This window comes from Balaenoptera acutorostrata, chromosome 6 (genome assembly GCF_949987535.1).
Source record: "Balaenoptera acutorostrata chromosome 6, mBalAcu1.1, whole genome shotgun sequence".
Classification (NCBI taxonomy): domain Eukaryota; kingdom Metazoa; phylum Chordata; class Mammalia; order Artiodactyla; family Balaenopteridae; genus Balaenoptera; species Balaenoptera acutorostrata.
The window spans coordinates 89,335,781-89,571,792 of record NC_080069.1 but is presented as its reverse complement, the minus strand read 5'-3'; the positions used below and the strand labels follow the sequence as shown (position 1 = coordinate 89,571,792).

General features: G+C 49.3%; 1 protein-coding gene across 1 annotated transcript; it reads left to right on the top strand.

The window, feature by feature from the left end:
* The first annotated feature begins 30,708 nt into the window (after positions 1-30,708).
* PAX5 (paired box 5) lies at positions 30,709-208,442 on the top strand. The gene is made up of 10 exons (XM_007197009.1): positions 30,709-30,751; positions 36,537-36,702; positions 42,262-42,459; positions 49,680-49,744; positions 53,073-53,201; positions 87,880-88,055; positions 128,759-128,888; positions 165,745-165,846; positions 201,427-201,513; positions 208,366-208,442. Exons 1-10 carry the CDS (start codon positions 30,709-30,711, stop codon positions 208,440-208,442), a joined length of 1,173 nt encoding a protein of 390 aa, XP_007197071.1.
* The last annotated feature ends 27,570 nt before the right edge of the window (positions 208,443-236,012 follow it).

Genomic DNA, 236,012 nt, shown 5'->3' with positions numbered 1-236,012 from the left:
CAAGTGGTTCAGAAAAAAATTGTTTTGGGGGCAAGAGAAAGGGAGAGAGAAAGGAGAAGGATAACAAATGTAGTAAAAAGTTAACATTTTGGGAATCTGGGTAAAAGGTATTCAAGAGTTCTTGGTACTAATTTTGCAATTTATATCTAACTGTGAAATTATGCCAAAATGTAAAGTTAAAAGGAAAACTAAAAAGAATAAGAGTTTGCCAGGTAGAGAAGGCAGGGGGAATCTTCTGGCAAAGGAACAAGATAAGCAAAGGAGACTGACAAGCATGAGTCTTGCATTGAGAAACAATCAGTGGCTCTGAGTGTCCAGAACATGGCATGGTGTGGGAGAGCGGGAGGGGAGAGAGTAGGAATCATGAGCAACACGACCCACAAATGGGCCCAGTTCCCTGCTACCTAATATCGGAAATGAAGATTAAGCCTTCTTTATGCCCAGCCTCAAGCCCTGCAAAAAATAACTCAAGTTCTTATGGCTGCCCTGTCATTTCATTGACAATTTCTCTTCATCCAGTGACTATAGAATAAGAAACCCTAGGACAGTGGCTGAAAGGGACGTCTAGGACAACTCCATCATTTTGCAGAAGGGAAAACGAAGACCCACAATGAAGGCAGGATTTGCAAGTTCCCAGCAAGTGTTAACACTGGCTTCCAGTTCACAGTCCATTATTCTTTCTGTTGTGCAAAATTCTGAAAGGTTGAGGCAGAAATAGAGACTGGAAAGCGAAGTGACTGTTACCCTTTAAAGTTTGGATGTTTTTCATTTGCCGCAAATACAGACTTAATGTCAGTACAGTTTTAAAATGTAATTATAGAAACTTGTTAACTTAAAGCCCATATGTTGCAGCTGGTAAGCAATATTCAATTCAAGCTCCTAGTCTGAGGAAGCAATCAAGGTGATTCTCGGGAATTCTCAATGACATTGGTACCCATCTGGATTTGTTGAAAAGTTTAACATCCTTTTTTATTATTCATGATTTTGCAGTTCTTCAAATTGCAAGGTGATGGAGAGAGCACACAATTTTCATCCATGAAATCATTCTTGAAAATTTAGACATTCATATAGATGGCTTTTAATTTTTCTTAGAGACTGCTTTTCCTTATAAAATCATGAAATCTAAAAAATATACACCATAAATTAAACTATATAAATGATAATATTCTCATTCTAATAAAATCCTAGGGATAAGGAGCTAGTATTTCAAGGACTATATTCTCATTCGTTATTATTCCTAGTTGGAATTGTGTTCCTCAAGGCTTAGGTCTAAGTGACTATATAACAAACATTGAGTAGCAAGACTTTTGAGATTCTAGTTTATTTAAGAATCATTAGATTCCATACAAAAAATCTCAAAGTGTGTCATCAATAACGTGAGGTTACAGAGAAACACGTGACGAGTCTTTGGAGGGCCCTACCAGGAAGGGAGCAACATCATGGTTTGAGGGGTTTTAGTGTGTTTTTAAGAGAGACATGAGCATGTTTGTGGCTCTGGGAAAGTAGAGAAGAGGTTGAAAAGGCAGGAAAGACTTGGGAATGATCAATCAAGTGACCTACCAAGGTAGACAGGAGGGGATTGGGATTGGCAGTTTCTCAAACTCTAATGTGCCCATGAATCACCTGGGAATGTTATTAAAATTCAGATTCTGACTCAGTAGGTCTGGGGTGGGGCCTGAGATTTTCCATTTCTAACAAGCTCTCAGGTGAACCTGATGCTGCTGGTCAGTGAACTACACTTCGGGTAGCAGAGGGGTAGAGTTGTGAATTGTGTGTTCATTTGCCTGTTTCCCTCCAGACCCTGAAGCAGAATCCTTCCAGATAAACCCTATTGCCTAACACAGTACCTGTCATATAAAAGTTTGTTGAAAGCATTGAATATATGAAGATGTGCATTTGCCATTGTCTATAACTATGGAAAAATGAGGAGGAACCCTAAAAGTCCAATGACACAAGACTGGATAAGTAAATTTTAGCACAATTATACTTTGGAATATTCTTAAGTAATTTAATTGGTCTTTTGAAGTCCATATGATAATATGGGGAAATTCCTATGATAAAAACTTAGAAAGCATGTGAATTTTTACTTATATGATAGCCACTGTGTGAAATTATGCATTTGGGCAAGAACCAGAATGGAATAGAAAAAACAAGTTTGATATATTGGAGCAATAGTATCATAGATGAATTTTTACATTTAGATATCTGTCAATGTTATAAAAATTCAGGTAAAAAGTAACACTGTTACACATATGAAAGAAAAGAAATCAAACATGGATATTCTAACTGTAGCAAATCAAAACAGAGATGAGTAACTCCTACACATGGTAGCTTAGGTTGGGTTTGTATGTATGGTTTAAATATATATGTATATATTAATTTTTCTTGGTGCAGTCATTCTTTTATTCTAACTTGAAAGCTTCTTTCTTCTTTTGTCTCTTCTTTCCTTCCTTTCTTTCCTTTCCTTTCCTTTCCTTTCCTTATGCTTCCCCTCTCCCCTCCCTCTTTTTAAGACATCTCTCCCTTAAGGAATTCCCATTCCCAGTGATAGCTCATCAAAGGAGCACATGAATAGCTGACATTATGTAATGCTTTGACATTTGGCATTCCCAAGGCATTACCCCACCCCGATGCAGAATAAGTTGTCAGAGCATGAAATTGGTATTTTTACATATTCTTAATGTACAGATGTCAGTCTGAAAACCATTCACTAGTATTATGATTACATTCTTTGTCTCATTTTCTTTCTATGCCAAGATCTGTTCTTGTGATTTCTTTTCTTTTGGGAGTTTCAAAGAGGGAAGACAAAACTTTAATAATCCAGCTTATTGATTCTGCCAAAAGGTAAAAGTAAACGTTTAAGTCTCATTTTTGGCAATGATACTTCTGGCACAGGAGCAGAGATGTAACAAGAAGGACCAGATAGATGCAAAGGGGAAGTACAATCAGTGGCGCACTTGACGGTGCCAGATTCCTCAGTGTGTTGCAGTTTACAAGTTTGTTAGTCTGTGTTAATCACAGAAATGAATGGTCTAGGCTTGTGGAAGAAACAACATGTCTAAAAATAGGAAATACACAAAGTAAGAATGGAAGGTATTTAGAGACAGTCCTGACCATCTTCCCTTATATTCAGCAATGCCCCTATAGGATCCCTGACAATGGGCATCCAGTCTCTGTTAACACCTTCACTGATGGACATCTCACTACCTCACAAAGCAACCCACTTCATACTTGGACAGCTGGCAAATGCTGTCTAACATACTTTCCCCCTTCCGGTAACAGCACCAGCTTCCTTGGATGAACTGCTACTTCTTCATACTGTGTGGTTCTGACAGGACACAGGGGTGGTGTGCTGCTCCGTGACCTGTTTGCCCTCACATCCCACCTTGCCTTTCCCCTGCCCCTCTCTGTATTGCACAGGGGAGGGGGCTGACCCCATAGGCCCTCAGTCCCAGACTCCCATGTCAGCTGGGTTTTGGCGGGTCAAACCAATGGGAGGCATTGGCAGGAGATTGGAGGGGGAGAAGTCAAGGTATTTGTCCCCCTTTATAGAGAGGGAAATGGTGTCAGATTCCTATACTGCAGCTGCGTTTCCTCCATGTCTTAGAGTCAGCTCCCACTGCACAGATCCACCATGATTCCAGCTTCCACTGGGTGATCCCCGCAGCACCACCTCCCTTTATCCCTTCAATTTAGGATTAGCAGTGGCCTGGTAATATCTGAGAACAGTTGCTTCACTGTTCTCAGGAAGGCTCCTGAAGCCCTTCCTTGTGTATAACCAGTAAACTCCCTCTGTTCAGAGTGGTTTATATTTCCTTTTGGATCCCATCTGATATGATTCCACTTGTGACCAGGCCTGACAATCATAGTGCCTACTTCCAGCCAAGTGATTGGCTCTGTTCTGGGCATGTGATGCAAGCTGGACCTATCAAAGTCCTACTCTAAGGCTGTATATACACTTTTCAATGAGGGTCACTGAGCTTGGGTAGGGTAGGATTGGAGTCTGCAGCTATGTCTACAACACCCATCTGCAGAGTGAGAGAATGAAGCTAGCACAAAGAAAGAACCAGCAAGGAATGGGGAGACATCCAATGACATCCTTCAAGTTCCTAAAGTCCCTGAAGCTCTATCCTGAACTACCCATTTACATGAATCAAAATAGTCTCCTTTTCCCTTAAGTTTCCTTGATTTGGGCTTCCGTCCCTTGTTTTCCTTGATTTGGGGCTCATAGGCCCAAAATAAGCCTGACTAACAGAGACAGACTTAGTTGGTAGAAAAATATTCCCTTCAGGAAGCCCAACTCTGCTTCTCCATAACCTCTCCATCATTAGCCTGGTTCTCAGCTCTGGGGAGCACAACATTCTTGGCCTCTTCCCATCTATGCAGCTCTTCTGACCTCCAGCATGGATCCAGGCCACCCCATTCCCCGCCCTCCCCACCAAGGCCCTGCTACAACTCCTGCTCCCTTCTCAGTGTCTGATGTCTCTACTGGCTCCCACTGCTTCTCACAGGCAATCTTCAGACATGTTGCTGACTCATCCTTGCCTCTCCTCTCCAAGATGCGCTGTTGGCAACAGCCTCTGGCCCCAGGAACTGCTTAGAAGCTCTCTGACCCTCCCTGTCAAAGAGGGGCATTTGATGACTCTTTTAGTGGCCCTTCAGGTACTGAAGGCAGCCTTTGTGTTCCCCTCCCCTTCCTCCTCTCAGGACCTTAGACCCCTTTGTTATGATATGTCACAGAGAGGTCCATGGGGAGAGATGGAACTGACAGCTGAGCAGGGACCAGGCCACAAAGGGCCCTGAATGTCATGCTACGGAATTTGCACCTTACTCTGACAGACCAGAGAACCATAGAAAAGTTTTAAACAGCATCTTACTTTTCATCATTTTAAGCCCACATCCCTAGCTATGTCCTTTTTACAGCATCAGAGGAATAAATATTCTGAATTCTCTCTTCTCCTGTCCTCTCCTTTCTATCTGATGCCTCCCATTGGCTGAACCAAAAAGAAAGTAAAAAGGCAAGAAGTTCTGGTTGATGGAGTCTATAGAGGTCAGCCTGTGAGGGCACCAAACAGAGGGGAGAAGGATAGAGAGTGGGTCTGGAAGAGCATCTATTTCTCTTGAAAACATTCAGCACCCTTTGAAAAAGGTTAAGAATCACAAACATAGAAAAGAGAGATTCTAGATATGAAGTTCTATCTAGAGCATTTGAACTGGGCCTTGAAGATCCTTGACAGGTGCAGATAGGAAAAGGGCCTTCCAGAAAAAAGCAGGAACATGAGCAAAAGCTCAGGAACCATAATCTCTAAGTGCAGCGTGGCCAGAGCAGAGGACAATACACAAGAGAAGAGGAAGAGTATATGTGTACTGGAGGGTGGCATCCAGAAGATAGGTGGACTAGGAAGAAAGGTAGATGGGACTAGATTAGGAGAGCCCCAACTCTGGAGCCAGATTGCTTGCTTCAAATCCCAGCTCAGCAATTCACAATCCGTGACCCTGAGTGTGTTACTTAACCTCTGCTTCAGTTTCCTCCTCTGTAAAATGAGGATGATAATACTATGTACATAATATCTTGCAGGATTGTTGTAAAGATCGAATGAATGTAAATACAGGAGGTGCTTATATAGAATATAGAACAGAACCTGGCACGTGGTGAATGTTATATTAAGTGTTAGCTGCTGCTGGTGGCGTTATGAGGGCTATCTGCCTTCAGCCCCTAGAGTACAGTTCCTAGAAAGATCCAAGATCTCACAATGTTCCTAACGCAACCCGTGCAGCACGGATGCTTCCTCCCCAGCATCACCTGGCTTGTTCACACACCCGTGAAGGGGTGTGGAGCAAAGCCATCAAGAAAACTACGTTACCCACCCTTGTTACAAGACAACTGGGCAGTAATCCATTAGAAAATGTTAAGGACACAGGCCTGGGGATCAGGAGACCCAGGTTCCAACCTGAGCTCCACAGCTAATTCAATAGGTGACCTTGGGCACCCTTCTGCTCTCTGAGCTTCAGTTTGACCCTCTGTAAAATGACGGGGGAGGATTATGATGATGTCTTAGGGGCTCTCTTCCAGCTCTATCATTCTGTGATTCTAAATCCCTTTATAACAAACTCTAGGAGAGGAGCTTTGCTCTTGCAAATGGAGTGTAAAGTTAATCCTGCCTGTGCTGAAGCTAACTAATGTGCCTGTGTGGTTTATCCTACTTCATTAAACCCGGACTCCCCACAGAGCAATGCACGAGGCAGCCCAGGCAGGTAATACTGAAGTGTTGCTGAACTGGGTCTCCTAATGGAAAATGATTTTCCCCCACTCTTCCTCAGGTTTATCAACACAGAGCCTATAACCCCCATTTTCCACACTGTTACTTTGCCACACGTGTAGGTTCAGACCCAATCAGAAGTATGGCAAGTTGGGTCCTGAAACCTCATTCACATGCATACACGCCACCCACCGCCACCGCCACCAGCTGCAGGCAACACCATCATTTTACATGTGAAGAAACCAAGCTCAGACAGGCTAGGGGACTTGCTGGGGGAGGCACAGGGGCTGGTGTCTGATGTAGGAAGAGAAGGCAGTGCTGCTGCTGGTTGAGCGAATGCTCACTATGGGGTGGAGGAAAAGAGAAGGTAACTGGGAAGCTCTGAGGCAATGTCGCCAAGTGGAAAGATTTCCCCAAGCTCCCTTACATTTTGTAAAAATTCTTGCTGAGTCCCAGACGTAGAGAATGGACTTGAGGACATGGGGAGGGGGAAGGGGAAGCTGGGACGAAGTGAGAGAGTGGCATGGACATATATACACTACCAAATGTAAAATAGATAGCTAGGGGGAAGCAGCCGCATAGCACAGGGAGATCAGCTCGGTGCTTTATGACCACCTAGAGGGGTGGGATAGGGAGGGTGGGAGGGAGACGCAAGAGGGAGGAGATATGGGAACATATGTATATGTATAGCTGATTCACTTTGTTATAAAGCAGAAACTAACACACCATTGTAAAGCAATTATACTCCAATAAAGATGTTAAAAAAAAAAAAAAGAATCATCCCTCTGCCAAAGACCTGATCTCCTGGTAAAATCAAGACGCCACTGTCAGGGTAACACTCCAAAAAACAAACAAACAAACAAAAAATTCTTGCTGAGTCCCAAGTCACTTTTTCCTAAGACTAAAAGAGTCTTTTTCTAAGACATTCTAGATTCTCTCTTGAGGGCAAAATTGAACAGTAATTGTCTTAGGCTCCCTCAGTTTTCCTTCTTTTATTGTGAAATGTAGTACAGATGCTGAAAAATACATAAAGCACATGTGTATAGTTCAATGAATAATTAGAAGTGAATACTGGTAACCCCCACTCCAGTCAGGAAACAGAGTATAACGTTGGCATATAAGAGGCAGAACTCAGAGAATACATCCGGTATGATCCCATTCGTATAAAGTTAGAAAACTGACAAAGAGCTCTATGTTTGGATGAAGTGACCAAGCTCTTAGCTCACTCCTACGCAGTGTGTAGATCTGGCAAAACCTTCTCCCTCCACCTCACTGAGCACGGACCCCACTGAGGACCAAGGTGCCCTGAATGTTAGGGTTGGAGGCCACCTCAGGTGACTTTCATTCACTCATTTATTCCTTCATTCCTCAGATGCTTTGAGGCTCTTACTACATAGGGGCCTCTGAGCTAGGAATGGTGGGAGGTCTAGCATGGAGGTATAGATCCTGCCCCAGAGGAGTAAGAAAAGCTGGAATGAGTTGAGTCTGAAGTGAGGGGAAACAATGAGAGTTTTGGAAGTGCCAGGCTGTCAGCCAAGACACACCCTCGTGGCCCTTTTTCAGAAAAGTGCCAGATGGAGCAGGACCCACCTTGAGGGAGGGGCCAGAAGAGATTCCCTTGGCCTCAGAAAGAATGAGTAGATTACTGCAGATGACTGCAACCAGCCTTCATGCCAACCTCTGGTCTCAAAAGTCAACTAGACGGCAGTTTATGTGCAGATGGATGAATCCCAATGGGGTCAGAAATTGGGCTCCGGAATGTCAGAGAGAAAGGACCTTCCAACATCGCCTGGTCCGAAGCCCTTGTTTTCCGTAATCTTACAGAAAAACCCAAACAAACTTTTTGGCCAATCCAATAGAATCCAGGTTCCCACCACCCTAAACAGTTCTCATTCTTGGCCCAGATGAAAACAACAGTATTTTTCAAGGTGGGTTTTTAGAGTCATGGGGTTTTATGGTCATGAAATCAGGAAGAAAGAACATAAGAGTTGGAAAAGATCTTGGTCATCTGTCTAATCCAGCAGGGCCCAAACCAGCCTAGTCGTCAAATCACCTGAGGAACTTATTTTGAAAAATACAGATTCTGGGACAGTGACCCCCAGAAATTGGAGTTTACAAGGACTGGGATTTAGTAGGCCAGGTTGGCCATCTGTATTTTTTAAAGACCCCCCTGCCCAGTTGATTCTGATGGGACATTCACATGCCTAGAAAACTCCAGTTGACAGAGGGAGAAACTGAGGCTCATATTAGGGGAGGCAGAGTGACTGTACAAGGTCACATCCCATTCCACCACAGACTCTTCAGTTAGCCAGAGACAACTGGTCCAGACTGCATGTCTAAGAGTGTTGACACATTAATAGTGTTTTTCCCCACTATTGTTTTCATGGTTAACACCTTTTATTTTTTGCAGCAGCTTAAAAGATTCCTAGCCACACTGCAAGGCACTCAGATTTGTGCAATGTTTACAATGACTTTGTTGTTCATTAAACAAATTTACCCAGATTAACCCAACATGAAAGAAATCATCTTGTTTACAGTGAGATCCTGACACAAATACGTGTAGCAAAGACAGACAAACACACATAAACCTGGATTGCCAAGTGGGACATGATTTGCTGCCACATCCAATTTTTCTCATTAGAACTTGTTTTATTTGAACATGACTCAGTACCCCATGTAAACGTGAGGTTGTTAATCTTATTACTATATGGAAAACAAATTAATTAGTATGCATGCTATTGGAGATGAATTGTAAGGTCGGTGTTGGAAAGATTAGGAAAATACACTCATTACTCCAAATGATATCTGATATACATGTCTGATTCTACTTTAAGACTGGTTCCAATATGTGGGCAACAAATAGAGCTAATAAATGCCAAGCCTTTGTGCTTAGCATCTAAATGTTGGGATTGGCCAGATACAGATATTCAGGCCTTCTTTGTTTTAAAACAAAGGTCAGTGTGATGAATAATAGCTTCGGGCTATCCCTCAGCTGAGACTCATCTGCTGCAGAAACCTTTCCAGGTTCCATCTCCTGCCCAAAACCAAACCTACCTGAGAGTGGGATCTTTTCTTTCCTCCACATACCCACCACACTGTGTATGCTCCTCCCTGAGCAATTTCTACCTTTTTTAGTGGTCATAATGAAGACAACTCATTTTTCCAGGGATCTTTGTGCTCCTTGAGGGTGGAGACTATATTCCAATTGGAGATTCAAATATTGATCAGAACACCATGCTACAGAAAGAAACAAACAACGAGAAAGCTCTTTATGTACCAGCATGTGACACCAAGTTATATTGTTAAGTGTACACCTATGAACTACCTCTGGAAGTATTCTGGGAACACTGATTACCAGATTGGGAGGGGACCCGAGTGGTTGAGGGAGAGACGTAGGAAGAGGCTCTTCCTCAGATTGCTTTCGTGCCTTTTGAACTTGAGCCATACGTATGTACTACTGAGTCAAAAAATATATAACAAATATTAAATTTAAACATAAAATCTAGTAAAAAATATTTGCTCAAAAAAAAACCAACCCCCCAAAAAATCCCACAAAAAAATAAAAATAAAAACAAATGTCAGGGGCTTACCTGGTGGCACAGTGGTTAAGAGTCCGCCTGCCAATGCAGGGGACACGGGTTCGAGCCCTGGTCTGGGAAGATCCCACATGCCGCGGAGCAACTAAGCCAGTGCACCACAACTACTGAGCCTGAGCTCTGGAGCCCGCGAGCCACAACTACTGAAGTCCATGTGCCACAACTACTGAAGCCCGCGCGCCTAGAGCCTGTGCTCTGCAACAAGAGAAGCCACCACAATGAGAAGCCTGCGCCCCGCAACAAAGAGTAGCCCCCGCTCACTGCAACTAGAGAAAGCCCGCGTGCAGCAACAAAGACCCAGTGCAGCCAAAAATTAAATAAATGAATAAATAAATAAATTTTTTAAAACAATGTCATTTGGAGTACTAAAGACTTCGGAAGTCCTTTAATTAATAAACCTGTTTTATTTTAACTCAGTGTTACCAGACTTATTTCACCAGGGAGTTCCAAAAGAAACATAAGATATCCAGCGTTTCCCAAATGTTTTTTTTTTTAATTTATTTATTTGTTTTTGGCTGTGTCGGATCTTAGTTGCGGCACGCGGGATCTTTCGTTGTGGCATGCAGCTCCTTCGATGCTGCAAGGGCTTCTCTCTAGTTGAGGTGTGCAGGCTCCAGAGCGCCTGGGCTCTGTAGTTTGCGGCACGCGGGCTCTCTAGTTGAGGCGCGCGAGCTCAGTAGTTGTGGCACGTGGGCTTAGTTGCCCCATGGCATGTGGGATCTTAGTTCCAAGACCAGGGATCTGAACCCGCATCCCCTGCATTGGAAGGTGGATTCTTTACCACTGGACCACCAGGGAAGTCCCTCCCAAATGGTTTTGACCTTGAAATCCTTTCTAAAAATATTCACTTTATTACTATCTCATAAAACACAATGACCCACTAATGAGCTGAGGCAACATTTTAAACCAGAGGGTGCAAAAGGAGGTGGATACTGATTGGGCTGCCAACTCTGTGAATAAACCTGGGCAAGTCCTTTCTCTTCTCGGGGCCTCAGCTTTGTCATCTCTAAAATAAGCCAGCTGTTTGAGATTATCTCTGACGTTCCTTCCAGCTCTGAACTTCAGAGATTCTCTGGCAAGAATATATCAAAGATCTCCTCCGAAGTGAGCCCATGCTTTGAGTAGCAATTGGAGGCAAGGAGGTCTATGATGCTTGTTAAAAGAAGTTACAAATATGGGACTTCCCTGGCAGTCAAGTGATTAGGACTCAGTGCTTTCACTGCCATAGCCCTGGGTTCAATCCCTGGTCGGGGAGCTAAGATTCTTGCAGGCCACTCAGTGCAGCCAAATGAGAAAAAAAAAAAAAAAAGTTACAGATATACATGATGTGGATGTATTTTCCCAGCTTCTCCAGAAACTCAAGGGATTAACAAACAAACACCCCAGGATATGCCAGGAGGTTATAAGAGACCAATGCAATCGTTTTTGGTTCACTACAAATAATAGTATCACAAAAATCTCGGCACCTCCAATTATTCACTGGGCATCTGTGGGCAAAACCCTAAGTTGAGACTCAGTTTCCTCAGCTATAAAGTGGGTATAGCAATTGCTTTGCTGCTTTCCTCACATTCTTGGTAAAGGCATTTAATTTGTGACAGCAACACAGATAATAGAGAACTGATGACAGGTTTGTCAAACCATTTACTTAATGAGTAAAAAATGTTCCTTATCACATTATCTTTCATTCGTTAATAGATTGCCCTTGGTTAGGGCAAGCGGGTAGTATGAAATTATTATACTCATCCATTACAGGAGGCAAAATAAATTTGTAAAAGCCTTTTGCAAAGTGATTTTCCCATAGATATCAAGAACCATGCAAAGACCCTCTGACCCAGCAAATCTAGATCTGGGGATTTTAGGAGATTAAAAAAAAAGAGAGAGACAATGAGAGGTATGAAAACGTGCACTTTGGGGTTATCTGTGATAGTGGAAATTTGAGTTCTTCTAAATATACAATACTAGGGAATGACATATCCATTTAAAAGGGTATTAAGCAACCATTAAAGTAATAATTTTATTAAATATGATTAAAACACTTATTTTTAAATGATAATTATGAAGACAGTATGGAATTTTAATGATAAACTGTTACGTGAGAAATCTGAATACAAAGTTGTAACTACATTAATAAATTACCTATGTAAATTTAGCCAACATGTAAGTCAGGGCAGAAGAGGAACACTGAACAGTTCATTTGTTAGGATGGTAGGATTACAGATAATTTTCTTTCCTTTTAATTTTCTTTATTGTTGTAACATTGTGAACTAAATAAAAATCTGGAAAAAAAACACAATGAAAGCAACAGATAGGTACATTTTGTTGTATCCTTCATAAATCCTTTCACTGAAGAAAGGGATTAAATGTGGCTTACCATATCAAATCATAAAATAAGACCCACATATTGCATTTCCTCTAGACCCTCCTACCCTTCTAAGAATAAATTAAAATATAAACACCAGAGTTAATTTTTTTTAAATCCAAGATTATCTCATTATTCTATTTAAAACACATAAAGAAAGAAAGTGCACTCATTTTTTCTTTTGGATTAAAAGTTTCCCTAGCCAAGTTTCAGATGTCTGTTCTTCCTTGTCTTGTCAGTGGGGCCTGGGTCCCCATTCTTACCTTATGCATTTCTCAACCGACCGGAGACCCCAACTGGTCCTGCCTTGTGAAATGATCATGTTAATTTCTACCCAGGCTGCCCCCTAAGTCCATTGTCAGGATCCCCTGAGATAATGTGTAGGAAGACACCAAAGTGCTTTGCAAATGCTCCAGAACTGTGTCCAGTTGGATATTTTTTCTTTAGGAGTCAGTATGGCATAATGGAGGAAAACAGGGGTAGAATCTGGGTGAGGGTGAGGGTGAGGGAGGAAGGAGGACTGGGTTTTAGGGAAGCAGTATAGTGTTAGCTGTTAAGAAATTTGACTGTGAATTCAGAACTGGCTTTCAAATTCCAGCTCTGCCATCTCCTAACTGCATGATCCTGGGCAAGTCTCTGTGTCTCTGAGCCTCAGAGTTCAAACTAGACTCAACTCGTGGTGATATGTGAAACACAGTGCCCGGTAAATAGTGAACACTAAAGAAATGTCAGTTACACTTATTAGTCCTACCCCTCCCACTAACTCAGTGTGGAACCTTTGGCAATTCTGTTTCCTTCTCTGGGCCTTAGTGCCTCCACCTGTCAAATGGGGCAAGGTGCTGGATTCAATGGCCTTCCAGGGCTATCTCAGGGACAATGGTTTCACAGTGGTGGTTGTAACATTGTCCTTTTAAAGATAGATTTGTGTGGGAATCTGTAGCCCATGGGGACACAGCTATGGGAATGGGATTCCAGAAATGTTCTGCAGATTAGATTCTCAGGCTTATAATCCTGTTTCTGCTTTACTCTTGAATGTACTTCTCCTAGTTGACATTCCAAGACCACCCCTTCTAGCTGGGATTACTTGTCCAATCACATAGAAGAGATGTTGAAACCCTCTCCCCAACCCCCTGCACTGTCTAAGCAGATATTTTCACAGGAGACTTTACTATGTCACCTTGTTTGTTTCCTGAGGACAATGACTAGGACCAATGGATGAAAGGGCAGAACTAGGACCAGTGGACAGATGCTACATGGAGACCAGTGCATGTTCAATGAGGGAAAGGACTTCCTGGCAGCCATTCCATTAATACCAATTCCAAAAGGGGCTAGTGAGCTCACTGTCCCTGGAGGTATTCAAGCTCAGGCTAAATGATTATTTACTGGGGTGCTGTAGAGAGGCCAGCCTAGATACAACTCATACAATTTAATGACGCTCACTACCCCAATTCCCTGTGCTATTAATGAACTATTTACTGATTTATTACTTAATTAGCAATACATTAATTGATAAACTACTATATGTACCATCTTAGAGGCTCTGGCTTATTTTGGCTTCTCTCTGAAGAGAATGCCCACTGGAGGACTCCTGGGGTTAGGGGTTGGTGGAGAATCAGACAGAATGCATGACTTCTGACTCATCTTTCTGAGCCTTCTTTCCTACAGTATGAAATTCTTTCTACAAAGTATAGGGGGTCTGTGTGTGTGTGTGTGTACAGTAGATTTCACCTCGTTAATGTATTATTGACTGCAATTATGCCTTTTCATTTTCCCTCTAGGATCTGAGGTTTTCTTTCCCTTTCAGCTCTACCCAGCTGTGTTTTTTTCCCCCAGAAATTCTAGATCCAACCTTGTCTTTTCAGAAATTTAGCAACAGTATCATGACAGCTGTTAACCTATGGCTCTCAGATGTGCTTGAGTTGAATTTTTTGTTCATTGCTTTCTCTCTTGAAGTGCTGGTAAAGGATACTTCAAAAAGAACCACAAAATTTTTCGACACATGAGTACTGTCGGCCTCTTCCTATACAAACCTTCACTCATCGCTCCTGTCAAATGCTGGGCCATCTGCTCCTCTACCAAAGGAGGAATATATCTAGTCAACCAAAAAACATTTTCATTGAACAGCCTTGGGGAATCTAAACCCATTGTAACAATACTTCATGAAGCAAGTGCCCAGCTACTATATCATTTGGTCCTCATAACAGCCCTGAGAGGTAGGTTGAGTGAATGACAATCTCCCCATTATACAGGTTAGCAAACTGAGGGACAGGGAGGTGAAGTCATACTGTTAGGATGTGGTAAAGCGGAGCTAGACTCATGGACCGCAGAGGCCCAGTCCACAGAGGATTTCCCCTTCACCACATTTGTTCATTCGTCAGACCCACAAATGAGAATTTGACACTGTCCCTGTTCTCACGAGAGAAAGCAAGAAGACAAATTGCTACAACAGTGTGACAAAGGCATTAGCAGCAGTGTGGACCCATTGAGATTCAGACACAGAAGCCTATAGAAGGACTTCCCTGGCAGTCCAGTTGTTAAGACTTTGCCTTCCAGTGCAGGGGGTGCAGGTTTGATCCCTGGTTGGGGAGCTAAGATTCCACATGCCTTGCAGCCAAAAACCAAAACATAAAACAGAAGCAATAGTGTAACAAATTCAATAAAGGCTTTAAAAATGGTCCACATCAAAAAAAATCTTAAAAAAAAATAAAGCCCATAGAAGCAGGTGGCAGTGACCTCTGCTTAGTCAGAAGGGCTCATCAAGAAATAGGTTCTTGCAAAGATCAGAAGGAAGTTCAGCTGTTCCCATGGGTGCCACCTGCAAACCTTAAGATTGCTCTAATGCAATACTTACCATATCTCTTTGGGGACTCCGTTTCCTCAGCTTGTCCGAGGCTCTGTCCTATACCACTAAATCAAGCTCTCTGGAGTTGGGGCCCAAGGATCTGCATGTGACTTCTTTCACACTGAAGTTTAGAAGCTACTGTTATCAGGGAACTGAGTGACTTACTGCCCGAAGAGCTGGGGTCCCAGAGGTGGAGCCCTGACCATGAGGACTGGACACAATATTCCATCTCAGACACACAGGGACATAGACAAGGGAGAGCTCAGGGCTGTGCAGCCTGAGCAGTGAGCGGTGGCCACCACCTGTAGCTCCTGGAGGGTGTCCCACAGCTGGAGGATTTCCTAAGGTGCATGAGGAACATTCCAAAAAAAAAAAATGTTTTCTTTTTTTCCAGGCTATTTTTTTTTTTTTCATGAATGCTACAAACTTTCCCAGGGCAGAAAGTGGAAAACTGCTAGAAATTAGGCTTTCCTGTGTTTCTCTCCTTGGTCATAGGGCCTTTCCCCTATCTCTCCCTTTGACCCTTGGGGCCACTCCATCTGGGAACGGGAGAATCTGATAATCTCCAGGGAGGTGTGGCAGGGGCTTGCCCACCTTATTGAGCCTCCTTCTTTTGCCCCACTCCCCAAACCACTGTGAATTCCTCCCCTCAGAAACATTTGCCATTCTATCAACCCTGAGCCTTTAGTCAGCTCTTCTCATAGCATTTTACATTTACATTGATATCCAGCAGCCTTACGTGCAAAATGGGGACATTAATTGCGTTCCCTGTGTCATTATTTATCTAGCAAAGTCTTACTCACCCTTTAACACTCATATAGGTCACTCCCCCAGTGAGGTCTCCTCTGGCATCCCCCTTTCCAGAGTCTGGCTTGACCCCCCTTGCTTGGTTCTCCCTCAGCCCCCTTTGGTGACACCCATCCTCACACTCTTATGGTCTAAGTACTGGACAGGGCCTGGGGCTCAAGTGACATTACGCCAGGGGTCTTGACACATGGCTGGGCATCTCTTCCGGGGTCGCTGTGAGGATCAAATGACTGCTGCCTGGAGACTCCCTGAGGGCTCGGCTGCACACGTTCTTGCCCTCCTCTCTGGTATTCATGACAGTAGAGGGGACTGTGCTGATCTCTTAGGCTGAGGGGGCAGGGACCCCAGTACCTCAAGCATCAGATTCCCCCACCTGGGTCTGGAGAGAGTGGAGGGATATCCATTTGGAGTATGTGGCCCTTCTGGACCTGGAAGCATGCCGCTCCTCCTTCCCGGTGCTAGCTGGGAAACAGCTTCTGCCAGGGTGGCCAAAAGGGCTTGGAGACTCCTCTGGGTCTCCAAAGCTGTCCTGGTGGTTGGTGCAACCTGGGCACTGGGCCTGCACTGAGGGCCTCAGGGGAAATGGAAGAACCAAGCACTCACTAGCTTGGAGCCAGGACAAAACCCAGCTCTAAGCTTAATTAAAAAGAGCGCTTAATCCCTCCCCCAAGAAATGCAGATTGCCCACAAAAGAGAACAGGAACACCAGTGGCCAGGAAGACCCAAAGCCTTACAAACAAGCACTTGGGGCTGAGCAGGGCAGCTCCACTATGATCTGATACAATGACTATTGTCAAGGAGGGCTGTTTTTCCATGTTTTTGTATCTTTTTCTTCACATTTTCTTTTGCTACCTAATTTCATGCATCAGAGGTCAAAAGACAAAAGGTCAGGCCTGGTTTAAAGGCAGCAAACTCCCCACCACCAGGAACGTGTGTCCAAAGGAGTGCTTTGAGGCACCGCCTGCAGATACCGGCAGGTTTCCGTCCCTGCCTAATTCTCTTTTGTCACTTCATGGGGTACATGAGTCTACGTGCAAATTGCATGAGAAATGAGATACCAACTGCTATACCAAACTAGGAAAAAATTGCCCCCTTTCAGTTCACCAAACCGTTTCCATCTCATACCTTTTTTGTCAGAATTTGTACCTAACAAGAAGCCCATCTTCCAGCTCTCCGCCTGCCTATGCACAGAACTATATATTACATATATTATATATATAATTATAGTATATGTAAACATATGCTGTAAATACAAAATATGAATAGATATTCCTTAATTGTTTTTTTTTCTGGGAGAATTTATAAAGATGTCTCCAGAAAATTACCAACACTTGTCCTTAAAATTGCTTTCATTGAAATTTTAGCAGCATTTTAGTTGAATAATTTAGTATGATTCTTTTAGTATGAATATTTTGTCCTAGACCTCCAATCTTTTCAATGCTCCATTTTGGATTCTTAAGTAATAGTGGATTGTTAGTTTCCTTGTGTGATGAGTAGACACTTTTGTGAATACAGGAGAATACAGTGTCATGATTTCCCATTAGAAATATTTTTATGATTGGGGGAAAACAACTTTCTACTTCTATGTTCATAAGCTTCTCATACCAACTTGGTATACCAAATGGCTTTTATCTGACTGAAAATAAATTAGGGGACATCTTTAATTTTTCTTATTGTTGACAATTTTTTAGTTGACTGGCATTCAGCGTCTGAAGGTCTGGCCCCCACCTCAAATACAAAGTAAAGGAGAATATAAGCACTTTGAGAAGTGTCTCTGGTGATTGCTAGACACTGGGCTGGATATAGGGCTCACTTCAAAGGCCCTTTGGACCCAAGCCCAGCTCCTTTTCCCCATCTTATTCTGGGCTGAGTTCTGGAAGAAGCTACCAGCAAATAGCAGGTCGATTTGTTAAAAATATGTAATCAGCAGCAAATCTGAAAGAATTTTACAGCGTACAGTTTTATTTCAGGCATGCTCTCAAGTCCAGACTTTTTATCCTGCAGTCTGCTTTTCTTTCCATAAGACAGCCCCTCAAAAGAAGTAATAATAATCAGTCCAAAACCTGCCATAAGACTGAAGTACTCACTTGGCGATTTGCAAGGTCACACTACAGGCTCCAGGAAAAACACCCCAATCCTGCTGTGATCCTCTGCCACAGCTCTGAAGTTATTACAGAAAAATGGAGAATGAAGTAAGCGAGAACATTAAAGGGCCTACTTACAGGCGCTTCACTTCCATTTAACATTCTGATCTGCGTCCAAAAACTATAAGAATCATTTAACCTGTGCACGCAGTCAAAATCGCTGGTGAAGTGGGCTCCTTTATGTTCCAGTACTTCATGGCATCAAATTATATCACATTAAAATGTTATTAGTTTAAAACATATTAAATAAATGCAAGTCAGGGTTGGCACATGAATATTTAAAGCTCCCATTACATTACACGGAGAAATAGCAGAAGAAAAAGGGGGTGGGGAGAGCTAACAGTTCATCGTATAAATATTGGCAGAAATAAAACATCCTGCATGTAAGTCTTCTTTGGCAAAATATGATTTTATTACTTACAAATCATGGTATTGTTAAATTTAAAAGGAAATAGAAGAAGAAATAAACTGATTTACACTGTTTTCAATGTTAAATAATCAGAGTGCCAGTAAATCTTTTCAATGCCCCGTTTTGGATTCTTAGGTAATAGTGGATTGCTGGGATATGTTGGCCAATTTTAAATACAACTGACTCCCTGTTTTCCATATTCATATATTGCGAATGTAACTACAGGATAGTGAATTTTATCGCAAAATTCTCCACAAGTTGCCTTCAAATCGCGTCCCTGTATACGGCAGACACTTGACGTCTGCCGTGTGTACCTGTGCGCTGGAAACCAGTCGTGGAACTGAATCGAATTACTGGATTTGAGTTGAAATGAACCCATCCAAATGACCCGAGTCTCTGCGCTGTTTGAGGCTTCTCTCAATAATACTTTTAATTAAAGCAAGAAAGGCAGTAAACAACAGTAGCAATAACCCACCATGAGCATCAGATTCCCCGAACACAGCCCCATCGTGTTTTCTAGCACTACCCCTGTGTTGCTGGGTGGCGAGCCGCTAGCACATGGTGTCCCAGCAAGCCAGCAGCCAGAAGCTCGAAGCCCTTTATGTGCAGAGGACTCCAATGCCAGCAGAAATGGGTGCTTCTATCCAAACCATTCCTCAGCCCCTTTCCACCGCGGGCGCCGCTTGAAAACCTGCGGCGGCGGCGGCGGCTGGCCTGCGTTGCGCGCGTTTTGCGCTCTGCTCCCCGGGAGTTGCCAGTGGAGAGGTGCCCCCATCCACACGGGCGCCGCCCCCCGGCAAGCCCCAAGCTTAGGCCGTGAGGAACCTACTCGCCGGGACTCGGCGTCCACCCTCAATCCTGACACCATCCAGACCCAGCAAACGCAGCGGGGCGGGGCTGGGCTTTAGCGGCGCCTCCAGCGGAAGGTGCGGTGCCACGTGTGCGCTGCGCGGACCCCAAATCCTGCGAGTCCAGCTGCGGCCTCAGCCGCTCCCAGAACTGGGCCCCCAGCTTTAGGGCGGGGCCTCTTCCTAGCTACTTGCCTGGACGTCGGTTCCCACCCGCCCTCAGAGCAGGCTCCGTCCCAGAGCCACAGGGCCGGAGTCGTTCCCCGCCGCCTCTCCCAGGGCTCGCACAGAGGGAGGCCCAGCGGCGGACGGCAGTGGTCCAATCTTTGCTGGATTCCGGGCTGGGGGTCTCGGGGTGGCGCCGGGCCGAATTCGAGCCTCAGTCTCGGCTCCACAAACCCTGGAGTCTTCGGGTGTTTCCTGGCTGAGTAGCAGAGCCCGACCTAGGCTCCTCGCCTGCGGACGTCGGCCTCCCCAATCCTGGACTAAAGCGTCTTAGCTGGAGAGAAGCTCGCAGCGTGCCTAGGCCAACCCCTTCTGCGACTCTTTTCTTTTCCTGTCACTCTCTGTTCTCGGTTTCTGCTTTCTCCCTCTCACAGAAGGCCAGAGCGCGCGGGGGGCCTTGGAGGAGCCTCCTCACCAGCCCCTTTCCTGGGTCTCTAGTCTGCCTTTCCTCACAGTCTTTTCTCTCCCTCTCCATATTTCTTTCTCTAGAGATTCTCCCCGCACTTCCTCGCCTTTTTAGCCAGCATGTCTCTCTGCCTCTCTGAATTTGTCTCTCTTTTTCTCCCCGGTGTAGCATTAAACAAATCCACGTGTATCGAGGTTGGAGAAGTTCCGGCAACGTGGACAGGAAAAAAAAAAAAGCCTTATTCTGTCCTTGGGACATTTCCGGTCACTACACTTCGTCTTCCCCTTGAGGTGGTGCCAGCGCTGGTTCAGCCACGCAGGCCGCTGCTACCAAGGCGCCGGCTCGCTCGCTCTCGCTCTCTAGCTGTGTATGCGTATGTTCGAGTGTGGATTTGTATGTCGATGGTTGCAAACTAGGGCAAGTTCTCCGAACCGAAAGCTGAGCAGAGTTGGGTTTCTAGGATTCTGAGGCTGCGGCCAAGTGAGACGGGGGATTTTTCGGGGGTTCCAATGCCGATCTGCGCCTAGACTCTATGTGTCCAGAGCCCCTTGCCCAGTATCTCTAAGATCGCAGCATCAATTCCGGGTCCCCCGAAGAGGTTCGCCACCTTCTCCGCATCAGGGAGCAGCCCCTCGGTTCAACGCTGCGGGAGTCCGGGAGGTCCGAAGCACGCTGGCCAGGAGCAAGGGGAGGTCAACCCACAGCGGGCAGGGTGGGCAAGGGGATGACGGTTGGGCCTGGATACCCCGCGAGGGGGGGGCTCTGTGAATTCTGGGCACTGGCGCCACACGACCGGCGGGGTTATGAGTAAGGGCGGGCGCCCCCTCGGGAACACATGTTTGTTCGCGTTGGTCTGGAGCGCCCAGAGTACGACTCGGCCGCGCGGGGGTCAGGTATTTCCGAGCACCGCGAGTCCACGGGTCCTGGTGCTTGGCCTAATCCTCTGCCCTTCCTGGGTGCGGACAAGAATGAAGAAGTGGCCGGTGTCCCCTCCCTAATCCAAAAGCCCCACAAAGCCAACCACACACGCAAAACTCACCAAAGCATCCCACAAACACAAAAACTAAAGCCAACACACGAAAACATAAACCAAAGCTCCCATCAAACGCACTGCTCATAAAAACAAAATCAAAATCGAAGAAAACAAAATCCATACAGACACAAAATTCACCTAACTCAAAACACACAAACGACACCCACTAGTACAAAATCAAAACACATCAAAACACCGTGCAGAAAGAACAGCCTTCCAAACGACACACAAAAAGCCTACAAGGACAAAGTACAGCACGCACACAAAATCAAAACACAAGGCAAAAAAGACCAAGACTCACAGAGCAAAACCCGCTAAAATGAAATCCAAGAACAACCAACACGCAAAACACCCGAAACAAAACACTCACATGGATAATGAAAAGAAAACAAACAAAAACAAAACAAACCCTCTAAATAGAAAAAAACAAAACAAAAAAACCCCCAAACAACTCCCGTCCCCAGCCCGGGATGAAATGTCAATTCCGGGAGGGCTTTTTGATCTCTAGGCGCGGACAGGCCGCTCCTCCTCTGCGCAGCCTCCCGGCGCGGGCTAGGCGGGAGGGCGGGAAGCAAGGGCTGGGGCCCGGTTGCGGAGGGAGAGTCGAGCGCTTGGAGATGGCCAAAAATCAAGTCGCCGGGGCAGGGACCCGGACGCGTAGGCTGCAGGAAGAGGCGGCGCAGCGGGACTGCGCAGACTACTTGTGGGGGGCGGGGGGGAGGGAGCCGCCGGGGAATCCACAGCCAAGTTTCCGATTGTGGCGAAATCGGCTCAGTGGATAAGTGATGTCCGGTTCCCGAGCCCCCCGCCCCCTTTTCTCGAGCTCTGGGCTCTTCCCCCTAGGTTTCGGCCCATCCTCGTGACCACCCCCTCCAAAAAACAAACAACACTCTCGCTGAGGACGATTCACTTTTCGAAACTGCCATTGTCCGGCGGGCCAAGAGTCCTCCTGCGGATCTCTCCCCCGCCCTGGAGAACCTTGCCCCTGCGACCACCCCGCAGCGGGGCCCCACGGGCTTCCAGTGGCCAAGCCCAGCAGCTGGACTCGGGACTTGGGAGGAGAAAGGGGAGGGAAGTCTTGAGCCTGGGCCGAAGAGAACGGGCTGGACATGCCAAACTTCTGCGCGGTCTCTCTGATTTCCCCTCTGAAGTCAAGTCTTGGGGCTCGGGGACGCCTCAACGTCTCGGGGCTGGAGGGCAAGGGGATTCCACTTATGGGCCGGGGTAAGGTGTCCGGGACTCATGCCAACCTCCAGGACCTCCTGAGAAGGTTCTGCTCAGCCCGGGTGTTCCAAAGCGGAGGCCGGGATTTTATCTCCAGCATTTCACAGCTTAACCTCTGTGCTCGGGGCCAGGATGGGACATGGTGTGTGGAAAGGCTCTGGGGCCAGGAATGGTACCTGGGCGCTCTAGGGTTCTGGCACTGCCCTAGAGTCAGGGACACAGCAATAGTAATAATAGAGCTGCTAACTGCTGTGGGGTGGAGTGGCTGAGAGCTCTGGAGGGCGGACGCCGCCCTAGGGGTGAATCTGAGGAAACTGGAACGCCCCCCTCTATGCCTGGCAACACGGCTTGCCTCTACACCCCTTTCAACTGCACCTGCTTGGCCGAGTGGTTAATTTCTTAAAAAACAAAAACGCGGCCTGCACCCTCTTACGTGGCGGGGTTTGCATCTAAAGGGGTCACCGGCCTCGCGCACAGAGCAGAGGGCCGCGACACCCAGACTTAGGGATTTGTAAAAGGTGCGGTCGCGACGCCAGGGGTCCCGGCTCGCCTGCGGTCGGCTTCTTGCCGTTAGAACGCAGGCTAGCGCTCGGCTCCGTCTGAAGCCGTCCGTCCCTCCCCCGCAACCCCCTATAAAAGTCCAGGGCGGCGCGGCGGCAGCATTGCTGCTCTCCCGGCCTCCCGCACTGCTGCCGGCCCGGCCCGGCCCGCCCCGTCTGGCCAGCTGAGCAGGCCGGGCCGCAGAGCGCGGACACCCTTTCCCAGTTCGGGGCCTGCAGTGCGGGGAGGCACGCTGGGGGCGCGGCGCGTCTGGGGACATCTTGTGATGTTGGCGAGAACAGGACATGATCTCACATGGCGAGAAGCTCTTTAGTTCCTTAATCATTTCACGGTGCCTTCGGACGCTTTTTTTCCACCTAAAACGTTTAGTTTCAGCTCAGTGATCAGCTACCCCAGCTCGGCGGGGGAGCGGAAGGCTTGAATTATTCCGACCTGCGAGCGGTCCCTGAGACCCAAAAAAAAAAAAAAAAAAAAAAAAAAAAGCACCAAAAAGTGGAAACTTTTTTTCCCTGTCCATTACATCAAGTTCTGAAAAATCAAAATGGATTTAGAGAAAAATTACCCGACTCCTCGGACCGGCAGGACAGGTAGGACCGCGATACGGGCTCTAGGCGTGTTAACTCAGAGACCCAGCCGGGCGCTGGCCCTCAAACACTTCGGCCCTGGGGGAGGGGGCGCGTCTCATTTTCGCAGGGATTGACTGCGCGTTTGTCTGCGGCACGTTTCTTTTCTCCAATCTGTTCACACACTTCTGCATCAGTCCAAGTGTTTGCGAGTTTGCGTGTATTTTTCTCTATTTCTGAATGTTTATGTGGATGTTTATCTGGGTGTCTGAAAGTTTGTTTGGGTTTGTGTGTTTACATAGGGGCTCAGGGTGTGCATGAGTGACAATGAGTTTGTGTGTCCCTGTATATATATATATTATCAAAATTTTTGAGTGTGTGTTGAAGAATCTGTGTGCCTGTGTATGTGTAGCTTTATATTCGTGAGTCTGTTAGTATGTGTTTATGAGTTGCTGTTCCTGGGTACTGTTCTTTTGAGTATCTAAAATGTGTGTCTATGAGTGGTGTATACATAATTTGGATGAGTGTCTGAGTGTACATCTACTTCTTTAAGGGTCTGTGTTTCCCCGTCACATCCCAAGTGATTCTGGAAGTGAGAATAAGATGGTTACACCAACCCCTCCATTTTTGGATGTCAACAGCTGTTCACTGTGCACATGCCAATGTACACAAAAGTGCCTGCCTCTAGGCACAAAGATGGGTTTGGGACCTGTGGGGATCTGTTGTACTAAGTCTGCCATCAGTCAGGCTCAGGTTCCATTCTGTTGAGAGAACAGGAGTGGAGGTGTGCAGCCCTTCGTTGTGTGGTGTACACTGCTTCCCTCTGTGGGTACTGTTGAGCCGACCATTTGTACAAAAGGGTCTCACATTGCAGGCACAACCTTGGCAGGTGAGAGGAGGCAGCCTACCTATAGGCTAGTTGTGACATTTCTAGGGACCCCCAGCCTGCCTTAGCTCTTACCTAGACAAGCCTCTGTCCCTGGTGTGTGTGTGTGTGTGCACGCGTGTGTGCGCTCAGGTTTTATCTTCTGGGTGCCAGGAGGAGAGCACAAGTAGGTGGACATATGTGCCTAACTGGGGCATCCAGCTCTGAACGAATATGCACAGAAGCGTTCCTGGCACAGAGCCTGGTGTTCCTCCCACAGGCCCAGGCAGTGGGTGGCAGGGTGTGTTTCTGTCTGAGAGGAGGTGGAAGGCAGCAGGAAGCTTCTGTCTGCCCTGAGGTAAAAGCCAGGTATGGGCACTTCTTTTACTCATTAGGCCAAATGTGCTAAACCCCCATCCAAACACACTTCTGGCCCTGACAGAACTCCCCTTCCCCTATCCATATGGTTCTGTGAGCACCCACCTCCACCCCAGCCCTAAATACAGGTCAAAAAGCAGAGAGAGAGGTGGGGGGGTGAACTTGTATCTGAAACCCAGGACAACTCCCTAGGCATATATGTGTTTCCAAAATCATGACTGAAGAGAATTGAGGACAGAAATCTAAGAGGCAGGGAATTGAAGAGGATTCTCCAGCGTAAAGGCACAGGAAAGGGAACCTGGAATCCCCTTCTGCTCTATCCTTATTCTCCCCACTACTCCGCAGTGGGTCCCTTAGTAGGTGAAACTCCAGAAGTGTCTGCACTGGGGACTAGGGTGTGTGTGTGTGTGTTGGGAATGGGTCAGAGGCCTGTGAGGGTCCACTGGAGGGTCTGCATGGCTGGCCTGGCTGCCTCTCCAGACAAGCTGTCTACGAAGACTGTAATTCATGGCGGTCGATGGGCTCTTTGATTAGTTCAATCGTCTGAATAATCGTTTAATCAATAAAGCATTTCATTCCTCTGCGAGACAGGCCTGGGTGGGGCTGAGGACCCCTAGGCTGGCCAGAGTTTAAAAATCTGGAGAGCCATGCCCCCTCTTCACCGACGGGTTGGGTGAGGGCCCTGCCTGGGAAAGGGCGGTATCTCAGGTAACACTACACTTCCGCCTGTCTGCACCAGCCTGGGCCGGGGAAGAAAAGAGAGCTGAGAAACTGGCCAGTCTAGGGGCGTCCAGGTCTGGTTTTGGGGTTTTTGCTCGGGCCGTTCCCCTCTCCCAACTTCAGGGCCTTGTATGGGTCGCTCGATGGCCCTTTCCCTCCTTCAGAACTGTATTCCATTCCTTCTTTCGACCTCAGTTTCCCCATCTGTATAATGGGGAAGGCATATATGCCATTCTAGCTGTAAGCCCAAGGTCGGTGAGGTTCCACCTGAGCAAGGAGCCGCTTAAGGGTATTCTTGCCTAGCCTCTTCCTTGTGGTGCCAAAAAAGGAAAAACTGAGGTCCAGAGAGGAGCAGGGACTTATTTGAGATCATACAGAAGGAAGTATGGAGGGAGTAGGACTGAAAGGTAATTTTTCTGCCCTTAAACCTCTCATTCTTGCTGGAAAAGGCGATAGAGCCCCACGCACCCCCCTCCCCCCACGGCCTCCCTTGGAGGAAAATGACAATTAGGCAAATTAGCTGAGGTGAGGGTTAAGGAGTCCCAAGGCCAGGGAGAGCAGGATAGGCTGAACACTGCCTGCGTGTTGGCATCCATTCCCCTAGCTCTGGAATGAGCCTGGTGGAATAATACCCTCTACCCATGGATCTTCATCTTTCAGAACCTTGGGAGGTCTCATCTCAGGGATTCTTTTCAGACACATGGGGAAACTGAGCCCTAGGAGAAGCAGGACCCGCCTTTGGGAGAAATAAACGTAGTCCCAGAGTCCCTGGCCTTTGAGGTGCGCTGGTAATGATAACAAACCCTGACAAAGGCACTTTGCACAGTTCTTGAAAAATCTGGTTAAATTTTCCCCTTTTTTCTCCCACTTCGACCATTCCTACAAACAGACTTGGGCCAGGCAGAGCAGACCACTGATCCAGGCGCAGGAATCATGCAGGAATCAGCTCTGACCCGACTAGCTGTGTAACTTAGGGTCAGTTCATTTCTCTCTTTGATGCGTTTAAAATGAGGCTGAGAGAGGACCCACCAAGTTAGGACAGCACCGCTAGGGCCTCTCTGGCTTTCTCGAACTGAGCAACCAATCTGAGCCCTGTAGGCCTCGCTTTATCCAAAGCACCAGAAGGGAGATGAGCTGGACTTGGGCTGCGGGAGTCGATTTCAGGCCCAGGAGCACTGTAGCAGCCCCAACCCCCAGACGCCGCTGGGCGCAGGAGGGGCTGGCCCAGGGGGAGGGAGGGGGAGGCGGGGAGGGGGTGTGTTCCGAGTAAAGCCAGGTTTGTGTATGGAGACCGAGGTGGAGGTGGACATTCCTCTGAAAGTGGCTTCTCAAACATTATTCTCAATGGGCTTTCTTTCAATAACAAAACTTTCAAAGGCAATTCCATTTACACAAATTAAATTTCTTTCCGGGGGGTTTCCTTTCCCCGTCTGCTGCCTCCGCCGCTTAATACAAGGCCCGGCCCAAAGTCACGCAGCGGAGGAAAGAAACCACGCGACTGTTGCGCACAGCGACACCCTACCGCATTCAGCGCAGCGGCGTGGAGACCAACCCCCTGATAGCCTCTCTCTCCTGGACGCAGACTCGTGGGCTGGTGAGCTTTCGGAGGCTGGACTGAGGCGCGGTGCCCGGCTTGGTCAAGGAATCGCTGTGTTATCCCGAATAGTCAAGTAACTTCTCTGGGCCGCCATTTGCTGGCCTATAAGACTGGGTTAGGTGGCCAGGATATCTGATGGCGCCTCTTGGAGTTAGAAGTTCCGGGAGGCCGGCACGCTCAGGCGGCTGTGAATAATCCTATATCCAAAGGGAAATACCCTCTGCCCTGCACACCACAAGGTGAGAAAGGGGGCTGCTCTCGCCGCCCAGGTTAGGCTGCCCAACACCGTCCTGAAGGCGAAAGCCTTCTGTGTGAAATGGGAAGCCGACCTATTCCAGTTCAAGTAATATATGTGGTTCCATTCAACCCTGGCAGCGCTTTGGGGGGATTCGGTCCAAGCCGCACTGGTATCGGAAGGAAAATCGGTGTGTATGGACATACCCTGGCTGGGTTTCCCCTCCCCCCCCCCCCGCCAAAAAACCGCCCCGTCATCCCAAGAGTGGCTCTGGAGAAACCCTTCTGAGAAAGAGGTTTCCGGTTCACAGCCTTTCCTCTACCCCGGACTTGCTCTGTGACCTTGGACAGGTAGCCTCCTGTCTTGGCCTCAGGTTTCATATCTGTAAAATGGGGAAGGCCTAGCCTCAGGGCCCTTTTAGCTCTAAGACTTTAGAATCTGAGTTTCTAGGCCTGAACTAGAGCGGGGCTGGAGGTGGAGGTGTCACTGGCTGCGACCCTCTGAGCGTCCCCATACTCCCGCCTCTCCGGTGGGAACGCAGAGCCGCCACGTCGAATTCTTAGTCCACTTTTGATCCATCGAGCGCCACCGGCTGGAACGAACGCGGGAACCCCAACCATCCTGGTCCCTCTGCGACGTTGCGATCCTCCTGCTCCAGGGCGAGGGGAGTGTGGTCGAAGATTGGGACAGGTGGGGTTCCAGACAAAGGAGAGATAACACCCACTGCCACCCCACCCCAGTGCATATGCAGCCTCCTGGGCCCCCAGAGGACTTCCTGGGTCTGTTTTCAGCAGCTGTGCCCTGGAGGGGGTGGGGACGGTGTCACTGCCGGAAACTTATCTACCGTTCAGGGGCAGCTGGATCTGGGGCAGGAACAGAAGATGGGTCCGAGGGCTGATCCCATGTAGGAGTGTGAGAAATTGGACAGAGGTAGAGAGAAGGGAGACTGAAGTAGAGAATAACCTGGGAGTCCTCCCAGGGTCAACCCGTGCTCTGTCCTCCTTACAAGCCCAGGTCCAGAGCAGGCATCTCAGAGCCCTTGCTTTGGTGGATTTATGTTTAATATTAGAAGATCATCACTTATGAATTCGAAACGGTGGGTCTTGGACAACTCCCATGAGCTGCTGGGACAGGGGAGTCTTCAGTTACTATTCCAGGGCTGGGCTCGGGCGCACATAGGCGCTCACAGAACTATTGCCTCCTGGGTGTAGAATGGCTGTCGTACAGTTCCTTTGATTGTGGTCCCAGAGCCTGACACGCCTGAGAAACTGAGTCTCTTTGGCCAAAGACCCTGCCCTTCTGGACCAAAAGAGTCCTGCTAGAAATCCACTCATTTTATCGTAAAAGCGACGAGAACTTACCCAGGAGAGGAAAAGTCGGGTTTTCTCGACGACAGAGCTGCAGCACAGTAGCACCCTTAGCGCAGCTCTGCGTGGCCCTTGCAGATTGAATGCGCCCGCCCGCTTCAGGGACTATCATTAGCACTGGACGGGACTGGATTCATTCAGTTCCCAAGAGGCTTTGCTCCGGATGCAGAATTGCCCCTGCAGACAGAAGCCTTCAGCTGCGCATATCACTAGCCCCCAAAAGCGTCTGACAGCTCCTGGTCTGAGGCTGGAAAGAGGGGCTCACGGCTCAGTGCTTGGGCAACCTGGTCCAAAGCCTCAGATAGACCTCTCCCCCAGGAGCACCCTGGTTACTAACTTTAAAGGACTGTGAGATTTTCCCCTTCTATGTCTCTGCCTACGGTTAGCTTAGAATTGGGGGCCCTTGAATTAGAGCAGGGGAGGACGGTGGACAAGGAGGCGGCAGCGTCAGCTTAGTAGGCGCTTGATAAAACTATGAAATATTTCCGCTGGAAGGAGCCTTCATTAAAAACTAGGTAAGTCAACTCTGTCCATTTTACAGATGAGGAAACTGAGGTCAGAACGGAGCAGATGTGCACACACTACGTTTCCATCGCGAGTCTGATGGTGCTTAGATTGAAAGCCTGACCTCTATTGAGCTCCTTGTTTTCCTCCCAACATCCGTTGTGTGTGTGTGTGCGCGCGCGCGCGTTTTCTGGAGACTGTTTCCCCACCCTCACTCCCCACCCTCCATCCCCGCCTCGGCTGCCCTTAATCCCTCAGGGCATCCCTGGGTCCCAATGCCGCGGAGAGGAGGCCAGGCTCCTGCTGGACCTGCAGCTGGACTCTCCAGGCACTGTGTTGATCCCCTTCCCCCTCCCCCAGTCCGCGCTCCACTAGGCCTTCGCCCCGCGCGTTTGTCAATGAACGTGGCGCCGCCGCCTGGGCCCCGCCCCCCATTCTCTCCCATTGCCCAGGTATCGGCTAATCAGGCGGAGCCCGCCGGTTGCTCAGCCAATGGGGCGGTGTCTCGGGTCAGAGCCGGCTGCCACCGCTCTGACTGGCTTGATAAAGCGTGATTGGCAGGTTAGCCCCCGCCCCGCCCCCGCCCCCGCCCGGAGGGAGGCTGAGCCCCGGGCGGCGCTGTCCACACGCAGCGGGTCCTGAAAGCGGCTCCGGGGCGGCGCGGTGGCGCACTGTGCGCGCCGAACAGGCGGAGGGCTAGCGCCGGCGGCGGCGACTGCGGCTGCGGCGACAACGCTGGGAGTCAAAGCAGATAGAGGCTGCATCTCTGCACCGGCAGTCCCGGCGGCCTTGGTCTAGGGGACCTTTCGCTCTCTTCTCTGTCCCTCGCTCTACGCCTGGGGCAGGCGTGGCGGCCGTCCCGGAAGAGGCAACTGAAAGACAGTCGAACCAGACCCCCGAGAGAAGGCAGCGGAAGCTCGAAGAGTTGGTGGGTGCGAGGCAGATACTCAGGCGAGGAGGAGATCGTCGCTGTTGTCCCCATTCCTGGTCCCGGCGATGAGGGAGCAGCGGGGGCCGCGGGAACTTTGAAGGCAGTGGGTCCCAGGGTGTGAGGGCTGCAGGCTCCCGGGGACTCCAGAGTCTTGGCCCCAACCTCAGTGGCGTAAGCGTCTCAGAACCCGCCAGGACCCCAGCGCCGCCAGAGAGGAAGTTCTTTGCAACTTCGTCCGAGACGTCGGAGAGCCGGGTGGAGAAGAGCTGAAGCGGCAAGTCCGAGCCCCAGAGACTCAAAGAAGCAGAAAGGGAAAGGATCCGGTGGGGACCGAGGGATCGAGGAGAGACTCCAGAGGCAGCGAGGCCGCGGAACCAGCCTGGCAGCCCGCGGGCCTCGCTGCCGCCCGAGTGAAGCCAAGGGCTGTGTGTCCCACAGGCCTCCTTAGAGCCGCTCCTACAGGAGGCGGGGGGGCTCCAGGCCGTCCCGGAGGCGGGCCCCTAAACTATGCCCCCGAAGCTGCGGGCGCCTTGGCCGCAGCTACCCCGGGCCGGGTGCGGAGCCGACGCCTGAGCCAGCCCGGGAGGGAAGCCACCAGGAGTTGGGCGCACCGCTCCCAGCCGGACTGTACTAGCGCCGTTTCCCGCCTCTAGGCGCAGCTCTCGGCGATCTCCGGCAGAGCGGGTCTGAGAGAGGAACAGAAGCTCCAGCAGTGCTTTCTGAGCCCAGCTCGCACAGTTCCCGGCCTGGCGGCGCGGCTCCGTAGCCTCGCTGGGCAGCCCCTTGGCGCCGGGAGGCGGCAGCGTGGGCCGGCCTGCAGTCTGGAGCGCCCCGATGGAAATACACTGTAAGCACGACCCGTTTGCATCCATGCATAGTAAGTAGGCGGCGAGCTCGCTTCTCTCACTCTCCCGCCGGGACGGGGTTGGGGGTGCCGGACCGCGGGGCAGGTACTAAGGACGGGAGGACCCAGGACTTTTGTGGCCGCGCAGTCAAGTTTGCAAAGTGCAGGGCTTCCAGGCAGGGGATGTGGAGCAAAACTCCTGGTCGACCAGGCCGGAGCACCTGGCACCGGGAATCCCGCCTCCAGCAACCGGTAGTGTAGGCAGCGAGCTGCAGTCTTTCCGGGGCTCCGGCAGCAACATCTCAGCGTGCCGGGAGATTCCTGACTCGGACCCGGAGAGGGCTTTGGGCCGGGCCAGTTGGAGGGCACGAAGTTGTAGGGAGAGGTCATTCTGAGTCTCAGACAGCGCCCCACACCCGGATCCCGACGGCGCCTTTTTCAGCGGTGGGGCTGATTAAAACTGGGGCTTGGAGGGACAGTGGGGCCCCAAAAGTGCCTGTGTGCTTGTATGTGTGGAGGAAGAGGTTGAGAGCTAAGCGAGGACACCAGGTCCAGAGCTCCAAAGGCATCCTGGAGTTGAGGAGTGGGATTTGAAAAATCAACGAAGTAGCCGTCCCTGAGCTGAGCTTCTGCTTAGAAGCCTCCAGTTCATACAGAGACCCTTAAAGACACTATCAAGTCCTCTGCAGGACGCTTGCCTCATGATGGCTTCTCCCCTTTAAAAAAAAAAAAAAATCAAGAAGAAGAAGCCAATTAGTCACCATACAGGCACCCTCGCCTTCTGAAAGACACCGCGTGTGTAGGAGACGGGAAGGGTCATTTTGGGCGCAGGCGAGGCTGGCCGGCTGCCTGACCCGTCGGGATCCGCCAGTTCACCCGTTAGTACACCCTCCTGTGAGATGAGCGGTCCTCTCACGGTGAGTTAACGCCGGATTAGATTCGGAGATTTCGAGGAAATTCCAAGTGGAACGAATCGTATTTTCCTTCTGAGCGCTGCACAGCTGGGCTGGAGCAAGGCGCCAGGCTTCGGCCGCATCCAGCCGGGTGCCCAGCTCGGGCCCCCACGGACCTCCGGTCCGGGAATTGCTTCTGCGCTGGGAGCCCTCCCCAAAGCTTCAGACAGCCCAGGATCCTGCTTACTTAGCCTTGGATCCCCTATTTAACAAAGGCAGCAGAGACCCGGCTGGAGAGAAGGCGAGCTCCCCGGGCGAATATGTCCGTTTCTGCCCCGGAGGGCCGAACTGCCTGGTAGGCAGGGAAATGCTGATCTAAGCTGCTGGGCTGGCTGCGGGCAAGTCAGTTTCTCTTTGTGTCAGTTTCACGAGTCCGAGATCATCCACCAAAGCAGTGGAGAGATTTGTGGAGAGAAGCCGATTTCTCGGATTCCAGCCCAAACGATTCCTCACCGTTTGGGGCCTATGCCAAAACGGTTTCCAGTCCGTGGTGACCCCAGCGCCCCCAGCAGCCGTCTCCTGTGCAGACTTAGCCCGGCTCAGGGGAGGCTCTGATCTCGCACAGTGAGCCAGAAAGCAAAGGAGTTGGGGTCAGTACTCTGAGAGGTGACCAAGCCCTTAGCTTAGTCAAGGAGCGATTTGAGGACAAAATGAGGAGGGCTGCCCTTGCGCTTCTATCCTCGCCTGCAGGGATCCGCTCACTGCTTCCTTCTGCACAGAGCCTGGTGGCCCAGAGGTTGTGCCCCAGCCCTTGGGGAGGTCACATCAGAACTGGTGGTCCCATGACTGTGCATGAGGCTGAAGAAGGCAGCTCCTTCCAGGTGCGGGTTAGCCAACCGCTAATGCCTGTCTCTGTCCCTCCTTGTCCCAGCTCTCATCTGCCCCCTCCTTGAGAAGTACTCCCTCCTTCTGTTTTCAATTTCCCTTGCAGCATGGTGGGGGCTTGGCCCCGGCCTGCCTAGCTTCCAGAGCTGCCTTCTCTGGAAGTGCCCTTGGTTCTGACGCCCAAAGCTATTTGCTTGCACAATGTAGGCCCCAATTTGTTGGAGATTGAGTGGAGGGGTGCACAGTAGATCCTGAGAAGTTGCCTGGTTAGTAGGGACTCAGACCATGTCCCACCTTCTCATCTTCCTTCTTGGCCCTGGTCAGTTTCTTCCTCCAGCTCCTTTCCCCTCTCCCCCACTAGAGGGTGGCTTCTGTGGGGAGGTGGTGTAGGGGGAGGGGCAGGCATCGCCAGGATATGGGCTTCTGAGTTCTGTTGCCTCCACCCCCAGCTATAGTTACCAGTTATTAAGCACCTTTATACCCAGTCTCCTCCCTGAGTGTCTTCTAAACTTTCAGCTACACCTATTTTACAGAGTATGATCTCGAGGTCAGACAGACAAAAGGACTGACAGGAAGTTCACATGGACAAAGCTGGAGGCAGTCTTTTGAGGATTCACAGAAGGGGAGAGAGAGGGACTCAGATTCCAGAGAGTGGGCAGTGGACCTCTGGGTGGCTGCACACAAGTGCAAGGCACTATCTGTCTGGTTTAACTATGTCTGTATCCATGGCCCCACTGTCCATATGTGCCGGCACCTGTCTGTCAGAGTCCATTAAGGAGATTTCATCCCTGCCTTTCCTGTGTTCCTGTTTGCATGTTTGTGTGTCCCTTCAGTCATCCTCTCTGATGTCAATAGGGGGAACTTCAATGACCCTGTGGATCCTGGAGTTGAATCTACCACTGAGTCAGCACAGACCCTTTCCCCAAGACGCTATGCCCAGGTGTGGTCTTTGGGGCTGTGGACAGGGGGGGCCCTGGTGGGCAGCATGTCCTTATCAGGGCCTGAGGAGCATCTGTGGAGTCCAGCCCCTTCCAGACCAAAGCCACAAAGGCCCCAGGGGCATCTGCAATTCAACCCTTCTCCCCTGCCCTCCCCTCCTCCAAACCCTGCTCTGTTTGCCCTGTGGAGGCGGGGCTGTGTTTCTCTTGTATCTGCGTGTCTGTTTCCTGGTCTTTGCCTTGATTTGTTTGCATCTGTCTCTGTGTCAGTCTCTGTAAATTCTACTTGACCCTAAAAAGTGTAGCTGAGTCCATGTCTCCCCCCAACACCTCCCACGTAATGAACCCTCACTCAGCTGGAGTCCGTAGGAAGTAGAGGATGGGACTTGGCTTCTCTGAAGAAGTGCAGGGTTGGAGCTGGGGTCCCAGAAAACAAAGGTCCCCCTCCACAGATGTCCCCTGTCTTCCAAATGCCCCCATGCTGGGCTTCCTCCGTTTTTCTCTTCTCTCCTCTTGCCTCCCACTGTACACCACATTTACCTTTCTTTCCTTTCTCTTCTCCCCGTTCTGGCCAATCCATTCCTTTTTCTCCTCCTCTTCATTTCTAACCTGAGGCTTCCCTTCCAGGCTCTCTCTCCTTGCTGTGTGTCTCATTTCATTGAGTTCCCGCTCTTTGTACACTTGCCCTCACATCTCTTTTCCTGATTTCTTTCCCTGTCCTCTTGCCTCCCTTCTCTCGGGTTTCTGGTTTCACTTCTTTCCAGTCTTGGGGTAAGTGAGAGACATTGCCTTCTCAGACTTCAGTTTTAAATCACCAACCCACCACCCTTGACATGCTCTAATAGATAGGACTGGGAGAGAAGCAGAGGGCCAAGTGGGTTTGGGGGCCTTTCCAGGAAGTTGAGGGACATAGGGGGCCCCCAGGTCATCCTGGGTCTGGTGTCAGCTGTGGATATGTGGATCAGACTCTGCAAGAGCATTGGTAGCCTGGCCTTTGAGGTCAAGACTAGAGGGTATGGGGACCTGCTGTCACCTAGAGTGTCTGACCCTTAGGTTTTTTTCCATGACACAAACAGTCCCCAAAGCTCACAAATGTCCTGCAGGACTGCTTTTGGAATTTAAGGTCTCTGAAGTTTGCCACTGTGTTTTGGGCAGAAAATTTAAATTGCCAGTAGTATAGGGAACAGGCCATTACAGATGGCTCCAATGCCTGACTAATAGGTTATCTCAAAAGTGCGCTAGGTGCTTTTAGCTTCCTTTTTGTCCTCTCAGATAAGCTTGTACCAATTTTCAATTTACTTGCCTCTTAAATCCAGCTTATTATTGAAAGATCCATACAACTCTTTTTTATTAGGAGCCCCCAACCCCAGAACAAAGCTTTCTTAAGCCCCTTGACTAGGGGTGGCTGTAGTCTTTTTGTTTTAGATGAACTATGCAGTTGTGTTCTTAACTATAAAATTCTATTCGAGATGGTTTTCCTTTTTCTTATGTCTGGAGTGTTTTAGAACAATTAAAACTGTTTAAAGCTCATTTTGAAAATCAAAAAAGAAATTCAGCTTAGAACTAGAATTAAGTACTGTCGTCACCTATAAAATGTTTTTTTTTCCCCTTGAAATCAGCCTGAACTTGAAAATTTGGGGAAATATTCAATTTGGACTCTCATGGTAAACTTCAGTGAATAGCTTTGGCAGTTTTTAAGAAATAGGTTATGTTATGGGTAGTGTTTTCCCCTCTATTTCAGATACTGTGCATGAACCTGGATAGTAGTTGAGTGCTGGGGGGGAATAGCTGAGATGAGGTGGCTATTTTATGTTTTAGAGTTGGAGTGTGTGTGTGTGTGTGTGTGTGTGTGTGTGTGTGTGTGACCTCTGAGATGCCCTGGCTTCCCTGGTACAGTCAAGTCCCTGGCAAGTCCCAGTTTAGGAGAAGATTTCCCCCTCCTTGGCCTCTGAGCTGCCAGCAGCATTGGTGAATGCTTGGACTTGGCTTCTGGCTTTTGACAGTCCTCAGCGATGTCAGTTAGTGGCTGATTAACAGCTACAAGGTCAATGATGTTGCTACACTGGATCACTCTGTGTTTACTGGTTTGGCTCTTCATTTACTTAGATCCCTGTTTCCCTCCAGATGGACCTTGATGTAAGAGAAGGGAGCTTATTGGGTGCAGGCGATACTTTCCCGAGCTCTTTTTACTTAAAATCCATCCCAGAGCCCTTGTAAAACCTGGGACTCAGAAGCCTTCTCCGGCTTCTTTATTTCCCCTGAACCAACTTAAAGCTGCTTGTTGATTGCAAAACACTCCAAAAATTCCAGGGAAACTCCTTTATAACAAATCCTGATACACTAGAGTGAAATGTGATCCTTTGACCCATTTCTTTTGTGTGCTCTAAGAGGGTACAGTGGTCAAGTCTGCATGTCAGCCTCACCTTTTTTGTTTGTTTATTTTTTTCCCCATCTTTATTGAGGTATGAGTTGCACCTTCTTAAAGAAAGGGTTTTTATCATGGCAATGGTTGGGTTTTGTCTCAGTAATCTGCAGATACTACTAAAAAAATGTTTTTAAAGTCCTTAGCCCTTGAATCAGATTGCTGATTTAAAAAATATTCCCCCCCCACCCCCGAGATCTAGCTTTTTAGAGCAGTCCTTTTCACTTTTAAAGATATTTGTTAAAAGGAAAGAGTTGCATTTTTAAAAATCTCTTTAAATTTTATGCATTTTGAAATGTATTTTCTCCCTAGGATCTATCTTAGACCTCAGCATCATGTATATGATAAGTTCTGTCCCTGGTATAGCTTGAGGTCTTCATATATTCCACTGTTAAAAAAAATTATAAAGAAAATGCTAGTAACTAAAGGAAACATAGTATGGAGATGCTTGCTATCAATAGCCCAACTGACTGGCTGAAGATGGACAAAGGCTAAGGTTAATTTTAAAAAACAATCTGAGGTGTTCATGTAGCCTGCATGATCAGACCCCAGGCTCAAGATAGCCAGCCCGCAGCCATTTCTGATCAGAGGGACTCTGGGTGCTCAAAGCAGTGTTTCTACTCCTGTGTGACTGGTTCTAACCACCCTTTCCCTTGCCTTTTGTTTCTGATCTGTTTCAGGACATGGAGGAGTGAATCAGCTTGGGGGGGTTTTTGTGAATGGACGGCCACTCCCGGATGTAGTCCGCCAAAGGATAGTGGAACTTGCTCATCAAGGTGTCAGGCCCTGCGACATCTCCAGGCAGCTTCGAGTCAGCCATGGTTGTGTCAGCAAAATCCTCGGCAGGTAAAGGCAGGCGCTTCAGGCTTCCCTTGATTTTTCAAATAATGACCTAAAACATGACCCAGAAGCTGTCCAATGTGGCAGTGTCAGAGTGAGAATCATGGTGGCACTTCTCTCACATGCATAGCACTTTGGAGTTTGCAAAGCCCTTTTGAGGCCATTCAGTTCAAAGTAGCCCCAGGAAACCCCTGTTGTGGAATGGGGTGACTCAGATAAGAGGGTGACATGTTTTCTGAAAGCCTGGTGAATTATTCCAAAGAACCCACGAGTAAGAGGTTCTTAGGAATTTCCCCCACACATCTTTGGTGAGCTCAGGGCCTTAGCAGGGCTGAGTGGAAAATCTACAAGTTATAAAATCACATAACCAGACTTCAATGTTTCATTTTAATGTTTTCAAAAAGCACATTCCAGGGGCTTCCCTGGTGGCGCAGTGGTTGAGAATCTGCCTGCCAATGCAGGGGACGCAGGTTCGAGCCCTGGTCTGGGAGGATCCCACATGCCGCGGAGCGACTCGGCCCGTGAGCCACAATTGCTGAGCCTGCGTGTCTGGAGCCTGTGCTCGGCAACGAGAGGCCGCGATAGTGAGAGGCCCGCACACCGCGATGAAGAGTGGCCCCCGCTTGCCACAACTAGAGAAAGCCCTCGCACAGAAACGAAGACCCAACAAAGCCATACATACATACATACATACATACATAAAAAGAATGTAAGCAGACAAGAATAGCATTAAAAAAAAAAAAAAAAAAGCACATTCCATTTTTAAAAGTCAGCTGTCATTTTCAGTTTTGGGTTATCATCTACCTTATTATTTTGGGCTGTAGTGTTTTCCTTCTGTATGTTTTGTTTCCTTCATAGTGACAGGCATCCTAAATATATATGAAATTAGAGAAGGGAAAAAAAAAACCCCAAACAAACACTAACTCTCAAATCTGACATTTGAAAGGTGCCACTTGACCCGGTGATTTGCTGCAAGCAAAATACTAACAATGCCAATTCTCCCAGAGGGCTCTGCAGCCTCTTAATGCGCCTGTTTATTTTCTCGGGTGAGATGGTCCAGGGAAGCTTGTTTTGAGATGAGGAGACAAATCTAGAGGGCGAAGTGACTGACTCAGGTCCATCTAGCCAGTCAGCCAGCACTCAGGCTGGGAAGAGGCCTTAAGAACTCCGAGACCATCTGCATCTCACTGTACTCCCAAACCAAAGCCGCAAGTGTGTTTCCAGGCATGTGAAGTTGTTATAGGTCTGCCCTGGCAGCCAGGAACATTCTCGGGTTTAGCTGTCAATGCTCTCTCAGGATTTCTCTTGCCAGGTCAGAAAACAACCTTTGGCCTGTAGCTTGCGTTATGGTTTGAGAACAGGCGCCTGAATAGAAAATAAATATTTTGAAGTATGTCAGTGCCATCGTGATTTCCTGCTTACTCTTTCCCTTCCATCGGCTGGAATTTAAGACGTCCTCTCAGATGGAGGGAACAACAGTATTTAACCTTGAGGAGACTCGCTGGAGGCCGAGAGAAGAGGTTTCAGGGCCAGGGGTATGGCAACCCCTTTAGAGACCATATCCCCCTGTTTATTCCTTATGCCCCTGCCCACCCCAGGTCACCCTAGCCATGGAGGCTGTGCGCTCCACTCCTGTTTAGCACTCAGCAGCAAACGAGCCCCAGCCCGAGTTCAAGGAGAAGGTCAGGACATCAGCGTGGTGTTCTTGTTAGATGGTGATTTTAGGCAGGAGGATGAGAGTGTAAGTCGAAGGAAAAAGAAAAAAACTAGAGGAGAGGGAGATAAAGAGAAGAGAAAGAAAAAACAAAACAGAAAAGAAATGGACTGATTTAAAACGAGAGAGAAACAGAAAGAGAAATGAAGACAAGATAGAAAGACAGAGAAAAGAAAAATATTTCAGACCATCTCCGAGTGAATCTTAGATATCTTCTTGGGAAGCCTTCTCATTGTACGGAGGTAGAGAGAGAGAGAAAAAAGAGGCCCTTCCTTTGTTTTTGCTGAGATGTCTTTGCTGAGCCGACATTTTGCTTGCTATTTGAAATCTTCTCAGGGCAAGATGCTGAGCCCTTCTCAGAGGGGACATCCAGATGCCGGGTCCTCATGTTCTGGTGCCCGGGAGCCCTCCACGTCTTCCCTGGGGGACTGAAGGAGAGAGACAGTGACCCTCCCAAGCCCAGTCGGCAGCCTCCCGCGGCCCGGAATAGATTTGTCACTAGGTAGAGTGGCACTCGGAAGTTACGCGCCGCTCCGGTGCCTGGCCGTTTAAGTTGTCAACAATAAATTGGAATTTCATAGCTCATTATTTTCATAACTAAGAACCACAGTGGACAAAATGTCACTCTAATTAGAACTGCCTTTTAAGAAACAAGTTCAGCCCTAAAACAGTGTGACTGGGAATTTCTGAACTGGGGTTGTTCCATCCACTGATTTTTTTTTTTTTTTTTGGTCACCGAAGAATTTGATGGGCGCACACAGGGTGACAGATTGTCGAGAGCGTGTGGTGTGTGGTGGCTGTGGTTTTCAGAGGCTGCATGGCAAGGCAGGCAGAGTCCCTGGGGCAGGCAGAGTCATCTCGGGAAGGTGGCGGTCTGCCAGGAGTATGGGCCTTCAGTCCACAGAGCTCAAGGCTCTGGAGGGGCTCGAGGGGCACAGCCCGGTGGCATGTGAGACCCATTTAAATCCACCCAGAAAGCTGGGCTGTTGTCTTCTTTCACTGGAGCCTGGCTGGGAGGTTCAGGCCATTTGGAACTGGGTGGTATGTTACACAGTAGTAAACACTCAGAGGATTTTAATCCGCAACACGTGCTCTTTATGTTTTACAAAGCTTTTTCTTAACCATTCTGCATTTCTGTCTTCACAACAGCCCTGCAAGGTAGGCAGGGCGACCATCCTCCCCTTATTATACAAATGGGATAACTGAGGCCCAGAGAGGTTGAGTTGGTCAAGGTCACACAGCGAGTTAGTATCAGAGCCACTGACTGGCACCTATACCTCTTTACTCGCAAACTAATGTTCTTTGCGCCGAACTGCACTGTGTGTTAGTGGCTATTGTTTGTCTTGTTGTGTATAAGCCAAAGCGCTGCGTGGCTGTTTTGCTGAGATGAAAGGGTGGTTATTTAGTCTGACACAGTTGCCAGTTGGGGTTTTCTGGAGTGACAGGGCTACCTTCTAAGTGCCTGGCCCATGTGTCAGTCAAAAGGAAGACAGAGACCTCTTGTGTCAAGACCGTAGCTGCCTATGGTTGGCCGTGTTCAGGTGGGATGGATGGAGAGCCATGGGCACTGCCATCCACAGCCATACAAGCAAGACAAGTGCTGGGGGGTGAGGTTTCATCCTGCCACCCTCTCAGAGTTTCTGCGTGAATACTGCAGTCCCATTCAGCTAACATATATGAGCGCAGGGTTGTCTGTGTGTCTGAACCCCCGCCCCAAGATAGTGCCTGACCTAACAGACCCTCTGTGACTATTGATTAAGTGAGTGAATGAGTGACAAGATGCATATGGAAATGCCTAGTAAACAGTAAAGCTCTCTACAATTGCATGGGATCATTATTATTAGTATTAGTATTATTTTAATTTTTACAACTAAAGCAGCAGCTTGTTCTAGTGCAAAGAGCACTGAATTCAGAGTCAGGTTTGAAAGCCCAGGACTGCTTCTAAGTTCCAGAAGGGAGTTGGGCAAGATACTTAATCTTCTGATCATCGGTTTTCCCTTCTATAAAACCATACTGGCCTCTCAGGATTGGTGTGAGGATGAAGATAATTCAAGGAAGACTCTGTAAACTTTGAGGCACTGTGACTAAATAATGAGTTGTTGTGTTGATAGTAACAGATATTTTTCTATTGTAAAGTTGAAAGGATCTGCCGAATCTGCAGAGATTGCTGTGTGCTTTGATTTAGATACTTTTTTTAGACTTTTGGCAAAAAAGTATTTTCTTGGATATCTCTAAAAACCTATTTGTGACTAATAACAAATTTTTAGCAATTAGAGAATGAAAGAGCACAGATTGAGTTTTGCTTTATGGTCCAAATTTGTACATGACTCACTCTTCTTAGTGAAAAACAGAATTTGCGCATCCACGTCACTGGTCCCAAATTATTTCATCTGTTTCTAGAGTGTTCACTAACTTGGCCCTAATCAGACTTACCCAAGCTGAGAAGCATCTCTTTAAATGTAACCAGTCATTGTTCTGGGTTACCTTTCCCACCCATCACATAGGAGAATCACCGCTTTCCCTTAGCTATTATAAACTCTTGTTAGGTTTAAAATTTTCCAGCAATTTCTAAAATGTCTTTTTCATTGAAAACTTTTTTCAACTGCAAGATAATCTTTGCAAGAGGAAGTCAAGAATTCCTCTGTAAATGTTGAGAGAGACGTCCAGTGAAGGCTCAGATTCAGAAAAGGAATCAAGTAATTTTTTTCCCCTGAAATATTCTTTCATGGCACTCTTTTCCCTGGTCTCGGTTTTACTGTAAAACTCTGACATCCTATTTGCATTAACGAGGAAGAGCTGATAGCATGGAAATGTCCTTAGAAACAGTGATTTACCTCAGGGGAGGTCCCTGGAAGAGCTGCAGTGACTTGTGGTTGGGTGTTTTTGTTTGTTTGTTTGTTTGTTTTTCTGATTGCTTGGGTTTTGACTTATACGTAACTCATATTTCTAGTTAATTCTGGAATCCAACACTCTTTTTAATTTTACACCAGGGTTATTGTTTATCTCTTATGGAAAAAGAAGTTGCACTTTGAGGGACAGTTTCACAGAATGAGTCTGCTAGGGGATGGGAGAGCTGGCAAATTAAAGGCACAGGGCAATTTTCTTGGGAAATTGTAGCTCAGGAGGCTGGGCCACAGTCCTAGTTTGGCCACTGGATCTTGAGTGACCCTGGGCAAGCCATTTAATCTCTGTGGATCTCTGTTTATATCTGTAGATGGGGACCTATTTGTTTATTCGTTCACTCATTCAGTCATTCAAAACTGAATTTTGTGCTTTAGAAATTAGAAATTCAAAATTATGTGCTTTAGAAGTGTTGTGGGGATCAAAGGGGAAAACCAACTTGAAAGATTTCTGTAAACTGTCAATGGTAGATAAATGTGACAGAATTAATTAATTAATTAATTAACTAACTAATTAATGCAGAGCATTCCAACCAGCGCTGTCCAATAGAAATGTAATGTGAGCCATGAATGACATTTAAAATTTTCTAATAGTATAGTACATTAGAAAAGGAAAAAGAAACAGGTACAATTAATTTTAATTCTATATTTTATTTAACCCAATATATTAAAAGATGATCATTTCAATATGTAACCAATAGAAAAATCATTAATGAGATTTTTACTTTTTTTTGTACTAAGTTTTGAAAACCTGGTGTGTATTTGCCACTTATAGCACATCTCAATTCAAACAAGCCACGTTTCAAATGTTCAAAAGCCACATATGGCTAGTGGGTACGTACTGGACAGCACAGGTCTGGACGTTTCCTGGACAGAGTAGTCCATTATTTTGTTACCAACACCCATTTTCCAGGTCTCTCACGGCTAAGCTCCTCTCTCCTTGGGTCCTAGGTATTATGAGACGGGGAGCATCAAGCCTGGGGTAATTGGAGGATCCAAACCAAAGGTTGCCACACCCAAAGTGGTGGAAAAAATCGCTGAGTATAAACGCCAAAATCCCACCATGTTTGCCTGGGAGATCAGGGACCGGCTGCTGGCGGAACGGGTGTGTGACAATGACACGGTGCCCAGCGTCAGTTCCATCAACAGGTGAGGGGCTGGTGCCTGTGGGAGGCTAGGGGTCTGGGTGGGGTGGGGATACTGGGGGCTCTGCATGTGCCTTTCCTGGAGATCTGGTCTCTCCTTTCACCAAGTCCCCATAGGGGTGATCGGACAGGAGAGATGCTAACAGGGCTGAATGCATCGCTCTATCACCCTCTCTTCTCTCCAAATTGGGCAGGTGTCCTAAGCTCAGGGAGGGGAGGCTATGCCAACACTCTGGCTGCTGCAGATTCTTCTGAGCCCAGAGTCATTTCCATCACTCCCTTCACCACTTGCCTCTGCACGTGAAGCACCGCACAGTGAATTGTCCTGTTAGGCCTTCACAAATTTCACTTCCTTGCAAGCCCATCCTCAAGGCTGGCACTGGCCCACCTCAGGGCTTCCCAGGAGGAAAATTCCAGCCTCTAGTTTGCGCAGAGTTTGAGCTATTGAGTGTGGGGAACAGAGCCCGGACTTGCAGTTGGGAGATTTTAGCTCCTGTGCCAGCTCTGCCACAAACTCAGTGTGACCGTGACAAAGCTCTTCCTCTCTCTGAGAGCCCAGGATCTTGGTGGTGCTGATGTGGGTCTGTGATTTCCAAGAGTGACATCCAGGATGCTAAGATCCTGTGGAGTTAGGGGGTTGCCCTCTCCCCAGTTGCCCCGAATCTCACCCGTGGGGAGAAAGATCCAGAGAAATACCATGAATAACAGGCTGGGGATCTTCTTGGGAGCTCCTTCTTTTTTCCAGTCTGGTCCAGAATACATCCAACAGAGCTCTCAGAGCTTCAAAACTGAATTCCTGAAGGAAAGTTTTCTACCGTAGATGGTGCTGTCTCAACTCCATTGAAAGCCATAAAGTCAAGGATGACGTTGTGAGATTACAGAAATGATTGTTCTCTAAACCCCACAAAGAAAAAAGAAGCCAGCAGACTGAAAACCTGAACAGTTCCCATTTCTCCAAGGCCACGCCCTGCTCTTGTCAGTGCAGAGCCTGTCTGGGCATAGGGGATCCCTCACCCCCAGCAACTGAGGTGATCAGACCAGATCCCCTCTGGTCCTGACATTGTTCCTTCGGTGATGACTCAAATGCACAGAATCACTGTGTGATTTTCCGTGTTGGTGTTTTGAGTCCTGCTATTTCATAAACCATTAGCCTGTTTTTTGTTTCTTCTCTCAGCAAACCTTTACCTTGGCTCTGACATCCTTCAAGGTGCTACGAAGAGAGAGGGGAATCAGGCATATGGTCTCTTAGTCTCTGTTCTAGAGGGGCTCCTTATCCAGGGAGGGACTCTGGCTTTCACTGAGAAGTCTGGATAGCCTGCCATAGGTACAGAATTGCTGGAGAGGTAGCAATTATTGTGGTGGGTCTGAGGGGCATCACTCCGGTTCTCTTCTGGCTTATGAGTGGCTCCGTGTGCTTTCTGAGTCCCCTACTGCCAGCTCTTTGAAAGATTTCCATGACACAAAGCAACATGACTTTTCCGCCTACCTGTGTCTCCAAAATCCCTAACATGGAGTGAGGGCTGCTCTGCTGAGATCAGTGAAGGAGCAGTCAGCCTGCTCTGCAGAGGAGCCTCTAGCAAACTGGTGGTCAGGCTCTGGAGGCCCCGAGATTTTTCAATCTAGGTTATACATGTGGTTTGAAAGATACCTCAGGTTGCCCGTGGGGGTCACAAACCTTAATGCCAATATGGGGTCAGACAGATGATGTAACAAGGGAAGTGGCCCAGGCATAAGGCAACAGGGGAAGGTCGGTCTGTGGCAAACTAGGAACACAAGCTCTATTGAAGGGGCAGTTGCCTCTCGGCTCTAGCTGAAAGCTGCCAGGAATGTGGGCCCGGTGGTAGCCAGATTTTTTTTCCGTTCTTAAAGAGGAGCCAGAAACTAGGACTTGTGTGTGCATGTATTTGTACATTTGTGTATATGAAATCTCTATATCTTTAAACAGTGGCAACTAATGTCGATGAGAAAATGCCTTTGTGGGACAAGCATAAATCATTTTCAGGGCCCCAACTTCTATCTTCTGTCATACAAGGAGGAAAACTGTTTTGTGATGAAGTTATTTTAATGTACTTTAGAAAAATATAACTAGCACTTGAAACCAGTGAGTGTGAACTTTATGAACTATCCCCCCCATTTATGGTAAAGAACTAATATTGCTTTATAAAATAAGTCTAAGTCAAAAAGTAAGTGATTTGAAAGAAACATATGAAGCAAATAGAGCACAGTGATTACAGATGTGGTGAAGGCTATGAAGGGGTACTTGAATGAGTGTCCAGGGAAATCATGGCTCAACTGATGCTTTGTGCCCAGAGCCGTGCTGTGTGGAGGGTCAGACTGCTAGTTGCTGGGGCCATGACTAGCCTCAGGGGCCTCCTGGGTGTCCCAGTCCATAACGGTGGCCCGGTGGCTCCACCGGCTGTACCTCTAAGGTGCTGCCATATCTGGGGTCTCCTACGGCCCTCAAAGCTTAGCTCTCTCTTGTGACAGGTATAGAAACTAAGGCCCAGATGGGGAGTGCACAGGAACAATGATTTTGAGCTAGAGGTGGGAGTAGAGCCCAGGTTCCCCGATGGTAAGAGAAGGGATGTTTCTTTCTGCCACTCTCCAGTAGGACTCTGGCAGGACAGAACTGAGGATCTGTGAGGAGAGAGACAAGGAAGGGCAAACAGCCATCCCTACTGCATTCCCAATCCATTCCTGAGCCTCACAGCCTGTATGTTTTGCTGCCTGTCGGCAGGCTTCCTCTGTGATCTATAGCCCTTTCCTGTGCTCCTCTCTGGGGTTCCTCCCGGGAGCACTCTCTGGCTCCTCACCACATTCTTCTGTGAGAGCTCTTTGGTGTCTTTAGCAACAGACCGCGCAATGCAAATAAACTAAGTGCGGGACAGTCTTGTGTTGCTGCATCCACCCCCCAGCTCGGCACCCACAAAGCCTGAGGCATCCCAGCACACAGTTTTATTTTCCATATAAAGATCCCACTGCATTCAAACAGATTCAGCTTCTAAATAACTGTCTTGCAAATGTTGTGTAAGAGGGTCCATAGCTCCCTCTCCCAGCCCCTGCTTCCCCGGGAGGCAACGTCTCACTATTCCAATACTTCAGACATCTAGGGACGGAAAGGTGGCTGGATCTGTAGCTACCCTGGTGGCCACAGGGCCGTCTCCACCTTCCCCACCAGAAGTGTGTGCCTTCCTGCTGCCTTCTGGGGATCCTGCCTGGGAAACCATGACTGACATGGGGTGAAGCAACACTGAACCAGTTCTGCTAGGCTTGTGGGAGATTCCCTGGGACACAAAGCATCATGTTTATGTGGCTTCTTAAGGACAAATACATGCTGGGGTGTTGCACAACCTGCATGAAGGTTCTTGGAATCCAGCCTGAGACAGTTGGAGGTGACTGTCTTAAAGCTGACCCCAATGCCGGGTGGAACGGAGCCTTCCTTCTTCGTCCGTTCCAGTCCCGAGGCTCTAAACCAGGGGCCGAGTGACATTCCCAGCTTAGAGGGGCAGCTCTATTTAGTACCAACCAGTGGTTGTCCTGTGAGGATGCGGGGCCGGTATTCTGGGTGTTCAGATTTTTCAAGAGAAGCTAGAAATCCACGTATTTATGTAAACACTCCCAACTTACCAATACTGGCAACTAATTCAAATGAAAATAAATATACTGTGCAGGCCAAACAAACCTTGTCCAGGGATGGATGTGGCCTGGGGATGACCATCTGTAAACTCTGCTCTTCATCCTGACTTGGGCAACAAGCCTTCTGGTATCGTTCATCCCTTCCCTCTTTCTTCTCCACATCAGCCGCAGGTGTGAGTGTCACCTGTGGACTCTCTCGCAGCTTGGCCTAGTTGGACTCTTGGTTTCTGGATTCTTAACACAGCTGATGGCCCAGGATTCTTACTGCAAGATGGCAGTTTGATCAGTGAGGTAGACGTGGGTATTTCTCTCAGTCTTATAGCCCCATTTCGTTTTTTAAGGCACCACGATTTTCTCTTTCAGTGGAATTTTGTATGTGGTGTTGGGGAGGTGGTGGCTGGGGTGATGGTGAGAAGACCTAGCCTTTCAAAGCAGCGGAGGTGATGTTGAAAAGGGATCCTTACAAGTGCCTGTAATGTCTAAAGTTCCTCGGACTTTGAATCTTCGGACTCTAGATGGATTTTGAATCCAAATAGGCTTTATGCCTCATACAGGCAGTATTTAGCAGAGGGACTGCTTCCTTTGAATGTGGCTCAAAGAAAAGTGCTCGGGCATGGGAGCTGACTTGCTGTGGGACCTTGGGCAGGTCATTTGAGCACTCTGGGCTTTAGTTTCCTCATTTATAGGAATTCTTTGATTGCTGAGCTTCCTTCTCCATTGGACCATCTAGAATGATCATATGGCATCCAAGGTCATGCTCATGCTCAGCAAAGCAAAGGCTGCACCTCTTAGCATTGACTGTCAATTAGCTCTGAATGTCTCTGGTTTAGAACAGGTCCAGAGCATGGCTCTTATTGTGATGAGTCCTGATGTTAATTTTTTAATTTTTAATTTTTTTAGAATTGCTATGATTCAATTATAGTCTTGTTCTTCCCACTCCCATTTCTTCTCAATGGAAAATGATGCTCTTTGTTCTTTTCTTGGCAGCTGCTACAAGCAGATGGGCAGAATTTCTATCTCTGGGGATGGGTTTGGAGGGTTCCCTATGATTCAAGTCTTCCTTATAAAGGAAAGCCCCACTACAGCCTTAAAACAGGCTATGGGGATGGCTACCTTCCCCTCCCCAGCTCCCAGGGGGATCCCATGTGTTTTTAAGGCGTTTGTGGAAAATATGAACCTTTAAAGGTTGAAGCTGGTCATTAATCTTTATGAAGATACCAGTGAAAATAACAACAGCTAACATTTATCGAGAATTTACTATGCAGCAACCACTGTTCTACATACTTAATTAATTTAATACTTGTAATAACCCTATGAGGCGGGAATGATTCTTAGCTTCATTTTGCAGATGAAGAAATTGAGGCACAGAGGGGTAAGTAATTCACCCAACATTATACAGCTGGCAAATTGCAAAACTGGGATTCAAACTCTAGAAGTCCGGATCCGGAGCCTGTTCACACCGCTGCAGCTGCCTGTCAATGATTTATAAAAATTGATAATGTTTTACCAATGATTTATAAATATTTTTAAAGAAAAATAAGGAAAACATAATTTTCCTTGCTTATGTAGAAAGTTAATGGCAAGACAATGCTTTGAAAAGTTAGGACTTTATACAGGGCTTCAACAGGAAATAGTTACAATCTATTAATATTTTACCATATGTTTGTATAAACATAAACCATAATATAGATAAACTATATTTAAATCTGGCATATCCGTATATTCACACATCTAGCTATATCTCTGTAGACACACATACATGTATACAGAGAAGGTGACACACACAAAAATCCAAAATTAGGTCAGATGCTAGCTTAATTCCAGGTAGTCAAAAAGACTGCCTCAAACCCAGGTCTTTGTTAATACGCTCCATGTTTTCTTAGTCAAAATAAATTATTTGAATATTGGAGAAAACAAACAAAACGCTCAGTATATTTGAGGGAGCACATATGCTGACTCATCAGAAAATGGCAAAGGCCCTATGCTGAGCTCAAGTGGCCATGGCTCCAGAGGGCCTGTGGCTAGGCCGTGGTGTGAGCAGAAACATCCATTCCAGGCTACCAGCTGAGGATGCTGAGCACCCTCAGTGCCCAGCACTGAGCTGTGAGATCACAGAGGTCAGGGGCCATGGCCCAGTGAAGTTCAGGAGACACTTCTGTTCTCCCTTTCCCCGTGCACAAGCTGGAGACCAGTGCAGCTTGAAAAGAGCTTCCAGAAAGAATGGTCTGAAATGTGAAAAAGCTGAGTGAAAAGAGCAGGACATAAAACTGTATACATGGTTTAATCCTGATTTTGTTAAGAAGAAATGGATATTTCCAAATATGCACAGGAATGCTAGCGTAAAGGAAATATACCAAAATGTGGTTTTAGATGTCTTCTTTATACCTGTTGGCCAAATAGTCTACAATGAACACAAAGTACTTTTATAATTAGGAAAAACTCTAATAAATGTTATTTTAAAAGGTCATAGTTGGAGACTGGAATAGAACTTTACCAAAGAAGTTGCACATTTTATTACCACCTATCCTTCTCCCAAGTGCCAGGGAAGGAACTTTCTTGCAGACGCAAAAGGGACTTTTGGCCTGGCCCTGGTCAGCTGCTGTACGATGCATCGGGCTTGGGGTCTCATGGAGGCCTCACATGTTGTCCCAGCTGGAAAGTTACAAACTAAGCTTCTCAGAGCCCAAGTTTCTGCAGAAGGACATCAGAGCTGCCAGGTAGCAAAGGGAAGGCACTGCTGCTATTATCCTTTTTATACTCTGTACTTTTCCATAAGATTTTTTTTTTTTTTTTCCAAAAAGGATTTGATTACTTAAAGGAAGCAAAGATTGGTCTGTTCCAACTCCCTCATTGTATCAAGGCCCTCAATGGAATGGACTTGCCCAGGGTCACAATCCAGTTCATATTAGAACTGGAGCAAGGTCTCTGGAAAGACAGTCCAGTACAACCCTGGTTCCCAGCCCCTTAGAGCCTTCCACTGTTTTGCATAATTCAGGCTTCCTCTTAGCAAAGCCAAGCCAGGCCTCTCCTGGCAGCACTTTAACCCTTTCTAGTTTTGTAGCAACATTCACATCCCTCCCCCTACCCCCTTGATAATTTCTGATGGGCAGGGATGTTATTTTTCCTGTGGCTCTCTAAGGCAGAGAAACCAGAGTGTGAGAGCTGCCAGGGGACAGGGAGGTCACCTGGTTCAGTGCCTTCATTCCACAGATGGGAGGTTGAGGTCCAGGAAAGGGATGGAACTTTCTAACTCACTCAGTGAGTTCCTTATGGAGTTGAAGCTGCTCCAAGAATGGGATGCCTCTTTGTAATATTAACACATCAATCTCTTCCTACAGAAGAAGCACTTGAGGCCCCGAGAGGGGTGCAAGTTACCCAAAGACACCCAGGGAGGTAGGGGCTGAGTTGGAACTAATCTATATTTCTTCCACACCCCCAACTCGGGACCTGGGTTCATAATCCGCCCCCACTTCTGCCCCAACTTGACCCACGACCCAGCTGGATATGGGTTTCTGGCATCGCTAGTTGAGATCTCTTCTCCTCCATGATGGTAAATAGCCATTTATTTTTTTTCCCAACTGTTCACAGGATCATCCGGACAAAAGTACAGCAGCCACCCAACCAGCCGGTCCCAGCTTCCAGTCACAGCATAGGTAAGAAGAACTTTTAAAAAAAATTTAAAAATCTAATGGGCTCCAAATACTCTAAAGAACTTTTAATCATTCTTATGGACAGATAATTCTGCATAAAACACTTCGGCACACGTACTAATGCGCCTTCTTTGTCATTCTCCAAGGGCTGAACCTGGTAAATGAATTTTATAAATACTGCTAAAAGGTTTTGAATTTTACTGATTATTATGATAAATAGCTTTCACCATGAGACAGAAAATTGAAATCTAAGCCAAAAAAAAAAAAAATCCACTAATGGGGGTCTATAGAATGTCAGATAATTAAAGTAATAAATCAAGAAAGGGATACTTATTCATAACATTTTCTGCATCATTAGTCAGTAAGTAGTTTTGAATGTGTTTTTTTCTTCTATCAACCATCCCTTCTACAATTCTTTGTGCACTTGCAGTCTTGAGTGAAGATGTGGCAAAACTTCCCAAACTTTCTTTCTCTCTCTCTCTTGCTTCGATCTCATGTGCTCCGTGAACTGTCAAGGGCTGCCAGTGGGGTTTCTGACACTCATGGGTGAAGTCTGAGAGTGACCATGACTCGTAAGGAGAAGAGTCATATTTCCTACTACCCAGGAGTTCAGAAGTTTCCCTTGCCTTTCCTTCCCTGCAAAGATCGTGAGATGAAAGTGACGTGTGTCTACACAAGGTGTATGATTTCTCCACTTTGGATAAAGGAAACACCTCTGGTTAGTTGGGGGAAAGCTTATTCTACTATAAGAAAGAGGACCACCATTCAGCAAGCCTCTGACCGTTCTGGCTGCCACAGGCCCTGTCAATTCCACTTAATCACACCTTAATTACACAAAGATTGTGTACCCTTTGTTGCTCCTTCTTTGACTGAAAACTTGAACTCCCCATGGTGATGGGGGACAGGCAGAGGCCTGGCTTATAGTTCCAGCTTTGTCATTAAGTCAGTGAACTGTGTAAGCCTCTTCACCTCTGTGAGCCTCAGTTTCCCCATTTGTGGAGCAAGGGGCACAAACCCAGTGCTCTCTGAGGTCTCTGATTCTTCATGGTTGCTTCTTTGCATAAAGGTAAGAGAATTCTTCCCTTCCATAAAATAATTCTTCATTTAGTAATCCATCCAAAAAGCATTTGCTAAGCCCCTGCTATGCAGCCCGTGGTGGTGGAGACTAACGTTATAAGGAAGGCGGGACAAAATCCCCATTCTCAAGGGCTTCTCAGTCTAATGGGGGAAAATAACAAAGAGAAGTCTGCAAAACACTGAGATCAGGCTCAAGAAGAGAGTACAGGTTGCTGTGGGAGCAGAAGGGAGGGAAAGATCAGCTTTGTTGAGCTGGAGTGGAGAGGGTTAAGGAGAGCTTTCTGGGGAAGTGTTTGTGGCTGGGATTTCATCTGCAGCTTTAACAATTTCAGGTCACGTAGCAAGGTATATCAAACTTAGGGTAACTGATAATATTCTTTCAATTGGGTAAGAGGAATAATTACACTTGACAGTCAGCAGAATGCCTTATCTCAGAAATTTGTATAAAATTCATATCTTATTTGTGTACAGCCCCTTATAATTTACTAACTTACTGAGGAGTAAGGAAATGGAAGCTTTAGAGAGATGAAATAACTAGCCCAAGGTCACATGGCCAGTAAGTGGTGGAGTCAGAATTGGAACCTGAGTCTTTTGAGCCGAGTGTGATTACAAAATGTTGAAACACATGTCATCGGCTCTGTCAGCAACGTGGTTGAGCCTTGGTTATATGTGGTGGTTGTTTAAAGTACCGAATGACTGGTGAGCTTCTTTCTTCCTCTGTTCTTTGCACCTTAACACAGAAAAGGTTGTGAGATTTGCATAAATCTATTTTGAGGAGCTTCTTCTGGTGAAGGAAAAGAGAAGTTAACGATTTCTACTTCTGTGTCTCCTAAAGAAGATCTAAAATCAAACTCAAATATGAGAAGAAAGGCACTGCTCCCTTTAGGTCTGTAGGAGCAAGAGCTGAATGTGCTCCAAGGAAAGCAACAAACAGCTTCTCAACCAATCACCACCATTTCTAGTAATTTCCTACACTTTAGAGTCAAAAGCAGCTCCACCCGCCTCCAGCTAGTTATAGCCGAAGGAAATGTGTCTGAGATTGGTTTGTAGGTTTTAATGAACCAAGAAAGAATTCCCACAGCCCAGAAATGGAAATTCAGCTGTACGGCTTGAGAGGACCCTGATGACCGACAGGTCTCCCCCTTGGATTCTGGGGCCAGGAGTTAATGTGAAACTTGCACAAACCTCCCCTCCCCCATTCTTATTTTTAGGAACTTAGATACCTGGTCTCAGTCACAATAAGTCACCAACCCACATTTCTGGGCAGAAGAAGTCTAGACTTTAAGTGAGTAGAACCAAGGCTGAGCCCTGGTGCTACGGCTTGTTAGCTAGATGACTTTGAGCCAATCACTTTGCTGTGTGGAGGCTCAGTTGCCTCACCTGATGAATGCGGATGAATAATAGCACTCTTGGTTATTGCAAGCATCAAATGAAAAGCACTTTATGAACGTGAAGCATATTATTGTTTTTCATTATTCATTAGTGAGGAGCAGATTACTATAGGGGTTGACTTTAGTTCTTTGGTTCCAGTCACCACTCTGCCTCTTATTAGCTGTGTGACCTTGGACAAGTCACTTACCTTCTCTGAGCCTTGGTTCCCTTACCTTTCCAGTGACCTAGCTTATAAGTTTGTTCTCAGAATTAAATGAGATGATGCCTGAGTGCCTGGCACAGAGTAAGTTCTCAGAAAAAATTATCATTATTATAAATCAATATATGTATAACATATAGTATATTAATATTATATAATTAATATAAAATATTAAAATCCAGGTAAAGTGGAAGGAGAAAAGACAGCGAGGAACTATAAAAAGAAGAGATAGTCTGCATTTGGTGCTTTGCTGGCTCTGTGTATGAGTGTGCAGATATTTATGTCTGCGTGTATGGGTGGATTTGTAAGTAGGGAGTGAGGTCGTTTCTAGCACTGGCTGGTGGTGGGCCCCAGCTCCCCCGTTTCTCTGCTCCATCCCCCTGCTTCCTGCATCCTCGGACAGGCTGGGGTTTGAACTAGTGCCCGTGTTCCCTTCTGCAGTGTCAGTTCTCTTCTGGGCTACTCTCATCGCCCAGGTTTGGCCGCTGCCCTGTGGCGAGTGTCCTCAGCACACACCTGCCCTGCCCGGCTCTCTCCCAGTCGCACCAGCCCCCTGTAGGGGGAGTGCCTTTGAATTGGCCCGAAGGCGGGGCCGACCTCTCTCCTCCCCGGCACCGCCCCCCAGCCTCGTGCCGGCCCTGACCGTCTTCTCCCTCTGCGCAGTGTCCACCGGCTCCGTGACGCAGGTGTCCTCAGTGAGCACGGACTCAGCCGGCTCCTCCTACTCCATTAGCGGCATCCTGGGCATCACATCCCCCAGCGCCGACACCAACAAGCGCAAGAGAGATGAAGGTAAGAGACGCCGGCGCTGCCCGTCGGGGATGGGCCTGAGCGGATCTGTGGGATCCGTTTCCAGGCCCTCAGTCAGGGGTGGAAGCACAGACGCCCACTGAGCACCCCTTACCTGCAGAGCGCTGGAGGCGTCTGGCCCAGCCCAGTCCCGTCCTGACCACGGGGAAGGGGCTGAGCCCTCCGGAAGAGGAAGAGGGCCCCGGCTGGGACTGGACTTCTAGCTGGCCTCCTCCCATCTTCACCCCTTTGGTGGGAAAGGCGGGCCTGGCAGAGCCCTTGGGGCCTGTGCTTTGCGGCCTCTAAGAAGCCCTTGCATTTGCAGATGTGATGCCCAGAGGGCAGGGTGTGGAGGGTACGAGCACAGCAGCAGTGTCCCTTTTGGGGGGAGGCCTAGGGGAGAGGGAGGGGCTGGGCAAAGTGAGAGGGGCACACATGGGGTGGCAGGGTCAGCAGGTGGGCTCTCCGAGGGTCTGAGCACACCTCTTTCAGAAGGCCTTCAGTGCGGTGATGGGGGGCGTTGAGGAAGTGAATAATCTTCTCATCTCTGTCCTTGGGCCTGGAAGGAAGGAGTGCAGGGGGCCTCCCGGGGATTAAATAGATGACAATCTTCCCTGTTGGTTTTCTCAACCCTCGCTGTGCCACCCGGGCCTTGGGAGCTGGCCGCCGCCTCTGTCCCGGACATGGGCCCACCTTAACCTGGGTCTCCTTTCCCTGGATAGGCTGCCAGCAGGCTGACATTAATGGGTTTGAGAGGAGAAATGACCCCCCGGGAGTCTGTAAAACCTTTGTCAGGAAAGGAAAAAAAAAACAAAAACAAAAAACAGGCTGTAGTCTAGGGGCTGAGAGCAGGGTGACAGAAATCTTGATTCAATTACTCTGTTCCTCAGCACAATTCCCTTTCTCGGCTCCCTGTAAGGAATGTATGTTCTCGCGAGCACATGCCTAAGTACTTAAGATCTGTAACTAGAAAATTGAGTCGGCCCAGCGGTGGATTGGCCTGCAGTGTGTGGGCTCCAGGCCATGCAGGAGCTGGGCCTGTGGCCTCTGTTAGGAGCTGTGGAGTACATGGGGGATGAGTCACAGCTTCTGGAACCTGCCTCACCTCTCCGCCCCCTCACCCCCCAACACTCAGAGCAGATGTGGGAAGTCTTTAACTCAGGGTTGCTGTACTGGGTACTGCAGGAGGCAGTGGGCCTACCATCTCTGTCGGTTTATGGCGTTGATGGTGTCATCTTTTCTCCCCTTGTCACCTGGACTCACAGCAGATGTGCCCAAGCTGGGGCCCGCTGTGTTTGGTCATGTGGAGGGACGGGTATGTGAGGTTCCCTCAGAGGTTGAGGGATACAGGCAGAGAGTTTTGAAGAGAGAAAAACATTGACTTTGATGTTTACCATCAAACACACAGGTCCTGAACTGGGGGGACTGTGTCACTGTGTCTGTTGAGTGCTCTGTTGGCTTTCAGCCTCTGATCAGTGGTCACTGTTTAGCCTCTCAAGCTGCTTGAGAAGGTGTAAGAGTGGTCAGGATGTGAGTGTTGTTCATCTAGACTGCTCTGTGCTGGAAGATCCTTCCTGAAGGCTGTGACTCATTTGTGGTATTGACCTTTAAGAGGGACAGTGACAAATTGGGATGTGTCCAGATGGGTATAACCCGGATGGAGAGGTATTTGGAGAATACCTCAAGGCTCTAGGGATGTTTTGGTACCAAGAAGAGGAGAATGAGCAGGACTGGATTGTTGCCTTCAAATATTTGGAAGGCTGACATGGAAGGCAAGAGGAATGAGACTTTGCTGTGTGGCCTCAAAGGCCAGTGTGTGGCAGATGCAGAATAGATTTCAGCTCAGAGTAAAAAATAACTTTGTAAATATGCGAGTGGTCTACGGCCAAAGGGGGCTGCCTCAGGAGGTAGTGAGTGCCTTGTCACTAGAGGTATGTTAGTAGAGCCTAGGTAGCCATTTGCTGGGCTGCTGTATAAGACTATCAAGAATCAGATGCAGAATTGGATGATCTTTGAGATCCTTTCAGTTTTGGAATTTATGATTGAGCCCTGATCCCCAGAAAGACTTCGGAGGTGATCCAGTCTGTGGTCTGGATTTGATGGTCCTGAAAGCTTACAGGATTGGGAAGATTGAGAGACTCAAGCAACAAGCAGAGCCCCCGCCTGCCCCCTGCCCTGCATCACTGAGAGTGGATGTGGCTGGGCAGAGACGTGGGCAGAAAAGGAACGAAATTGAGTCATTTGTTGAGACGTGGATGGATCTAGAGACTGTCATACAGAGTGAAGTAAGTCAGAAAGAGAGAAACAAATATCGTATATTAACGGATGTATGTGGAACCTAGAAAAATGGTACAGATGAGCCCGTTTGCAGGGCAGAAGTTGAGACACAGATGTAGAGAACAGACATATGGACACCAAGGGAGGAAAACTGTGGTGGGGTGGGGATGGTGGTGTGCTGAATTGGGCGATTGGGATTGACATGTATACAATGATTTGTATAAAATTGATGACTAATAAGAACCTACAGTATAAACAAACAAACAAACAAAAAAACATAATGAAACTTGGAAATTCTAAGTTCTAGAACAAAAGATGAAATTAAAATCTCTATTATGAAAAGGAATCTGGCAAATTTCAGTCTGGCCCCTGGGGCCTTTATATGACGGGCAGAAGCGTAATATATAAAAGATAGTAAATCAAGTTGAACTTGGTGTTTCTCAGATTTTAGTTGTCTGTTTTTAACCCTTAAGACTAAACTCTCCAAGTGGTTGTTTAAATTACCATAGTAGGATTAATAGGCATAGTTGTACAGGAAAAGCAGAATTTTCTGCCTCTGAAATGTGCATATTTCACAGGTTATGTACTTTCATGTGCCAAGATACATTAAAATTTTACTTGTTTAGGAATAGCTCCATTTTAAAGCTTCCAAAATAGATCAGCTGAAATGATACACATGTTGCACATAAATATTGGAAGGGTTGAGAGAGTCAACATTATTCTTGCCTTGTGGAGACTAGACACAGTGGATTTCCATGTTGTACATAGTCCTGAGTCTTTGTGGTTCCAAAACACACCCACTTTATAGGATGTGTTATAAATACATTGCTCCTCAAAATAATCACTTAACATTTGATTGTTATTAAAATACTGAAAAAAAAAAAAAAAAAAAAGAAGTGCCCTTGCTCACATCAGCAAACTGCCTGGGAGCAGTACGGTGTGGTGCTCCCTACTGCCCTTTCCCATCCTCCCTCTGTAGCTCCCTGCATCCTTGCATTGGCTTCAGGAGGAGCTGAAGAGGCAGAGATTGCCACCCCCTTTTTATAGGGGAGGAAACCAAGGCCCCAGGGAGTTCCATGATGTTGGCAAAGCCACAGGGCTGGTATGGCCAGGCGGTGGGGTGGGGTGGGAAGGAGTGGAGAGAGCCCCCCGCTGAGGCCTCAGCTCCCTGGCATTGTCCAGCCACCTGCTGCTCCTCAGCCCCTCCAGAGTGATGCTTGGAGGTGGAGCAGCCTGGGGCTGGGCAGAGCCTGGAGGGTTTCAAGCAGAAGGGCATGGTCAGCAGGCTGGATGCTGCCAAGAGTGCGGTGAGAAAGTAAGAACCAGCCGCTGGGGAAACGCAGGGGAGATGCTGGTGCGCTGGATTCCGGCCCGTTGAGGCTGCAGACCGTGGCACCATTTTCCTCAGGAGCCGTCAGCAGCCTGAGGCAAGGGCCATGGGGCAAGAGAGGCAATAGAGGGCCAAGAGGAAGACAGCTGAGGGTCCCCATCCCCATTTTTCAGATGAGGTGACTGAGGTTCTGCAGGGTGGAGTTCCTTGCTCAGCTCTGGTTCACAGTCGTCTTCCACTTGGACTTGGGTTTTACCCTGTGGGCATGGGCTCAGGGCAGGGGTGGGTGGTGGGAGAGTTCCATCACAGAGGACCCGCCCTCTAGACCTTGCAGGCCGGTGGGGAAGATTGACAACCCAAAGTCCCCCTGATGGGCAGTGTGTGGGGTGATGCTGTGCTGGGAGGATGGCACCAGAGTGGGAGGGCAGGGCAGGGCAGGGAAGGGCCAACATTGACCAAAAGGATCTGGTAAGGGCTCTCATAGGAAGTGGCACTTTATAAAGGGAAAAATATTTTACACGGCTTGTTTTTAAACTTAAATGAATTAAAATCAGATAAAATTAAAATTTTAGTTCCTCATTTGCACTAGACACATTTCAAGGGCTCAGTAGCCACATGTGCCCAGTGGCTACTGTTGGATAACATGGCTTGAATACAAATGCTTGGCACATAGTGGGTGCTCAATAAATGCTTCTCCGTAGAATGGGTTGGTCACGTGCCTGTAGAGGGTTCACAATTAGTGAGGATAGTGGTGGTGGGGAGAATCTCTAGTCTCCTCAACTAGAAGTGTTTCTCTTGGTATTTTTGGCTTCCGTGGAAAGCTCTATTTGAGTAAAGAGTTCTGTAGCAAAAACAAACAAGTTAAAACACTGTTAGACCAGTGGATTGCCAAGGGCCCTTTTAGTCTAGAAATTCTAGGATTCTCCTTGGGACATGTGCCTCCAATACCAGCCTTGGGGATGTGGCCACTGTGTCCAAATCTCAGATGAACGGTTCTGCGGCTGAGGCAGCAGATAAGGTGTGTGGGGCCTCTGAGGGCAGAGCTGGGGCTGGTTAAAGGAAGCTACAGGGAGGAAGATCATGGCTCAGTGCAAGGAACAGCTTTCAGACAACACCCAGGCTGGGCCAAGGTTAGAAGCATTAGCTTAGAAAGGTAGTGAGCTCCCTGTCATTGGAGGTATGAGCAGGGGTGAGGGGCAGAAGAGTCAAAGAAGGCATTTTGGTTTAGACTCCACGACTTTTTTAAAAATTAAATTTATTTATTTATTTATTTATTTTTGGCTGTGTTGGGTCTTTGTTGCTGCGCGCAGGCTTTCTCTAGTTGCGGTGAGCAGGGGCTACTCTTCGTTGTGGTGCACTGGCTTCTCACTGCGGTGGCTTTTGTTGCGGAGCACGGGCTCTAGGCACGTGGGCTTCAGTAGTTGCAGCACGCGGGCTTCAGTAGTTGCAGCACGCGGGCTCAGTAGTTGTGGCTCGCGGGCTCTAGAGCGCAGGCTCAGTAGTTGTGGTGCACGGGCTTTGTTGCTCTGCAGCATGTGGGATCTTCCCAGACCAGGGCTCAAACCCGTGTGCCCTGCATTGGCAGACGGATTCTTAACCAGTGCACCACCAGGGAAGTCTCTGGACTCCATGACTTTTGAGGCCTGTTACAATCTGGGGGACAAGTGCTTTTGTGACTGCCTGGCATCTGGAAGTGGTTCTGCCTACTTGTTTTCCCTCCTGCTGCCTGACTCTGAGTCCGCCATCACGTGGGCTTGACTGGGCGGGGCCGCATCGCCTGTGTTTCTACCCCCAGCCTGGCCCCTTGGCACAGGGCCTGGTGCCCAGAGGGCTCAGGAGGCTTGTGGATGGTGAGAGTCAGGCTGGGGTGCTGCCCAGGCATGAGAGGCAGCTTCGTCTCTTGATTGGGCTGTCCTGAGAGCGTCCGTGGAGAAAGCTGTGGCATGGGCCTAAGGAATCCTGCGGGGCTAGGGGGACAGAGCCCGGGCAGTGCCTCCCTCCCCGGAAGGCCCAGAGGAGGTCGTGGCGGGGCTGGACTTGGCGGAGCAGGCAGAGCTGTGAATAGCGGCCATGGGTGAAAGGGCAGCCCCAGACCCTCTGTTCCTTTCTGGGCCTTTGATCTCTGGTGGGGCCTCCTTCCGCCGTCTCCAGGGCCCCCATTCAGGTCCCCTTGACCTCCCCCTCCCTTCATCCCGCCAGTTTGAAAGGCCCTCAACACACCGAGGTCAGCCGAGTGCGAATGCCTTTCACTAGCTCAGAAAGCTGGCCAATCCAGCACCAGTGTGGAAGCTTCTTTGGGGGCAGTGGAGGGTACATTGCAGGTGGAATTTCTGGGCACTGGACTGCCCTCTGCCTGCAGAGGGCACAGGAAGGGACCTGTCCTTTTCAAAAGATGCCAAGTCCAGTAAGACCCTCATGGGGAAGTTTGGGGGCATTTAGCGGGGGCTCCTGTCATGACTATGTCCATCCCTCTTTCTGGAGGTGCCTGTCTCCTCTCTGTCTTTGTGTCTCTCCCTGTGTCTTTTGTTTGGGGGTACATCTCATCCAGCGCCCTCTGCCTCTGTTTATGTCCTGTTTATCGAGACTTCCTCTGTGTCTGCTTCTGTCTGCTGTTCCAACTCTCACTCTCTTTCTTTTTCTCATATTCACTCTCTTCTCTTTCTCTCTCTCTCATGTGCACTCACCCACTCTCTCTCTTTTCTTGTATTGGCTCTTGCTCTCTCTTACCAGCTCCCCCCTCCCCTTCTCCCAGGCTGGGAGCCTCAGCTCAGCCCTGCCCTGCAGACCTCCATGGGAGTCATCTTGGGGAGGGAAGGGGTTTCAGAAGTTCACAAACCATGCGGGGCCCCAGGGACCCTCTGACCTTGGGCAGGCCCTGGCCTTCCTCTCCTAGGACCCTCTTCTTTTACTGACACTCAGACTCTGTTGCTCCCGGACTCAGGACCGAAGGCAGCCAGCTGGAGCAGGAGATGCAGAGACTGCTCTCAGATTTCCCAGCAGGGACTGGGGTTTGTGGAAAATCTCAGGATTCCTGAGTCAGGTGGGAGTTGTAGGCACCCTTGCGGCACCACCATTCCACAGATCAGTGATCTCTGGAGACCCCCAAATAACCTGAGGTGTTGAGGCAAGGACCCAGGCTCACAGGCCAGGGACCAACTGGTTCGAGGACTCTGTGTGGTGAAATCTTTGGCAAGTTACTTAGTCTCTCGGAGCCTGCATTTTGCCATCGGAAAGTAGAGGGGGCACAAGTTTTGGGCGTTATTGTGAGGATAAAATGAAGTCGTTCTGGCAAAGGGTTTAGCTCCAGGGCCTGGTGGTCCTAAGTATTTAATAAATGGCCCCTGAAGGAGACCGGGGCTTGAGCGTGTGAGGCCGGTCCAGGCTGAGGGCTAGCAGGTTCCCGCTGCAGCTCTGTTTGGCAGCTGAAACTGGCTGATCCCCCCCTGCCCCCCTCCCTGACTTCCTGTTTGTAACAGTCAGCCTCTCTGGGCGCCAAGACTGAACAACAGCGCCCCCAGGTGTCAGCTGCAAAGGGAAGGGCCCCCGGCTTTCCTTTGCTTCCTTTTCCTTCAGGACCTTCACTTCAACCCGTTGATGGAGGAATAAAAGGGTTAAGCCTCAGTTTTCCATGAAGTGAGGTCTTGGGTACACAAGGTGGTGGAGACCTCCAGGATGGAGGGCAGAAGGCAGAATACCTGGACCTGGGAGGGCTGGGCCTCTAGGGCTTTGGGGTCACCACCTTGGTTTTCACAAGCCCTTGTCGGAGCTGGAAGGGCCTTGGAGAGCATCTGGGACGTGTCACCTTGTCATTATTCAGATGGGAAAACAGGCTTGGAGAAAAGAAGGGGTCTGACCAGTAAAAATGGCATTTCACATGGTAAAAACCCAGAAAACCTAGAGGGACAGACGGACTCCTCAGAACATCCTTGATGTCCTACTGCCATTTGACAGGCCAAATCTTAGTTTCTTACCTCCCCTCCTTTCCTCCATTCTCCTAGGCCCATCTGCTGCCCCCACTGTTGAAAGCCATGAGCAACCCTGACCTGACCCCATCAGCCTATCACCCCTGGGCCTCAACTCTTGACAGTGAGCCCTGACCTTCCCTCCCTGGCCTCCCATTCCTCCTCCCCATCCCTTCTGTGCTTCCGGTCGCCGCACAGTCTCTGAGCTCTCCTGTCTCTGGGCCATTATCCAGGCAAAGCCCTCCACCTGGAATGCTGTCCTTGAGGCTGGTCTGTTGACCTGACCTGGTTTCCAGAGCCAGTCCACTCCCTGGGGGATTTTCAGTGTTGGGCCATTGGTCCCTCACAACTGGCTGAGGCCCTTGGATTCATCCCAGGCCAGCATGGAGCTTTGGAGACCAGACAGACTCTGCAGAGAGAGGAGGAAATGACCACCACTTTGTCTTGGTCTCTCCTGGGGCTTCAGCAGGGCAGGTTCCCTCCCTGCCCTCCACAGGGTGTCTCCTGAATGTACCCTCAGGCTGGACATGTAGGGGGCCCTTCCCTGAGGTCTTTTTTGGTCTGGGCAGGGGCCCGGACCAACATGCTTGCTCAGAGGGCATCACTTTGAATCTGATTGCCAGCCTTCTGGTCATGCTTTACTTGGCTTGTCCTGTATTTAAAACGATTTTGAGTTAGTTACCAACATTTAAAAATAAGGAGATTTCCCATCTGGATGTCTCGCCTTTCTTGGAAAAAAAAAAATCAGATCTTGTGACACTGGGCAGGCTTTCCTACCCCCAGTCTGGGGCTGCTGGGCCTGTGATTCTCAGACTGCTCTGTACTCACCTTGTTCACGGCGTTTGTGCTCTATTTCTCTCTACCTGAATGCCTTTGAGCTTCTGGAGTCCTAGTATGGACTCTGAAGAACAAGTCTGGTTGAGTCCAGCCTGTGGCAGCTAAAGCCTATGGGAGGCAGGGCCCTGATCGAGCTGGATGGGGCTGTGTGTGTGTGTGTGTGTGTGCGCGCGCGCGCGTGCATGCACACCCGCGGGTGCGTGCATGCGGTCAGGGAACTGGGCAGTCAGGCTCTCAGGCCGGAGGTAGGTGAGGGAGGGAAGGCAGTAGGGCAGGGCCAAGCAGCCCCACCCCTTAGTAGCCCAGAAGAACAGTGAGACGGGGGTCATTCAGTTCACACCTGCCAGATGGGTGGTCCAGGCACAGGAGCGCTTAGTGGCAGTGATGCTAAGGACCCATCTCCCAGCCTGGCTGGCCACTCTCCCGTCCTTCCGGCCTTGCAGTCATTGGCACCTCAGCCAGGCAGACAAGTGTCCGAGGCTTCCTTGGTAAAGCAGGGGACTTGAGGCCAGGTGGTCAATCAGAGGGGCTCCTTGGGCCTTTCCCTGGTGCCTAGGGTCTGTCCCTTGGGCGGGGGGTCAGGTTTCAGTTCCTCCTGGCCCCTAGGTCCCTGAGTTTCACTTTGATTCAGTGAGTAAGAGCCCTCGTGAGAGCCAACACCCTCCCCCTACCCCTGTTGTTTGCACACCTGCTTCACCCAGGCTTCCTCCACCCCTCCCCCACCAGCTTTTCCCACGGGACTGTGCACTGGTGTCCCAGAGAGCCCTGGGGGACGTAAAGAGCAGGGGCCACAGTGTGAGTCGGCTCTGGGGTCAACCAGGAGAGCTGTGCGGTCTCATCCATGGTGGGCAGGCCCCCTGCCAGGGCCGTCTGGAGCTCGAGGTGGAGTGGACTTGGCTTTCTTCCCCACTCCGCATGCCCTGGTGCCCTGTGGGGCAGAGAATCCCATGGTCCTTTCTCTGTCTTTGGAATATGGTTAATCCTTGGCTGCAGAATCTGCAGTTCAGGACTTTGCAACACTCCAAGTACTAGAGGCTCATGAGGCAGGGAGGGAACCCAGAGGAGGGAGCCTGGGGCTCTGGGTTCCAGTCCTCAGTCTGTGGCTGACTTGCTGGTGACCTTGGGGAAATCCCTTTCTCTCTCTGGGCCTCAGTTTCCTCATCTAAAACATGGGATCAAGGTTCTCTTTGGTACCAAGATTCTGAGCTTCTCCTGGTCCCATCTCAAGTCCTCTTGGCATTATTTTAAACAAGTGGTTCTCAGACTTTCAGTCTTGCAACCCTTTTAAACTCTTAAAAATGATCAAGGACCTCAAGGAGCTTTTGAATTTATGTGGGTTAATTAAAATGGACAAAATTTTAAAATATTTATTAATGTATTAAAAATAGCAGTAATAAATAACATAAATAATGTGTTGTTTGAAATAAGAAAGGACTGTATTTTCCAAGCCAAAACATTTAGAGTGACATTGCTTTATGATTTTGCAAATCTCTTTAGTGTCTGGCTTAATAGAAGACAGCTGGGTTCTCATATCTGCTTCTGTATCCAATCTGTTGTCATATCACACATCTTAGAACCTCTGGAAAACGCCACTGTATACTTGGAAAAGCATCAGAGTGAAGAAGGCCAAGAACAACTTTGTATTATTATGAAAATAGCTTTGACCTCACAGACCCCTTGGAAGGGTCTTGGGGATCACTCAAGGGGTCCCTGGACTGGACTTTGAGGATCTCTGCTTCAGGCTGCTGCAGACTCTGAGCTTACTTATCACTCGCACAGAGAGGGAGAGCAGTTAAGTGGTTTTCATTAAAAGAAAGGTGCCATCAGTTTCTCCTGAAGGCAGTGGGAACCATGGCAGGCTTCTGAGCTGGGGAGGGAGTGACAAGACACGCTGGGCTTTGGAAACCGTTCTTTAGCAGATTAGGGTGTGCAGGGCTTCTGGGTCCTCTCCCAAGCTTGAACTTCCACAGAAAGGCACAGCTACGGAGGCTCCTTTCACTTCCAGTGGAATATCATAGGGTTTGAGGTCTGAACTCCGTCCAGCAGGCTTCCTTTGGGGCCAACAACAGCTTCCTAGTGCTCCCTAAGAGCCCAGGGAGTGGGCGTTTTGGGGACCCAGCCACCTCTCCCCATCCCAGCTCAGCTCTGCAGTTGTTCAGGGCAGGCCTGTGAGACCCCCACCCAGCGCATAGTTTTTGTGGGGAAAACCCCAGCAAATAATGTTGATTTGGAATGAAACAAAATAAAATGAAATAAAGAAGTAGGTTTGGTGTTTGTCTTGACTCCTGGCCTTTGAGGAAAAGCAGGTGTGAAAGGCAATTGAAAAAAAGGGAGATTTTTGTTCTGATTCCACCGGGGCTTCTGAGTTTTTCCAGAATGTCAGTGGTTGGTCACGTGTGTGTGTGTGTGTGTGTGTGTAATTTCATTTTGAAATTTCCAGTTTTCATTTTCATTGGTACAAGTTTATCATTTGCATTAGTCCTTCCTTGGACTGATGGACTAAAATGGAGGAGAGGAAGAAAAAGAGAATTTCCTAAGGTCATTTAGGAAGACTTGAAAGATGCTAGAGGAGATATGCTCGTAGTGAGATGAACTGAGCTATGAGAGGAAACAGAGAGAAAGGCATGGCCCCTAGAGAGACTAGAAAAGAGGACGGTAAAAAGCGACAAAGGGGTCAGACTCTTCCCAGCACCAGCCACCAGGTGGCATCATCGACCCAAGACAGCTTAGTTGCTGTCCAGGGTTAGGGACAAGAGGGGTTACAGGACAGTGTGTACTGACCATTTCCGAGCTTGGTATGCTTGTAACTCGGTGGGGGGCAGCAGTGCCCAGGTAGGCTGACCATTTGCCTGAGTTTCACTTCTCTGCCAGCATTTAGTCACAGCAGTGGGAGGCTGGGCCATTGCTGTTGGGGATCAGTCCCGTCCTTCCTCACCTCCATGGTGCAGATATTTTAATACAAACCTTTTTGGGAGTCAAGTCCTCAGTTCTAGTCTAAGCCTTTACTTGCTGGCTGTGTGACCTTGGGCAAGTCACTTCTCTCTGAGTCTTGTTTTCCTTTTGTTAAAATGTGGATATTTGAACAGATGACTTAAGGGATCTTTTGGGCTCTGACATTCTGTGGTGTGCCAGAGAGAGCACTGGAGTTGGAGTTAAATTCAGGATCTTTCTCCATTGGCTGTGTGACCTTGGGCAGCTCACTTCCCATCTGTGGGGATTGCAGTAACATCTCCCTCACAGTCTGTTATATGAAATAGCAGGTTGGAAAATGCTTTGAAATCTCTTTTGGTGCTGTAGGAGAGGGAGGGGTTGCTATTTATTTTTTTTCCAGGCAACTTAGGTTAGCCAGAAGCAGGCCTTCTACCATCCTCACAGCTCAGAAAGTTTGTGCCTCTGCCTGTGACCACAAATCAAAGCCTATGGTAGGTGTTTTCTCAAGGTCACTGCATCTCTGTCCTAACTATCTCATGAATCTGCTCCTTTTTTTTGGTCCCCACTGCTACTGCCTTGGTCCAAGCACCCTCTCTTCTCCTTTGGACTATTGCTGTAGCCTCCTAGTGGGTCCCCACCTCCAATGTCACTGACTTCTCCAAACAGTCCACCTTCTGCATAGCAGCCCCAGGGGCACTTCTGAAATACAGTTTGGATCAGTGACTCACCTGAAGGGTTTTCACCCTTCAAATCTGCCCATTGTTCTCAGAAATCATCTAAACTTCTTAACAAGGCTGCTAGGCCTTCTGTGGTCAGACCCGTGCCCATCTCATGAGCCTCGTCTCTCACCACCCTCCTCTTTTCATGCTCACCCCAGTCATACCAAACCTCATTCCATCCCTTGAGCACCACTTGTTCCTTCCTGCTGGCAGCCTAAGGGTTATATGCACGGGTTGTAGTCAGGCAACCTTGGTTCTGGTGCTGACTCCACCAATGCCTACTCGTGTGACTTTGGGCAAGTTATTTGACCTCAGTTTCCCTCTTTGTAAAACAAGGGCACCCATTGTGCCTACGATTGGGTTGTTACGTGGATTGAATGAGGTAATGCATGCACAGTGCCCTGGAGGACCCCGATGCATGATATGTGCTCTATAAAGGATGCCTTTTATGGTAATGTGTTCCCACCGCCTGGAAACTGCCCCCTTTCTCCATCCTACCATTTACTCAGCTGACGTTCTACAACTTCAGGATCCAGCTCATGTCACTTCCTAAAAGTGAAGGCTTCCCTGAGGGTCCCTCCTAACTGTCAGCTCCCCTGGGCCCACCTGCAGCACCCAGAGCCTGCCTGTTGACAAAAGTATCACATTTGTCACTCATCTCTCTTCCCTGTGAGACTGGGAGCCCTGTGCAGGCGGGACTAGTGTCTGTAGTGGTCACCATTGTGGCCCTAGTGCCCAGCACAGGGCTGGTTCTTGGTAACAGATATGTACCGAATAGGGACTGATGTCACAGAAGCCGGGAGCCCATCTGGTCCGTAGGTGCAGGCTGCTGAGTAGAACCCAGAGCCTTACACATCAAAGGCTTCTTCCTTTCACTCCTGCCTGACTCCATCGTCTCCATCCTCCAGCGCCAGTTGTTTTACATCCATATGAGCCTTTCTGGCTCCACAGAAAGGATTTCATGACAACCATTCTAGAGGGGGAGGGAGCTCTCCCGTGGTCTAAACACACACACGCGTGCACACACACACACACGCACGCACACACATGCATAGCTCTGCATGCTGGTGCCTAGGGCCCTTGTTCTGCCTGCCTTACCTAAGCATATGCTCCAGGTGTATATAGATCACAGCCTCAAATGGGAACTGTGACTCTAATGGTTAGCATTTACTGAGTGTTTGCCATATATATTTTAAACTATTAATGCATTTAATACCACCACTGTACCAGGTGAAGCTCTTATCATCCCCATTTTATAGAGTTTCAGAGAGAGATCCAGCAAATTGCCCAAGGTCACACAGCTCCACAGCGGCACTATTGGGACCAGCCCCTGGGCAGCTGGCTTCCAGAGTAGCCTTACCTGCCACCCTGGTCTGCTTCTCACAGAGTGTTGCACAGGATGGCATCAGTGGGAATGTCCTCAGCTCTCTCCAAAAGGGGGCTTTGAGCCCACCTTGTATTTCAGTTCTACCATTCCCATCACCCTGCCAGGCTGAGCTCAGGGCGACCTTGGTGCAGAGCCCGCTTCCTCACTCAGGTACTCAGCCATTTCTGAGGCTTCCCCTGACACTGCTATGCATGCTTCCCTGTCACATCCTCCAGTTGGTCACCTTCAAGTGCAGTTGGCTGATCACATATGGACTTCACACCACAGCAGGGTAGCACAGTGGGTGGATTGGAGTTCGAGCCCAGCCCTGCCACTTACTAGCTGTGCGAGCTTTGACAAGGGCCTGAACTTCTCTGAGCTTCAGTTTCCTCATCTGTCAAAAGGGGATAATAATTCCTGCAATTCCTGGTAATTAAAAAACATTATCTATAGTATTTTGATCAGCTCTGGCACATGGCACATTTTAAGAATATTTAACTCATCAGAGCAGAGTTTTTACCCTGAATCCAAATTCCTCAAGAAGACCTTCTTAAGAACTTTCTAAATTCCCAGCTCTTTTGTTTTCTCTTTCTCTTGCAGGATCTTAGTTCCCCGACCAGGGATCGAACCTGGGCCACGGCAGTGAAAGTGCCGAGTCCTAACCACTGGACCGCCAGGGAATTCCCATTTTTCTCTCGTTTTTAAATGATTATTTTATTTATATTGCTAAGTCTAATGATAGGATTATTCAGGCTAGGGTCAGAAGGAAAAGATGTATGCACCAGAATTTACATTGGCAGAATTTTAGCTCCACTTTTTCTCAGAAACAAACAATTCGAGTTGTAGCTGAGGGCAGCTTGCAGAGGCAGGATGAGCCCGTCACAGGGTGGAGAGGCTGGGTTCCTGGCTCCAGTTCACCACTATCTTGCTGTGTGGTCTCAGTCAGGTCCCTACCCTCTGGGTCTTTGATTTGGATGCAATGAGCCCGGATCACCCTTCCATCCCCAGATTCTGCCCCCTCCCTCCTCCCTGCTGTTCCCCCTCCCTCCTCCTCCATCTTCTCTCTCTTCGTTTCCTTTCTGTGTGAGATACAAACGCCATCCAGCACTTTTGAATGGGACTTTTGTTCTGCTAACATCTCTTTTCTGAAAAGAACGATTGGTCAGGTTTGTATCTTTTAAACGCTGGCACATTTCATCAGTTAAGAACCTGCATACCTCTCTCCCAAGACAGAGCTTTAAGGAGGCAGACAGAAGCAGCAAAGGGGGAGGTTTATGGCAGACAGTGAAGGAAAACCCACCAAATCTCTTTGGGGGCCTAATGTATGGTCCTTCCCGAAAATGCCGTCTTTCCTGGGTGCCCCCTTTCCTGCTCTCCCTGTGACCCTAAGCATTTTCCAGCTTGACTCCAGTTATGACTTGCGTACTCCTCTATAGCTCCCCACAGAAGGGGGAGAGGGGACGAGTGGGACCTGTGCCTGAGTCATTTTCGCTCAAGGTCTCTTTGAGGTAGGGCTTGGAGCACAGGATCAGGAATCACAGGGCCTTGGGTTTGAGTGCTGGTGATCTTGGGCAAGCCACGCTGGGCCTGGGTTTTCTTACTGTCAAAGACAGAGCAGAATTCCTTCCTCAAAGTCTTGTGCCAACTCAGGAGGAGCAATGTGTGAGAAAGTGCTTTATAAACTGTCAAGCTCTATGTAGGTATGGGTGTCGTAGTTCATTTCAAGTGCCTGCTCTGTGACCTTGGACAAATTCCAAGGGTCCATTTACCCTTGGAGAATTAACTTCTCCAACGGTCCATTTACCCATCTGTAAAATGGGGACTCTAATCCTTAGATCATACAATTAATGTGAGAATTTCATATGGATGTAAAACAACTGGCAAGAATAACTGTTCTTGGCAGTGGTGAGACAGGCTGGGACCTGGGACCCTTTGCTGCAGCGCTGCAGTGCTTGCACCTGGACACACCTCTCCTCGAACAACAAAATACAAAGAAACTGCCTGGGACTAAAAATAACTGTATGCATGCCCAGTTGGGGCAAATTCTGGACCCAAAAGATACAAAGAGACCAAAAAAACCCAACTGCCACTTTTGAAGAGTCTGGAGCAAAAACAGGGTGTCCAGAGCAAAAACAGGGTGTCGGGAGCAAAAGCAGGGTACTGTGCATGCCCTCTGCCCACACCACCACCTAAGGGGTGGGCAAAACACCTAAGCCACCCCTCTGGCCCGACCCCTGGACACACCCCTACCCTCACCCCATGTAAGAAACAAGCTTGCCCCCCCTCGGAGAGTGAGCAAGAGAACCTGTGGTTTGTTCTCGCTGGCCCTCACGTGCTGCACAAGGGGCCCCAATAAAGCCTTGCCTGAATTTCTTGTCTGGCCTCTAGTCAATTTCTATTGATTGGGGAAGGCCAAGAACCCTGATCGGTAACAGTGGCAGGTGCCCAGGTCTAGGTTAGTGCCCTGTCCCTTTCCCTTTCTTATTTCTTCACGGTGCCTCCCCTGAGTACCGCGCACAATACTGAAGCCACAGGCTTCTGAAGCCTGGCTGCCCATTCTGAAACCCAATCGGCCGCTTCCCTAACCTGTGCCTTAGTTCTCTTGCCTGTAAAAGAAGGATAATAATACCTGCTGCAGAGGGCTGTTGAGCAGATTAGCCCGTGCCCACGCATGACCCGGCACAGAGTCGGCGCCCAGTGAATGTCTGTGATTCTGCTGACCTTCCTCCCTCCGCACACCCAGAAAGAGGCCCCCAGCCGCCATCTCCTTCAAGCCCCCTTGGCCGGCGAAGAAAGCCGGGCCTGAGTGGAGCGGAAGGGGTATGCTCGAGGTCGCACCAGGAGTCCCCTGCCAGGATCTCTGGGGAATTTTCAGGGATTCCGCCGTGCCACCCAGCGAATAAAGAAAGCCCTTCCAAGAGGCCGAGGGCCCTGGGGAGAAGACAGAGGCCAGACCACGCTCCTCCGCCCCGCTCTCGGGGCGCCCCATCGGCTGGGAACGGAGGGCAACTGTCTTCCAGGAGGGCATGGGGGTTTGCTGCGCGGGGTGGCAGGAGAAAGAAATCCAACCGCGTCAGAACATGGCGCAAAAAAAAGGAGAGCGCGGCGCTCTCGGCAAGGAGGCGGCCTGCCTGCCCTGCCTCCGCCAAGCATTTGCAATTTAATTGACATTTGGCGGCAGGAAGCCAATCAGTATAAGTCAATTGACGTGGCGAGATAAAACTAATCGGCGGCCGGCGCTCCTCCCGCCGGCACGGCCGCGGCGGGGCCGCGGGCACAGCGTGGCGGCCGTGGCGCCGCGGGCCCGGCCCCGGCAGGTACCGGCGTTGGCGCGTGTCTCGGCCCGCGAGGGGGCGGCGGGCGGCCCGCTGATTGCCGCGCAGCCTACGGCGGCCGGGATAGGCCCGTAATGAATGACTTTATTTGCCGGGGCCCTGCTGAGAACAATTGAGTTTGTTATGGTAACAACGGATGCCAGCTTTCCGGGCCCCGGGGAGCGCGGGCGCGGCGGCAGCCGGGAGCTGGGCAGCGGAGCAGATGAAGCGCGCCGAGGCGAGGGGCGCCGGCGGCGGGGAACCGGCCCACCGAATGTCAGGAGCCCGAGGGACACTGCGCCCCGGAGCCGGCGGAGGAGAGGCCGGGTTGCTGGGCCTCCTTGCACCGAGGTGCTGCGGTGGGTGATGCACACCACTCTCGCCTTGCTCCGCAGTGCAGAATTGGGCTGGGGGTTCGTAAATTCCTTGCTCTCTTGTTGGACTGGCCCGTCCTCCTGGTGTTCCTGCGGCCGCTTCTTCCCTCTGCTTCTGAGTGTAAGGGTTCTTCTGGTCTTGCTGAGTGATGCCCTGACATCAGTTTTTTGTCTTTTGCTCCAGTGGAAAAGTAGAAAAAGACACAAAGGCATCCCTGCCCCTCGGGGCATGGCTTGACAAATTCAGGGCTGCATATCAGCCCATCACATGTGGTGATGCTGTCTCTGTGCCCTCTGCTCTGGAGAGAGGGCCTTCCTTCCACCTCTGTCCCCTGTCTGTATCCCCATTCTTTGTGGCATGGCACCTCCCACAGGAAGCCCTCCTTGTCCCCACAGAGAAGGCTGCCAGCCACATGGCCACCTCTGAGTCTCTGCAGCCTTCTTCTGCCTCCCCCATCGGTTGGTGACTTCCAAGGGCAGGGACCACCTCCGATTCCTCCCAGTTGCTCCCTTAGCGCCCAGCTTGGGGACTGGCACAGAGCACAGATGTGGAAGGAGTGGATAAGGGGATGCATTTCTTTCTTCTTTTCAATCTCTTGCTTTCCCTCTAGTTAGAGAACCAAAGCGTTCCTTTTTCTCCCCCCACCCCACACCCCTTTCTAGTTCTGTTTTCAGGCACACTACCATTCATTCATTCACTCAACCAATATTTACTGAGAAGCAGCCATGTGTCAGATGCTCTGATATAAAAGGCCCTTGACTTTGGGGAACTTACTGACCAATGAGAGAAGATAGTACAATGCACGTGATAAATATGTGTCAGGCGCCTACTGTGTGCTGAGTAACGGCCTGAATTCCTTGAGTTGGCACAGGCTTAATAAGGGCTCTCTGAGGACTTTCCCCCCGTCATTGCATTCAGTGATCCTTGGTGCCACCCTGTGACAACCACTCTTATTCAGAAATGTACAAACTGATGCTTAGTGTGTTTAAGAAGCAGCACGATGTTGTGGAAGGAGTCTAGATTGGGAATCTAACGCTAGTTTGCTGTGTGAGCTCTGTCCATTTTTTTCCCTTCTCTGGGCCTCCGTGTCCTTGTCTGTAAAATGGGGGAATTGGAATTGATGGTCTCTGAGGACCAGATGAGTGTGAGTTGTCCACAGGGGAGATGGAGGCAGGACCCAGGTCTCTGCTCCCAGCCAAGTCTTGCAGTGTGACCAGTGCAGCTGACGTTGAGACTGAAGCACTCACTGTGTGACAGGCACCGTGTACAACGCCAGCCTTAAGAAATGTAGGTACTATTACTGTTTCCCTTTGGCAGATGGAAAAGATGAGAGGTTAAATTACCAGTCTAGGGTCATGCAGCTAGTAAGTTGCAGGGCTGGGATTCAAACCCAAGCAGTCTGGTTTCAGAGCCTGTGCACTTAATCACTCTGTTAATGGCAGAGGTAGCACGTAACCCCCCCAACCCTGCAATCCCTCCCCTGCGCTTACACCTCACCCGGTCTTAGTCCTACCTCCCTTGCTCTCCGAGCTCCAAAGCTCATTCTGCATGTTTGCAGGGCAGCAGGAGCACTGGTTTGTCAAGGTGTCTTTTCTTCCCCTGGCTTTTTGCTCTTCTCCTTGATGCAGATGGCTGAGAGAAGACCTGGCAGGAGGGGGAAGCTGTTGTGGAACGTGGGTCCCTTCTTGGCTCTGTCCTAGCTGGATTATTGTATCTGGAATTGGGTTGCTAAAAAAGAAGAGGGGGAATCCAGTGTTGTCTTTTAGGAACAAGCTCTTACTTATCATGCCTGAGGAAGTACATTTATTTTATAGTTAATTTTGGCACCTGTCTTCCTGTTCCTCAGAAGGGGTCTGGAGAACTCTTTCTCTCCCCAAAGACACCCTTTTTCAGAAAGACAGATTAGGGTGATAGTCTCAATATGAGATAGTCCTAATTGGCAGAGCTGAAGGGACCTTGGAAATCGTACACAGTGAGTTTAAATGCTGTCAAATTAAAAATTGTTAAATCCTCCCCTCTTTAAAACAAGTATTTTGTAGTGCTTCCTTTGCTATCCTAAAATGAAATTTAGAGAAAATATAACCTACCTATACACATAATTTAAAAATCAATATAATGCCCCAATTGTAACAAAAAAGGGAAAGAAAAATAAAATCATAATTAAATGATGTATTTCATTATGTAAATGCTCAGGCCTGATTACACCAGAAGACATAATAAAGTAGTCAGTTGCTTGCACTTATGCGTAGAATCACCATGAACGCGGCAGCTACAAATGTGGACAGCTGCGTTTTCTGGCAATACAAATACCTATGGTGGTGTTGCCATCAGCAAACTGATTTTCTGAAATTGTGAACATGTCTTGATAAAATTGCAACCAAAGCAAAGCATAATCTTCCCTCAATTTATGTGATGGTTGTATTCCTGGAAAATTCAGTGTAAATTAAAACACCAAGTTTGTGTATATAAGTAAAATAGTGTTAGGTTCATGGCTCAAATATTTATAAAGAGAGTTTTCACCAACTTGAATGTATGATGAATCATTCCAAAGATGTGTGAGACGCAGGGCGATCCTTCACTGGCCCGGACTGGGGAGCACCCTGGCTCTGCCCACTAAATGCCATAACTCCTCCCCAAATAACAGTAAGTCACAGATTTCCAAAATCTCCTCTGATTTGATCACCCTTGTTGAGATCCACTGCAACAAATGAGTTTCTTTTTGGAGTCTCTTCCTTTGGGAAGTTCTGTGACTCTGTGAAAAAGCAAAATCTGCATATATTGTGCATTTTGTGTGGAGGACCCTGTGCTGGGAAGACAGAGAAGCATGGCCTGATGTGCATCTGGGGCTCCTCCATGGGTACCAAGCTCCCAGGGAACCACGGTTGGTTGGAGCCCCACCTACATCTTGTCTCTGTCTGGGATACCCTCTGCCTCCTCTCTCATGCCCCCAAGTCCAAATCCTGGCTCAAATGCCAACTGTTTCCTCCAGGAAGCCTTTCCTGACCCTCTCCTTGACCCCTAACACCAAACACACTCTGTCTCTTGGCGCCCACTGTCTGCTCTTCAGTGCTCTCGTAGGGTACTTTCCGATGCTTGAATCCTAACTCCATCTCTAGGCTTCTTCCCCCTGCTAGGAAATGGGCTCCCCTTACAGGACTATGCTTGGGGTCGGAGCACCAGCAAAAGATGAATGAATGCTTGAACCAAAGGGTGCAGCTTAGCCAGGTGCTCCTCTCTGAACACACCTTGTCCTTTTTAATTAGGCAAATGGCTTCCCTTTTCCTGTTCTCACTCCCTGTCCTCATCGGCTGACCCAAGATGTTTGCCGTGCAGATGATACTGTCTCAATTTGTGGTCCCCCTGGCTTGCTTGCTCTGACCCAGTGCTGCAGGCTTGGCAGGATTTATTGACCCCATTGCACAGATGAGATGAGATGTGCTGTGTAAGGTCACACAGCTGGCAAGTGGCAGAGCCAGAGCTGGCACCTGGTACACTACCATCTTTGTCATTTAAACTCTTCCAAGGCCGGGCCTCCCCCTTGGGGAGTCATTCATCCATTCACTGGCTCCTGACTGAGAGCTGGGCACTGCAACCTCAGTGATGGTCAAGGCCTGGTGGCCCCCTTTGTTTTCCCTGAGGGAGTTCTGTCTCCCAAGCCCTAGGCCAAGCATGGAAAGGCGCTTCATCAGATGCCCGCAGGGAGGGAGTGAGCACTCCTTCACAATGGGAGGTTGCCAAGGAGTGGCTGTGGCTGTCTCCTTTGTACCTGTTTTTGTTTTTGCTTTTTTTTTTTCACTTTCAATGAAATATCCACTTTTACCTGTTTATTCCACAAGTGTTTTTTTTGCGCCTACTATGTGCCGGACATTATTCTTGGTGTTGGGGACACAGCAATGAACGAGACAGACAAAACCTCTGCCCTCATGAATGATATTCTAATGAATGAGAATAAATAAATAAGGAAAATAAACAGCATGTTGTTAAGTGCTCTGGAGGACCACAAAGCTGGGTAAGGAGATAGAGAATGAAGCAGGGCCGGGGGTAGGGTACATGCTGGTTTGTGGAGGGTGGTCATAATGATGAGATGCCATTTGAGCAGAGACTCTAGGGGAAGGAGGAGGGAGCCAAACAGGTACTGGGGGAGGAATGTTCCAGAGAGAGGGAACAGCACATGGCAAGGTCTGAGTGAAGCAGGGGTGTGCTTGGCATGATTGAGGGACAGCAAGGAGGCCGATGTGGCCAGAGCAGAGTAAGTGGGAGGAGGGTGGGAGGAGGGGAGGTTAGGAAGGTGGGGCTGCAGGCCAGGGGACCCAGATACAGTAGGGTCTTGTCAGCCATGACCCACTATGGATTTTGGTCTCAGTGAGATGGGGCATCAGTGGGTGGCAGCCCGGAATGTCTAACAGGGAAGTTCAGGGGTGCGTTCTGTCCTCCACCATCAGTGAGTCTCTAAGTCTGGCAGACTTCCCTCTTCATCGTTTCCTGGACCTGCCCCTGAACCTGGGTAGCCATTCCCGCCATGCGCTCTTTCCTGGGTGAGGGCCTCCATCTGGCCTCTGGGACTTTTCTTATCCCCCTCCAAGAGGGTCTCTACTCTGTGGCCACAGCAACCATATGAGCCCCTCTACCCCACAGCCGTTCTGTGTCTGGACTGAATTGTAATTGTATTGATGTAATCAGACAAGGGCCCGACTATTTGGAATACAGACTGAGGAATCTGGGAGGTAGGGTCTGGGGCTACTGGAAGGTGTACGGGGAGGGGGGGCAGCATGATGCAGTGTGAGTCTCAGAAGCCCTTCCCCCACCCTCAACAAGCCCTTCATCTCAGCCCCATCTCTGGCCTCAGCAATGGCTCCCCCCAGAGGCGCCTACTTTATTTATTGCTTCTCCCCAGCTCCCTGTGGGCAGAGGAAAGTCCATTAGTGTGTTTGCAGACTCTGCCAGCTCTAAGCAGATGCAAGGCTTATTTGCAAACTGTCATTGCCCTGGCCTCCTCCAGAGACCTGCATGCTGGGCTCAGCTTTGTGGTTCCAAGAGCCTCCTCCCCCAGGCAGACAGCCGGGTGGAGCCCCTGTGCCCTGATTTCCCAAAGCACAACATCTTAGCTTGCAGTTAGGAAAATTAAATTAACTGCCATGAAGGAACCAAAGCAGCACATTGGGCCATGTTGAGAGTGGAGAATGTGGCTTGGCGTGAATCAGGGGACGTGTTGAGAGAAAGCATGAAGAATCCTGGGCTGAGGGCCTGGGATCCAGGTTTGAGTCCTGACTGGGATGCTGAGTGTCTTGGTGACTTTGGAAAACTGTTTTCTGCCTTCTGGGTCTCAGTTTCTAAGCTGTAGAAGATGCTGCAGCTGATCTTAGAATCCATCGTAAGCTCTAAAATTCTCTGAACCGAATTTGGAGGTCGTTTCCTTCGTCCAGGTATTCAGGGACAGAGTGGTGTCCCCAAAATGATTCCACAGTTTGAAACTGCCTGGAGGTTGGCCTCAGCGGGGTAAGAGGCACTCAGGAGCTGAGATACCAGGGCTCTCAGGCTCAACTGGCCTGATAGCTCTGCTATGTGACCTTGGGCAAGCCGCTTGCCCTTCTCTGAGCCCATTTTCTTGTCTGTAAATGGGAATGATAATCTCTTGCCCATCTCCTGAGGTTATGGTGAGAATCAGAGAAGCTGATGAATGTGAAAGGTCAGCGTGACTGTATACTTGAGGAGTGGCGCTTGTTATTGTTGTTGTTGTTACCATTTCCACATGTGCCTTACTCTGTCTGGGCGCATACAGCTGCCAATATAAGAACATGCCCCAGCTGAGTACAGAGCCCAAGCACCTCAATTTAGCTATGTAAAAGGGAATGATGGTGCTTCCGTGCAGAATAAAGAGCCTCTCTTATAATTTGTGCTTTTTCAATTCCATGCCATCATAAATCCACCACTCGTGTGTATGTCTGGTGGAAAAACACACCACAGATTTACACAAAAGCCTCTTGAGTTCTTTTCAGCTGGGACAGGAGATGACACACGTTGGCAGACAGAGGCTGATCTCTGTGTATCCAAGAGGAGTCAAGCCAGTCCAAGTATATCTAACAGGTCAAGCTCTGAAATGAAGAAGCAATAAGCCAGTGAAATGGTACTATCACCGAAACATGATTGATCAATTGAATTCTATCAGAGACAGTGGACAGTGAGATTAACTCAGGCCTGATAGGTTCAATGAGTTAAAGCATGATGTTCATTTCAGCTTCATTTCACCAGTCTTTGCTTGTGAAATTGGTCAATCAATAGAGGTTGAAGATCATATATATATATATATATTGGGGACCATCTTATGGGGAATATAATCTTGGTAGTTGGCTCCTGGCTGGGGCTGCCTGCCTTGGGTAATGGAGACAGAACAGGGACTCCATCAGCCCCATCGAAATGGCCTGATATCTTCTCCAAATGAAAAGTATTTTTGGATCTCTGATGATTTATCTTTTTTTCCTCCCTCTCACTTTGATCTATGACAAAACCCATACCCATCTTGGAGAAATATAGTGATTTCTCCCGAAAACATTTGTGCAATGATCAGATAGATACACTTCAAAATATGAACCTTCTTTTTAGTTATATTGTCCTCGGAAAAAAATAAAGACAGTAATTTAAAAACTCAAATGGGGGTAATGCAAAGATATCAGAGTAAATATGATTTTAAACCCTTTTATTTATTTATTTCTGCACAGTGGGGGATGGGGACAGACTGCTGTGTGCATGAAAACCGAAAAAGGGATGCATGCCTGAGAAGTCCTTCTAGGTATAATTAAAACGAAGCCTTTAGCATTCTTTGATCTCATTTGAAAACACAATTCACAGAAACAAATCACCCTTTTGCTCTTAGTAGTATTTCATTTGCTTTGGAATATTTTCACTATGGTGGTTAACATCCTTCCTAATTAGTGTGCGTATCTCTCTGTAAGGTGGAGTAATTAGGTACTACTGTACGAGGTAATGGACTTGGACAGTACGGATTAGAGAGAACAGACTTGTCCTGTGGAAATGCATAAGGTATTACTTCCTTCCTGCCTCTTCCTTGAGGTCATCTTGATTCATTTAAGCACAAAGAAATCCCATCTCTTCATACCAACACCATGGGAGCTTCAATACTGTATTTGTACTGTTTGTACATCAGAGTATATATTACGCTCTGGATAATAGATAATAGTACCAGGCCGCTAAATGGGGAGGAAAGAGCCTTGCACACTTTACTCCCTCCCCTTCCCCCAGTTCCTGCCCTCTAAACCTACTGACTTATAGCCATTCCCTGGTGCACCAGGCTTTTTTGTGCCTCCAGACCTTTGCATGTGCTGTGCCCTCTGGTTGGAATGCACTTCTTGACTGCCCCTTTCTTTGGCTAACTCCTTTCTACTCATCCCTAAGACTTGGGCTTCATCTTTTCCAGGGGGCTTTTCTGGATCACTTCTGCTCCCAGTCTGGATTAAGTGGAGTGGTTTAGTGTAGGGGCGGGAGCAGACTCTGGAGCCAGACTGCTTGGGTTTGGATCTCAGCTCGTCCATCTCTTAGCTGTGTGACCTTGGGCAAAGTGCTCCCTGTGCCTCCCTGTGCCTCAGTTTCCTCATCTGTAAAATGGGAGGGGGCAATAACAGACTTGACATCACTGGGTTGTTGTGAGGATTAAACAGATAAGTTGCTTAGAATAGTGCCTGGCACAGAGTAAGCTCTGTATAAGGAGTGGCTACTACCGTGTTGTTCCCACGGCTGCCTCTGCTTCTCAGGCTTGCTTCTCTGCCTTTGGCTCTCAGGGCGGCTTACCCTACTGCATTGGGACTTTTCACTTGTCTGTGTCCCCCACTTGAAGACAGGGGTTAGAACTTACCTCTCTAGCTCAGGTGCCAAGTGCAGGGCCAAACACTCAGCAGGAGTTTGGTGCATGCTGCTCAGGAATGAATGGATCCATGAGGCTTGGAACAGGAATCAGGGGCCTCATGTGTTCCTAGGCTCAGCTCACCTTGGACCTGCCTTCTGGCCCCAAACAAATCCCTTTGCAGTTTCTGAGTGTGGAATCATCAGTCCTTTGGGGTCTTTCCCTCACTGACAGCCTATGACTCATTGGGTAACACACGGCACAATCAGATTCACTCTGGTCGAACCTGAACGTATTCGGCAATTTTACAATTTTGCGTTTTCCTTCCCGAGAAGAAAGATTGAGTGAAACTAATGGCTGAATAATGGTTGTTCCAATAGAATTTTCCTCCATGCCGCTCTGATTTTTCTCAGCGTGCTGCCCCGGTTTAGGATGGCATTTATAAAATCACCCGGAACATCGAGTTTGGTTCTGGGCTGCCGTGGGACCTTTCCAGCCCTGCCACCCTGATCCCCAGCACAGGGCCTGGCTCACATAGATGCTCTAGAAATGTTGCCGACTGAAGTTAGTTGTCTGGGCCTGGAATCCTATCCCCTTATGCCAGCACCTTGTCCCTTCCCCTTATCTGAGGTCTGGGTCTGATGTTTGCTCCTCCAGGACCCAACTCTGTGTTGTTAGTCATCTCTGAGTTACCCTAATCATTCAAAACACCATGCAGAGAAGAGAAGCTCTGTGAATTATTTTGTGTAAAAGAATTAATGGCATTTTGTTGTTGTTGTTGGGCTCTGAGCACTATGAGACTTGCTGTGTTTTCCTTTTGGTGTGTGTCACCAGGAAGCTTAGCGCTCAACTGAATTTTGGTAGTTTATCATCCTCTTGTTTAAAATTTTGTGAATTGCCTCAGCTCTTTCTTAGAATGTAGAACATAAACTCTTATTTGGTTCATGCTTTCTCCTCCGGGATCACTGATATAATGGAGGTCACTTCCAAAGGTTTTCTCCGGAGTTCTCTGATGATGCCAGACACTATCCTATTACTGAGTTCCCCTGAACCATTCGGACCTGCAACCCCTCAAGTCTTCCCAGGTCACTCATTCAGTCAACAAACATTGATTAGCATCTCCCTTGCTTGAGGTGAGCCAGATGTGGGCTTTGTCCTCAGAGAGCTTATACTCTTAGCAGGGAAGGGAAGAAATACAGGCATACCTTGGAGAAATTTCGGATTTGGTTCCACACCATCCCAGTCAATCAATTATCGCAATAAATGGAGTCATACACATTTTTTGGCTTCCCAGTGCATATAAAAGTTATGTTTACCCTATACTGTAGTCTATTAAGTCTGCAATAGCACTATTTCTAAAAATGATGTATGTACCTTAATTAAAAAATACTTTATTGCTAAAAATGCTCACTGTCATCTAAGCCTTCAGTGAGTCATAATCTTTTTGCTGGTAGAGGGTTTGAACTATCACGAGAATGACCAAAATGTGACACAGAGACATGAAGCGAACAAATGCTGTTGGAAAATGGCACCAATAGACTTGTTGATGCAGGGTTGCCACAAACCTTCAATTTGTAAAAAATGCAATTATCTGCAAAGCTCAATAAAATGAGGTATGACTGGGATAATCCTAGAAACAGCTCAGGTTTATTGAGTACTAACTACATGCCAGGTACTATGCTAAGCATTTTATATATATCCTCATTCAATTCTTTCATTGATCCCATGTATCATTATGTATTGTTCCATTTTATGGATGAGAAAACTGAGGATTAGAGAGGTTAAAGAAGTTTCTCAAATATCATAGGCTTGTAAGAGACAGAGTGAGGATTTGAACCTCCCTAGTATGCTGTATCACATCCATCACGGTGCTCAGCTTGACTCTTAAGATGTGTTAAAAGGTGTGCAAGTGCTCTGCCATGTGACCTTGCTGTGACCTTGAACAAGTTACTTATTATCTCTTCCACTTTCCTCAGCAATAAAATGGGGATTCCAAGAGTATGGACCTCACAGGGTGGGTTGTGAGGAGTGAAATCCAGGATAATAGTGGTGGCCCATGCAACTTGCTGAGGAGACCTAGAAGATAGGGTGATTAATTGAGCCTTGTGCTTCAGAGAGGCTGAGCCTTTGATGGGCAGGGGTAAAAGGTGAGTCAGCAGAGGGAACGGAATGAACAGTGGTGTCAGGGAGTGGCATCAGGGACACTTGGGGAATGAGGAGTAGCTTACTGGGATGGTGTTGGGGAGTGACTAGAGGGGTGACCTTGACTGGAGGGGCAGGTCATGGAGGCCTGGGAGGCTTGGGCTTTGTCATGGGACAGCCTTGGAAGGTTTTCCTGATGTAAATGATGATGACAATAGCTTACGGTGTTTGGACACTAACTTTGTGCTAAGTGTGTCACAGGGATTATCTCATTTAATCCTTATAAAAGCCCTAGAGATGGTCCTGCTTACCATTGTTCCCAGTTTACAGATGAGGAAACAGAGGGCTTTAGTCTTAGTAGCTGACCTGAGGAGTAAAGGGAAGTGGAGAGAGCACTGGATCTGCAGACAAGAGACTGAGGTCCAAGTCCCATCTGAGTGATCTCAGTTACTCATCCTCTCTGAGCCTCAGTTTTCTCACCTGTAAAATGGGGTAAGAATACACACCTCACCCAGATGTTCTGAGGATCAATGAAATTTAAGGATGCGAAAATAACTTGGCTCAGCCCTGGCACGGAGCAGTGTTCTATCCAGTGGGAGATCGTGGGGCTTGGAGAGCCTGTGCTCCCCACCATCTCTGTCACTACCCCTGTATTCTTAGCTAGGGACAGATGATGCTCTCTCACTTTCAGTGGTATGCAAGGCATTTTGCTGATGTAGCCCCAGAACAAGTACCCTGTCTACCCTCACCCCCCCTTTTGTAACCCATAGTCATGCCTATCACCTCCTATGGAGAAAATTCTGGAGCCACTGCTGCCCTCAGCAAGCTTCCATTGCATCAGAAAAAATTTCTTAAAGCTGCAAGTTAGCATGGTCTGAATTTGGTTGGTCTCTGCTTTATGGATTGCTTTAAGAATTAGCCATGGCAGCCATCTGGGAAGACCAACCCCAAGCTCCCTGGACTCATCTGACCCTAGCTGGAAATGCCCCAGGTCACACCCGTTCAATGTTCCCAACCTCCCTGGCTCTAGACTCCTGTGGCAGATGACCCACCAAGACCTGGCTCTGTCCCTGTCTTCATTGGGGGAGGCAGGGCTGTGAGCATGGTGGGTGCCAGAGTCCAGAAGCAGCAAACTGGCTGGAAGTCAGCCTCCTTGGAGCACTGCCAGCCAGACTGGGAGAAGACCTCAGAGCCTGGGGTAAGGGTGGGGCACGGGAGTTATTTTCACAATTTCAAAAAGATTAAGGGTGAATGCAGTCCAGTGAAGAAAAAAAGATTTCTCCTGTCTCTGACTTTCTCCTAGAAGCCCCCTCCAAGGGCCCCCTCTCCTCACATGTCCATTCTTAAAGTAAGTATTAGCAAAGAGAATGGGATCTCCTGGGTAGGTTTGGCCATCATTTAGGGGTAGAATGAATATTGGGGGGATGTCCCCTACAAAGACTGCACAAACAACCAAAATGGAAAAATAGGTTAATGCTCATTTAATACTATTTAGTAGACAAAATCTCGGTGGCTTTTGGAGGAGAAAATGGTTAGAAACAACTGACTCAGCCTGCTTAGTTTATTGATGGGGCATGTGAGGCCCAGAGAGGGAGAGGTACCTGTCTGGGCTCACACAGCAAGTAAGGGCAGAGCTGGGGCTAGAACCCAGGTCTGCTGGCTCCCAACCCTTTTCCCACTGGGCCCTGCCACTGCCCTGCCATGCTGAGGAGCAACTGTGAGGATAAAGGAGGCTGTGTCAGGGCTCTGGCTTGGGCTGGGCTCTGCGGGGAAATGGGACTCTGAGAAAGGCCAGAGACTGACCCAGTAGCTCCAGCCTCCTTTCCTGGGCTCTGGAGCCTCCAGCTGGGGCTGCATCCCAAAGGCCATGATGCCAGAAGGAATTATGGAGATTCCTGTTTGTTTTTATTTTCTTTCTTCCCAGGGAGCATCTGCAGACATAAAGTACATGATGATTTTTAAAGAAACAAACCAGAACCCTCCAAGAAAAATGCAAAACCCCTGAATCTGCTGTGCTCTGAAGAAAACGCAATGGGTTTATGATCTTTTAAGACACACAGGAGACAGCTTTCTCTTGACAGATGGGAATCTGAGGCTATTTTGCTTCCTCCCTCTTTGCGTGACCAGACCCGATTGTGTAAAGCTTTTAGCTTCAAAGCCAGGTTGTGAATAACATTGGTTTAACCTGAAATTTAAAGCCAGCATTTCTCTGCTCCCCGAGATGGAGCTTCCTGCCCCTTGCTCCCCTGAAGCTAGCTTCCAGAATGTTAATTCTACGAGCCATGGTTGACTAAGCCCAGCACTGGGTCTATTACATATTATTTGATTTGGAGTAGAAAAAAAGATTTAAAGATACCATGCCCCCTGTATACCTTTGTACTTTTGCCCATGTCTGTCCATATATTTAAGCATACCATTCACATTGTGAGTTCAGATTTTTCTCCCTGGAATACAATGGGCCCGAGTGCTGCTGGAGCCTGTCTCCAAGATCACATTCTCCATTGAAGTGATGCAGCACCTTTGTGGATGAGAAACGCTATGGAAGCGTCCATTGGAGGCCTGGAGGTTCAGACCTGTCCTTGTGCAGGGTGTGATTTTCTGGTGTTCACTTTTGTAGCCGTCTTTTTGCATGTAATCTGTTTGGCTCATGCTCACCCACTGTCTGCGATACCCAGAGATGGGTCAGCCATGTCCCTGGCCTTTGAGAACCATGAGCCTTTTTGTCAGAATATTTGTCTTGGTTGACACTTGCACCTTTACTGGTCTGATTATTTTTCAGTTAACATTTGCTTCTTCCACTGGATGTAACTCCATGAGGACAGGGCTGGGCCAGCTTTTGCTCATCTCTCTATGCCCAGCGTTAGCCCAGCACCTGCTCTCTAAGGTTGGTTGAGAGAAGAACGAACAAACGAATGAATGAATGGGTCAAATGGAGGGACTGTGACATTTACAGGCCAGACCTGCGGAGTGAAGGTGGTATTACTAACTTGTTTGTTTATTCCACAGATGTTCTCTGTGGAGGAGACAGAGATGAATTAATTGTGGTGTTTCTCCCCAAGGTAGCTAACAGTGCTATGTGAGAGTGAAGGGCCCAGGGGCTTGACTCCTAAGATGAGGGAGAAAGTGGTCAGGTGGAGCAGTGACTGAAGCATGAAGGAAGACACCCTGGAGGAGGCGGCATGCGTGCACATGATTAGTGTTTGTCCTGGCGACAGGGCACACGCCAATGAGGAGTGATTTACCTTCCATATGGGCTCTGTGGATCACCTGTGGCTGACAGGCTGACTCCAGGCATCACCTTCAAATGTGCACAAATGTAAAATTCATCTTGCCAGTTCCTAGTCTTTCCAGACCTTGGGAGCAGGGTTTAGAAAGCACAGCCTGATCTACAGGAACTAGCAGTTCAGGCCCTGGGACTGAGAAATGTGGAGGGCGATTGCCTCCCCAGCCCCCTTCTGTGGCCCCCCCTCCCCCCAGCGAGGCTCAGATGACCTCCGTGGCTATTGTGGCCTCTGTGGCTGCCTGACCGGACCCCCGCCTGCCTCTCCAGAGTCTCCTGGGGCCTCTTCCTCCCACTCCCTCTGTCCCTTTCATCTCCTCTGCCTGGCACACCCCCCCCCTCCCATCCCCCGCTTTGCCCTGCTGACATCTTGTCCTCTGCTCTCAGTTCGAGCATGGCTCCGCTTCGGGCGACTTCCCTGACTCCTCCCCGTGAGGTCATTACACATGGCCATTTGAATATATTTCTAGGCACTTTTCCTACTTATCACAGTTTGTAATCATATCTGTTTGTGTGAGCACTTGACTAAAGTGGGCTGCCCTTTCTATTTTGCAAAGAGGGGCCTGTCTTGGTCATCACTGTATCCTCTGTTTTTTGTTTTGTTTTTTAAAATATTACCTGGTGCAGAGTAAACTCTTTATCAATATCTGTTAAATGAATGAGTAAATGATTGTACGTTTAGGAGTGCCCCAGGCCTTCTTAAGGAAATGACAGACTACCTGCAAAGTGGCAGGTAGACTTCACCTCCTTCCTGAGGAGAGAAAGCAGGTGCAGGTGCTGGCAGGCGGGAGCAGTCAGAGGGGTCAGGATTGGGCCGAGTGCCTGGAGAGGTGCCTCTTCCCAGCTCCCAGTCCCCCATTCCGAGTCTCTGGGTCACCAAGACAGCCTGGACACTCTCCCGGGCTCCGCCCATGGTGCTGCGGCTGACTGTCAGAAGGCCCGAGTGGGACGCGGTGAGCCTTCCTTCTGGAAGACTCAGCAGGCCCCAGCGCGGCTGCCTGTGCTGAGGAATGTGTGGTGTCCTGGGCGGGGGGCTGGTCCTCCAAGGACCCGCAGTGCATGCCCTTGAGTCAGCATGTACCCTGAGCCTTAACTCTGTGCCAGGGTCTCCCTGGTGACCAGACAGTGACCTTGCCCACAGGAGCCCTCAGCCAAGCCATCTCCTCAGAGCTTCCTCAGTGGAGGTGCAGCTCTGCCTTTCCAGAGCTCTGAGCTGTGCACAGAGCCCAGCCTGTGAAGCCCATGGGAGAGGACATCAGCGGGAGGACCAGCTGGCTGCCAGGGAGAGGCTGTCCTCCAGGGGCAGAGACGTGGAGTGTCTGAGGGGGCAGCCTGAGTGGGAGGCAAGAGGCAGGCACTGCCCAAGGGGCTCAGCAGGGAGAAGCCTTGGCAGGAGATGTCAGGAGCTGGCAGATAGGAAGGAGCCTTTAATAGGGTCTGGCTGGTAGGATGGGGGCTGGGGACTATAAGTGAAGTTGGTGGACAGGGAAAAGTCTCCTAAAAGTGGACGTGGTCTCTCTGACAGGGAGAGACTCAGTGGGAGCACTGGGGACCCAGGCCAAGGTCAAGCTTTGGCAGGAGTGACCGGGACCAGGATGATTGGCCAGAGCCAGCTGAGCCTCCTTCCCATGTGTATGTGTGTGTGTGTGTGTGTGTGTGTGTGTGTGCGTGTGTACCTGTGCACACATGGGCTACTTGGTGGATGCCAGCCAATGGGAGAACACTGTTGGGCAGACACAGGCTGGGCCGTGAGCTCCCACATCCTGCTAGTCTTGGTGCCCTTGTGGGAATGATCCCCATGGATATAGGCCATGACGAAAGAGGGGTCTCTGAGGATGATGTCCCGTGGGCAGGAGCAGGGACCTGTCTCGTGGAAGGCCAGTGTCACAGGCTTCCAGGGGAGGGCCTCAGGCTTTAGACTGGGGGACATCAATCAGAGAGACCTGCTCCCTCCTTGGCCCACATGTTGGGGTGTCTGGTCATTCAGTCTACAGCCAAGCTTAGGTATCCTCTTGGGGCAAAATTGATCTGGGATCCATTTTCTCAGGGGCGTCCTAAGCCACCTCTAAAGGCCCTTCCTGTCGAGGATGCTGGGGTGCTCTGAGCTGTCAGCCGCCACGGGGAACTCTGAAAGGCCAGCACTCATGTGAACACCCAAAGCTGGTGTCTTTGTTCAAATGTCAGAGCCTGTATTGCAGTTGCCCTGGGTAGGACAGTTGGGGAAACACCAACCTGGGGCAGTGTCTCAGGGACACAATATCCCACTGCTTCAAGCTCCTTGGTTCGGCTTCCTTCCTCACATGGGTGGGGTTTTGACATGATGGATGAAGTCTAGGGCGGCAGTGAACTGGCGGGGTGGGGGGTGGGAGGGGGATTGGGCAAGGCCTTGGGTAAGGGCACCTGCCCGGGAGAGATCTGACACACACTGGTTTCCCACGGGGGCTTCCCAGTGGCAAAGGCAGGCCTCACCTCCGGGCCTGGCTTCCAGCAGTGTCTCTGGGCAGCCCTGCACGAGCAACTCGGTCCCAGAGGGCCCTGGGGAATGATGGTCCTGCAGGCCATTTCCTCACTGGAATCTTTCATCCTCCTTGTTTTCTCTCATTTTGAATGGGTCAAGCCCAAAGCTCATGAAAGATATTTCAACCCATTTAATTTTTAATTGATAATTCCTAGTATTTTCTCTGAAATGTAGGCATTATCACGGTGAAGAGCTAACAATACAGAACCCATAGAGAACTTAATCCTGTGCTTTCTTAGTAATTTACATTTTGTTGAATAGTCAATACATTTAAAGTTCTATAACGAAACAAAACAAAACAAAACAAAACAAGCATGCTTTGAAAAGTGTCCCTCCCCTTTGCCTCCATCCATTTAGCTCCTACCTCCCTGAATGGGTAACCACTCTAAATGTTTCTCGTGCTGCCTTCCAGAGCCATATATGTGTGTGTGTGTGTGTATACACACACACACACACACAATGTGTGTAAAGTCTTATTTTCTTCCTTTTTTACACAAAAAAGTATATATTTTTTTTGATAAATTTATTTATTTTATTTACTTATTTTTGGCTGCGTTGGGTCTTCATTGCTGCGCGCGGGCTTTCTCCAGTTGTGGTGAGCGGGGGCTACTCTTCGTTGCAGTGCATGGCCTTCTCATTGCCATGGCTTCTTTTGTTGCGGAGCACGGGCTCTAGGGCGCACAGGCTTCAGTAGTTGCAGCACATGGGCTCAGTAGTTGTAGCTCGCAGACTGTAGAGCACAGGCTCAGTAGTTGTGGTACATGAGCTTTGTTGCTCCGTGGCATGTGGGATCTTCCGGGATCAGGGCTCGAACCCATGTCCCCTGCATTGACAGGCGGATTCTTAACCACTGCGCCACCAGGGAAGCCCAAAACGTTGTATATTATACATGCTGTGCTGCATCTTGTTTATTTATTTTTCATTTAACGATGAATCTTGAAGATCTTTCTATATCAATTCACAGATGGAATCCTCTTTCCTTTTTGTTGCCATACAGTATTCTACTGTGTAAGCATACCATAACTTATTTAACCAGCTCCTACAAATAAACTCTTGGGTTGTTTCCAGTCTTTTGCTACTAGAACCTTGCATATATATTGCCTCCCATATGTGTAAGTCTAACTATAAAACAATTTCCCAGAGGTACAATTGCTCTGTCAAAGGGAACTTGCATTTGTGATCTTGATAGATTTTATCAAATTGTCCATCACAGGTGTGTGATCAGTAGACTCCCATCAGAATTGTGTGAGAGCATCTGTTTCCTTACAGCCTTCCTAACACAGTGTTTTGTTGGCTGGTCACATGATGTGGTGGCAGTTGTCCCGGGGAAGGGCGTCAGCTCTGGGAAAAAACTATACCTCCAAGGGGATCTTCAGAGCAGGAGAGGTGGTGGCACCTGGTGGTTAAGCCTCTGAGTCAACCCGAGCTCCAGTCCTCAGGCAAATCAGTTAATCTCTCTAGGCCTCAATTTTCTTATCTGCAAAATGGGGGAAATAATGCCATCTACATAGGGTTCATTGTGAGGATTAGATACAATGACGCATGCTTCATGCAGGGCCTGGCCTGTGACTGTGGGAAGCTGGCTCTGGCCTAACCAGCAGGGCAACCTTGGCCAAAGACCCCCCTGTCTGAGCCCCTGTCTGTTTCCTCTCTCATCAAGGGAGGAGCTGGGCTCGTGGGTCTCTCAGGCCCTCTTCCCAATCCAGGGTCTGACATGTCTTCCCCAGCAGCTTGCGTGACCTGCACTCACCCCTCCTCTCTCATGCTCATCAAAGGTATTCAGGAGTCTCCTGTGCCGAACGGTCACTCACTGCCGGGCAGAGATTTCCTCCGGAAGCAGATGCGGGGAGACCTGTTCACGCAGCAGCAGCTGGAGGTGCTGGACCGCGTGTTTGAGAGGCAGCACTACTCGGACATCTTCACCACCGCAGAGCCCATCAAGCCCGAGCAGGTATGCCCCCGACTCGCTGCCTCCACACCTGCCACCTGCACGCAGGCCTGGGTGACCCACCCAAAGACATTCAGTGGGGAGTGGGTGAGAGTGCCAGCTTCTACTCAGAGCCGGGCTTCTCGTTCTCCGCCAAACGTGGCCAGTGGCAGCATCCCACAAGGTCTGGAGGATGTGTCTGGGGCTTCTGCAATTGCTTGCCCTGGTGCCTCCTCTCTCTGGCCGGCGGGGGGTTGTGCCGTGTCTGGCTGCTCTGCCATTGCTGAGGGGTGGTGTCTTTTCCCAGGGCTCTTTGCACAGGGTGGTGTAATGATCTCCTGGGCCACTTGAGGTGGTCTTGGGTCATTATCCTGTCAGTCAGGGTGCAGGTGGAAATACGTAAGCACCGTATCGCCATAAACCAGGTTTTGATGACACTGGTGTGTCCCCTACTGTCAGCCTTCTCGTCACGTTGTCCTGTCATGCTTTTAGAACTGAATCCAAGAGTCTGGAAATAAGGAAGTGTCTCATTGGACAAACTCGCAGCTGGGTCATTTGCAAGAGAGGGAAGGAAGCAGGATGATCCCTTGCTGAGCAGCTCCCTGCTCTAACCTGGGCCGAGAAGCAGTCACTGCCTGTGGCTGCAGAGATGGCATCAGAAAGGCTCTGCCCAGTGAGAGGCTCTTGGGGCCTGGATAAGGTCCCCCCAGTACCAGATTCGATTCAGGAGACTGTTTCCTGGTGCCCCGTCTGTGACAGGCTTTGGGCTGTATACCTCGCAGGCACGGGCGGCTCAGACTTGGCTCCTGCCTGCCGAGAGCTCCTACCTGGTGGGTGAGTCACAGAGGCCTGTGAGTAGTAACTTTCCCCAGCATTTGCTGGCCGGTCCTGGTGGGGAGGACTGGCCTGCTGAGCTTCCTCTACAGGCTGATTAGATGATGCTTCTGAAGTTTTCCCAAAGAGCCACTCAAAACAGTATAGGCTGCAGCACAGGCTCCTGTGGAGAGAATAGATACTGGAGGGGACCTTGGATGGGGAGGAGTGAGCAAGGCCTCAGGGACCACCATCCTATGATAGTCTGGCTGTCTCTGTGCAGTTCCTATGAGGGCTCTCACAGACCATCTAGCTACTTTGTTTTCAGACGGGGAAACTGAGGCCCAGAGAGGCAAAGAGACTTGCCTAAGGCCACCCAGCAAGTCATGTATTCACTTAACAAACACTGATGAAGCAAGTGCAAGGCATGGAGCCAGTCACTAGGTACATGAGTGAACAAGACAGGCTTGGATCTGCCCTCAGGGAGCCTACAGATGTGTAGAGGAATCACAATAAAGAAGGATTACTCAAAGGGTCACGGATTACAGATGCACTAGGTGCTGAGGAGGGCATGTCTGAAGTGCTCTAAAGGGATAAAGCAGATGCTGAGCCAGCCTGGAGGCCACAATGGCTTATGCTGAGCCCCGAAGGGATGTGGTGGGGAGAACGTGCCTGGCAGAGGGAATAGCGAGTGCAAAGACCCTGAGGTCAGGGGCAGTGTGGCAGGAGTGAGGAATGGAAAGAAAGTGTGGCTGGGCTTCAGGGAGTGGGCTGGGGAGGGTGGGAGGAGATTCTGGGGAGCTGGGCCTGGTCTCGTAGACTGTGCTCAGGATTTCAGTCTTTCTCCTGCAAGTCGAGTGACACCTCCTCTGGGAATGACATAGTCGTATGTGCTGGTAAGAGCTGATCTCACACGCTCTAGTTCCTGGGCTTCAGGGAGTCTGTTTCCATCACAGGCAGCCCCTCCCACTCAGAGCCCTTCGGAGAGATGGCCGAAACCACATTCCATCTGACCCAGGAGGAGAAAGAAAAGAAACTCAACCTGGAACCTTCCTTGGATGAGGCCTACATTTCCCTCCAGAATCTGGGAGAAAAATTACCTGCAAACCTTTGACAATATTACAGAATTTTAGAGCCAGCAGGGACTAAAGAAGCAAGCTATCAACCCCCTCATTTTCTAGAGGCCCAGAGAAAGGATAGGGTTTGTCTGAGGTCACCCAGCAAGCGAGGGCCATACCTCTGCACAAAACCTCTGGCATTTCTATTAAGCCCTTATTTACTTAATTCATTAGGTGAATTAACACATTAGGTGTTAGGGATTGTGTTTCCCTGTGTTTCATGTGATTCTCATGGAAACTCAGAGTCTAATCATAGTTCATCCAGCGTGGAATGCCCTGGAAGCCTGGGCAGACTATAGGGCTTCGTATGTGACAGGAGTCCATCCAGGTATCCATTCACTCACTTGCTCAGGCGCTCAGATGCTCATTTATCCAGCGTATTTCTTACATGCTGGCTGTGAGCCTGGCACAGTGCCGGCACCCAGGGCAGGGAGGGCGGGATGAATCAGGCATCAGCTCAGCCTCCAGCCACACAGGGGCAGTGTGACATGGATTCAGAACCTGCAAGGTGAGGGAGAAGGTTCTATGGACCCTGATGAATGGAGATGTTGCCTCTGCTGGGAGCACAGGGAGGAAGTCATGGAGGAGGCGACATTAGGGGACAGGTCATTAGGCCCATGTAGAGGTGGGCCTCAGGGGAGGAGACCTGAATCACAAACTCTGTTTCTAGCAGTCTGGCCATGCAGTGTCCTTCAGAATGACGTGGACACGCTGAGGGCCTGTCTGACCGTGTGGGTTCTGAGCCAGGGCCTGCCTATAGGATAATGACTGACTCAGTGCTTTCTGGTTAATCTGCTTCACCTCCCCGTAATGGGGCGTAATGAGGAGAGACGGGAGGTGAGGCCACGGGGCTGCCGGGCACACACGCAGGCACTGGACTATGAATGACATACCCTTGCTCCCCACTCCAGTCACTTTGGACAAATGTCGGCCAAGCAAGGGGCCACAGGCTGGTAAGGGATGCATCAAGGGTACGGGTTCCTTGAGCCCCTCGTGCCCGCTGGCGACCTTGCCTTGTGAGCCCAGAGTGCGTGGCGGCGGTGCCAGGAAGGGACCCAGAGCTCTGTCTGCTGATACTGACCCCTCTTTCGTTTGTGAGCATCTGGTCTCCACGGTCTAGTGGCAGTTTGTGGGGAAGAAAGATCGTGTGCCGGCCTTGGAGATGGGGGAGTTTGACTTGAGACCGGCTTCTGCCCGGCTGGGCAAGTCACTTTTTCTCTGGACCTCCGTTGCCATGTCTGGGACAGTAGTAATTGTGATGGTGACAACAACAGCACAGCAATAGCCTAACAATAGTGGCAGTGATCCTCCTCACCTATGTGTGATCCTCTACAGTTTTCTAAGGTCTTTCACATCCATCCTCTCATCGGACTCTCCATGTAACTGCCTGCTACACAGGTTAAGCAAGATTTGTGAGCTCCATTTTGCGATTGGAACATTTTTTTCCAGACTGTTCACCCCATTTTCAGGCCCAAAGGGGACTTGTCGAGGATGCAGAGCTGGAATCTGACCTCAAGATCTTTTGTCCATCTTGTGCAAGATGGTTACATGGGCCTCCATGTCACCAAACAATTCTAGGGGCCAGTTTTCTGACTGGCTGGTTTTCAGAACTGGCCTTTTGCAGCGAGTCTGCTGGTCATTGTAGAACCCTCAGATTCTTGCCATAGGCTTGGGTGGTCAAGTCCTCCTTAATCACCCACCCCTAACTGCCCAAGGGAAGAACATTCCTCTTCAGGGCCAGGCTGGAGTCCCGCCTGTCACTTCCACGATCTCAGAGCCCGCCCTCACCTGGCTGCTTTTCCTGCCAAGATCTGCCCTGAGTGGGTGGGCCCAGGCTTCTCCCTTTTTAAAATAAATTTATTTATTTATTGGCTACGTTGGGTCTTCATTGCTGTGCTCGGGTTTTTTCTAGTTGCGGCGAGCGGGGGCTACTCTTCGTTGCTGTGTGCGGGCTTCTCACTTCGGTGGCTTCTCTTGTTGTGGAGCACGGGCTCTAGGCTCATGGACTTCAGTAGTTGTGACACGCAGGCTCAGTAGTTGTGGCGCACGGGCTTAGTTGCTCCGCGGCATGTGGGATCTTCCCAGACCAGGGCTTGAACCCATGTCCCCTGCATTGGCAGGTGGATTCTTAACCACTGCGCCACCAGAGAAGTCTCAGGCTTCTCCCTTTTATGAGGGAACTTAGTAAACCCTTGTCCCTGGGTGGAAGGGGTTAATATATACACACTCCTGGGGCAATGAAACACTTCCTTTTCAAAATAGTTATTGAAAAAGCAATTCTGTTTTCCCTACATGTGGAGTGAGTAAAAATCACCTGGAGAAGAAGAGAAAAAAAAAAAAGGAAACAACGGTGGGTGGTACGTGTGCGTGTGTTTCGAACAGTGGCATCTGTTTCAGTAAAAGTTGCATTGACGCTGTGGTGGGTGCTGAGCTCCTGGCGGGAGCTGGTCCCTCCTCTGGCCACCAGGAAGGCCGCCACCAAGCACAGCCTGCCGTATTTACTCTCGGCAGACTATTAACCAACACTAGGCTATTAATCTGGCTTTTGAGCCTTCACTAAAGCCCATAAAAGCTCACAGTTGTCAAATGGAGTTCATTTTAATTTCCTTTCAATCACAGTAAATTATTCAGGTGATAAATCAGCTGGAGCAGCCTCCTGGCTGTAATAGAAACCCTAATTCCTGGCTAATTATCCAGCCCATTGCTGCCAACAGATCAATACGGGCGCAAAATGGAACAGGCCCAGGGCCCTCCCTCCCATCGGGCCAGAGACAGAAAGACAGCTGGGGAAGGGGGACGTGCTGCTGACCTCTCAGGAAGTTCAAAGGTCATGGAAGGTTAAACCGGGAGAAGTCCTGTCCCTTGTCTAACAGAGAAGTCACCAGAAATGCCTCCTGCTCTCATAAGCTGCCTTGCCCTCTGAACGGTGGCATTTCTCCAGGCTGGTGGGCCTGGGGCTGAGCATTGCCTACTCTTGTGGGCGTCCTCCTCCTGGGGAGGGGCTGGTTTGTGTTTCTGAGCATGACTGAGCTTGGTCATCAGAGATGGCTTGAACCCTCCCTGAGTCAGAAAAAGGGCTGGGGACTGTGGAGAAAACGATGAGGTGGTGGTGGGCATGCTTTCTTTCTTCAGGGAGCTCCAGGAGAGAGGGTGGGGAGAGAAGGGAGCGAGGAGACAGGTGTGCCAGGCTAAGAATGGGGGAAGGCTTCCTGGAGGAGGTGTCATTCATGCTGTGCCTTGAGGGATGGGCAGAATCCAGCTCTGTGGAGAAGGTAGAGTTGGTTGGAGAGGGCATTCTAGGCAGAAGGAACGGCACGGATGACGGCATGGAGGAGTGCAAGTGTGGCAGGGAACTGCAGGCCGGTCTAGGTGGTTGGAATATGGGCTGAGTGAAAGAAAGTCAGAGACAACGGGGCTGGAGAAGCAGGAGGGCCCTAAACCCCAGAGCGCTGGAAGGTGGAGGTGAGGAGGTTTGGCTTTGCTTTGGGGGCAGTGTGCCCTGAAGGGCCCCGAGTCTGTAGCCTGCACTAGTCTGCTCTCCTGGAAGCAACCTTCAGTGGGGCTCCTGCCTCTTGTCCTGTCCCTGCTGCACTGTTGGCTTTCTCTTCCTGAAGCTCATCCTCACATACTAGCCCCTCGTGGCTTCCCACTGCTCACAATCTCAATCCCAGCTCTTCGTCTTCAGCATGACCCTTCACCACTCCCACAGCCCTCTGCTTGCCTATAAGATGCTCCGGCTGAAGCCGGGCCTAACCCCTCACTGCTCCTCATGGGCTGGGCTCCTCCTGTCCGAGGGGGCCACAGACGATGGGCTGGCGTGTGCATGTGTGTGTGTGCGTGCCTGTGCGTATGCGCGGGCATGGGAACCCCAGGGATGGCTCTGAGCATGCAGGGTGGCAGGGACTGCAGTTATTATTACTTTCTTGATGTTGTTGTTCTCACTACGAACTCCTGCTCACAGTTTCTCCGAATGGAACATCCTTTCAGTCTGTTTCTAAATCTATGCAGTCCAGCCCCAGCAGGAGTCCTGCCTGCCCTGGGAGGCCTTCATTGACCCACTAAGCCTGCACTGACTTACCTCTTGTCTGAGTTCATAAATGCACCGGGTTCTAATCATTACTGTAGTAATTGTTGTAGCAACTGTGTATTCATTTCTGACCATGGGCCTGGCTCTGTTCTGAGGAGAACGCTTCTAGCCCCATCTCATTACAAAGTCACAGAGCTCCTATTATCCCCACTGTGCAGACAGGACGGCTGAGGCTTGGTGAGATCAGTGCAATGACTCAGCCACAGGGCACAGTAAGTGTGGAGGCAAGTCGGAAGCCAGGTCCAGAGTCCAGGCTGGTAGCCACTGGGTTATCCCCAGTTGCAGCACAATCAGGCTGCCCACCGATTCTTCCGGGTGCGCAGTGTCCTAGAGATACACCCTGAGGGTCCAGTCTGCTCACCCTGGGAGCTATGCATGAATTAGGAAGTGCTGGGTCTGCCCGCAAACCAACATAGTCTCTGGAGGTATGAACCGAAGTCGGGGCAGTGACTGTCCCCTTCTACTCTGAGCTAGCTGTGCTCCTGTCACTCTGCCCCTCCCCTCGTAGGGCTGTGCTCAGGGCCAGGCTCCTCCACTGCAGACAAAATAGAGTTTGCTCGGAAGAGGTGACTAAAAATCTTACCTAGGAGGGATGACTGGAGAAATTAGGGCTGTTTGGTCTGAAGAAGGGAAGACTTGGGGGTGTGAGCAGGGAAGGAAACAAGCTAAGAGAACTTTCTAATAGCCCAAGCTTTCTCACAGTGGAGTGGGCTTCCTTGGGAAGTAGTGAGCTTCCCGTCACTGGAGGCATATAAGGAGAATCTATCCTTTTTCATATATGCTGTATTAAAAGTTTAAGAATCCACAGAGATGGGAGATTGGGATGGATATATACACACTACAATATGTAAAATAGATAACTAATAAGGACCTACTGTATAGCACAGGGAACTCTACTCAATACTCTGTAATGACCTATATGGGAAAGAATCTAAAAAAGAGTGGTTATAAGTATATGTATAACTGAATCACTTTGCTGTACACATGAAACTAAAACAACATTGTAAATCAACTATACCCCAATTAAAAAAAAAAAAGAATCCACGGAGGGCTTGATTAGCTAAAAGTCAAGGTCCTTCCAACCTGAAAGAATGATTCTAAGGTAAGAAGAGTGAGAAGGTCCACTGGGAAGAGGGGAAGGGGTAGGGGAGGCAACAAAAGGAGAAGACCTTTCATGCTGCAGCATGACAGGGACACTGAAGGGCGGTTTCCCCTCAGGGATCCTCACTAGGGTAGGCAGAGAGGCCTGGGTCACAGGGGCCATGGCTCTGAGCAGTGAAGGGCTGGAGACTGCAAGGTCTTGGGAGGCCAATGATGAGTCCAGCTCCGCCAGTGCACAGAGCAGGGCTGGGGTTTCTGGTGAAGACACCAGGGCCAGAAGCCTGGGTACCAGTGGCTGGTGCCAGCCTCACCGCCCACACACAGTACCGGCATCCTCTGCCCAGGAGTTCATGGCCAGCCCCGTCGGGGGTAGGGAGTGGAGCGGAGGATTAAACAGACGGTGTCCTGCCAGCAGGTGCCACTGCCTGCAGGGGGGCTGGCAGAGTGTGAGGCATAATTGAAGGTAGAGGAATTACTAATTAAAAAACTCCAATAACCTTTCACATAGCACTCTTGCTCCCAGCGACCCTATGAGGTAGAGTATATGCAGTATAATCTTCATGTGGCAGATGAGGAGACTGAGGCAGAGAGAGATTAGAGTAACATGCCCCAAATGATGTAGCTAGTAAGACTGCCACATTCCCTGCTTCCTGCCTTTTGTGGGTGTAGACAGTTCTCTGGAGTCAGCTCCCTGACCCCTGCAGGTATAGACATCTGAGTGATTGATTTCATTCAATGGAGTGAATGAAATCACTCCATTATGGAGTACGTGCTCTGTGCCAAGTACTGTGCTAAGTGCTGGGGACACAGCAGCAACAAAGATGTGGTTCCTAGAATTTACCCAATAGCAATGGAGACAGATTTTTTTTTTTAATAAACTTATTTATTTATTTATTTATTGGCTGCATTGGGTCTTCGTTGCTCCATGCGGGCTTTCTCTAGTTGCGGTGAGCGGAGGCTACTCTTCCTTGAGGTGCGTGGGCTTCTCATTGCAGTGGCTTCTCTTGTTGCAGAACACAGGCTCTAGGTGCATGGGCTTCAGTAGTTGTGGCACGTGGGCTCAGTAGTTGTGGCTCACGGGCTCAGTAGTTGTGGCACACAGGCTTAGTTGCTCCGTGGCATGTGGGATCTTCCCGGACCAGGGCTCGAACCTGTGTCCCTGCATTGGCAGGCAGATTCTTAACCACTGCGCCACCAGGGAAGTCCTGGAGACAGATTTTAGCAAAAGAATTATGCCAGTAAAAACAGTATATCATTACCAGTAATTACAGAACATGATGGGTGCTGTGAAGAGACAGATCAGGGTGTGCTGAGAGTGAAGAGTGGGACCTCATTTAGATGGGAGGTCAGGAATGTCTATCTGAGGATGGCGCCTTTGAGCTCAAGATAGGGAAGGGTGGTGGGAACAGTGTCCCAGGCAGAAGGAACAGCCTGAATGAAGACCTGAGGCTGGAAAGTAACCAAAAGATGTCCCGTGGGTAAGCATGGTATGTGGTATGTGGTACAGTCAGGGAGGTGGTGGGGGACGGCTGTGAGGGGACTTGTGGACCAGGGCCAGGGGCTTGGGTTTTATCGTGAAAGTAGGGAGAAGCCTCTGCAAGATTTTAATCCAGGGACTAGCAGGATCTAATCCAATATGGATTAGAAGATTATTCTGGCTGCTGTGAGGAGACTTGGAGTGTTGGTAGGCTATTGCCAAGGTGCAGACAATGTCACTGCATCCCTGGAAATCATTGCCTGCCCTGTCTGGGGCTGACCTTCTCTCCAGTCCATGGCAGCACCCATGAGAGGAGCTACAGGAGGGTGGAGAGAGTGGTAGTGGCAGGAGAAGGGTAAGAATTCTCTACCCAGTTCTTCCCAGGATGAGAGGGGCTAGAATCCTGAACACTGAGATGCTTAAGCGAGATTTAACTTGGATATCATCTTGCCTTTGAAATGAGATAATGACAAGTCTTATGCTGGAATTCTTGCTTCCTAGATCTCTAGAGGTACTGGGTGCCTCTATACCAGCCATACTGTTCCTTATCCTTCTACTGTCATCATCTCAAAGTGACCCAAGGGTGAAAATTACATGGACTATGTGGGATCTCAGCTTTGCTCTGAGGATCTTGCCTGAGGATGCCCAATTTTCTGCCCAAGAAAAATCATGCCTGTTTTGCAAGACTGGGGAATGTTTGAGGGAACACTGAGCAAGTTGCCATTGTGTAAAAGCATGGGATGGACCGCTGGGCTTTCATAATGGCTCTTGGGCTAGTCACTTCTCTCTGGGTCATGGTTTCTGCATTTGGGGTGGGGGATTAGCCTGGGTCATCCTTGAGATCCATTCTAGCTCTAACATTCTGTGAGAGCTAAAACAAATTGGGAATTCATCTCTTATTTTTATTTTGACTTGTTTACATTCTTTTCTTCCTGTCTGTTCCACTCTTTTAGATGACAGGCAAATTCTGTGTATGTGGGGTTTAAAGATTACAAGCGAATTGTCAAAGAGCTGCCTGTGCCTTGCTGGGTTGTTCTTTCATTCATTTATTCATTCATTCATCCAAGAAACTTTTACAGATGTGCCATGTCAGTGACATTGACCACCTGCGCTGTGCTGTGTGGCATTAAGTAACAGCAATAGATGTAGCCAATTTTCACTATGTGAAAACTGATTTGGGGGTAGAGATATTTCCCCCTAAACAATGCTAACCAATACTTGCAGTAAAGAAAGACAAAAAAGCTAACAGAATAGGTAATTCCAGTCCTACAGCTTATTTGTCTTGAGAGTGCACCGCAAGTTTGGCTTAAGGAATTTGGTTATTCACAAAGCTCTTTAAAAAAATGCAAACATTATTTTGTAAATTACAAAAACAAAAACCAAAAAACCCAGAAAACCTCCATAGAATTTCTGGTTCTGATAACAAGGTCTGACCTATTGCAGACTCCCTCCCATCTTAAACAATAGAAATACTGGATCAAGTATAACAATGAAAAAAATATATATCTAAATACCTAAATATATATATATATATATATATATATATATATATATCTGAAGTTTAAATAAAGAGAGAGAAATCCTCTGGAGCTGGAAATTTAGAAGGAGCTCAGAGCCAGAATTCTACATGCATGAGCTAATGTCCCAGCGGCCCAGGGTACTGGTCCTGGATATTGTTCCTAGTGAACAGGGGCTGGAGTTTTTTTTGTTGTTTTTTTTAAAATTAATTAATTAATTAATTAATTAATTTTTGGTTGTGTTGTGTCTTCGTTTCTGTGAGGGCTTTCTCTAGCTGTGGCAAGCGGGGGCCACTCTTCATCGCGGTGCGTGGGCCTCTCACTATCGTGGCCTCTCTTGTTGCGGAGCACAGGCTCCAGACGCGCAGGCTCAGTAGTTGTGGCTCACGGGCCTAGTTGCTCCGCGGCATGTGGGATCTTCCCAGACCAGGGCTCGAACCTGTGTCCCCTGCATTAGCAGGCAGACTCTCAACCACTGCACCACCAGGGAAGCCCCAGGGGCTGGAGTTTTGATGCTGGTATTAAGATAGAAGATCCACTCTTAGACCTATGTAATATGGGAGTTGAAACTGAAACTCTTGCTAAAAACTTGAAACCTGGAAGGACCACACTTTCCATGAAATGAACAGTAGGCTGAGGGAAGCAGCAAGGAAACTTGATTCTGTATGGGACTCAGGGGAGAACCAAAGTTTCCTATGACAAATTGAAATCCAACTATGGCACATACAGGTGTTGCATCTCACTTTATATTACTCGCAAGAAACCAAAGAAGAGAAATTAATATAAAAACTGGGCTCATGTCAGTGAAATTCTTGAGAAGCCGAGCAGAAGCACATGAAGAGTTCTCATCTGGATACTTTCACAGTCCATTACGTACAACGTGCCTACAGAGTAAATGTTAACTACTGAAGATGAGCTCACAATTAAAAAATTGCAAACCACAGAAGAGCAAGTCAGGAGACATAACCAGGAAAATTAGTACTCCAAGAACCTAAAATACCGGGCAATCTGAAAGAGACAATAAAATGACTAAAGAGGTGAAAAAAGGACTAGAAACATTAAAAAAGAACAAAACAACATGAAAAAAGAATAAGCAGATTAGGAAAAGAACCAAATAAATTCTCTAAAAATAAAAAATTTAGTCATCAAAGTTAAAAATTCAATTGATGGGTTAAATAACAGGGTACGACACAGCTGAATAGAAAATTAGTGATTTGGGAGACAGAGCTGAGGAATTTGTCAGGAATGCAGTATAGAAATCTAAAGAGTTGGGAAATATGAAAGAGAGGGTAAGAGATAAAACACTATTTCATGAGAAGGTCCAATATACATCTAATAGTTGCTCTGGAAAAGTAAATAGAAAAAACAGAGATGAGGCAACATTCGAAAAAATAACAGCTAAGGAATTTATAGAACAGAACTGTTGCAAGACGTGTCATTAGATTGAAGAAGCATACTAAATCCCACACAAGTTGAATAACAATAAATGCACATCTAGGCAAAGCTATAGTAAAATTGAAGAACATCAAAGACAAAGAGAAAATTAAAAGCAACCAGAGAGGAAGTATAACTTTTAGATTGACAGGACACTTTTTAAAGCATCAATAGAAGTCAGAAGACAATAGAAATTATCTTCAAATGTTAAGAGATAATAACAATTGATATATCCTCAGATAAATGATCATTTAATAATGAAGGAAAATAAAAACATTTTAAGACAAAGGAGAGTTTACCACTTACACACTCTTGCTGAGCTGCTAAACAATGTACTTCAGTAACAAGGATATGAGAGACTTCCAGTTTCGGCTCTGATGTATAAAGAGCTTGGGAGTCATCACTCCCATATTTGCAGCAAGAAATAAAGCTGAGCAAACTGAACAACAACTATTCTCGACCCATCAGAGAATTAAGGTTGCAGGGCAGACAGCTACTGAAAAATCTGGAAAGACAGGAGAATACAGAGAGTTACAGCTGAGATCTGCCAGATTAACATAAAACCTCATACTAAAGGCCTATTTACCTCAGTTTCTGTACCCTGTCTGTACATCATGTCCAGCTTCCAAAAAAAGTTAGGCAAGAAAAAAACACAGTCTGAAGAGACAAAGTAAGCATCAGAACCGGACTCAGCTATGACAGAGATTTGAGAATTATTAGACAGGGAATTTAAAAATAACTATGATTGATATGTTTAGGGCTCTACTGGAAAAAGTAGACAGCATGGAAAAACAGATTGGCAATGTAAACAGAGAGATGGAAACACTAAGAAAGAATTAAAAAGATGCTAGAAATTTTAAAAATTACAGTGACAAAAATAAAGAAGGCCTTTGATGGGTTCATCCATAGATTGGACACAGTCAAGTAAGGAGTCAGTAAACTTGAAGACATGTCAATAGAAACTTCCCAAAATGAAATGCAAAAGAAAAAAAAAAAGAATGAAAAAGCAAAGGCAGAGGTGGTATGAATCGGGAGATTGGGATTGACACATACACACTAATATGTATAAAATAGATGACTAATTAGAACCTGCTGTATAGCACAGGGAACTCTATGTAGTGCTATGTGGTGACCTAAATGGGAAGGAAATCCAAAAAAGAGGAGATATATGTATACATATGGCTGATTCACTTCACTGTACAGTAGAAACTAACACAACATTGTAAAACAACTATACCCCAATAAAAAGAAAAAAAGAAAAATAAAAAGCAAAGGCACAAACCAAAAACCAGAACAGAACACAATCCAAGAATTATGGGATAATTTTGAGAGGAATAACCTGTGCATAATTGGAATATCAGAGGGAGAAGAGAGAATGAAGAAGAAATATTTGAAGTAGTAATGGCCAAGAACTTTCCAAAATTAAGTCAGATAATCAAACCACAGATGTGGGAAATTCAGAAAATGCCAAGCAGTAGGTGTAAATATCAAAATATTTAAGCCTACACATACTGTATTCAAACATCAGAAAACCTAAGACAGAGAAAAACCTTGAAAGAAGCCAGAGGGGGAAAAACACCTTACTTAAAGAAGAACAAGGATAAGAGTCACAGTGGATTTCATGTCAGAAACCATGTAAACAGGAAGAGAGTGGAGTGAAATATTTAAAGCACTGAAAGGAAAAACCCACCAACCTAGAACTCTATATCTTGGAAAATTGTACCCCCAAAATGAAGGAAAAATGAAGACTTTCTGTCAAACAGAAATGGAGTGAATTCATGACTAGCAGACCTGTCTTGCAAGAAATGTTAAAAAAAATTTTTTTTAGGGAGAAGGAAAATGATATAGGTCAGAAATTCAGATCTACAAAAAATAAAAAGGAGGGGAGTCAGAGAAGGAATAAATGAAGATAAAAATTCTTTGATTTTTCTTATTTTTAATTGATCTAAAAGGAAACTGTTTAAAGTAAAAATGTAACAATGTATCCATATGGTTATTACATATGGATAAGTGAAATGAATGACAGTAATGTCACAAGGGACAGGAAGGGGGAATTGGGAATACTCTGTTAGAAGGTAACTGTACTACAATTTAAGAAGTACAATGTTATTTGAAGGTGAATTTAGATTAGTTATAAATGTATACTGAAAACTCTAGGGCAACCACTAAAACTATTTTTTTTGACTTAAAAATCTTTTTAAAATTGTGATAAAAAACACATAATGTAAAAATTACCCTCTTAACCATATTTGAGTGTATGGTTCGGTAGTACTAAGTAGATAAAATGGAATCATATGACATATTTAATTAAATCCAGAGAAAGAAGAAAAAAAGCAGGGAAAAAAGAAATAAAGAACAAGTTCAATAAATAGAAAACATTTACAAACATAGTAGATATTAATCCAACTATATTAATAATTGCTTTCAATGTTAATGGTCTAAGTGTACCCATTAAAAGAGTGCATTAAAAAAAACAAACCACAAGACCCAACTGTATGTTGCCTATGAGAAGGATATGAAATACAGAAGGAAAGAATGGGATTTAAGAAACAATGGTAACCAAATAACTGATAAACGAAGGATAATTTAAATAACTATTGACTATAAACATAATGACTAGTTTGGGGGATTTAAAAACAAACTAAAAAAAGACAATAATAATATATAAGATTGGGGATGGGCTGCTCTGAGTTAAAAATTCTAAGATCCTTGTATTACTCAGGTGGAGGATAGATATATTGATCAACTGTGAATTTGGGTATGTCAAGGATGCAGGTGAGCAAATTAAGGGTCATCATTAAAGGCATAGTAGTGGAATGTATAACTTCGGAACCGTAAGAGGCAAAGAGATATATAGAGTACTCAGTGAGCCCAAGAGAAGACAGGGGAGAAGAAGAAAGAAGCAAGGAAAAAGCATGGTCAGTTAAAAATACAAAATTAGATAGTAGATGGTAGAAATAAAAATATTTGAGTAGTCCCAATAAATATAAGACTGAATTTGTTAGATAATACAGAGGTTATGAAAAATAACCAAAACTCAGAAATATGCCATTTATAGGAATTGACCTAAAACAAAATGGTACTGAAAGGTTGCAAGTAAGGAGATAGGAAAACTAAATAAAATATGATAGAGTAATATCACTCTCAGATGAAATTAAGGCCCAATGTATCCTCAAAGACAAAAAGGATCATTACTCAATGATAAGAAGAAAATGATATAGCAATCTTGAACCTGTATATACTAAACAACAGAATCTCAAAATATTTAAAGCAAAAATTGTCAATGAACAAAGGGAAAAAAATCCCATAATATTTTTTGGAGACTTTAACATACCCCTCTTATTAATGGATATATCAAGCTGACAAAAAATTGGCAAGGACATTTGTAAGTTTTGCACAACAATTAACAAACTTGATGAAATAGACAAACGAAAGCCAACAATTCAAGAGTACAGGTGCTTTTCAAACACATGGAAGAACACTTACAGAGATGGACTGTGTGCTGGTTGTGAAAGCGAATCTCAGCAATACACCAAATCCACATCATAGACCATGTTCTTGATCGCAGCGCACTAAAATTACAAATTAATAGTCTAAAGCAAATTACGGCTTCCAATCTTCTCTGTGTTTGAAAGTTAAAAAACAAAATCAATTTTCTGAAAAAATCCATAGGTCAAAAAAGAAATCCTAATGGAAATTACAAAATATTAGAACTGAACAACCAAAAACAAAAACAAAAAACCAGCACTACCTATAAAAACTTGTGCAATAAAGCTAAAGTGGTACTTAGAGGGAAATGCATAGCTTTAAATGCATTAATCTAAAATAGAGGATAAAAGAGTAATGAGTTAGCATTCATCTCAAGAAGTTAGAAAAAGAGCAGCAGATTAAATTCCAATTTGGTAAAGCAGAAGTAACACATATGTGTTGCAAAAAAATTCGAACAATACAGAATCATGCTAAGTAGAAGTGAAAGACCCTCTTCCTACTTCTCGCCTAATCTGTGTTTCAGGGAGCCAGCGTTAACTAATGATAAAAGAGTTTCTAGACTTGTATGTATGGGTATGGGTGAATAGTTCTAGCTATAGTAAGAGTGAATAGACCTCGGCATAGGAATGGTTCAGTGGTTTCATAAATAATAACCTCCTAGTTATAAAAGTAAAATTTCAGAAAACCAAGGCAAGTGGACATGAAGATTAACAGAAGCACTGGTGAGAAAAATCTAGGGGTTTTAGCTGTCTGTGAACTTAGACATAGCTGCCAGTGAATGTGAACTCTTCTGTGTTGGTCAGGCCACACCTGTGATGTGGAATTCCAGGTGAGTGCCTCTCCTTAAGAACGATGTTGACTAATTGGAAGATGACCAGAGGAGGTGACCAGGTTGGGGAAGTGACTACACCTCTAACATTTACTAAGCATTTAGTATGTGCCAGGAAACTGTGCTGAACTCTTTATGTAGCTCCTTACTCTATGCTTTATGAAGTGGGTGGTGTGGAATTATTCCCATTTTACAGGTGAGAAAACTGAGGGCAACTTGTCCAAAGACCCATAGGTAGAAACATTTGGAACCAGATTCTGAAGCCAGGCAGTCAGAGTCCAGGGCCTGTGCCTTGAACCACCATTTATCCTGCCCCGACTTACACCACCCTGCTTCCCCATCCCTTAAACCTGTCTTGTGAGGCACTTGTGGAGGAAGTGGAACTTGCCTGGAGAAGGGAAAACTCACTGGATACACAAGAGTGTAATCCTATCTCAGAGGGGTTCCCATGGAGGAGGAGCAGACTTATTTGTGGCTCCAGGGGGCAGACCCAGGACCTAGTGGAAATTAGAGACAGGCAGCTTTCAACTCAGTCGAAGGAAACTTTTCAAACAGGCAGAACTGCACACATGTGGATTGGCTGTGGGTTTCCTGTCACTGGGAGTGTCTGGCCTGGGCAATGTGGCCTCTTGGAAGGAAGGCTGAGGAAAGTCTTCAGGCATCGGAGAGGGGCTGGGAAGAGATGACCAGTAGTTTCCTTTCCAGCTCAGAGCTTTGGCATTCTGTGACATATGGGGTTGTCTTTCCTCTCTTCTATTTTGGAGAAAAGATGGATTTATTGCCCTTTTCCTGATATCTTGGCTGTTAAACACAACAGAATGAATTTATTGAAGACCATCACATAGACCAACTCAGTGTCAGTGCTTTTAAGAGGATATGGCCGATTCCAGGGTCGAGGTAAGAGAATTGGTGATGTTATTTCCATTTCAGTCCACCAAAAGGGCGGATAACTTTATCCACCTGTTGTAATTTCTGCGGGTTCCTGGCAGGAGCCAGCTCCTCAGGAGGAGGGTGTGAAAGGAAGATGATGAGAGGCTGTACTTGGAAGGGTCTTAGGGGGTGAGGTCTTGGAGGTGGACCTCCAGATGGCAGGATAAGGTCTTACCTGTGGCCATCCATGGGGCTGGGCAGGGGGTTGGAGATCAAGACCAATGGAGTCAAAAAGGTGTGCTCAGTGTGGTCAAGGGCAGGTGAAGATGACGGTGGGAGGGCCCCAGGAAGGGGGCATCTGTCAGGAGGGATGCAGGCAGTCCACTAACAGTGTGGAGGGACTGGCTTGGGCCCACTGGTGCGGTTCTGAGGAGGAGATGGTGTGGCAGGACGGTGTCGGGGAGCAGTGGCCTGGGATTGGCGCTGGGGAACAGTGAGTGTGCAGGCCCCTCTGCCTCTCCTAGGAAGTCGCTGCAAGAGGAGGGAGGCGTGCTTTCCACTGGGGCGGAAGTCAGGGACCCACATCTGCGGGGCCGCTGGGGGAGGTACAGTGTTGTGGTTAAGAGCACAGGCTTCTGAAGCAGCTGCTCGTGACTTCACAACCTGTTAGGTTACTTTTTTTTTTTTTTTTGAGACTGGGGAGATTCTGGTAATAAGTGATTGCAGGTTTACCTCCAGAGTCTGTGTGATTCTTTATTCCTGGACTTGAGCATGCTGGGCCCTATCACTTAGACAAACATTAGCTTTTTTCCTTTATGTGCAAAGTTACTATTTTAAACCTATTTGGCTTTACCACTGCTTTAACCTCAGTTTTCTCATATCATGGGATAATAACAGTTCTTGTGTCATTTTGGTTGTACACATTGAATGAGGTGAATGTCAAAAGGGCTTAGCAGAGGGTCCAGCTCATAATAGACACTGGGTCAATGTTACTTCTGTTATTGTTGTTGTTATTATCATTATCATCAAGGAGCATTTGTCACAGCTGAGGTTCCACAGGGCAGAGAGACAGGGTCATGGTGGGAAAGGGACCAGGGCTGGATGGACAGGAGGGGAGTTTGAGAGGAGGCGGAGAGACGGGGATGCCGGGTGGGAGGGATGAGAGACGCACCAGACGCAGTGGTAGAACGTTTGCGCTCAGGAGTTGCTGGGAACTTTCTCCTCCCCAGGCGTTCCCTGTTTTCACTGTTTGCCTGGCTACAGATTACACAGGCAAATGAGTTTAGGCTTTGAGGGGAAAATCCTATTAAAGTAATCAAAATAACAATTTGTATCACTTTTAGAACTTCTGCCTGAGGAGCTAAGAAACCTCCGTAATAAATTATTAATTCTGGGTTGTGTTATAAGAATCTTCCTCTACAAACAAGCAAATTAATATTTCCCTTTTGGTACAACAGAGGACAGGAATTCTCCAGCCCCCTAGATCTGTCTTGAAGGGAGAACAGGGTATTCCAACCCAGACTCTGGTACTTCTGAGCTTGTGAATGTCCCTTCTGGCAGGAGGAGCTGGGACCGCCAGCGCCTGTGATTGGGCTCTCGGGGACGCCTGCCCCTCCCTGTCATGCTCAGCTTGTCTGGGAACTCAGGCAGCACTGCACTGGTCACCCATGCTGGCCACAGGCAAGGTGGTTCAGAGTGAGGGCTCTGGAGTTCGCCTGGTTCTGGAACATGGCGCCTGTACCTACTGGCTGTGTGATCTTGATCACGTTGCCCAACCTCACTGAGCCTCAGTTTCCCCATCCACAAGAGGAAGATGGGGATGTTCGTGTGCGCCAGAGTTGGTGTGAGGACAGAACGGGAGGCTCGTGTGTGTAACGTCTTGGACGGCTCTTGGCACATGGGAACACTCAGTAGGTGTTATTTATCCTTATTATTTACATCCTCAGAGAATGCCTGAATGATACAGACAAGGCTCCTACACATACAGAGCTTATAGTCAGGGGGCTGCACAGGAAGCGGGTGGGGGGGAGGATGAGTAAGAGGGTGCTGGAAGGAGAAGAGGAAGAGCGAAAGCACAGAGTCCTGTTCGTGCATAGTCTGGGGAAGGGGCAGTAGTTTCAGGTGGCCAGAAAATGAGGGCTAGATTTGATGGCTCTGAAAAGCCCGTTTTAAAACACACACACACACACACACACACACACACACACACACGTGCATGCACACACACACAGAGTACAATACAATAAAATGTAATATAATATGGCATATAAATAATACTATAATATCTGGACAGTGCATATGGTTCAATACTTTGTATTATCTCATTTAATTCTCATAACACACCCTTCTAGCTTGGTGTTTATTTTCCTCATTTAAAAGATGAGGAAACTGAAGGGATGCTACTTGATATACAGCAAGGTTTAAAATTTTTACATTACATTTGATTGGCAAGACACATGCAGTAGGTTTGGTTAACACAGTGTGATTTTTGTCTTTTCAACTTAAGCGCTCATCACTTTCGGATGTTGTGGTGTGAGGATTGGTGGCAGGGTGGATAGGGCTGCGTCTGGAGCTGCTGGGAAGGGGAGTATTGCTCCCCTGCGGGACACTCTTTTAGGAGTAAGTGTATTAATTTATACAGATTGTTCTCAATGAATTCATTTATGAACAGCATCTGGCTGTTAAATTATAGCATATGGAATAAATCTGGAGAAATCCTGTGCTGTCTCTGCCCTGTGGACAGCACTATAGATTCTCTTGCTACTAATCTTTTTCTGGGCTTCTGATCCTCTTTGGAAGGGACATTTAGGTAACCACTTCCCTCCTGTTTTGGCTCTGGGCATGGCTGACATCCTTTATTCTTTGTGGTTTGGGAGGTTAGGAGCTGAGAAACAGAAAGGGGGCTGTGGGGCTTTCAGATTCTGTTGGGGACTTGCCTATTGGTAATCAGTTGTCTCAGGTGTCTCCTGGGGACGCCTCATAGCTCACCAGTGACTTCCTAATATCCTAAAATGGATTCTAACCCCAAAGAGCCTGGTGAGCCTGTGACCCATCACCAACACCTGGTTTCCCCTTCTGTTATCCAGTTAACACATCTAATCCCTTCAGCAGCCCTGTGAGGTGGGGACTTCTATTATCTTAATTTTACAGATGAGGAAACTGAGGGACAGAATGACTAAGTAACTTTCGCAAGGCCACGCAGCTGGTGGGCGGTGGTACTGGGATTTGAAAACAGGCTCTTCTGTCTTCAAGAGTTGCCCAGACAATTGGACCAGCTGATCCAACTTGCCTGAAAGAATGGCTGTAGGCCAAGTATTCTAAAATAAAACTTACTGTTTTTAGGACCTGTTTCCCATGTTTGAACAGATTTATAAATAGCAATCCCTTTTAACAAGCTACTTGCTTTGGTTATCTTGGAATTGATTTCATCCTAGAAGGTAATAGAAGTGGCATTGATCAAAGCTAGTTGTCCAAAGGGAGTTTTATTTCCTTTGTTTTTTAATGACAGAGATGGGAGTGGCTACACCTGCCCCAAATATCTTCTGGGCCATAAGCCTTGTGACAGTGCTGAGTGGAGGAGAACTCTGGGGTCTCCGTCATCGAGATATCTCTGTGTTGGAGTGGATCCAAAACAATTTTCTAAGGAGATTCCTGTCCCTGCGGCAGGTAGCTTCTCTGCTTACCTCTGAGACTTCAGCCCCAGGTTCCTACCAGGCCCCTCAGTGTTCATAAGAGGGTGTCAGCTGCCAGCTGGGTCAACATTGAACTGTGCGCACAGAGGAGCTTCCCTCCTGCCACTTGTTAGAATCAAAAACTTCTCATTATTATCAGTTTGGTTCAGAGAAAAAATATATAGGGATGATTGCTTGGAGAACATATAATCGATGAGTCTTCCATTTATTCTAAAATGATTCCCAGATCGGGCCATTCAACTGAGTCACTGAACTACCTGTGTGATCCCCTTAGAGTTACTTTTACTGAGCTGAGGGTGATGCCTGAACCTGCATGAGGTACACCCTAAGAAACAACCTGTGTTCATCATCCCTGGGTCTGGAGGAATTCACAATTTCTCAGCCTGCTCTTAAGGGAGGGCCTGGGGAGAACCCCTTCCTAGTCTGAAAGAAGTGAGAACCTGTGAGCAATGGACAGTTTGCATCTCACGGACTCTGTGAAGTAACACACCAGGTTCCTCTTCTCCAGGTGGCAACGAGGAGGGCTGGACGTGGTCCCTCCTTGTAGCAAGCTCATAAGCCTCCAGCCCCAGTCTGGGCTTTGATGGTGTGGATCGTGTGGTGTTTGAGAGCGTGGGCTCCGGAGCCACACTGCCTGGGTTCATTCCCAACCCTGTCGTCTGTCAGCTGCGTGGTCTCAGGCAGGTTCCTTGGCCTTGCTAAGCCTCAGTTCCTTCATCTACAAAATGCGGGTAATGAGGGCTTGCCTCCTAGGACTGTGTGAGGGTCTATGCGAGGGTCCCTGTGCAGTGCAGGGCCCACTTGGGCAGGTCTTACGTGCTCACTGGTGGCTCCAGTTGACTATTGTTGGTTCCATTCTACGCTCTCCTCTTGCTTTCCTTTCTGCCTTTCCCCGCCTCCTCGTATTTTTTTTTTTTTTTTTTTTTTTGCCCCATTGTGAGCCGCCGTAAATCTCTTCTGGAAAGTGATGAGGTATGAAAGAATGAGTGAACGAATAAATAAAGTTAATACAACAATTGCTAATAGGCACACTTGTTTGGACTCTCGTCTGTTCTTCTCGAAGTCTTTCATGTATCTTTTCTGATTTTAATATGAAAATTCTCTTGCCATATTATTTTACTCTGAATCCTGACACAGAGATCCCTAGGCCTTCTTTTTGGGTATTAAATAGCTTGCAAAGATGTGGCTCTTGTGTGCTTGTGTGAATGTCGAACTAACCCACAAATCCTCAGCATTGTCTTCAGTCGAGTTGAACTAAGCGAGTAAGATCAGCTTTATCTCACCACAAAGTTCTGCTTTTCAAAAGAAATGTTGGGTGGTAAAACTCCAGGCTCATGTTCTGGAGGCTGGGCATAGCCAGTTAAAATGAGAGATAGGAAAGGATGGGAAATGAATTGGAGCTAATGCCTGTGGGATGCTAGGAGCCAGCCGTAAGACTGGGGGGGATCTGGGCACCTCAGACCCCCTCTCTCTGCTGCAGCTGCCCCCTCGGACTGCACCCAGGTCAGGTAATGTCCCTGGGAGGTATATTCATTCAGTCGTCCTGCAGACAGACCAGAGAGCCACCAGGCAAGACGATCCTGTTCATGTCACAGGAAATGGGGAGACAAGGGTGCGAAGCGGTTGAGGTGGGGATGGTGGGTCTGAGCTGGAGAAGGATACATGGATTTGGCTGAGATGGGGCGAGCACCGGGGGAGAGTAAGCTAAGACAGAGGAGGCTCTGTGTAGGGGAAACCAAGGGCTGGGCGCAGAGGAGGCGGCTGGGAGAGGAGGGTCAGTGGGTGGTCCACATTTTGCAGCCTTCCTGGGATAGAATCGGTCGTGCTGAAGGTAGCTGACCGGCCATGAGACCCTGCCCGTTGGCCATAGCCTTTCATGGTAACTGGTGCTATGGTGCCCATGCACCTTGGGAAGAAAGCCCGTTTGCACTACTGCTAGCAGCATCTTTGCGAAAAGCTCAGCCTCCAGCATCAGCATTTGTGGCTGCATGATCTAGGTTACAGTTCTATTAATTGTGTGATCACGTGAAATTCACTTCATCTCCCTGTGCCTCAGTTTCTGCATCTGCACAATGGAAGAGTAAAAATGACAGTACCTCTCTGATTGAGTTGGAGCAAAGCTCAACATAAAAGCTGTGCTGGGCTTGCCCGGTGTTTCAGTGATTAAGAATCCGCCTGCCAATGCAGGGGACACGGGTCCGAGCCCTGGTCCGGGAAGATCCCACATGCCATGGAGCAGCTAAGCCCGTGCGCCACAACTACTGAGCCTGCACTCTGGAGCCTGCAAGCCACAACTACTGAGCCCACGTGCCACAACTACTAAAGCCCGCGCACCTAGAGCCCGTGCTCCGCAACAAGAGAAGCCACTGCAGTGAGAAGCCCTGGCACCGCAACAAAGAGTAGCTCCCACTCGCCGCAACTAGAGAAAGCCCGCGCGCAGTAACGAAGACCCAACGCAGCCAAATTTTATATATTTATAAAAAATATAAATATATTTTTTATTTATAAAAATAAATAAATAAAATAAATAAATTTTTAAAAAAAGCTGTGTCAGCATCTAGCACAACACTTGTAACCTAGCAGGGGTTTGTAAATGTACCCATCCTGGATCTTCTTCAGGGCCCACCCAGCACATCAGCGGGGGATTCTATCCATGTAAGGTGCTCAGAAGTTTCCTGACTGCTTTCCTACCGGTGACCTTATTTGATCCCTGTTCACACTTTTGGGATACAAAGGGCAGACAGACATTCTTATTCCCATCTTGCCAATGAAGCAATTGAGAGCCAGAGAAATGGCTCCTGTTTCTTTCCTGCTCCCAATGGCAAGTGTTGCTTTTCCTGAAACCTGAGCTCTGATTTGGGCCAACTTACTTCTCTGCAGTGAGCAAGTTTTTTTTCCCCACACCAGGCTTCAACTTTCCATCTGAAAATTGATGAATGGGGATACCCCACATCTCTTCCAGCTCAGACACTGTCTGCAGCTGCGGGTCTGATGCAGGAGGGCCTCAGTCCTTCCCTGAGCTGAGGAGTGGGGCAGGGTTCTAGACACACAGGTGGGCACAGGAATTCATGCATCTGGCCACCAGCTGCTGAGTTCGCTGCCCAGAGACTCGTGCCGGACAGGCTGGGTGATGCAGAGGTGTGCGGGGCACCCTTTAAGACAGATGGGGTCCTGAGGTGCCCATGGGCACAGCCATGGCCCTGGTCAAGTCCAGGCAGCCCGTGCTCATTGCCACTTACCTGACCAACACTCTTTATTTTTTTATTCAAAAAATGTTAATAGGTAGTACATGCAAATGGTAAAAATTTCAGACAATATCAAATGTATACAGTGAAAAGTAAGTCTCCTCCTGACTCCTTTTCTCCCTGCTACCAGTTCCCCTCCTGGGAGGCAACCACTCTTAGCAGTTTCTTCTGTATTCTTTAGAGATTTACATATAATACTTTGGTGAGGGTAAGGTATATGTGTGTATTTATGTGTATGTGTATATATATATATATGCACACATATATATGTGTATATTTATGTGTATGTGTATATATATATGTACACATACACACACACATACATAAAACTCCCCTCCCATTGTTCTATTTTTGTTCTTTTCCATAACAAATATTTATTGGCAATTGTTCCACATGGATAGAGTGCTGCTTCATTCTTTTTAACAGCTACAAAGTATTCCATTATATGGGAGGGTATCATAACTTATTTAACAAGGCTCCTGTTGGTTGCTTCCAACCTTTTTTTCAAAAAAAGTCTGCAGTGGGAATTCCCTGGCGGTCCAGTGCTTAGGACTTTTCACTTCCACTGCAGGGGGAACAGGTTCGATCCCTGGTTGGGGAACTAAGATCCCGCAAGCCTCATGATGCAGCCAAATAAAAATAAATAAATAAAGGCTGCAGTGAGCATCCTTGTCGCTATGAGACTATACCTGCAGGATAAACTCCCAGAACTGGAATGGCTGGATCCGTGTGTGTGCATTGTGAATTTTGAAAGATAGAGCCCTTGCTCTCCAAAGAGGTTCCTCCCTGAAGTGAGAAGACCTGTTTTCCCCATTTGCCCACCCAGTGCAGGGTCAACCCCTTGAATCATTGCTAATCTGACAGATCAAAAAGGGTACACTGTGGTTTTACTGGGCTTTTCTCTTATTATGAGTGTAGTCTGGCTGCTTTTTTTTTTTTTCTTTTTTTACATATACTTTTTATTTTGGAGCAATTTAAAATTTACAGAAAAGTTGCAAAGATAGTACAGAAAGTTCTCACATACTTCTCACCCAGTTTCCCCTATCGTTAACGTCATATAACCACAATCCATTTGTCAAAGCTAAGAAACTAACATTGGTACAATACTAATAACTAAACTCCAGACCTTATTTGGCTCTGAGCAGTTTTCTCATTTTGGCAAGGGTGAGGTCAATGTGTAAGCTGAAGGTGGCACTGCAGGTGCCAGAGCCATCTACCCCCCCAAGAGATTGTGGGTGCCTGTGATTTACATCATTCTGTGGGCCAGCACAGCCCACAGCCCAGGCCTCCTGAGCTGGAAAGCCACACTTGATGGAGAAATGATGTCATGCTGTTTCTCTCAGTTCCTTTGGGTGAGAAACTTGGGTGTTGTTGTTAAATCATCGGGTTGGCACCTTTTTGCCGTTCCATCAGCATGTTCGTTGCTTTTGGTATTCCAGTAGAGGGCATAGGGTGTGCCAGGGCATAGAGGTATGAAACTCCATCAGCTTAAAAAATCCCAATGACTCAAGTACTACTTCTCTTCCAGTAAAATTAACACATTACAGATCAGGCTTAAACTAACAGCTCCAGTCTCAGTCCCTCTTCTCCCTCCCAGAGGCAACACTGTGGTTGCCTTAGTGTGTATCCTCTCAGGACTTTTCTGGAAAGAACAAACTTTTGAGTGTGCTGCCAGGGGTGGCTGGAGATGACAGGGGGCAGGTGTAGGGAACTCTCCCACACGTTCTTTGCACGCACTCATGAGGAATGTTAATGTTCATCCTTCCCGTGCAGGCAGCACGTTATACTAACAAGGAGCTTCGTGGCACCACCTCATTTGACTGTCATAGCAGCTCTGGGAGGGAGGGAGGGACTGTCTTAACATGCTCGTCTTGGACAGACCAGAGGTAACTGAGGCCCACAGCCAGTAAGAGGCGGAGTTGTACTTGAACTCTCTGCTGTTGCTTCCTGAAGGATAGATAACAGCAGTTGTACCAATCATAACGACGGCAAAGCTTGATCAAGCGCTGGTTACTTTGCACACATTATCTCATTTAACCCTCAGAACAACTCCGTGAGCTGAGTACGGTCATCGCTCGGTATCCTCGGGAGATTGGTTCCAGGTTGCCTGCAGATACCCAAATCCCGGGATGCTCAAGCCCCTTGCAGTCGGCTCTCTGTACCCGCGGATGCAGAACTCGCAGATACCGAGTACCGTACAGTACCGCCTGTACTGTTATTAGGCTCGCTCGACAGATGAGAAAGCTGGGGTGCGGAGGGGAGGGGCAGTCAGTCGAGATGCATTGAGCTGGGATTCTTACTCAGCTGTGTCTGCCTCCTGGACCTGCAGTCTTTGCCGCTGTGCTAGCCATCCCCCATCTGTGCCTTTCTCTTACCCCACAGCTGCTTTGCAATACGACTTAGAGTTTATTGGACATTTTCACTCTGTCATTCACAGATCAGCAGTACCTGTGCTTCTGTGCCTCGTCCTGCCTTAATTCCCCTGGGCTGTGCCTCCGTCTGTCTCACCTTAACCTGTTTTCAGGGCTCTTCTCATCCACTCACTACCTGAGCCCAGGATCTTCTCCTCTCATTGCATGTCTTTAGGGTATTTCCCAAACACCTGACGGGCGCCAGGCATTACTGTAGGTACAGCAGGGAACAGAACCGACAAAAAATCAAAAATCACTGCTCTCATGGAGCTTCCATTCTCCTGGAACAAAGACGGTTTCTGACCTGAGGCCTGGGTGCTTCTTCGGGTCCGAAGCCCATTCTCCCTGTGCTGGGCTCTGAGCGTCCTGCCTTCTCGCAGTTTCCTGGAGCAGTGGCACGTTCATCTGTCCGTTCTAGAGGCCCCGGATGTTTCCCCCTCAAGACCCGCCCGCTCTTCCAGTTGCCCAGGGATGTCGCTGTGGGCTTGGGGCAGGTCCCCGGCTGCTCCTGAGGCTCGTGCGCAGGCGTGATTTACTGCACCTGTCCTCGCCACATGTCTTTAAAATTACAGTGCCCATTTCCTGCTGAAATAATTTCCACAAAGAGTGGCTCCTATTACCGCAAGAGGCTTGCAGACGTCATGATTTATTATTATTTATGGTCCCAAGGCCTTGTTTATGCAAGACGGGTTAGGTGCATGCGATAGAAATGCCATTATGCAAATGACATTGAATGTCCTTACTGCGCCTAAATAATTTTTGTGTTGGACGATTAAACCTCATCTGTTATTGATATGGGCTGCAGTCGGGCTATTACAGAGTCCCAACAGTACTTACTCCCAGTAATGGGAAAATTGAGAGAGAGAGGCCAACACAATTGCCTCAAGTGGGCCGTGATGGTCTGGAAGGAGTAGAACATCTCGGAGGCCCGTGCTGAGGGAGCCTGCAGACTCCTCGGATAAATAAGGAAGGCTGTGCCGGGCAATAAATTAAGCCTCGGGTTTGAGTGGGTGCCTTGGAGGATTTGTGGCCTTCCAGTAGTGTGATTTAGCTATTTGATTTAGCCAGGGGACTAGGCAGCCCCACTCCGATTTCCAGGTTGGCCCTTGCGCAGTGAGCTGCCACCGTGGAGGGGAGGGCACAGGGAGGAGGGTGGCCGCCGATGATACCCGGCATCCAATCTGATGCGCCAACACCACGGCTGCCTGCCGCCTGGCCCCTGCGCACACCCGCCTGCCTTCCAGAGCTCGCTCGCTCGCTCTCTCTTGTTCTCTCTCTTTTTTTTTGACACAGCTGTGAAGTCCCATTTTGATCAGTGTTGATAGCTTATGAATTCCAAAATTGACAAAATTTACAGAAAAATGAGGATAATCCATCTTCCTTAGCAGCCTGTCAGGAGCTGGCCATACTTCATAATCTCCAATTACAGATGCTATTTTCCGACATTTACATGCAGATATTAGAACCAAATGAAAATGAGAAACAAAGAGAGAATGGAAATGCAGCTATTTATATGTATAAAAGACAAACAGGTGAATTCAAGACATTTAGATTGGATTTGGAGTCCCTCTAGGAGTCTGGAAAGAGACAGCTTTGAGCACGTGGGGTTTCAGAATAAAATGGTAGGACACGTGGCCTCTCCAGGCCTGTCCGTGGTCTGGCAGTTTGGGTTAAAAAATGAGTCAACTCTGCTGGAACAGCTGGGGATGCTTGGTTTGGTTGGGGCCATGTAGGACTTCCCCAGGGTTTTAGGGGGTCCTTGGGGGAGCACCCAGAGCTCATGCTAAGCCATCAAGTACACCTACATTTCACAAATGAGTGAGTTTAGAACCTCCAACATTCGTCTTTAAAAATGGTATGTTTGTGCGGGGTAGCAGGCAATGCCACTAGAGTCAGCTCCCTCTCCAAGGCAAATTTCAAAAAGTTGGCACATTCTGGTGACCAATTCATAAACTCCCCCTGAGTAGAAGATGCAGGAAGATACCACTTTTTGTCAGAGGGCTCTGGCCAGATGCACAGTGAGTTGCACCAATAAACTTGTAAAATGGGTTATAAATAATAAAATTAATGGGGAGAGAAGGAGTTCTGATACATGGATCATCCGCTTCCTTCTCGGCTAATCTGGTGAGAGAGGAGGGTCTGGGAGGAGGCTTTGTAATGAAAATGTTCTTGCCATAAAATTGAAGGGAGAACAGCCTTGTTGCCCTCGCAGCTGTATGTGGCACTGGCTTCTGGAAAGCCGGGGATATTAATTAGCAGTGCTTTGGATTAAAGTCTCCCAACCATGTCGGATGATGTGATTTTTTTTCTCTTTGTGAGCTTGACATGGGTGGCAGGGAAAAGTCTGCTTGGGTTTTCCCAGCTTACTGTTATTACTGAACTTTTCTTTTTATGTGAGGGATCAAACCTCTTCCTCTCCTGGAAATGAAAATGAGAGATTTCAGGGTTTTCCTGGGCAGTTGGGCAGAGAAAGGCTGTTATGTTGGAGCAGGCAGAGGAGGTGGAGATGGTTGGATGGGGAGATGTGAACGTCTCTGACTTTGGCTTGAAAGCTTTTGTTTATTTGTGGGAAGCCTCTTTCTAGCCAGCAGTTTTATATTATTTGAGGTTTGATTTGTGGTTGAGAGGTGAAGGAAATAAAACCAGGAGGCTAAAGTTAACGTGTATGTGTGTGTGTGTGTGTATGTGTGTGTGTATGTGAGAGAGAGAGAGAGAGAGAGAGGGAAAGGAACTGTTAAAAATCAAGCTCGAACCAAGCCTTCCGAAGTGTAATTGTTTACATGTCCAGTCTCAAGGCCAATGGCTTGCTTGTTCAAATAAATTATAGGTATTAGCACAAAGAATGGTTATTATGCTTTCTTTCCAGGTATGAAATGCAAGATTCATGAAATTGACACGACTGCAAAATGCAAACATATTTTCAGTAATTAAAAGCAAAGGCTCTTAAGTTAATCCTGATAAAGAGGCATATAAACAGAAACACCATTGTTATTGTGCTAGTTTTGTCTCTATTATTTACATTAGCTAAAATTTGGGCTTACACATAAGAGCTCAAATCTAAGCCTAGTGTCTCCTTCCTTTAGTTTCTCATCTTTCTAAAACCAGAATGTTGCCTTCAATAGAGAACACAGCGCTTGAACCAAGCAAACAGTCCAATGCCTGATTTTTCTGTTAACAGTGCTAACAATGTCACGTTTTCCTTTATTTCTCTGTTGTTTCCCACGAATATTAAGATTACTTGCTAACACTGAGATCAGTCTGAGCGCAGCTGTCCTCTGAGTTGATCATTTAGGCTGCCCTCTGCGACTAAGTGGGGAGAATAAATGACGAGGTTCATACCATCACTGGCCGAACCCACCTGGAAACATTTCATACTGGAGGTCATTCTAGAGCCGGGATGTGAAGGGGTGGAGGGACAAGATTGAAGGAGAGGAAAGGAAAGGGCACTCAGGGAGAAGGACCGGCCTTGTCACAGGTAGAGAGTCAGGAGCAGGTAGGTGTCTGAGGAGGCTGTGAAGCCTATGAAGATGCTCCTGGCCTAGCAGTCGGTCTCCCTCTCCTGGGCCCAGCGCGAGGCACTGTGGAGTCATGGTGAAGAACACAGACTTTGGCATCAGACAGGACCTGAGTCTTAACAGCCCCTGAGCAGCTCACTCCACTCCCTATTCTCAGTTTTCTCATTCGTTCCAGGATAGAGTTGATGACGGTGGTGTCTGGTGGCGTTCAGGATCTCAGACTTGGAGTTGCGCTGCTGGGGGGTGATTCAGACACATTATTTTGGCCCCTTGTGCCTCATTTTCATCCTCTGTAAAGCGGGAATAATAATACTTACCCCGTCTGGTCGTTGTAAGATTAAATAAATTAATAGATTTTAACACCTAGAACACCTAGCTGGTGTGTAGTAAGCATCCAAGAAATGCAAGTACTCCTGACTTATTCTGTGTCTGAGGGTTTAGATGAGAACTGGTAGAGACGTCTGAATTGGAGTCTGAAATAGCCGTGAGAGGCCTGGTCCTCTCAGCCTTCTTGTTCTGGTATTTCTCTTGCACGGTGTCTGTTTGGCTCTAGCAAACTTTGGTGACAAAGAGGGCACACCCTCCCGAGGCTGCCTGTTTGCCTTTTCAGAATGTTGCCTGTTACAAAGTTCTTTCTGATGGGGAGCAGAAGGGGCAGAGAGATGGCCTTTGGCCTGAGGAGTGTGTATATGTGAGTGTGTACGTGTGTGTGTGTGTGTGCACACATGCGTGTCACCACTCAGCGGGAACAGGGCAGAGGTGGTGGGGAGGGACATCCAGGTTCACCTCCCTGCCCCCATCCTATTGATCTTGCAGTACAGAGGGAAGTCTTTTCATTTCTTCATGGCCCCAGGATAGCCTTTCTGTCTTCCCACAGTGGGGAAATAAGTCCAAAAGAAAATGAGCTATGAGCATCCTGGGATGCTCCCCACTCCTGTACCAGGATGAGGGACCTCCCTTTGCATGCCCCCTTTCAGGCCCCTAGGTAGCCAGGAGGCTTGCATTCCTTTGGGGGTAGTGGGTCTCCCTGCCCTTTTCCCTTCCCTGTAGCAGGATGGAACAGCTAGGCCCCACCATGAACTGCCTGGAAGAAGCTGGTGGAATTTGGCTGCTCCAAGATAGAGCTTCGTTTTCGGAAATCTCCCTCCTCTTCTCTACATCAGGATCTGGATGGCAGAGTCTGAGCAGACCCTGGGGCTTCCCAAACAAGGAGTCCTCCCCTCCCTCCTCCACACGAGTCTACCACCCACCCCCCTGCATCTTCTTATCATTCAGGGGGCCTTGGCTGCTGGGTCCCAGCTCTTGTCCTCTGGAAGTGGAACTCTGTGCTCCAAGCTTTGTCATTTCTTCTCTTGCATTGGGGGAGGACAAGAGCCGGAATGCTCCGAGCCCAGGGCCTTACTCTCCCTGCTTTTCTTACAGATTTCTTGAGGTTCAGGGTGGGCACCAGATTCCTTTGCTCCTTCCCTGTCTCCCTTCTCAGCTTCACTCAGGATATGTCCTGCCCAGGCCTACTGGTGGGACCCAGGTTCAGATCAGGCTGCCCGAAGGAGCCTCCTCGTCTCAAAGGGAGAGCAGACATGCTGCCAGATGATTGGGATCAAGTAGCAGGGGACAAACGTCCTAGATGAGGTGCGGGGAAAATGCCAGGGGAATTCAGAGAAGGGGATGATTTGTTTCAACCAAAGAGATTTATGGAAAGCATCCAGGAGGAGATGGCATTGGAAGTGGGCCTTAGAGGACAAGATTTGGACTGGGGTGAGGATGGAAACAACATGAGCAAAGGCATTGAGTGGAGGGACTGGGGCGCTCAGGAGTTCGTGTGTGTGGTGTGGCTGGAGTAGAGGGTGCCGTTTGGGAAGTAGGTAGATCTGAGTTGAACCTGGAAAAGTAGGTTGGGATTTGGATTGGGGCCTGTATGGTTTGGGTCAACATTACCTGGAGGCAGTGAGGAGCCAGGGAGGGTTTACCAGCACAGAACATTCACTTACAACTAGCATGCTGGTTAGGGGTGGGGGAGAATGAATACTTGAAAAAATCATCTACAAAATCACTTTCCATTTCACAAGCGCTTGTGGTGAGCTCTGCATTGACTGTGAGAAGAGCATGAGTTAACCAGGTGATGAGGCAACAAAAAAAGCAGAAGTAGGCTTCTTAGGCCCCGAGAGGACATTCTCTGGAACTGGGGCCCCAGAGAGCACACTCAAGACCAACGTGGGGAGGCCTTAGCACTTTGTTGTAGCCAGAGCTGTGTGGCCACCAAGCGGCTGCCTCAGGAAGTAGTGAGTTTCCTGTCACCAGTGAGTTTCGAGCATCAGCTAAAGATCAGCCTCCATAACCCCTGAGCTCCTTTGGGCCCCGAGATTTGGGGCTCACTAAGATTCTCTAAGTGGCTAGGGCGGGAGAAGGGGGCCTCCGGATTAGTCATTTCTGGAAAAGTTTCTCCCGGACAGAAACCACAACACCTGATTTCAGTCTCCTCTCTGGGGCTTCCCCTGCTGTCCCACACCACCTGGAAGTGTGTCTGGGGGTGGGCTGGAGGGGCGCCTGCCAGGCTGTAAACAGAATAGGGAGAGATGAGTCAGTTAAACCTTGCAAATCTCTTCTTGGAAGCCCCTTGATTCCACTGCAGACCATGTTGACCCAGGCATGGGCACAGTTCTGGAGAACCAAATGAATAACAAGCATGTCTCATTCATGCCTAGGGTACTTTCTGATGAATAAAAGCACTTTGCCATCACTTACCCTCTCAGTGACCCTAGGAAGCACCTATGATGCTGTTGGCAGAGCCAGGCCACAGTACCTGTCCCTGTTCATTTGGTTCCACAGGCATTTATGTCACATCTGTTCAGAGCTGGGCACTGGGCCAGGAGCTGCTGTCACAAAGATGAGGGAGACACAGCCCTATCCTCATGAAGTTCACATTGTAGTTGGGGAATGAGAACCCTGAGCAATTAAGTATACAATGCAGAGTGTTAAGTGCAGTGGTAGGGATGTGCCCACTTTGGGGTTCTAGGAACACAGAACCTAGAGGAGGGGACAGGAGCAGGGCACACAGGAGGGGAAATCCAGGAGGGCTTCCTGGAAGAGGGAGGCCATTCAGAATTCTTGGCAGTTCTTCCCCTCAGATAATGCTGACAGTAGCCCTTTGTAGATTATGGGGTACTTTTTTGCAGGCGTTATTCGTAGTCCCTCCTTTCAGCACACATTTTTTTCAAGTTTGATTCATCTTTATTTGGTTTAGTGGAGATGCAATGCTAAAACCTAATTGTTTTTTGTTTTCTAACTCTTTAAAATTAAACTTTTTATTTTGAGATAATTGTAGATTCACATGCAGTGCTAAGCAATAATACAGAGGGATTCCATATACCCTTATCTAGTTTCCCCCAATGATAACATCTTGCAAAATCACACTGGGATATTGATGTTGATAAACTCACTGGTATATTGGCCCTGAGGACTAAAAAAATGAGAACAAAAAGGCTTGCCCTCAGGACTTGACTTTCTTATCACTCCCTGTGTGCCTCCTCACGACCCTGTGAGGTAGGTCATATATCCCCACATTACAAATGAGAAAAGGAGCCAAGAACTGAGGTGCCTGGCCTGGTTCCACACAGCACAAACTTGGCTGTGTCAGACTTGAACCCCGTCCTCCTGTTCCTAGGGCTGGTGGGCTTCCTCAGCCACACTCCTGCCTGTCTTCAGTCCAGGCCCTGGGGACACGCCTCCCCTACTCCAGCTTCTGTCCTCCTCTGGGTAGGTGTGTAGGGGGCAGGTGTCTGGTCCCTCAGGATGGGAGTGGTTGGCCTCTGGCCCAGCTCCCGAGGGCTACCTCTGGCCCAACGGTGAGCCTGGAGGAGCTCAGCAGGTGACGGGGAAGCCTTGTGGCCCCAAGTGGCCAGCTGAGGCAGCCAGCCCTCCAGCCTGTCCCCCTGCACTGCCCTGCTTCGTGCTGCCCTCCTTCTCACGTGTCTGTGTTTCTTTTCTCCTCCATGCTATGGCAGTGGTGCCCCGTGCTGATGAGGCAATACTTGGTGCAGCCCCAGGCAGTCCTTTTCCAGGTAATTTCCTAGGGACCCAAATGACACCCAGCACACACTTTCCTGGGGCATGCGCCTCCTTGAGTCCCTGCTAGGATTCCTTGACCCTTCATGCTGTGTAGTTTCCGAAGTGTGATCCCTCTCCTTATCTTTCAGATTTTCACAATCGCCTCGGCAGGCAGGCAGCAAGGGGTTAGACTTAAATCTCATTTTATTAATAAGGAAAATGAGGCTCAGAGAGCTGGCCCAGCTTGCCTGAGGTCACACAGGTGAGAAAGAAGCAGAGCTGGGGCAGGAACCCCGTGTTATTGCTCCTAGTTCACTGTTCTTTCTACCACGGGATCAACCGCTATAAATGATGCAGATAAAAATTAGCTAAGGAAGTCCATTCCCCTCCCTGAATCAATTTTTCCAGGTTGGGAAAGATGACCCTGAGCATCCTTCTAGCTCAGACATTTGAGAGTGCAAGACGGTTTGTTATCTGGAGCATGGTGTCTGAGAGGAGGGTGTGCATACCTGCCAGTGCTTGAACTTGAGGCCTCCCAGGAGTTTGTGGCAGTAGGCAGAGAAGTTTTTGGTTTTTTTTTTAATTGATGCAAACAAAATGTGGAACCCACCCATCTAAACTATGCTTGACGGATGATTGCCTATCTTTTTTTTAAAAAAAACTTTTTGTTTTATATTGGAGTATAGTTGATTAACAACGTTGTGTTAGTTTCAGGTGTACAGCAAAGTGATTCAGTTATTCATATACATGTGTCTATTCTTTTTCAAATTCTCTTCCCATTTAGGTTACATAATATTGAGCACACTTCGCTGTGCTATACAGTAGGTCCTTGTTGGTTATCCATATTAAATATAGCAGTGTGTACATGTCAATCCCAAACTCCCAGTCTATCCCTCCCCCTCCCCCTTCTCTCCTGGTAACCATAAATTCATTCTCTAAGTCTGTGCGTCTGTTTCTGTTTTGTAAATAAGTTCATTTGTGTAGGGTTTTTTTAGATTCCGTGATATACTGATATTTGTCTTTCTCTGTCTGACTTACTATACTGAGTGTGACAATCTCTAGGTCCATCCATGTTGCTGCAAATGGCATTATTTCATTCTTTTTAATGGCTGAGTATATTCCATTGTATATATGTACCACATCTTCTTTATCCATTCATCTGTCGATGGACATTTAGGTTTCTTCCATGTCCTGGCTATTGTAAACAGTGCTGCAATGAACATTGGGGTGCATGTATCCTTTTGGACCATGTTTTTCTCCAGATATATGCCCAGGAGTGGAATTGCAGGGTCATATGGTAGCTCTATTTTTAGTTTTTTAAGGAACCTCCCTACTGTTCTCCATAGTGACTGTACCAATTTACGTTCCCACCAACAGTGTAAGAGGGTTCCCTTCTCTCCACACCCTCTCCAGCATTTATTGTTTGTAGATTTTTTGATGATATGGCCATTCTGACTGGTGTGAGGTGATATCTAATTGTAGTTTTGATTTGCATTTCTCTAATAGTTAGCGACGTTGAACATCTTTTCATGTGAGTTGGTGGAGAAGTTTTATCCCAATTGGTTGCATTGGAGTGGATGCTCTGTGAATTGCTAACCTTGTTCATTTCCCTTCCTGGGTCATAGTCAAGGACAGCACCAGGGAGCCCTGATGGGAAGGGAGCAGAAGCCCAAAATGACATCCAAAGAAAGAATTCCAAAAGCTTGGAGAAGTAGGAATGTGGAACACAGTTGTTGCCTGTGGCTGTCGGAGGCTGGGGGCTGATGGAGGGAGGATGGGGGGCTATGTTCCCAAGGGCATAGGTGCACCAACACAACCCCACTGTTCAGCCCTTGGCTTCCCAAGTAACGATGAGATATGGAAATAGATACCACTGTTACCAAGAAAAGAGACACCAATAATGTATTCTCTTCTCTTCTCTTTCCGTGTCCTGATCTTCCCTCCTGTTTTCTTTTTCTGTCACTCTTTCTACTTCTCCCAGCCTCCATTTTCAAAGAGGACATGTCCTGCAAAATAAACAATTACATATATCTAAGTTAGTTAAGGCTGAAAAAAGTTCAGAAATTGTGCAGAGGAAAGAGTAAGATCATTGCAGGAGGCTCCAGCAATGATGTAGTTGTGGTGATTGAGCACTGAATTTGACTGATTTTCCTGGCAACCAAGACAAAGAGGGATATGTAGTGGTTTCCAATGTTACTATTGTTCAATCAGAGGCAAATTAACCATTTGTCAGGAGAAAAAACTTTTTTCTGGTAATGAATTATAGGAGAGATTCACATGGAATTTGAATGTTCTAATGGGCACGTCTCTAGAGTTTGTTTGGTTTTTTTTTTAAAGTTCTTTGTATGGCTGTTTTCTTTTATTGCCTCTAATCAGTGTTAAATGCCTGATATTCTGTCACAGACCAGTGAAGTCACTTCCTCAGGGACTTCACCTCATGGTAGACAAGGATGCTGTTTTCTGATCACCTGACTTGATGAAGGGTAGAGGTGGGAGGTTAGCATATTATTTGGAGCTCTTGTTTGAACACTCCCCAGCTAATTTTTGGATGTTGTGGAAAATGTCATGCTGCTGGACCATGCATTCATTCATTCAACAAGCACTTAGGGGGCCCTGGTGCTGTTCCATGCTCTATGCTCTCAAGGCAACCTGGAGGGAGACAGACGAACAGCCACTACATGTGGTGGGAAGTATGAAAATAGGGGTCTGTGCAAAATGACGCCAATTATGGAAACATAGACAAGGAAATCATGATTTATTGGTAGGAATGTGGGGCCCAGGAATGGCTGCACCAAGGAGGTGACATTTGAGCTGGGTCTTGTGGACAATGTAGGAGTTTAAGTGGCTGAGTGAGATGGGCCTCCCAGGCAGGGGTAGGACAGTGCCTGGAGTGGCTGAGGAGCAGCCAGTGGAATAAGGTTCCAGGGATCCCAGGAGACTGGGGAGAATGCCGTTGCCTTTAAAAATCTAGGCAGCTCAGGGGGACAGACAGTGGTGAGAAATTAGGGAATAATTACACAGCAAATGAAATGACAGCATCCCCTGATTCATGCAGGAGCAGAGCAAGAGCTGTGGAATCCCAGCAAAGAAAGAGATTGGGCTCAAGGCCAGCCCTGTTAGGTGGGGCGGTGGGAGACACAAATGGCAAAGGCCAGTGAGAGCTGGTTTATGAATCCAGCTGTCCCCTGAGCCCCAGCTCTTTAGGAAAGGTCACTTTACCTTCTGGCAACCATCGGTGGTTGGGAAACTGGGTTTTTGGACCTCCCACTGCACGTGTTACACAAGTTGAAGATTTTCGTGTCTTGAGAAGATGATTCAAAGCCAACTTTTGAAGTGACTGGACAAACCTTGATACTGAATTTATTGACTAAAACAAAATCAAATAACAAAAAGGCCCCTCCATCTGGACATTAAATAAGAGGCAGGATTGGCCACCCTCTCCCCATTTTCTTAAACCCAGGTTGGCTATGTTTTCTTGGGAATCAGAGGCTTTCCCTTGTGGACCCAGCTGCCTAGCCTGGAGTCTAGGAAGGGGCCAGGCCTGGTAGTGGGGTGGGGAGAGCTGCAGGAATGCTCCTCTTGGCTAGGACGCTGCCTGGCTCTCCTGAGGATAAGGGGTCATTCATTCATTTGCTCATCCAAGTGTTCATTGCGCAAGCTCTTCAGAGTCGAATCCCAGCTTGTCTACTTTTTCATCTCCACCTCTTCCTCCTGCAGCTATTGGCATGTGCCTTGTTTTTGGATCACTCCTGTCTCACCTCTAAGCGTTCCTTCAGCTCTTCTCAGCCTGGGGGTCAGGGATTGCTCGGGCCCAGGATAAATACAGCCTGCCCAAGAAACCTTTCCTCACCACTTCCTGCCCCGTGTAAATGAATGGCTCTGTGCCCTTGTCCCTGTTGGATGGAGCTTTGGGGCCACGTGTCTTTTCCCTTGAGGTTTGTGGATAAAGGTCAGAGAGCATGTCTGGTCTTCACGTGCCATCTTGCACACAAGAAAAGCTCAATAAATGCTAAGCATCCACTATGCTTAGGTCTCCAGTAGGACACAGGAACATAGGGAAATGGGAGGCGTGGTCCTCACCCCGGGGCCCCAGAAACCCCAGAGACCCTCACAGAGGCATCTTGACCTCCTGTCTTTGCACACGACAATGCACTGAAGGAGGAGTTTCCATTGAGCTTCACTTCCTAATTTTTTAAGCAAATTAGGGGGCTAATGTCATGCCCAAGTCCCATTCTGCGTAGGATAAAGTCTAGACAGTGACCTTTTCCCAATAGCTCCCTGCTTTATGGAATGAAGACTCTGCTGGGTGTGACCTATAGCAAGAATATATTGTCATCTCCACCTAGTACACACATACCCACTTATATGGAAACAAAGATTAATGAAACAGGATTTACTCTTTCTATGTGTGAGAACCTTAGAAAATTTCTCTTCTAGACTACTCTATTTTCTGTTTTAAACGGTTGGTACTAGCAAAGTGATTTCACACCTGTTAAAGGGTTAGAACACAATAGGAAAATCATTAGGGTAATTGTGGAGATTTTGGAGTCAGATGTACCCAGGTTTGTATCCTGGCTCTGGCACCTGGAAGCCGTGTGACATTAGGCAAGCACTTTCCCTCTATAATAGAAGTCTCAGTTTCTTCATCTGTAAAATAGGAATAACACAGAACCTACTACATGGGGTAATTGTGAGGATTAAATGGGATAATATAGGTAAAGCTCCTGCCACAGAGTAAGTGATCAATAAATGTGAGCTTTGACAAGGTCGTGAAGATTATGGTTTTTATTGTCCTGGTACCACTTGGGACTCCTGCTTCCTGGGGAGTGGTAGTCATGAAGGACTTCCTGGAGGAGGAGGCATTGAAGCAAGGCAGCAGGTTGACCAGGACCCACTGCTGTCCTCACAGTGACCAGGAACTCTGTGTGAGCAACCCAGGGCCACTCATTTCCTTTTCCATGAAGGATAGACTTGTTCCCAAGGATTTTTGGCTGGACCTAGAGCTGACCATGTTAGTTAGATACCTTTGCCTTTCACATTTAGGTCTCTAATCCACCTGGAATTGATTTTTGTGTCTGGTGTAAAGATCCAATTTCTTTTTTCCCCCTTGTTTCTGAATGGATAGCTGGTTACCCTGCATTTTTTATTAGAGTCTTATCCTTCCCTGCTGATTTGTACATCACCTCTCTCATATATCAAGATTCCATATGAGATATCTTTTTTATTTTTTTTAAATTATTTATTTATTTATTTATGGCTGTGTTGGGTCTTCGTTTCTGTGCGAGGGCTTTCTCTAGTTGTGGCAAGCGGGGGCCACTCTTCATTGCGGTGCGCGGGCCTCTCACTATCGCGGCCTCTCTTGTTGCGGAGCACAGGCTCCAGACGCGCAGGCTCAGTAATTATGGCTCACGGGCCCAGCCGCTCCGCGGCATGTGGGATCTTCCCAGACCAGGGCTCGAACCCGTGTCCCCTGCATTGGCAGGCAGACTCTCAACCACTGTGCCACCAGGGAAGCCCTCAAGATTCCATATGTGCATGGATCCATTTCTGGACTTGATTCTGTTTCATTGGCCTATTTTTCTGTGCCTGTGCCAGTCCCATACTGTCTTAATTACTGCAGCTTTATAGTGATTCCTGATGTCGGGGAGGCCTGTGCCCCATCTTGTCCTACCTGGGCTGGCTTCGGGCCTGTGTTCATCTCTGCGTGTTTCAGAATCAGCTTCTGCCGGAGACGGGTGGAGAGCCCCGGGAGCTCTGGACAAGAATCCATCTCAGGGTGCCTGGGCCTGCAGTACCTCCTGGACTCACGGCTGCCATCCACCCCGCTTGGCATCCGAGCTGCCCTGGCAGTACTTTCTAATTTGTTTGCAGAGAAAAGTGCCAGGAACGTGCCTGAGCCTGAGTCCCCTCTGCCTGCCACTTGCCTGGTGGCTCCTCTGGTTTCCCTCCCAGTGGCTCAGTCCTCATCATCCTACCCAGGGTGCCTGCAAACTTCTATCAGAAGACTGCTCGCTTCCCTGTCCCTCTCTGCCAAGGACATAACCCTGGACAGACAGGAATGTGTCCTCCACTGGCAGTGCCAGGGTGGTAGAGGAAACTCCCTGCACCAATGCTTGGCACAACTAGACTCTTTGGTTTAGGTGTTTGCAGATATTTCTTTTACTGAAGATAGGCCAGAGGAGTAGGGGAGTGAAAGAGATCTGTCACTCATGCCTATACCGTAGTCTATCCTTGAGTGGGAAGAAAGGTTGGCATCTTCACAACCTTGCCTGGAGACCATTCTGACAGTGGTTTGAATGCCAGCAAAATGACTCATCGCAAGCTCTGATTTCATGAAATGGCTTAAAGAAAGGAGCATGACTCATGGGCCAAATGCTCATGGTCAGTGTGGACTTGGTAAATCAGATATGCGCACCCTACAGTTTTCGGCATACAGGTGTTTACAGGCTTCCGGAATTCAAAAACACTTGCCAACTGTGACTCATATGCTTTGATATATTGACTTTTGGGTGGGAGTTTATGGTGAACCATCCCCTGTTGACCCTGAACAAAGCCTTCTTCCCCTTGTGCCTCAGTTTACTCATCTGTGAAATGAGGATTTGGATTGAGTGATGGCCCAAATTCCCTTTAACCCTTGTTTCTGTGATTCTACATCTGTGGTTTAAGAGCACAGAAATCAGAAACCTTTCTTTCCAACCTCTTGTCTACAAGACTCTTATTTCTGCCTTGCTTTTGGTTACGGATGTCTCTCTCCTCCTCCTTGCATTGAGGAGGATGGTTGTCTCTGGCTAGCTGGGGCTGGGTAAGGGAAACCTGCAGGCCATAAAGAAGCTAGGTTTGAATTCTTGTGCAGCTGCACTGAATCTTGTCTACCTCTTCACTTGGGGAGACTTGCTGATTCTCGATACCTGCCTTGTTCTGTCGAGCTGAATCTGCCCTCTCAATACTGGGGGTCCGTGAGCCCCCTGGGGGCCTTGACATTGGCATGGGTTAGCTGGCTGAGCCCAGAATATGATGGTGGCATTTGGTTGGGGTGCTTTGGAGTCTCAGTGCTGAGGTGTCTGTCTTGTTTCCTCTTTCAGACCGCCGATTATTCCACCATGGCCTCGCTGGCTGGAGGGCTGGACGACATGAAGGCCAACCTGACCAGCCCTACCCCTGCCGACATCGGGAGCAGCGTGCCGGGGCCGCAGTCCTACCCCATTGTGACAGGTGAGGGCACCTGGGGCATGGTGGGTGAGTGGCAGTGAGAGAGAGAGAAAGGACGTGTGTGTGATGAGGAAAGTGGCTTCTTGGTGCTTTTGGACTTGATTGGTCATCTTTGTCTTAATGAGGTTATGAGGTCCTGGAACAGGTCAGGCAGGGGACTGCTGGGGCCAGGAGTTGTGGCTTCGATGAGACATGGTTGTAGACGCTCTGGTAAAGCCAGAGGAGAGCAAATGGCAAACGGACGATGGGCTGGGAGGGGGGCCAGGGAAGCCTCGTGTCAGAGGGGCTGGGTGATTTCGGGGCCCCTGTAGGTGGGGCTGAGTGTTCAGAGCGCTGGGATTTAGCCCTCTCAGGAGAAAGGCAGCCCTGTTTGGCATCAGCCTGGAGGATGAGTGGGATTCCTGGCAGACTGTAGGTTTCCTGGCAGGAATTTTAGATTTCCAGGCAGAGGTGGAGTTAAGAAGGGCAGGAGGTTTAGGCTTCCTTTCTGGAAGGCTTGGGACCAGCTGCTTTAGCTGTCAATGTAAAGATGAAGAGTTTGGACCCTGGAGGCACACTGCTGGGTTTGAACTTGCCATTGACGAGCTGTGTACTCTTGGGTAAGTTATATAAGAATTCTGGGCTGTGGTTTTCAAATCTGTAATATGGTGATAGCACCCAGCCCACAGTGTTGCTGTGAGGATTAATGCTGTAAACATATGAGGTGCTTAGACTCTGGTCTAGCACACACAAGCACCCCATACATGTTGCGATTATTACTCCTCTCATGGTGGCTGGTCACGCCAGGCTCACTGCTGTGAAGGGGCTGGGCCAGGAGGGCGGGATCGGCAGACACCCCTCCCTGCTCCAGCAGCACTGGGATAATTTGGACGGACAGACTCAGTCACCAGCTCCGGGAGGCTGTCCGACCATGCAGGCAGAAGGCAGTCTTGGATACTTCACATTAACAGACAGTGAGGGGCTGGGGATCACACTTTGGCCAGAGCCTTGAGGTCCAGCCTAAGGTAGCGGGATGTCCCTGTAGGTTGGTAGGCAAGACACAGGAAGCAGTGACAGAGACAAGGGGTTCTGAGAAATGTTAGTGGGCTGTAGTTGCAACAGGGCTGCACTCAAGTTAGAACTTTAGGCGGGGCTGGGGGCCGGAGGAGACAGGCTCTCTCACAGCCTCATGTAGGCCCCAAGGCAGGGAGGGCCCGGCTGTGAGACTGGGGCTCGTGGGGCTCAGACAGGAGCAGCCAGGACTCTGGTTGTAGATCTGGGCACCACGTGGAGATCAGTTAAGAGGCAAGAGTGACTTGGTTCCCTGTCTACCTGAGATGGGGCAAGAGCCTGGAGGGCTGCTGAGCCTGCAGGTGGGGGGGTGTCAGTAATGGGGCACGGATGGGGGAGGCGAACCTCAGTCAGAATGAACTTTTCCTAACATCACAGGTGTCCCATGAATCCTCCCCCCTGGGGTCATGAGAGTCCGTGACAAGACCTCTGACAGCATTCCCATTTTACAGATGCAGAAACCAAGTCTCAGGGAGGGGCAGTGACTTGCCCAATATAAGGGGTAAAGGGGAGAGCTGGAGCCAGCCTTCAGTCTCCTGGGTCCTTATTCTTTTCAAAGAAGTACAAATAATTGGGTAGGGGGTTGTGGTAGGGTAGAAAGAAGCCTGAACTAGTTAATAACAATAATAAGTCACTTTACTGAGTAGTTATGGAGTACCAAACATTCTGGTAGGTGAACTTGTTTTACCCTTAGGGGAGCCCTGGGAGGTGGGTACTCTTACATCACATCCACTTTGTAAACAAGGAAATGGAAGCCTGGGGCAGCTTGCCAGAGATCACAGCTAGTGAGCAGCAGAGGTAAAACTGAACACCAGGCCAGTACAGTCTGCCACTCTACCACACAGATAATCTGGGGGCTAATCCTGGCGCCGTCACTTCCTTGCTGTGACTTTGGATGTGTCTCTGATCTCTCAGGGCCCTTGTGAGGATCACATGAGATCCCCGAGGGGACTGCTCTGCAGAGGGAGGGTTTGTTATTAGGGTTGGGGTTCATGGGTTTAGACAAATCACAGGAAGACATATTCTACCATCTGCACAAGCCTATTTAGATGGAAAATAATCCAGTAAACGCTGAGACTATAGTTGCATTTCCGAGACTCTTGTCTACTGACGTGGCAAACTGGTGGCCAGCTGCCCAAAGGGCTAATCTAGCCCACAGATATGGTTAGTTGGCCCCATGTAGGACTTTTTATAAATTTGAGTCAACATTGAAAATTTATAAATGTGGATCTCCGGCTTCCCTTGAAAAATAAGAAGATCTGGCCAGACTGGGCCGTATTCCCACATGGTCGTGGGAGGCGGGGCCTTAGTGGCAGCAGCCCCTCGAGATATGGCCCCCGCCCACCTGCTTTCTCATTATCTTACAAGCCTAACCTGGAAAGGAATTTGAGTTGAATACTCCTGATTTAGAAAGTTGGTGCTAAAAGCCAGCTGGGTGGTTTAGCTGTCCAGGATCTGCAGAAGTCTGGATGTGGGCTGGGTTTTCAGGTAAACCCTTGACCAAAGACTTGTTTGTATTATGATCAATCTATTGTAAAGTCACATCACAGAGCAGAAAAAGAATATAAATATCTCAAAGTCAGAATTACACCTAATGTTGAAATACTAAAATTACTCTAATTATAAATATATAATACTTATATAATAGTATAATATTATAAATATAACCATTAGCTTTCTTGTAAGTAAGCAATAGCTAGCTAGAAAAATAATAGGGGAAAACATTAACAATAGCATCAAAAAAAAAAAGGTAGAATGCTGAGGAATAAACTTAACTTTAAAACTCCACTAAAGAGCATAAAAGAATAAATGGAGAGATATAGCTTGTTCTTAGGTAGGAAGACTCAGTATCATGAAGATGTCAGTTCCCCCGAAGTAATATATTAATTCAAAGCATTTTCAATCAAAATGTCAACTTTTTAAAACCTGTCAAAATGACACAAATACTGGATAAATAAACACTCAAGGTAGCTAGAAAAATTCTGAAATAAAGAAATGAGTAAAACATAGCATATTTTAAAATGTTATGATAAAGCTACAACAATTAAAACTGTTACTGAAAGTGAAGTAAATAGACAAATGGAACAGCATGGAGCATCCAGAAATAGATCCAAATATATGTGGGTGTTTACAGATACAACATTACAAATCAGTGGAGAAAAGATAAATCATTCAGTTAATGGTGTAGGGACGGTTAGGCCTGTTGGATCCATACCTTATTCTCTATATCAAAAGAAATTCCAGGTTGATCAAAACTTTAAATTTAAAGAATGAAATCATAATAAAACTAGAAAAAAAAACATAAGGGAAATTTTTAAATAAACTTCGAGTGGAGAAGGCCTTTTAAAATCTGTACCAGGGAGGACTTCCCTGGTGGCACAGTGGTTAAGAATCCGCCTGCCAATGCAGGGGACATGGGTTTGAGCCCTGGTCTTGGAAGATCCCACATGCCACGGAACAACTAAGCCTGTGCACCACAACTACTGAGCCCGTATGCTGCAACTACTGAAGCCCGTGCACCTAGAGCCAGTGCTCCACAACAAGAGAAGCTACTGCAATGAGAAGCCCATGCACCACAACAAAGAGTAGCCCCTGCTCACTACAACTAGAGAAAGCCTGCGTGCAGCAACAAAGACCCAATGCAGCCAAAAATAAATAAATAAATTTATAAATCTGTTCCAGGGAATTCCCTGGCAGTCCAGTGGTTACGACTTTGCGCTCTCACTGCTGAGGGCCTGGGTTTGATCCCTGGTTGGGGAACTAAGATCCCACAAGCCGTGTCGTGTGGCCAAAAAAAAAAAAAACCGTTTCAAATACAAAAGACAAAGAAAAATGATATAAACGACTGCTTAAAACAGAAACGTTTTATATATGTATGTAAAAACACCCAAAAAAACAAAGAATAAAAAACTTTTTTAAAGTGGAACACAGATGACAAAAAGCTAATTTCCTTAATATATAAAGAGGTTTTAAAAAACAAATAAGAAAAAAAATCAGTAGAAAAAACAGGTAAAGCAAATGAACAGGAAAAAATACAGATGTCCAATGGCATATGAAAATATATGCACTTGACTCATAGTTTTAAAACTACAAATTAAAATAATCATGAGATACTCTTTTTTTTTGGCCACACCACGCAGCCTGTGGGATTGTGGTTCCCCAACCAGGGATTAAACCTGGGCCCTCAGGAGTGAAAGGCCACGTCATAACCACTGGACCACCAGGGAATTCCCAGGAGATACTTTAATAAAACCCATTAGCTTATCAAAGATTGAAATGTTTCTTGAGGTCCAGTGTTGGAGAGGATATGAGAAACAGATATTTCCATACACAGTCATAGGTGTATAAATAAGTGCAATCATTTTGGAAAGAAATTTGTCAGTATCTATCAATATTTTAAATAGACATACCTACCATCTAACTCATAACTTTTATACGCATTTTAAGGACTTTATCTCAAGATATATTCACACAGATGCACAGTGATACCTAAATCTATATAATAATGACAGAATTATTTATAATGAAAAACAAATGGAAAAAACTCAGTGTTTATCAATAGGAGCAGGTTAAATAAATTATGGCTCCTTCACACAATAAACTACTCTGCAACCATTAAAAAGAATTAAGCAGAGCTATCTGTGCTGACATGAATAAATGTTTAAGATATACTTTTAAGCAAATAAACAATTTGTAGAATAATATGTTTAGTATGATTCCATTAGTGTGAAAAAACATAAAGGACATACACACAGAGGCATGGACACACATGTGTAGATCAGATGCATGCATATGAGGATTCGGTAGGAGAAGATCCCCAGCCTCTAATGGGGCACTGTAGTGCTGTGCTGACACTGGGGTTCTCTGCTCAGTCCCCCCCAGTGTCCCCTGGGGAATAACAAATATTTACATTGCCCCTTTACTCTCCTGAAATTAAGTTCATAAAAAAATATAGCCTATCTTCACAAGTAATTTCAAATAAAATCAAAATAATACCCTAACTATAAGATAAAGGAGAAATGAAAGTGAAATTGTTTATAATTAACTGCTATGTACTTTGATAAGTAAGTATTCGGCATGTCTAAACTGCAAGACATAATGGAGTAGCCCAGGGCTCGCTCCATGCACAGAATCACCGCGAATGCAACAATCCCGAACACAGACTTACTGTGTTTCACATACTGTGAGTGGGATTTTACCAATAGGTGAGGAACTCTTGGCAAAGGTCCAAATAAAACAAAGTACAAGCTTTGCTCAGTTTACACAGTAGTTGCATTCCTAGAAAATTCAGTGTTTATTAAGACCATGGAAATTGCAAGGTCACATTTATATGGAAATGAAGTTCCGTTCTAGATTTAAAGAATTACAAGCAGATTTCTCACCTACCACCTACGTGAATGTTGGGCAGGACATGAAAATAGTGCAGGATAAAGGCAGATTCTTCGTTGTGTGGGACTGTTCCACCACAAGCCAATAACACCTGTCAATCATATAAAAGCTCCCACAAATTTTCAAAATACCCACTGGGGGCAGTTGATGATCCCAATGAGAGCTGTTAGAACACCTTGAAGGAATACCCCTGAGAGCTGTCAGGATGGGCCTACATGTCACCATGTGGCATTAATTTAATTCCACCTGTGCCCATGGATGTGTTGACACAGTTCTGAACTCTTCAGGGAAGGGCTGAGTCTTCCAGCCCCACCCCCTCCTTCTCCCCTCCTCACAAGGTGCTCAGCTAGACTGCCAGCCTGGGGTCTAGGAGGCGGCTGGTCTGTGTACTGCTCCACCCTAGCCCTCACACTCCTGGCTACCCAGGGAGATCTCATTAGAGAACGAGTCCACGTCTCTCCATCATTTATATGCCATGTTAATTAAGTTAAACTCCCGCTCTACCAGCCAGGGCCACGGTTTAGAAACTGCTCAGCATTTGCAAAGCAGTGACATGGCCCACCCGTTCCTGCATCGTCAACAGTTTGGGCCTGTCCTGATGGGGACTAATTATCTGCAGGTGTATCCTTGGGCCACAGGCCTGCTGATGGGGCAGCCACTGTGCCTACCTGCCAGGGAGGACAGCAGGTGGACACCAGCAAAGGACCCAGCAGTCTTGCCCCCGGCTGTGCCCACCTGACCCTTTGCCTGGGAAAACAAAGTAATGGGGCCAGCCTGTGTGCTTTCTGGCCCGTTCCCCTGAGGACCATCTCTTTGCATCACCAGTTGGAATGGGAGGTGGAGACTGAGGGAGGCTTCTTCTGGTTAAACAACTTTGGGAAACACCTGCCTGGTGCATGACCCAGGTCCTGGGGTCTGAGGCATCCCCTGGGCACTGTCCCCTCTAAGCAACAGAGACCATACATGGGCCAGTGAGTGAGCACCTACGAAGACAGACAGATGGCTGCCGAGTCCCCAGGACCACCAGCTCTGATTTCCTGGTATCCCCCAGGCTCAATGTTTGGAGTCTCTGTATCCCAAACTTGGTACCTGAAAGCAAGTAAGTCCATCTTCTTCTGCCTTTCTCATCTGAGCAATAGCTGAGGGCTGAAGGAAAGAGCACTAGACCCAGGAGTCATAGGAACAGGTTTAAGCCTGGATTTTGCCACCTAACTGTCCTATCATTCAGCAAATAGCTTGTCTTCTCTGAGCCTCAGTTTTCCTATCTATGAAATGGGGATGACAATTCCTGCCCTGCCTGCCTCCTTTGGTTGTTTCGAGGCTATAATGAGACAGTGACGGGGAAGGGTTTGAGAGCCACTAAGGGGGCATCTGAGTGTGTGTGGGCCGGAAAGGAGATCTGGAGGGTCTGGGATCCAGTGTTGGGTCTTCCCAGCCTCCTCTGGGGCAAATATCCGACCACAGACAGGCAGGGTGGGAGGGTCCTTCAGAGCAACTGCTCACTTCACAGTTGGAGAGACCCCGGTTCAGAGGTGGGAGGTGACCTGCTCAAGGCCACATCCAGTGAGTTAGAGCTGGATCTGGGGCTCATCCAGGGCCCTGGCTTCCACAGCCTGCTGCCAATATGTGGTTGGATGGACTAAAAAAAAAATCCCAGTTTAAATTTCCAGAAGGCATTTCTTTTAGCATATGACTGAGAATGTCAGCAGCAAAGCCAGACTGCCTGGCCTTGAAGCCCAGCTTCTCCATATTCTAGCTGCGTGACCTTGGGCACGTTACTAGCCTCCATGCCCAAGGTCCCCATCTGTAAAATGGGGCCCAAGATAGCACTCCCTCACAGGCTTCCTGCAAGGATTTCATGCATGGTCCACGCAGTCTTGGCCCGGTGCTTGGCACATGGTAAACACTTAACGAATGGTAGCTATTAGTATGTCCCTGGGCTCTTGTACCAAAACGTCTGGCGAGGTACCAGGCCTTTCTGAACGACCGTTTGCTTATCTCTCTGTGGGGAACACCTCCTTTGACCTGGTTTTTATGAGCGTTTTTGAGGCTTAATCAGACCAAACTAAATAAACCTCTTCACTCAAAGTGAAATCATAATGAAAAATAAAAGCAAAAATACAAAGAATGCCTCATGTATCCAGGTGGCTGAAAGGTGCTGGAAATATGACAATAAAAGCTACAACACAATACAGCATGATACCCCGTAACCAAGCGCTCAGCCATGGAGCTTTCCTAGGAGCCCCATGGAAGATGCTAGGCTCTCAAAGTTGTGTGCATTGGAAGGGGAGCATAATATCGATAGTTACTGTGTATCAGGCTGTCACTCGGGGCTTAGCTGGGAGTGAGATGGTGGCCCTGGTGGATAGTCCCTCCTTTCACTGAGCTTACCTGCTGGGGAGAGCCAGACAACTCTCAGCAAACACAGAAAGAAATGTGCAATGTGATTTCATACTAGCAGGTGATCTGAAGAAAACTGGAAGAGAGAGTAGAGAGAAACCGGTTGGGGGCAGTGACAAGAGGGGTAGGGGATGAAGTAGAGCCTCTCTGAAAAGGTGGCATTTGATCTGAGACCCCAACCAGGAGAAGCCTTGGGAAGATTTGGGGAAAAGGCATCTGGACAGAAGATACAGCCTCGGGAAATGCCTTTTTTTTTTTTTTTTTAACATCTTTATTGGAGTATAATTGCTTTACAATGGTGTGTTAGTTTCTGCTGTATAACAAAGTGAATCAGCTATACATATACATATATCCCCATATCTCCTTCCTCTTGCGTCTCCCTCCCACCCTCCCTATCCCACCCCTCTAGGTGGTCACAAAGCACCGAGCTGATCTCCCTGTGCTCTGCGGCTGCTTCCCACTAGCTATCTATTTTACATTTGGTAGTGTATATATGTCCATGCCACTCTCTCACTTCGTCCCAGCTTACCCTTCCCCTTCTACTTATCCTCAAGTCCATTCTCTACATCTGTGTCTTTATTCCTGTTTGGGAAATGCCTTTTAACTGTATAAATGAATGAGTGAATGAGGTGCTGAGAGGATGGGGCCATTTCTCAGTTCTTTCTCTGCTGCCAGTTGGGCCCAGCCCATAATCAGGCCTCAGGGACTCTGGAAGTTAGTGGAAACTTCGAGGTTGGGTAGCCCAACCCATCACCCAGCCCTGGGATCTATTCTATATCAGGACTTGGTTACCTCTAGTGATGGGGATTTCACTAGCTCAAAGGCAAAGAATCTTCAAACAGGACTTACCTGAAGCTACTCTCCATTGAAGTGATTTCCTTTCCCACTGGCAAGCCAGAGCTGAGCTGTCGGCAAAGTCTAGGCCGGCATCCGTGCTGTGAACTCAGACCCAGGCACTGGCATTCTGGGTCCTCAGGGTCCAGCCCAAATAGTGCTTTTTAAACCTAAAAAAAAAAAAAATCATAGCCCACATTTTACAGATCAGAGGAAAATAACCCAAATGTCCATGAGAAGGGGACTGTTCAATAAAGAAGAGCTCACCCGTAAGATGGAGTATTGTGCAGCTGCAGGAAAGAATGAGGAAGCGCTTTATGTCCTGACTGGGAAGATCTTGGAGATACATTATTCATGAAAAGAAGCAAGAATAATATATACAGAATGCTACCTTCTGTGTAAAGAAGGGAGGGGAAATGGGAATGCGTATTTGTTCACACAAGCATACAGAAGTTCTGGAAGGATACTCAGTAACCACGTTTGGGCATAGACGATGAAGTGGGTGTAGGAAGAGGACTTCTTACTGAATATCATCTACATGTTAAATTTTTTGAACGTTGTATATATATTAATATATCACTCTCAAAAAGTTAAATTTAAAAGTTCCTTTAAAACTAGGAGATTTCACATAAAGGCTAAAATGTCTAACTTGTTTTGAAAAATTGGAAGACTGTCCACCAGGGTCCATATTCCCACGTGGCCACGCTAGGGGAGCGTTGAGAAGGGACCATCCCTTTACATCAGCCGCACGCTCCTGTTTGTCCCAGGCTCCACCTGGCCAGCTTCACTCACTGTCCTTGCCTGCTGCTCCCTGTGGGTCTTCCACCTGCCCCAGCCCCTCCTTCCTGTCTCCTCTGACACCTATTCCTGCCCAATAGAAACCCAAGCCAGGAAGGGCTGACCACAGGCTGTCCAACTGGCCTTGCCTGTCCCTGACTCCAGGCCTTTGCTCACGCTGTTCTGCCTGTCTGGAATGGCTTTCCCCAAATATCAGCTCCGTGTATAAGCCATCCAGTGGGAAGGGCCTGGAGTGCCGAGTGCAAGGTTTTCCTGAATGTGTGACAATTAGGCATTTCAGCCCGGTGCAGTGATGTCACACTCTGTCCAAACTAAATGTTGTGGACCTGCTTCAGGGGACCACAAACCGGAGAGAAAACTCAGCACCCAAGATCGGAACTTTCCCCAGGAAAACAAGGCTATTTGCATTCCAGAAAGATTCAAGGTGAATCCAATTGGGGATTAAAGTATTTGTTAAATAGACTCACAGTTATAGATTCTAGAGAAACCTAGAATTTTGGAATCTAAATGTTTGGAAGGATACTCAGAGGTTCAGAGAAGCCAGAGGTCTGATCATTTTAAAACCCAAATGAAATTCAAGCATCTCTGTAATTAAAATGCACATCAAAGGAAAATATGATCTGCTTTCAGGTTAGCACAGTGTTCCTAAGAACTACTTGTTGAATAAATGAATTAATGTTTGTGTAAGGAGCAGTGTCAATTAAAAAAAATAATTTCAGGAGAAAGTACTCCAGTTGTTTCTGACCTTGTATTTTGTAGGATAAAAATAAACAAAGGTGGATGGCCATCCTGGTAATGCACTCATAGATTTTTACACTTGCAGGCAGCTTGGAAGCCGACCTTTCCAAATAGCCTTCGAGCAGGTCTCTGGGCCTCCAGCTTCCCAGCTGACCCTGCTGTGATCCATCTTCTTAAAACAGCGATTTCATTAGCTCGTCCTCCTGGTCAGAGATCTCCACTGCCTTGCCATTATCTGCAGGAGAAAACACACCAAACTGTAGCTCCTGGCAATTAGCAGGGCGGTTGCCATTCATCATTCATTCATTCTCTCATTCACTTACTCACCTCTCCATCAAAACCCAACTCCTCCTTCGCATCAGACCTTAGCCTAGGCTGGGTCTTGTGGCTGTAGGGTCTCTGCCCTCAACATACTCATAATTTGATGAGGGGGGTAAATGTGGATACATGTACAGGGCAAAACAAAACAAATAAGAAAAAGTAAGAGAAATACCCGGGAGAAGCCAAGTGCTTTTGAAGGCGTGGAGGAGGGAACTATTGCTTCTCTATGACTGTGGGGTTTGGGAACATTTTGTGGGAGACCACATGGAAGCTGCTCTTGGGGAGCCACGAACTCTTGGTTTCTCTGCTCTGAAGCTTGGTCTAGTCTGTTGCAATACCCCCAGCTTTACTAATCCCTTTTAAATCACGAAGGAATACGTGCTCATTGTAAAATAAATTCGAATGGTACGGAAGTACATGTAAACATGTGATTGTATCCCTTCACCCCGTTCCTAGCCTGTTCTGCTGTCAGCAGAGTTGATGGTTCGGTAAATATCCTTCCAGAACCTTTTCTATGCATAAAAAACTATATCAGGTTACACACATATAGTTCATTTCCTACAAAGGGGTTTTTGCTCTTCATACTGTTGGTCAGCTTTTTAAAAATTTTATTTCATGTTTTATGGACACCCAACATGTCGGTAGGTCCAGAACCTCCATCCTTTCTAATGTTCTGGATGAACCATAATGAACTCTTCTCTAGCAGTACGGGCTAAGGAATTCCTACCTCAGGGCTAAGGGGTGAATCCCTCTCAGTATTTGATACCTGGGGTGCAGACAGAGAAGGACAGGGTCCAGGAAGGGGAGCGGGATGGGAACCTTGGCATCCACGGGCAGCCCAGGACTGTCAGCTTAGAGACGGCAGACTGGGGTCCTGGCTGCTGCCTCCCACGTGCTCAGGGGTATGGGAGGAGGAGATGTGGCTGCTCTGAGCTCATCAGGGGAAGCCACAGGGAGGCAAGCTGTAGCTGAGCGCAAAGAAGAATTTTTTTTTAACAGTTTGAGCTCTCTGAAGCTGGAATGGGCTGCATCTGGAGATAATAACAGTGATAGCTAATGTTTATTGAGCATGTATTATGTGCTTTGGTTCATTTCACCCCTTACTCTATGAAACTAGGTACTATTTTTGTCCCAACTAACAGTTAAAAAGAAATTGCCTGAGTTCACACAGCAGTAAGTAGCAGAGCTGGTTTTCTCCTAACCCCTGTACTGTACTGCCTCTGGTGGTAATAAGCTCCACATCATCAGAGGTATCCAAGCAGAGCTCTTTCACATTCACCTGCAGCACAGTTAGACCGGCGGCCCCTGGGGTCTGTGGAAGCTGATCAAACTGTAGAATCTCTTGTACAGTCTCTGGAGCCAGACTGCCTATCTTTGGATCTCAACTCTTATCCCATTTATGAATGGGTGACCTCAGTTGCAACTGGGTGTATGTGCCTCAGTTTGCCCACCTATAAAATGGGAATAGAAACTTGTTACATGGATTAAATGAGTTAATATTTCAGAAGCACTCAAAACTCTGCCTGGAACATGGTAAGTGCTAAATAAGTGTTGTTTTAAACATCTGGAGCTCAGGAAAGCAGCCTAAACCAGAGAGCCAAGTTTAGGGGTCCTCCACAACAAGGGGATGGAGAAGGAGCTTGCCAGGGTTGGGATCTGTCCAGCGTGGAGCAGGCCTGATGGCTCCCTCTTCTGGATGTTCCACTGGCCTCCTGTATTAGTTTCCAGTTGCTGGTGTAACAAATTACGATGAACTTCACGGCTTAAAACAACACAGATTTATTATCTTACAGTTCTAGAGGTCAGAAGTCCTAAAATCAAGGTGTCAGCAGGGCTGTATTCCTTCTGAAGGCTCTAGGGGAGAATCCATTTCCTTGCCTTTTTCAGCTTCTTTTTTTTTTTAATTAATTAATTTATTTATTTATTTTTGGCTGCATTGAGTCTTTGTTGCTGTGCACGGGCTTCTCATTATGATGGCTTCTCTTTGTTGCGGAGCATGGGCTCTAGGCACACGGGCTTCAGTAGTTGTGGTGCATGGGCTTAGTTGCTCCGCGGTATGTGGGATCTTCCCGGACCAGGGCTCGAACCTGTGTCCCCTGCATTGGCAGGCAGATTCTTAACCACTGTACCACCAGGGAAGCCCTTTTCCAGGTTCGTGAGGCTGCCCACGTTCCCTGGCTTGTAGCCCTTTCCTTTGTCTTCAAAGACAGCAGGGTATCATCTTTTGTCCTCTTTGACCTCTGCTTCTGTTGTCACATCTTCTCTCTGTGACTCTGACCTTCCTGCCTCTCCCCTATAGGGACTCTTGGTGATTATATTGAGCTCACCCGGATAATCCAGGACTGTCTCCACGTCTCAGAAATCCTTGATTTAATTACATCTGCAAAGTCCCTTTTGCTTTGTAAGGTGACATATTCACAGGCTTTGGGGGCCATGATTCTGTCTACCACACCTCCCCAGTGCCCACTATAAAGGTCTCCTTGAGGACTCTGCATGATCTGGGAGGGGATCAGCACCTTTTTTGCTGTATCTGCCTGACTTCTCCCCACCACCTTTGTGAGCATTGGCTGGTCCTCACTGTGTCTCCTCCATCTGCCCCAGTATTGTGACAATCGTGCTGGAATACCTAGGGTCAAGAGACTGGAATATTGGTGCTCCTTGGAGATCATTAGCATAACTCCGAGCATATGGAGACACGGAGGACTGAGAACTCAAGTTCTCCCCACATGAGACAGCTCCAGAACCCACATCTCTTGGCTCCCCCTCCTTGCCAGACTCAGCCTTCCAGAACAGAACTTTCCCCCTCTCCTGTCCTCATTTCTCAGCCTGACTGGTCCACTGCCATCCGTTGGGTTCTATGCCTGATGGAACCCTTTATTCAGACCTTTTTATCACCTTCCAACTCAACCACACCCAGTCCTGACTCCAAGCCTTTGCTTCTGCTGGTTCCTCTGCTTAGGATGCTCCTGTCATTTGCCCAGAGGTGGCGGTAGTCTGCTGTGAAAGGAAGAGCCATGGGCTGACTTGGATCAGGATCACAGATCTTCATTTCAGCTCTGCCATAACTCCCTGGTGACTTTGGGACACTCTTTCTCTCTCTGAGCCTCAGTTTTCACATCTGCCCAATGGGAATTTATCATCCTGGCTCATCCTCTCCTTGCAGGACTTCAGTGAAGTGTACGTGAGCTGTAAGAAGCTATAGCCTTTCTTTTGACCTGACTGTGCCAGGTGCTCAGGTCCTGTGTCCCCAGGCGGGGGGGGGGGGGGGGTGAGTGTGACCTGGTGCAGGGCTTTGCCTGTGAAAGGCTTCACAACACCTGCTGAGGGCTGAGGAACCAGCAGGGCTGCCAGTCTCTGTCCATGTGACTTCAAGGCATGTCTCCAGGGAGCAGTCCTCAAGCGCCGCCTCCTTCAGGAAGCCCTCCCTAATTACCCCACAGTCAGAGTGATATCCCCCTCTCTGGGCCCTGGATCAGCCTACTTGTTATCCCATTGTGCCTTGACTTATGATTCTTTGTGTCCAGCCTAACTTTATCCTTAGACTATGAGGTTCTGAATTGTCTTCTGCCTACCATGGGGCATGGAACATTGTAGGTACTTGGGAAGTGTTTGTTGAATGGATGGATGGATGGATGGATGGATGGATGGATGAACAAGTGAGCTGTCTAATATGTTGGGTTGCTACTAATCACCCCAAACCATACCCATCTAGGTTATTATCAAGGTTATCGACATGATTCACACACTCACACACACATCTTTGATGAGCAAAAGGGACATTTGAATGCAGGGTATTATGACAATTATTATTTCTCTCCAAATGCATTAGCTTCTACTGGTTTGCAGCCTTTTCTTTTTCCCACCAATGTTCACAGCCCAGAAAAAAAAATCTCCCTCTAATTTATCTCTATTAGCTTTTATTTTCATTACCCAAGAGGCTATAGAACTTCTACTCCCACCCCTAGATCTTCTATAAATGTTTGGTAAGGCTGGTTTGGGCACGAATCCTTAGGGGGCACCTGCTGCCTGTCCAGACTTGCCCATCCAGAGGAGTGTTTGCCTTTCTGGAGCCACTAGCTCCTTTTGTAACCCTCTGTTAACCCGGGTCCAGGATGGTGTCACATGCCCACCTCAAGGATAGGGGGGTCAAATAGCCTGTTTGGAGGGTTGGCCTCTGGAGTGGGGACTAAGGTAAGGGCTCTTTCCCCAGAGCTGGTCTCAATCCTGAATGAGATCCAGTAAGGCAAGAGTCACCAGCAGGAGTGATAACTACTACTTGCCTCCCACTCACCAGGCAACAGACATTGCTCTAAGCACTTTACATGTGTTAACTTGTCTAATCTGCAAAACAACACTGTGAGAAAGTTAGTTTTATTATCCCCATTTTACTGATGCCAGAACTGAGGCACAGAAGAGCATAGCAACTTGCTCAAGGTCACACACCTCCTAAGTAGTGGAGCCAGGTTTCAAATGCATACTGTCAGATTCCAGAGGACACACACCTGACCATTGTACCACACTGCTCCTCACCAACCTGCCGTGTCAGGGGCAGGCAGGCAATCTGGCCAGAGGAGGTCCGAGTCGGGCAGAGCCCAATTTAGAGAACAGACCACAAACAAGGCTGTTGAGTAGATCAGGGCCATGCACGGGGGGCACGTGTGATGTGGCTTGTCTTGATCCCGGGTGCTATCTGGTTGAAGGGCATCGGGCTGACTCTCCCTCCAATAACCAGCACCGTGTAGGTCAGCCTGCACCCAGGCAGACCTCAGCAGCCTCAGCAGCACAGTAGGCCCTCAGGGAAGGTCTGTTGAGTGGATGGGCAGATGACAGTGGCACTTCCAGCAACTCCCCACCTAGACCCAGCTGCTCTTTTGTTGTTTTGTTTTCAGGAAAGAAAGCAAAAGAAAAATAATGGTCACTGCTTTCCTTAAACAGACTTTCTTCCTCTTCCCCTGGGCAAGCACCCGTTGGGAGGGTCAAGCCAGTTCAGCCCTGGCTGTCTTCAGGAAGAAGTCAGCTAAAGCAACGGCTCTTCACACAGCACCCAGCACAGCTTCCTGCTTTCTCATCCTCTATTGCCCTGCCTGCCTGAGAGCAAGAAGGACATTAAGCAACAGTCCAGGGGGTCAGGGGTGGGAAACCTTGGCCCAGGTGTTTGGGCAGCCCGGCAGGGATCCTCCACGGGGTGGCAGGGAGGACACTGGGGTGAGTGCTCGGGCCCTGCTGGGCTGTCCTGGTCCTCACACTGAGAGCGGGCTGGGGTGGGAGGGCTCGCCTAATTGACCGGGGCCTTGGGGTGTATGTCCTCTCTTGGATTCCTGGGATGGAAGCATCATGGTCAAGGTGGCTGGGTTTGGGGAGGGGCAGGTGCCCTGAGGGGCTCTGAGCAGTGTCTCTTTCACAGCTGGCCCGGCAGTGTTACGGTGTCTTTCACAACAAGTAGTGTCAGCCCTGGTTAGTTATTCAAAAGGTGTTGCCAAAAGGAAGACCCTAGCTGTCACGAATAGCCATCTGTGCCAATATGGGGGTAGATTACAAAAGATACCTGTGGTTTTATTATTATCTTTAAATCTCTTTCGGATAATGAGGCTGATGGAGTAAAAGGTTCCCACAGAGCTCAGCCTGGAGCCACGGAGCCCAGAGCAGGGCTCCCTGTCCTCCCTCCTCTGGTTCTTCAGCCCGGGTCAGCCGGCTCCTACCCCAAGGCTCCCAGGGTCTGGTCTAAGGGCCCGGCCTCTGGGCTGCCTGGAGCTCGCCCAGCAACTGCGCAGCTTCTCTGCGGGCTGAGCACACCTCTGGCAGGGACCGGCCCTGCCCATGTCCCCGCCCCCAGAGGAATCCCTTCTTTGACCTTTGTAATTATTCCTGTTCAATCTTCCTTCGTGTTTTTTCCTTCCCCTTTTCAAGGTGCTCAACTCCTGCGCTCCCTCCAGTGTATTAAGGATGTGAGTGAAATTGATGACTGGGATGTCTCAGGTCTTTATGATGATGAATGACTTTCACTGCCAAAGCTTTTATTGTCTGTGATTTGGGAAGAAGGGGGAACTGATATATCAAGGCTGCCTGTCACACCATTTAATACAGTTATAAATCCTGACGTCACTAACTGGTGGTCAGGAGCTGGAGAATTCCACCGGCTGCCGCTTTGCCGAGCCTTTATGGATTTTTTTCCCCTCTCGCCTTTCTTTGCTTGACTGTCACAATTGTGTTTTGGGAGGGGGGATGAGAACAGCTGGATGGTGACTTTAAAAATCTCAGGGGCAATCTGGTCCAGGGGAGAAAGTGGGAGGCCTCCCCACTCTAAAGTAAGGGGAAATGGCAGGCCTTTGATTCTAAGGTGAGCAAAGAAATTGTTCAGTGAAACCAATTCCTAAAAGTATGCTAATAACTTCTTGCCTGTGCACCACCCTTTACAGTTTACGGATTGATTTTAACAGCTGTTATTTTTCAGATCTTCCTTCCATCCTTTGGGGGTAGGGGTGTGGCAGGGAGAGACTTGAGCCCCATTTTGCAGAAGAGGAAACTGAGGCTCAGCAAGGTGAAGCAACTTGGCCAAGGTTATGCCACACCAGGCAGATGCAGAGAGCAACTCCCTGGGTGAAGCAACAGAGCATCACTGTTAGGAATGGTGTCAGACAGCCCTGGGTTCCAATCCTAGACTCCGCTGTCTAGCTGCTGGTCATGGGATGGTCATTTCAACTTTATAACCCTCAGTTTCCTCACCTGGAAATGAGAATAACACTCTTCTCATAAGCCTGTTATGAGGATTCAATGAGATAATGCATGGAAGAGTCTTAGCAAGGGTCTGCCCCATCAGAAGTGCTCAATAAATGTTTATAAAAGATGGAACTACCATGAGAGAAGCATGTGGTAGATGTCACAGGAGCAGAGGAGGGCCACCTATGCCTTCCTGAGGTTGTGTGGGGAGGTGGCCAAGGAAGGCTTCCTGCAGGAGGTGACATTGGAGTTGATTGGAATGAGTAGGAATTAGCCAGGCTGGGGAGGGCGGATGAGGAAGAACATACCAGGCAGAGGGAACAAGTGAGAGAGGCAGAAACAGCACCCAGTGGGTGAGGAAGAGCCAGCAGCCCCAGGAGTGGCGAGTTGTGCAGCTGAAGATGAGGAAAGGTCAGACCACAGAGGCTCCCAAGGACCTGGGATCATAACCCCTGGATTCTGGGGAGCCTTGAGGGGTTTTAAGTAGGGAGTGGCATCTTCCAAGAACTCTCTCTGGGGTCTTGACGGAGGGTGAACGTAGTGTGGATGAGACCAGCAAGAAGACTGACTCATCAAAGATGGGTGTAAAAGTCCAGGAGAGAAAGGATGAGGACCTGGACCCAGGCAGTGGAGATGAGTATGGAGGAAAAAAAAATTTTTTTTTTTTAATTATTAGCACCTTTAATTATTATTTATTTTATTTTATTTTATTTTGGCTGTGTTGGGTCTTTGTTTCCGCGTGAGGGCTTCCTCTAGTTGCGGCAAGCGGGGGCCACTCTTCACTGCAGTGCGCAGGCCCCTCACTATCGTGACCTCTCTTGTTGCGGAGCACAGGCTCCAGACGCGCAGGCTCAGCAGTTGTGGCTCACGGGCCCAGTTGCTCCGCGGCATGTGGGATCCCCCCAGACCAGGGCTCGAACCCGCGTCCCCTGCATTAGCAGGCAGACTCTCAACCACTGCACCACCAGGGAAGCCCGGAGGAAAAATTTTGAGGGGTAGAATTGGCAATAGTCAGATGTAGGGGACAGGTGAGACATGGAAGTCAAGGATGGCTCCCCTGGCTGGAGTTTGGGGGACTGGGTGGATAATGGAGCCACCAGCTGAGACAAAGGTGACAGGACAAGAGCTGGTTTGGATATTTTCTGGTGGCCCAGGGACGCCCAGGTAGAAACGTCCAGAGGGTGATGGAGGAGGGGTTAGGGCTGGTGATACCAATTTGGAAGTCATGGGCATGGAGGAGATGGGTCACCTAGTGAAGATGCATAGATAGAAAGGCTTGAGAGCAGCAGAGCTCCAGGAAGAAACTGGAGAACAAGGATGGCTAGAGAGAAGAAGCCATGGAGAAGTCTGGGAAGAGGTGATTGGTGAAGGACAAAGCAGACCATGAATGCGCTCCATCTGGGAGCCTAGAGCAGTCACAGCCCTGATGTGGGAACAACAGAATTCTCTCTGGCTGCTTACGTAGAACTTAAGACTCTCAAGAGGCCCACAGAACCAGGCTTGGAGGCTTCACAGCCAGGAACCACACCTGAGCACCTGAACCACACCTGAAACAGCACAGAACTGGTCTTGTGGAAACGCCACACCTTGGCCTGTGGACACAGAGCCCTCAGCTCACGTCGCTGTCACTGGACAGCAGATGTCACCAGTAGAACCTCTATCCCACAGGCACCTACTTCTCTGCGTCAGTTGCCTCTAGACTAACGACTCACACACGTGTGTCTACTTGATGGAGCCAGGATGGCGCCTGTGCTCCGGCTGCAAGGGAGGCTGGGAGGTCAAGCTCCTGACTTCTGTTGTGAAGAGCCTAAACTCTTAAGGTGGAAAATTCCCGAAACAAAAGAAGGAGGCTTCCCTGGTGGCGCAGTGGTTACGAATCTGCCTGCCAATGCAGGGGACACGGGTTCAAGCCCTGGTCTGGGAAGATCCCACATGCCACGGAGCAACTAAGCCCGTGTGCCACAGCTACTGAGCCTGTGCTCTAGAGCCCGTGAGCCACAACTACTGAAGCCCGTGCGCCTAGAGCCTGTGCGCCGCAACAAGAGAAGCCACCGCAATGAGAAGCCCACGCACCGCAACGAAGAGTAGCCCCCGGTCAACCCAACTAGAGAAAAGCCGACGCGCAGCAAGGAAGACCCAACAGAGCCAAAAATAAAATAAATAAAATAAATAAATTTAATAGAAAAAAAAGACTGTGATAAAATGTATTAAAAAACCCCTCAAAAAACAAAAGAAGGGTGTTCAATGGTGTGAGGTGACCAAAGATGTTTGAAGAATTAGGGAGTGAGCAGAGATCCCAGCGAGCAGGACTGAGAAGCACCGTGGCTTTGGCAGTTAGGAGGGTCTTGTTCCTTGAGTCATTTATCGACTACAGTCAACCCCTTCCATAGGATTTGAGGCATCATTAATTTCAGACCCAAGGACGTCTGCACACAGGTCAGAAAGCACCCAAAGAGTGGGGGAAGTGACTGTACTGGTCACCAGGAAAGCGCTAGAGAGAAGCTGCAGTGGGCCCTGGAGCCTGGAGGTGGGGTTGGGCTGTTTCTCCAGGATTTGATGACTTTTGCTGAGTAACTGGACTAAAGCGTAAGGGAGAGGGAAGAGGCAAGGACCCAGTGGCCCAGTCCCAGCCCCAGGGAGTTCTGGGGGTGGCTAGAGGCACTTCCCTTTGCTAGAACTGAGCTTTGGCTGGCGGCTTTTCTCCAGTGGGGATGATGGAAAGTTATCACCCGTTGGTCTCAAAGAGAAAGCTTCCTGTTCTTAAGGGCACGTCCCCAGTACCTGACATAGGGCTTGGCCTAGAAGAAAGGCTTGGAAAGGTTTTCTGAATGAGTGAATGAATGAATGAACCAGTAAGCATTTCTTTGGCCCCAGCTGAGCACCGCGCCGCCTCCACGGGAAAACAGATGAATGAGTGGGACACCGTCCCTGCCCTGGAAGGGTTCAGTCTTGTGTCTTCTACGGACAGCCATCCTGGGCAGCCTGATGAGCGCTGTGACGTGGAGCGGGCACAGGGGTTCTGAGGGGACTAATAGGTGGGCAGGGCAGGGCCCGGCAGGGCGGGGCATCTGAGAAGGTTTTCCGCAGGAGGTGACATGGGTGGTGTTTGGCCAGAGCTGCCAAGGCAGAGCAGCAACATTGCTGAGGTTTGGAGGCGGCTGGGGGAAAGCAAGCCATGTGGGACTGGAGTGGGGGTGGGGAGGTGGAGGCTCCGCTCCTCCAGCAGGAACGGAGGGCAGCCCGGAGTCTGGACTTGATGCTGGGGTGGTGGGAGTGAGGAGCGCAGGGTCGGTCTGCAGAGGGGCTGGGGTCCTGGAGGAGGCTGGAGCCGGGCCGGGAGACAGTTGAGGGGTGGGTGGTGACAGGCGTCTGCACTGGGGCCTGAGCTGGCCGTGGATGCGGAGGGGCTGTGACTTGGTGATACCTCCCCCAACGCCCACCCAGGGGCACCGGTGGGAGAGGCTGGGCCGAGGGTGCCAGGGTGTCCAGGACGGGACTTCTTGCTCAAGGGCGCCCTCATTATGCCACTCAAGGCAGTGGAGACACGCGGGCCGCCTCCTGCTGGTGTGTGGAGCGCGGGCAAACCACATGAGATCCCATCTCGCTCCTAATGTGCATCCGAGGACAAAATTAGATTGAGAAGTAAATGGAGCTGAAAATTTCTAAAGCATTTCCCGTCAAGAAGCTGTTTGATTGCGTGTTTTAATTCTCCCAGTCCTCCTGCCCGGTGAGGTTCATTTTGGTGGGGACGGCTGGAGCAGAAGGAGCTCGCAATGGGAGGGGAAGGCTGGGGACCTGGGGCCTGGGCAGGAGGGGACGGGAGAGGCCTCTGACCGCGTGCTGGCCATGAGTCCAGGCTCCACGATGACCTGGTTCAGACCTCAAATAACCCTGTGAAATGGGTATTATATCCCATTTTGTAGACAAGGAAACTGAGTGGCAGAAATTAGGGAACCTGCTGAGACCACATAAATCGTGCTTGGTTGCCGGGGGTGGCAAACACCGGCCCTCCGGACTTCAAAACTCAAGCTGGTGCCACATTGGGTTGTATGTTTGGATGTTTCCAGTTTTTCACCAGAAGGTTCTGGCTTCTTCCTCCCTGTGATTCTCATTTCCTCCATCTCTCCTTCCTCCATTGCCAAAGCCCAGGAACCCTGGGAGGCAGGGCAAAGGGTATATCCCCATTCTGTGGATTTGGAAAGTGAGGCTCACGGAAGTGCAGTCATTTGTTGGTAACACAGAGGGAAGAAACCAGTGGCACGTTCTGGGAAGTCTGGTTCTTGTGTGTGTTCCCCTACCTGGTCCTGTCCGGCAGGTGCAATAAATACAAAGATGTGACAAAAATCACACGCGCACACACACACACACGCACACACGCGCACACACACACACACACACTCGCACGGCAGGTTTAGATACAAATGGGCAGGAGCCTGGCTTGTTCACCAGTGCCCACACCTGTTTGGATCGGGGGCTCTGGGAGCTCAGGGCCTGGGCCTACTGTGTGAGGCGCTCTGGGCAAGGCCTCGCCCTCAAAGGGGCTTCTTCATTCACCTGCAGTATATAGGCAGTTAGTGATTTTCCAACAATTAAGTTTTTTGTTTCTGTTTTGTTTTGTTTTAGTTTTTGTCCAGAAAAGTTTTGTTCAGATGAAATCTTCCTGGGAAGCCTTTATGTAAACAGTCAGAATTGAGGTTCAGTGGTTGAGAGGTGGCCATCCCAGAGGCCCCCCGAGGTGCCCCAGGAAGCCCCAGGGAACACAGCTGGAACCCCTGCCTGGTCGACCTTTCGTGTCCTTTGGGCTCTGGTGCTCTCCAGTTCCAAAGTGGCTTTCAAGACAGTGTGAAGGCTACTCACACAGCATGTGTGTTCTCTTCTCAGCCTCGCTCTCGGTCCCACCTCTGGGACCTGGTCCTCCTACCTTACACTCCAGCTGCCCACCCACCTCACCCCAACTTCTGCCTGTGCCTGAGGAGACTCAGACCAGTCCCAAGCACGCTGCCCCTCGAGGCTCATTCACTGGCATGACGGGACCCACCAGTACTGCCCACCGGCCCTGACTCAGCCCGAGCCCTGCTCCCGATCCCCCTGGAGGAGCCTTACCCACTGAGACCCAGTTCCAGTCCTGCCGCCTCCAGGAAGCCTGCAGTCCAATTACAGGAACTGAATATCAGGGCCGCTCTTTGCTGCATGTGGGATCTTTGCTACTCTGAGCCTCTCTGAGCCTCGGTTTCCCCAGCTGTGGTCACTGAGATGGTGAATAACTGGCAAATTGAACCCAGGCTCGACGGACTCGTGCACTTGTCCCCACGTGATGCCCCTGCTCAGTAGGGCCCGTTCCATGTTGCACGAAGCACTCTCACTTCTGTGATCCCATTTGGGTCTCCTGATGGCCCACGAGAGAGGCAGGGCACGGGCAATCCCAGAACTGGCAATGGCTTACAAAGAAGAGCCCAAGCTACGCTGGGCTTCTCAGAAGCCCCAGCACCTGACTCGGCCTCTCTGAGAGGGGAGGGCCGGGGAGGGATGGGCTGGTGCTTCAGCAGCCTGTGGCGCAGGCCAGCAGCACAATTTAACGCGTGTTCTCTGCAGCACATTAATTTGCCGTGCACCCTGGGAGGTGCCTCTGCGAGGTGGGCTTGGTTTTCCTCGGCAAGCAGCACACCTGCCCAGCCTGCGTCTCGTGTGGGCCCCCTCAGTGGTGGTTTCCAATCTTGCTGTGTGGTTTGGGGAAACAACTGGAGGGAGAGGGTGTCATCTGGTTTGGCTCTGTTGGTTCTGGGCCCATATCTTGTGACATCCACCAGCCTGTTACCCTCTAGACCAAAAGTGGGTGGGCCAAGGCACTGGTTTAGGATTTGTGACAGGCCTTGGTCCCTTTTCATGAGATCAGAAGCCTATCTGAGGCTTTTCTGACTTCGACATGTACCTATTAACTATTTCTTAAAATAAATGGGCAGTCAGCCCGACGTGGAAGGAGGCTGAGAACCTGATAATACACATTCCTCAAGTCTCTACCATTGTCTGATCTCCTCCCAGGCGGGTGGCCTGGGATTGGGACTCTGGGTTCACAGATGAGAATGTTCAGAGAGGGGAGAATCTGCCTGAAGGCCCGGTAGGACGTGGAGGGCGTCCAACTCCCAGTCCAGGGCTTTTACACTCGGTCCTCAAGCCCTGACCTCACCCTTTAGCTGGAAAGGTCCAGCAGGTGCTTCCCACCATGCTTGACTTCATTTCAAACCCACCCTAGGTTTGGAGGTTGGTGGTTAAGAGCACAGGCTGCCTGGTTTCTAATCCTGCCCCACAGCCCTGCCTGGCCCATTTTCTGCCTGTGCAACCTTGGGCAAGTTACTTAACCTCTCTCAGCTTCAGTGGCCTCCTCTAAATACTGGAGGGAATAACAAGCATAGCTGGGCGCACTTACATGGGCCAGGCACCTTTCTAAGGGCCTCACCTGTAGTAACTCTTTCATCCTTTTTTTTTTTTTTTTTTTTTTTTACTACTTTAGGCTGCGTTGGGTCTTCGTTGCTGTGCGTGGGCTTTCTCTAGTTGCGGCGAGCAGGGGCTGCTCTTCGTCGCGGTGCACGGGCTTCTCATTGCAGTGGCTTCTCTTGTTGTGGAGCATGGGCTCTAAGCGTGAGGGCTTCAGTAGTTGTGGTGCATGGGCTCTAGAGCGCTGGCTCAGTAGTTGTGGTGCATGGGCTTAGTTGCTCCATGGCATGTGGGATCTTCCTGGACCAGGGCTCGAACCCGTGTCCCCTGCATTGGCAGGCAGATTCTTAACCACTGCGCCACCAGGGAAGCCCCTCTTTCATCCTTTTAAACACTCTAAGGAGGTGGTGTTATTATTAGCCCCATTTTATAGATGAGGAAACTGAGGTGAAATCTTGCCCAAGATTACAAAACAACTAGTCAGGAGCAGAGCTGGGATTTGAATCCAGTAGTCTGCTCCCAGAGCCGGTGCGCTTAACCGCTAGGCTCATCCTCTCAGTATCACCACCAACAATAATAATAACTTCTACCTTGTAGGATTGTTTTGATGATTAAATGAGACAAGGCACATAAAGCACATAGAAGAGTACCTGGCAAATAGAGCTCAGCAGAGCTCCAACCATCACACGTGAATTCAACCGCACGGCGGGGACACCCAGCGGTGGGTGGGTGAGCTTTCTGAGACTTTCCACCTTCGTGTAGAGTATGGCTTCCTTTTTCACTTACCGTCTTTCACATTTCGTTCTTCAAATGATTTATGGGGCACAAAGGAAGACAGGCGGCCCAAAAGGGCAGTGCGCTTGCGTAGGGAGTGGGCAGTGAGGGGCTCGAGCCAGGCACTTGCCTCACGCACAATCACCCCACCAGAGGAGAACTGTTGCAGAGCCTTCCTGCTTCCTTAAACATGTGAGGAAAGGGAGGCTGGATCACTCGCCCAAGGTCACACGGCGGGTAGGAGTCAGGACTGGGATTTGGGCTCTGGGTGGGCTTGTGTTTTTAGTTAACGGTGCAGTCTTTGCTGGGTTGGCAGTGGGGAGCCATTGCAGGTTCTGACAATGGCTTGAGGAGAGCAGAGCCACACCTTCAAAGACTGATCTGGCTGTGCTCTCGGGTGAGCTATGGAGCTATGGTGGCACTATTGAGTGTTTGCTCTGTGCTGGGCCCTGTGCTGGGGGCTTTACATGCATTTGTTAACTTAATCCACGCAACAACACGATGAGGCAGATCTTCATGTATAGATGAGAAAACGGACACAGAGAGGCTAAGCAACTTGCTCAAGATCACACAGCCAACAAGGGTGGACCCAGGGTCTGAATTGAGACTGCCAGGCTGTGGCCTTTGTCCCTAACTACATGCCGCACTGTGCCCTTTTACAAAGATTTAAAGTCCCTCAATCTGGAAGGTCACCTCAGGGGAACTCGATGCTTTCTGTGTATTCATTTATTCATTCCACTTTCCATTTAGTAATCATCTAGTTTATGTATAAACCAATTCTTGGGAAGGAAGAGACTCCCAACCATTGGATTTGGGAAGTGTGTTCTGCATTAGCAGCCTGGGGTCGGTAAACGTGATGAGAATATTGTCAGCCCTGAGTCAGGGCGGTGGGGGGACTGGGACACCTCCAAGTTTCAGTCCAGCCATGGAACTCCATGGTTCCGAGACATTGGGAGGCAAGAATACATCTTCAACATCCTCCAGCCAGCTTGGGTGGGTGCGTACCGTAACCAGGAGTGGAGGCGAGGAGGGTTTCCATCAGCAATCGAATCTCCTGATGGTCTTTTCCATGGCCATGCACCGTACAAGGGTTCGCCAAGGACCCATCCTGGACTGAGATGGACAACTGGGCTTTTCTCCATCTGCTACTTATGATTATATAGGTCCCAAGCCAACTTTCAAAACAGTGGTTTGTCATATCAGTTTCTCAGATAAGAGATGCACATAATCATGCTGGAGAGTCAGAAGTTCACCCTCCTCCAATGACAGCACCCAGGTTCATCTCCGTGAACCAGCATCCCTGAACCTCGACCGCTGCAGTGGCGAAGGCTCTGGAGGTCTGTAAGCAGGCAGCTTGCCCTCTGCCAAGCACCCCAGGCTGCTGAGGTTTGGGCTTCTTATGTCGGATTATATTGTTTTCCCGTCTCCATCCTTGCTGCTCACCTGTCACTTCTCCTAACATCAGTTTGCCTGGCTCTAGAAGTCTCTCTCTCTCTTCTTATTTTGCTGTTTTCAATCTGCTGGCAGCTGGGAAACCAAGCCACTAGGCTCGTTGGAACTGTGTGCAGATGAGGACCTGACCTGCCAGAGCTGGTGCCCAGGGGGCCTCTAGGGACAGGCTTTGTGCCCACCTTTTGGCTACTCACAGCCAGATTGTCAGGACTGAGGTTCCCTGATGGCACATTTCGGATGGGTGGGACTTCACTGCATTTTCTGTCCGTGCAGGGCTGGGTGCTGGCATGGGGGAGGCCTGGTGGGACCGTAAGCTGTGGATGTGTGACTTGGCCAAGATGCTCCTGGCATCATGATGTTGTCCTTGAAAGCGAGGAGTTCCCGCCATGACAGCTCTGGCCCAGGAGCTGCTGAGGTGGGAGCAGGGGGGAGGGGGGGGAGTGTGCCCCTTGTGCATCCTAGATTCATTATTACCTCCCCTTCAAGACTGTCAGTGAGCCCCTTGGGGCACAGACAGTGTCTGATTCTTAAGAAAAAGTTAATTTTAAATCAGAAAGTTAATTTTGAATAAAAAGTAATACATGCATGTGGTTAAATATTTAAACCATACAGAAAAATATAAAATGAAAAATAGTTCTCCTTTCCCCAACCTCAGCCCTCCCATCTGTAATCCCTCACCCCAAAGTTAACCGTGTCTTGTGTATACTTCCAGTAACATTTTTATGCATCTATCAGCAGATAGATTTATCCACTTTTTACTGGCCCAAATAAAATCACACTGTGCACAGTGCTCTTCTGCACTTTGCTTTATTCACTCAATAATGTATCTTGGAGCTCTTTCCACAGTCTGCACACTCAAATCTGCCTCATTGTTTTTCAGAAGTGTGCAATATTCCATCACAAGGAAGTATCATAATTTATTTAATCCAGACATTATGATAGACACTTGGATTGTCTCCCTCCCTCCCCACCTTCCCTCCTTCCTTCCCATTAAATATAAATCTTGGTGTACTTTTCTGTGTGTTTCCATAGGTAAAGTCCTAGAAGTAGAATTGCAGGTCAAAAGGAGGTGTGTTTTGTTTTTTGCAATTCACCTATTGAAGAAGAATAATGAGGGGAGGGGGGCGGTAAAGGTATGGACTCTGGCATCAGTTGGCCTCAGTTTGCCTCCAAGTGCCACCATCTTATCTGCAAATTAGGGATTATAAAGGTTTATATCTCCCAGGGTGGCTGTGACACTTAAATGAGATCATACATACAAGCACTTCGAATGGTGCCTGGCGCATGGTAAGAGCTGAATAAACAATCATTGTTATTGTTGTGGATATTATTATTACTGTTATTATCATCTCCAGGTCCTCTGGTGCTAGAACTCAGTAGGGATCAGATAATGCATGAATGAATGAGTGAACAAATGAATGAGTGAAGACCTGAGCTAGCCCACAGTGGCCCTTGCTGTCCTCTTGCTGTAAATACTGGCTTCCGTCTCTCCCTGGAGCAGCACCTGTCCTGGCAGGGACGCCCGGAGCCATGAGCGTGGCAGAGCCACTTTGCAGTCTTGCTCACTAGAACCCTGCCTTTGTTGGTTTATTACGTTGGATCAACAGTTGCTAGTTGAGGAAGATCATGTCATAAATGTACATGGAAATATTGACTGAGCCCCAGTATCTGCTCTAAAATGCCAGGCAGATGAAATTCAAACATTTTCTTGAAATTGAAACACAGTTGTTGGAGTCCGGAAGTTCCCAGTGATTCCAGGGGAGTAGATGAGGTCGGTTGGAATGAAGGAATGGGGAGGCTTGAGGCTGCAAAGTAAACAGAGCCCTGATGAATGAATTCTCAGAGTTGTCTTCCCTGCTTGACAAATCCAGATTAGATCTTTAGCCAGGGCAATTAGAGGAGGGCTAGTCAGAATTAGTTGAAAGTGGGGATTAAGTAATTTGGGGGAAAGAAATTGAGGGTTATTATTTTTAAGTAAATAACACCACCTAAACTAATGGCTGATAAACCTGTCATTAGGAGCCGGCCAGGTCTGCTTTAATGACTGGATAGGCCCGTCTGCAATTAGCACGTCCATTGTGTGCAGGCAATTGGGCTACTCCCTCATTGCCAGCCTCTCCCCTCTAGGTGAAACACTCTCCCTGCACCCACCAGCTCACACACCCTTTGCTTGTGGCAGGTCTGAACAAAGGGAGACTCCGGAGCAGCCCCTCTTCAAACTGTCACACATTTCAAACGCCAGCTGGAAAGAACGAGCCTGGTGGCATACGCACTTCGTGTACACACACGCCGGGGGTTTGTGCAGCAGGATTAATCCCCTTCCTAGATCCTGGGTGTTGGGTTGTTCCTCTTTCCCTCTCCTATGGCGGCAATTGTTTACTGTCACCTGCTTTGGTGTTGGTTGAAAATCTTCAACTCAACTCACTCAGGGTTTGTTGGCTTTTTCCTATAACGAGTGTCAAAGTATAATTTTTAAAAAATTAAGAACATAGCTCATGTACAAATATAGAATGAACACATGAAGATTTTACTCAACTCGTATTAATGAGCGAACCTATAAAAAGATAAAAGTGGTTCCAAGAACATTTGAGGAACAGGGTTTATATTGTCCATGGAGAAAGGCATTTTTAAAAAATGTTGGAATAAAATTGCTAGATTAGATACAAAATTGGTTAATGCCCTATAGGGCAATAAACCCAAACCTTTGGGGTTATCTTTTCTACTTGATAGAAATCTACACATTAATGTGTAACTTCCCTATTTCTAGGCTCTAATCAAACAGTAAAGAATCATCAAACACAGGCATATTCTCTTAGAAATATGATCCTTGGGTGTGCCTGTTAAATAGTGCCCCATGACATTGAAAGGCTATGCTTCCCACCTGTATGACCTTTTCTTTTTAAGTTTTCATAATGTTTCTTAACATGCAAAAGGCTTTCTCATGGTTCTGTGACTCTGAGGAAGTGTTTTCTGAGAAAATGTTGTAGAAGTAGAAGTGTCTGCAGTTCTGGTTAAATTATTGAACCAAGATAGAACCAGAAGCGTTGGCTTCAGAGCCCTCACTGAGTTCCTGCGCGATTCCAAGTTGTCCTTCAGGGTGAGCTGAGCGGTTTGGTGGCTGGATGCCGGGGCTCTGGAAGAGCAGCCTTGACAAGCCATCCAGACAGACTGTAGGGCAGGGACAGGGCAGGGGGCTGAGAGGAGGTTGCCAGGAAACAGAGTGAAGGGAAGAACAGTCTGACCTGGCAGGTCGGGCCAGGGAGGAGAGGGCACTGAGGCAATGGAGAGTCAGGAGGGGCTTGGGGACTGACTGGGCTTGAGGGAGAACGGGTGTCTTGGAAGCTGGCATGGCTGGGAGGCTGGGGCTGTCCCTTCACCCCTCTCCCCGAAACAAGGAAGATGGCAGGCGGTTAGGATGGGCGCAGGGAGCTGGCTGTGGTTGTGCCCCAGTTTCTCAGCAGTCACCTCCTGCAGTGCTTTTCCTCCATCCCCTGGCCTGTTCTGCCCTGCACGGTGGTTACCTGTTTCGTAGTTACCTGGACACCCAGGCAGGGCTCATGTCCTTAAAAGGCCTGGCAGCTGGTGAAGCTGGTGGGGGTGATGGTGTGGGGAGGTTCAGACAGGATTCGAGAGCTTTGAGGATAGGAAAGGTTGAGAATTGGCTGTCTGAGGGCTAAACATGGGCTTTGGATAAGTTTTCTTTGGCCCTCAGTGTACATTTTAGAAACTGGATTTGAGTTAACATTCACATAGACAGGCGATTCCCAAATGAAATGAAACCAGCTTCTTCTGAAAACTAGCCACAGCCGAGTAGGACCTGCTTTCCGGGCCAGGTGCCTGTTCGCCCTTGTGGACACTTGGTGAGGAGGCCATGGCAGTAAAGTGCAGGTCAACAGCCGCCGTCTCCTGCCGTAAGTTCCTTTCCTGAAGACAGAAACAAGACTGATGCTTACCCTCCTTTCACTAGGATTTAATCCAGGGGCCCCAGGGTACCTGATGCTTCAGGCAGGAGTGCTGAGGCTAGCTGGGGAGGAACTTCCATCTCTATAGCAGCTGGCCCAGCCTCCATTTCCAATAACACAGGGGTAAAATGAGGCCTCTGACCTATAGAATGTTGGAGCAGAAAAAACCCTTAGAGGCCATCTGTTCCCACTGCTTGAGTGTTCTGATGGGAAAACTAAGGCCCAGAGAGGTGGTAGAACTTACCTGAGGTCACACAGCAAGTCACCATTGCCCCAGCCTGGGGTGTGCAGGCTTCCTGGGCATTAAGAGTCTCCAGTGGATATGATCGCCAGTTTGGAAGGGACTTAGCCTTCCCCAGCCAGCTCTGCCATATTCCCTTAGAGCTTGGGCTTTGTGGGTGGAGACCACCCTCCTCTGGCCAGAACCTCCAACCCAGGGCTGTCAAGGCTGGCAGACCTGCTCCGGCCATTGAACCATCACCACCATCCTGCTCCCATCTTGTTCACAATAATTCATGCCTCCTCAGTGGCTCGCTTTCTTCTTTCTCTCGCTCACACACAGTCAGGCAGATAGAGGGGGAGTTTGGTTGGTGCCCTGCGGTATTCAGAATGAAGGGTTTGCACACTGTCAGGGTAATGAATTCTGTAAGGGTTTGAAGTGAGGGGATGGGAGGATCTCCATGTCATGTGTCTGGGAGTGACAACCCCCAGTGGTTAATTACTGCCACACGATGAGAATGGAGCTGGTAGCAAAATGAGATAAGTTCATTATGAGCTAAATTTGAAGTTAATTGGATTCAGATTTCCCCCCATTAGTGTACATAGAGAGAGCCTACCTAGAAATGGCCTGTATGAAAAAGAAAAAGTTGCATCCGAGCAAAAAAACAGATAAATCAGGCCTAGTTATCTTGTGGAGTTCATGATGAAGGGCTTTCTGAGATGTTGATGAGATGGGAACCAAAGTTTCTTTCAGATGGGAGAACCAATGTCTTTTGATTAGTTTCACCTTTGCAGACGTTTTCTGAGCACCTACTGTGTGCCCGGCCAGTGCAGGGAAGGGAGGGATGTGAGCAGCTCTTGCTGTCTGGGGACCTCCAGTTTACGGGCAGGAAAAGGGCAAGCGCCCAGTGTACTGGGGGAGTGTGAGGAATCTGGTGCCAGAATGCCTAAGTTTGGATATGGCTCCATTTCTTACTAGCTGTGAGACCTTGGGCAGGTACCTAACCTCTTTGTGTTTTAGTTCCACATCTGTAAAATGGGGATAATAGTAGGACTTACCTTACAGAGTTTCTGAGCATTAAATGGGTTAATATCTACAAAACACAGTGAACAGTGTTTGGAATGCTGCCTAGTGTTAGAACAGTGCCTGGCATATAGTAAGTGCTGCAAAAATGTTGGCGATCATGATTATCAGCTGTACGACCTTGGGCACATCAACTGCTTGAGGCCTTCATTTCCTCATCTGTAGAGTGGGGAAAATAATAGCACCCACATTCTAGGGTTGTTGTGAGTGTTGACTGAGATAAGGCATGTAAAGTACTGGCCCAGGGCCTGGCTCATAGGAACCTCTAAGGAAGTTGTTGCTCTGTTGGTTGACTAGTCACCAAAGTGGCCCAGATTCAAGGCAAGGGGACATAGACCCCCTTCCCTCTATGAGAAGGCTAGCAAAGAAGACATGTTTTGCGGACATGTTTTAATACTGTCACAGCAAGCACCACATTGTTTTGCTCCCAATAAAAACGCTCTTTTTCCAATTACAAAAGGAAGACTGAAGCTCAGATGATTGTATTACTTGCCAAAGGTCAGACGGCTGGGAAGTGGTGGTGCTAAGTTTGCACCCAGACCTGTGTGATTCCAAATTCCACACCCCCTGCCAGGCCCAGGAGTCCAGATTTGGCTCTGGAGGCAACTGGGGGCCTGTATGAGAGTTGAGCAGGTGAAGGTGGCTTCGTGCCCCCTGGAGCCTGACACCCTCTGCACTGGCTTGAGCGTCTCCTCCCTCGGGATGGGTCTGGCCTCCAGAGGCCACTTCCTCCACCAGTGTCAGATGTGGCTAAGCCAGCCCTGCGCCCCCTCCCCTTCACTCGTTTGTATTTTGAGCATTCCAAACTCACGCACCTCCAGGGCCAACAGTCTACTTTTGTCCCTTCCCTACCATCATCCCTCCGTGGTTTTCCAAAGTTAGTCATTTGGAACCTGAACTTGAAGTTTTCTAAGGGTTCTGACCTGGGATTGTGTGGAGGACAGCAACCTGCTGCAAAGGTGCGGGGAGACCAGAGTTCAGTTCCTGGCTTCCATCGCCTGTGCCAGGCGCGGCCCTCCGGCTTCTCGTTCTTCTGCACAGCTGCACAGCATCCCAGTGTGTGTGCGCACCACAGTTTATTCACCCGGTTCTCTAGGCTTGGGCCTTAGGTCGTTTCCAGTACTTTGTAGTTACGAATAGTGCTGCAGTGACTAACCCGTGTGTATGCATTTGTGTATTGCTGAAGGCGTATGTATGTTCAGGGTAAATCCCTAGAAGTGAGATTGCTTGTTGGAAGGGTAAACGCTTGTGCAGTTTTGTTAGATGTTGCCAAATCCCCCTCCACATGGGGTTGTACAATTTTGCATTTAATTTGCATTTCTAGTATTATGAGTAAACTGAACGTCTTTTCAATTTGTTTGTCATTTTACATATATATATATTTTTTTTTTTTTGGTGAGTTTTATGTTCATGAATTTTGCGCATTTTTCTACAGGATTTTTGTTCTTTTCCCTTTGATTCTTATATGCTCTTGATATATCGGGATAGTAGCCGTTTATCTACGGTATATGCTGCAAATAATTTCTTCCAGTCCGCCATTTATCATTTGACTTTGCTTATTTTGTTTTTACCAGGCAAGAGATTTTTGGTCTGTTTTATTAAGTAATCCATTTTATCAATCTTTTCTTTTATTGTATATTTTTTCCTTAAAGATAATTTTATTTGGTTTCAGAAACAGTTTAATAGTATGTCCTTCCTACATTTTTGGTGTCAAATGACTTTTTCTTTTTCAAGATGATGGTGATGATAGATGGCAAGAATAAAAAATAACAGTGCTATTGAGATATACTTCACATACCATACAATTCACCCATATGAGGTGTACAATTCAATGACTTTTAGTGCACTCACAAAGTCATGCAACCATCACCATGACCAATTTTAGAACATTGCACCCCCCCCAAAAAAAAGACCTCATATCCATTAGCAGTTCCTCCCTTCCCCCTGTTTCCCACCCCCAGACTAAGGCAACCACTAATCTACTTTTTGTCTCCATAGATTTGCCTATTCTGGACATTTTATATTAATAGAATCATACAATATGTGGTCTTTTGTGGCTGGCTTCTTTCACTTAGCGTAATGATTTCAAGTTCATCCATGTTGTAGCATGTATCAGTACTTCATTCCTTTTTATTGCCAAATATTCCATTGTATGGATACACCATATTTTCTTTATCCATTCATCAGTTGATGGATACTCGAATTGTTTCTGCTTTTTGGCTACTATGAATAATGCTGCTTTAAGCATACGTGTACATGTTTTGTGTGGACATATGTTTTTGTTTCTCTTGGAGTGAATTACTGGGTCACATGGTAACTCTATGTTTAACTTTTTGAGGAACTTCCAGACTTTTCTAAAGTGGCTGCACCATTTTATATTCCCACCAGCAGTGTATAAGGGTTCCAATTTTCCACATCTTTCCCAATGCTGTCAAAATCTGTCTTTTTGATTATAGCCATTCTAATGGGTATGAAGTGGTGTTTCATTGTGGTTTTGATTTGCATTTCCCTGATAGCGAATTGGCCATTTTTGTATATCTTCTTTAGATGGGATCAGGGTTTTAAAGCATATGTAACAGCGGCAGAAACCGTTGAGGTTCAGATGTGACCAAAAGAACAGCCCCTGTTGAAGAAAGAACCAAATCCCAGGAGACTGGAGAGCTGGATTCCAGTCCCAGCCTTGCCTCAAATCAGTGGAGTGTCACGGGCAAGTCCCTTCCCTTCTCAGGAGCCTCTTATCCATCTCAGGCAGATGGGGGGGTGTGGACCTCGTGCGGCTTGGCCCCAGGAGCCCCCTGCACCAGGCAGCCTCCTATCAGGATAATGCCTGCATCTTTCAGGAGGCAGATCTGGCCTCCTGCTGGTGTGGTTCTGGCTCCCACCTCAACACATATATCACAAAAACCGTGTAGTTGAATTTCCTTCTGCATGAGGGAGCCAGTAAGCCATGGTGACGCTGTGGCCTGAAGGCAGGGCTCAGCCTGCTGTCCCAGCTGAGAGTCGGGTGGACAGAAGCACAGCCAGGTGCCTGTGCAAGGCAGTGGAGTGGACTGGCTAAACATATGGTCTTTGCCACTGGATTGCTTGGGTTCAAACCCTGGCCCTTACTGTGCAGCCCTGGACAAATTACTTGACCTTTCTCCATCTCATTATCCTGTAAAGTGGGGTAAGTATCGGTACCTTACCTCATAGGGTTGTTGAGGGTTAAATGAGTTAATGATTTAAAAGACGGAGAATAGAGCCTGGTGTTTACAATTTCTGTGTAAGCGTTTGTGGTTTGTTGTTGTCATCAGGGTGTTTGTGGTTTGAGTCTGGGGCCGGGGCCGAGTGGGTGCGGGTCGGTGGGGAAGCCGACCCATTAGAGCAGCCCCAGCCTGCGCTCTCTCTACACGTTTCACAGTCTGGCCCCTGGCACCACGATCTTGCACCGAGTATTCTGACACCTGTGCTCACTCTGCTTCCTGAGACATCTTTTCAGTGGCCCTTGGGTCACCAAATCTCTGTAGCAAGTGTGGAGAAGACTGTGTTGGGCCTGGGTGCTCCCCCAACCCCCAACAGGATGCTGCTTAAGATAGAGGTGGCTCCTGGGCTGATGTTAGGAAACATGGGCAGACGTACCTGGGCCAGTTGCTCCCCTCTCCCTGCCGTGGGTCTCAGTTTTTCCGTCTGCAAAATGGCACAGGGGTTGGTCAAGGAGAGCTCTGCCAGCCCTTGACCCCATAATACTCCCCAGATGGAGGGGAGTATTATGGCCTCCAGAGAGTTCCTGCTTCTCTAGCAGGGCCACGCCTTTTGTTCACTTAAACGTTTGTAGGCCTCTGCCATTGCAGCTTTAGGGTACAAAGACTTGATCCTGGAGCTTAGACTGTGCAGAAAGGAGCTGCCGTGGAGGGCTGTGGTTGCTGGGTCAGAAGAAGGAGGGGATGCGGGGGGGCCAGGAGGGGGCAAGCCTCTTGAAATCACCATGTAAGTGTGGTCAGTTCTGTCAACCCCACTTTTCTGTCTGATCTCAGCTCTCATGGGGAGTCACGTGCAGTTCGGGGGGCGATCAGGACTCCGGGAGGTAAACCCTGGGGCACCTGCTGTGCTGCAGCAATGCCGCGTGTGAAGAGACACGAGCCATGCTTGTCACAAGCCAGATGCCCAGTCCAAAGCCAGGGAGGTGCTGAGCAGAGGGAGGGGGCCGGGGGCCTGCTGTCGAGCAGCTGCCTTGTACTCTGTAAGGGTCCGGAAGACAAGCAGAACCTGTGAAACGAGGCAGCCTCTGGGCTCTGGCTGGACAGTCTTTGAGTGACTGGCACTGGAAGGGCTGTTATTTCATATGGGGGACCGTTTATAGGCTCATACCACACGCTGCCTTGGATTCTCTGGGGGGCATTGGTCAGAGATGGTCCCTCCTCTTGGGCCACCTGCTAGCGGTGCTGGAGCTCAAAGTTGTCTACCTGTGTCCTGCTGGTAGCACCCCACTGGACCCTAGGGGAGGCTCCTGGGCCCCAGCCTGGCTCTGCGGGGTCAGGGGCTGGTCCCCCACACCGCTGGACCTCTTCTGGCCTTCCCGGTCCTCAGTGTCCACATGCAGAAGAGGTCAAGGTTCCGCCCTCTCTCCCTCCCTCATCCCAAGGCCACCTGATTTCCCACCCATTTCCCAGGATGGCTGACAGCAGGGGCATCCCTTTCTTTTAGGGGCAACTGCCAATTCCGCCCACCAGGGTAGGGTCTCGTCCTCAGAGCTCAGCAGGTAATCACTGAGCAGTCCCGTCTCCCAGGGTCTGGGTTGCTGGTCTGTGCGTGAGCGCCTTGGTACATACGTGTGACTGGCAGCGTTTGAAGAGCTGTAGCCCCGCTCTTTCCCTGAGCGGCAAACCTCAGTGGCGCTTCCCTTACAGAGTTCTACCACTTCGGGGTTTTCTTCCACACAGCCTGGAACCCAGACCCCTTGGCTGCTGCATTCATTCACACATTTATTCATGAAGACCTACTATAGGTGCTAAGCCCTGTGGTGGAGGCAGGTGTTCTGGGTGCTGAACGAGGGGTCACCCCTGCCCTCAGGAGCTGACAGCCTGCAACGAGGTGGACATGTGCCCACTGGATGTCTGCCTCCGAGGGCTGAGGCCGTAACCTCCATGTCCCAGAGTCCAGAACAGTGTCTGGTGTCAGGAGGTGCTTCCTGCACCATCACTGAATGAATGACAAGCTCTAAGCCCAAAGAGGAAAAGTTCAGTGAGGACCAGATACGGGTCTGAGGCAGGCAGAGCCCCGCCCACTGTCAAGGAAGAGGAGGAGGGAGGCGGTTGAGCTGGTCTTTGAAGGAGGCTGGTGTTGGGCCGTGTGCAGAGGGCACAGCAGAAGAAAAGGTGTGGGATGGAGAAGTCCAAGCCCTACTTGGGGAGTAGAGAGCAAGGGGAGCTGGTCAGAGCTCCAGTTTCCCAGGGATGTGGCAGAGCCATCCCTGCTTCCTGCTGAGTGGAGCCTGGGCGGCTGGAGGGGTGGGTAAGCGCGCGTGTGTGTGTGTGTGTGTGTGTGTGTGTGTGTGCATGTGCGCGCGCGTGCATGCACATGCACGTGGACTGGGGGCACATTGGTGTTAAGCATCCAGACGTGACAAATGTGCAGATGTCCAGGGAGCTGTGGACATGAGCAGCTGGCCGTGGAGATGCTCACCCTGTGATTTGTTGCTTTGATTCCTCAGGCCGCGACTTGGCGAGCACGACCCTCCCCGGGTACCCTCCGCATGTCCCCCCCGCCGGACAGGGCAGCTACTCAGCGCCGACACTGACAGGGATGGTGCCTGGTGAGTTTGCACTCTCTGCGTCTCTGTAGCAGGCGACGTTCGGGGTTCCGGGGGGCATCCCCGCAAACAGCCCAGATGACCTCTCTGCTTCTGAGAAGTGGACCTGAATAAATGAGGCAGAGGTCTGCACTCTCGGCCTCTTTCTCTGCAGCTGGGTTGGCAGTGGGGCTGGACCAGCAAGCGGCAGCACCTGGGAGGACATCAGAGAGAGGGGGGCCCTTGACTGTCGCTCAAACACCCCTCACTGGCTACACAGGGAGCCTGAACACGGAGGGGGATGGGACCTGGCCGAAGGTCAGAGAGGGGCCGGGACGTGCCTAAGTCACCCATCAAGTAGGAGGCTGAGCCACGACTAGAAGCCATGACCCAGCGTGAACCACCCTTAGACCAGGCAGCAGGGCCCCTGCTCTGGAGCCACCTCCACACTGCAGGGGCAGTGTCCCCCGACCCATGGACTGGGGAGTCTGCAGGCCAAGGGGACGTGCCCATCTGGTGCCCATACCCCTCCTTCTAGCCCACCCAGGGGTCCTGCCCAAACAGCCCTAAGCCTCTTCCAGCCCCCTCCCAGCCCACGTCACAGACACGTGCACCCCAGGGCCTGAGGACCGACTCTTCGCGACGGTGTGGACAGAGCTTGGACGTGAAGGCTGGGCGTCCACACCTGCGTTCGAGGCCGGGGTGAGGATGAGTGGGCTGGGCATGGGAAAGGAAGCTAGGCAGACCAGAGCTCGGGCGGGCTTTCCCCACGCAGCCAGAGCCCGGCGCAGGCGCCAGGGAGTCCCAGAATTCTAAATTCGCTCCTGGCCTTCCAGGTTATTACGAAGATGTATTTAACAAGGTAGGAGGACAGAGCATATTTCACTTAACGGTTTGTTAGCTTGATTTATGACTTTTAAATATGAGACATATGGAAAATGGCCTCCGTGCGTACTCTTGCCCTGGGCCTTGCCAACGCTGGGGAGGCTTGCCAGGTTCACGCCTGCAAAGCCTTTGCCTTTTCTGCCGCCAGGATGGGCCGTGGCAGAGCACAGGGAGACACCATGCTCAGGGCAAGCAGAGGCGGTGGGACACATGCCCTCCTGCCCCCGACCCCACCCCCACTCATCTCTCAGCCCTCAGCAAGTTAGGGCAGCCTTAGGAGATGGATCCTGCCCCTCGCGTCTGTGGAGCCCTTTGTCAAGTGCAGAGTGCTTGCCCAGGAGCCCTTTGGTGTTACAACCTTGTGAGGTGGGCAGGGTCCGAGGGTCAGAAGGAGACTGAGACTCAGAGAAGTTAGGGAACTGCCCAAGGCTGCAGAGCTTGGTGGTGGGAGATCTTGAATCTGGGTCTTCTGCCCTCCAGTTCAGCACTCCTGTCCTCTGCCATCGTGTACGTTCAGTCTGTCAATGCACGCTTTCAGTGATAGCAGAGGGGGAGGCGGCAGCCCTGGGCCCTGTCCCGAGAGCACATTGGCAGGTGAAGCCGACGCCACCCGGCTGGCCCTGCTGGCTCCCTGCTGCCAACCCCAAAGAGGCCGAGTTCAGAGGAGCAGCTGAACTTTCCCGAGATTATCCAGACAGAGCCTGCCCTCCAGCCCCTAGGATTCTTCCAGCTCTAATTACCAGGCTCAGGATACAAACGGCTGGGGGCCTGGCAGAGCCCCCAGTGGGAACCGATGCCCATTAACAGTGGCAGCAGGAATCACAGGCCTGCACAAGGGTACAGTCTAACCAAACCTGCCGGCAGCAGCTGGACTGGGGCAGCCACAGGGGCCAGCCGGGTGGTGTGGTCCCCTGGGACTCTGCAGAGAGGGAGGGTGCACAGTGAGGAGGAAGGAAGACAAGCATTTTGGCGGGGGAGCCCCACGTCTCCCTCCTCCCCCTTTTCCTTCTCTCTCTGCTTTCTCTTCTCATGCAGCTCAGCACTCCTTCAGTGCCAGACCCGGCGTCAGGGCTGGGACCCCACGCTCAGCAGGCAGGTCCTCAGTTCCTGTTCCTCAATGTCCAAACCAGCATCACATCTCTGGGACTCTGTCTCCAAAATCATTTTCAAACTCATTCTTAGAAGGCTTCATGGGGCAGTGCTGGCCCGCATGCATGGTCTTTGCTGGAACTGCCCAGAGTCGGCCCACGGCAGAGACGGCCCACCTTTCAGCAGAGCAGGTCCCGGGCCTGGCACTCAAGCATCACCATAGTCTGGCCTCAACTTGCCTTTCTGGCCAACTCTCCCAGCCCGTCCCCCTCCCTGACCGCTCGCTGGTCCCCAGCAGGCCTCTCAGACCGGTCAGTGTCCCTCCTTATTCTGTGTCTCTGGCTTAGACCACCTCCTGCCTCAGCCTGTTGGGATCCAGCTTCACCTCCAGGGCAGGGCATAAGCATCACCGCCCCTGATGCCTCTGGTGAGGCCCTGCTCTGGGGACAATGCTGTACATTTGTATGTTATGCCACGTGGACCAGTTAGCTTTGCCACCAGGAGGTGAGCTCACTGAGGCCAGGCCTCTGCCTTAGTCGTCCTCTGCACCCCTCATAGCCCATAACAGGGAATAGGTACTTTTTTGTGAGTGTTGGCTGAGGGCAGGAGGGAGGGAAAATTAACATTGACCCGCATATGAGTTTCCTGTGGCTGCTTTAACAAATCAGCACAAACTCGGTGGCTTAAAACGATAGAGAAATTTCTCTCACAGTCCTGGGGCCCAGAAGGCTGAAATCAGTATCACCGGGCCAAAATCAAGGTGTGGGCAGGGCTGTACTCGCTCTGGAGGCCCCAGGGAAAGACCCGTTCCTTTCCTCTGCTACCTTCCTGCGGCTCCTGGCGTTCTTTGGCTTGTGGCTGCATCATTCCAGTCTGCAACTCTCTGCCCCATCTTCACATCACTTCTGTGTGTGTGTGTGTGTGTGTGTGTGTGTGTGTGTGTGTGTGTGTATCAAGTCTCCCTCAAGCTCTCTCTTGTAAGGATACACGTGACTGTATTTAGGGCCCACCCAGATAATGTGGGGTAATCTTCCGATTTCAAGATCCTTGACTTAATCACATCTACAAGGACCCCTCCCCCCACTTTTTTTGGTCGTATTCGTAATGTGCCCTGGTTCTAGGGATTAGAATGTGGATATACCACAACCTGTTTCAGGGTTTCAACTTTGTAGTTGTTCAGATTTCTGATTCATAACCCCTGGGGCTTCTGGATCTGGGAGGCATTCATTCAATTGTGACTGCAGGCGATACCATTTCTAGACCCCCAAGGGCATGTTGGCAGTGTTTGGAGAAACAAGCTGAGCAAGGTTTTAGGCGAATCGTTTATCCTGCTTTTGTATCTCTGAGGCCGTTACACAGCGACGGTCTGTTTCGCTATATGGAACAGTCCCCCCTCCTCGCCTGGCAGTGAATCCCGAGGGAAACTGAAATCTTCTGAGCTGTTTTTCCTACCCTAGGTTTTGGGAAACATTTGGCTGGCCCCGCTTCCATTTATAAAGGAGGCTTCCATGGATAAGGTCTGCTTTTAGGACAAGTTGAGGAGGGATTACGTCCAGGGAACACTTGGGCAGTTGAACTTTGGGGCCTGGAAAAATCGTACATTTTTCTGTACTGCCAGCTTGGTGGCTTGGACTCTTGTTTATTTCGAATTTGACTCTGCCATCAGGGGTTGTCTGCCCTTTCTGGTTCCAGGGTGTTTTCACACCCGCAAAACAGGGCTACTTGGTTTTCTCTGGCGTTGGTAGATTCAGTTCCTGTGGCTCTGCCAACCCCGCGTAGCCCTTTGCTTCGTCGATTAAAGCAAGCGCAGCACATCACGTCAGCTCAGAGTGGAGACAGTTTTCAGGTTTTATCTTCATCAAATGCCAAAAGTTTTGCACCAAAGATTCCATAGTGTCTTGAGCAGTATAACTAGTTGATTCCCGCCTGAAGATATTTGCACAACCTAACGGATATCGACATGGCATTTGAAACTCTTAAAAATTCTAGGCTGGGGGAAAGAAGGGGGCATTCACTGCCCTTTGGCTTCAGTGAGTCTAAGAAGGAAAGTAACCAACTGTCTTTGAGATGAACCTGGGCGCCACCATGTATCCTTTACTGGACTCCTCTTTGGGGGCTTCAGGCCAGAGTGCCAGGAAATCCTGTCGTGTTTGCCTTCCCTGCGCTGCAGCAGACAAGCAGCTGTTTGATGGGAGGCCCTAGAAGGAGCCTGGCGGGCTACTCTGCCCTGGGCGCCCTACTTGCCATGGATTGGTGTACATCACTTCTAGATGCCATTCAGTTAAATTGCTCAATCAACTGATGGCTTTCTTGAAGAAGTGGGAGGTGAGGGTGAGGGTGGAGCAGACCCCTGAGGCCAGTGAGGCCGTCTGGGCAGGCACAGGGCCCCGGATTCCAGCGGGAGGAATGACGGCACCTGCTCCCCTCACACGGGCAGTTTCCTCTGCTTAGCGCGCTCAGCCCCCTCTGCTGCTGCCGCTGCCGCCGACTGGCCCAGCCTACCTGCCTCCCTGTCACCCCCGCGGTATCACCTCCTCAGAGGGGCCTTCCCCATCACCAAATATGTGTTAGTTTCCTCTTGCTTCTGTGATGAGTTACCACAAACTAGTGACTAAAAACAACGATAATTTCTCATTTTACGGCTCTGGAGGTCGGGAATCCAAAGTGGGTCTCCCTGGGCTGAATGCCAGGTGTGCCTTCTGGAGGCCCCAGGGGAGAATTGTTTCCTTGCCTTTCCCAGCCTGTAGATCCTCTGCATCCCTTGCTTTGGGGCCTCACGTTGGGCTGAGTCTTGATCGTGCCTCCATATTCCAGGTTTGCTCTCTCCTGGCCCCCTCTTCCCGTTAGAAAGACCCTTGTTGTTTTATTGGACTCACCTGCTTAATCCCGGATAATCTCCATATCTTCAGGTCAGCTACCTTAATTCCCCCTTTGCCATATAACCTACCACGATCCTGGGTTCCAGGGATTAGGATGTAGACATCTCTGGGGGATGGCGGTGTTATTCTGCCCGCCACACCATCTGAACCAGAACCCCATCACGCCCCTCTCAAAGCATCCTGTTCTTTTCATTTGTGATACTAAGCACAATGGAAGGGATTTAATTAGCGGTTTACTCCTTCCTCATCCAGTTTCCTCTCAGGTCTATGCAGTACAGAAGGGTCATACAGCACACAAGGTTCTGTCTGTTTTGTTCGCCGCTGTGTCCCTGGTTCCTGGCAGAGTGCCTGGCCCATAGTAGCACTCAGGCAACAGTAGATGAGATACAAAAGGTGGTGGAGAGGGGTGGTGATGGCGATGAGGGCTGGGCTGCCAGGGAGAGCTCAGCCCAGTGCTGGAACACTGCAGCCAAGGAGGCTGGGCTGCCCGAGGGCCCGCACTGGCAGCCACGTGGTGCAGCAGGGAGACTGAGTGGTTAAGAGCATGGGCTCTGGAGCCAGACTGCCTGGTTTTGAGTCACCGTCCTGCTTCTTACTAGCTGTGTGACGTGGGGCAAGTTACGTAACTTCTCTAGACCCTAGTTTCCTCCTCATCTATAAAATGGGAATGATGATGATAATGAGAATGAGATGTACATGTAAATGATGTACAGTTGACTCTCTGTATCTGTGGGTTCTGCATCCATGGGTTCAACCAACCATGGATAGAAAATACTTGGAAAAAATTTCCAGAAAGTTCCACAAAGCAAAACTTGAATAGTGTCAGCAACTATTTACATAGCACTTATATTGGAGTAGGTGTTACAAGTAATCAAGAGATGATTTAAAGTATACAAGAGGATGTGTGTAGGTTATATGCAAATATTACATCATTTTATAGAACAAACTTGAGCATCTGTGGATTTTGGTATCCGAGGGGGTCCTGGAACCAATCCCTGGCAGATACTGAGGGACGGCTGTAATAAATGTAAAAACTCTTAGAACTTTGCCTGGCACGTATTAAGTGCAATGTAAGCATTAATTATTATTATTATTCATGATTGCTGTTATTTATGCAGGGGTCTGAGCTGGGTGCGGTGGTAAGGAGAGAAGCCTAGCACGCATGCCTAAAGCTGGCCTGGCCCAGCTGGCATCAGATCAAGAGCTCTCCAGCAGAGCCCACAGCCCATGGATCCCATGGATCAATGGGAGATCCAGTTAGAGAAGAATCCAGTCACAAACAAGAGCATTGCCAAGCAGGAGTAGGGCAGACTCTGAGTGCCAGGCCTGGAGAAAACGGAGAGGCACCTGGGGTTGGTCCAGTTGAGAAAGGTGTCCTGGTAAAGAGGGCCATGAGCTGGGCTGTAACCGGAGTATCCTTGGCCGTCTGAAGAAGAGGGTGGGGCAGGGGGCTGAGAGTGGGTCCCACCAGCGACTGGAGGGGGTTCACGTGGGCAGGAGCATGGCCCAGCCAGCCCAGCTGGGTAAGTGGGGTTGACAGGAAGGGGAGATGGTTGAGGAGGAGGCCGGGGGCCAACAAGGCTAGGATCTGAACTTGTCAACTTTGGAGACCAAGCAGACATCCTGGTGAGGTGCTCTGCAGACAGGTGGTGAAGCAGATCAGGAGCACAGGGGCAAAGTCTGCCCAGAGAGAGACGTGGAATTGTCCCAAGAGAAGTAGGGGTCCCGTGGAAGGAGTGTGGCTTCGGCACTGATTAGCTGTGGGACTATGCATGAGCTCTGTGACCTCTCTGAGCTGCCCTGCCTGCTGTTTTGGAGGAGCATTTGAAATGAAGGTTTGCAGTTACTGAGGCACCAGCCGTGTCAGGTAGAAAGGGTACTGTCTGGAGGGGAGGAGAGGAGGGCTTCTTTTGTCTGTCTGTAGCAAGCCCCTCCCTGACTGAGCATTGCTCGCTCTGTGAAAGGCCTCTTGAGGGGTGGGGGCCCGGCACCAGGCGGGGAGGCAGAAGCTTGGATTCTGGCCGAGCTCAGCCAGGGCCTCACCGTGTGGTCTGACATGCCATTTCCACTCTCTGGGCCTCGCTCAGCCTGTAGAGCAGGGACCATACACTCTGCACAGTTCCATAGGCATGGCCGGGACCCATGGATGGGAGTCAGAGGGACACCTTCTTCAGCCTTGTATAGAGACCCTTCTCCAAAATTAGAACTGAAGGTATGGGAATGGGCAGGCTTGGGAGGGGCCAGCAGAAGCCAGGGAGGACTTGGCAGAGGGGCTGGAGCATCAGGTAGGAGACTGGATCAGTGCTTTGTCCCCAAGTGCCTCCCCTGGCCCAAGCATTAGAGTGTTTGCTTAGGGGATGAATGGCCTTTGTTTTTAGGTCTTAATTCCCCCTGACCAGGGCTCCTGCTGGTCCTGTGGCCTGGGCACTTTCCAAGCTCCCTCCACACCTTTCCAAGCCCGCCCTGGGCTCGAGGTGCACACCTGTTGCTCATTCCTGACTCTTTGCTGCCCTCTAGTGGTCTCCAGTCACTCTGCCACACCGGGAACGTAGACCCCAAGGAATGATAGGCACAGCTAGGATGAAATGGCAGGTGGCCATTCATTTGTCCATTCATTCATTCTCAGACAGTTCCTGAGAGACACTGGGTGCCCGTTCTGGGCTAGGTGTGGTGTTACAGACACAGCCCCTGCCCTCAGGGAGCTCAAAGTCCAGTTAGGGAGACAGATATAAAAAAAAATCATCCCTGCATGCTGTGTTTAGAGCTAAAATCTAGGAATGTGCTGAGGAAATAAAGGAGAGAGACTGCTAGGTCTGCTGGGGCAATGGGGCGGAGTGGGGGAAATCAGGGAAGGCTTCCCCGAGAAGGTCATTTGAGCTGCACATTGAAGGGTGAGTTTGTCAGTCTGAGAAGTTGGAGGGGCATTGCTGGGTGAGGGACTATGTGTAAGAAGACCCAGAGCCTTACCCCTGGAAACCTCTGTGGCACGAAATGCTGCAAACAGCAGCCTTGACAGATGGCAGGCTTGGCCCAGGAAGATCTGGACCTGAGTCAGAGGCAAGGCTGCTGTGCCTTCGTAGAATGGAGAATGAGGGGTTTGGAGTGGCCTGATCTGGACAGTGCATGTGACTAAAGCCCCATGTGAACACTGCATTGAAGTGACACTGGGACTGGGGAGAAACTCCACGTGGGCTTTATGAGTGCTTTGCCGCATTGGGGAAGAAAAGAATTGCAAAAGCAAAGGCTCAGAGATGGAAAGCACGCTGGGGCATGAAGGTCCTACTGGAACTTAGGAGGCTTGGGTTTTGATTCCAGCTGCCAGACACTCACAGTGTGACCTTGGGATGTGGTCTTGGGACTTCCTGCTTTCTCTTAAAACAGGAGGCAGGGGGTGAGAAGATTGAATTAGATGCTCCGTAGGGGGCTTTCTGGTCCTGCCACACAAGGGCTTCTAAATCTGTGATGTCCCTGCCTGCTGGTATCACCCCTCAGCTGAACTGGAGGGCTCCCGAGCCTTGCCACCTCTGTTTGACGTGGGCAGCAATTTCCCTTCCAGTTTCCATTCAGCTCTGGGGCTGGGACATGCTAACGCAATGGCCCCTGGGCTATCATATATAATTGGGTAATCACTTCCAAGGAGTGGAGCTGAAGGAAGGGTGCCTCAGAATATGCTAATCCCATACACCCATAGCTGTGTCCCCTAACGCTGCTGTGACAGGTGAGGACGGCCTTCAGGGCATCCCACCTGGGATGGGTTCTTACAGACTTTGGAGTCTAGAACCTCAGGGCAAGAGAGGCAGCAAAGATGACCATGATTGTTCCCTCATCTAAGAAGAGCGTCCCTTTGGGGAGCACAGAGGTGGGAGGCAGGGCACCTCAGCCTTTTCTCACACACGTCAGGCCCATGGCAAGGACAGGCTGCCCAGGAAGTGGCCACAACTGGGGGAGCTCAGAGCGGGCACTGAGGACACCTTCACCTCCTCTAGGCTACTCTGGGTCCCACCCTCTTGTTAGTTTCCCCAAGTCTGCTCCATCCATTCATCCATCCGTCCATCCATCCATCCATCCATCCATCCAATCCACCCCCCACCCCATCCTTCCTTTCCTCTTCCCTCCCTCCGTTCCTTCCTTCCAACATTTATTGACCATCTACATGTGCCGGGCATAGCCTAGGGATGTGAGGGGGAGAGCCATGCCCTTGTCCATGGGACATGGACACGAAAAGTTCTCAATCTATAGTGCATACAGGCGAGTCAGTAGGGTCTATGGGGACAGGGGTGGTAACAGGTAACCCCAGGGACTCTGGGAGCACAGAGCACAGAGAAGGGGGATCCAGCCTAGAATGGGGATGTCAGGCATAGAAGGCTCCAGAATTTCCCTATAGAGGGGTTTGTTAGGGGGCGGTGGGCATGTCTGAAGCAGCTTTTGCATAGAGTTTTGCTAAAATTGAGCAGACACCATTGTCCACATCAAAGAATGGGGAGACCAGGGGCAGAGCTAAAGCTTCCCAGTGGTGCTGCCCTGGGTCAGGGGAGGAATCTAGGAAGAGGCGATTCTCAGGCTTGATGTTGTTGGAGCAGCATGTTAGCTGATGGGAGGTGGAGTGAGGAGGGGGAAATGAATGCTTCAGTCTGGGGCAGGGATAGTGAATATAAAGGTTCTGAGGCATGCTTAGCTTCTGTACATACTGGAGTCCTTCCAAAAACCAAACCAAATCTACTGGGGTCATCTTTGTTCTCCTACCTTTGATCCACTGGAATCTGCAGCCCTTGTCTCTAAAACTTCATCAGCTGTCAGCCCTCAGCTGGATGGACTGCCACCACTAAGCCTGTGGGTCACTCCACCTGTGACGCTTCTCTCCTGAGAACTTCTGGCAGCCCCCAGAGCTTTCGGGGGCAGGGAGAGCAGTGGGGCTTGGCTCCTGCCCTCCAAAAGGAAAATGCTTTGGAATAAAGCCAAATTACCTCTGTCCATAAGTTAATTCCACCAACAAGCCTGGCCTCAACACACATGGTGCTTTACAGTCTATAAGGGAGGCATGCCTGTCACCCCCAGTGGCAATTTGAAAGCACCTTTGAAAAAAAAAATTTATTTATTTATTTTTGGCTGCGTTGGGTCTTCGTTGCTGCACGCGGGCTTTCTCTAGTTGAGGCGAGGGGCTCTCATTGCAGTGGCTTCTTTTGTTGCGGAGCACGGGCTCTAGGGTACGCGGGCTTCAGTAGTTGTGGCACACAGGCTCAGTAGTTGTGGCTCGCCGGCTCTAGAGCGCTAGTCAGTAGTTGTGGCGCACGGGCTTAGTTGCTCTGTGGCATGTGGCATCTTCCCGGACCGGGGCTCGAACCCGTGTCCCTTGCATTGGCAGGCAGGCGGATTCTCAACCACTGCACCACCAGGGAAGTCCTGAAAGCACCTCTGAGGTTGGAATGTTTATCCCCATTTCAGAGGCAAGCGAGCTGAGTTCAGAGAGGTGCCGTGCCTCACCAGGGTGCACAGACAGTCAGGGGAGCAGCTAGGCCTGGTGCCTGGAACTCTGGTTCTGAGTTTACCCAGCCCCTGGTGCCCATAGAGAGTGAGAGGGAATGGGCTCTGGGCCCTGGAAAAGGCCTTGGTTTCCTCGGTCCTCCCTCAGGGCTGTGGATGGCCTTCCTGATCCAGAGATCTTTTATGGCTTGGGAGAAGTCCTTCCCAGCTGGGACACCAGGGGACCACACTTCAGGTTCCAGTACATCCCCTTCTACTGCCCATCTTCACCTGTCCACGTCTCAGCCATCCTCCTAGGCCCCGGTCAAGTGCTCTCCTTCACAGGAAGCCTACGCCCCCCACCCCGGGGCTAATCTCTCCCCTGAGCACCGCCAGGGCACTGCCCGTGGTCCGCCTCGCTCAGAGCTGGAGTGACCGGGCTCTCCCAGCTCCTGGTTGCTCCTCTTGCAGTCCTCCACCTGCCCAGTCCCTGCACACAGTAGGTGCTCCATGGATATGGGTGAGATGTATCTGAATCGGGCACGTGCCCTCCCGACCTTGTGTGGTCCAGAGTCGGGGACTTGGGGCCCGACTGTATAATTAAACGGGGCTTCAGCTCGACTTACACACCCTGGCCCGCTCTTCCCATATTTGCTCTGGCTCCTCACTGGAAGACGCTGAGACAATGGCCCTTGTTACCCTCTGTTTGAGTTATTTATTTTTTTCACTTTTGCCTCCTTCCCCTCTCGGGGGACTCGCCTCTCGCCTTCATCCCTCATGTTTTCCCTTTCACTTGACTGTCACTCTCATTGTCCTCCCGGGGCCGGGAACGCAGGGTGACAGGCAAGGGGAGCCCAACCGGGCCGGGGAAGCTGGAAATATAGTCATTAATGGGACCCGAGAAGCCCAGATGTCCTCCCTGAATGCGGGTAATTTGTTTTTAATGAAAAACCACGCGGTGACCCTGAACAAATGAATTTTCTTTATAAGGAGTCTATGTGCAACGGTACAGATAAAGGACCCGAATCAGAGAGACTTAGATCCAGGGCTGAAAGAAAGAGAGAAAGAGAGAGGGAAGGAGTGGGAATGAGAGCAAGACATAAAAGAGGGGGGAAAGGAAATTTTAAGATGACAACTGTGTTATCATGTCCTTCTGTCTGAAGCACAATCCCAGGTCACACATGCCTTGGGCATTGTCCTGCCAGAGCAGGATGCGTGACAGTTGTGGCCATTTTGAGGTCTTGTTCACAGCAATGAGAAGAACATGAACCACCATCTGGACAGATCTTTACAAAGTACAAGCCTTTTTCTTGTGTGATCTCAGCAGGTCCCCACCATAGCATCAGGAGGGCATGGTTTTTAGCCCCATTTCACAGAGATGAAAACTGAGGCTAAGGTCACACAGCTAGCGAGCGGTCGGGTCCAGATGACAAGGGAAGGACTTTGCCGATTTGGAGTTTGACTCTTAGAAACACAGTGCAGGACCCAAGAGAAGTGTGCTGCACGGGCAGCTCTGAGATAAGGGGAAGTCCCGGGTCTGCACTGAGGAGTGTTGGATTGAAGCAGATCCCCACAGCCCCAGAACTCTGTGAATATGCAGACTTTCTGAGAGTACTTTGGGTGGGGGGTTCCTGGAAAGAGAACTCCCCAGGAAGGAGTCGGAGCTGTTTGCAGAAATGGCTACAGGAGAATTGGAATCTGGACAGCAGCTGTGTATCACCTACCACCACCCAGGACCCTAGGAGGGGAACGTAGAGCAGGTACCTGGGGGCAGCAACAAAGGTACTGGTTCAGCAGAGGCCCTGCCCGTGGCGTTGGGGGAATCTGCCCGTGGGCAAAGCACTGCAGGCAGCTAGCATAGGTCTAGGTTGGGGTGCAGCTGTGGGGTGTTGGGTGCGGATCTGTTCTAACACATGCCTCAGAGAGGGCTGGAGATGGCCCTTGTACACTCTATAGCTACTTCTCCCTTTGCCAGGGATGGACAGGGCTGGACTGACCTTAGAAATCAGCAGGGGAGTGTGCAGATGAGGTCAAGGAAAGGACTTGTTCAAGGTCGTACAGCAAGTCAGAGGAAGAGCCAGGCTGGCTTTCTTTCTGTGGCAGCAGCCTGTCCTTTTGTCCCCCCTTGGGCTGGTGGGAAATACCACACCCTCTAGTTCTTCACCGAAGCAAAAAAAAGGAAGCTTTGTGTCTCCTGACTTCATGCAGGCCTGGCATTCCTGGGGTGGTCCCTGGGTGACCCGGCTTCTAGAACAACTCAAAGCACGACTCTCGCTCCACCCACCCCAACCTTCTCATGTTCTTCCTGAGCCCAGATCTTCCCCAGGCCCTACCTGGTCAGCTGCAAGAGCATCTCCTGGGATGCAGGCTGTGCCCGTCCCCAGGCCGGTCAGAGCTTCAGCCTGGGGCCATGCTGAGGTCCCGACTCCCCCTGCTCTCGGCTTTCCCCACAGAGTCAGGCAGCTGGACGAAAAGAAATGATTGTTTTCTTTCCTGGGTTCAGTTTCCCTCTGGAAGTTGTGACCCAATTAGAAAATCAGACAAATAGAAAAATCTGGCCATGACCTCAGCTGCGGTTCTAAAGTCTCGGCTCACATTTAGGTCCCTGCCTCCCATACGCCCCTCCGAGAGCCGAGAGCCTGGCCGGCTCAGGCTTCCTCAGCCACCTGGAGCAGACCTTCCTCAGTGCTGCGCTCCCCCGTAACTGATGATTTTTTCCCCACTGACTTCCAAAATGGATTTGAGGCAGCCTCTTGACCTTTCAATAACATCAGCCCGAACCTGGAATCCCTGTCATGAAATCAGAGGACTGCCAGTAGGTCACAGGCAGAGGCCCCGGAGGGAAGCAGTGGGCCCCGCCCACAAGTGCACTGGTTTTTAATAGGGTCCCACCAGCCAGCTTCGTGGTCGCCCCGCCCTGCGGCTGGAGCTACCCACTCCGAGCTGCTGGGAGCAGGGAGCTCACTTTCTTGGAAAAGGTTTCTATCTGGATACATTCCAGAGCATGCTTCCAAAAACATACTTCTTTTTTTTCTTTTTTTTTAAACATCTTTATTGAAGTATAATTGCCTTACAATAGTGTGTTAGCTTCTGCTTTATAACAAAGTGAATCAGTTATACATATACAATATGTTCCCATTTCTCTTCCCTCTTGCATCTCCCTCCCTCCCACCCTCCCCATCCCACCCCTCTAGGTGGTCACAAAGCACCGAGCTGATCTCCCTGTGCTGTGCGGCTGCTTCCCACTAGTTATCTATTTTACATTTGGTAGTGTATATATGTCCATGACACTCTCTTACCCTGTCACATCTCACCCCACCCCCTCCCCATATCCTCAAGTCCATTCCCTAGTAGGTCTGTGTCTTTATTCCCGTCTTGCCACTAGGTTCTTCATGGCCTTTTTTTTTTTTTTCCCTTAGATTCCGTATATATGTGTTAGCATACTGTATTTGTTTTTCTCTTTCTGACTTACTTCACTCTGTATGACAGACTCTAGGTCCATCCACCTCACTACAAATAACTCAATCTCGTTTCTTTTTATGGCTGAGTAATATTCCATTGTATATATGTGCCACATCTTCTTAATCCATTCATCTGTCGATGGACATTTAGGTTGCTTCCATGTCCTGGCTATTGTAAATAGAGATGCAATGAACATTTTGGTACATGACTCTTTTTGACCTATGGCAAAAACATACTTTTAATCAAAAAGAAGGTCACCAGAAAAACTGGGACAAATTGTGATTGTCCAGCAGTGGACAATTATAAATGCCAGGAGGGGTTGCCAGTTGGCAAATAAACTCCTCCGGTGAGGTCTTGGATTAATTACATCACCAGTGAGCTGACCGGGGTCTTTCTTAATTGTCCTCATTTGTGGGATAAGTTCTGGCCTTCCTCCATTTCTTCCTTCCTTCCTTCCTTCCTTCCTCCCTCCCTCCGCCTCTTCCTTCCCTCCTTCCTTCACTACCTCCCTCCCTAACCTTCCCCCCTTCCCTTATTCCCTCCTCTCTTTCCTTCCTCCCTTCCTCCTTCCTTCACTTACTCTCCCATTCATTCATTCATTCATCAGACAATCCCTGAGCTCCTCCTCATGGGTGCTGAGCCCAGTTTACAGAGTGGATACAGAAATCATTGAATTTCTCAAGACCTCAGAGCATCTATGAGGAGAATCACCCATGATACCTGCTCAGAATGGAAAGAAACCAGCTTGAATGTAGCAGGTTTGTGGGACCACTAGGCCCAGGGACTAGGCAGGGACTCCTGGGGGACAGGAGGGTGGGGTTTGGGGGATGCAAGGCTGGACTGCAGACAGGAAGGGATCCCCTGGCCTAAGGCCGTTTCACCCTGGGACTCCGCGAGAGGCTCCCATGGAAGCCTGGCCCCTCAGAACCTCCGTCCCTGAAGCGGGTGCCAGGCCCATGTGTACAAACAGGGGTTCAGTATTTAAGGGCGGGGAGGAGCAGGGAGCTGCCCTGAATGGCTGCCTGCTTTGGAAATTTCTATGCATTTGTAATAACAAAATTACCATAATTTGCTCGTTAACGCAGCTAGATCAGTCAAGCATTGTTCCAGCGCGGGCAGGGAGGCCGCGGCGCCTCTCTCTGCACACTCTCCACACCCCAGCCAGCCTGCCAGCCCGTTAGAGCGCTGGAAATTAGCATGCAAATGGTCCTAATTCGGTGGGCGAGCTGTCAGGCAGTGCCTCTCCGGCCTCATCTCTGTGAAGGCCCTGACAGCCCGGCTCCGGCGCCGGCCCGCCCTCCTCACTCCAGCCAGGAGGGGCTCCGAGGGGCACCTCCAGACTGACAGCTTGGCGGCCTCCCTCCCTCCGTCAGCGCCATCAGGCCTGGCGGCAGGCTCCCCGGGGAGCAGGCAGGGCCTGCCACCATGCCGGCCAGCCGGAGGAAGCGAGGAAGCGGGCGGGCTGCTGGGGGAGGCCGGCCGGTGCTCAGCTCCACCAGCCTTGACTGGATGGAGCCGCGGGGCAGCGTGAGGGTGGAGTGGGGCCCCCTGACCCGGGGCCCAGGGAGCCTCTCAGTGCGTGGGTTCTGCGAGTGGCCCCGTGGGGACCCTGGGGCACTTTCTCCCACCTGCACACCTGTAAGCAGCAAGTCCAAGTCCTGCCTCGCTCTCCCTTCTTTGTCTCCCAGGCCTGACTTAACACATCCCTCTCAGCCTTCTTGTGCCTGGAACAGCTCCGTCCAAATCTATGCGTGGAATTCCTCCAGCTAGGAGGGAGATTTGGGGGAGGCTGAGAAGGTGTGTGGGGTGTCTTGGGCGCCTTGGCCCAGGACTCAAAACCCGTGGCCTCAGTCCTGCCTCCAGTCACCTTCCCCACTTGGCATCTTTATGGTGGAGACATCTTTATGGTCTTCCTCCAAGGGCTGCCGTGAGCATAAGAGAGAGCAGAAGGCCCTACTTTCTAGAAGTAGCTGACATCTAGTGAGAACGTCTGTGGGCTGGTCATTTCCCAGCCTGCTTGCCCTTCACAGTAACCTCACCAGGTTGGTGTTGATGGTACCCCATTTCCCTGCCAGCGGAGGAGGCTGAGGCCTCAGCTCACACAGAGTAACTTGCCCAAGGGGCAGGGCCAGGATAGAGTCTAGTCTTGATTGCTCAGAGCCCTTTTATCAAGAGAAAAGGCAGGACCCTGAAAGCCAGATCATGCTTCTGCCTCAACAGTGAAAGGCATGACGACACCGCCTTGCAGGCAACCTGTGCCTCTTAACGGTGCTTGGCACATTGTTAGTACTAAATAACTGTGGGCTGAATGAAGAGAACCCAGGTGGCCCAGGTTTGACAGTCTTTGGGATCCACTGTATCCACCTTTGTGTTCTCCTCCTGATCTGTGACAGCAGAGTGAAGAAGCTACAGCAGGAGAGAGAGGGGAAGCCACAGAGCTTATCTCGAAGTTTCCCCCAGGCTGTTTCTCAGGACCTTGCTCCTTCCTCCCGGTGGTGGATGCAGCCCCACTCCAAGATTCAGGGTATGGCAAGTGGAGAGGGGGCTGGATTTCAGTCCCCGCATGCCCAATTAGCTGGTTGCTCTTGTGCAGTGAACACCCTACTCATCCCTACAGGGCTGTCCTGCCCCTTTGTCTGTTTTAAGGGAATCTTATTGGAACTCTTTAGCCTTCAGATAAACGGAGAGGTGAGAGAGACCCTAAGAAACTCAAAACCCCAGCTGGCTGCTGGCTGTCTAGGGGGCAAAGGAGGCTCATGAGCCTTAGTGTCTGCTGTATCACAGCACCACCCAGCACAGAGCCTGGCACAGGGCAGACGCTCAGTGAAGGTTTGAGAAGTCACATTTAATAATGTGTGGACCAAGAGAGGAAGTGAACACACAAACACGTGCAGGGGTGAACTAAAAGCCACCCATCCTGCTTACCTCAGACCAAATGCCTTCAGCCATGGGTGGCTTTTCCTTTCCACCTACTCTTTCGTTTGTTATTTGGGGGCTACGGTGTGAGCCCGATGGAACTTTAGGTCTCCAGGTAGCGACCTCTCAGTAGCTGCTGCTGGGCTGTTCAGCACATGTCTTGGAGAGGACTAGCTCCCCAGACACAGAATCCCAGGCTAGGAGGACAGCTCAGGACATTCTCATCCAGGGACCCGGGCACTTCCGCAATTCCCCGGATGAGACAGGATGAACGCTTGCAAACTTCATTTCTGCTGGAGGAGGAATTGCCCAGGCTCCCCCTAGTGGAGAATCGGGACACATCGCCCTCCTGCCTGTGGCGTTCCTGGTGTGGGCAGGACAAGCAGGACCGCCCCGCCGCCACACCCCTCCTCAGTTTACCCACAGTTGGTACATCCACACTCTCACAGAATCCTCACCACAAACCCGTGGGTGCCCTTGGTTATCACTTTTGTTATAGGCTCAGTGAGAGGAGGGCCATGGGCCAGGGCCATGCTGAACCAGGACTGGAATCCAAGGTGCTCCCCTCTACCCAGCCATCCATATCTGGCCTCACCCTATGAGTGTCCTTGGCTTTGGCCAGCTGACCACCTACTTGCATGGCCACACAGCCTGGCCCTTCCCAGCCCCATAGCATTAAGCTCCAAATGGCCAGAGGTGCCCACTCTGTGGGTAGGTCAGTCATTCAGTAAATATATGCAGAATCCTCCTTACTGGTCTCCCCAGTGCCACCCGTGCCCCCTTGAGTCCGTTCTCACCATAGAAGCCAGAGTGAGCTTGTTACAATCTGAGTTTGGTCATGTCCCTCTTTTGCTCACTCAGAGTAGAGGCCAAAGTCCTTACCTGATCTTCCCCTTCCCACTTCCTTCCTTCCTTCCTTGACCTCATCTTCTGCCTGCCCCCCAGCTTTTCCCCTCCAGCCTCACAGATCTCCTCACTGATCCTCCAACACACCACCCATTCTCCTGCCTCAGGGCCTTTGCACTTGCCGTTCCTTCTGCTCAGAGTGCTCTTCCCATAGATATTCACGTGGTGACTCTCACTTCCTTTGCCTCTTTATTCGAAGGTCACCTTTTTGGTGAAGCCATCCCCAGCCACCCTATCACCTCCTTATGTTTTCTCCTTAACACACACTCTATGCTTTACTTTTTCCTATTTATTATCTGTTTGTACCACTAGAATATAAGCTCTCCGAGGACAGGGACATTTGTTTTGTTCACGGCTATATTCTCAGTGTCCAGAGCAGTGCCTGGTATCCAGTAGGCACTCAGCCAACATCTGCTGAATGAATAGGCGGATGAAGCATTGACCGTCTGCTGTGTGCCTGGCATCAAGGTAGACACACACCAGGTCTCCCCGGCACACCTGGGGGCTCCCCCACCTCGCCCTGCATTTATTCCCTTAGGAAGCTTCTTCACTCTTCCTTCCTTGGCCCCCAAACACATCTCCCCTCCCCTCTCCCAGGTCCCTCCCCACAAAGCTTCGTCTCAGCCAGGTCTGTGGGCGGGTCACAGAGAACATGGATGAAAGTGTCAGTTGAATTTAAGAAAGAAGAGGACTCCACTGGTACAGCAAACTTCAGGGCTGATTTTCTCACCCATGGGGAAACTGAGGCCTGGACTGGGGAAGACCCTTGCTCCAGTGAGTTTGTGGTAGAGACGGGACCTCACTGGGGCTCCTGCCTCCTGTCCAGCCTTGACAGTTGTGAGAATTGGCCTGAGGGGTGTCCTGATCCAGCTCCCTCCACAGAACAAGTGCCTCATCAAACTTGCCGAGTACCTGTGGCAGGTGCCCAGCCACCCGCCAGTGCATCCACACCAGCGGCCCCTCTTAGCGGTCAGCTGTGGGAGGTTAACCTTCTTAGAGGCCGGCCTTCTTAGGGGGCTGGTTTCAGAGGGCCTGGGGACTAGACACAGTGTGCCTCTGAGGATGCTGGGAAACTCTTTAACGTGGGTCAGTGCTTCTCAAACTTTACTGCACACAAACCACCTAGGGATCGTCTTCCAGAGTAGATTTGGTTCAGTAAACCTAGACTGGGGCCCAGGACGCTGCAGTTCTAACAAACTCCCCGCTGATGCTGCTACACCCTGAGTAGCAAGTGCCTGTCCACTACTTCTCGAAGTCACTGCACGTGGAATCACCTCAGGAGTTCAGACCAATACTGACACCTGGCCCCACCCCAGAGATTCTGATTTAACTGGTTTGGGGTGTGGCCTGGCCGTCTGGATTTCCTAAAGCTCCCCAGAGGATTCTAACAGGTAGCAAGGTTTGAGAACACGGGCCTGGATCACTGCACGTTACTCCTGCCCTCTGGTGCATCTCTGCTCGGGGAGAGCCCTACAACTTAAAGAGCAAGGGATTCGTTGACACGGTGAGGAAGGGTGAGGAGCTGGGAGGCTACATCCACTCCATCAGCCTCGGGAGAGGGCACCCCAAGGATTGAATGGCGGGCACAGCTACTGATGGAGAGGGGTGCCGACACCCTGAGCCCAGCAGTGGGGAGGGATGGAGAGCCCCGGAGCCCTTCCAGGCAGAGGAGTGACCAGGAGAGCTGAAGCAGCTGGATGGTCCCGCAGAGCCCCATCTTTGGCTCCGTCCTTGACCCTGACCCTGATAGAGAAATAACCCCCTTCCCCTCTTCAGCCCAGCCTGCCTCTCTCCCTGTATCTGTGCGCTGGTCCCCAGCCACCCAGGACCTGAGTAATTGATGTGTGTGCTGCCCCCTCCCGCGGACCGCGAGCTCTCTTGGTGGGCAGGGACCGTGTCTGATTCATCTCTGCCTCCGGCCCCGGACCCTTGGCTCTGGGGGCGGGAAAGGTGTGCGGAATTGAGTGCGATCCTCGGGGTGCACTGTGGCTTTGGGCCGCTCTGCTGCAAGTTCCCGGCACACAGCAAAGCCTGCACATCGTGGTAGTAATTGTGGAGGTAAATCTTGGCTGGTCTCCTCGCAAACACTTGGTGAGGCATTCCGTAAATCTGTCAGCAGCAACATTAAAATTTGATGGCAGGCGGCGCGGGTCGGCACTAGCACTGCGACTTCCCAGCAAGGTATGACACCGTCACCTCCCTCTCATTAGTCAGCGGCAGGACGCTCAGGCCTCCGTGCCGAGCCAGGCCCAGCCAGGGGGGAGGCGATTCTTCAGAGGAGGACCCCTGGCTGCTCTGAGGGACAGGCCAAGGTCTCGGCCACAGGAAAGTAACTCAGCTTTGGGCTGACGTGAGCTGAGAGAAGGCATCCCAGGAGGCTCCGGGAATGTGCCGGGAGGTGAGAGGGCCTCTGAGTTGCAGGGGGCTGGGGCCATTTTTTGAGTCTGGGAGCTGGTAACTGGGGCTGGGGGCTTGTTCAGCTTTATAGGCGGCCTGGTGGAAATTGTCTATTTGCCCACAAAAAGACCTCAAAGAACACTTTCAAAGGGCACGGGGTTGGGCTCATCATTTAAGCAAGCAGAGGGGTGACTGAGCAGGAGTCTGGGAGAAAAAGTGTTCCTTAGTGCAGAGAGATTGGAAACCAATCTTGTCTACTTCCCACCTGCCATGGTTCACTTGGGAAAACTGAGGCTAAGTGAACATCCAAGGCATATATCCAAGGTTGCACAGTGGTAGAGGCAGAACAAGATTGGGACCCTGACTCCTAGTTCAAGGCTTCCCCTACAATCAAGAATTTGGAGCACTTGTTGAAATATGAGAAAATCATCTGGAAATATAATTTTCATTAAAAACAAGTCCCAGTGCATCCATTTTTTCAACTGTCACACAGAGCGTGTGTTATGTGCCAAGGCCTGGGTTAAGCATCAAATAGCGCCTCACGTCTGTAGAACACTTTTTGATTCACAGAAGACTTTGAAATGCGTTGATACAGTTTAGTCCTATGAATGCTGCAATGCCACATTACAAATGACCTCAGGTTCAGAGAAGTAAAGTGACTCCTCCAAGGCCACTCAGCTGAGTGGCCGAGGGGTTTTGACAGGGACTGACCGGCTCTAAGCCCATGGGCTTCCCCATCACCTCAGTTATCAACACAGAGTGGCAGCCACGGCTGCTCTCACTACCTGTGCAGAATATCAGTGCCCACCTTTTTACCATAATTTACAAAAGTCATGATGTGGTTCAGAGCTGTCCAAGGGTTTCAGGGTTTATCAGTCAATGTGCCTCATCGGCAGTTGCCTCGATGGAGCTGAAAGAGATAAGAGTCAGGCCTCTGTGGCCCATTCCACACCAGGACACATTGTGTCCTGCGGAACTGCCTCCTCGCCCCCAGGCTCCCTTCCATGGGGACAGTGGCAGTGCACTTTGATCTTCAGAATGCAGCCGGGGCTGGTGGGAGGTGCATAGGAACAGATTTCAGTAACCCACTAAATGATGGTGCTTCAAGGTCCTTCAAAGCCCAGATCACAGTCACTTCTTACAAGAAGCCTTCCTGGATACCCCAGCCAGAATAAATGATAACTTCTGCTCTGCTTCTAAGTCCTCCTCACCATTTGCTGGTGCCTAAATGCCTAGTTCTGGGTCTAAGGAAGTCTCTTAGATGCAGGGTGTGCCCTGAATACGGGGCCTGTGCACCATCCCGAGTGGGGGGAAGGGGGACCTAGCAGAGAGCTCTGAATAGAGCTACTGTGAATGCTGAATTGAATGGATAAACAGAATTCTTGTGAATTTATTAGACATCCATCACAAATGTGTGAGCTGGATTTTCTCGGGAATGCAATTCAGTGTTATTCCCGCAGAATCCTGTAGAACCTGGAGTCTGGCAGTTTAGGCTTGGAATGGGGGCTTTTGGCCACCTCCTGGTCACTCAGAGAAAGTCTTCAGGTTTCCAGACCCAGCATCTTCTGATGGCCAAATGAGTTCTCAGGAAAAAACCTGCCCAGTTTTCCAACCCAGCTTCGGCCCCTTGGAATGCAGTCTGGTCCTGGTTTCTGAGCTGTAACTATCAGTGGTTTTTGCTCTTTCGTTTTTTTAAACTTCTTTGTTCTTTTGGAGTGAGCCAACCTTGGTGCTGTCATTATGTGGCAGGGAGGCCCAGAGAGGCCTGATGGGGGTCCTGGCCCTTCAGGATGGCACCCATCCAGTGTCCCTTTCCACCTGCAGGACCTGCACCCTGGCCCCTGCAGCAGTCATAGCCCACCTCTCTTTTCTGTGTGTTTTGTTGCCTTTGTCTGTCTTTCTGCCTCATGCTTCATGCCTCTATCAAAGAGCAAGGACCAGTGTTTCACTAATGCTCTGTAGCATAATTTCACGATCTGTTTCTGTCTGACGTTGAAAGCACCTGGCTCAAGGAACAGCTGTCGGACACACGCAGTGCCCACTCAGCCAGCATTTGTACTATGGGTGGAGCCAGGCGCTGGGGGGCAGCCGGGGCCACTGGGATCTGTCAGTCACACATGATCAGTCCTGGCTCCTGCCCTCAAGGAGGAGCCACAGACTTACCAACAGGAGAAGCAAGATAGGGTCACAACCAGCCTGAGTCTGGGCAGGAAGTGCTCTGGGCCATAGCCAGGGATCGACCCAGGGTTGGGGGCTCACGGAAAAGTGAGGACGATCAATCCAGAAAGGCTTCCTGGAGGAGGTGGTATTTGAGCTGGGTTTTGACAAGGTGAGGGATTGGACATGAGGAGGGAGAGGAAGGTGGCATTTCAGATGAAGAGCAATGGGGCAGTGGAAGGTATGGCTGGGAAGCTCATTGGGACAGACCCTGCAGGGCCTTGAATGCCACTATGAGGCTTCTGGGCATTACCTTGCAGGCTTGGTCCTCACACATGTGTTGCCTGTGGGCACTCCCAGGTAAGGGCACGCTAGAAACCAGGAACTCCCCAGTTCCGCACACATACTCACAAATCAGGTGTTGTCTTGCACCCTAGTGAGACATTACGTTGTCTTGTGCATTGTTTGCTTAAATGAGAGCACTGAGACAGAATTTTGGAATAATACCACACCAAGAGAACAGATTAAAATTGAACCGGAAGTGCTCAATGTGAGTCATAGCATAGCCATGGGTCTCACACTGAAATACCTACAGGGGCCAGGCACGTCACAGAAAGAGGGGAAATCAGCATCGGGAACAAGACAATTGTATATTGCTTGTTCTGTAGCTGATGACACACTTGCCCCTTTAAAACACTAGGCAGCCAGGGAAGAAATGCACAGTGTGGGGAATAAAGAAACAAAAAAAAACCAAACAACACTGAGCAGACCAGCAATATGTTTCTGTTGGCCCCATGTGGCTCGGGGGCCCCAATCTTGCCTCTGATGGGTGGCCAGCAGGTGGGGTCTGTGCACGTCCTGTGGTCTGTGTTGGAGGCGCTGTAATGTGACTGTGGCCTTGTTTCCCCTACGTTCCCTGAAGGGGCCCTGCGTTCGGGGCTTTGGAGTTGCAGACAACAGGAAGCGGGCTGAGGGCACAGCAGCCTCCTCTCTACTGGGGACCAAGTCAAGGCTCAGAATGGTCACTCCACTGCCTCATGGTGGAAGAGCCGCGACTCAACCCCGGTCTTCAGCTCCGTCTCGCTGTGCCCCTGCCAGCACCACCACCTAACTGCAAAGTCCACGGCACTCCAGAGAAGCAGAAATGAGACATTCTGCATTCTCCCCCTCACTCTCACCCTCTCGCTTGGTTTTTCTCCTCTCTCTGTTTTTCTGAAGGGCTTCCTGGCTGGCCTAGCTGGTGGGAGAAGAGGTTTTTCCCAGGAACAGATCGATGCTCTGTGTGCTGGGCTGTCCGGGCTGACAGGGCTGACCTTTACCGAGTTTGCTTGGGTTTTCCTTTCTCCGTTGGGAGCCCAGGAAGGTCTTGCTCTGGAGAGAAGACAGTTGAGAAACCTTGGCCTTCAAGGGGGCCAGATTGGGGGTGGGTGCAGGGAAGATAGGAAAAGGGGGATCTGAGCCATGAAAGCCCTTTGAGGTCAGTTATTTCAATCTCTCCCATACACACCGCCTTTACAGATGAGAAAACTGAGTCTTGGTGAGAAGAAAAGACTTGATCAAGGTCACTCAGAGAGGCTTGACGGAGCCCCAGAATCCTGCATGTGTGTGCATGTGCATATGGATATCTGTGGATACGTGTGTTATATATATTGTATGCATACACATATATGTGTATGTATATAGCCAGTGTATATATACGTGTATATTATAATAACGTATGTGGTATATTATATAATGTGATTATATAAATAATATGTAATATATTTGAAAGGCTGGCTGTGCCTGTGTTGGGTGCTCTGGTCAGAATCACTCTGGCCATAGACAGTGTTGTATATGCCCAAGTACCCGCTGACCCTTGAGCCACGGCGCATCATGCAGTTCTACAAAACCACAGGGAAGGACTGCAGAAGTCTCACGGTCCTTTTCAAATCATTCCTTCTTCCTCCTCTTCCTCTGCAGAGATTTTCTCTCAAAGCCCAGTTTGAATCCTTCAGAAATAGAACTTGGCTGCGAAGTCACTTTGAAAGACTTTCTGTATGTTAATTACAGCTGGCCAAGGTCTTGAGCAGAGGTGGGAGCCCACCATCTGCAGATGGGGTCGGCCCCCAGCGCGCTCTGCAAATCCCCATCATCTGGCAGGTGTCGTTTTGGGTTAATTAAGAGCTACACTGAGCCCTTTACCTGTCACTTCTGAGAATTTTAGTGAGAGTGAGAATTTTTGACTTTCTTGCCATCCCTGAGCTTTTAGCAAAGGGGAAACTGAAAACATCTCTGATTCTGACGATTTTCCTGGCCCTGGAATCTCCAGGACAGCTGCATCCAGTGCCTTTTCTTGTGGCCCCCTTTAAACTTTTAATGTCAATCACTCCTTTCTAGTTACCTAGCTATTGTTTTTTTACAATAGTTACTGTTTTTCTACAGCCAGCTCTTCTATGTTTGAAAGATGGTGCTGTTTTGGGAAAATTCACCATTTATCCTAAATTTCTTAAGCCTCTGCTTTCTTTTTGGGCCTTTGAGGAGAGAACATCTATTCCTCAGCTTGAGTCTGTTTAGTAGCTTTGGAAGGGCTTTCCATTTGCCACTCAGGGGCCTTTCAGCAATCGGGCGGCCCTGGCGCATCCCATTGGTGAGGTTAACCCTAACCCTAGCCCCGCCCAGTTGCCCTCTGATGACGTGTTTCCGGTCCAGTGATGTGCTGCCAGTTGCATCACTTCCGTCTGATGCAATCTTGATTTCCGGTTGTACCAGCCACCATTCCGCACCCCACCCCACCCCCCGCCACCGCCGTGACCATGAATGAATGAACCAGATAAGAGGGAAACATCAAAAGACGAAAATAATACACACACACTTATATTTGGTTCAGGAATTACACGGTTTATAGAGGGATCAGGGTTACAGGTTCTTAATAAGGTATCTTGACCCAATAAAGCGAGGAAAATAATTGTATTCTCCCTTTTCATTAGGAGAAAACTCTGCCCGATCAGTTGGGGTGTAATTATTTGTGAATTGGATCTTTGGATTCCAGCGTTTGCTGGATTCTGATTTTCGCTCCCAATCAATTTCCACTGTTACCTGACCAGTGGAATACTGACTAATAAAAGACTTAATAGGCGTTTCAGTGAAGGCCGCAGGAGGTTCTGCAGGGACTGGAGTATTTTTCTGCAGAATCATCGGAGGTGGATGTTTGCACCCAAAGCTTCCCATGTTAGGACGAGGCTGAAAATTGCCATCAGTGTCAGGAATTTTTGCCCAAATAGGGCCCTGGTGATAGATGTCTTTATCCATACATACCTGACCAGGCTGTACACCCATATATAAGGGCACTTCCTTTCGTGGTTTATTGCTGGGGGTGTTTTGACTTGATGGAATTTTTCTGCCAGAAGTAGCTGCATAGATATTTGTTGTTTCAGTCTCATCTTCTTTGCTGAAATGTGGGGTAGGTGCTTTGTTGGTGGTCTGCATTATCAAGCTGTTATCCACACCACCTTCCCTGCATTGTCGTTCCAATTGCTCCTGCCATTTGGTCTGGGCCTTCAAAAGCTCTTTGCATTTGCCAACCAATTCTCCACTGCTTGGTCCTCTGCAGACATGTTAGGTTGGTTGTTATCTTTATTGGTTGAGAACCCCTGCATGCATTGCCATGGGCCCAGCTCATAGTTGGTGTATTTTTGCCCATAGTTACTCTTCTTAATTTTTGTGGTTTGAATTGTGCCATCTTCTGAAGTTTGGTAGAACCCATATAGGTACTGGTCGACAAGGGGGTTGGAGAGATGAGTCACTCTTTGATTATGCGCAAAGCAAGAGTGAAAAGGGAGGTCTTCAAAGGCATATTGAAAACTGAAATTATTGCCGGTGCGAAGCATCTGCCTGGAAAAGTATTCTAGGCAATAAAAAGCTGAGCGTGGAGTAGGGGATGTGTTCCCTCTGCTCTTCGTATGCACGGTGCAGTACCACTACTGAGGCAACATAAAAACATCACCGGGAAAAGCGGGCAAGCACCCCTCAGTGGCATTTCCAATCACATAGGGCAGCTGGTATGTGTCATCTGCAAAAATCTGGATGGTTGACGTTAGGTTATTGGCAATTGTCTTTGTGCCTGCTGCCTCCATGACCTCCTTAACTTGTATGTTGAAAATTTTGATTCTACAAGCCTTTGGTCGGATGCCCCAGTAGTTGTTGATGAGCCGCTGACGGTCTCGGGGACTCCAGTGGCACTGGAATCTGTTGAAGTCGAGGTAGGCCCAGGGGTGCTGTAGCCCAAGTAGGACATGTCGGAGGCATCGCCTTTAATCTGCTTGTAGAGATTGTTGTCATCGGAGGGGAGCACCCAAGTTCTGGTGGAACGAGTGGTGACGAGATTCCCTTCCCATTGAGAATCACATGCCAGTTTCCTGAGGACTCTCCAATGCCTCTGTTGCCGCCGCCTGCATCTGAAACTTCTGTGTCTCGTGTAGCTATCTCCACATTACTGCTTCCTGTGCTTCTCGTGGTAGCCCCTCCAGAGGATCCGCGGGGGACCAAAGGGGTACGTTCTTCTCCTCGTCCTCCACGGGGAGACTGGGCTCTCCAGGGCTGGTGTCTGCGACCTTGGGACATTTAGCAGCTGTCTGGGGGAGGGGGTGTGTGTCTGTGAGGCCCATGTGTGTCAGCAGGCGCTTCTTGGCCTGGAAGACACCTCGGGCAAGGTTTCCACCAAAGGAGGTTTCTCCTTGGAAAGAGTCTATCAGCTCTTGGTCTGCTGAATTAAAAGTGAGATAAGGGTTCTTTCCCTCCTCGATTATTTTGTCGTAGGTCATGGACTCGCATGGCTGCATCCGCCTTGTTGACCTGAGGGCCCTTAGCAAGGCCGTTAAAAGGGCCAAGGTACTTATAGCCAGGGAGGACAAGACCCATTGCAGAGTGTTTAGGTCGTCCTCCAGATCCAGACAAAGCTGGAAGCCGCGGCTGCTGTTGGTTTGGTTCAGGGACAGCGCGTCCAGGTTTTGAGTTGCACCAAGTAGCCGCTGCCCGCTCGTACCACTCTTCAAGCACCTAGAAAGCCAGCCATATCTATGTTTTACTCATTTATTGTTCCGAGTCACCATCACCAGGCAAATCAAACTCAGCGGGGTCGAAAGGATAACATTCATAACAGTCAAAACTGTGATGAGCCACGCACGTATGATATTCCCGCGTATGCTTATTAGATTGATCCAAAGCCACCGGCTTCGCCAACCCCTTATGTTCCTCGCACAACAGGACAGCTCTATCACGGCTAAACTTGCGCTCTGGGCACCTCGCCTTTATTTCAGCCAGACCAGTGGTGTCAAGAGCGCACACTGTGAACAGGTCAAGAGACTCCTCTGGTGTGTTTTCCCTTGCCTCCTGGTGGGCCCTTATATCCCTGTGTCAGCTGCTGATTCAGCAGATGCGGCAGGGGGCGAGGGAGGAGCTGGGGGAACGTAGGCATTTTCCAGGTGACGTGGGGAATTTTCAGGAACTGCTCACCAAGGCAATGGAAACCCCCTCTCTACCGAAACTACAACTGGTCTAGTCATAGCGGTCTCAGGTAAGCGGGGTTTGTTAGCACCTGTAGGAACCTCCAACACCGGTTCAACTGGTATAGCATTGTCATGGCCCCACTGGAAAAATTCTCTTACCTCCCATTTACTTATTTTCCCAAAATCATGCCTGAGTTTTACTGTGAACCTAAAAAGGAACATTCTTTCCTCCAAAGGTCCCTTATGTTCCAAGGTAGTGCTGTTCCCATCAACCACAGCACACTTATATGTATTACTGGTAATAAGTACAGGCGTTGGTTCAATTTGCACGGAACCTTTACATTTTTGATCAACCCCGCACAGCCAACCCACCCAAAATGGCTTTAGCAGACTCTACAATTTTACTAGTCATCTTTCCTTCCTCCCACCAAATCACCATCTTATCTACCCAGTCATTGAAAGGCAAGTTCTCATTAGTCCAGTTTCCACAGCCATAAAATGGCACAGCACGGGCGATAGCCTCCACGATGCTTGTCTTGCTGGTGGTCGCAGGTCTGTAGAACCAGATGGCGTTGCCCTTGTTGAACTCCCACCGGGCCCAGCGAACTAGGATGTTCGCTGCCAAGACGGGGTCGTACCGATTCACCTGGAAACGTTGGAACACCTTGTTCTTGGTGGTGTCCCCGACTGGAAGCTTGCCTAGCAGGTAGTCTTCGGCCGACTTCGTCAGGAGCATTTCGGCTTGCGCGTTCTCCAGTGCTGCCCTGTTGAGCTTGTTTGAAAGCTGCGAAAGGATTCTTTGTCTTCCAGCAGCCATTGTCTCTCAGAAGTTATTCCGTTTTCGACTAGCCAGTCCACAACCTCGCTGTATTTGTGAGTGGTCCTGTTAAGAATGACAGGTACCTTGTTACGAGGGCCACAGGGCTCTGGCTGCAGATCCTTCTTCCGCTGAGCGATCAAAGCTCGGCGGCGCTCCGTATGGAGGGCGGCTGGAGAAAAGGCTGGAATGTTAGTCCATGGCCAGTGAGCCTCCGGATGCTGCTTAATGAGGAGATAAAAGACAGTGTAGCGGGCATCAACAGATTTAGTCAGCCTGCCTTGTTTTGTTTTAGTCACAGTACCCAGTCCTCGATGTTCGGGGTTATACCCTCCAAGACATCACGCTTGATAACTTCCTTAATGTGCTTGATATGTCGGCCAAGCACAAAGGACTTAACTGTCCTTTGCTCTAACAGACAATGCAGATGAAAGTACTCACTGCTCTCTTCTAGTTAACAGAAGGAACGATATCAGCGCTAATCTTAGAGCCCCGTGTTCATGGGGGAATGACTTGGTCAGATCCCCAGATAACTGGGTTCTCATGGTCAAAAGACCCCCTTCTCCAGCAGAAGAGAACTTTCCTTCTCTGGGGTGAAGATAATGTTCTATATCTTCATAGACGTTTGGGCTACACAGGTGTATACATTTGTCAAAACGCAGCAATAGTACATTTAAGATCTGTGCATTTCATTATGTGTACACTTTACGTCAAAAGAAAAAACTTTTAAACAAATAATGAACTTCAGTTAATGATACACATGCTGAAATACTTAGGGGAAAATGTATTGATGTTTCCAATTTACTTGGAAATACATAAAAGATAAGATGAATGAAAGGCTGGAGGGAGAGATAGATGATAAGCAAATATAAGAAAATATTGATGATGGAATTAGGTAGTGGGTACACAAGTGTTCACTGTAAAATTCTTTCAACTTTGCTGTGTGTTTGAAAATTCTCAGACATACCAGAGGTGGGGAGGGTGGTGAGGGGAGGACTTTCTCTCCCCCGCTGGCCCAGCCCAGTGATGTCTTCCTTGGGATGGTGGAAGCCCGGGGACTTGGGAATAGGCCGGTGTTCTGGTCCTGCCCTGGCCCTGCCTGGTGTGTGGCTTGGGAGAGAGGAGGTTGAAGGAACTTATCTCTCAAGTTTGTCCAGTCCAAATAATCTGGGACTATGAGTCCCAGCAGAGGTTGGCGAGGTGTAATGTAAGATAAGTTTGTGGTGGGGGGAACGGGCCTATCTTACTTCCCATTAATTCTGGGAAGGAGTGAGTTGCTTGGAGTTGGGTAGGTAGGTATGAGGGGAGTGATTGCTAGTCCCTCAGATACCTAGTGAAAAGCCAAGTCCCTCGGCCCCGAGCCCCTGAGTTCTCTGCTCTAAAATCTTGGATGGGGTTATCATGAGATGGAGTGCCACGCCCTCTGGGTGCTTCCTAACTGCACTCAGATGGGGTGTTGGAGGGGGGACGGTTAACTTTCGCACGCCCACCCCTGTGGCTCAGGCTTCCTGACATCACGGAATTCTTGGGCCCTGTGATCCACACTGTTCTTGGACCACAGTCTTTCACCTCAACCCCACTGGCTGCCCAAACGTGGCACGCAGCTGCTTCCTTCGATTTCCACGTGGGGAGAAAACACCAGCCCAGTCGTACCAGCATTTGAGTGTGTAGCAGGCTTTACGTCCCAATGTGGGTGACTTAAAATGGGAATTAGACGCCCACTTCTTGAATGTTCTTCGCTCCCCCCACCCCATGGGGCACGGACGTCTCCTTTTGTCTCCCGCTTTCTCCTTCTTGATAGCAGAACCTCCCTCAGTTCAGGCCGGTTCAGTCCACGCACCGCACGTGAGCTGTCACCATCCCCACCCCTGAACCCAGCTCTGGGCCTCCTTTTGCATATCCAAGAACTCAGCGATAAAAATAAATAACGCTCTAAAATTCCTTTTAGGGACCGATTCAGTCTTCCTTCACTCCCCAGCTGCCCCAGTCTCCTTGGCACAGGAGAAGGTAGTTTTGTTCTTCCAATAATATTATCTCATTTACCTGTCACCAATCCTATGATGTAGGTGTTTTATTAGGTCCATATTCAAGATGACAAAACTCTGCCCAGAGAGGTTCCATTACTTTCCCAAGGCCACACAGCCAATAAGTGGCAGGCTGACTACAGACCATGGGGCAGGCTCCCTCTCAGCACTGCCACGGGAAGCCCACACCCACCCTGTGGGCAGGCTCCTCCCCACCCCCTCCCCACTTTCTGGTGGCCCAGCACCGTGCGGGGGCCCAGCTCACGGTGCCAGTTCCAGGCCTGGTCTCAGAAGGTCCAGTCTTGCTTTCTCCTCAGGACTGCTCGCTCCTGGGGGGCTGGAGATGGAGAAGATCATGACCCATGTTTCGTTGTTGAGAGTTCTTGGGGCTTCTGTCGGAGCACCTCCAGACACGGTCTCTGAGGAGGGTCCATGTGCTGTGTGCTTCCCAGGTGGAGGTCTCACTGCCTACTGGGCATGAGCTGCTGGGCATGAGCTGGCACCACAGTCAGGCCTCACAGAAGCTTTTCTTTTAATGCATAAAGAAAAGGTTTCCCAGTTTAAAGGGTTGGCATTTTTGAGAGGTGCTCAAAGCATGGATCAGTTAGTGGAATGAGGCAAGGGTCCCGTGGTGTCCTTGGTGCTGGGCAATCATATGAGAAGCGTCTATTGTGCAAGCTCTGTCTTGGGCCATCTGGCCTCACCTCTGGGTGCCCCAACAATGAGCCAGAAGTGGGGCTTTCATGTGATGCCTGAGAATCTCATCCCTGCGCTGGAGGAGCATCGCTTCGTGCCTGTGGATGTTGCAGCTGTGTTGTCCCTCGGGCTCCCATTCCCTCTCGCTTGGATTGTGACCGCAGCCTCCCAGCTGGTCTCCCTGACCACGGGCTCACCTCCTGCAGCCTGTCCTCCAGGTCCTGGTCCTCCTGAGTCTGAAGGCTGCCCGGGTCCCAGCCCTGAAGGGAGAAATGCATAACGTTTCTGCTCCGCCCCACTCTGCTCCATGGCTTGCCTCTGCTGGGGCCTCATGAAGACCTGGGTGTGCGGGGGTCACACTCTGTCCATCCCACCCCAGACCTTTGCTTGTGCCCGGAATGCCCTGTCTGCTTCTGCATATCAAACTCCTACCCATCCTGGCTCACATGCTCCCCTCCACCCAGAAGGCATCCCCAGTGCTTTCCCCGGACCTCCTCTTGGCTGGACCAGACTCTCTTTTCTAAGCTGCGGTCCTAAGATTTGAAGGAAAGAGGGTGAATGCGCCTCAGGTGTCATGATGGTGGCGAATTCAAGCAGGGGAGATGCAGCAGGAGATTGGAGCCTCCAGACCCAAAGAAACTCATCATCAGGTGGGGCCCACAGAGCCTCAAGGAGAGGCCTCCCTCCCTGCTGGGAGCACTGTGGCCCCTGAGAAGTGAAATTCAGGCTCAGCAGATAGGAAGGGCCTTTAGACACAAATGGAAGACAGAGGCCCAGGGTGGGAAGGCAGTGTCACAGTGTCACATGGGCAGAGGGGCCTGGGCTGGGAGACAGGAAGCTGGACTTGGGGTTGCCTCCTGGCCTGGGCAAGTCCCCCACACCTTCCTGAGCCTCCATTTCCTCACATATAAAATGCGGACGGTTGCATCCATCTCATGAGCGTCACAGGACTGTTGGGAGGGTTAAATGAGATTCTAGATGCCAAGGAGGCCTTGGTGACCGAAGTCAGGTCATTGTCATTGTGGCTGACATTTGCTGAGCAGTCACTGTGTGCCAGACACTGTGTATCATTCATTCAGTCTTTACAGTGACCACGTGCAGTGGGATCTATTAATTGTCCTGACTCTACTGAGGAGGAAACAGGCGCAGAGAGGTTGAGTAACCTGCTGATGGTCACAGAGCTAGGAAGAGGCAGACGCAGGATTTGGACCCAGGCAGTCTGGCTCCAGAGCCCTTGCTCTGAAGCGTTCAGTGGCAGCATGCGGGCTTGAATCTGGGTGGTCTGCTGCTTCCCAGCCATCTTTGTGGCCGAGCTAGTCCGGGTCCATAGACAGGCAGCTTTCTTGGCAATTGACGACCTGGTCTCCCCACATCTCATGGGTGAGGACTCCCTAAACCCAGCCAGCTGCCTGTGTGGCACTTCAGATAATGACACCATCCCGGAGTCCCCAGCATGTGGCTGGACCAGACCTGAGGTCAGCCTCATGCCCCAGAGACTGTCAAGCTCCCCTTACCCAGAGGGCACACTCTCACGGGGCATCTCACAGGACAGGGGCCCCACCAAAGGTACCGCCATGCCAGTGCTCTAAACACACCAGGCAGGGTGGGTCCCTGGGGGTTCATTTCTTCCACCAGGAGAAGGATGGTGTGGTGGATGGAACCTGGGCAATGGATCGGATAAACCGGTTTGAATCCTGGCACACAGCAGGTGCACAATACACCCCTGGCTATCGGTACTAATAATGGAAGTAGTGAGAGCCGTCATCTATGAAAGAATGGGAGGAGTTTCCCATTCTTTCATTCATTTAACAAATAGTTTTCAGGGCCTGCTAGACATTGAGATAGAGGCATGAACTCCCTTCCTCGTGGAGGAAGCAGAATTAACAAGAAAGATAAGCACAATAAGTTAGATATGTTAGATTGTGATCGGTTCTATGGAGAAAAGTTAAGCAGGGAAAGGGGAAGGAGTTTCCATTGGAAATGCGATGGTTCGGAGGTGACACTGGAGCAAAGCCTGGAAGGAGGTGAGGGAGAGAGCCACGTGGACAAGAGCGTCGTGTTACAGGTAGAGGCAGCAAGCTACCGGCGGTTCATGGAGCACCGACTGTCTGCTGTGGATGGGGTATTACACTGGGGGTGGGTGGCACGTGGGTGCTGAGAGGAATCAGACGCTGACCTGCAGACAGACACTCCCATGTCACAGGAGACTCCCGTGCAGGTCGGGGCGAATCTGGCGCTGTGGGGCACAGCGGGAGACAGGGTGCACCCCAGGAGGGGCAGGAGAGGGGCTTCCCAGAGGAAGAGGTACCTGAGTGGGATTCTAGAAGGCCAGGCAGGTGGGGACGGGGTCGAGGATGGTGGGCAACACTGAGAGGTACATCATCTCGAGGAGTTGGAGCTGTTTATGGCCCTTTGCCAATTTGGGGACAGAGTTGGGGGGAAGGTGTGGGATGGATAACAAGGATACAATTAATTAATTAACTCCACCTGAACAGGCCCGAGACTTGCACTTTTGGGGGCTGGAGATCAAGGAGGCTTCCTGGAAGAGGTGGCCTTGGAGCTGGGCCTAGCAGACAGGCGCGATGCTGCTAGATGGAAATGCAGAGACGGCCTTTGCTGGTGTAGTCCGATGCCCCGGGCCAGGCGCAGAGCTGTCAGGAAGTGCCTCTGATGGGGCAGCTCCGTGGGTGCCCAGAGCCCTGGGGAGAGGGTGGCTGTCCCCCTTCTTCAGGCGGCTTGTGGCTCTGCTCCCCCACCCGACCCCCCAGGAGGAGGAGGAGGAGGAGGTGCCGTGGCGCTGATGGAAATGCAGAGGCTGGGCTGCTGCGGCCCAGCACTGTCACCATGCTCTCCCTTGCACGCTGGAACCTGACACCCTGACCACTGAGGCATAAAAAACAGAGAATTGGAAGGCTCAGCCTGTCAGGCTGGGAGTGGCCCCCAGAGAGGCCAGAGGAGGAGCACATGTGTGCGTGCGAGCACGTGTGTGTGTGTGTGTGTGTGCGTGTGCGCGCGCGTGCGTGCGCATGACCTGCCTGCAGTCGCCTGTGGAAGTGGGGAGGAGGCTAGCTGGGCCCGGGGGTGGGTGGGAGCTGCTGGCCCTCGGGCCTGCTTTATTGTTCCTGCTGCACCTGGTGGAGCCCTGGGGCCCCTACATTTGGGCCGAGGCCCCCAGAGAAAGAGCAGTGCTCCACGTCCTGACTTCTGGCTGGCTGTCCTTCTAGAGGCTCCTGCCCTTCGGCCCTTTGGCATCCCTAACAAGAATCCATGGAAGCATGGATGGTGCCAAGGGTGGTCTCATGGGGCTGTGTGACTCCTGTCACCACTGCCAGGGTGGGGCCCACATGCTCTGTAACCAGTGGCCTAAAAAGCCACTCAACAGCCAGCTACCTACACAACTGCTGCCACACTGGGGCACCCACACCCCAGGAGCTCCAGCCACAGGGAGGAGACAGGAGGGGCCTGTCCTGCTACAGAGCCAGGGCAGCAAGGTTTGAGGGCAGGGATTTTGAGCTCCTCTCCTGACACTGGCTAGTGGTAAAGAGGCTCTCCTGTGGCTGGAAGTGAGGGCACAAGGAAGTGCCAGATGCAAGTATCATGGCTCCACGAACAGCTGGGCAAGAGTGAACCATCCTCAATTACCACTCTGCCCGCCCACACCCACTGCTCTCTCCACCTGGTGCAGCTTGCAGCTCTTGGTCCTTTCCCCATGCCCAGAAGGCCCCACCCAGTCCCTCTTCTGTGCTCCCCCAGCCCTTCAGCTTGTCCCTTCATCTCAGCAAAGTGCCGGGGGCCTGAGTTTATGTCTCATCTTCCCCATTGGACTGAGGCCTGGGGAGCAGTCACCTCTGGATTCACAGCACAGAGGTCTAGACTAGAGTTGGGGTCCTCTTTGGCTTCCCAGTCCAGAGCCACTCAGGAAACACATGGGAAATGGCACTGCATCCACACTGGGGTTCTGGAGTGGCCTCTGTCAGCGCTGAGAACCAAGTCCCAAGCCCCAGACTGCTTGGTTCTCAGCAGTTGTATAGGTAGCTGGCTGTTGAGTGGCTTTTTAGGCTACTGCTGAGAACCAAGCAGTTGGGCCTTTGGACTTGGGCTGGGTAAATCCAGGCTGTTTTGTGAGAGACCCTGGGCATCAGTCTTCCCATCTATAAAATGGGCCAATAACCCCAGGGAACACCTGGCACATGGTAATCCAATGGTACTCATGTGAGAGGTTGGTATTCAATCCCACTAATAAGAAAAAGGTTATAGGGGAAAATGTAGACAATGCCAATGACAGCTGTCCACTTGATAAGGGGGTGGACCGGACTTGCCTTTATTGGTTACACAAAGTACCCGCAGTTTATGAAAGAGACAAATGCCATTGGCATTTTCTGAACCTGACTTGACATTTGGTTCCTGTTTCTCTCCCCACCCACCACATGCAGGGAGTGAGTTTTCCGGGAGCCCCTACAGCCACCCTCAATATCCCTCGTACAACGACTCCTGGAGGTTCCCCAACCCGGGGCTGCTCGGTGAGTACTGGCGGAGGCCCTGTGGGGCCCCTGGGCCATCAGCTGCCCCGTTGGGCCAGGGTCCCTCAATATCCTCAGGTCCGGTCACTGAGGTGGGGTGGGTAGCTCTCCCCAGATGCTTGCAACATGGGAGTTGTGATGGGGCTTCAGGACAGTAAACACCACTCCAGCCTTGCTTGTGCCCTCAGCCCTCCCCCAGATGTTTTAGTGGATAAGGGAAAATGGCACAGAAGGGGAACAGATTTAAAAAGGCCACTGAGGGAGAAAGAGAAAGGTAGGAAAAGTGCCTGCCCAAGAGTAACATATTTCTTAAGAATCATTGAATATTTTGGTGAGAAATCTCTAAATAAGAGCAACCAGGAGACCAACTTGGATTGATTGGTAGTGGCTATCTGTCTTGGTAAGGACTCTGAGGCATGGATATTGATTAGTGATGTCTGCCATGGACACCACTAGAGCCAGCTCCATTAGAAATGGGTTGCCCTGTGGCTGAAGGCCTGCCAAGTCATGCTGTTCCGAGCTCAGCTGGTGCCCAGACTCTGCCCAGGCCTCAGACTGCAGATGGTCCATGGCTGGGGCCAGCCTGATCTGTGTACATCATCAAAGATATTTGGGCCACCCCAAAGACCAAGGAGGGCTAACTCAGCCCTCAAAAGGCCAAGGAGAGCCCTTTGTTTTGTTGCAATGAACTTACATGAGACCAGCTGGTGAGTGCCAGCTGGAGCTGAAGATTCTGGAGCATGAAGCAGGGGCTCAGGGCTCGCAGATGTCACACACCCTGGGGGCAGAGCCAGTGAATCAGCCTGCAGGCAGCAACACCGATCTTTCCCCAGCAGTCAGCTGAGGAATTTCCACTAAGGTCAGGCATGGAAGGGCCTCTGAGACCATCCAGGTTTATCTGTACAGCTTAACAAGGCCTGCTTAATTAAGAACCTGTTAATTCCCTGGATCCTGAGTTATTTCAGGACTGAGAAACATAGACTTTATCAAAAAAGCAAGAACCTTGTGTCTTCAAACTCAAGTTGCTAGGCATGGGTCTGCGAAGGAGGCCATGAAGTCACAGCCTTGGCCCCTTCCCCAACCTGCTTTGGTGATTAGGACAGACAATGACGTAGACACCATCCCTTCCTGGCTGCAATCCTTCCATGCGTTTGAGCCTTGGGCCACCCAAAGCATTTTGGTGTAGCATGCAAAACTTCAGGTGAAATAAGGAACAATGCCAACTAGCACTCCAGGCACTGTGCCTGAATATTTCGTTTTATAGCAGACTGGGTTCTTGCCATCTGTGGCCTCCTGGAGGGGCTGAATCTGTGGACTGATTGCTCAGACTTCTTTTTTGGTTTTGGTAAAAATTACTTCTAGGTATGAAGTAAGGTCTCCGCTTACTTAATGCTTTTCCTTAAACAACCCCCCTGAGAGGCCCTGGGTTCTGAGTTGGCCCAGTTGTCAGTGTCAGGAGGCAAACGCTGACCCTGAACCAGAGTCTTTCGGCAGGGGTTGGGGTGGAGGGATGGGTCAGGAGGCCTGAGCCTGGGAGCCGCTCCCTGCAAATCGGCCTCATACAGAGTCCTGGTCCCAGCGCTGCTGTGAGACCCACAGGGGATGTGGCACAAAGGAGGCCTGGGCCAGGCTGCAGGAGGGGTTCCTTGTGATGGGGATATGACCCCACTGAGGCCATGTTGACCTAGGGCCTCCACATATGGCCGTGTACTGCCCAAGGGGACAAGTGGGGGCTGAAATCGAGCCCATGCATGGTACAAAGCCCCAAGCCCTGGCACAGGAGTGTGGCTGCTTTTTCTAATGTTTATGAGGTATCTGATAGGCTTATTTGCCTGGGAGTTCAAGAATCAGCGAAGTGAGAAAGGAGCTGCTCAGGCAAGCATAGCAAAGGGATGGAGTAGGAGGTAGGGCCACAGGTGGGGGACCTTGAATGCCACACTGAGAAGTCTGCACCTGATTGTGCGGGCAGCTAGGACCCCAAGGGGATGTCAAGGGGAGGAGGGGACTAGACCACATCCGAGGCCTTTGCTGCTCAAGCTGGAGTGAAATCCAGTTCATATCCCCAATTATATGTGTGGACTATGTGTCTGGTGTGGAAAAGTTGTGGACAATGTCCCAGGGAGCTCACAGGCTGGGGGTGAGAGAGCCTCAGACAAGTGTATCTGGGCTGGGATGTGCTCAGTGACTTGAGGGGGGCCAGAACCAGTGTGGAGAAGAGGAAAAAGAATCAAAACTCTGTTCATGTAAATGAGCACTTGCTAATTGTGCAGGCACTGGGCAAAACCCTTCGTGGGGGTTACCTCATTTTATCCTATCAACAGTCCTAGGGGGCACAAGGTAGCAATATTATCTTTACAGATGAAGAGAGTGAGGCTCAGAAAGGTTAATTAACTTACTTGAGGTCACACAGCATGCAGGGAGCAGAATGAGAACTCAAACTCCCGTCACCCTGACTCTAGAGCCTGTATTCATAATCAGTGTGTGATGTGGTACTCTTACTCTTCCTGACCAATTCAGTCTGAACAGTACTACAGCCAGGAAAAGAGGCTCATCTCTCCATACTAACAAGCCTGGGAGTCCCAAATACTCAGACCTTGTATGCCATGAGAACAGCGCTGATCTATTTTTGAAAGCCAGGTTATTGTATTTATCTGTCAGGCTTTCAGCTGCAAACAACAGATTCCACTCTGGCTGGTTTAAGCAGAAAGTGAATTTATTAAGGAATATTGGGGGCTCCCAGAATCTCCAGGAGGACCAAAGAGACAGGCATGGGACACACAGCCAGGAACAACACCAGGGCTGCTCTAGCATACACACCTCCACTGTTGGTACCCGCAAGCAGCCCGCTCTGTGCTACTGCTTCAGCTGGGGTGCTTGAGAGCTCTGCCCTGCCTCTGTACCCACCTCCAGCAGGTAGAGTCTGTCAGCCCACTTCCTCAAGCTGCTCCCCTCCCAACTGAGGTCAAACTCAAGAGATTCCAATTGGCAGGGCCCAGGTGACGCCCCTGTGCCCTAGCAGCAAAGGCAACTGGGAGAATGAGTTCTGACTTCTAACTCAAAGAGGCAGGCCTCATACCACAGAAAACTCTGCAAACGCAAGAAAAGTTTAAACAATGTTGGACTGTTACAAACATGAGAAATGGCCCCTGCTCTGCCCAAGTCTGTAACCTGGGGAATCAAGGTCAGGTCATCAACCAATCTGGGCCTCAGTTGCCTCAGGTGTAAAATGAGGATAGTGGCCACTGGCAGCTTCATTCAAGTGGGAGCTGAACCCGATGCTCTCTTGAGGCCCGGAATGCGGTGATCCCACTTTCCTGAAGATGAGTGAGATGCCAGGCTTGCTCTGCCATAGTCTTGCAAATAAGTTCCAGGCCCTCTCCCATCTACCAGCCTGCCCTTCCCCCAGTGTCTTCAGGGCTTTAGCTGAAAGAATCCCACTGGGCTGGAGAAGTAGAGTATTTCTGCTACTTGGGGAGGGTGCCAGCGGGGAAACCTGCTCTGAGGCGCCTCTGTGCTCTGCTAGATCAGTGGGAGCTGTGGAAACAGGTGGGACCCTCACACACTGTGCCCACACCTGGATGGGCAATGCCACCTAACGAAGCTGCAGGAGAGCCTCCCTTCCCGCTGAGCCTCCTCCCCAGGAGCTGCCTGCGGTCTGCCCACGCCCGGCCCAGCCAGGGCGGCCGGGATCCAGCATCCCATTGGGGCCCCGGGCAGGCGGGGCGGCAGGCTGGTGGCAGGAAGAAAGGATGCCGTGGTCAATTAGGATTAGAACCGGAGCGCCTGTGGCCACTGTAAAGGGATTAGAGAGCGAGTAGGAGCCCGGAATGACTGTGTCAAGAAGTAAATTGATGATAATGTGAATTAGAGAGGAAAAATGACAGAAGAAAGGACAAGTTTATTCTAGATGGAGGTCTAATGGGCACCAGGAAGACAGAGAGCTTTGTGAGGTGATGTTTTCATTTCTCACGGTAAATGCAAGCGTTTTTGATTTTTGCCATGGGGCCCTCGCACTGAGGTTGCTGGACAGCCTGGCCGAGAGATTAGGCTTTGAGAGGGAAGCGAGTCGGAGCCCAGGGTGAGAGCTGGCCCCTGGGAAACTCTGAGGCCCGAGCCAGGATTTCCCGTCCCTCATTTGCGGAGGCAGCCCCTGTGGTTTTCCTGTTCCTGTGCCATTCCCGGGCCCACAGGGCTGGCCCTCACATCTCCCCCCCCCCCCCCCCCCAACACACACACACACACACCCCCCCCCTCACCTGGGCCCTGAAGGCAGGACGCACAGCTGGCACTGCAGATACTCTGTGGGTGACTGGCCCCCTCCCTCAGGAGAGAGAGCAGAGGAGGCTGCCAGGGAGGCTGCCAGGCGTCTGAGTCAGGGCTCTGGCCAGGGACGTGACAGAAGGCAGCAGAAAAATCCATCTCTGGGAATACTTCAGCATGGCACTGGTGTCCATACCTTCCGGAACAGCACAGCAAGGCACTGCCTGCTCCCCCATCGTCACTGCTGCTTGAGCCATTACTGCCTTCCTGGGGGCTGGGTTGGGAGAATTATACCCACTATATGGGGCTGAGTTTGGAGGGGCGGTGGCACATGCTAATCCTGCCCTCTTGATTACCTCCTAACAGCATGACCCTGGGCAAGCTACTTATTCTCTCTGTGCATCAGTTTCCTCATCTGCTAAATGGGGGCAATACTAGTGCCTACCTGATAGAATTGTTGTGGAAATTAAAAGAGTGAAAGCATATAAAGGGCTTAGAAAAGTGTCCATTTCCAGAGCACCTTCACATCCTTACCTCGTGGTGCCCTCGTATAGCCCCACTGTGACCCCACTTTTAGAGATGAGAAAACTGAGGCTCAGGGGAGTGAAGCCACTTGTCCAAGTTCACTCAGCCAGGAGCGATAGAGCCTGACTGGCAATCTTCAGGCCTTGGTGCCCAGTTATGGCATCTGGGAGAATTGCCAGGATTGGTATGGATTTGGGTGAGATTTCAGAATGAGTCACCTCCCCTGGGGAATTAAGAAGCTTACTATTCCTGCCCCAGCAGACACGTGGCCTGCAGTGGCTGACAGGACCCCAGCTGCTATCCACTTGGATAAACACAGCCCTCCGACATAGCTGTACAGGCTGTGAACTGTGTCATGGCAGAAAGAGTCCTGAACTAGGGGCCGACAACCAGAATTCCAGGCCAGGCTCTGGCCCTGAGAGGCTCTGTGGCTTTGGGCACATGAGTGGTCTGTTGAGCCTCAGTTCTACCACCCCCCAGCCCCACCTGTAAAAGGAAGAGACGGCCTAGTGTCTCTAACTTCTGTGGTTCTGAGAATCTGCTCGTCCCCTTGAGCCCCCCAGACCCTTTTGTCCCCGGAGAGGAGTTTGAACACAGAGCAGGGCTCCGGCAGGCCTCATCCAAAGCATGCAGTTAAAGAGAGCAGCCCCGAGACAGTGGGAAGAACCCAGCATCGGTACAAAAGGCCCCACACTGGCTCTGTCTGGAGGTCACAGGAAGCAGGGCCGCCCCCTGCCCTTCGCCCACGTACTCATCTATCCAAATCTTCATGTCCTCCAAGTTCAACCCAACCTGCTTCCTCCAGGAAGCCTGACCCTGCCAGAATAATCTTGCATTCCCAGAGCTCTTTTCCCAGAGCTCTGATCCCCCTCCTGATGCTGAACATTGGCCTGCGTTTGTTCATTATTGCCCAGTGCTGCACCCAGTAGGGTTGGAAAATAAATGAATGAATGGGCAGGGTCTTTACTATTGTTGGTTCACTCAGTGCTGTTGCTCATCTTCTCAGCAAACCTAGCCGAGCACGTGCCATGTGCCGGGCTCCAGGCTGGGGGCTGGCGACGGACACCGAGCAGAGCAGAACCCAGCCCCTGCCCGTGTGGGGCTCTCCGTGCAGGCGAGGGGGAAGAAGCACAGAAAGAGATGATCAGAGCCCGTGGCCAGCCTGCAGCACGGTGTGGGCTCAGGACAGGGGGCAGCCCAGAGGAGGAGACAGGGGCTCTCGGACTTGAAGGAGGCGGCACTATTCAGCAGACAGGAAAGGGGGTGAAGGTGCAGCCAACGTGTTCCAGGCAGGAGGCAGAGCGTGGAAAAGGCGCGGAGGCATGCGAGTTGGATAAAATGGGCTAGCTCTACCTGCCCCGTAGGATTAAATCAGACAACGTGTGTAAAGGATATGGCAGGGTGGGGCAGGAAGTGCTCAGCCTGTGGTAGCTGCCATTAGCCCTCTGGTACATTTGAGATGGCTGCAGAGTGTGATCTTGCAGGAGCGGGGTGCCTGGGAGTGAGCCGGAGGGGTGGTGGTCCTAGAGGGAAATCCAGAGGTCGGCAGGGCTAGGTCACAAAGCTTCCACAGGCCAGACTACGAAGTGATGACTTTTCATCATCTTGCTCAGAAACTGGCAAACTTTTTCTGTAAAGGGCCTGATAGTACATATTTTAGGCTTTGCAGGCCGTGTGGTTGCTATTGTAGCACTCAGCTCTGCAGTAGCAGCATGAAAGCAGTCACAGATGATACAGAAAGGAATGGGCAAGGTTGGGTCCCAGTCAAACGTTAATTACTGAAACAGGCAGCAGCGTGGGGGAGGGAGGGGAGGCGGGGGTGGGGTGGGTGGATTTGGCCTCATCTGCCCACCCCAGCTCTAGGTGGTGAGGAGGCCCTGAAACCTATGACCAGGCAGCGGCCCTGATCAGGGACTGAGATCTTGGTGAGAGAGGACAGTGGCCTGGACTGGGGGAGGGGGAGGAAGGGACAGAGGCAGGGGACACTGGTGGAAAGGGGACCCCCGGTACGGAGCTGGGGGCACAGGGTCTCCCTCCAACTTCTGTGGCCTCTTCTGTCTCTTCCAGGCTCCCCATACTATTACAGCGCCGCTGCCCGAGGAGCCGCCCCGCCCGCAGCTGCCACGGCCTACGACCGTCACTGACCCCAGGAGCCAGGCAGGCGCCAAGCACTTATGACACATATCACTGAAGGCCATAGCCTCCCAGCCCCCTCCGAACACAGCCAGAGGGGCCCAATGAGACCGTCCCCCAGCAACCCCCCACTCGCCTGAAACTCCCTCCCCCTTTTCCTGCCAGGGACTCTGGGCTTCTATGGTAGGACTGTTGGACTTCTAGACACCCGTCCATTTCTAAGAGTCAGTTGATGAGCTTCTCCCGATGTGACTGGGTCTCTACAAACCAACAGACTGTTCTGCAGACAACTGCAGCCCCAGCCCAGCCTGCCAGCCCCCTAGCTGTCTGACCACCCGTCCGTCTTCCTGCCTCAGGCCTGGGAAGGAGAGTTTTTGCTTTTGTTGCTTCAACAGCACCCGTGTAAATACCTTATTGCTTTTTTGTGGGCCCGAGGGTCCAACTGAGCAGACTGCCCAGCCATTATGCATCCAGCACTCCCGTCGTGTCACAGGATGACTTAGACCTGTGCACAGAGCATCTCCTCTGCTCTGGGTGCCCCCTGAAGGTGGGTTTGGAGATGCCCTTGAGACTAAGGATGCCCACCCCCAGGCCCCAGCTCCCTGCTCATTGCTACTTCTTTAATATCTGGACTAAGAGTCTCATTGGGTTGGCTTTGCTCTAAGCACCCCCCACCCCAAGACCCCTCCCTGGCTTCCTGCCCCCATTTCCCTGGGCCCAGTGCAGTGCGAGCAGCTCTTTTCCATATCAAAGGACTCAAAAAGAACTGTCTAGGAGATTCCTCAGCTACTGTTTTAAAGTAAGATGTCATCCAAGGTGCTGATTGCATTGTGGACTTGGAATGTTAGGGCTGGACGGGACCCAGGAGATGATGGTCCAAGGCGGGCCTGAGGCTCTCCAGACCCCCAGCCCCTGGAACCACTGAACTGAACTGGGATGTGTTTTCTGAGGTGTGCCCAGGCTCAAATCACATTGGACACCTACCATGGACACTCCTCCCACCCTCCAGGATGCCGGTGAGTGGATTCTGGGCAAGCCTGTCCCTGCCACATAGACAATGATTAACAAAAAGGACTTTGCCTGGACCAAGGACCACAAACACCTACAGCAGTCAGCCAGAACTTCCTGACCAGCCCCTCCCCGGCCTCATGGAGCCTAGATGCAGCTAGGAACAGAGGTGCTCTGGTGGGGCGGATGCCTGACTTGCACAGTGGGTATCTACCTGTTGATGCAAGGGGCTGTGATGGTCAGGGCCATGGCCAAGGGCCTCGGGAGCCTGGAGTGGGAGCTGGGATAACTCACTGTGGGCTGGAGTGGTCAGAAAAAGCCACCTGGGAGGATCTGGGGGACAGAGGAAAGCTTCCTGGAGAGGAACAGGACAGGCAGTGAGGAATTGGTGTGTGAACTGGGAATGGTTTTGAAATGGAGGTACCAGGGCCACCATCTCTTTGCCTGGGGCGTCAACTCCTTGCACAATATCTCTTGCCAACTCAGAACAGACAGGTAGAGGCCCCATCCAAACATGGACTGAATTACCACAATGACAGTGGACTGTGCCCTCTCCTGTGACAGTGTGCCTGATGTCTGCATGTCACCAAGCTGGCAGAGAGCTGGGGCAGAGAGAGCCTGCACTTGAGGTTATCAGGCCTAAGAGGTCTTGTCCTGGCCGCACCTCTGCCTGCCTTGCTGTGCGTCCTCAGGCAAGACCGTTCACCTCTCTGAGCCTCAGCTGCCTTGGTAGAGCAGGGTCCCCTGCAGAATTACCCGACAGCTCTCTCCTTCCCTTCCTTTCTCCCGGGGCGCTGAGGCTGTGACACGGGCCTCTGGGCAAGCCCTCCAGGTCCGAGCAGGCATAGTGGGGCACCGGAGTCCTGCTAATGTTCCGACCAAGTGAAAAACAAGAACACCTAGGGGGGTGAAACTCAGCTTTGAGGAAGACCTAAGTCAGCTCCCCTTAGGGGAAACTGAGGCCCAGCTTGGGGATGCCCAGGACCGTGCAGGGAGACAGAGCGGATCTCCTCTGGCCACCACCAAGTATCCCCCCGCCCCACAATGCCCCTACAAGGTGGTGGGATAGAAGAAGAAACCGAGGCTTAGCAAGGTGGAGTCCCCAGGCAGTGACTGGTGGAGGTGAGGCTGGGACTCGGCCCCCTGACCCCTGGCATGTAGCGATGCTCTCATCCCTGGGGCAGGAAGTCGACAGTGAGGGCAGCAGGAGATGGTTCTGGGCCACCACTTCAGACGAGGTGTCCTGGAGCTGCTAGAACTGCCGAGGAAGCCCAGTCACCCAGGGCAGCAGTGGAGCCAGTGAGCTCACTGCAGGCACACCCACCGCCCTGGAACCTGCTGTGCCAAGAAAGGAGGCAGCTGGGGCCAGAGCTCGCCTCCGGGAGCCCAGATGAACCAGCTCCAGCCTCCACCTGCCGGGCAAGGTAGGAGCAGATATGTTACCTGGACCCTCCCACCTTCCCTCCCTTCCAGAGAAAGTGGTGGAGTCTGGGGCCTGCAGCATCGGCCTCTTGGCCTCTGGCACCCACATCCTTGGATCCTGATGCTCCTATGGTCTCAGGCTGTTGGGAGGAGGTCAGCCTTCCCTGAACTGGCTACGTAAGGCGCACACCGTCCTTCCTCGGCAAAGCCCACCTGGCCCCAAGCGCACCACTCTCCCCATCCTGTTCCTCCTCCTGACCTGTGATGAGCTCCCTCCATGCCTTTTCTCTCTCCCCTGAGGCTCTGCAGGTCCTCAGATTGCATTTATATCGATTACTACCACTTGATTCCTGGGCTGCCAGGCAGAAAGCACAAGCGCACACGGACGCACGTGCATGTTGCCACACATGTACCTGCTCTCACCAGCTGAGTTCCCCACGCTGCCCAAGGAGCTTCCTGGGAGCTTGGAGAGGAAGGTTCCAAAGGACACAAGCCGTTGAGTAGATGCCAGAGAATTCTGAAGGAAAACACAAGGCAAGGGCTTTCACCAGCATTGTGGCAGGAGGCCTGGGGCATTCCTCCATGGGCCTTCAGCCCTGTGTTCCAGCTCTTTTTGAAAAGGACATTGTAGATTTTACGAAAATTTTTCATACCATTAGTCTATCTGAAACCAAGAAAAATTTGATGACATATCAAACCCAACATCCCTTTCCCAAGGCGCCTTAGTTAGGGTTAGCCCTTTCATAACTGATGTTTGTATGGTGCTTTGCAATCCTTGACCATCCCATGGGGCAAAGATCACAATGCCCATTTTATAGATGGAAAAACTGAGATTTAAGACTCACATGGCAAGATAGAGGTAAAGAGAATTCTCAGATTTCCAGGCCTCATTCTCTCCAGATTCATGCTCCTGTCATGGGCATGTGTGGCTTAGAAACACCCTTCAGTCCCCTAGAAACCCCCAGACCTGCAATGAGGAAAGAAAAAACAGAGACTCAGAGGCTGGCCTGACGTAGGGGCCAGGGGGTTGGTAGCTTTGCTGGTCCAACCTGATTCCCATTAACACTGAAAACTGCAGAGTTTTTGCCAGATTCACACCAACTCTTCTGAGGTTTCACCCTGACTCATTCCCTGCTGTGCCTGAGACTCAGAGGGAGTTGGAGCTTATCCAAGGCCATAGCACAAGCCCTGACAGGGCCTGGACGTGGGCCCAGCTCTGACTCCCAGGGTCCAGGGCTCCAGCCTCATGAGCTGTCCCCACACTCCTCTTGTCTTTGTCCTTCTTGCTGTGGAACAGACTTCAAATCTGGCTGTGACAATATGCAGCAGTCCCCAGATTCGGGCCATCAGGGGTGCCCAGAGCCCTGGGAAGCACAGATCACTATCTCAAGGGCCCTGGACCAGCTGCTTCCCAGGCCAGGCAGGTGGGGTGACCTTGCCGCTTCTGCAAGGCACTGGCAGCCTGGGCAGTGGGGGCTTGCCCTACCTAGTGGCATTCAAGTGTGAAAACTTTTAAAATACTCTGTCAGCCAAAAAAAAAAAAAGTCTGTGGGTAAAATTTGACCCACGGGTCACCAGCTTGTGACCCCCATTCTTTGTCCAGTGCTTCCTTTCTTCTTCACCTCCTTGTCCTTCATTGCAGATGAAGGACAACGGGGGAGATGGGAGCTCAGAGAGGTAAGAGATGAGGTTCAAGTTGTCCAGCAAGTCAGTGTCAGGAACAGGCACCCCCAGTACCTACTCTCTCCCTCCCACACTCTGGGCTCTTGCAGGCTTTTGGGCTTTGCAGGCGGGACGGGTAGACCGGGATAGGGGACTGTTGGCTTCGAGGGGAGGTCAGTGCTGCCGGCGTCTTTCACATGCCCAGGGAAGAGCCCCAGATGTGGCCACAAGGCACTGAGGGATGAAATCCCTTTATGAGAAGTCACATCCCAGAGCGTCTGCCCTGCCTTGGCAGCCTCTGACTCCAGCCACCCCTTTCTGGATGACATTTCAGTTAGAATTTAGCTCCAAGCCATGGAGAGCAAATCTTAAAAACAAGCCAAGCACTCCTGACAAATACCTGGAAACAAGATATGTCTGAGACACAACTGCCACAAGGGTAGAGGAAAAATCCAGGCCCCTGGATAGGCCAGGCCCAGGCCAGAGTGGGTGGATCCACAGCACGGGGGCTAGACCGGCTCCCCGGCGGCCCCGCTAAGAGGCGGCTCTGCAGCCTTGGCCTCTCACCCATCCAGGAGCCCGCCTCTGACGGTTTCCAGGCACGCACACCAGCGCTCCTGGAGAATACATTCCTTTAGTTCTTTTGGCCTCGGAGAGGTCCAAGGCAAGTGCATTTCTTAAAAGGTAACAAAATACATTACTGGAAAGTTGGACAGTCAGGCCATGACTCCTAGCCTGCATTCTGCCCCACCTCCTGGCAGCCCCTTTGGCCCCTTGTCCCCTGTTGTTCCCGTACCTCAGGATTTCCTCTTGCATATTCATGGCAGAGCCGAGGTGTCGATCCACCTTCCCCACTGTCAGCGCGGCTGCGCCTCCAGAGTGGCGGCCAGGTCCCAGGGGGCTGACTGGGAGCGAGCCCCTTGCCTGCCCGCTCTCCTGACCAGGGACCTGCAGCTTCTCTGACACGGGCTGCTTGCCGGGAGCAGGCAGGCACCAGCCTATCTTTCATTCACTGTAATTTCTCAACACTGGGGTCCCGTTCCTGGACCCCCCGGATCAAAGGGGACCTCAGGGTCACGTCCCTGCCATTCTAGAGTTTCAATCCACATGTTCCCAGGGGTCATGTTTAGCTCATTTCCAAGTTAAGGGTACACATAACTACCAGTCAGAAAGTCTATTCTTCTTCCCACATCTTAGACCCCTGAGCCACATGAGGAGAAAATGCAGCAGTTTATCTATTTATTGAGGGAATCTTGATGAATTGTAAAAGGGAGTCAGTCTCAGGTGGTATATTTGGCCTCTGGGCAGGAGGGAGAGGGCAGGAATCCTGCCCTTCAGCTTCGGGCAGCTCTGAGCCTGGCAGGGAGAGAGGTGTGTGGAACAGCAGGGGGAGGGACCCCTTGGGAGTTACGTGCCTCCCTCCCTGACTCTGAGGCCTGGCTGGAGGAGGCCCAGCTGCAGCCTCACCCATCCCAACCTGGGCTCACCCACTCCTGCAGCCAGAGGGGCCCCTCATCCCCACAATTGCCATGCTCATGACCACATCCCTCATCTTCTCCAAAAGCACCATTAAGAACAAGTGATTTTCGATGATGGATTTTTGATTTACAAATGGTGCATTTCCCTTGGAGTGGAACAGAAAGGAAACCATTTAATGGCTCCCTTATTTTCAAGCATGAATACATTTTAATGAAACTATTTTATTGTATTTGAGGAAATGGAGAGTTGAACATTCCAACCAATCAATAGCCAATTAATTGCTATAAAGCTAAAAAGAAAATAAATAAGTCCTGAGTCTATTTTAAACACCCTGCAAAGCTCAGAGCCTCCAAATCTGGCCTCCCCCTCCACACGTGCCCAGGTGAGTGTACACACGCACGCACAGGCATGCGCACCCCGACACCTCAGACGTACTTGAAACTCAGAGAAAGCACTGAGTCTCCTCATGCCAATTCTTGCCTGCTCTTCTCACCTTTGGTCAGAGGAGATGAGCAGACCTGGCAGCAGCCTATCCCGGGGCTCAGGAAGAGGCAGGCCCATGCCCTGGTCCCAAGCCACCAGCACGGTGTGGGGTAGCGGGCAGTGAGGCCACACTTCTCGGCCCCAGCTTCCAGGCCTCCAAGTTTGGGCCAAGAGTGGAAATCTGACTCGGGTTTTGCCCTGACTCTTGCTGGAAGATGCTGCCCTGGTTTTTCAGTCTCTAGTGGCCTTGGACATGGAGTATTTGTAGAAATGCAGATTACATTGCAAATGGAACTCTTTGCCAGGAAGACACGTGGATTTTGCTTTTCATTCTTTGAAACAGTTGACTTTGTCTTAGGGACTGACCTTCCAGCATCAAAGAAATACATATCTACTGTTACCGCCAAAGTTTGTGATGCCTGCATAGACGCTTACTTGTAAAAAAAAAAAAAAAAAAAAAAAGTACAAAAAAAAAAAAAAACACCACAATTGAATTGCCTTTGAAAGTGGGAGATGATCTGTCTCCAACAGATTGAAAAAAAAATGCTTCTTAAAAATGTGTATGTTTTGTATTCTTTTTTTCTAGTAGAAAATAATTGACTTGAAATATTGGTGGTTTTTTTTTTCTTAGTGATGTGTGTTGCTTTTGTGTGTAATAATATTTGAATGTAATTACAGCAGTGCCAATTTGCCAAAGATGTTGGACATATTTTTCTTTTGTTGGGAGGAGGGCAGGGGCTGGGGGTGGGACTTGGGAGAAAAGAGGGGTGGGATTTTGGTTTCATTTTTAACTTTTTTTCTTGTCAAACCTGGAATTTGTGGTTTTATTCTAAGTTAAATGGTTGACTGCAACACATTTATTTTAGGTTAGTTGGAGAAACCTGCAATAAGATTGGCGTAGTTTCAATATCTGTGTGTCTTTTCATGAGTGACTGTTACTTGTGAAGAATTGATTTTATGTAACCTTTATGTGAGATAATTATTTGTAAATATTTGCCATAATTTTATTGGTTCCTAAAATAAAAGTAATTTTTTAAGTTCAGAAAAAGAATTTGATCTCATTTGTTTATACAACTTCATAGATGGTCTTTTACAACTTTGACAAAGCCCATTGGGCTTGTGGGGAGTTTTATTGGCTCTCCTGATAAAATCAGGGTCAGAACAAATCCGTGCAGCTAGAATGGTGTGCTGTGGCTTTGGACTGTGGCCCGGGCAGGGGCAGGAGAGGCAGATTCCCCACCCTCAAGAGGTTCCAGGCAAGCAGCCATGGCAGGGGGGAGTGATGGTTGAGCCCCCCGCCGGATTTGACTTCTGGCTCTGATTCACTGGCTGGGGATCCTTGGCTGAGTTCTGTAACCTCAATTTCATTAGCTCCAGAATGGTCAGTAACACCCACCTCATTCATTCATTCAACAAAGAGTGGTTGAGCATCTATTCTGTCCCCAGCACTAGGGACACAGTGGAGAACTTGGCAAACAAGGACCCTGCTAACGTGAAGCTTATTTGCTAGGGGTTTCTCGTGAAGGTTAACATGCACGAGTATATGCTCAGTAATGGTGCGTGCATGCAAACATGCTCTTAACCTTGATCTGGGTTGAATCTTTAAGTTGCCTGGAACCTAAGCAGTCTGGGCGCTTCCCACACCTCTAACGTGCAGCAAAGCTCGGAAGCCGCTCGTGCCAGGAGACCAGAGCGCAAGAATCCACAATCCTTCTGTGGGAGATGCCCTGTCCCTACGCCTTCAGAGCTGAGGGTTTTGGCTGCACGGGAGCCTGGGGTGGCTTTCCATCAGGGGGCAGGGCAGCTACAGCCCGAGCCCTGCCCCTGCTGGGCGGTGTCAGTCTGCAAGGGCAGGCAAGGACCGCTGCGCCCATTGGCACAGTGTGTGCGACACAGTAATTGCCAGAGATGGAGTGGGCGAGTGACCGCGTGGGGCCGTGGGCTGCGACTCATTCATATTTAATAAAGCCAGCTGAGCAGCCTCCATTCATTTTGGCAATGGATGGTGACGGAGGTGATTCCTGAGGGAGAGAGAGAGAGAGAGATGCCGCGCGGAGAACTGGTCCAGCTCCTCTCCTCCCCACGCTCAGGACTGAGAGGCACAAACTTCAAAGCGAAGCAGCGGCATTTGGGAACTGAAAGCTGGGCTCCAAACCTAGGTGAACCGGTGAGGCAGAGCTGTGCTTTCGTCCCTGAGGCTGCAGAACCTTGTCCCTGACTCTCCTGGGACAGAGAGGAGACACCTCTGCCCTCCTCGTGGGGCACCAGTATCTGCAGTAACCAGGGCATGTGCCACCCCCTCATGACGCGGGATGGAGGTCTCGGGCCAGGCCTCCAGTAGGGAGGGTGGAAATGCCACCCTGAACACGCTCAGGCATGTTCTGTCTCCAGCAACACCTCTGCCCTCAGCGACTATCACCAAGAGAGGCAGAGCAGATGCCTGAGGCCTGCCATGTGAGGCTTAAGCCTCAGGCCCATTTGTTCCTCAAACTTTCACTGCAGCCAGGTCCCATGCTGGGTGATGGGGACAGAGGTGATCCATTGGGAGGATGAGATTACACCTGGGCCGTGAAAAAGGTGGAGGGATAAAGCCTCCTAAGAGCCGGGGCTGGGAGTCTCAGCTCCAGTTCTTGATGGTCAGTTTGCTGATGTGAGCCTTCTCTTAAATTCTAGGGACCTTGGTTTCTTCATCTGTACAATGGGTATAAACCTTATAACATTTACTTGGAAGATGTTATGAGGAACATGTTATGCATTGTGTGAGATTTTTTATTTTCTCTGCCACAAAGAAATCAAAATTTTACATCCAAAGGTCAAACTCTAGTTGGAAGATTCTCTGAGCCAGGCTTAGTGCTAGATGCAGGAGAAGGATTGCTATAGACTGAATGTTTGTGTTCCCCCTAAAATTCGTATGTTGAAACTTACTCTGCTTTGTGATGGTGTATGGAGGTGGGACCTCTGGGAGGTGCTTAGGTCATGAGGGTGGAGCTCTCATAAATGGCATTAGTGCCCTAATAAAAGAAACCCCAGAGAACTTCCTTATCCCTTCTACTATATGAGGACATAGGAAACAGATCCTCACTTGACACTGTATCTACCAAGGCCTTGATCTTGAACTTCTCAACCTCCAGAACTGTGAGACATAAATGTTTGTTGTTTAAGCCAGCAGTCCCCAACCTTTGTGGCACCAGGGACCAACGGTTTCATAGAAGGCAATTTTTCCACGGATGGACGGGGGTTGTGGGGGAGGGATGGTTCAGGGGGTAATGCGAGCGATGGGGAGTGATGGGGAGTGGCAGATGAAGCTTCGCTCGCTCGCCTCCTGCTGTGCGGCCCGGTTGCTAACAGATTGGTACCTGTCCATGGCCCGGGGGTTGGGGACCCCTGGTTTAAACCACCCAGTCTGTAGTGTTTTTGTTATAGCAGCCCCAATAGGCCAAGACAAGGGTGGAGTACAGAAATGAACCAACAAGGAGCCTGCCAGCTGGGGCAGGTGATGTGCATATTTTAATTCCAGGCAACGTGACCAGTGCCACCTATGGGTGGAGCAGACAGTGAGGTGTAGGCTCAGAGCTGGAATTCCATTCATTTGGGGGAAGGGTGATCAGGAAAGGCTTCCTGGAAGAGATGGTTTTTGAGCAGAGCTGTGAAGGGTGGGCAGGATTCCAATGAGAAATTTTAGAGAAAGTAGGAAGGAAAGGCATTCCAGGCAGCAGGGACAGTGCACAAAACCCCAGGGTGAGAATAGGGGTGTGTCAGAAAGAGCCAGTAGACAGTTTACCTCTGAGTTAACCAGGCACTGTGGCCTTTCCCCCACGTTGCCTTCAGGGGCTCTGTGGGTGCCACTGGGTCAAAGGTAAGGGCTAGACTGGGTTCAGGTCATTTCCTAACAGATAGGATTGCTTAAGGAGGAGGAGGCAGTGGCAAGTGCAAGCAAAGGGTGAAGACTCTTTGGAGGCTGCAGAGGGGGTGGGAGCAGGTGGACTTCCAGCCCTGCGAATCTAGCAGCCTCTGGACCTCCTGGCCAGCTGTGTGGTGATGGGGTAAAGGGACTCTTCTGGCAGCCTTAGCACTGCAGTGGCCTCGCCCATATGCGATGCAACAGCTGTCTCTGGGAGAGATACATGGTCCACACAGCCCGAGGAGAAGGGGGTAGCTACCACTTGGAGCAGGTCAGGAGGAGGGCCCCCTGCAGGACACACAGCCAGTGTGAGTTTGGGCCACTGGGGGCATTAGCACCTCAGGTGATCTTATTTCTTTTGCTAATCTGTATATCCTGATTTTTCCTAGTGAATATGCATTATACACAATGTAAAGATAATTTTTAAAAATTCACGTTGCTATCTTGACTCGGTATCACCAGCAGACTGTAATGGGAGGCTTTGCAAGCCCCACTTCAGACCAGCTCTGAGGGCATTTAGCAGAGGGCCGACCTGTATTAGTCTGCTAGGGCTGCCATAACAAAGTACCACAGGACAGGTGGCTTAAACAGTAGAAATGTATTGTCTCACAATTCTGGAGGTGGGGAAGTCCAAGATCAAGGTGTCAGCAGTGTTGGTCTCTTCCGAGGCCTCTCTCTTTGGCTTGTGGATGGCTGACTTCTCCCTGGGTCTTCACATGGACTTCCCTCTGTACTTGTCTAATCTCTTCTTATGAGGACAATAGCCCTATTGGATTAGGGAGCACCCTAATGATCATTTTAACTTATTTACCTCTTTAAAGACCCTATCTCCAAACACAGCCACATTCTGAGGCACTAGGGTTAGGACTTCAACATATGAATTTGGGGCCGGGGGGTCGGGGACATAGTGGGGGGACACAATTCAGTCCACAGAATCACCTGAGAAAAAAGAGACCCCCAGACCCAAGCCCAGCCTGGATGTGCCCTTCACACATCAACTCCTCCTTGGTCTGTCCAGTGCCACCTCTGTCCAGGGACGTCTGCCCCTGTGTGTCCAAACCTCCACACAAGCCAGAGGCTCTGGTTCCCAGATCTCAACTCCCAGTGTAGCCCCTAGGAAGATCCTTACCTCACATCTTACATTCAGATAAATCCCTGGTAGGTTAAACAAATACTTTTAATTTTTTAAAATAAAACTAGGGGTTTATAGATAAATATATCTCAAATCTCCATATGGAATGTGACTTTATAAGCTTATAAAGAAACGTCTTAAGGGAAAAAGTAGAAATATTTGACAGTTTCTCTTCTTTTACTTTTATATATACCAAAAAAAATTTTTTTTAACAGAAACAAAAGACAAATAACCTGGGAAAATAAACCTATGAAATGTGAAGAGGTGCAATGCCCTTAATATATCAAAATGCTGTATGCAATTATATGAAAAATACTATTATCTCGAAGAAAGAGAAATGGGTAACAGACATGCATAGATCACTCATAAATGAAGTAATACTAAATATTAGTAAATGTCCAATCCAAGATTAGAAAAAAACATGATTCAACGTCACAAAGATCTTTTTTAAATACCCAGTTTGGGTGAGGGTGCAAGGAAGTGGACGCTCCTCCAGGCTGCCTCTGGGCCGTCTGACAGTACGAGGCCACAGCTGCCTGTTGATTGCCAGGCCTGGGTGCTGGCTCTGGGAACACCCAGAGGAGCAGGGACTCTAAAAGAGCACAGCGGGGCTCTTGCACCCAGGTCTGCCTACTCCCACTCCCAGGTCTGTGGTTTTCCCACTAGGCTGGTTGCCTGCAGTCACAGGATGACGTTTACAGCCCAGGTCAAGTATGGAACATGGCGTTTCAAGCCCAATGGTGTCATCTGGAAGGGCACGCGCAGCAGAGGTTCCCACATTATCCACAAACATGTGTAAATATCACGACGGCTCATAATGTAACCAAGAAAATCACTTCCCGTTGTTTCCCTTTCAGTGATATTTTCTGCTTGGCTGAGTTTGCTTAGCACACTGGAAAGGCCAACTCATCAGTTCTTGTTGTTAATCAAGAGCAGTAATTGTCCGAGTTCAAAGCCTCCTGACTTAGACTCTGCTGAATAGGATAACAAGTTCCAAAAATGCTAAGTAGTAGTTTCTTTAAATGGGCCTTTTTAATAGAGAAGACCCAGAAGAAGGTTTGGAAAGAAAACCTTTCTAGAAAGTGGAATTAAAACATTGTGCATACTTTATAGAGCAGGGCAGATAAACTCCTGAAATGCCTAGAGGTTCTTAAAGCATGGACGATGTGGGCGCAGACTCATTTCCTCATTTACTGTGTGAACTTGGCATATTGGTTAAGGCGATGCCTGCTGATGTAGCAAACATAACCCATAACTTCAGTGTCTTAACAAAATAGAAGTCTGTTTTTCACTTACACAACGGTTAAGTGTGGGCGTTCCTGGTAGACAGGCAGCCTTCCACAAGGTGACTAAGGGATCCAGGTTCCTTTTATCTTTTGGCTCTGCTATCTTTAAGGTATGGCCTCCAAGGTTATCCTGTTTATCTGCATCAAGCTTGCAAAGAAGGAAAGAGCATGGAGGTTCATGCCTTGGGAGGTTTTCCTTTCCATTCACATTCAATTGCCCAGAACCCTGTCCTGTGGCCACACCCAATTGCAAAGGAGGCTGAGAAATGCCGTCTAGCTGTGTGCTGATGAAGAGGAAATGGGCCTGGGGACAGATAGTCAGGCTGTATCTTTATGACACTCATGAATTCCAGAGAATTTCAACCTCAGCTTCACCCAGTTCTTTTCTACTAACTCTGGGGCAGTGAAGGACAGATAGGCTGAAGCAAAAGAATGGCTGAGCCATGCCCAGCTCCGCCATGCCCAGCTCCCTGCTCCTCACCTTTGTCTTACCCTCAGTTGAACTCAAACTGACACCAGGCTTGGAGGACAAGCGTATTCCTGGCCTGAAGAACTGATGGTGTCCCACGTCTTGTCATCAGCAGCTATGCTCCTGGTCCACTCTGATCTTCTGCCCTGCTTCTAAATACAAGACTCGGGCTTCCCTGGTGGCGCAGTGGTTGAGAATCCGCCTGCCAATGCAGGGGACACGGGTTCGAGCCCTGGTCTGGGAAGATCCCACATGCCGCGGAGCAACTAGGCCCGTGAGCCACAGCTACTGAGCCTGCGCGTCTGGAGCCTGTGCTCCGCAACAAGAGAGGTCGCGACAGTGAGAGGCCCGCGCACCGCGATGAAGAGTGCCCCCCGCTCGCCGCAACTAGAGAAAGCCCTCGCACAGAAACGAAGACCCAACACAGCCAAAAATAAATAATAAATAAAAAAATTAAATACAAGACTCTTTGGGTTGAGTTATGAACGATAATACCTACTAGCATTTATTGAGCACTAACTATCTTCCAGGCACTGATGCTTAGTGGACTTTTTCCTGTTGTTCCAAAAATTGCATAGCCAAAGCCCAAAGTTGAAGCTAAAAGTTCATGGCGCCACTAACAGTTGAGTCCAGTCCCCTCCTGCAGTGCTGAGGTGACAATTCAGAGAATGGACCTGACTGCCCAGTACCACTCTCCTACAGTCACCCTACCACTGCAAATATAGAGACAGAGAGGAAGTGGTGGGGAGCTTGGGGGAAATGCAGGTTCAGGAGCCCTGTGGGCAGGGCTGCTGCTTCCTCTCTCCAAAGCCAAGGGAAAGTGGCTTTAAGAGAATCCCTTGGAAGTTTGAAGGTACCTTCAAGGAGAGACTGGGATGTCACTTCCTGTGTGGGTATATTCTTGGCCAGCAGATCTGGTGGCCTGCCCTTGTGTTTACATGCCTCACCTTGGCATGCCTTGATGTGGCTGAAAGTTGAATACCAGAAAAACTAAAATTCCAGGAAAAAGCATGAATCAACTGGGGTGACTGGGAACTGCTGTCAGGACCTGCATTTTAAAGTGAAATGCCCATTGCTTTCTTCTCCCTTCGGCCAGTAAATGCTCCTTGATCTCTGCTCCATGCTTGGTGGGGGCTTGGGGCAACGTGAGCTGTATGTGTGTATATACACATATCTATACATTTAAAATATTTTCAGCAAGAGGATCTAGTTTCTTAATAAAACTTCCCCTTGAAAAAGTCCAATGTTTTCTTGGCAAAGCTAGGAAGAATACAATCTTTTTTTCAAACACTTGTTAAGTACTTATTTTACTGCCTATAACAGAATAGATAGGCTATGAATGACTGAAAAATCCAGAATAACAGTGGCTTATATAAGACGTAAGATTTACTCTCTCTCACACATACGGAGCCTGGAAGTTGGTAATCGGGGTTGATATGGCAACTTGGCTGCAGCAGGCCCACAAGGACCAGACTCAGACATCCTCGGCTCTCCCTGGACTACATCCCTCAGCCCCGAGGTCCAAGATGGCAGCAGCAGGATTCCAGGCAACAGGACAGAGGAGACGAAGAAAAGAGAACCAGCCGTCTCCCGGAAGCTGGCACCTGACCCTTCTGCTTATATCCCACTGGCCAGAACTGAGTCACGTGGCCACATCTAGCTGCAAGGGAGACTGGAGAAGGTGATCTTTATTCTGAGCGGCCCTATTGGTCCAGCTACAGCTTCTGTTACTATGGGCAAAGGAGAGGGTGGCTATTGGAACACGAGCAGCAGTTGCTGCCATACCACCACGTCTCCATTGCCTACAGCACACTGCTTGGTTCAGAGAGACTCATTCCTTTATTATTTATTCAGCTGATCGTTATTGAATAAATGTTTGTTGAATTGAATTGAAGGGAGACAGGAGATAGGGTGGACTTGGGTGAGGATGACAGAGGACCCAGACCTGCTTCACAAACTCAGGAGGGATCATCTAAGAACCCTACTCCACCCCTAGAGAGAACAGTCATCTTCCTGCCTAATTCCTCTCGCACACATGTCAGAAGGTCCTCACGTGGGGTTCAGTGTCTCCGTCTGCACAACAGGGTAGGGGACATAAAGCTGAACCACATGTTCTCCAGTCCTTCCCTCTCAAATGCTCAGTGAGACTGCGGTTCTCAGTGAATCAAGGGCAAGAGACCAAGCACTGACCAGGGGGACTCAGAGTCAAAAATGAGACATCAAAGATATGGAGGGCTCCTTGGATCTGGCCTTCCACGTTGTGATCTTCATCCCTCAAAGGGCCCCCTGAAAGCCCCTGGGCACTGGATTCTGCTTAGCCAACCATCTGGATCTCAGTCAACACTGGTGTCTACCCTAGGGCTAGGAAGAAAGTGGAGAATAAAATTGCAGAACTCTGGCCACAATGAGGCACCTGGCATTGGAAATTAACCCCAAGCCAAAGAAGTGTCAGGCTGCCAGTGGCAACAGACTGCCTGTCTGTTGAAGGTTTCCAGCAGGAGCTATTAAGAATGGTGGCTTGAGGGTCCATAAGGGACAAACTGTGGGGAGGGGGGAGTGAGGCTTCCGCAAAGAGAAGCTTGCCTGTCTGATCCAGGAAGCTTCTTTTGAGGAAGAATGATGTTTGGATGAGAATGTACCAAAAGGTGTCATTATTTGGTCTTCAAATGTTTTAGGGACATTGCACAACAAACCCACCCAAAACATGGAGCTTTTTAAGAAGTCTTGGGACATTTCTTCATGATTAACAAACTGGCTTAGGGGAAAGAAAAACCAGATGTGGGCATTAAACAGACACTACTCTGAATGGTATATAGTAACATTATCTACTTTTCTAGGGACTGGGATTAACTGGTTTAGTCAATATTAGATGGTTATTAGGGAGAGTTCCTTGAGAGGAAGAAGTTAAGACATTTGGAACTAAAGCATTGGAAAAACTCCCAGGCCACTTGGAGGTTTGAAATGAATCAGGTGAGTTTCAGTGGAGAAACAGACGTGGCTGTGGATTTAGGCGAGTAGAGGACAGCCCCAGGAGCTATGTGGAGATCAGGGCTGCTTGGGGACTCCCCAGAAGTAGAACCTATGCTTAACCAAGGAATGTTTTTTAGTGGAGAACATGTCTATGGAATGTTTGTCCCATCACAGCCCTGGGTTGCACAGACATGGTCACAGCCCCTCTAAAATGTGGAGGAAAAGAGGCCAGGTAAGCCTTGCTGACAGTGGTCCAGAAGCATCCTTCAGTCCTAGGCCAGCCAACAGTTCTTTTGCCAGGATACTAGAATTTCCATCCAACTTCCCCAGCAATTCTGAACCTGGTGAGGGTTTTAATTTTCTATCTGAAAATGTGTGGTTTGAAAAATGTGTGGTGTGTACACTGTCGCAGAACAAATAGAACTGAGATTTATGTTTCACAACTTCCATGGTTTGTTTGAGTTTTTCCCATATGTCTTTGACAGTCCTATCACATTTCTGACACTGACATTTTTTTCTTTCTGGGAAGCTGGGGCGAGGCAGAGAGCAGGTTTTTCCCCCCTTCTCTACTAAGCCTGGCTTGGGAGTATGTGTGTACAATTTATTGACCCACACATGTATGTCTCTTGTTGAGAGAATATTTGCATGTATGCAGGTGTGTGGTGCGCTAGGCTCCACTGTGTGTGCGTTTATGTGTTAAATGTGGTCATATGTGTTTGGATATGTTTCTGTGATGGTGATGGTAGTAGTGGTGGGTGTGTGTATTTACAGTAGAAACAATTAGCCAATTAGATGTTATTCCAAGTCAGTGTCATTAATGACCAAACGTTTCTCCTTACAGTGTCATGCACTGATGTGCATTGGGTCTGCCAGAGGTTGAAAAGAGTCTCTGTGTTCTCTGTGTCTCAAATTCCATGTGTTTTCAATTAATTTCATGTGTGTTTGCAAATGTGGTGCTTCAATTAAATAGGTGAAGAAAATACTCCCAATTATTAATCCAGGTCTATTTCTTCACTTTATGCTGCAGAGTCTTCATCAGGAAATGCTGTTAAACATGACATCAATCCCAATAATTTAACTAATTCCTTTTTCATTATTAAAGCAGATTTACAACTTTGGAAATCTGTTGGTGTGGGTTTTTTTTTTCCCCCCATTAGAAAATTCATCTATATCCTAGAATCAGTAGCTCAATGTAAATTCAGTGTAGAATTTAGTCAGTTATTAAGTGGATTTAAGTGGCTGAACCCTGGTGTAATCTGACCAGCAATGCATGAAGGAAAGAGTTGGAGGTGTAAAAAATGTCAAATAGCTTTCTCAGATGCATTAAACTATTAATAAAGATAAAACGATCTTTATGTTTGGGGTTTAGAACATCTCTTTTATGATATCGAGAAGCCACTTTGACTCACGATTCGTTGGCTTCAAGGTCTGGTGCCATTATTCAGAAGGTGTCAGGGAGGAAATGGAGACAAGCACCTTGGCAGGGGAAGAGGTGGAAAAAGAAACTGAGTTTAGGACTGCCCGGCCCGCCGCCGGATTAGGCAGGGAGATGTGGCAGTGAAGGCACGAGGTAAAGGCAGCTGCTGATGGTGTCCACACCCTGTGGAGCCCTCTGTAGAGGAGTCCACTTGGTCCTGAGACATGCTTTCTTGTGGCCCTTCTGGGGTGTCCTGGCCTCCGTGCAAAGGGGCCAGCCTGAGGGAGCGAGGTGACAGTATGTGGGGTGTTCTCCATACTCCCCGTTTGTCCCCCACTCCACCAGGCCTTCTCTTTCCTCTGCCCTGCCCTGTACCCCAGGAGGTTGGTCTCTGTGGCCCACATCGCACAGAACGCTGGTCCTCCAGGAGACAGCAGCCAGAGGCTGGAGGGAGAGAAAATTCATCAGAGAATTCAGCCCCCACTCCCTCCTCGCCTCACCCCAGTTCTGTGTGGCTGCTTCTAGAGTTCCATCCTCCTGCGGCCCCTCTTCTACAGCTCCTGCTCTTTCTCCAGCTTCTGGCAATGACGTTCGCTCCCGCTGCCCCTCAGCCCAGGGTTATACCGGTCCCCACGGAGGCCTCGCCATCCGCGTCAGTCTCCTCAGCGCTGCTCACTCCTCTGCACAATCTCACCACTGAACTCTTCTCGGCTGAACTCTGAGTGGGCTGACCATTTTCTCCTGGGACCTGACTGATTCAGAGGAGCCTCCCCAATGAGAACCAGACTCCGACCCTTCCAGAGAGTCAGCAGGACGGGAAAGAAGGGAGCCGGGGAAAAGGAGCTTTGACACAACGCAATTGTTCCGTGAGGGACACTGGGGCCAGGCCTCTCTGTCCGAGGCTCCTCCGGCACGGCGCTGCTTGTGCTGCATTTACTCTTCCAGCAAACCTGGGCTGGGCAGCGTCCCTGCTCGTCAGGCCCAGCCCTCCTGCAGCTTACAGTCCAGTGGGGATGCAAACAGCCTGATCCCGTGTGTCAGGCGCTATTGTAGGGAGGTTCAGGGCTCTGAGATGCACACAGGAGGAGAGGCCCTGGGCAGAAGGACCAGGGGGAGGGAGGATTTGCTGGAGGAAGGAATTTCTACACTGAGAATCTGGAGGATGAGAAAGATGTCTGAGAAGAGGAGTGGGGGGAGGGGCCACAGGGAGACTGGTGTTCCTGGCAGAGAAAACAGCACGCACAAAACCCCAGAGGTGAGAGAGAGCTCGGGCATCTGACAACTGCCAGGGGCGCAGGGAGCTGCTGCGCATCAACAAAGGAGGGGGCTCCAGGTAAAGCTGAAGGGGGGCAGCGGTGGAGCCTGACGACCTCCCCCTCCCCACCACTCCCCAAGCTCTACCAAGGGGCTCTGCCTTTATTCTGAGGGCCACGAGGGCCTCTGGAGCAGAGCATCGACAGCCAGGTTCACATTTTGAAAAGGGCCCTCAGTCTACCAGATGAAGAATAGAAATGACTAGAAGCTGGGGTATTCCATCAGAGGAACCAAGGCGAGACAAGAGGGCCCACGTGGTCTAATTCGAAACTCCCCCGTCCAGATGGGGACGTGAGGCCCAGAGAAGGGCAGACCTCACTCAGGTCACAGGGAGACAGTGGCCCAGCCTCCAGGCTGCCGAAATCAGAGCTAGAGGGAGAAGGAGGTCTAGAGGCCCCCTCACCCCGGGAGGAAGATCCCTTTGGGAGGAGTTTTGGGGGCAGGCTCTGAGGCTCTGGCCACCCACGTGTGTTCTTGCCTAAGGGTGGATGGCCTTTGGATGAGAGGGGCCCTACCCTGGCAGGACCTAGACCCTCACCTGGGGGCACCCTAGGCACCTCCGCCCAGCGCTAGGGGCTCAGCACAGGTGACTGGCGCTTCCCACCGAAATCATGTGAATATTAAGCTAATCAAAGCTGTGCCTGGGAAGGGATGGGGCTGGGAAGGCAGCCCTAACGAGCGGCAGCATGTCACTCCCTCCACCCTGTGCATCTTGCGCTGTCCCATTTGTCTGGCTGTAATCTACATTTCAAATGATTACATGGGAAGCTGAAGTGGTAGTGACAAGGATAAACGAAGCTTGTTAAACTAATAGCTGCACTAATGCCCAAATATGTGAACTTCCCGACGCAGGCCGCATCCCAGCCTGGCGGAGCTGTCAGCCCCGCTCCCCCGGGCTCCGCCGCCAGCCGCGGCCACATGATGAATGGCCCTGTCGACCAAACTCATCCGGGGCCCAATTAAACAGGCAGAAATGAACTGGAGCCGTCAGGCAGCCGGGGAGGGGGGTAGGGGGGAGGGGGGGGAGGCTGAGCCAGATGCGGGGTGGGGGAAGGTTGGTGGGGGTAGTTAAACCTTATACAGACGGGGAGAAACCGAGAGAGGGAGAGAGGGCAAGGGGGCGGGGGAGAGAGCGCGCAGCCCGGGAGACGAGAGGGCCAGAGACCCGAGAAAGAGCGAGGTGGCCACGAAGAGAAACCAGGGTGAGAGGGGAGGAGAGAGACAGAGACACACAGAGATGGAGTGACATAGAGACACCGAGAGACCAAGAGGGCAGAAACAGACACACAGAGACACGCACACACAGAGAGGCAGAGAGATGGAGAGACACATGCAGAAACAGAAAGGGAGATACACCGAGGACAGCGGCACCCCAGGGAGGGCAGAGTACCAGGTGGGGGAGGGGCGGGGGGCGGGGAGGAAAGAGGGTGAGAAGGAAATACGTCCGGCAAGTCAGGCAGCTCTGCCGCGGCAGCGGGGAAGTCGTTCTGTCAGAAAATGGTCATTTAATGGTTTGCCGAGCCCGCGACAGATATGTCATCTGAGTCGGCTCAGCGGTAGTCCCAGGGCATTTCATTTATTAATTACCAGCTTCCAGCCGGCTCCTTCCATCCCCTGCCTCGTGCCCATCAGCAGCTCAGCCCCCAGGCTGGACGCCCCGCAGGCGCCTCGCCCCATTTTCCAGAGGCGAAGGCTAAGGCCAGAGCCCGGCGCTGAGCAGGCTCAGGGTCCAGGGCTCCCGCCACCCACCAGGGGGTCCTACCTTCCCAACCCTGCCTGCCCCCCAGCCTCCCCCCACCCCCACTGGTCTGGACCTCCAGGACCAAGGAGGGGGGAACGGGCCCCTGTTCCCTTGCCCTTGAGGCAGAATTCAGACTCCTTTTCAGTCTTCAAGGCCCTGCCGTCTTTGCCCCTCATCTCCGGCGCCTGCCACTTGCTCAGTGCTCCAGCCATTCTGACCTTTTCTTTTCCCATATCTCTGACTAGAATATTCTTTTGTACCACTGGGACTTGTAGGGAGATGTCAAAGGCAAATTGTACTCTTGAGGGGTCCAAGGATGAGAGTGAGCCCCACATCACGGGAGGTGTGCACAGTGGCTGGAGGAGCACTCTCCTGGCTGTTAGGGAGGAGCTCCAGCACAGAACGGGAGTCTTGGCTCAGGGACCTTTCAGGACCTTCTAGCCCAGGGTCTCTGTGACTCTGTGAATTGGCTTCTTAGAAACCACAGCTGGCAAATGCCCTCTTTGTAGCCCCCTGTCAGGGGAGTGGAGCCAGGACCAGGCGTTTCAGGAATACTTAACTTTAGTTCATCCCTTACCCCAGCACTAGCCACATGCTCCAGACTCTTCAGTTCTCAGAGAGAAGCTGGTGGGGGCAGGACTCACATGCTCCCTGTGGGGCATCCTGTGCTTGTGGGAGCAATGGGCGTCTCCTGCAATGTGATTTAACTCAGAGAGAGCTGATCTTGCAGGAGGGGCCCAATTCAATGAGATCTACCAGCAGATATCACCCCTCTTGTTGTAGAGATGGGTATACTGAGGTCCACAGAGAGGAAAGGACTTGTCTAAGATTACAGAGTGAGCTGCGGGCAGGCCCAGAGCCAGAGCTCAATCACCTGACCTCCCTCCAAGGCTCTTCCCTCAAAATAACAGAGCCACCGACCCCTCTGCATTAAAACCCCTTAGAGGAGCAACTAGACCTCTACTGAAAGCAGAACTCCATAGCTTTAATTAATCTTGTCATATCAAAATTATTGACCATGCCTGACTTCAAAGGCTCATTTAATAGCCAAACATGGAAACAACCTAAATGTCCATCAACAGATGAATGGATAAAGAAGATGTGGTACATACACAATGGAATACTACTCAGCCATAAAAAAAGAATGAAAAAATGCTATTTGCAGCAACATAGATGCAACTAGAGATTATCATACTAAGTGAAGTAAGTCAGAAAGAGAAAGACAAATACCACATGATATCACTTATATGTGGAATCTAAAATATGGCACAAATGAACCTATCTATAAAACAGAAACAGACTCACAGACATAGAGAACAGACTTGTGGTTGCCAAGGGGGAGGGGGATGGGGGAGGGAAGGACTGGGAGTGTGGGATTAGCAGATGTAAACTATTATGTATAGGATGGATAAACAACAAGGTCCTACTGTATAGCACAAGGAACTATATTCAATATCCTGTGATAAACCATAATGGAAAAGAATATTTTTTTAACTATAATAAGCTATTATTAGTTACAGAATATAAAAAAACATGTACATTACAACAGCAATAACCTAAAGTGTGAGGAAGAAGAAAAGTAAAAGCATAGTTTACAAATTCTATTGAACTTCAGTATTATCAGTTTAAAATACAGTATTATAAATGTAAGATATTTTATGTTAGCCTCATCATAACCACAAGGGAAAATCCTATAGGGATTACACAAAAGAGCACAATAAAGAAGTCAAAGCAGAGAGATTGGTTCAAGATGGCGGAGTAGAAGGACGTGCTCTCACTCCCTCCCGCGAGAACACCGTAATCACAACAAACTGCTGAACAATCATCAACAGGAAGACACTGGAATCCACCAAAAAAATGCCCCACATCCAAAGACAAAGGAGAAGCCACAATGAGACAGCAGGAGGGGCGCAATCACAATAAAATCAAATCTCACAACTGCTGGGTGGATGACTCACAAACTGGAGAACACCTACACCACAGAAGTCCACCCACTGGAGTGAAGGCTCCGAGCCCCACGCCAGGCCCCCCAACCTGGGGGTCCGGCAACGGGAGGAGGAACTCCAAGAGAATCAGACCCCGAAGGCCAGCGGGATTTGATTGCAGGACTTCGACAGGACTGCTAGTGTTGTAGGGTCTCCTGCAGAGGCAAGGGGTGGCTCTGTCTCACTGTGAGAACAGGACACCGGCAGCAGAAGTTCCGGAAAGTACTCCCCGGCATGAGCCCTCCCAGAGTAAGCCACCAGCCCCAACAAAGAGCCCGGGTAGGCTCCAGTGCCGGGTCACCTCAGGCCAAACAACCAATGAGGAAAAGAATATTAAAAAATGAATGTCTCTATAAAAAAGCTCATTTAAAAAATATATAATTATTATATTTATAAATATTATTATATTATTCTCTCCTTAAATGACCCAGCCTCCCAGATTGCCAGGATGAATACAAACACACTCCTATGGGTCACTTGCCTTACAGTGGACAGCCTGAGAAAAGGACCATAATGGCTCTGGGTTATTTTTGTCAACTCAGCTTTGCTTCCACTGGGGCTCTGCTCTCCTCCACTGTGTGTGATTTGGCTGGGGCTGGCAGTCAGTCTCCAGACAGGCCTGACCAACCATAGTACCTCTTCCCTCTGGCAGCAGTGACTGGTCCAAGAGATGGGCATGTGACTTATCAGGACCAATCAGAGTGCTTCCCTGGGATTTATATACTGACACACAGAAACTCCCTCTTTGTGCTGCAGTGTAAGCCTAGAACTTTCAACAGTTCTTTTCCTCATTCTTTTCCTCATATGCCCTCATGGGCATAGAGGAAGCCCAACTGCAATGGGAGATAATGAGCCCAATATATAGATGGAAGCAAACCCAAGAGATGGAGAGAGAAAGAGAATCCTGATGACTTGGTTTAAGCCCTGGACTTAGCCATGCCTAAAGTCAGTGTCATCTCCTATAGGTACCCAGTCTCATAGCTCAATTAATTCTCTTTAGTCTTTATTTTAGACTGAGTTGAAATTCTTTTCCTCGCACCTTAAAGGGTCCTAAAACTAATACAAGGTCTTTTCTCATATCAGCCTGTTTCATACAATAGCACACACGCAAACAGACCTCTGCTCTGGGCCACTTTGGGTACAATGCTCACACACACATTTCCTTGCCACTAAGGAAGAAAGTGCCAGCTGCAGGACCCTGTGTCCCTTACTCCCTGCCTCTCTTGCATATGTGGTTTCTCCTTGGTGGGCAGAGAACTAGCCCCTGAAACCCTTCTCTGAGCTCCAGGAGGCCAGAAGCTCTGAGATCCTTTTGGGTTACATACAGAGCTGTCTCCAGGGGGGACGAAGGAGCCCCTCTCACCCAAGTTTTCTGATCACATCACTCTCCTGTTCCAAAACCTTCAGTGACTCTCCACCACCAGTGGGGGAAGTCCAAACTCCTTAGCCTGGTATTCAAGGCTCTTCACAGTCTGCCCTAGATTCCTCATCCTCTACTCTTTTCTACCTCTGGGTCTTTGTTTGTACTATTCTTCCTCCTTCCTCTAGAAAATCCACCTGTGCGAGTCCTCCCTGCCCTACTAGGTCCAGCCCAGGCACCACCTCTTTTTTTTTTTTTTAATTTATTTATTTTTGCCTCTGTTGGGTCTTTCTTGCTGCTCGTGGGCTTTCTCTAGTTGCGGCGAGCAGGGGCTACTCTTCGTTGAGGTGCACAGGCTTCTCATTGCGGTGGCTTCTCTTGTTGCAGAGCATGGACTCTAGGTGCACAGGCTTCAGTAGTTGTGGCTCGCGGGCTCTAGAGCACAGGCTCAGTAGTTGTGGCACACACGCTTGGTTTCTCTGCGGCATGTGGGATCTTCCGGGACCAGGGCTCGAACCTGTGTCCCCTGCATTGGCAGGCAGATTCTTAACCACTGCGCCACCAGGGAAGCCCCCAAGCACCACCTCTTGTAGGCAGCCTTCCTCATTCCCCTAGTAACAATGAAACTTGTTCTGGGACCTCCCCTAGCATGTTATCTGCCTCTCATTTGTGGCACCTTATATAGTCTTTCTCACATTAAATGTATTGTTTTTCCTGCCTGACTTGTTCCCCTTCCCCATACCACCTCCAGACCAAGTAACTCTTAACTCACCCTTTAGGCCTAAACTCAGAGGTCACTTGCTCAGAGAAAACTTCCTTGGCTGCCTCCCACTGAAACACTCTGTTCCTTTGGTTTTTTGTGCTCACAGAACTCTAAAATCTTCTTCAACTGTGTTTATCATAAGTTATAATAAAATATTTACCACTGTAATGATTTGATTAACGCCTGTATCCCCCTATTAGAACATATGCTCCTATGAGAGCCATGACTTTGTTTTGTAGCTAGAATGGTACCTAGAACAACAATTGACATTAGTAGAATTAGTATTAGTAGAATCAATGACTGAATGGGTGAATGAATGAATGGATGAATGTCTCCTTTAGCTCCCTACTAACTGGGAGCTCACTGGAATCCGGAAGTATGTCAGTAATCTTTGCATCCCTCATAGCTTCTAGCATGTGGTCAACACTCAGTGGTCAGTGAACATGAATTTAACAATCAGCAGATGCATAGTTTATGGGAGTTCCTGGACTCTACCCATAGCTATGCGTGAGCCAGGAACTTAGGTTCTCAATACAAGCTGGGCCAAGAATTAAAAAATGTTAATACCCACAGAGAACATTCTCTAATCCAGGCACACTAGGGCTGCAGAAATGACTGAAAAAAGTCCCCCTGCCCTTGGGGAACATATAGTACAGTTGTCCTGGGTGAGTTGTTCTGACCCATCACCTCTCCAATGGGGTATGACATCGTTCTCAAGTTTTATTGCTGCAAGATGGGATTACTCAACTCCTCAATAAACAAACAGCATTACACAAGCGTCATACACACACATGCAAATCCAGAGTAGACAATAACCCCCAGTGTGCTGGAGTGTTTTATGGGATGGCCAAGGGAAAGCAAGCCAGGAGTCAGCTTTAAAAACAATATTTATTTATTACAATTGGCATAGCAATGGAGAAAATTGCTACTTAGATAGGATTTCACATTTTGCAAAGCTTTTTGTAATCAGCACAATTTCTCCCAACAATTCTTGAGGACAGGTTGTTATTGTCACTCCCATTTGCAGGCAATGAGAAGGTAGTGGGGGAAAGTGACAGAAAATGCTGTGCTTCCTCTTTACAAAGCACAATCTAGGGGCTTCCTTGGTGGCGCAGTGGTTGAGAATCTGCCTGCTAATACAGGGGACACGGGTTTGAGCCCTGGTTTGGGAAGATCCCACATGCCGCGGAGCAACTAGGCCCGTGAGCCACAATTACTGAGCATGCGCGTCTGGAGCCTGTGCTCCGCAACAAGAGAGGCCACGATAACGAGAGGCCCGCGCACCGCAATGAAGAGTGGCCCCCACTTGCCGCAACTAGAGAAAGCCCTCTCACAGAAACGAAGACCCAACACAGCCATAAATAAATAAATAAATAAACAAATAAATAAACCCAAAGTTAAAAAAAAAAAATTAAAAAGAATCTGATTCCCCCCTCCAAGAAATTCCATTAAAAAAAAAAAAAAAAGCACAATCTGAAAGGAGAACTCTGGCTTAATTGAATCAAGCAAACACTTTGTTGGAATGTCTACTATGTGCCGGGCACTGGGAATCTGGTTATACACAAGACTTGAGTAAGATTCTGAGCTCCGGCTCACTGCTGGCTTCTCTGGGGATATATAGCCTTTGACTCACTTAGAGAAGAAGAGCAATATGTTCTCTTACATTGCCTCCACCTATCATTTTGCTTAGCCATCTCTCTTAAAACTTCATGCAGTTGAATTAGTCAGGATAGACTAAATAATGCTGCTGTAACAAATGATCCCCAAACCTCAGTGCCTTAAAACAACAAAATTTTATTTCTACCTCAAGCCATATGTCCATTGTGGGTCAGCAGTGGGGGCTTTGCTCATTGTAGACATTCAGAGATACAGGGAGATGGAGTAACTTTCATCTTAAACATCACTGGTTAACGTATGAGGAAATTGGTAAATGCTAGAGGAAAAAGAGAGTTCTGGAGACTCTTGCATCAGTAGTAGTTCAATGTCCTGGTACAGAAGTGATACACATCATTTCATCACTCACTTATTGGCTGAAACCAGTCACATGGCCCCACCTAACCATAAGGTATCCAGGAAGTGCAATGCCACCTTGTGCCCAGAAGGTTGGAGGACCAAAAGTACGTGGCAAACAGCACTAATAACTACTATGCAAGTTAAATTTCATCCCATGCCAAAATAAAAAAGAGTTAAGCCAAATTTTTTAGTTTCTTCTTAGGTCTGGAAAAATATCAACTCTGTGGGTAGAAGGGATTTTTACAACTGATTATTTGTGCGTTTTATGAAGAAAGGCAAAAAACAAACAAAAACAAAAACAAACCCCCCCCCCACACAAACAAAAAACAAAAAAACTTGAGACCTGTGCAAAGACTGACTTTTATCAAAATCAAGATGCATTGAAGCAAAAACTCTAGCTAGTGCAACAAGACAAGAAAAATAAATAAAAGGCATACAGATTGCAAAGAAAGAACTAAAATTGTCTCTATTTGCAGATGACATGACTGTGATCCTAAAGAATCTACAAAGAAAAAAATTGCTGGAACTAATAAAAGAATTTAGGATATCATAATATATATAAAAATCAATTGTACTTCTATACATTAGAAGTGAACAAATAGAAAATGATATTAAAAATGAATATAATTTACAATAGCATTTAAAAAGTCAAACACTTAAGGATATATTTAACAATGTGAAAACATGTGAAAGTCTTCTACACTGAAACTATATAAACTGTAAAACAATGCTGAAATAAATTAAAAAGATCTAAATTGAGTAAATTAAAACTTGAATGAAAAATCATGGATTAGAAGACTAATAGGAATATTATTACAATGTCAATATTCTTCAATTGATCTAAAGATCCAATGTAATCTCAATCAAGATGATTTTGAATTTTATTTGGAAAGGCAAAGGACTAACAGTAGCCAAACATCTTGAAAATGAGTTGCAAAATGAAAAGACTCCTACCAGATTTTAAGACTTACTGTAAAACTATAAAAATCAAAACAGCGTGATTTTGGTAAAAGGATAGACAAATAAATTTCTGGAACAGAATAGAGGGTCCAGACATAGGTCAACACATACATTGTCACTTGAGGAAAGGAAAATGTCTTTGATAAGTGGTGCTGGAACAACTGGACATCCATATGAAAAACAAAGAACCTTCCCTCATCTCACACCATACATAAA

Bases quoted from the DNA above. Each gene is read 5' to 3' on its own strand.
- PAX5 (XM_007197009.1), top strand. From the start codon at position 30,709: ATGGAAATACACTGTAAGCACGACCCGTTTGCATCCATGCATA. The intron at 42,460-49,679 runs GTGAGGGGCTGG...AACTGTTCACAG, and splicing joins AGCGTCAGTTCCATCAACAG to GATCATCCGGACAAAAGTAC. The intron at 53,202-87,879 runs GTAAGAGACGCC...TGCTCATCAAAG, and splicing joins CAAGCGCAAGAGAGATGAAG to GTATTCAGGAGTCTCCTGTG.